Source organism: Neofelis nebulosa, chromosome 14 (assembly GCF_028018385.1).
Source record: "Neofelis nebulosa isolate mNeoNeb1 chromosome 14, mNeoNeb1.pri, whole genome shotgun sequence".
Taxonomy (NCBI): domain Eukaryota; kingdom Metazoa; phylum Chordata; class Mammalia; order Carnivora; family Felidae; genus Neofelis; species Neofelis nebulosa.
This window is the reverse complement of record NC_080795.1, coordinates 15,234,694-15,523,051: the sequence shown is the minus strand read 5'-3', so window position 1 is coordinate 15,523,051 and position 288,358 is coordinate 15,234,694. Positions and strand designations below refer to the sequence as shown.

The 288,358-nt window shown below is 38.1% G+C and overlaps 2 protein-coding genes across 4 annotated transcripts; one reads left to right on the top strand and one right to left on the bottom strand.

Annotated features, from left to right (window-relative positions):
• The first annotated feature begins 68,706 nt into the window (after window positions 1-68,706).
• LOC131494961 (cytochrome P450 7B1) lies at window positions 68,707-249,503 on the top strand. Of its 3 annotated transcripts, XR_009253683.1 has the most exons (7): window positions 68,707-68,819; window positions 214,672-214,808; window positions 222,869-223,456; window positions 223,926-224,132; window positions 236,035-236,210; window positions 241,654-241,797; window positions 243,929-244,039. XR_009253683.1 is itself a non-coding variant. In XM_058699697.1 (6 exons), exons 1-6 carry the CDS (start codon window positions 68,707-68,709, stop codon window positions 244,214-244,216), a joined length of 1,509 nt encoding a protein of 502 aa, XP_058555680.1. In that variant the 3' UTR covers window positions 244,217-249,503. The 3 variants fall into 3 exon arrangements, 2 of the variants coding, with proteins under 2 accessions (XP_058555680.1, XP_058555682.1); XM_058699697.1 differs by lacking the exon at window positions 241,654-241,797 and having other exon boundaries at window positions 243,929-249,503; XM_058699699.1 differs by lacking the exons at window positions 68,707-68,819; window positions 241,654-241,797 and adding an exon at window positions 219,150-219,293 and having other exon boundaries at window positions 214,700-214,808; window positions 243,929-249,503.
• Window positions 249,504-256,798: 7,295 nt separating this feature from the next.
• On the bottom strand, window positions 256,799-260,059 carry BHLHE22 (basic helix-loop-helix family member e22). Its single transcript, XM_058699696.1, has one exon. The coding sequence runs from the start codon at window positions 259,609-259,611 to the stop codon at window positions 258,481-258,483; it is 1,131 nt and encodes a 376-aa protein (XP_058555679.1). The 5' UTR covers window positions 259,612-260,059; the 3' UTR covers window positions 256,799-258,480.
• Between the last annotated feature and the right edge of the window lie 28,299 nt (window positions 260,060-288,358).

Sequence of the window (288,358 nt, the reverse complement as noted above, 5' to 3'; positions counted from 1 at the left end):
TAAACAAGTTGCAAAGCTCTAGAATAGTGTCCAGCATATACTAAGAGCTACATAAGTATGTAGACATGTTGCTTAAAAAGACAATAAAAATAGGGGCACCTGGGTGGCTCGGTTGGTCAAGTGTCCAGCTTCAGCTCAGGCCATAATCTCATGGTTTGCGAGTTTGAGCCCCGTGTTGGGCTCTGTGCTGTCAGCTAAGAGCCTAGAACCTGCTTCAGATTCTGCATCTCCCTCTCTCTCTGCCCCCGCCCCTGCTCACACTCTGTGTGTCTGCTTCTCTCTCTCAAAAATAGATTTAAAAAAAATTAAAAAGAAGATAATATAAATAAAAGAACTTTGGAAATGTAGGAGAATACCAATTCTCAGTAACATAAGTTATACAACTATTTCTTGGTCATATTTGGCACTAGGGATACAACCCTCCTTGAACAAGCTATAATGCTAAGAGATGGATATCATGAATGATTTTAAGGTATGAAGGAAATCAGTCTATGAAATATAATCATAATAAAGGGAGGAAAGAGCTTAAGATCTAAAATTTGAGAATCATTACATATATTTCTTATCTCATTGTAAATATGACAGGAAGGAACCCTGCCTTTGCATTTGTTCTGAGACTTCTTAGTACTCTGTGGGTACTTGATAAATGTTAATAATAGTGAATGTCACCTAATTAAAAACTTTCCTTGCTGATAAAAAAATAAATAAATGACTCTTATGTCATCTAATAGAAATGCCCTCACTAAACAGCAATTTATTTGGTTATTTTCCACTAATTAAACATTGAAAGATTTTATAGAAGGAAGAGGAAATTATCCCTCTCAAAGAGATTATGTTACCTAGATACAATTGTGAAAAAAACGCAGAAATCAGGGTGTGGCTTTCTGATGACTAAATAAATACGTAAGGGATATTAACTGGGAAAAGGATATGGTGTAGAGAGGGGATTGGGAGTGATGTTTAGAGAAGGAACAAAGACTGTTCTTGTCAACGTACAATTTAATAAGCATTACTCAAGTGCTTACACTGCAGTTGGCAAGTTGGTAGGTAAATCTCTTTCTTATTTGAAATACATTAAAATTACCTCTTTAAGTGTCTGTTTTGCACACGTGCCATAAATTTTTGGAGGGCTGAGACTGTGTCATTTTTCATCCCCATATCCCTCTTCTCAATATGCTCAAACATGGGAAGTAATCAATGATGTGTTGAATTGAACAAGATGTACAGTTTTATTGGGGTCCTAACCTAGGAGGCCTTGGCAGAAGAACATGCTAGGACATCAGTAGAGAGCCAGATGGGATGAGGAGGAAGTAGGGTCTATCTTTTTAGAGCTGAGCTGCGTGTAAAATTGACCCTCAAGAAGGGGTCTCATTAGCATGACAAAACCAAGTTTGATTGCGATCAAGCAAACATATTATTCAAAAGATTGGCAACTGTGAGTGGAGCATGGGAACAGAAGTTCCAAAGTGGGGGCACTGCTCAACATCATACCATGGTGGCTGATGCTTGTCATATGGGGCAGGATGCCACAAAGGATCAGGATTTTAAGGGTACCTGGGGGAGAAAGTGGCATGAGTTAGGCAGAATATCAGAGTTTCAACCTGGCAAAACTACTGTTCAAGTTCAAATCCCAATCAAGGAAATAGAATGGTAACCAGGAAACACAGGAAGAATCCCAGTCTGGACAAATACCACAAGATTTGGGGATGATCAAACTTGGTGAATTCATGGGTAACTGGGATTCACCCCAGCTTAATAGATACCAGGCTTACATGGGTATAAGAGCCTGGTAATATGCCATTGACACTGATTCTGACCAGCTCAAGAGCTAGGTGAAACAGGTTCCACCTGCAAAACAATGAGGGAAGCTAAGGAAGGCAGTGGCTAATGTATGTAGTTCATAGAGGAAAGTATGGATTTGGTCTTATACCTCTTCCAATTAGAGCAATATGGAGGGGCAGTAGAAGAATACAAGACAGGTTAGCAGAGGAAACAACTAATAGTTTGTGGACAAGATTGTTTATACTGTGGCTCAACTGTTGGTTAAGAGGGAGCAGTGAAAGAGAGAGAAATGGGATGGCCACATTGTCGGTCCTAGGAAGAGAGAACCATGTAGTGTTCATGGCTTCATTGGTTAAGATCTGGATGGCAATTTCAAGACTAGGGGATAATTCAAGCAAGATAAAACATAGTCTTTAATTCTTACTCAGCTTGAGCTATCCATTACATAGTTAACTTCCTCTATGAAAAAAGCCCCCAATTTAGAGTACTTTTTAGCCATATTATAAAGACAGATGCTCTCTTCAAATGGAATAATTTTTAATTAAAGATACAACAAAGGAGCACATTGCAAAGGGTTAATAGACCTTATAGAAATGAAACCTTTCACGTTTCCAAAAAGTCAGTGTTTTGGTTCTTGACTTAAATTAATCCTCCTGCATTTCTACTATTTAATGAATTCAAACAGTTTTGGTAAGGGAATGTGGCATTCTCAGAATTGTGTTTTAATATGTATACCAGCAAGGACATTCTCAAAAAGCCACGTAGTTATTATACATTCATTGTGTTGTATCAATTTATTTTTTTTCTAATTAGCAATCAACTGCCAAAAGAAAGGATGAGAAACAAAAGGCAATCTAAGATAACAAGACTTAATTTTTAGGCTTTTGAAAAGAACTGTGGGAAACATTAGCCTCTACTGTTAATTAAAAATAATCTTACTTCCCCAAGTAAAAGGAATTCATAAGTGTTTATCATTGAGTAACTAATAAAGACTAAGAGTAACTTCTTCAGAAGTTCTAGCATAATCACTTCCTTCCCTTTTATTATCAATCGTGACTGTGCAAAGTTCTGAGTAAATTTAAATTTTTATCATTGACAAACTAGGATTGGGGTGTGTCAGTGACTTTCTTTGCATGTTCTATTTTCAGAAATACAGAAAAAGCTCCAAATGTTCTCTGTGTGTGTGTGTGTGTGTGTGTGTGTGTGTGTGTGTAATTCTTCTTTCTCTCCTCTTTACTACCAAAATATTTAGAAAGAGAATAACCTTATAATTTATTGTAAAACTTAGGAAACTTTTGAAAATAAAAAAGGGTGTTGCTAAGAATTATTCTAGGGCAACAGATATTACTCTATTTACAGAGCACTTTGTGTTCATCTTTCTCTTATCATAACTGTAGAAAATGATTTATAAACTCCTCTGACAGCATCTTGATTGAATTAAAGGTTTTTCTCCTCAGTCCCCATTTGAAAATTATATATATAAAATCTATAATATATTTGATATTGTAATATATAATATAATATATAATAGTATATATAATATCATATATAAAGAAGGTGAGAAGAGAGAGAGAAATGTGTTTAGGAGCTATGTGCATTTTGATCCATGAACACAAAGGCTGCAAAAGATAATTATAACAAACACATTCTTAAACCTTGACACAGTCACCTGTTCCCCCATTCCTTTATGAGATAATTATTGAGAACTTACTGGACTTGGGATGTATTGATTAGTAAGACCCACACTTCACTGCCTTGTGAATCTATTGTCTGGTGAGCAGACAGAAATGTGGATGTAAGTTTGAGGATGGCTTATAGTGCCATGGCAAAACCTAGGGAGAGCATCAACCTCAGACATGGGGTAAGGGAGTGTTTGGGGTCAGCTTCCAGGAGAAGCAAGAACTTAATGATGATTTCATATTCAAGTGAAGGGAGGTCTACAGGGATGGTCTGTAAAATGGAGAAGAAAGAAGGGGGATGAAGAGGTTTTCAGACAAAGAACAGTGTGCACACAGGCCCTGGGGACAGAGAGATCAAGAAAACTAAAGGCAGTTTTGTGTAGCTAGGGAAATTGCCAGTGCAGTATAAAAAGACAGCAGATCATCTGGGGCCGGAGAAGGAGACTAATTTGGAGTTCTAGGCCTGAACCAGGCAAGAAATACCAGTGGCCTGAATTAAGGAAGTGAGAATGAAGATATCATACTATCAGATCTAAGGGAACTTCCAAACACCATATTGTAGTCTTTACATTAGGCAGGATCAAGGAGAACATTGGTTCCCGATGGTCTGGATCTTTTAAACCAGATGTTTCTCCCTGTGAGGTCTAATGTGTGTTTGGCTGCAATGGGAAGTGTGTTGCAGACACAGCATTGACAGATGATACCTAACACTCATATCCAGCTGAAGAGAAGCTGATTCTCCTCGTCCAGGCCTAAACACCCCACAGAGGACCTTCCATCACCCCCCCCCCAACCCCCAGTTCGGGGTTGTAGAAAGGTTTCAGTTGTTTATTTTCTATCTCTATCTTTTGCGTTGCATTTTAAAAGAGAATTAAATTTTGTTTGTTTGTTTGTTTGTGTTTTAGGAAGTACTCTCCCGGGATATCTAAAAATTCCTTGGGAGGTTGAAACCCTAGGGCAAGTGAAGACGACTGTGAAGTTATCCAGGACATGTTCTATCATTATGATTATGCTTTCAAAGTAAACACATAAAATGCAATATTAATCATTTCCATGAACAAATATTTCACTAGAAGGCCAGTGTCATGCACAGACTGAAACCACAAAAATCCTGAGTTGCAAACTCTTCTTTCAGCAACAGACTGCTGAGGACAGTGACACAGCTCCTTAAATGGCAGTTTCTCCTCTCTGACTCCCTCCCTCTCCCTTTGATTACTCCTCTTTTCTCACAAGGCATTGAGACCCTTCCTTTTCCTTTCACATACTGCCTAGTCCTGCTTTCAGTCTATCACTCATTGCATACAGTCAAATGGAGACTGGAGAATTTTTTTAAAAATGTCAAAATCATTAGCTATTAAGGAGTCTCTTTAAACTAAATTTGTCTCAGTGGGTTTCGTTCTGGTGACACAGAAAGCAAAATATTTCCTAGATTTAATCCTGCTTCTTTCACAAGAAATGCATATATGGATCTGCATATATACCTTAGTTCAGTCAGAGTACAGTTGAGACCCCAAATTTTTATTGACCATTCACCGTTCAGGGGACCCTGTGCTAGATACTGGGGCTTGAAGGATATTACTGCTCCATTCTTGCCCTCGGGAAACTCACAACCTAGTAGGGGGTGACAACAACAGGTCATCAGATCATGCACAGAGCAGGAAGGACGTTAGATGATGCTCTGCAGAAGACTCAGAAAAATCTTTCTTATGAACTGAAAACACTTCTGCTGAATTTTTTAGTCTCAATTCCTCTTTCATTGGTGTAGGCATACCTGGTTAAAAATATGTTAGGGGTTTTCTGAAGAAAGTCAAGAAATGAAAGAATTTTGTGATAAAATAGTACATGAGCTCTAAAGAATCCCTAATTTCCCATGATGCCTCCAGGCCCATCAGCTGCCACCTCAATCTTGGTCTGGGAGAAGGCTCGCAGGCCCCTGTAATCTGTAATGAAATCATTTTTACAGACCGATGGTCTTTCCTTTGTTTGGGATCACTGGCTCCACAATAATCTGATGAAGCTGGAAATCCTCTCCCCAGGTGAAAAAAAAAATCCCATCCCAATTTTTGCATAGGGTTGGAAGAAAAATTTTTTCCTCCAAATTTCTACATAGAATTTATGTACCCTGATACCCATCTATGGAATCCAATTTAAGAACCCCTGTTCTACACTGAACTCCCAGAAGGTAGGGAACAGATGAAAGATACCATCATCTTCCTCTTTTATTCCCATCTTCTGGTAGAGAGTCTGACCAAAAATATTTTTAACAAATAGCAGAAAGTAATGGTGATATTTACCTCTGATTAAAAAAATAAATAATATTAGATGTAATAATATTTCATATAAATATTAACTAAATAATAAATATAATATCATCTGATATTTGTCATCTAGCGTTTATTAAGTGCTTTCTAACTGCAAATGTTTTTCTAAGCAAAGTGCAGCTAATTGAATCTTCATAGCAGCTTTTGAAGTGGATTTTATGATCTCCCTTTTACAGACAAGGAAACAGGTCAGAAAGGCTGGGTACCTTCTTGGCACGAGCTTGGAAATGATAAAGATTCATGCCTAGACATTCTGACGCCAGGGCTGGTATTCTTAGCAGCTATGTTAGGGAAGAAATGAATTAATTAATTAAAATCCTTTCCAGGTGTCTTAAGCCTAGTAGACTAAGGTTTAGGTTGTATCTTTCTTCAGGTTCTTCTTACGTACTTACTTAAACTTAGCTAGGAGATCATAACTAAGACTCCCTACAGTTTGAATTCACAAGAAAAGAATTTATGCCTTTCAATAGCTAAGGAGAAAAATGAAGAAAGAATGCCATGAAATCTCAGCTTACCTTAGTCTATAGATTTTGAACAACTGTAACTTCCCTAAAGGTTTTCTCATGTGCTCCTGTTCTTAGAAACAAAAGTCTGTCCCGTCATTACCAAGGCCAAAGTTCCTAACACCTAAGATAAACAAATCTCACCATTTAGTGATTTTAAAAATAGGTCACTGATTCTTCTGAATGTACTAACATTTCCCAACAGAGATATGCATAGTATTCTTAGATTTTTTTACTCCTTCTTCCTTCCCACTTGGTATTTTTATTATGATTTGTTGCTGCCCTATTTTCTCTATTTTTATAGTTCTCTATCACTTTCACTAAGTTCTCCCTAACCTATAAGCTTTCTATAAAGAAAGCAGGAAAGATATTAAAAATAAGAGGATTTTCCAGGTGGGTTCTCCCAAGCTCTCGGCTCTCTCGTTAGAGTAAAGATTTTACAGTTACATCTGCATGGTTCTTAAAAACATGAAAAGGTATATAAAAGGGGAAAGATAGAAAAGAGTCCGGGATATGTCAGCACTCCTCATCACCATCGTCCAGATGTGCAGTGGCCTTAGAGAATGGTACAAAGACCCATGGTGAGATCGAGTTTGAGTGCATTAGAACAGAACACCCCAACTCCCTTTATAAAAGCATCAAAAGCATCTGTCCTTCAAAAACTGAAGATATACTTACCTATAAATACGGCAGGCTGAAAGTATTCATCCCATATTTATATATTATATTATGTTTTTCTGGAATTCAATTAGTTAAGAATTAAGGCAAGGACACAACTCATCATTGGTCTCTAAACAATCAACCTCTAGCTGAAATAAGACAAGGTGGCAAAGGGAAAAAGTCCATTCTGTTTCATATTGCTATGAAATTATTCTAGGAGTTATATTTTTAATTTTTTTTTAACATTTATTTACTTTTGAGACAGAGAGAGACAGAGCATGAACGGGGGAGGGTCAGAGAGAGAGAGGGAGCCACAGAATCTGAAACAGGCTCCAGGCTCCGAGCTGTCAGCACAGAGCCCGACGCGAGGCTCGAACTTACGAGCCGTGAGATCATGACCTGAGCCCAAGTTGGACGTTTAACCGACTGAGCCACCCAGGCGCCCCTCTAGGAGTTATATTTTTATTAAAATTCTCAATTTTTTATAATTGCTAATTATATAAATGCTGTCCAATACTTATCTATCTGGAAGTATGAACATCTGTATAGAATCGATAAATAAATGGTCTCTGAGTGACTTCTGCTTTCAGAATAACATTTCACATTATTTTTGGACTAAGAAAAACTAACCATGTAAACTCAACTCAGGATGTTTTTAAATCATCTTGCTTTTGGCTGCTTGCCTTGTTCCACTTGCTATGAAATAGGAAGGACGGGGGGAAAAGATGCCAAAAACCCTTAATATTTAAAATAAAAAATTTCCTCATAAATTAGAAAATTGATATTTGAAATTATACCCATATTGGATTGACCCAAGCTACACTTTCAAGGCAAATAGTGTGTCTGGGAGAAGTTATCCTGGTTCCCGAAAAGTGTCATTATTTTATATATGGAAAGACAATAAATCAATATCCTGAAGAAAATAGGACAGTTTTCTATTTATTAGCTTTCCTTTGGAATTAATTACACCATATAAAGAAAATTTTGTGTTACGCTAACATCATTAAAAGACACGCTTACCTAATTAAAGAAATCCTTCTGTAGAAGACCTATATATTTCGAAGAGTGGAAACAAAATAACTGGCTTTGAGACGAAGGGACTCAGCAGCAAAATCACTACATATTCATCCATCCAGAGATAGATACTGAGCATGATGTATGTATGCACCAGGCCACCTTCCATGCATGAGAGAGAGAGCAACAGCAAGATAGGTGAGCCCTCAGTAGGGCTGAGATACACATTAGGGAAGATACCTGATAAACAAGTCCTCAGATAAGCAAGGAAATTTCAGTAGCTGACCGGTTCTACTTGGAAAATGACACAAGGTACTGGGATAGAGTGTCTAGGGGAAACTAAACTGAATTGAGACATAGGGAAAGAGCTATGTCTCTCTTAGAAATAGGGTTCGAGTTGGACCTGTAGGGTAAAGAGCCAGCTATGCCAAGATCTGGAGGAAGAGCACTCTAGGCCGAGGCAGAGCACAAATCCAGATTGGTAGATGGGGGACAGGCAGCAAGTTAGAGGAAAATCAGAGGGAAATGAGTGAACAAGGGCAAGAAATGATGCAATGAAGTCAGGGAGGGAAGCAAGAAATGAAAGCAAATCTCTTTAGGCTAACAAACATTGTATCGCTAGGCAGTGCTATCGATGTGTGGAGTCTGGCTCCAGGCCTCCCTCTGGGGCTCTGCAAGTTGAATTCAGTTCGCCCCATTCACAAATAGCCTGACAATAAGCCCAACCCAAGGTCTCTCAAACTTGCCAAAACAATGGCCCTATTCACCTTTTTCTACATGCTTGTCCTCAAATTTGTCCAGTTGATCCCCTCAGCCCCTGGTCTACCACTCTGTAATTCACCCCCCGACTCCTTGTCACATCTAGCTTCAAGCAACAGTGTTTCCTTGGACACTATTTTGTTCTGGGTTTCTGATTCCAAACACCATCTGCTGGGATGGTGGGAAGAAATACTTCTTTCCTTAGTGCAGGGCCAGAAGGGACCAGGATAGCTAAGCCTGTCCACTCAGCTTCCTTCTCCACTCAGGGAAGGGAACTGGAAAAAAGGAAGACACCCCAACTCCCACTATAGTCTGGTGACCCCTGGATGGAATGAAGGAGCTATGGGCAGGAAGAATAGCTCCCATAGAATAGAATCCAGAACCACATGAAGCCTAGGAAGGATAATACATGCTAGTAGAGGCAAAGACAATGTCTGTGACTCTGTTCTTGCTCTCCACCTCACAGGAGATGGCAGCTTTGCTTAGTATAAAGTCCTATATTTTCTCTGGTGAGCCTGCTGTTGAAGTTGTCTCCACCAATAGACTATAACCTACAGGAACTGTGTTGTACTCATCTTTGTATCTTCAGTGGGTAGCACATAGTACTAGGTGCTTAAGTAATATTTATCAAATAATTCGAGGTATACAATGATTTATGTTCAGCGATGTTCATCACAGCATTATGATGGAAAAATCAGAAATTGCCTAAGCTCCAAAGATGAGGTCAATTTTGGGACAACCATGATACAGAATATTGTGCAGTTAAAATTATATTTTAGAAAATCACGCATTATACAGATAGTGATTCATAATAGACACCTAAACTTAAGAGTGTATAAAATTTGTGTACTAAGATAAAATTACAGAGAAGAGTGTGTGCATGTGTGAGAAAAAGAGGGAGGAAGGGAGGGGGAGAAAGACACACACACAGAGAAAAAGCTTCATATCTTCCATTTCCCCTCCAGATTTATTTTTGACTTTACTCCACAGGGTGACAATATAGTCTGGTTTGCCTGTGACACTCTCAGCTTATGCTTAGTGTCATGGGATTATTGGCATTATTAGTAATTCACTCCTCATTCCCCAAGAGGGTCCTTATTCTCTCAATATTTTAAAGGCACCCTCTAGCTCTGTATCCATCCAGGAGGCTCTGTGGTGTGAATAGTGACAGTCTGGCTTCCAGCTGGGTTGGTCCAAGAGGAGCACTGGCAGGTAGTTGACAGTAGTGGGAGGCCAAGGAGGTGTAAGAGTTTAATCGCCCATGTTCATCCTTGTAAAGCCATTCTGGGCCTATTGTATCTTTCCACCAAAAGGCCAACCATCTATCTTCACACAGTTCTCCACCTTCAGGTCACAGGAACCTCTTGCTCCCATTACCACCTTAGGCTTCCAGGCACTAACAAGTTCCTGCTGTCTGTGTTGTCCATTCTGTTTTCCTTACAGCCAACCTACATCATCTTTGTAAATAATCTCTTTAGAAACTCTCCTCAAATTGTCCCAATGTGAGCGTGCTGTCTATTTTCTGCTGACAACCTGACTGATTGATAGGTAGAGATAGCAACAGAAGCATAAAGATAGAGAAAAAGAAAAAAGGAGTCACTAAAATGTTCTCAGTGGTTATTTTGGTGGGGCAAAAATACAGGTAATATTTGTAAGTTAGTCTCTGCTTGTGCTCTTGTTCTGAAAGTTTTCTAATTTTTCCCCACTTAGCCTGTATTTAGTGTTTAGAGAAAAAAAGTACAAAATAAGGTGAAGATTTGTTGAATTAATGAATTATTGAATTATCCTTTTCCTACCTCTAGAATCAGAATTCATGCTCCAACTTGATTCATGTTCAAACTCAAATGTGCTGCTTGTCAGTGTATGCTCATTTAAAGAGCACTGCCAATGTTTATAGCAGCACTATTGACAATAGCCAAATTATGGAAAGAGCCCAAATGTCCATCGACTAATGAATAGATAAAGAAGATGTAACACACACACACACACACACACACACACACACACACACACACAATGGAATATTACTCAGTGATCAAAAATTATGAAATCTTGCCATTTGCAACAACATGTTTGGAACTAGAATGTATTATGGTTAGTGAAATCAGAGAAAAACAAATATATGATTTCACTCATATGTAGAATTTAAGAAACAAAAAAGATGAATATAGGGAAAGAGAAGGAAAAATAAGATAGAAACAGAGAGGAAAGCAAACCACAAGAGACTCTTAAATACAGAGAACAAACTGAGGGTTCCTGGAGGTGTAATGGGTAGAGGAATGGGTTAAATGGGTGATTGGCATTAAGGAGGGCACTTGTTGGGATGAGCACTGGGTATTATACATAAGTGATGAGTTACTAAATTCTACTCCTAAAATCATTATTACACTATATATTAACTAACTTGGACTTAAATTTAAATGAATGAATGAATGAATGAATAAATAAATAAATAAATAAATAGTGTTGTTATCATACTTGCCATTTATTGAAACATTCTCTCTATGTACCTTATTTTATTTAATCCTTATAACAACCAAAAGGTAGATGTTATCAATTCTGTGTTATAAAAAAAAAAAAATGAAAGCTCAGAGAAATTATGTCACCTGCCCAAGGCCATTTAGGTAAGATGAGGCAAAGACAAGATTCAAACCCACACTCTTGGCCACTGTACTACACTTCTTTCCATAAATAATATAGATGCAAACACAGACAAGTTAATTAAAGCATGACATAAAATGCCTTTGAGAACAGAATGTTCTTTTGTTTCAAGAAGAAAAAATTAATTGGCCCTTTGATTACGCAAAGTAAGAACAATTCTATTCTCCTTGTCTTTAGAGAATGGGCCTTGGATAGGAGAGTTATGCTCAAGAATACTGCTGCTAGGCAGTGACCCAGAACTTAGAGACATGGTGACACCTAAGATTAAGGAGAAAAGCTGCCAGAAAAGACATGAATAAACACTTCTCCAAGAAAGACATCCAGATGGCCAACCGACACGTGAAAAAATGCTCAACATCACTCATCATCAGGGAAATACAAATCAAAACCACAATGAGATACCACCTCACACTTGTCAGAATGGCTAACATGAACAACTCAGGCAACAATAGATGTTGGCGAGGATGTGGAGAAAGAGGATCTCTTTTGCATTATTGGTGGGAATGCAAGCTGGTGCAGCCACTCTGGAAAGCAGTATGGAGGTTCCTCAAAAAACTAAAAAATAGAACTACCCTACGACCCAGCAATTGCACTACTAGGCATTTATCCACGGGATACAGGAGAGGGTATTATGCTAAGTGAAATTAGTCAGAGAAAGTAAAAAATCATATGACTTCACTCCTATGAGGACTTTAAGAGACAAAACAGATGCACATAAGGGAAGGGAAACAAAAATAATATAAAAAGAGGGAGGGGGACAAAACAGAAGAGACTCATAAATATGGAGACCAAACTGAGGGTTACTGGAGGGATTGTGGGAGGGGGGAGGGGCTAAATGGGTAAGGGGCATTAAGAAATCTCCTCCTGAAATCATTGTTTCACTATATGCTAACTAATTTGGATGTAAATTTTAAAAAATAAAAAATAAAATAAAAAAAGAGAAAAGCTGCCAGTAGGCTACTCCTGGTAGAGAAGCCAAGCTTCTGAATCTTGAGAGTCCTATCTAATAGGTAATGTTTGCATGTTTTCCGCATTGCAATACTCACTTGGCATCCCCCAGCCTCAAGTATATCTTGTTAAGTAGTATAGTTGGTTCTCATGTAGTCTGAGATGAATTAACAGTAATTTGTTTCCTCATTTAGGATAAAGTGACTTAAAGGGAGCAGGAGAAGGCCAGCAGTGGTATGGAGCAGTGGTCCAGAGTGAAACACTGGCAGGGGGTAGGTGACTCACAGAACCAATCTTTGGAACATTTACACATTCCCTGGGGATTACTAAAGATACATGGCATGACAACCCTGGTGGAAGACTGGATTTCCTGCACTCAAGCAACATGGCGGTTCTTGCTACACTAATTCGACTGCAAATTATAATTGCAAATACAAAATATATGTTTAATTTTGGCCAATCTTATAAACCAAAAATTATGTATTGATTTCGTTTCTTTGATAACTGAGGATGGTAATGAAACAGAACCTTTGTTCCGATGCTTACTGGCAATACATGTTCATTTTAGTGTGTTCTACTACTTCTGTGATTTGTTTTTTTTTTTTAAGAGAGACTGAGAGCACGTGTTCATGTACATGCATGCACAAGCTGAGAAGGGGCAGAGGGAGAGAGAGAGAGAGAGAGAGAGAGAGAGAGAGAGAGAGAATCTTAAGTAGGCTCTATGCCCAGTGTGGAGCCTGACACAGGGCTTGAATTCATGACTGTGAGATCATGACCTAAGCCAAAATCAAGAGTCAGATGCTTAACCAACTGAGCCACCCAGGTGCCCCAGGGTTTCAGATTTTAAATTTGAATGTAAAACGTCAGAAATTTATTTCCAAATTTTACCCATTTGTCTAAATTCCATTTATTGATTCTATCCTTTCCAAAATGAATTGAGGTATCCCTTATGGAAGTTTAAAGTATTATATAGTTGACCCTTGAACAACAATGGGTTTAAACTGTGAGGGTCCACTTATGCATGAATTTTTTCAGTATATATAGTAAAGTACTATAAATGTATTTTTTCTTCCTTAGGATTTTCTTAATAACATTTTCTTTAGTTTACTTGACTGTAAGACTACAGTATACAATACACATAACATACAAAATATGTGTTAGTTGACTTTATGTTATCAGTAAGGTTTCTGGTCAATAGTAGGCTATTAGTAGTTTTGGGGGAGTCAGAAGCTATACATGGATTTTTTACTGCATGGGAATTGGCATCCTTAACCCTCCACATGGTTCAAGGCTTAACTGTACAAATATATATCTGTTTCTCTTTCAGCTTTCCTCAAATTTGTAAGAAGCTTTATCTTGCAAGATGTATTTTGAAAAGAATTCTGAGGTCTAATAAGCCTGAGAATGAGTGTGTAAAGTAACTTCTTAAGAAATTCACAATGTGTATCAGTAAATTACACATCTTGACATCCTAATACCTTTACACAACTTACAGTGCTGGAGTTCCTTGACACACACCTATAAATACTGCTCGATTGATTTGTCTCCCTATTGCAATACCAGCAAGGAAAAATAAGCAGTGGAATTATCACTGCTTCATAGTAAATGCTACTATGTTTTAGGAAAAGTACTCCTAATGCACCTTATTTTAAGATTGCTTGGCAGTTTCAAGCACGGTTTTGCTTACCAAAAAATTATAATAATTGTGTTACATTCTAAAATCTCCCCCATTAGTATCCTCATTATGTTCACATGACCGTGATTAATTTGGGGGTGAAACATGCATATTAAAATAGTAAACCCTCTAATTCAGAAACTTTATATTTCACTCAATTTATTCAACTCTGTTTTTACCATGTATACTAAGAAATTTCAGTTTTTCTCACACATTTCCTACACATTTTTGTTAACTTGTTCCTAAATATTTTACATTTTGATTGTTGTTAGGAACCAAATTGTTACCTATTATTTTTAGGTGATTATTACTAATAAACAGTAAATTGAATATTTTTATATTACTTCATAATCTGCCATATTATCAAACATCCATATTAGTTCTAATAGTTCTTAGAGTTGATTCCCTTATGTTCAACAAAAAGAAAAATAACTAAGATATTTATCAGTTAACTTCCAGTATCTATACCCTTTATACATTTTTTCTTGCCTTATTATATTGGATAGAATTTTCAGAGCAAAATTTACCAATAGTGTTGACAGTCAATATTGCCTTATTCTTAATTTATAGTAAATGATTCTACTGATTATCACAAGATAATGTGATTATTACAACAGGCTAAGATAATGATGTGAGGCTAATTTGCTAAGGGGTATTGTCCTTTTCCTCTGACTACATCCTAACAGAATTTGCTTTACAAAGCAACATTATTTTCGTTAAGAAAGAGGGAACTCAACATGAGATGATTAGAAAAAAACCCGAAGAAATCAATTTATCTGATTCCTTCATCTACTCTCAGACATCCTCACTGCAGTTGCTAAGATCCTATATATTCAAATATGGGCATTAAACATAAACAAAAACACTAGAGTTGTTTCCAGGCTTACAAATAACGCTCCAATAACTAAGTGTATGTATGTCTTTTCATGTGTACTATGTATGCATGAAGGTATATTGGTAAGATATTAACTTACCACTGTCCCCATCAGGTCTTTGTCTTTATTTGTCATCGCCTGAGGTTAATACAGGGGATCCCTTCCACTATCTTATCCCCAATTTGGCCTGCACACAAAAGTCAGAGTGGTTTGTTTGAAACACAAATCTGACTGATTGAATACCCTGATGAAACCCTTAAATACTCACCTGTCTATCGGGTTAACTTAAGCTCCTGAGGTGGCATACAAAACTCTACTTGGTGTGACCCTGTGTCTTGCTCTAGCTCTCAGTGTCATGCTTACTTGTAGAGTACTGTACCTGTACGTGTAGTTCCCTGCACACATCCACCGTTGCACATGCCATGTTTCTGCTCAAGTCTCTGCTCTGTCTGGAAAGCCTTCCCCATCTCTACCCATTTCCCCTGTTAGAGTCAATGGAGGCAGTACCTCTGTCAGGAAGCCTCTCCCATCCACTTGTTCTCTTCTGCACTGGTCAAGTCAGGCTAATTTTATCTGAGTCTGGTAAGACTTGTGCGTATTTCTATCACTGCATTTAGATTGTTTTTATAAACAGATGCTGTAATGTCTATCAACTCGAGGTCAGTGGCTATGCTTTATTTTGTATTTGTATTCTCTGTCCCTAGCACAGTGTCTGGCATATAGAAAGAGCTCAGAAGAGTTTCTTTTAACCTAAAGAAAGAAACAGAAACAAAGATATTTTTAAAATAAGTCATCCAAGTTTATTGTTTCTTTTTAGGAGTTCTGTTGCCACTGACGCACCAGGAACCACATCTCATTGATGAACTGGGAACTACATCTGAAGTCTTAAGACTGTATTATTTTACAACATATATTCCTGAAGTTTCTTCCTCTAAATCACATCTTAAAATGTTTCCCTGTTGATTAAATTCTTTGGGGAAATATTATGTATGTAGTTAAGCTGCAATCAAATTGCTTTTCATAAAACAAAAAGATTTGTAAAGCCCTTGTTTAAAGGAAAAATCAATCTTTTGAATTAAATATTCATAATATTTCATATTAGACAGTGATATTTCATCATTTAATTTAGCCACCACACGTTAAAAAGAGTTACCTCTAATTTGGGCACTAATGTTCAATGGATTCGAGTAAAGTAGGAGTTTCTAAACTGAAAATGTATTAAGCAATTTCTATGTATCATGCTTAGTGCTTTCCATAACAAACTTAACCCTCAGTTAGTTGAGTGCCATTATTCTAATTTTACAAGTGAGGAAACTGAGTCTCAAAAAGGTTAAGTAACTCTCCTAATAAAGTATTATTCTGCTTTGCTTTAGGAGTTAGATTTGCCAAAATAAAGAGCTTGCTCATAAATATCTTCTACTTCCTCATTCTTACCTCTGAAGCCATACCTTCTGCACTGTAAGACTTTCCTCTTTTTCTTTTCACTAGGAACTTTATTGTAGAGATGGAAAGGCTAGTTTATGCAACCAACTATTGAGAAATCAGATAGGAAATAGCATTTGCTATACTGTTTCCCTCTAAGTTTACCCTTGTGAATAACAGGCAGATCCACAATGATTCTAGACTCTGAGCAGTAATCCCTACAATAGTCACTCTTGAATGATTCACTCAGTGGATCCTTCCTTCAACACATGAAGTCTTCCTTCACTGGAAACATTCCATCTGCCCTATATGGAACTCAAACATCAGCAAGATTTATCCATCTGAAACATAGTTAAGAAGCAGAGAGCAACCAAAAGTGCTTTGAACCTGTTTAGGGACAGAGTAAACAGAACACAGTGTACTGGAGTTCATTCACTTTGCTGATCTGTAAACCTCCTTTCCTCACTCACAAAATATTTACTCCCATGCAGCACTTGATTTTAGCAAGTTCTTTATATTGTTTCAAAGTCCACTTCACATAAATAGCAGGAAATCACCAGAGAGAAAAGCTTCTCTCAGATATACTGACAATCACAAGAAATAGCAGTTGAGAGCAAGGTAAGACACCTGGAAAGTGCCGAAGCATGTAAAATCATATCAATTAGCGAAGTGTTAAGATGTGTCCAGGATCAACACATTAGATCAACTTCCAAGTTGAAATGTTCCAATAAGGGTGTTATGAGAACAAGAACTTCTGATCAGTACTTACGGCTTCAGCTCAGTCCTCCATGGTTAATGACATGTCGAAATTGCAGCGAAGCTGTTTAAGACAAAGTATAGAGGAATCTTGAACAGTCTTACAATATTACAGGTAAGGAGTCACATATTTGCAGATGACAAATATGTTTTAATTAAAGGAAGCAAATGGTCTTACACTGAAGCTTGCAACAAACCTAGCCCTAGACATTAACTTCACAGGCAAGGTCTTCTTGAACATGGTTTACTTTCTTCCTTTCTCAAGTTTGCTTAAGGCTAAATAGCTTACCTCCTCTGTTACTATACGGAATAAGTGTGTTGTGTTATTTTAAAATAGCTGTTTGGTAGGGTGTGTATACGTATGTTTGTGTGTGTGATTAATTCTTTCGTGGCAAGAAACTGTTATTGCTGATGAATTGATTTCATTTAACCAAATTAACTCTGTTAGTTACATGAGAGATTAGGCACTATTATCTCATACTGGTATGCAGAGAGTTATGCCGAAGTACGAAATGTACATTGAGGGCCAATTACATGTGAAGAACTACTGATAATTATGAAAGCTGGTTAATATTTCTGAATTATTAAGTCTGACAGCATAATCCTGCTTTCTGTGTTGTTTAGTCTATTGATACCAGATGCTTAATGCATAGTAAAATGTGACAGTGTAATAGAAGTTAATGCTGTTCTGCAAAATAAAGAAAATTACCGTGTGGAACATGAAATGCAGCAGGCAGAAGCTGAAAGTTAGAATTGGTTTTAAACAAAAGGGTGGCTGTAAGTCTGAAATGGTATTAAACTTCAAACACTGTTGTATCTTATTCCTGGGTGCAGTGGGGTTTACAGGGCAGTGGTTGCCTTCCACCACAATAGCTGGTTAGAGATTACCCCTTTTCCTATCACAGATACTCTTTGACGAAGGCCATTTATACAGTGACATATTAATACACCTTCCCTAAAATGCTGAAACTGCTGCGTATCTCTTCTGACAGCTCATGTCCAATGTCCCTGGAACACTCCCATCTGCGAGGGCATTATTGTGTGGTCATTGGTCATTTGCCATTAAGCTGATGTTCAACACCAGTTCAGTGAGGGTGTTGATCAGCTTTTTTCTTAAGTCCGTGAAACCAGTTCCTACAAAGCAGCATAGGAAAAGGGAAGGAAAAATAAAATAAGATAAAAACAGAGAGGGAGGCAAACCATAAGAGACTCTTAAATATAGAGAACAAACTGAGGGTTGATGGAGGGGAGGTGGGTGGATGGGCTCAATGAGTGATGGGTATTAAGGAGGGCACTTGGGATGAGCACTGGGCGTTGTATGTAAATGATGAATCACTAAATTCTACTCCTGAAACCAATACTACACTATATGTTAACTAACTTGAATCTAAATAATAAAAAATTCAAAGCAACCACCTCACTTTAAAAACAAAACAAACAAACAAACAAAAAAGCATCAGAGATAAGTGATAACCATGTACCAGACTAAATGTTTGGTTTAGGTTTTTTGTGTTTTTTTTTTTCTTAATGCTAGTTGTTGATTTCTCTTGGTGGCACAAGGGCCAATTATACGTGATACATATAGATGATTATAAGAGTGGATTAATATTCCTGAATTAACTCTGAGAGTACAGTCATCATTTTTTCTTGCTTCCTCTGTTCATACCAGATATTTAATATAGAGTAAAATATGACTGTAACATTATCTGTTGTACATGTGGTTAGAAAACACAAAAAGTACATGCTATCATTGTGAATATAAAGACATATAAAACATATAAGACAAACCATGTCTTCTTCAAGATTTTCAAAGTGCAGAGGAGTTCATTCACTTTGCTCATCTGTAAACCTCCTTTCCTCACTCACAGACCATTTACTCTTATGCAGCACTTGATTTTAGCAAGTTGTTTGTATTGTTTAAAAGTCCACTTCATTTAAAGTAGGTGAATTCCCCGTAGAAAGTATGGGTAAAAGGGAATTTTCTATGACAAATTGGATTGCATTTCATTTCTTGGATAATAAAATGTGTCACTTTTGTTAATTGGTATTATTAGTTGCAGAGGTGACAGGATGTGATGTATCAGACTGCCCACATAAACAGAAATTTCAGTTGGTACCAACCCTGATTAGTGAAATTTCTTGATGATAATAGTCAAATAATACATAAAATATGGTAAGTATACTACATTATTATTTAGCTCTTAAAATACACTCAGTATTACTACATGTATCAACTTAATCTTCATAATACCTCTGTGAGGTGGGAACTATCATTGTCCTCCTATTACAGCTAAAGAATAGTATGAGCAGGTTGAGCAAGTTGTCCAAGATCATACAGATGTTAAGTGGCAGAACTGAGATTTGAACCCAGGGGATCTGGTTTCTGGGGCAGCTGATGGCTCAGTTGGTTAAGCATCTGACTTTTGCTCAGGTTATGATCTCATAGTTTCTAAGTTTGAGCCCCACACTGTGCTCACTGCTATCAGCTCAGAGCCCACTTCAGATCCTCTGTACCCCTCTCTCTGCCCCACCTCTTCTCTCTCTCTCTATCACAGGAGTACATTTTTGTACACTCTAATTCTTTAACAATGGTTTATTCTTCCATGCATAAATGAGCTCTTTCTGGTAAAACAGGATCTCTTATTTACCAGGCCACTCAATTCTACCATCATTCATAAGCTAGAAGCTTACTTACTCAACCATCAAATTTCAATTTTAAAAGAACCTGAGCAATCATGGAAACAGAAAACACTGAGATCAGAGATATCTGTAACTGGTGCCAGGTCATAGTAGTTAGTCTTACACAAATGGCAACAGTGATTGTATCAAAATTTGTTTACCTTGAAATAAAAAACTATAAAATTCCAAAGACTTCTAGGTTGTTTATATAGAAGGTGGTCAAATTCCACATTTGTTTGGGGTTTTTTTTGCCACTTATTATTCTAGTTTCAAATTCTGAAAGGTATTTTTAGACAGAGAAGATTTTGTCTTAGCAAAAAAATGTTTAATGTTTATTTATTTATTTTGAGAGAAAGAAAGAGAGCAGGGGAGGGGCAGAGAGAGAGGGAAAATCCCAAGCAGGCTCTGTGCTGTCAGCCCAGAGTCCAACACAGGGCTCTATTTCAAGAACTACAAGATCATGACCTGAGTCAAAACCAACTGTCAGACACGTAACCAACTGAGCCACCAAGATGCCCCACAACAAAATATTTTAAAGAGAATAATTGTTTGATACCTATAAGGGGATAATAATTCTTCCTCAAATTTATTTTTATGTAGTTTATATTCTTACAGCAACTGTCATCAGATTTTTTTTTCTTTTTTAGGAATAGAAATGTCCTTCCAAACAAAGACATTCTTTATGGGGGAAGTGAGTGGTAAATTACCAAAAGGAAGGAAAGGAGTGATACTCCTTGCTCTCTCCTTCTGTTACCAAAATGGTCAGTAAGGTATACACTCCATGCAAGGGATTGTAGTGAATGTGAGCACCAAAGAAGGACTGAATTTCAGGTCACAATCCACATAGTTCAGGCAGAGGCCACAGAAGCCAAGAAGCTGAAGAGCCTAGAAGAATGAATGCATCTGAGAATTTGCAGAAAACTTGAAGGGGCTTTGGATTATACAGGCCAGGGAATTGAGATGTTGGAGGTATTCCTCCAGCTAGATGGAGTCTGGGTCCCATTATTCACATTTGGAAGATATTGCACTTTGCATGGATAGGAGTTTTTAGATTTGGAAGTTTTAGGGCATCCTGAGGAAAAAAACAAGAAAAGCAAAAAAATTATTAAAGTTTTATGAAGAGGGGTACCTGGGTGGCTCAGCCAATTAAGCATCCAGCTTCAGCTCAGGTCATCATCTCACGGTTCGTGAGATCGAGCCCAGAGTAGAACTCTGTTGTCAGCGCAGATCCTCTGTCCCCCTCTCTCTCTGCCCCTTCCCTGTTTGCACTCTCTCTCTCTCTCTCAAAAAAGAAATAAACATTAAAGAAATTAAAGTTTTATGCAGAAATACAAAGAAGTAAAAACTAGGGATATTTGAGAATTACCTCTCTGTGAGAACCATTTTATTTCCAATATTTCTAATGACATAGTACACTGGGCAGCAAACACTGGATTTGGGGAGTGGTATTTTGGAATTCAATAGAGTAGTGGTTCTCAGTCCTGGTAGAACTTTATATCCACCTACAGCACTTAAAAAAAAAAAAACCAATTTTGGAATCAGAATTTCAAGGACTAGGGTCTGAACATTAGTATTCTTTGTGCTATATTCCAAGCATTGAATACCCCTAATGTTAGTATTGAGAACAGTTCTCTGTCAGTACCACACGTTTCAGTGAAGCATATTAATTAGGCTTTCTACTGATCATACTCTAGTAGTTTGAGCATTAATTATTCTTTATTGATTATGTGTAATTGTAGTCTGGAGAACTAAAAAACTTACTTAGATTGAGAAAATAATTTAGGAAATCCAAACAAACCTTGGTTGGCTGAAATGTTGCTTGCAACAACTTGAACATTATTTTAATTACCCTTATTGTATAAAAAAGGGAAGGTATATTATATAACAGAAGTTTGTGCATTTGGTTCTTTAATAAAGAAAAGATTTTTCCTGCTAATACAAGTGTTATCTTGTAAATTCAGATGTTTAAGTCTCTGGTAAAGCTAAAGGAGAGTATAATTGGAAATTTGCACAAATGAAAAACACAGTTTGAAAGTGGATACTTTCTAGAAGCTGATTGTACCAGTCATAGAATTTGCAAAAATTTCCTTAAGTTTTCTTTAGAGAATGTTTTCTTCAGTTAGAAAAAAATTAAATTATAATTTCTCCATATTTTATAAACTTTATTACCTAGTGCATTATCTTATCAGTTGACAACTTTGACAGAAGGTAAATTATTTAGATATTTAATCTGTTCTTTTATCTAAGGATATTCAAGCATGTTGTGACCTGGTTATATTACGTTGAAGTGTAGAGTTGGGTAGGATGAGGTGTATGCAGTGTACTGAAAGTGAATAAAAGGTACTCTCAATACTTGTGGATAAAATTGTTCTCAAACAAGATAAACTAATAAAATCTTGGTTATTTAGAAAAATATCTTACAAATCAAAGTCCCAGAAAATCTTGTTAACTTTATTTTAAAAATGTATCCAGAATTGACCATTTCTCACCTCAACCTGCCTGGCAACCCATCTGAGAGTCTCTGTATAACTTACCTAGTCTGCCAAGAATGTAAGGGCCCTGAGCACTCCTCACTAGAGTCATTTTTTAGGGTTGTATTTGGAGTGAGCAACCTAAAGGGAAGGGACAGTGTCATCCTCCAGGACAAAGAGCAGGTTTGCTTACTGCCTACTAGTATAAAAGATATGGATTTCCTAAGCTCAATGGTTCTCAGCTGCAACACATGCCCACCAATTATGTAGCATTCATCTGGGCCCATCCATAATGCCTTCAAGGGACTTGGCAGGACAAGGCAAACCAACACAAACATGAAGCTCATGCTGCTTGTTATGCCATGAGTAATAAAGTCCTTTGTCTCTGACCCAAGAGTCTCATGTCTTCTGCCAGGATCTATGAAACAGTTGCAGTTTAGTATATTTCTGTATAAGTAGTGTAAAATCAAATCCCAGGCCCCTAACATTCATCAAATACCTAACCCAAGACACCATCAGCTCTTACCTGGATGATTGCAAGAGTTTCCTCATTGGTCTCCCTGCTTGTGCCCTTTTGTTGTCTATTCTCAACACAATACTCAGAATGATTCTATTAACCATAATTCTAACTATGTCATTCCTCCATGTAAAACTCTTCAGTGGATTCTTATCTCACTCAGAATGAAAGGCAAAATCTTTCTATGAGCCAAAAGGCCCAACATTAGCTCTCCCTTGACTTCATCTCTTTTCAATTACATCTGTGTTCTATCTGAACTGTCCTCTTTCCACCAGGCACACTCCACTGTTCCTCAGTTGTTCACTAGGTTAGCTCCTCACTTCCTGCAGGTATTTACTCACTTTCTCAGGAAAGATTTCCCTGCCTATAAAGCTTCCACAACTCCACTTGTCCCTCAACGCTTTGTGTTCTCCTTCTGTGTTTTATTTACTTCTTAGTCCTACTTAACTTATTTTGTTTATTTTCTAGGTCTCTCATGAAGATAAAGATATAAGATCTGTGAAGGAAAGGAATATTTCACTTCTATATTTTCAACATCTATAACATGATAGTACCTGGTACATAGTAGCAAAACATATATGTTGTATGTATGAATGAAGAGTGCTTATGAAAGTTATCAGTGAAAGGGGCACCTAGGTGGCTTAGTTGGTTAAGCATCTGACTGCAGCTCAGGTCATAATTTCATGGTTTGTGGGATTGAGCCCTGCATCGGGCTTTCTGCTGTCAGCACAGAGTCTGTTTCATATCTTCTATCTCCCCCTCTCTCTGCCCCTCCTCTCTCTCTCTACTTCTCTCTCTCTCTCTCTCAAAAGGTAAACATAAAAAAGTAATCAGTGTATAACTGAATCAAAAGAATAAAAAGCATATTCAATATCCTCACCTAGTTGAAGCAAAAGATGGACCAAGGGACCATAGATGATTCTTTCTAATTCTATTGCTGCATAACATACCATTCCAAAATTATTGACTTAAAACAACAGTTTATTATTATTTCTCACAGTTCTGTGGTTTCACTCTCCTAAGCTGGACAGCTCTTGATTGGGGTCTTTCAAGTACTTGTGGTCAGGTGGAACATGGGGCTAGTTATCTAACTTGGGACACTCAAGGTAGCTCACTCACAGGACTGGCATTTAATGCTGGCTCTTGGCTGGGAGTTCAGCTGGGACTGCAACTAGAGCACCCATGCATGGTAGCTGGGTTCTGAGAGAAGTATCCCAAAGCCAGTGTTCCAAGAGTCAGGAAGAAGAAACTGCCAAGCCTATGAAGGGCTACATCCAGAACTAGCTCAGCATCATTTCTGCTATATTCCATTGGCTGGAGCAGTCACAGGACTCATCCAGATTAAAGGGGATAAAGACATAAACTCTGCCTCTTAATGGCAGAATAGCAAGAATAGCATATGAGATGGAGAGATTACTGCATCTATCTTTGAAAAATGCAGTCTGCCCCAATGGTATTCAAAGAGGAATGAACTATGAGATTAAGGAACACAAATTTAGCAATCTTCACATATCCTGAGTAAGGGGAAAAGACCCTGATTTTAGCAGGAAGTAGTGCCCCATTAATTAGAAAGTTGGCTTTTACTGTGTTACATGAGATTTTTTCCCCCTGGTCTAAAGGATGTCCCTCCTTAAAACTACCCATTTCCTAATGCCTTTTCTTCTTCCCCTGCCAAATCACACATTTGATTCACTACTGATACCCTCGACAGATAGTTGAAGTCTTTCTTGCTTGAAAAGGAAAATTAACACGTTGGCATTTTGATTCACATATCTATCTCTTGTCACTTTATTTAATGCGAATTTATTCTAGAAAATATGATTTATTCTCACCTATATAAAATAAAATTTCTCCACTTACAAAATCAGAACACAGTGACCCCACTAACAAACTACCTCCATGTCAGGTGCCATATCAGGAATCAACTAATTATCTATGCCATTTTTATCTTACTTCAACCTAAGACTCTTGGAGTTTCAACATTAAGTATCATTTTTCTTTTTTTAATGTTCATTGATTTATTTTGAGAGGGAGAATGAGACAGCACGTGAGTGAGGGAGAGACAGAGAGAGAGAGAGAGAGAGAGAGAGAGAGAGAGAATCCCATGCAGGCTCTGTGCTGTCAGCACAGAGCCCTACATGGGGCTCGATCTCACGAGCTGTGAGATCATGACCTAATCTGAAATCAAGAGTTTTAAAACTGACTGAGCCACCCAGGTGCCCCTTAAGTATCATTTTTCTTATAAAGCAGAGGAAAATTCTATGGAAAACTGCCCATTTAAACTACCAAAAAATCTTACTGCTCTAAGTTGTCTATTCAATATAGGATGTAGTCATTGTCTCCTTATATTCCACATACTGGTATGGATTTGATTTATTTATTTGATTTATTTGATTTATTAAAAATTTACATTTATTGAGTTCTTACTGTTGCTAGGCATTGTGTTAAATGCTTCATATGCATATTTCACAAGTACATGGGTTCTATTATTTTCAATCTTTTACAGATAAAAAACCAAAACTATAGAAAACCTGAAGAACTTGTTATAAGCCATTTGGCTGGTGGTAAATGCTAAATGGCCCTATTTATTTAATTATTTCTCCACAGACTACCACACTTTATATTTTTTCTTATTTGCAAACCATATGCACTACTTAAGAAAATAAGAATTTTTCTACAAAATTATTTTATGTCTACAGTGCCAGTGTCAGCATTTAGTGTGGTTTCTATTTTATATGCATATTAAATGTAACTACATAATTTATATATAAATATATATTCTGCATACCATATTATATAGAAAATATTTAATGACTTACAAAGAACCTATAAATCATAATATATTTGAAAACTTAAAAAGAGTCTGTAAAACCCCAAAGTAAATTTAGCTAATTAGAAATTTAGCTTTATTTGTTGATGTTTACAAAAAAAGATTGAAAACAAAAATTCTGTTATCCCTTCATCAGAGGTAACCTATGGTCTTAGGAAGGTTAGACTCCTTAATATAATGATTTATGTCATGCTAATTTGAGAAGAAAAAGCAGCCATTTTATAGCAGTTCAATTTAGCAGAACATCTGATTAAACTAGTTACTTCTTCATAGTAAATAAATAAAATCTATTGGAAATAATTCTCAGTGCTCTTATAAATCTTAACCTCTACATGTTTGAATGAAACCTGAGAAGCAGATCTGTCTGATATTTGTAAGTTCTTAGAATTCTTCACTTGGTCAAGATGGTTGGTATTAGGTTGATATTAGTTTGGTGGAAGGTAGGGGATATCCCTGGGTCTAATGTACCCAATAATAAAAAATTCATTATTCATAATCTATTCAGGGTTATGTCTTTCTTTTTAAAAAAAAATGAAAATTTTAGCAAGTTACTACAATGTCAATGTGCAGTGACACAACTTTCATTAAAACTAAGTAGAAAATCACAAGAAATCCTAATGATATGCTGAAGATCTACACAGTTATCTCCTACTGCCAATTCTTTGTTGGGCATCTCACTTAAACTTATAGGAACACTCTAGTTGCCCATTTTACCTCTCAATTTTGAATGAGACTCATTATTTCTGATGCATTTCCATAGATAAAACTGCTTGAAACAGAATTGTTTTAGTAGGATTTCTGCCTCCATATGGCTGAGATTCAAAATGAATACAACTACACATCTGTCAGATGCAACTCATTTTTTAATGAGGCCTCAGAATGTTAAGTTACATTTCTGTTTGCTTGGTTTTGCTGTATGGCATCACTTCTCATATGGGTTCAGTAAACTGACCATTTTTTATTATTCTTCCTTATTTTCTTTCATTTATTTCCATTAATCTGTCAAAAATCTAATACATTCTTCATGTCCTGAGGCATGTGACGTGTATAAATGCATATCGTCATTTGCCACCTTCCCCCTTTCCATTCCCTCAAAGTAACCACTGCTTATAAAAACTGACCACTTTTCAGTTATTAGGTGAAAAATTTATTTGAAGATGCTCATAAGACAAATATAAAAATAAGAATCCTTATATCTCAGTGTATTTCATTTTATCTACAAATGTACAAAGTATGTATAAACAACAAGTGATTCTATAAGCAGTTTAAATACGCAGTACATAAAGGCATGTAAAAACATCACATTTGATCAAATCTATATAGAATGATTGTGATTCAAAAATCATGTTGGAAAGGATTTAAATTTCTTTGTTCAAAAATGTCTTCCTCTACTGATTATCCAGTGCTTTGTGGAAATCCAAGAAAACCCAAGGAAGAAATACATGAAAAATCACATGAAGTCTTTGAATGATCATCAACAGCATGATATAAACAAACAGCCTTCATATCTTCCTCTCCTCAATATTACCTGGCAGGGATCTACATTCTAATTGATGAAGCTGAAAGAAATATGCTTATTTTATTCCCCCAATGACCACCACTGCAGACTTGTTTGGAGATGACTTTTATCACTTTCATGATCATGATCATCATCACTAGTCATGCCCTAGAAGACTGAAAGAATGACTGTTTTGAGAATTCATAAAAGATGTGCTATGTGATGTTTATTTAAATTCAGGTAACTTCCCATGTTCCAGAGAATTTACTGTGGCTCTTTTACCTCACCATTTTAGGTTAGGGGCAATCTTATCCTTAGTCACACTGACCATGCTCCTTGCTTCTTAACTTCTTACCGTGTTTAATTTGTAAATTTACTTTATCACAAATAGCAAGAGAAGGCGTCAGAGTTATCCTAATAATTTTTCTTAGTGAATCCTCTTGAATTTTGGTGCTTCATATACATATCAGCAAAATTTGGGGCAGACCAGAAAGATTTTAGTTGTTTTTTTGTGGCAGAGACAGAGCCACACAGAGCCCCACCCAGAGCATCCCTTCAAGGAGCATCTGGTGCCTAGCTGTGGGGAATGTGGTCGGTGACAGCCTCCAGATCTCAGCTGCCTTAAGGTCTGTCTCAGCTTCAGAGAAGGTCTTACCAAAGAGCACACTTTTGACAACTTCCACAGTTGTTCACACTCAGTGACTATGTGAAATAGGGATATAAGGGCCTGGATAATTTGACCCAACAAGGGACACACTGATTGGCGATTTGTAATTCACAGTTCCCAGTGGGATGACCAAGACTCTGTTGGTCTTACATTGCAGTTGGACTTCTGCCCAAATTTGCTCCCTCCCCCTTTCTTTCATAGATGTTGATCTCTAATAAATATCTTGTATCCCAAACTGTATCCCAGCATCTGCTTCTAGAGAGCTCAACCTATCACAATTATTTTAGCTCTTTCTGTCATTGTAACAGGACATCGAGGGGACTTTTCCTGTGACCCTGAAAGTGGGGATTGGCAACCAAAGCTGAAGGCAAAGATCTCAACCCAATTATCAAAGAATTGGGGGCCTAGGCTTCCTTCTTCACAGTCTTGCTTGAAGTGACTAAACTGGCTTTGTTATACTTATCTATGTTACCCCAGGACTCACTCTTCATGCAGCTTTATAAGCTGAAGGCCAACAAGACAGGGAGGAAGTATTTGGCAAGACTGCTTCTTTGTTTCCATTCCCAGTATCGTGGGACAGTGCAGGGAAATGTGACCCCTTACCCTAAAACAAGACACCAAAAAATCAATCATGGAAATATGTGATACTTGCAAAAAAAAAAAAGAGTCATAGTTCATGCCCAACTGATCTGCTTTTGTGCTTTTTCCAGAGGACAGGGACATGGGAAGACAGAGAACTGGAAACTGAGCAAGATGAAACAGGCTGCACTAACATCTTTGTGTGACAAGGGTATATGAGTTTCTTGTTAGTTAAATGGACACAGCTCAGGTGTCATGCTTGGGCCATCTTACGAGTCCTCTATTCCATCTAAGAGGGCCAGTCACCCAGAGAAGACCTACAGGAGCAAAATCTGTGAGGTAGACTACTAGAAAAGGGGGCAGAGAGGCCAGAGGTCTTTTTAGAATATATTTCCTGCCCCAGGAGCTAAGCGGAAGGGAGACCTTGGCCACCTGCCCTCCTCCCCCCACCCCCATAGAGAGACACACATAAGAACCCCACAGAAGGAACAGATCAGCACTGTTTTCCACATAGAGGGTACTGATGGCACTTCTATGCCATGCTTAATTGAATGCAAGCGTATAATACCAGAGTCTCATGATACTTGTGTGCTTTCCACTGGTTCTGCCCTTTTCCTGCCTAAACATGAGGGAGAAGTAAGGAACTTGGTGGGGAGGGGTAGGAGAAAAGAAGAGGTGTTTCAGGAGCAGAGCTTGCCCATCGTGCTGATTTCCCTCAGTGGAAGTGTAGTGGGCCCTGGGGAGAGGGGAGGAAGGGAGCATAAAATTGAATATAAGACCAAAGGTTTAAACTGGATTAAACTGGTTTAGAACTTTTATGCTTTAAAGTGACACACAAACTATAAAATTTGTGTCAGATGCCATTAAAAGACCTGAAAGAGTTTCACAACAGCACTACTGAAGGCAGTGATTGGAGAAAAATGAAACCATTTACTGTTTGCACCTCATTGAGTTACCACTCTTCAATAAGCTGGGTATATTTGCTTCCAAATGGCTATTTCAGATATTTGCATGCCAGATGGAGATAAGTTGTCTTTATACCAATCTACTTTCAAAGGATTGGATTTCCTATCTTATTCTTATAACTTCCCTATTATATGAAGATAGGCAATGGTGAGAAATGAAAAGAAATATCTTGGGACAAAATCACAATACACTCTAGGCATTAGAGTCATTGAAATAATTTCATGCAACTGACTAAGAGCTATGCAAAAGCTGTCATCACAAATTGGCTAAAATCAAATGGAATTGTCTTTCAATATATGGATTATCACCCATGGATTCTGTTTCCCAGCAGCCTCGAACGTCAGAACTCTGGCAGCCTTCATTACTCTTTCACACAACTTTCCCCCGCATTGGCCACACCTGCCACCTGAATATCACTCAAACCACTTAACCTTTGAGAACTCAAATTTGTAAAGTATCTTCTCTGTTTATTCCTTCTTTGCCCACCACCTTCCAGACCCTCATTTCTTTTCTACCTATTCTTCACAAGGGTTCGAATCTCCCAACATCCCTTCTTCTGGCTCAAAAGTCTTCCTGACCAGCTTGAACTTGAGGGCCATTTCAGTAACTGCCCAGGTTCATGTGTGAAGGCAATGACAGAATGGAGACTAAAATGCAGTTGTCTTGATTAACAAATGTAATACCCTAAAGGAAATCCAGATGTGGTTAAAGTCTGACTCTTCAAGTATGAGTCTCCCCCAAGAAATTCAGCTGTTATGTCAGGAGGAAAGGAAGGTCCAAGATGAATAAGACACACCTACACAGAGCATCAGTTCTACTCTAAAGGGCAGATGGGGACAAACAATCATATGGGCTAAGATCGTCAAAACATTATTTACATATAATAGTATTAAATTTTTTCTGGACTTTGAAGTTAAAGCATGAAAAAGAGCTATCATTGTTTCAGCAGGGAGGTTCAGGGCCAGCAGCAGACTACAAACATAGTAAACTTTCTTTTCTGTGTTAGATACAGGTGCTTTGGTAGGAAAGGCTATGAATCATATGTTAGAGAGAAGACAAGGACAGATCATGTGTAGAAGAGAGAAGAGAAGAGGAACTTGTGCATGGAGGATCCATAGGGCAGTGTAGGAAGCATTCCCCCTGGAATCTGGGTCTAAGGAATTTGGATCTAAGGTAAACAGAATCTGTGATCAAGAGAAAAGAAGAAAAGCTACAGAGTGAATGACACAGCCCTTATCAGTTTCCTATTCCTGCTTTAACCAAGGAACACAAATTCAATGACTTAAAACAATACAAGTATATTATCCTACCCGTATCTCACTGAGCACAATCAGGCTCTCAGCAGCACAGAGCTCCTTCTGGAGACTCTCCAAGAGAATGTATTCTTTATCTTTTCCAGCTTCTAGAAGCTGCTACATTCCTTGGCTTGCAGCCCTCTTCCATATTCAAATCCAGTAATGACATTACCCTGACCTAGGCTTCCATTGTCACGTCTCTTCTCTGACTCTCCTGTGCCCCTCCTTCCATTATAAGGATCTTTGTGGTTACATTGGGCCTATCTGAATAATGCAGGATAATCTCTCATTCTCAAGATTCTTAATTTAATTGCATCTTCAAGGTCTCTTTTGCCATGTAAGGAACATATTCACAGGTTACAGGGAATAGGATATGGACATTTTTGGGCCATTTTTCTGTCTACCACATACAGGAAGTTGGAAGGTGGTCTGAAAATACATGAGCAGCTCCCCTTCAACTCAATTTATATATGTAAATAATCTATAATTGAACAGCTCGTTCCCAGAGGAATGTAGAATGCACCATCTCATGCAACCTTCAGAATAATCCAGTAAGGTAAACATCATTAGTTCCACTGTATAGGTGGGAAAACAGCCTCTGCATGGCTCCTGACTAGCCCAAGATGAAACATCTGGGAAGTAACAGAGGTGAATTAAACAGCAGGTTTTTTTTCTTGCTTTCCCACAATTGGTTAATCCTGTAAGTTTTTATAGCATATCAAATTAGGAAAACAATTTTTGAGATTTAGAATTAAAGTATATGGAAATGCACACAAGGCAAGAAAAAGAAATAACCAAATTTGTGGGTAATGATTCTGGAGGAACTCTTTTTGTTGCCATATCAAAAACTCCAACAAAACCACACATACACCAAAAACAACATATATTTCCTCATGTTCCAAGCCTTCTAGTTCAAATATGTAGATAAACGTGATGTGACACAGAATATTAAGACAGATTTATACATATTAATTTGATGTGACTGGCAAAGTTCTTCAAAGAACAGTTATGAAATCCTAATTGCTATATTTCCATAGCAGTTAAAACAGAAAGGAAAAGTTTGGAGAGAAGGCATTGCCATAGACAATACTTAAATACACACACACACACACACACACACACACACACACACTCATACATTTATACCCACTAAGGATATTATTTTTTATATTTTAATGCAAAGAAAGGTAGACAAAATAGCTTTTTCTTTGAAAGGACTATAGAAACTGGAGAAGGTCAAACTTGGAGAAGTCATTTTGAGATCATATATGAGGAGAAAAATCATGGAAGGGATAGTAAGTGGTTAATTTAGGAGCCAACATGAGGATATTGTCTCCAACATTCTAAATAACTGGCTAAAAAAGGAAAAGACTCTGGTACATTTGTAAAGTGACAGTTGGCATATGAGTTAGCTTTTTGTCCCCTTCATCATTGGAACAAGATTATTAAAGAAGATTGTGACAGTTTGTATAAACACTGAGCAAACAGTGATCCCTCTCACTTCCCATTGTGTGTGAGGTACACCTCTCTGTCTCAGTGGTACTGAACTTGGCAAATGGAATGTTAGTAAACAACACGCAAGCAGAGGCTTTGAATGTCTTATGGGGTTTGGTGACCCAGTGATCCCCCATGAAAAGAATGTGCCTAAGATAGTTCCTGCCGTCTCAGCCTGAACTTTAGAATGAGAAACATGAGCAATTCACATGCCCTAGGAGCTGCTGGTTCAAGGAGGATGAGAGACGCATGCGTCTGGCAGGAAAACAAAGAGCAGCCTGGGACCCGAAATCTGGAGCCAGCCCAGCCCACTTGCAGCCCACCTGAAGATCTATGAACATGAGAATGTTTAAGTCACTAAGTTTTGGGGTGGAGTTTTTATGTAGTATTATGGTAGCAAAGCAAATTAAGATAGAATTGAATAGGTGTTTCATTTATTAAAGAATACTTGCACACATTCAGTAATCTATCATTATATATGTGTTGAAGCAAGTTTGATGCAATGTATTGATGCGTTTTTAAGAAGTCTATAGGGTTGGTATGTTTTGAAGGACTTATATTTAACAAGAAAAATATGAAGAAAAGTAAGTGTGTTTTATAAAGTAAAAAACAAAAATACAAACAACAAAAAATACCCCCAAACAATATATTCAAAGACTTCCACTTGCAGAAAGATGGAGTAGACATACTTTTTCCTCTTCCTATTTCTATGTACAAGGAAGGTAAAAGAAAGTAGCCTGGCTAAGCACTCAAAGAACAACATAGTGATGAATTTCCTGAGTTTTCTTCTTGAGAGCAATCTGGAAATGTCAATAGGCACAGACCAAAAAAAACACCAAAATAAATCTGCTCTTTCTAGCCAAGGGACCAGGAAAGGGGCAGTCTAGCAAGACAGAACAATTTAACACAATAACTATTCTATTATAGGCAAGTAACACAGGAAAAATGATAGCTCTACTACATCCATGTCACTAAAGGTTGAGTTAAAAGCCAGGATTTAAACCTTTTCCAGGTTCCCGTGAGGTACCTCAATGTTATCACCAGGATAGTGCCAAAAAATTGAGTAGGTACACAGGATTTCCCCCTCCATTAGGGAATGGAATCAGGAGATAACACTGAGAATCAGGAGATACCACTGAGTATCCTAGACTTCTGTTTCCCCTTCTTATTAGGATAGTGTTAGTAGATATCTTGGGGCACCTGGGTGGCTCAGTCGGTTGAGCATCCGACTTTGGTTCAGGTCATGATCTCACGTTCCTGAGTTCGAGCCCCGTGTCGGGCTCTGTGCTGACAGCTCAGAGCCTGGAGCCTGTTTCAGATTCTGTGTCCCCCTCTCTCTCCGCCCCATCCCTGCTTGTGCTCTGTCTCTCTCTGTCTTTCAAAAATGAATAAACATTAAAAAAATTAAAAAAACATGTATTATCAAAAGCAAAACTACTTATATAAAAAAAAAAGAAGACTTGGAGGAAGCAGTAACAAAACACTCCTACTCCTTCTAGTCAGGAAGTTTTCAGTACAAGGGAACCAGTACTCTCATCCCAGACCAGAAGTAATAAGAAGCCATTACTCCTCAAGTGTCAATGGAGGCCAGGTAGGAAATTTGAACTTCTGGTCTCAAGTGCAGTAATAAAGCAGAACCTTCTTCTTCCTCCACAGGAGCAGTGAGAAAGGAAACAAGCTAAAACAGAAAGTTTAAATTACATCCAGAGTCTCATAGCATAATACCCCAAATGACCAGGCATCCATTGGAAATAAATAATTATAACAAGATCCAAGATGATCTTAAACTAAATAAAAAACACAGTCAATAAATACCAACATCAACATGACAGAGGTGTTAGAATTATCAGCCATCATGTAAATATATCAAGTACTTAAAAACACACTTGAAATAAATGAAAAAAACAGAATCTCAGCAAAGAAACTGAAGATTTAAAGGAGAACCAAATGAAAATTTTAGAATTGAAAAACACAATGGCAAAAATTTAAAAAACCTAGTGGATGGGCTCAACAGCAAATTAGAGGAAAAAGAGAAATTTAGAGAACTGGAAGCAACAACTATAGAAATTGTCCAATTTGAACAACAGAGGGGGAGAAAAGATAGAAGGAATAAGCATTACTTACTAAACCTGTGAGCCTATAACAAAAGATCTAACGTTCACGTCACCAAATCCCCAGGAGAGAGGAAAGAGTGTGGAACTGAAAAATACTTGAAGAAATCATGCCTGAAAACTTTCCAAGTTTGGCAAGAGACATAAACCTAGAGATTCAAGAAGCTGAATGACACTCACAGAGTGAACCTAAAGAAATTCACATTAGGCAAATATCACATCAAAGCGATACATCTGAAAAACTAAAAAATAAAGAAAAAAAATTTTAATGCGTCAAGAGAGAAAAGACACTTTGCTTATAAGGGAAAACAATTTGATGGCAGGTTTCTCATTAGGAAATATGGAGACGAAAAGGAAGTGGCAAACATTTTTAAAATATTGAAAGGAAAGAACTTTTAGAGTTAGCATGATAGCAAGAGTTTTCTGCTATCTTTTATCAAAGAACACTGATATTGGCAATCATCCACAAACAAGAATGACTTTGTAGACATCTAGGAGTCCAGCAGAGAAGTGCCAGCACACTCTTGGAACAATATATGAGAGCAGATGCACTGAAGAGGGTAGAAGGAATAATTTCATTTACCTGCATTACTCCTCCTTCAAGGCAGCACAGCTCAGTGTGAAGAGACATTCTTAGCCCCTGATTTCTTCCATAGAGAAAAGTGAGTGGGTGAATGCCCAGCTGCTCCAGCTGTGCAGAATACTGCCACAGAGGCCCACTTCTTTCTCACCCTGTTCAGAATACTGAGCTGTGCTGCATGACTGGGGGGTAGGAAGGAGCTGGAAAAACACTACCAGGGTTCTTGGATGATCAAATGTACGGGGATTCTAATGACTTCACAGACTCCATCAGGAAGCCCAACCATGAGCCAGTGGGGGTACCTTGCCTGCAGGTCCCCAAAACTGGCCCATAGTCACCCCCCAATAATCTGTGTGTCTTAGCCAGTCAACACCCCCACCACATACACACACACCATAGCTGGCTAGCTCCCTGTATATGCCCTTGAAGGCGCCGGTATGATGAACATTTGCAGATGATTAGTAAGCTCATGCAGAGACTTGGCCTGTCTATGCAGGATTGGGAGAAAGCACACAAACTTGAGCATTCAGCATTACCTTGGGAAAGCAAATGGGAAGTGGTCAGCACCTGTCCTGGATTTGCAGGATCAAAAGAAGCCATACCATCTTAAGAATTCCCTCCCAAGACAGAACAAGAAGTATGGAGCAGCCACATCCTTAGAAAAAGTTTAAGAAGGTTAAACGGAATCACATAGTATGTAATCTTTTGGAATTGGCTTTTTATACTCAGCCTAATTCTCCAGAGTTCATTCAGATCGTGTATATTGAGTTCATTCATTTTTATTGCTGAATAGTAGTTCATAGTATGGTTGTACCAGTTTGCTTATCTGTTCAGCCATTAAAAGTCATCTGAATTGTTTCCAGTTTAGGGATCTATACAAACTTTTGTGTGAACTTAAGTTTTAATTTTTCTATGAAAAATGCTCAGGAGCACAATTTCTGAGTCATAAGGTAGCTACATTTTTTTTAAAGAAAGTGCCAAACTGTTTTCCAGGTTGGCTATACCATTTTACGTTCCCACAAGAAATATGAGTGTTCCATTTATTCCATATCTTTGTTAGCATTTGGCTTTGTCCCTATTTTTTATTTTATTCATTCTGATAAGTGTGCAATGATATCTTACTGTAGTTTTAATGTATGTTTCCCTGAGATCTAGTGAAGTTGAACCTCTTTTCATGTGCTTATTTGTTTTCTGCATGTCTATTTTGGCGAAATAAGCCCCAACCTTAAAAAGGTCTTGAGAAAGCTAGATTTTCTCTGCTTTCAGATTAATGGTTGTTCAGAATTAGGAAAGGTAGGGGCTCCTGGGTGGCTCAGTCGGTTAAGCGTCCGACTTCAGCTCAGGTCGTGGTCTCGCAGTCTGTGGGTTTGAGCCCCCGTCGAGTTCTGTGCTGACAGCTCAGAGCCTGGAGCCTGTTTCAGATTCTGTGTCTCCCTCTCTCTGACCCTCCCCTGTTCATGCTCTGTCTCTCTCTGTCTCAAAAATAAATAAACGTTAAAAAAAATTTAAAAAAAGAATTAGGAAAGGTTGGGGGTAGGAGGGAAGTGGGTAAGGCTATAAAAGGGTGACAGATCCTTGTGGCAATGTAATTGTTCTATATCTTGACTGTATCAATGCCAAAGTCTTGGCTGTAATACTGTACTATGGTATGCAATACGTTATCATTGAGAGAACTGGGTAAAGGATATAGAGGATCTCTTTATACTATTTTTCATAACTCCATGTGAAATGATAATTATCACAAAATAAAAAGGTTAACTTTTGAAAAATCCTTGAATTTATTTAGCTAGTTTTAGTCATATTTGGAACAAGTATTTCAGAGCCTCAAAATAGCTTCTGTTTATTTCTGCTGCTGTCCATAATGAATTAATGAGAGAGAGACATCATCAAATACTTATCTTATACCAACTATGTGCCAAGAATTGTCTTAAGCAAAATCAGAATTCTTCCTTTTACATAAGTATATACACACATACTCACAAATATAAACAAACCTTTCACTTTATGTTTATGTTTATTTAAAATGTATATACAATTGTTTTCAAAATAATCTTCCTCAAATACACTAGTGTTGTTAATTTACTCATAAATTAAGTTGGAGCTTTTTACATTTTCAAGCTATATGTTTGAGCTGATGCTTTAAAAGCTGAAGACAAAGTCAGTGACCTTGAAAATACATAAAAAGTAAGACTTTAGTTTCTAAGGAGACTAAAAAGTCATCACAAAGAGCATTAGCATGGCAAGCCTTTTAGCTGCCACAGTGGTCGCCAAATTTTATAGTTGACATGATAGGATTCTAGAGCCATTACTGCTCAGGGCCATTAGGTACTATACTGGTAAGGAATTTTGTGCAAAAGACTCAGGAAGATAAATGAAGATGGAGAAAAATGAATGTTAAAATTAATAAAAATATACACTCCACCTACTTCAAATCTATTATTTAATATTTGAGATGTCTGTTTTATTTTATAAAACATAAGCATGTATTAAACTTTTTATAAGTAATAGATTAAAAACCTTGTATTTTCTTATTTAAACAATTAAATCTTGGAAAAAGATATAGTCAATTGCTCATGTGATTAAAAAACAGCATGGCAATAAGTAAAATTCCTACAACAAAAACATTAAATAGAGAAAAAATCAGCAAAAATTAAGTGTTATTTATTCAGAAATAATACAAACATTCAGAAAACAAAGGAAAATTCCTACAATTACTAGCTCCTAATCAGAACATTAACTCTATGAAGGAATAAATCAAATATATGAAATGATAAAATAGCACATTGACGCAAAATGAAATTCCAGAGCTAAATAAACATAAAGAATTAAGAACCAAAACACAATAAAACCTTGGATTGCAAGTTACTTGTTCTGCAAGTGTTCCACAAGACGAGCAAACATTTCTAATAAATTTTAACTTGATAAGCAAGCGATGTCTTGCAATAAGAGAAGTACATGATCCCGAATGTCACATGATCACCACTGAGCCAATGGTTCTCTCTCTCTCTCTGTGTCTCTCTCTCTCTCTCTCTCTCTCTGTGTGTGTGTGTGTGTGTGTGTGTGTGTGTGTGTGTGTGTGTCACTGTGGGATTGTGGATGATGGTCTCCCATGCTTAGATACTTGGTCTTAGGCCACAGTGTTTGGCAGAAATCAGTGATTTTTCAGAACACTGGAAGGTGCCCACAGCTGGCACTAGTGTATGTTTTGTCACTTCACACCTGTGGACAGTCCTTTGATTTTCCATACAAGAGTAAGCTTAGGAATACTCTGCTTCATTCTAGGCCAGGCTGCCTGCAGATATAGACCCTTTCCCCTGCTGCCTTATTGCCAGTTACGTTAAATACAGTATATGACAAGAATTTATTAATACTGTACTGTAGTCAACATCCATGAGAGCATATACAATGGCCCCCATGCAAAAACAAGGTTGAAAAGAAAGGTGGTAAGAAGGAGATGATTACAGTGTAAGTTAAGAAGGAAATCATTGAGAAGTACAAAAGAGGGATGTGAGTGGTTGAAATTGCAAGATTTTGTAAGAAATCTAAGTCTGCATCTCATCTGCAGAGGAGGAGGAGGAAAAGGCGGAGGAATCCCTGCCTTCAAACGCGATGGGGAGATGTGTAAAAAGTGGGAAACAGTGCAGAATTTTGTAGAAAAGCACCACCTGAATAAAGTTGTAGTAGTGTGAGTGATGAATCTGTTTAATGACAATGCAATGTCACATTTCTGCAAAAGCCTCAAAAGAAGGCAAAAGCAAGAGTCTTTGGAGAGGTTCCTTGTTAGAGCTGCAGAAAAGAAAAAGATTCCATTGAGCCAAAAGATAACAGCGATTCCTTTAGTGATAGTGAAAATTGTCCTACACAATAACCCTCCTCTCTCTTATCTCCCTCACACTAGCCACATAGGTTTTCAAAGGTAAGTTCAGGTTAAATGTATTTTTCTTTATATTTTGTATTTTCTTTATTATTTTGTATTATATTAAAGAATTGTAATAATTTTATATGAATATTTTTGGGTTGTAGAATGAAATCATCTGAGTTTCCATTATTTCCTATGGGGAAATTCACTTTGACATATAAGTGCTTTGGATTACAAGCATATTTTTGGAACAAATTATGCTTACAAACCGAGGTTTTACTGTATCTCCATTTGAAACTAAAATATTATCAAATAAAACTAAAATAGTAACAAAAAAGAAGAAAATAGATTGCTAAAAATTTCATTAGTGCTATAGTGAAAGGCTTGAGAGCATCTTAGTGAACCCAGGTGCTGCTGATTGTTTTCTCTTGGAAAACAAGAGACTGAGGTATACAGAAATGGAGGACAATGATGGACCAAGGGGTAATTGGCACCTGAAGAACAAAAAACCAACAAATAGAAAAATAAAGGGAGGACCAAATAAAGGCATATTCTGTTCCAATAAACGTTGTATGTGGAACAATAGGAATTAAAAAAAAAAAAACCTTGAAATCTCTAAGGGATAAAAAAAGAATGTTTAACCTTAACATAATAGGAAAAAATCATCACCATTTACCATCTGGATATGACTGGCCCTTTTTATATATAATTTACAAAAGTAAGAATAAAGGGCTAGTGAAAAACAACTTTATTTGAAATTTTAATAATAATTTAAACATAGCAGCTCCAAATATTCCATTTTATCTTAGTTTTAAAGGAATATAAATATACCATGTATTGTGTGTATGTGTGTGTGTGTGTGTATATATATATGTATGTATATATATATATATATATATATATATATATATATATATGTTGCTACATCAGTAAGCACAGAAAGAGTTAGTCATTAGGAGGTAAAGAAAAACACCATCAATGAGTTAAAAAAGATCTGTAAGATGAAAGTTAGTTATCTAGAGTCCTTTTCCAATCATGAATAAACTTCCCAATTAACAATTAATCACTTAGGCAATAGATGTAATGGGCTCTTGGATGCATCGCTTATCTTATAGGATGTTAGAAGAGGTCTGTGGACCTCCTGTGTCCAGCAAACAAGGGAAAAATGGGAATGGAGTCAAGCAGAAAGGGGGCAGCACCTGGTGTAGAGATCCTATGCTTCTACTTTCTAGAGCCAACAGGAATGAAAGGGCCCCTCTAGAACACTAGGAAGAAACTGTGACCATCACAAGCAGTCTCAAAGAAGTGAAGGGCAAAGTCATTAGAGGCAAGGAGCCAGGGCAGAGAAACCAAAGGTCAAAACAGTTGGGAGTAAGAGTGACTGAGAAATCACCTAGACCTGTGGGCAGCAGAAGGAGTAGTGTTGACCTGAAGTCACAGTATTGGCAACACAAGATCTTTGAAACAGCAACAGTCTGGGACTCTTTTCTGAGAGAGCTAAGTGTTTCTAGGCTGGGGGCTGTAGCAGTCTGTCTTTGAAGAAAAGCCTCCCACGGTGGGACTATTGGACTACCAGAAATTAAAAGCAAATATGACCTCATAAACAAAATTTGCCAAACACATGAACAGGCAAGTTATGAATCGCAGTCAAGAAAAAACAAGAAACAACAATTTCAGACACAAGGACAACAGATGTGGAAATTGTCATGTGCAACATATAATTAAAACCAGATGAATAATAAATCAAAGACAATGGAATAATATCTACAATGTGTTGAGAGAAAACAACTATTGATCTAGAATTGTATACTCAGCAAAAGTGTGATTTAAAATAAGGTAACAAATATAAGGGTAGAAATAACAAAAAATGCTAAAAGAAATGCATGATGAAATTGCAAAGATGAGTTTACATACCCCAGGGAAAAACCTGAAAAAGTGAACAGACATTTAAAGAAATGGAATATTTGGAAATGAAAAATAATCATTGAAAGAAATAACTTAATGCTTGGTTAAATAGTAGATCAGACTTACTTGAAAAGAAAATTAATGACCTGTAAAATATATCTGAAAAATTTATCCAGAGTGTAGGTAAGATAATTAAGGTGATGAAAAATATAAAAGGAAAGTGAGACATACATTAGACAGAATAGAAAAACTAATACCTACCTACTCAAAGTCTCAGAAGGATAAAACCTGGAGAACAGAGGAGAAAATATATTTAAATAAAATTTTCCAAAATGAAATAAACATGATTCCAGATACCAACAGGTTAAGTAAAAAGAAACTCACATCTTTATGTATCCCACTGAAACCCTAGAACATCGAAGATTAAAAGAAGATCTTTTAAGCTGCCTGAAAGCAAAGATAGATTATAAAAACTACAATAATTAAATGACCTCAAACTTTTTAACACCACTGGAAACTGGAAGACAGTAAAGTGTAACTACAAACTTTTGAGAGAAAACCATTGTCAATCTATTGTGTACCTAGCAAGATTATTGTTCAAAAATCAGGTAATCATCATAAGGGCAAAATTTTAAAGAAATTAGATATGTACAAAACTGAAGCCTTTTTCCACCAAGAAACCTGCTCTAGGTAAACTGTGAAAGAATCTGCTTTACAAAAATAATCATGCTAGAAGGATGGTCTGCAACTTAAGAAGTGATGGTAAAAATAGAATGATAAACATGTATGTAAATTCAAATAAACATTTCTAATATAAAACAATAATGTCTAACGTATGGGGTTAAACAAAAAACAAATGAAATATTCAACCAGGTATAATATAATATAATAATATAATATAATATAATAATATAATATAATATAATATAATATAATATAATAACAATATTATATAAGACCAATATAATAACAATATTATATAAGACCTAAGGGGGAAGATGTAAACTAAATATTCCCCATGGGGACAGCTTGGACACAGAGTGTTAAAACTCTAGGGAAATGAAGTGTGTAACCAAATGAAGCATTGGAGACAGGAGGGCTCCTACTCTGTAGCGTGGTCCTGCAGGTGGTGTCTAGAGCATGAACAAAGGGAGAAAGGTGTTGTCGTGGGGCAATATAGTAGCTCGACACAGGAAGCTCAGGTGGTGGCAAAGAAAACATCTGTGGATGTTGTGGCAGCAGCAATGAGAAATTGGTTGCACACAGGAGAATTGATCAAATAAGTAAACATATTAAGGATAATGGGAGCCACGTTCCTCAGAGTTCCAAGATGGGGATAGAAATATAGAAAGGCAGAAAGGTAGACAGAATTCTGCAGTACTGGATTGGAATGATATTGGTGTGAACTCAAGGTGTTCAATATTCATACCTAGTGCGGTTCTCTCAGATGTTCTGAGAGCAGCAACTTCCCAACAGCAATGGGAACTTAGCAATCACAACTTGGCTCCCAAATACTATCCTCCCCTCAAAAGAGACTATAGCTTCTTGGAGGACTGAGGCAGAGAATGTACAAGATAGGCCTGGAACATCTTGTGTGCTAGAAAGCAAAGAAATGTTCAAAAAATGATAAGAAGGTATCAAAAGAACAAGGGATCCATCATGATTTAGCTTCCACTGCCCAAATATTGGATAATTTGGGTATCAAAACAAAGAATGCTAGTAATGGAGTGTACCTTCCAACAAAATAGAAATCATGAGTCTACACTGATATAAATAAATGAATGAATAGATGAAAACATGATATTTACATGATTTTCAAGTTCCTCTCAGCAATGTACTCCTTATTACAAAACTAAAAGGATTACTTTTACAGAGAGAAGCCTGTATTAATCAACTGAACGATATAGATACCATCTGTAAAATGAACACTAACTGGAAAACAACATCTAAAAAATAATAAAAATCATGCACCACCCGAGAGGATGCAATGAGAATAGTGCAGCATCATTTCTGCAATATTCCTGCCAAAGAATAACCTGAATCTAATCACAAGACTGTCAGTAATGTATCAATGTTAATTTCCTAATTTCAATACTTGTATGAGATTACATGGGAAAATGTTATTGTTGGAGATAGACACTCAAGGTTTGGGTATGATGAAACATAAAGTTTTAAAGTTTTTCTCAAATTATTCAGGAACAAAACATGTTTTTTTGTAGTGTACTTGCAATTTTCTATAAATTTGAGATTGTTTTAAAAATACTATATATATAAATATGTATATATATACATATGTGTGTATACACACACATATATATATACACACATATGCATACACATACATATACATACACACATACACACACAAAAACATCAGGAAATAAAGCATTAAGATTGCCAGGGTGCTTCTAAAAGAAAAGACTATACTCACCTGCTAGGTAACAGGAGATATTATGCAGCAGTAGAAATTAGTACACTTTATTGTAGCTCAGGGATAGACATACTAACCAATGAAATAGAAATGAGTGCCCAGAAAAGGACCTTTGCATATATGGAACTTTGATATGTGGCAGAATTGCCTAACAGATCATAGGGGAAGGAAGGTTTATTCAATAAATGGTGCTGGGACAATTGGACGTTCAGGTAGGAATTCTGGAAATGTTCCTCTGGTCTTCAAATCATCCTCTCAATTCCTCAACCAGTCCAGGTGCTTAACTCCAGGGTTGGGAACACCTGCATGTGACCTTTCCAGAATTCCCAGCCAAGTGTTTTTTGACTTCATTTTTTAAATTTTTTCCATTTTTAATTGTTTTCCAAAATTCAAATATAAGATGATGTGACATAAAACTCTAGATGGCCACTTTTTTTCTTGAAAAATCTGCAATAAAAATGAGCCTGCACTCTCACATGGTGATAATAATTTACAGCTCAGCAGTGCTGCCCCCATTTACAGGGCACATACCCCAGTTCACCACAGAACTTCTACACAGTTACACTGCTTGCCGGGGCTATCTAGCCCCTGGAGTTTTCCATCACAGGTCTAGTCAAGAGTGTTCCGTTGCCCCACATGGCAACCACCATGTCCTTCTCCGCTTTGCCAGGGTGGGTGGAAGTCAAGTGTCAGTCATCACTGCTTTCTAGTTAGTTTCAACTTTGCCCCTTGAGGAGTCTCCTTTCTGTCTTCTAATCAGATGATCAAATTGCTTTCTTTCCTGAACTCTGGTATTAATTTATTTATTCTTCATTAAAACTTAAAATGACTGCTTGCATCATTTTGGAGGGAGAAGGGAAGGGCATTTTTAATAACAGTTTCACTCAGGCTTAACTCATACATCAAAAATTCACCCTTACAATTCAGTGGTTTTTAGTATACTCACAGTGTTGTGCAAACACCACCACTATCTAATTTTAGGACATTTGTGTCACCCCAAAAAGAAACTTCATACCCCTTAGCAGTCACTCCTCATTCCTTGCTTTTATCTTTAAAGGCATTACTTCTACTGAAGGTATTTTACTTTGGTTAAGTATTAAAGTCAATTCAATGGTCAGACAACAGAATCTAAAGGATTTTAAAGGGGAAGGTGTTTGTTTATTTGGACTCTCTTGGTATTTCTGAAATAAGACCCTATACACCCACACAATATTATCTATTGTGTCCCCAAGTTTGTATCACCTGGCAAATTAACTATAAAATCAGTGAGGTTTGTTTCTTTGTGCCCTCTTCATTCTACAAATCTTTTGTACTTTCTCAGGCTTTCCTCTTCACTTCTAGGCGCCCACAGCACAATCACAAACCCCCAGCCACCCAGCAGGGCTCCATTCAGATTTAGCTTCCTCCATTGGAATATTCCACGTTCCAGAATGATCATACCGTCCCCAGCCCATACCCATGTCACTAGTGTTTCGGTGAACTGAAATAATTTAAGTGGTAGGAGAAAAGCAACAATGATTAGCCATATTCAGATAAAGAAATGACAGCTAGTTGCATTTTTAAAGTAACAGTTTGAAATGTGAGATTGCAGGCTGTAGGGGCAGAATTTTATTTCCAGTGAAAGAGGCATGAATAGGCAGGTTGGCAAGTGACTTGACACAAGTGGTTTTTCTACATTCTTAAGTACCGTCTGTAAAGCTAAAAATTTTTCTGCATTTTGCTCTAGTATAGCAACACGGTTTAGTGAGAGTGCCAAGCTTTTTATTTATTTCTGTGGTGCAAACAGGAAGGCATCATAGGGTTGATGAAAGCAGAACTGAAGACCTATGGAATGCAGACGGTCCTCAGTAGCGCCTTTAAGGACCTCTTTCTCTAATATAAAAGTATTACATGCTAACGAGAAATTTTGGAGAATACAGACAAGTATAAAAAACATTTTAACCACTTTAAACGCCACTAGTCACTGTTCATCTTTTGTATATTTTTTTCTAATCTTTCTTACTCTGAATATGCTAATTCCTAAAATATTTTCTCCTCCTTAACTCATATGAGTTAAATTAAGCTATTAACCCTTGACATATAGACCACTAACCTTAGAAATTAGTATCTTAATTTTTAAATTACTTTTTTATGACTTAAAAAAATTCAAACTCATTGAGGACATTTACAAAATGCAAAAAAATTATAAAGAAGAAAATAATAGTCACTTTTAATTCTACTCTCAAGTAATAACTACCAGCTCTCATAATTTAAATAAGTTTAGCAAAGAAAACTAGTCACCACTCTGTTGACTAAAACAATGCAGGTTACTGACGCTAGTATTCTGGCTGGACTGCTATGTCAGCCTGTCCTAGATCATATGTGATGAGGGCCACTCCACCCACCCAACCTACTGATAAGCTCCTACCAATTACTTTTCTCTTAACAGAATTTTGGTAAATTTCCTCAAAGGCTCTAACAAAAGAGTAAAGGGAAAAATGAAGGCACACAGAGGGCAAACGAAATACCTTCCTGACAACCAGAAAGCCATAGTCACAATGAATGAGACGTACTTCGTGAATTCATCTTGCAGGTTGCATAATGGTATCCTATCAGTAATTCTTTAAAATAACATCTCTTAAATCAATTAGAGTCTATGAATATGACACTGTGAGAACCAATGATCTGGAGACAACAGTTACATGTCATGTTTACCTTTTATTTATTTATATTTAATTGGCAGTGCAGAATTTCACAAAAAATGAGGGAAAAAAGCAAAACATCCTTTAAGAATGACTGTTTTTACAAAGTCTTTAAAAAAAGTTGGTGCTATATGCAGAAGAGCCAAGCCATTTCCTTGGCATATCTCACTTTTCACACTCCTTTTCCACAGTAATCAAGCATTCCCTCCGTTGTGCTGTGCTCTTAAAACAGAATAACTTCCAAGTATTCCTTTGTCACTCTAACCATATTAACAGTTTTGCTCTAAACCTGTTGGTACCCTGGGCTCCTCTGGGAATGTTGGGTAATAGAGAATTGGGGAGAGAAGCCAGCTTTACCAAGGAAATATCCAGCAACACACTATCAGTTCCCGTGTACAGAGAACTCATCATGGATTTCAGCAAGAAACTGGTTTTGTCTTCTGTGTCATCAGTGCGGTGTTAATTTCTATAAATAAATGTGCTGTTTGACTCTTTTAAACCATATCCTACAAAAATAAATAGATGGATTTTTCACCAGACTTTGAGAATATGTTTGGAATCATTCTGATTTAAAATATAGACTATATACTATGCACAATTATGCAACTTACATATGGGGGGTAAGAGCATAATTTTAAAGACTTCAATTAGCTACATACTCTATATTTTGAAAAAAATGCTTTACATTATAAATGCAGAGGGCTCCAAATGTTCTTTAATTTCCTAATATGATTAATTTCAATGTTCCTTTGGCCACAGCCATGAGAAATTATACCAAACAAAAGGCAACCTCAAAAATTAGCAAATCTTAGTTTCACATCATCAAAAGCCTAGAAACAAAAAATGAGAATTTTAAGTGAGTCCAAAGGTTGCCTGAAAAGGATAACCTCTTGAGGACACCCAGAGGAGGCATGTTCTGTCAAGGACACCTGAGACTGATGCACAATGTGAGGAATGGCTGACAACCAACAAACAGGCATCTATTCTAGAACAGCTGAAACTGAGGCATGACCAGATGCCCATGTGACTGCAAATCCGGACAGGCTTGCCACCGATAGTTAAAAGTCCAGCCTGAGGGAAATTTGGCCGCCACTCAGGAGAAACATGCCATGCATATTAAGATCCCATGACAGAGAAAACAAACAATGGTTTTAAATGTGAGCCTAAAACCAAGGAATGTAATATCAAATCAATATCCAAAATTCATCATTATGGGTAAACAGTAAAAGTAAAAGATCAGTGAAAGGCTCCAAGTTAAGGTCAATTAATTAGCCTCCATAGCCACTGGGATGGTTAATAGGGCACAATCAAAATCCACCAAAATTTTTTTTATGACATCGAGGTAAAAAAAATACTTTATGGCCACAGGGTGCAGTGAAAGGAAACTAGTATTTTGCATGAGGGATCCCACTCCTTCCCTTGGACCATCCTCATGTTTTTAAACCTCTATAGTTCCCATGGAGCATTTCTTTCACCCTAGACATTAACAGGCCACAAGTGTACATGTTACAAAGTGCAGGCACTGGTTGGTGATTGAGCTGCTTCTCTATGTAATGTACTTCACAAAGAGAATCACATTCATATGTGCATTGTACGGCAAATGTATGTACATTGATGAAAAAGATTTTTTTACAAAGCTGTAAATTATTATAACTCTATTTTATTATAGTTGTAGACAAATACTACAATCTTGACTTTTAAATAAGATTTATAAAAAGGTAAAGTTCTAAGGAAAGCTGGACAATATGGCTATATAAAGACAGAAACAGAAAGAAACAGGAGAGAAGAAGAGGAAGGGGGAGGGGAGAAGAACAGCACTGTAGATGCTGAATCAGATTTTAAAATTTTAAACTAATAGAAACTAATAAGGTGACTTTTATAAAGGAAGATTAATCAGATTTTGGTTCATGATGGAAAACTGGAGTGGACATTCCTACCTTCAATATACTTTCTCCCTCTCCTGGTAGACCCCAAACATCTCCTTTTTTTTTTTTTTTACGGTTTTTACTTATTTATTTTTTTAGGTTTATTTATTTATTTTGAGAGAGAGAACAAGCAGAGGAGGGGCATAAAGAGAGAGAAAGAGAGAGAGAGAGAGAGAGAGAGAATACCAAGCAGGTTCCATGTCGTCAGCATGGAGGATGATCTCATGAACCATGAGATCACGACGTGAGCTGAAACTAAAAGTCAGATACTTAACTGACTGAGCCACCCAGGTACTCCTCTATTTGTTTGTTTTGAGAGACAGAGAGAGAGAGAGAGAGAGAGAGAGAGAGAGAGAGAAAGCACATGCATGTATGCAAGCAGAGAAGGGGCACAGAGAGGGAAAAAGAGAATCCCAAGCAGGCTCCATACTGTCATACTGTCAGCGTGGAGCCTGACTTGGGGCTAGAACCCACAAATTGAACTGTGAGATCATGACCTAAGCCAAAATCAAGAGTCAGTAGCTTACCCGACTGAGCCACCCTGGTACCCTCCCCCCCATGCTTTTTTAACCTTTAAGAAACTTCATTCTTTGTGATTATGGCATAGCTACCAATTACAGTTACACAACTATTCCCAGAAGTGGAAACTGCAAGCTACATCAACCAACCATATTCACCTCCTGAGGGATTTAAATTAGAGCAAAGATCTATAGGTGTAGATGTTTATGGCTGGATGATTCAATGGAGTCATCTCAAAAAGAGGGCTCTCAAGTTCCTGGAGCTGAAACCCACACAGAAACTCTAGATCCCATCTTCTATTTTGGCAAGTTAATGTATATTCTGCAGAAAGATCTATGGTTGCTTTTGCTTTAGTCAAAGGGTTTTAGACTATATTTCCATGGATACAGGGGCCATATCTAATGTCACTAATTATTACATGTTCTGTGCTTGGCTCTGCATTGAGTTCTTGGTAGGCATTTAACTACTCGCTAAATGTTGAAACAGCATAAGTGAATAAGCATATCTCAACTCCTAAAAATACTTCCTGCTTTTAAAATTTAAAGAGTAATTTACATTTTAAATATAAATAGTTGAGATAATTTTCATTAAATATCCCAAATAGTAACAGAAATGAGCAGAGTATTAATATAAAAAGTTGAATTTTAAAAGGCAAAAATATTAGACAAAAATTTTAAAAAATGACTTTTGCAGTTTCCATTACATGTTCTATTTTATATAAGTGTAATTTATGCCCAATTCCTACTTATTCGCATTGATGAATAACATTTTAACACACTTTTCATCCTCACCTGTGCACATTATTAGATTATTTGCATGACTTATTTTGTTTTCACAAAGCCATCAATTCTCTAAAATTAACTGCTACTTTAAATTTTTTTCAGTACTGTTGTGAACTGAATGTTTGATTCCGCACCCCCCCATTCATATGTTGAAATCAAATTCCCAATATGATAGTATTTGGAAGTGGGACATTTGGGAGGTAATTAGGTCATGAGAACACAGCCTTAATGAATGGGATTTGTGCTTTTATAAGAAGAGGACAGAGAACCTCTTTTCCATCACATGAGAATACAGCAAAGTTTGGCAGTCTGTGACATCAGAATCCAACAACACTGGCACCCTGATCTTGGACTTTCAGCCTCCAGAACTGTGATATATACATTTTGGTTGTTTAAAAGCTACCCAGACTGTTGTACTTTGTTACAACAACCCAAACTAAGGCAAAATATATATGTCTCTCAGGATCCACGAAGTTTTTCCAAGAACTTTGTAGGCAGTGAAAACTTAAGAAAATCTATTTTCATATTCTCAACTTCTGCTTTTTGCTAAAATTGATCTGCCTGAGAACAGGGCTGTGGTCAAGGCATCAATTTAGTTTATATTTTCCATCTTCCCTTTTCACAAACTTCCTTCATATTACAATAGAAACATTCCAACTCTTATCAAAAAGTGTCTGAAATCTTTTTTAACCAAGTCACCATCAGCTTTTGATAAGGTGTTTTTTTTCTCATTTTTCTGTTCTAGACAAAGTGGGGCATTAGAAATGGGGTATTTTGCCTGTATTGGAATATTCTAATATTAGATATATCTGTAGAGTTAGGTTAAATATTCTAATATCAGATATATTTGTAGAGTTGGTTAAAGTGACCATTTTCTTCCAAATATCTATCTTCTTCTGTCTCCCTAATTCTGTCTCCTTAATTCTTGCCAAAAAAATTGTTGATGCTGAGGAAAATGCTGAGAAAAAGGCAACAAAATTGTGTCACTGGTAAATATTGAAAGGCATTGTAGGTTATTTCACCTAGGTGAAAAGCTCATAGACAGACTGTCCTTTCTATCTATCTATCTATCTATCTATCCATCATCTATCATCTCAGAATAAAAAGATTTGTAAAAATGCAACCTCTCTTTCCCTACCCTATCTTTCCTTTCAGAATGATTTAGTACAAAAACCCATAGGTATGACAGAGCAAAATAACACAAATAGGGCAAGTAGGAGTACCATCCCAGCAATGAGTGTCCAAGCAAGGTAAAGAAGTCATCTGTGCAATGGCCATGTGTGGGTTGTCAGAGCTAAGAGGTATGTGAGAAGGTTGTGGGAGTGGGGCAATGTTGGTGTTGGTAATTGGAGTTTATTTGCATATAGGTGGGATCGATCAAAGGAGTAAATAGATTGAGGATGATGGTATCCAAGTTTCTCATTATCAGACTTATATATGCATATACATTCATATGTATTATACATATTAAAATGTGCATTTCTAATTAAACTTTACTTTTTAGGTTTCACTATCAATTTCTATAATATGTTTACGTTTATTTGAACAATGATGTTCCAATAATAATTGTAATGATAACTTAATCCAGATGAAGGGAAAATAACACTTAAGTCTTCTGGTCACAGAGAACATAAAAAATTATTTTAAATTTATATACATATTTTTATAGCAGAAAGATATAAATTGTGATCAATAAAAGACCTCCAAGCATAAAAATATATCATGTTAGGATAAAATTCTGTGGGAGAAATGGAATGGAAATATGAGTTCAAAGAGAAAATGGAACCATATAAAATTTCTGGTTGTTAAAGAAAAGCTTATTCATGGATTTTTAAAAATTGATGATGGTGGGTATAAAGTATACTATTTAAATTATATTGGAGAGATATACTATATCACTACAGTACTTAAATTATATTGAATAGATATGTTGAAAAGAATATTACAATTTTTGTATCAAATGTCAATAATTAAGGTATGCCAAAAGTCACATATTTTGAAATTAATTTAACTTATGATGAAAAAAATTTCACTGTCAATTTAAAAATGACAAGAAAGCAAAACTAGTTTCCAAAAAATGCTAGAGGCATGTAAGCAACCCCTAAAGGTAAATATTTCATATATGCTTACAACTAGAAAAATAGAAATTCACAAAAATTAATTAATGTTAACAAGGTCACAATAGTAAGTGATTAAACCAGAAGGGTCTGTGACTCTGATCCTCTAAATTTCTCACTGCACCTTCACTTTCCCAGGTTTTCCTCACTCCACTTCACTTCTTGTCCAGCTCACTGGCTGGACTGATCCACAAGGGTCTCAAGATCACCACAAGCTGCTTGGCTACCGATTCACAAAGGCAATAACTACAGAGAGGCCACAGCTTCCCATATACTTCTGCATTAACTCTCCCTTCTCAGTCCATTTCGCTACATGTGTGTGCTTCGTGATTTCTCTGCAAGCTCCAACATGTCCACCTGCCACAGTGTTTCAGGAGGGGGGTTAGTGCTTCCTTCTCTGGTCCTCCAAATTTCCTTCTGTACTTTCACTTCCCTACCTCTTCCCACAATTGTGTAAAGTTTAATACCTATAATAAATCTTTTATTCTTGTAATATGCATGATGGCTCTGCTTCTTCACTGACACAATTATTGTCAGCACTGCTGATCTTCCTTAGGACCAACTCCCATTACCTCTCATTACTTCGAGTTCTATAAACAGATTCAAATTCCCAAATGGCTCCAAGGGTCCACCTACAAAGTATGACCCATGAGGATGAACCATACACACCAAGGGATGTCAGAGAGAATTAAGATTATTTTATTATAAACCATGTACACTACTTTTGAAGTGGTATAGTGTTACTTGAATGTAGACTTGAATTGTTGTAAATGTATATTGCAAATTCTAGGGTAACTGCTGAATAAAGTAAGAAAAGAGGTATAACTGCTATGTTAAGAGAGAAGAGAAAAATGGGATCATATAAAATGCTCAACTAAAACCTCAAAATGTGGACAGAGAATGGAGAACAAAACAGCATCAAGGAACAAAGGCAACAAATAGAAAACAGTGAAAAATATGGTAGAAATTCATCCATCTATGTAAATAATCACTTTAGACAATTATAAATAATTATCTAAACACACCAATTGAAAGACAGATATTGTCAGGGTGGATCAGAAAACAAGACTCAAATGTATGTTGGTTATGACAAACTCACTTTAAATACAAAGACACATATTAATTAAAAGTGATATAATTAAAATATACCTTAACAATTAAAAAATATTAAGAAACATTACAATTTCAGCACTCAGATCACAGTGGAATTAAACTAGATCAATAACAGAATGATAGCTGGAAAATGCCCAAATATTTGGAGATTAAACAAAACACTTCTAAATAACACATGGTTCAAAAAAGAAATCTCAAGAGAAATTTTAAAATATTTTGAAGTAAATGAAAATGGAAACACAGATATCAAAATTGCATGATGTGGCAAAAACATTGTTTAGAGGGGAACTTACAAAATTGAATGCATATATTAGAAAAGAAGAAAGATCTAAAATCAATAATCTAAGCTTCCACCTTAGGAAAGTAGACAAAGAAGAGCAAATTAAATCCAAAGTAAGCATAAGAAATTAAGTAAAATTTAGAGTAGAAATTAATGAAATTGAAAATAGAAAATCAATAGAGAAAATCAATGAAATCACATCTGGTGCTTTGAAGAAATCAATAAAATTGATAAGCCTCTAGCCAGGTTAACTAAATCAAAAAGAAAGAGGATAAAAATTACTAATACCAAAAGTGACAGAGAAGACATTAATACAGATCTCATGAATTTAACTCTATGCCCACAAATTCAATAACCTTAATGGAACGTACCAAATCTTTGCAGGACAGAATCTATCAAAACTTAAACAGATGAAACAGAAAATCTGATAGGCCTATACCAATTAAAGAAACTGAATCAATAATTAATAATCTTCCAAAACAGATAGCACCAGGCCCTGATGGGTTTATTGGTGAAGTCTCTGAAACATTTAAGGAAGAAATTATGCCAATTTTCTATAATTTCTTTTAAAATATAGCAGAGGGAATGCTTTCTAATTCATTCTATGAAGTCAGAATTATCCTAATATCAAACCAGAATATTTTGATGCACAGAGATCTTTGGTGTCAGGTAAGTGCTTATGGTATTCCTACAAAATATAGATGGGTAACCTATTAAAAGTCTTAGTTGATTTTTGTAAGTAGAAAAGTTCTAAATCTAAAAGTTTCACTTGATTCACCACAAATTATGTTTCCTCAACCAATTATTTTACTTGAACCAGTTCACAGATCCAAACCCATTTAATGATGAATAGGCCAAATCCCCTGAAGGAAAGGCCTTGTACATTGCCAAAAGTTTATATTTTAAATCTTCTTCCAAGCCTTTTTTCAAAAAGACATACAGCCATTGTGCTTGGTGAGAAAGAAATTACTAGACAATCACAGAAATCAAAAGATTAATGAAGTTTTGGCTTAGATCCCTAAATAAATGAACCCAGTGGTTGTTTCCTCACTTACCGAATGCACAATTAGAATAAACATATTCAGTAATTGGCAGAATACTACACATTGTCTCCTTGATCTGGAGACTGAGGGTTATTAGGGTAGGAAAGGTTAAATGAAAATTTCTAGCACTGCCTCTATCTAACAACTACTGCCACATTTATAGGGGAATATTAGCAGATATTAATACTTAATCAAGAAAATAAGAAATGCAAGAGTACGGTGTTCCTACAATAACTCCATTTAATTTGCCTATACGGACTGTGCAGAGGGCAGATAAATATTAAAGAACAAAAAATACGTATTGCAAGCTTAATTCAGTGATGATTTAAATTACAGCTGTTGTTCTACATGTGGTTTAATTATTGCAGCACATCAACACATCCCCTGGCACAGTAGCTATTAATCTGACAAATGCAGTTTGCTTTCACCTAGAAGGGCCAGCAATAAATATTAACTGTATTAGCTATACCAAATCTCCAGCCCTTGTCATAATCATAATCCAGTCAAAGAGACCTTCACTGTTTCTTCATTCATAAGATAACATATTGGTCCACTACAATGATGTTATCATGCTGATTGAATCTTGTAAAGAGGAAATAAAGCCTCTCTAGACATCATTAGACACATGTATACCACCTTGATGGAATTTTTAGGGGTCTGCCTCCTCCCACCTTTTGGGCCTTTTTGGCTCACTCTTTATCCATTTCACCTACCTCCTACCCATGCCTCTGCAACCACCAATCTGTTCTTACCAATATGTTTTTTGTATCTATGAGCTTGGTTTTGTTTTTATTTTTTTTAAGATTCCACATATTAGTGAGATTATATTGTACCTATCTTTCTCTGTCTGACTTCCTTCACTTAGCGTAATGTCCTCAAGGTCCATCCACATTGTCACAAATGACAAGATTTTATTGTGCATGTATATGATTTTCTTTTCTTTTCTCTCTCTCTCTCTTTTCTGGGGGGGGGGGAGAGAAAGAGAGAGAGAGAGAGAGAGAGAGAGAGAGAGAGAGAGAGAGAGAGAGAGGGGGAATCTTAAGCAGGCTCCATACCCATTACAGAGCCTGACGTGGGGCTCAATCTCATGAGCATGAGATCATGACCTGAGCTAAAATCAAGAGTAGGATGCTTAACTGACTGAGCCACCCAGGTGCCCCTGTATATACAATTTTCTATTGTATATATATGATACATTTTCTTTATCCATTCATCCATTGATGGACACTTAGGTTGTTTTTATATCTTGGCTATTGTAAATAACAATTAAATGAACATGGGAGTGCATATGTCTTTTCAAACTAGTATTTTCATTTTCTTCAGATAAATGCCCAGAAGTGGAATTGCTGAATCATATAGTAGATCGACTGATTGATTTTAGAGGAACCCCTATACTGTCTTCCACAGTGGCTCCACCAGTTTACATTCCCACCAGTAGTACACAGAGCTTCCCTTTTACCCACTTCCTTGCCAACATTTGTCTGATAATAGCCATTCTGACAGGTATAAGCTAGTATCTCCTTGTGGTTTTGATTTACATTTCACTGATGATTAGTGATGTTGAATATCTTTTTATGTACCTATTGGCCATCTGTCTGTCTTCCTTGAAAAAATGTTTATTAAGATCTTTTGCCGATTTTTAAATTAGATTGTGTGTTTGTTTTGCTATTAAATTGTATGAGTTTTTATATATGGATATTAACTCCTTATCAGATAGGCAAATATTTTTACCATTCAGTTAGTAGGTTGCCTTTTCATTTTGTTAATTGTTTCCTTTGCTGTGCAGAACCTTTTTAGTTTGATGTGGCCCCACTTGTTTATTTTTGTTTTTATTGCCTTTGCTTTTGATGTCAGATCCAAAAAAACATCACTAAGACTAATGTCAAGGAGTTTATCACCTATGTTTTCTTCCAGGGGTTTAATGGTTTCGGGTCTTACGTTCAAGTCTTTAATCCATTTTGAGTTTATTTTTGTGTATGGTATAATATAATGGTACAGTTTCATTCTTTTACATATAACTCTTTTCCTAATATTTATTGAAGAAACTATCCATTTCCCATTCTACATTTTTGGTTCCTTTATCATAAATTAATTGGTCACATATGTGTGGCTTTATTTCTGAGCTTTATTCTGTTCAGTTGATCTCTGCATCTGTTTTTATGGTAATATCATACTATTTTTTTTAAGGAACAATGTAAAATGTTTTACTAGAAAAGCTTTTTAGCAAATGGATTGTGGTGGATATCAAATCACTGTGGTATTTAAATTCCACTAGATACACTTTAAAGTGAAAGAACAGTTTCATCTTTAAAGTTATATGTTTATAATATATACTTACAGTTATCTTTTTGCAACCACTTAAGTTAGTAATACAAAACCTTAATTTTCAACTTAAAAATTCTTTACAAATATCAAATCATTATGTTGTACACCTGAAACTAATATTGTATATCAATTATATCTCATAATAAAGTTCTTTTTTCTTCCAAGATTTTATTTAAATTCATTTGTTAATATACAGTGTAGTATTAGTTTCAGGAGTAGAATTTAGGGATTCATCACATACATATAACTCCCGGTGCTCATCACAAGTGCCCTCCTTAATGCCCATCACACTTTTAACCAATCCCCTCCTACCTCTCCTCCAACAACCCTCACTTTGCTCTTCTCTATAGTTATAGTCTCTTATGGTTTTTATCTTATTTTATTTTTCCCTCTCTGTTTTTATCTTATTTTATTTTTCCTTCTCTCACTTATGTTCATTTGTTTTGTTTATTTTTCTTTTCTTTTTTTTAAAGAGAGAAACAGAGGGAGAGCACAAGCGGGGAAGAGGGAGAGGGAGAGGGAGAGGAGAGAGAGAGAGAGAGAGAGAGAGAGAGAGAGAGAGAGAGAGAGAGAATGGGAGGGAGTCTTAAGCAGGCTCCATGCTCAGTGTGGAGAGCAATGCGGGTCTCGATCCCAAGACTCTGGGATCATGACCTGAGCTGAAATCAAGAGTTGGACACTCAACTGATTGAGCCACCCAGGAGCCCTTGTTTTGTTTCTTAAATTCCACATATGAGTGAAATCATATGGTATTTGTCTTTCTCTGACTGACTTATTTTGCTTAGCATAATACACTCTAGTTTCATCCATGTCATTGCAAATGGCAAGATTTCATTTTTTGATGGCTGAGTTATATTCCTGTGTGTGTGTGTGTGTGTGTGTGTGTGTGTGTGTGTGTGTACCATATCTTCTTGATCCATTCATCAGTTTTTGGACATTTGGGCTCTTTCCATAATTTGGCTATAAACATTGGGGTGCATGTACCCCTTTGAATCAATATTTTTGTATCTTTGGATAAATACCTATTCATGCAATTAATGGGTCACACAGTAGTTCTATCTTTAAATTTGAAGAAACTCCATACTGTTTTCCAGAGTAGCTGCAACCAGTTTGCATTCCCACCAAAGTGTTTCCCTTTCTCCACATCCTCATCAACATCTGCTGTTTCTTGGGTTGTTAATTTTAGCCATTCTGATTGGTGTGAGATAGTATCTCATTGTGGTTTTGATTTGTACTTCCCTGATCTTTCCTGATCAGAGCAAATATTTGAGCCGACCTCCTAGAGGCTTTCCTTGTTGCAACATTGTACTAAAACTGACTCATAAATAGCATACAGGTTTTTTTTCTTTAAGATTAGAATCATTTAATAAACATGGTTGCTGTAGCATCTCAGAAGCTGAGAGGCTGGTTCTGCTAGTAAAAAAGAAACAACTCCAAAATGAATGAATCCAGGAATGATCACCATCTATGTGCTATCTGCCCCTGAAATATTTTTCTTTTTAAAGATTTTATTTTTAAGTAATCTCTACACCCAGTGTGGGGCTCTAACTCACACCCCTAAGATCAAGAGTAGAGTGCTCTGCCAACTGAGCCCATTAGGCACCCTTGCCCCTGATATATTTCTGTGGCACCATAGTAGACTCTGTGTATTTAGTGGGCACTGTGTTGTATTGCTCAGGTTCTCTGTCAGTGTGACAAGACCTGTGCTCCCAGCCTTCTGGGAGTGTGTCACCTGCTGCTTCAGAAACTGTCTTCAGCTAAAGAGAACAACACCCTTGTCTAAGGTCACTCTTCCCACCTTCCTGAGGGCAGTCCACAAGCAATGGCATGTTGCAATTGTGCTCTAAAGTTCTAAACCTTTACGTAATTTTGGGACAGTTCTGAAGGGCCATCTGGGTTCTAGATATCCTTAGGGGCTGAGTCTTGTTGAAACTGTATTCCAGCCCAAACTCTCCTTCTGTCTACATATTTGCTTCACTCTCCCACTTCCCATGATGATTCTGAGAGCCTGCCCTAATAAACTCCTGCACTGGCCTCCTTCTCTGTCTGTTTCCCAGGACCTCTCTTGTAACAGGTAGAAATAGTAGAACCTGGTAGGAGAGAGGTAGCATGGGTAGATTTTATTTCATACCAGGACTCTTTGTTGCTTCTCCAAGAACTAAACTGGCTCAACCCCTGCCACCACCACCCCCTGCCACCAAGAAACAAAGTTTTTGAATCTATAAAACTTTCCATTAGTAAACAGAGCTCTGTAGTTGGGGAGTGAGGGCAGGGGGTATGGTTCTTGTGTAAAGGAATGCTCAGAGACATCCTTATGCTTTTTTTTCCTCAGGAATCGGATTTCAAGGGCTAATTGGGAAACAAAATGTTGGAAAAGCCAGTAAGTGAGTCAGAGACCGAGAGACAATGAATCTTAAATCCTGGCACAGGAGGTAGGGTCAGATCATGAGAATGAACTAAAGTTTAACATGGGATTATGAATTTGTAAGCCAGAATATTCAAAGCTCAAGTGTATAAAAGTAATGCCAAGACTATTAAACAAGAAATGATGAAACTATCGAATCTATTCCTTGCCTCTTGGAGATAATCAGAGCCATCTGCTCCACCATTTTTAAAGCTGTTTCAAAATAATTACATTTAGGTCTTACCTAAAATTGTACTTTATAAGAAAGTTTTCAATGTGATAACACTGTCTATGGTTGGGTCACTCTGTTCACTCAAATAGCATTTTATTTAATAACATTTTTTCCTGCCATGCCTACATGTGTAACCTGAGTGCTAGGTTAACTCTATAAACTGGCTTTTCAGGAGAAAGGAAAACTAAAGAGAAAATAAATGCAATTGTTTAAATTGTAAAGAAAGCCAGAATAAGAGGAAGGAGTTGTAATTGAAGATGTTTGTAGTCAGGTCAGGACTGGTATCTAAGTTGCCTCACTATTTACAATGTGCCAATTAAACAATAACTTTCAGGCTTATAGCTGTTTCAGGTCTCAGTGTATACCATTATTGCTATCTCAGCCACAATCAGAATAGCCACATTAAGGAAACAGGAAAGTGGCACATTTTATATTCCAATTGGGCAGAGGTTATATAGCAACAAGCTAACACCTCAGCTGGGCTGAATTTGCCTAACAGACTCATTTCTACTTAAACCCTATGTCAGTGGAGCAGAAGGTGCTCAAATGTAAAAAAGGGAGAAGCTCCAGGCATTTCTATTGTCATATATTTAGTCCTCATAATTTAAGCCTCAAAAACATATAGGAAAGGTAGTCTTGTATCATTTTACAGATGGGAAAACTGAGGTTAGCTTCAGAGCTAAACAAGGGCTGCAGGAGGCCAAGGTACAAAGCAGAGGCCCGTTTGTCGCAATGGGCCATCTTGGTTACGGGCAGCTTGAGGTAAAAACAGGATCCATAAAAACGGAGGCAAGGATGACTGAACAGATATGGTAAAAAGTTTGTGAAAGAAAACTCTAAGGAAGGCAAGATGATACAGCGACAGGAAGCGCAACTTCACAGTGGAATGAAGGAGCAGAGTAATCACAGATGCTCTGAAACTCTTTGAGTCTTGTCTTTATGTTACGTAAAAGGAAATAATACCTGTATCTGAGATTGGTTTTGAAGATTAGATGAAACAATGCATGTAGAACCCTGAAGCAGTACCTGGAACACGGCAGGCCTTCTCAATCCATGTTCCTTTCTTCTTCCCTTTTCTTTCCTTCCTTTGCTTCACTATTTTGCCCAGAGTTGGTCTTAATTCTACAGAAGGGGATAGGAAATCAAAGTCAAGACAAAGAAGGGGGAAAAAAATAACCACAGTCATTATTTAGTTATAGATATGACTCAAAACCCAATCTATGTTTTATGTCAAAAGTTGACAGGACTTTTCAAGCTTGAGTAATCAAATAGATTTTAGGAGATTTCTGATATTGGGGAGAAAATATGTGGATACCACTTTGACATTTTCACAGTGGTACTTTCAAATGTTTCCCAACAACTGAAGCCAGAACGTAATTTACTCTTTCCCTAGCACATTATTTGCCTCCCAGGAATTCACAAAATTGAAGCCATATGAGTGCGTGTGCTTAAATCTCCCTATTGTCACTCCACAATCTTATGTGGACTGGCCTTTTTTTTGTTCTCCTTTCTGATGTCAATCCTTTTTGATCTCTTAGTCCCAGCTCTTTGAAGGAAGGGTCATGTCATTCATTTTGTAGCTACAGCAGACTAAGCATAGAGCCATGGACAAAATTTGCACTTAACAAAAAGTTGTTGACTAAGTAGGAGGACTTGGAGGTCTCTATCCAGTGTATTAGTATTATCAAAGTCAGAGCAGGAGAATGTATTGAAAGCAGAGAGATACATCAAAATTCAAGTTTTGCTGATCCAACAGGCTCTTTAAAATGAAAAAAGTCGTCAAGGGAAATAGATCAGATTATAAAGAGAACAGAAAAAGAGGCTGGCAGCTCTGACCACCTGGAAATGAGGGTCACCCAGGCAGGTGGGGGGAAATTTTGGAGGGTAACCCTTCATCTCAATTTTCATGGCTCTTACTTTAAAGACTCAAATGTATCACCTTCTCCCTTTTCTCCCTCTGTTTTTTCCCTTGTATTTCTCTCTCCATGTGTCTGACAATGAATTATTGTCTGAAGAAAGATGACAAGGCCAGATGTTCTCTATACTTAACATACTTCCACATCTGCATATCTCAAAGGCTAAGGGCCACCCCATGACTCTTTTAGATCTGTTAACCCTGGTCTACTTAGCGCAGCCATGGTACACAAGACACTAATTGGTAACCAATGTTGAAGGAACAATTTGTGGCTGGTTTCCAAAGGGGCTGCCGGGCAGACAGAACTTTATAGTTGTCTCTCCTATATACCTTATGACAACGTACTTTGGAATCAAGCTACTTACCAGATTTAGTAATAAAAACATAGGATCCCCAGTTAAATTTGAATTTCATATAAGCAACAAATAATATTGAATGCAGTATTTGGAACATGCTTATACGTGCTATGATGGCTGCTTGAATTCCAGGCATAGTATCTACGTTCAAACCAGTGTAAAAGCGAAGGAGGGAAGCAACAGGGTCTGTCCATGCCTGTTAAGGGCACTTTCCTGAACTAATACCTTATAGCTTAGTTGTGAGAATTTAGTCACATGCCACATCTAACTACAAGAAAAACTGGGAAAGCAGTCTTTTAAATGGACACTTCAGTTAAAAATTGGACATGTTCATCATAACAAGCTATTAAAAGACATAAGGTACAGGAATCTAGCCACTTTATGAAATGGAAGAATTCTCCTCAAAAGAAGTTCCAGAAAGAAATGACAGCTAGAGAATTGCAAAAAACAGGTATAAAAAATATAACTGAGCAAGAATTTAGAATAATCATCATAAGATTAATAGCTGGGCTTGAAAAAAGCATAGAAGACAGCAGAGAATCTATTGCTGGAGAGATCAAGTAACTAAGAAACAGTCACGACAAATTAAGAAATGCTGTAAATGAGATGCAAAATAAACTAGATGCAGTGACAGCAAAGATGGAGGAGACAAAGAAGAGATTAAGTGAAATAAAAGATAAAATTATGGAAAATGATGAGGCTGAGAAAAAGAGAGACAAGAAAATACTAGACCACGAGGGGAGAATTAGAGAACTAAGTGATTCAATGAAACATAATATCTGTATTATAGGAGTTCCAAAAGAAGAAGAGAGAGAGAAAGGGGGTAGAAGGTTTACTTGAACAAATTACAGCTGAGAACTTCCCTAATCTGGGAAGAAAACAGACATCCAAATACAGGAGGCACAGAGAACTCCCTTCAGATTTAATAAGAATAGATATTCTCCACGACACATCATAGTGAAACTGGCAAAATACAAAGATAAAGAGAGAATTCTGAAAGCTACTAGGGACAAATGGGCCTTAACCTACAAGGATAGACACATAAAAGTAGTAGAAGACCTGTCCACTGAAACTTGGCAAGCCAGAAGGGAGCAGCAGGAAATATTCAATGTGTTGAATAGGAAAAATATGCAGCCAAGAATCCTTTATCCAGCCAGGCTCTCATTGAGAATAGAAGGAGAGATAAAGGCTTTCCCAAACAAAAACTGAAGGAGTTCATGACCACTAAACCAGCCCAGCAAGAGATCCTAAGGGGGACTTTGTGAGTGGAATGCTGCAAAGACTACAAAGGACCAGAGACATCACCACAAGCATGAAACCTCCAGATAATACAATGACACTAAATCCATATCTAATGACTCTGAAGGTAAATGTACTAAATGCTCCAATCAAAAGACATAGGGTATCAGAACAATAAAAACACAAGATTCATCTATATGCTATCTAGAAGAGACCCATTTTAGACCTGAGGACACTTTCAGATTGAAAGTGAGGGGATGGAGAACCATCTATCATGTTACTGGAAGTCAAAATAATGCTGGAGTAGAGATACTTATATAAGACAAACTAGATTTTAAGCTAAAGGCTGTAACAAGATATGAAGAAGGGCATTATATCATAATTACGGGGTCTATACCTCAAGAAGAGCTAACAATTATAAATGTTTATGCTCCCAACTTGTAGCGCCCAAATATATAAATCAATTAATCACAAACATAAGCAATCTTATTGATAGGAATAGTGTAATTACAGGGGACTTAAATACCCCACTTATAGCAATGGACAGATCATCTAGGCAAAAAAATCAATAAAGAAACAATGGCCTTGAATGATACACTGGACTAGATGGACTTGACAGATCTATTCAGAACTTTTCATCCAAAAGCAGCAGAATACACATACTTTTTGAGCACACATGAAACATTCTCTGAGATCACATACTGGGTCACCAAACAGCCCTCAATAATTATAAAAGAATTGAGATCATACCATGCATATTTTTGTGATCACAATGCTATGAAACTTGAACTGCAAGAAAATGTTTGGAAAACCTCCAAATACATGGAGGTTAAAGAACATCCTACTAAGGAATGAATGGGTCAACCAGGCAATTAAGGAAGAAATTAAAAAATATATGGAAGCAAATTAAAATGAAAACATGACTGTCCAAACCCTTTGGGATACAGCAAAGGCAGACCCTAAGAGGAAAATACATTGCAATCCAGGCCTATCTCAAAAAACAAGAAAAATCCCAAAAGAAAATCTAACAGTACACCTCAAGAAACTAGAAGCAGAACAGCAAAGAAACCCCAAAGCCAGTAGAAGAGAAATAATAAAGATTAGAGCAGAAACAAACAATATAGAATCCAAAAAAAAAAGTAGAACAGATCAAATGAATCTAAGAGCTGGTTTTTTGAAAAAATAAGCAAAATTGATAACCCCCTAGCCAGACTTCTCAAGAGGAAAAGAGATAAGACCCAAATAGATAAAATCACAAATGGAAGAGGACAGATCACAACCAATACCACAGAAATACAATTATCAGAGAATACTATGAAAAATTATACGCCAACAAACTGGACAACCTGGAAGAAATGGACAAATTCTTAGACACCCACACATTACCAAAACTCAAACGGGAAAAAATAGAAAATTTGAGCAGACCCATAACCAGCGAAGAAAATCCATTTTCAAAAATCTCCCAATAAATCAGAGTCCTGGGCCAGATGGCTTCCCAGGGGAATTCTACCAGACATTTAAAGCAGAGTTAATACCTATCCTTCTCAAGCTGTTCCAAAAAATAGAAACAGAAGGAAAGCTTCTGGACTCATTCTATGAAGCCAGCATTACCTTGATTCCCAAACCAGACAGACACCCCATTAAAAAGGAGAATTACAGGCCAAAATCTCTGATAAACATGGATGCAAAAAATTCTCAACAAGATACTAGCAAATCGAATTCAATAGTATATCAAAAGAATTATTCACCACAATCAAGTGGGATTCATTCCTGAGCTTCAGGGCTGGTTCAATACTTGAAAATCAATCAATGTAATACATCACATTAATAGAATAAAGGATAAGAACCATATGATCCTGTCAATAGATGCAGAAAAAGCATTTGACAAAATACAGCATCCTTTCTTAATAAAATCCCTCAAGAAAGTTGGGAAAGAGGGAACATAGCTTAATATCATAAGAGCCATTTATGAAAAGCCCACAGCTAATATCATCTTCAATGTAGAAAAACTGAGAGCTTTCCCCCTAAGGTCAGGAACACTACAGGGATGTCCACTTTCACCACTGTTGTTCAACATAGTATTGAAGTTTTAGTCTCAGCACTCAAACAACAAAATGAAATAAAAAGCATCCAAATCAGCAAGAAAGAAGTCAAACTTTCACTCCTCACGGCCCACATGATACTGTATGTGGAGAACATGAAAGACTCCACCAAAAAATTACTAGAACTAATATATGAATTCAGCAAAGTTATTGTTACAGAAATGTACAGAAATATGTTGCATTTTTATACACCAATAATGAAGCACCAGAAAGAGAAATCAAGAAATCGATCCTATTTACAATTGCACCCAAAACCGTGAGATACCTAGAAATAAACCTAACCAAAGAGGTAAAAGATCTGTACACTGAAAACTCCAGAAAGCTTATGAAAGAAATTGAAGTCACAAAGAAATGGAAAAACATTCCAGGCTCATGGATTGGACAAATAAATACTGTTAAAATGTCTATACTACCCAAAGTAATCTACACATTCAAAGCAATCCCTATCTATCAAAATAACATGTGCATTTTTTACGGAGATCAAACAAACAATTCTAAAATTTGTATAGAACCAGGAAAGATCCCAGATAACCAAAGTAATGTTGAAAAAGAAAAACAAAGTTGGAGGCATCACAATTCCAGACTTCAAGCTGTAATACAAAGTTGTAGTCATCAAGACAGTATAGTACTGGCACAGAAACAGATACATAGATAAATGGAACAGAATAGAGAACCCGGAAATAGACCCACAGCTGTATGGTCAGCTCATCTTTGACAAAGCAGGGAAGAATATCCAATGGAAAAAAGATAGTCTCTTTAGTAAATGGTGCTGGGAGAACTGGACAGCAGCATGCAGAAGAATGAAACTGGACCACTTTCTTACACCATACACATTCACACACACACACACACACACACACACACACACACACACACACAAACTTAAAATGAATGAAAGACCTAAATGTGAGAAAGGAAACCATCAAAACCCTAGAGGAGAACACAGGCAATAACCTCTTTAACCTCAGCCGCAGCAATTTCTTGCTTGACATGTCTCCAAAGGCAAGGGAAATAAAAGCAAAAATGAACTATTGGGAGCTCATCAAGATAAAAAGCTTCTGCACTGCAAAGGAAACAATCAGCAAAACTAAAAGGCAATTGACGGAATGGGAGAAGATATTTGCAAATGACATATCAGATAAAGGGTTAGTATCCAAAATCTATAAAGAACTTACCAAACTCAACACCAGAAAAAAAAATAATACAGTGAAAAAATGAGCAGAAGACATGAACAGACACTTTTCCAAAGAAGACATCCAGATGGCCAACAGACACATGAAAAGATATTCATCATCAGGGAAATAGAAATCAGAACCACACTGAGATACCACCTCACACCAGTCAGAGTGGCTCCAATTAACTCAAGAAACAACAGATGTTGGCGAGGATGTAGAGAAATGGGAACCCTCTTGCACTGCTGGTGGGAATGCAAACTGGTGCAGTCACTCTGGAACACAGTGTGGAGATTCTTCAAAAGATTAAAAATAGAACTACCCCACGACCCAGCAATTCTACTAGGAATTTATCCAAAGGATACAGGAGTACTGATTCATAGGGGCACATGAACCCCAATGTTTACAGCAGCGCTTTCAACAATAGCCAAATTATGGAAAAAGCCCAAATGTCCATCAACTGATAAATGGATAAAGAAGATGTGGTTTATATATACAATGGAATACTGCTTAGCAATGAGAATGAATGAAATCCTACCATTTGCAGCAGCGTGGATGGAACTGGAGGGTATTATGCTAAGTGAAATAAGTCAGTCAGAGAAAGACAGATAGTATATGTTTTTACTTATATGTGGAACTTGAGAAACTTAACAGAAGACCATGAGGGAAGGGGAAAAATAGTTTTAAACAGAGAGGGAGACAAACCATAAGAGACTCTTAAATACAGAGAATAAACTGAGGATTTATGGTGGGGGCAGGAGAAGGGGGAAATGGTGATGAGCATTGAGGAAGGCACTTGTTGGGATGACCACTGGGTGTTGTATGTAAGCGATGAATCACGGGGATCTTTCCCCAAAACCAAGAGCACACTGTATACCCTGTATGTTAGCTAACTTGATAATAAATTATATATATATATATATATATATATATATATATATACACATATATATATGGTTTTTAAAAATTGGACACGTTCAGTTAAAAATCAAGGACTGTTACTGAGGAACAAGAGGAAAGTTGATATAGAGTGTCAACTTGTCATCTCTGTTAGAGAAGTGATTGGGATACAGGCATATTTTGGAGGTAAAATAACTTGAACTAGAGTGAATATAATGATGCTGATGATGGGTTACAAAGCAAAAGAATAAAAAAAAATGTCTTTCAATTTTATTTCAAGCAGGTCAGTTTATAGAATAGAGGTCCTTTTTAACACCAATGGAAAACACAAGAGAAACATACACTCAAAATTTATTAAGTGTACACCATAAAGTGTTCTAAGTAAAATACTATACAGATACCACAGGAATATGACACAATTGCTAAACAAATCTAGGAGGTGACAATGCAGTCTTCTTTCTTTCACTTCCCTAAGACAGTGGGATTAACTGCAGGTGCTTGCTATTATTGTTATGAAATAAAATGTTTAGCATGGTGCCTGGTACATAGTAAATGTTCAATAGATTGATTAATGCTTAATATTTTTACTTATATTTTCAAACAGAAGAGTCATCCAGGAGATCAAATGGAAAATGAAGGTATAAAAGTAGAGAATGCTTGTGAAAATTAGTGAGAGGGGCTTTCTGCAGCGTTTATAGAAATGCACAGCATGGACACTGCCCTGTAAACTGGCTCTGTTGGCCAGGCAGGGATGGAAACCAATTTGTTTTCCCTTAGAGGAGACAGAGTAGCTATTGGCTCACTGTATCCTATTGGATTTCCTAGAAATTTGAATTTACAATAGAAGGAAGGAGAGGCAGTAGTAAGACCCTGGAATAAAAGTCAAAGCTGAAGATATTCAAAAGCATTGGAGTTCTAATACTAGCCCAGCCATTTACAGCTTCAAGGTCAAGGACAACAACACAGTAGTAATTCAGTAACAGAGCACCAAGAGCCAGGCACCTGCAAAGTACTTACAGCTATGTTATCTCAACTCTGGGTGGGGGATCAGTAGGTGGGGCTAGAGAGGGTGCAGACAAGGTTGTCTGAGAGATGGTTACCCACCTTCTATAGCAGGAAAGACAGACTTAGAAAGAACTTAGATATGGTAGAAAACGTGATGAGGTGGAAAATTGAGATAGTGTTGAAAGTATGGAGGACCAAGAGGTTAATTACAAAAGTAAGAGTTAGGGATAATTTCTAGAAGGAAGTAGGATTTGAGCTGGGCCTTGAAAGGTAGGTAGAATTTTAGCATCTAGGGGAGAGAGGAAAACTTCAGGCAGAGCAAATATCATAGACAAAGGTGTTAAAGGTCTGACTGTGAGGGAAGCAGTGGCTCCAGATTTAGTTATATGCAACTGTACCAGCTGTCGTAGTAATACAATGGAGACAAACCCAGAAGGGCATCTCCCTGGAGGTCCAAGATTTATGACTTTATCAGAAAGGCAATCAGTAAGAGTTCTGAACAGGGTAAAAGCAGGATAGGTCTGTGTAGTAGGGAGGTGCCATGGTTGGGGGAAGGGCTGGAAAGGTCAAAGGTCAGAGGCCTGGCGACCAGTTCCTAAGCTGTTGTAGTAGTCCAAAGAACTGTGGAAATAAAAATCTTGCATAACGTAAAAAACACCGTGGTCTTGCACTAGTTAGGCTAATAGTTACTAAAATGGTTAACAGTTACTTAACTGAGCAGGGAGGGTAAATTACTTAACCTGAGTTTCGTTATAGGTTCTCCAAAATACCGCTAAAAATTACATCTCAAGTTTGGTGTGGAGAGTAAATAAATACATGTGAAGTCCCTGGTGAATGGACCTCACTCAGGGAAAGACGTTTAAAAAACTTCTCCCTTATCTTTTGTTAAGACCACCTGTGGGGCTTGTACCGCTTCTATTTCGGCCCTCAGCGTTGTTCTGCAATAGACTAGTCTCTTCTCTCTTCCTGGATCGTGTGCCTCAACGGCCCTGGTCTCTCGGACAAGCCTTCGCACACAGTAGGCTCTCAACAAAAGCGTGTAAGCAAACAGGATGTGCAGGGCCAAAGAGGCTGCAAGGACCAGGTCGGAGGCGGCGCGCACCACGGGTATCTGTCGCTCGCCAGGTTCTCTGGGTCGTGCCTAAGAGATCAGCGGTGCCGCTGAGCAGCGGGCACAGTCCCAGCCCTTTTCAGGGGCACGCAGGGTCCCTCTGCTTGAGAGGCGCGGGCTACGGAATGAGGAACCCAAGCGACTCACTTCCAGAACTGAACAGAAATCTCCCTCCTCCAGGCCTTCAGAGGTTCCTCGCCAGGAAATCCTAACCCCTTCCCCCTCTTCTCTGGCCCTCCTTCCGGCCCCTAGGAACCCGGGCGCCGTTTTCCAGAAGCCACCGGGCCGGAGGCGGTCGCGGAGCTGGGCGGTACGCGTGGGTGGGGGCTGGGCCGGGGGAGGGGAGTGCAGGAACTTTGAAACTCAGCCTCGGGGGCCCGCGGTGACATTCCTGGCAGCGCCGCGAGCAGGCCAGCCCCTGGCGGCCGGACCGAGGGAGAGCCGCGCAGAGACGCCGCGGGAGGCAGCAGTGTCGCCGTCCCGAGAGAGACCCCTGGCTGGCCGCTGCGGCGCGCGGGAACCAGACGGCGGAAGACTTGTCCTCGGGCATGGGCCTCTTCTCGCTGGAGCCCTTGCTGCCGCAGCTACTCAGCTTCCAGGGCCTGGCCCTCGCCGCGGCCCTGCTGCTCGGGGTCTTGTGCCTGAGCGCCAGGCGCACCAGGTAAGCGCCCCCGCGACCTCACCGCGCGGCGGGGCAGCCAGGGCCACGCATGCGCTCTGGGCCCCGCGGACCGCGCGCGACCCGGACTGTGGAGAGTGCCCCGCGATTTCAAGTGCGGATAGTCACAAGTTGTTGCGGGCGGCGGCGCCTTGGGGTATTGTGTGTACTGACAAAGGCTTCTTCTGCCTCTTCCCCATACATACGCATACGTATTAAAGCGTTGGGACTGAATTCGATTTGCTGCTCCTCTATAGGTTGTAATAAGCCCTGGATTTGCATTATTCATTATGCATCACGCATGGCTTCCAAACAGACACATTTTGGTGCCGACTTACAATGAGTTGATGCTTTATGACCTAGAATTCGTAGAGCATTTCGGGAGGGGAATTTTCTTACATTTCATTAAGTTAAAAGTGAAATGTTTCAGGAGAATGTCAGTGTCTAGTATGAAGAATAACTCTGGGTGCTTCTCTGTGCCTCAGTTTACTACCCTGTACCTCATTTGGAAAAACGCAGTAATAACACCTCATGGGAGTTTGCTGAATACGAAATAAGTTTACAGTGTGTATTTTGTGCATTTACTGTATTATTTTTATTAGAAAAAAACCGGTAACACAACACCTAGAAGTGTGTCACTTCTTTATCTGATTTGAAATGTGAAAGTAGAAACAGATTCAAAATAAAAGCATTCACTCGAAATCACTCTATTTTCTCTTTGTGATTAGATCTCACATACACACGTGTGATATATATATATATATATATATATATATATATATATACATACCTACACACGTGTGAGATCTAATAGATATTAGATCTCTATTAGATCTCTATTATATATCTATATATACAGATATCTATTATGTATCTACCGATCTATCTATATAGATAGATGGATGGATTGATATACCTACACATAGATATGTTTATAGGTGTGTGTGTGTGTGTGTGTGTGTGTGTGTGTGTGTGTGTGTGTGAGATATAGGTTGTTTCTCAGTAGTTTTGGGAAAATGGCACCATTGTACCACATTCAAATACCTGTGGACATTTCTAGAATGCACATGGGTGAATACTCTAGAAGGGAACTTTCGCTTTTTTCCCCAGGCAGGTTTTCAGTGATCATCCTGGAATGTGTCATGCCCTCTCCCAGGCTGCCTTTTCCAATGGCTGCGCTTTAGAGCCCCAAATGAGGACTTAGGATGCTTTAATTTCAGTGTTATGTGATTCTGTGTAGATTCAGTGTCAGTCAATGCCACATTTGAAATAAAACTGAGAAATTCAAGATATGCTTTGGATGGTGCTAGGAAACAGTTTATTTCCAGAAAGTCATTAATATGATATAAATTTTTGTCCAACAATTTTATATATATATATATATATATATATATATATATATATATGTGTGTGTGTGTGTGTGTGTGTGTGTGTGTTTAAAAATCACCATCTTTTACTAATAATAGACTTGAACATAGATATGGGCTTTCTAAATTATTACCAAGACAACATATAAAAACAGAGTGTGTGTAGCAAGGCAGACATGAAAGCAAACATGTCTCTATTATTCTTTCTCTACCTCCTATTCCCTGCAAAAATGATGAAGGTTAGTCTGACCAAAACAATAAAAAATAAATATAAAATGGTTAAATTCTTCTAAGTGAAATACAGAGTGGCACTAAATTATGTATGTGTTAAAGGGGACACTTAGAATGGAAACATTTATAATAATGAATATGGGAAAGTGTTCACAGAAAATATGGTAGGGAAGAGGCAGTAACACAGATTTTTAAATGTTGCAGTTCTGGACAGCAGAAGTCTGAAACAGGCCTTACTGGCCTCAATCAAGGTGTTGGCAGGGCTGCGTTCCTTTTGATGGAACCAGGGGAGAATCCATTTCCTTGTTTCTTCCACTTTCTGAAGGTCACTAGAATTCAGATTTCTTTTTCATACTCTGATACTCCTACCTCTAGTTTATAAGGATCCTAGTGATTGTGTTGAACTCACCCAAATAATCCAGGATAATCTTCCCATCTCAAAGTCCTTAATTTAGTCACATCTGTAAAGTCCTTTTTGTAATGTAAGGTAACACATTCACACATTTGGGAAACATCTTCCTACCACAGTACTCCCTCTGACCTCCAAAGATTTCTGTCCATCTTACATGCAAAATATATTCACTCATCCCAACATTCACAAAAATCTCAACCTAGTAGAATACCAACACAAAGTCCAAGATCTCATATAAATCTCATTGAGCTCAAAAGTCCCAAATCTCACCATTTAGATCATCTAAATCAAGTGTAGGAATCTGGGTATGATTGATCCTGGGACAAAAATTCCCAAGAACATCATGGGACTTCCATGCATGTCACAGGGATTGACTCCATCAATAAGAGGCTCCTCCACAGATTTTTCCTGGATCATTCCCTTTACATTCCAGGCTTCTTTTGACAGGGCTGAGGGGAACATTAGTCACATGCCTAATCTTTTCAGTGTTCACTAATACTTTGATCATGAATGTGTATGACTGAACTGTCAAGTTCAAAATAGCCAACGTGAAACCAATGAATCACTGAAGTAGTAATTAGTAAGAAATTATTGTGCATATACCAAAAAGATAGTTTGCAAACCAGGAGTGCTCAAACCAGAACATGGGATGAGTTTCAGTGGTATATTTTTATAAAGCAGCTTATATTAAGGTGAGAAATCAGTGACTGTTTATTCCTCACAGTGATGGGTTACATTATTACAATTTTCAGTGGTTACCTCATATAAACCTTGAGAAACAGTTCAAGTTGTTTTTTTTTTTTTTTTTTTTGGCATTTCCAAAGTTACAGGTAAGAAATGATCCAGATCAAGTTAACCTTGCAAAATAAGCTAAATTAAGCCTTACCTGAATGACTAAACTGGTTCTGTCTGCTGAGGGAAACTCAAGGCTGTCTCCATCTATCCTTGAATTTAACAGAATACTCCAACCTTTTGATTTTCCCAGGCACTAGCAAAATTTGTTCAGCCACATCTTTGGCTTTCTTTCCAGAGCACTCTTTCTTGACAGTGAATCTCCTAGTTTTACAGCCTGAATAGGCTGAGAACTTCCCAAAGTATCAGTTCCTGGTTCCTCTAGGCCCAAGGATTCTTCCCTTCATATCTTTCCTCTCACATTTTGCTATAAGCAGCAAGTCAAACTGGGCTACCCCTTCAACACTTTGCTTAGAAATCTCCTTGGGTAAATACCCATGTTCATCCTGTACAAATTCAGCTTTCCACATTATGGCAGGACACAACGTAGCTGAGCTTTCTGTAACTGTGGGATAAAGATCTCTTTTGTCCAGTTTCCAGTGGCATACTTCTCATTTAATCTGAGCCCTCACCAGCAGTACCTTTAATGTTAATATTTTTACTTATCGTCTCTTTAGGATGGCGTAAATATTCTTTAAGATGATATGTATGTTCTCTCCTGTAGCCCTCACTTTCTTCTGAGTCCTCAGTAGGGGTGTTGTTAACATCTGTATTTCTACTAACCATATGTCCAAGGCAATCTGGATTTTTTTTCAATCATCTTCCTCAGAATTCATCAGCCATTGCCCAGTCAAGTCATGTCTACATTTTTACGTATTTGTCACAGCAGCATTACACTTCCAGGGACCAGAATTGTGCTAGTTTCCTACTGCTGCTTTAACGAATTATTACAGATTCACTGGTGTTAAACAACAGACACTTATTCTTTTACATTTCTAGAGGTCACAGTCTTACTGGTCTAGTATTAAGGTTTTGACAGAGCCGAGACCCTTCTGAAGGTGTTAATAGGTTCTGAGAACATCACTGAACTTGCACTATATGAGGAAAGTCATCATCTAGAAAAACACCTGAAAGATTGAGCCCAGAGAAGGTCGCTTCACCAAGTGACATTTTCCAGACTGCCTCAGAGAGAATCCCGTTCCTCAGCAGGAGATTCAAAGGGTCCATGAACTCCGTGACCATTGACTTTGACTAACCTGAATCATCTTCCTTAACTAGAAAGTGGAAATAACAGTTGCCACACAAGGTAGATGTGAGAAGCAAAGTGGTGAGAAGTGATTTCTTTTTGATTTTTAAGATGTCAAGGTTATGTAGATAATGAGTTATTTTGAAATGTTGATGTGTTAGCCAAAGCATAAGAGACTGTTAAAAACTGAGAACAAACTGAGGGTTGATGGGGGGTGGGAGGGAGGGGAGGGTGGGTGATGGGTATTGAGGAGGGCACCTTTTGGGATGAGCACTGGGTGTTGTATGGAAACCAATTTGACAATAAATTTCATATATTGAAAAAAAAAAGAAATGTTGATGTGTTGACATCACTGTATCACATAAGTCCATTATTTCCTCTTTCTAATTGATTAATTACTCCCAAACAAGACCCATGGTGCTCTAGATCCCTCACATTGTTACCACTGCCTAGACAATGAGAAGAGCTAGGTTATTATAGTAGATTTGTTTCTCATTTCTTCTTCTTTATAGGAAAAGGATGTGGGTAGCTGAAAGCAAAGTAATTTTCTTCTCAAGAGTATGCCGAATTTAACAGGCTGATTTTTATGTTTTACATAGGAGGTGCTAGAGAGATCTCCAGGCACATTTCTGGCAACAAGTAATCAGTTACTCCATGGTACTGCACTTTCCCTTATTAAACTGCAGAGTTTGAATTAGTCTTGTTACCATTTGAGACAGATTTCAGGCTTGCTTTGCTGTTTTATTTTGTAACTTAAAAAAAGAAGATCTCAAAGGTAGAGAATATTCCTATTGTGTAATTAGAGGAACATTTGAGCTCTGAAACACTTTGCTGTTTATTTGTGTACCCTTCAAAGTGACCATTTGATGGGTTGTGGGAAGTTCAGAATTGTTCATTGGGTCACCATTAAGGGTGATTCAATGCTGTAATCATATTTGCTGATTATCTGTTTGCAGAAGAGAAATAATTTCAGAAGTTACACAAGATCCACATGAATCTTATCTCTATAAGAAAAAAAATCTTGGAGTGCTTACCTTAGAAATGTAGGGCCATTTATATATGTAAAGTCACTCATGGCTTAGTGTTTCCCAACAATGGGACCTTCTTATAGAAGGCAATGTAGTGTAAGGCAAAGAGCATGGCTGTGAAGCCAGATGGACCTAGATCCAACATCCAGCTCCACCCCACTATGATGCTGAGTTTTGAGAAGAAGGTAAGGGAAGATAGAAATGAACAATGTTGAGGCCCTACTTTATCCACACTTCGTGCTGAGATGTTTTGTGTATATTATCTCATTTAATCTTCACTGTGGTTCATGAGATAACTGTTTTTAAGCTATTTTTCAGAAGCAGAGATTAACACAATAAGTAATTAGCTCATTTGCCTAAGTTTGCAGATTTACTCAGAAGTGGAACTGGGTTTTTGATTCCAGGTCCATAGCTATGGTAGACAGAATAAAACCCCCTTAACCCCAAAGTTGTTCTTACCTCAATTCTCAGAACCTATGAATATGTTAGGTTACTTGGCAAAAAGAAGATTAAGGTTGCAGATGGAATGAAGGTTGTTAATCTGCTAAGCTTAAAATGCGGGATTATCCTGTACTATTTGCATGGGCCAAATGTAACCACAAGTAAACCCTGGAAGAAGGAGGTAGGAGAGGAAGTCTACCAACCATTGGTGGCTTTGGAGATGGATTAAGGAGTCCAAATGACATAGAATGCGGGCAGCTTATTGAAGCTGGGAAGACAAGGAAATAGATTCCCCTCTAGAACCTCCAGCAAAGAACCTAGTCCTGCTAACATCTTGATTTTAGCCCAACGAGACCCGCTTTGGACTTCTGGGCCACAGAGCTGTAAGATAATACATTTGTGTTGTATAGGCTACAAATTAGTGGTAATTAGTTATAGCAGCTGTAGAAAACTAACACAGTACCCGTATCTTCCATGCCCTTTACCTTAACTACACTGCCTTTTGTAAGAAGTTTCAAAGAGTGGGAAAGACTGGGCCTTGGGTGACTTTCCTTGTTGCCTATGAGAAGCAGGACAGAAAGTAAGCATTTCTAAGTACTCAGTGGCTCCATGACTATACTAATGCGTGACAATTTGAGAATTTTTGGTCCTACACTTCACAGATCATCATAAGCTAGTCATCAGTCTCTCTTCCTTACCTATCAGTATACAAGTAAGTTTTGAATGTTTGTTATGTATCTTGCATCTCTGAATGTTTAAAATCATTTTGAAAATAAGTCATAGACTTGTAGGCATTTAGACCCAGATGTGAACTGGTCAGATTTCTTATTTCTCAGACTTGGTGCATCCCTACATCCTGCTGCCCACAGCCCGGAGGATAAAGCAGGAGAGGACTCTGAGGATTTGAGGGGACCTACGGGGGTGGGACGCTGCACTTTACTGACTTCCAAAAAAGGAGTAGAGCAGAGAGAACCATCAGCTGTAGAGCAAAGATAACAGCCTCTTGTAGGAGAATATTTCTGTATTTTATCCAAAGTAAAATCCCACTGAAACTACTTCAGGTTACTCTTCTGTGAAAGGCAAAGGACAAAATTATAGAAAGCTACTTTGCTGAATAAGAGAAGGTGACATCTATTATATTGTGCATCTTTATAGCCAGAGTGCTCATTTTTATGGCTTTGGCATTTTTTTCGACACAGAAGTATTTGGGATAGGATCTTTTTTTTTTTTTTTTTTGTCCATAGGAAAGTGGAAAGGATTAATTAAGTCTATAATTGCTTAATGCAGAAATTAATAGACATTTTAATAAAAGCGCAACCATAACAGGATTTAAATCCATTGTCATTTCTCCTCATAACTTTATCCTAAATAGTTGATAATAATGAAGAAGAAACTGTAGGTGCTTTACTGACTAGTTTCTCAGTGAATATTTGTCATAAGAAATGAAGGGTGAATGAATGAATGAACAGTTTGGTGCATTAATTATCTATTTCTAATCTGAATATTTTAGAGTTGTAGATATTGATATAAAAATATACAAACTTCATACAAAAATTATACATCAAATGTCATACATGTCAAGTTTTCTGCTGCTTTAATTAAAAAGGGAAGATATCATAAGCAAGTGTTTACCTATCATGAATATTTATAAATGGAGAACATATTGGTGCAATGGTTATTCTTTAGTGTAAACCTAACTGAAAACATAGCAATTGGAGTGCAGTCAATTCCTAAAATTCCTGCTTTTGCAAATTCAGAATTTAAACATAGGTACTGTTAAGTTTCAGTTCTAGGTACTGGATTTTGTAACTGTGCTTATGATTCCCCTCCCTGGCATAGGTGGACAGTGTGTTTTGTTTAACAGATCAGAGCTCCTTTGAGATAGGGCTGAGCCTGGTTTCATTAATAACATAGAATCACACACATTTTGGTCCTTAGTACACTTAAATAACGGTAGGATCATTACTCATAAACTATTTTTTTTTAACGTTTATTTATTTTTGAGACAGAGAGAGACAGAGCATGAACGGGGGAGGGTCAGAGAGAGGGAGACACAGAATCTGAAACAGGCTCCAGGCTCTGAGCTGTCAGCACAGAGCCCGACGCGGGGCTTGAACTCACGGACCGCGAGATCGTGACCTGAGCCGAAGTCGGCGGCTTAACCAACTGAGCCACCCAGGCGCCCCACTCATAAACTATTAACGACACCATAGTTTCTGTCTGAAAATCAGAATCGTCCTGGTGAAAGCATTGCTTTGTATTATCTATACCTTGGAACTCTGAACGTCCAAACTGCTTTATCTCAGGAAGACAAATGGCTTGTAGCTCAGTCATGTCTAGTGAGGATTTAGTGTCATGATACTGTATTTTGCTGCTTTGGTCCTTTTCAGGCACGATGTGAGGGGATTACCTTCTATGGATGATGGACAATTACCACTTTAGGGGTAGCTACTCCAGTATTGTTGACTCTTATCTATTTTTGTGTATTGAATATATAGTACTATGAAGTTGGTTTTGACTTGTTGTAATAATAACAGTGGACACTTTTGAGCATTTCCTATGTGTCTACTAGATAAGAGAGGCAAGTATTTTATATTCATTATTGTTTTAAATTTATTGAATCTTCCCTCACAATGACGTTTTGCATTTTATAGAGATATGAAGTCTCATTTAAATAATGTTCCCAAAGTTATACAACCAGAATGTAGTGCAGTCTAGAATTCAGACCCATGATGTTTGGCTTCAAGTCCAATCATCTAACACTATTTTAACTTTTTTTCTTACTCTTTTAATCTTTGTCATAATTTTCTGACATATACATTTAACCTTTCCTGAAAACTTAAGTATTAAGATCTAATACAACTTTTAAGCATTGCTAGTAGAAATTTAATTAAGATAGGAACATATGCATTAGGACTTTAAAAGAAGAATGTGTTAAATCTTAAAAAAAAAAAAGCAGATAATGATCGTCTGCTATCTCCCTCTTGCACTAGATTGTGTGAAAGTCACATTTGATGGACAATGTTAGAAAATACATCTTTTTCCTTTTCTCATATATTTACTTTTGCATCCATTCATTTGGATCCATCCTCTGACTTAGCAGAGGATTTGAGATTCACTCCATGCCCAGACTGCCCTTTGTTCAGGTACAGTAGAAAACAGGACAAACAATAAAGGACCCTGCCCCCCCCCTTTTTTTCCTTTGGACATGCACAAATCTGCACGTAATTAATTTGATGAGTTTGTAGATAAGTATACATCCATGAAACTGTCACCACAATCTGTCATAAACATATCCATCACATGCATCTTTTTTATTTATGATGATGATGATAAGAACACTTGACATAATATCTACCCTCTTAGCAAATTTTGAAGTATACAATACAGTATTTTAACTATAGGCATGGTGCTGTGGCAGATCTCTAGGACTTATTCATCTTGATAACTGAAACTTTGTACCCTTTGACTAATGTTTCTCTGATTCCCCCTCCCCACTAGTTTCTGTTATTCATTCTACTCTCTTCTTTGCGTTTGACTATTTTAGATTCCTTAGATAAGTGGTATCATGTAGTATTTGTCCTATGTCTGGCTTATTTTACTTAGCATAATGTCTTTCAGGTTCATCCAAGTTATCACAAATGGTGGGAATTCCTACCTTTTTAAAGGCTTAATAATATTCCATCATATATATATACACCACATTTTCTTTAATCATTTATCTGTAGATGGATATTTGGGTTACTTAGGATATCTTGGCTATTGTGAATAATGCTTTAATGGACATGGGAGTGTATATCATGATTTCAATTTCAATTTTTTTTTGTATATATACCCAGAAGGGTGATTGCTGGATTATTCAGTAGTTAAATTTTTAATTTTTTGAAGAAATGCTATACTGATTTCTGTACTGGCTATACCAATTTACATTCCCACCAATAGTGTACCAGGGTTCCATTTTCTCCACATATTTTCCAACACTTGTTATCTTTTGTTTTTTTTGATAATAGCCATCCTGACTGGTGCGAGGTAATATCATTGTGATTTTTATTTGCATTTCCATGATTAGTTTTGTTGAACACCTTTTTGTATACCTATTGTCCATGAATGTCTTCTTTAGAAAAATGTCTGTTTAGGTCCTTTGTCCATTTTTTAAATTAGTTTTATTTTGTTTTGTTTTTTTATAATTGAGTTTTAGGAGTCACCTATAGATTTTGGAGATTAAAGCTTTATCAAATATATGGTTTGTAAATATTTTCTCCCATTCTGTAGGTTGCTTTTTCATTTTATTAATTGTTTCATTTGCTGTGCAGAGGCTTTTTAGTTAGATATAGTCCCACTTGTTTATTTGTGCTTTTGTTTCCTGTGCTTTTGGTGTCATGTCCAAGAAATCATTGTCAAGGAGCTTTTCCCCTTCTAGAGGAACATGCCGCTTGACACAAAGAATAGTAAGCAGGCTGAGAGTTGCACCTTAATCTCTCTGAAAACTTATAAAATTTGACTCAAGACCCCTGTTTTCAAAGGGAAAACAATGTTGAAGAACCCAGAATCAACGGGGAAGGATATTTCACTGTTTGGGAATCAATTAAAGACAGTTCAGTGTGTTTTCCATTTTAACAATCCTTCATAAGCGGATTGTACAAGCTGTTATACGTGTCATTGATGCAGTTACTATTGCGCTTCTAGAAGCAGCATTAAATATTGTGTGAGAAAGTGTTACAGACAGTTCAAATATTACATGATGTAGCAAAGCGTAGTGGTTCTTGATAGGTCTCTTGAATGCTCTCAGGTCTATAGTGAACTTTCAGCCTTGCTTTGGATTTTGAATGGTCTTTTTCACATGGACAAAGAATCTCAGTACTATATGCAGAATGTGTAACTTTGCCCTTATATTTCTTTGCAGGCCTACATGCAAATTCTTTCACTATACATTCAGTGTGTGTGTGTGTGTGTGAATATATAAATGTATAAATATATGTGTGTATATATGTGTATATATTTCAAACTAGTTCTACCCTTTTTGCTTGTCAGTGTGTTGTGCCATATGGTATAGAGCATCATGCCAAAAGATAAAAATATTTCTAGAACATATGAAATCACCAGTCAACTGAAGAAGGGTAAAGACTTTTGACCACAGCATTTGTGACTCTGATGCATTTGTGGGTAATAGTACATAGCTTAATACCCCCATTCTAAAAACAGGACATATTTTGAAGTTAAAATGGCTCTTACTTTTTAGGGGAAGGAATCCAAAAGTAAAGGCTTCGAATATTTTATTTTTCTAAAGGAATTGATTCAAATTAGTGTTTTCTTTCTATACTGAAATTCTCCATATTTATTTATAGAACTTTCCCCCTCTCATTTTAATCTCAAGAGTTACCATAGAGAGAGGCCTTGAAGATAGAATCCACCCTATTGCAGGTGGATAGAGTCTTTTGGCTCTGGATCACATGGCCACTACACGGTTTTCCTAACTTAATTCCATAGATGGGATGTTTTAACCAAAAAAAGAAAGGTACAGAAAATCAAATCCCACAGCATTCTCAGGGACCATGGAATAAAGTCATAAGAACAGTTTGATTCAAAGGTATTTACTGTCCAACAATAAGCAATAAGTGATCTGCAGGTGGTCTACAATATGTGTTACTGTGCTACTCGGATTTTAGTCATTTTAGGCCTCATTTTACTCATTTTAGACGTGGATTCCTTTGTGCCACATTGAATATTGTTTTCAACTACTTAACTAATAAAAACAAGAGGGAAAAAACTTAAGTAGGTGACTTATTACCCAAGGATTGAGTTGAATGCATTTTTTACTAGAGAGAGAAACTGTTACGTAAGTAAGAGTAAGTGCCATTGCCATGACCTTTCTGGGTAACAGTTCTGTAAATAGGACTCATGTTATTTGACAAAGATCCAGTCTTAACTTTTCATCTCTTCACTAATTGATTCTTCTTTTGTATTGATTCACTTATCCTAATTGTCCTCTTTTTCTTTTTTCTTTTCTTTTCTTTTCTTTTCTTTTCTTTTTTTTTCTTTTCTTTTCTTTTCTTTTCTTTTCTTTTCTTTTCTTTTCTTTTCTTTTCAACAAAGTGACCCAACTTGGATTTGGTTTTTACAAGATAGATCTGTAATTTGATAGTCTTATTAAAGTGTGTCTTAGCAATGCTGCTTCTCCTTTTGTGATTTATGTTTAAACTCTGCTATATTGCAATTTACTTCATAGGCAGTAGTTGCCTTACCTTGACACAAACCTAGATCTCAAAAATATTCAAGTGAAAGCCTTATTCTAGAAGCATCTATATATTTTATTTGTTCTTGTGCTTTTCCCTTCGTTCACTGGAGATCTACTATAGAGAAGTTTCTTTGATTCCACATATGAGTTAATGAAGTTTAGTAGGTACGTAAAAATGTTCTTAATTACACTGCATTGGAAGATATATTCAAATTATGCTTCACTTTATAGGCAACTATAATATTTTTAAAGGGCTAGTCTTTCTTTTTTTAGGAGCCAAAGTGACTGATTCATGTCAGTTTCCTCAATCTGCTTTAGTGGGACTAAGATAACTCACTCCCTCTTTGAAACTCTGTATTTGTACTCTTTTAAAACAGTCATGTTTGAGAAGAAATGCTGGCCAAATAGAACCAAAAACTGAAATAGTGTCTATTTTTGGACTTTAAAAATTGTTCATGTGTTAGAAAAAGGAACACATAACCAAAGAGTCTCAAGCACTGTTTATATGATAGGGTAAGAGGGTCTTTAAGTATTTTAAGATGCCTCAGATTTGTAGAACATCTCATGACCTGTGTAGCAAATTTAGAATAATGCTAGGTTATTTAATCACTTAAAATAGATCAATCTTTATTTGTCAACAGCTTTGAACAATGACAGTTTTATTACTGTAGTTATGATATGCATAGATTTATCTTCAAATCCCCCTCCTTTTTTAGAATTTATTTTCAATAAAAGGACAATAAGGGAAGAAACATGCAGGGACATTGGATATTGTTTCTGTCTGTCACAGGTTGACTTTAGAAACATGTCTAGGGGCACCTGGGTGGCTCAATGAGTTAAGTGTCTGACTTTTGGTTTCAGCTTAGATGGTGATCTTCATGGTTCATGGGATCGAGCCCCGTGTTGGACTCCATGCTGTCAACACAGAGGATTCTATCTCTCTCTCCCTTTCTGCCCCTCCCCCCTCAAAATAAATAAACTTAAAAAAAATGTCTAAAATTTTGGCTACATCTAGAGCTTCCTTTTCATAGGTCTCTAAAGCCTTGGTAAGATCAAGTAAAGAAGAATCCACAGCAGTGAGTGCTTTTATTTTCCAATTACTGTCTCCAGGCTTTCATCGGAATGCTACAATTACAATCAGATTAAGAAAATAACTTAGAATACTTATCTTTATTAAAAGAGAACAACTAGGGTCATGATATTTATGAAATCAGAAATAAGGGAACTCCCACAGCAGAGGAAATGGCATGATAATATTTCTTCCTAACTCTCTCTGAGCCTCAGTTCTCTCATGTGTAAATAAGGAAGTCAGACTAGATAATCACTATGTAAATAATTTGATTCTACAGGGACATTGCCATTCTCAAATTAACCCCTCAGACTACACATATTTCAGTTATATAGAATGTACCTGTCCTCAAACACAGTATATATAGTATGTTTCCTGACTCTGCTGCAATACCCTTCTTTCTGCCCTTTTAGATCCAACATAAAAGCTGCAATCCCTATCTCTTAAATCCATTAGTTTTTCCCTTTTGTATGTTCTCTTCAATTCAATTCAACAAATATTTATTGGTTACCTACAGAGATGAAAGCCAAGTTGTGTCCTCAAGGAACCAAATCTTTACAGCACATAAATAACCAAGCAATTCCATTATGCAGTCAAAAAATGGAGATAAATCACGGAAAAGCAAGTGTTGATGGTGGGGCTAGATTAGAGAAATTCTTAGGAGTAAGAACTACTAGACTTGGCATTGGATTACATGTGAATAGAAGGAAAGGGAAGGGAATGGTGTAAGGATGACTCTTAGGCTTCTGGTCTAAGTGACTGGAACTGAATCTTTTGATAAGATAGAGACTATTTAGGAGGATTGGGTTTGGGGCTAAGAGGATGAGTCTACTTTGTTGGATGTCTGTGCAGTGTCTATGGGATGCCTTGTTGTAGTATTATCCTTGTAGAATTATCTTTGCAGTTGTATACATAGATGTTGTTTTTCCTTCAATTCTACCTTCATAGTCTTTATTGGGAAAAGGAAAAGACTGATGCATAGGTTAGTAGAAAGAAATTTGTAGTAACTTGCAGCTCAGGACAATTCTCCCAGATATCACATCTTCATCGGCATCTTATGTTACGTATTAATGTTATCCACCATCCTTTCACAAGATATGTCTTCTAAGCCAAAGTAATTAAAGAGTAGACATATGATCTGAGTCTTCCACTTGAATTTTTCAAACTGCAGTTGATAGGGAAGATCCCACTCATTTATGGTCCTAGAGTTGTAAAGATGTGAGTCTGGAAATGGCTAGCAGCCATTTGCCCTATCTTGAGAGAAGCAGGTCTACATTAAGAGGAAATTTAGCTAATAAACAAACAAACAAAAACATCAGAGAGGATAGCTGAATATCATCCTTCTTCATTCACTCTACAAATGTTTCTTGGGTGTCAAATATGTGCCAGGCATTGATTTATTTTTTTTTGTTTTTTTTGTTTATTTATTTATTTATTTATTTATTTATTTTTTAATATATGAAATTTACTGTCAAATTGGTTTCCATACAACACCCAGTGCTCATCCCAAAAGGTGCCCTCCTCAATACCCATCACCCACCCTGCCCTCCCTCCCACCCCCCATCAACCCTCAGTTTGTTCTCAGTTTTTAACAGTCTCTTATGCTTTGGCTCTCTCCCACTCTAACCTCTTTTTTTTTTTTTTTTTTCCCTTCCCCTCCCCCATGGGTTTCTGTTACGTTTCTCAGGATCCACATAAGAGTGAAACCATATGGTATCTGTCTTTCTCTGTATGGCTTATTTCACTTAGCATCACACTCTCCAGTTCCATCCACGTTGCTACAAAAGGCCATATTTCATTTTTTCTCATTGCCACGTAGTATTCCATTGTGTATATAAACCACAATTTCTTTATCCATTCATCAGTTGATGGACATTTAGGCTCTTTCCATAATTTGGCTATTGTTGAGAGTGCTGCTATAAACATTGGGGTACAAGTGCCCCTATGCATCGGTACTCCTGTATCCCTTGGATAAATTCCTAGCAGTGCTATTGCTGGGTCATAGGGTAGGTCTATTTTTAATTTTCTGAGGAACCTCCACACTGCCTTCCAGAGTGGCTGCACCAATTTGCATTCCCACCAACAGTGCAAGAGGGTTCCCGTCTCTCCACATCCTCTCCAGCATCTATAGTCTCCTGATTTCTTCATTTTGGCCACTCTGACTGGCGTGAGGTGGTATCTGAGTGTGGTTTTGATTTGTATTTCCCTGATGAGGAGCGACGTTGAACATCTTTTCATGTGCCTGTTGGCCATCCGGATGTCTTCTTTAGAGAAGTGTCTATTCATGTTTTCTGCCCATTTCTTCACTGGGTTATTTGTTTTTCGGGTGTGGAGTTTGATGAGCTCTTTATAGATTTTGGATACTAGCCCTTTGTCCGATGTGTCATTTGCAAATATCTTTTCCCATTCCGTTGGTTGCCTTTTAGTTTTGTTGGTTGTTTCCTTTGCTGTGCAGAAGCTTTTTATCTTCATAAGGTCCCAGTAATTCACTTTTGCTTTTAATTCCCTTGCCTTTGGGGATGTGCCGAGTAAGAGATTGCTACGGCTGAGGTCAGAGAGGTCTTTTCCTGCTTTCTCCTCTAAGGTTTTGATGGTTTCCTGTCTCACATTGAGGTCCTTTATCCATTTTGAGTTTATTTTTGTGAATGGTGTGAGAAAGTGGTCTAGTTTCAACCTTCTGCATGTTGCTGTCCAGTTCTCCCAGCACCATTTGTTAAAGAGACTGTCTTTTTTCCATTGGATGTTCTTTCCTGCTTTGTCAAAAATGAGTTGGCCATACGTTTGTGGGTCTAGTTCTGGGGTTTCTATTCGATTCCATTGGTCTATGTGTCTGTTTTTATGCCAATACCATGCTGTCTTGATGATGACAGCTTTGTAGTAGAGGCTAAAGTCTGGGATTGTGATGCCTCCTGCTTTGGTCTTCTTCTTCAAAATTACTTTGGCTATTCGGGGCCTTTTGTGGTTCCATATGAATTTTAGGATTGCTTGTTCTAGTTTCGAGAAGAATGCTGGTGCAATTTTGATTGGGATTGCATTGAATGTGTAGATAGCTTTGGGTAGTATTGACATTTTGACAATATTTATTCTTCCAATCCATGAGCAGGGAATGTCTTTCCATTTCTTTATATCTTCTTCAATTACCTGCATAAGCTTTCTATAGTTTTCAGCATACAGATCTTTTACATCTTTAGTTAGATTTATTCCTAGGTATTTTATGCTTCTTGGTGCAATTGTGAATGGGATCAGTTTCTTTATTTGTCTTTCTGTTGCTTCATTGTTAGTGTATAAGAATGCAACTGATTTCTGTACATTGATTTTGTATCCTGCAACTTTGCTGAATTCATGTATCAGTTCTAGCAGACTTTTGGTGGAGTCTATCGGATTTTCCATGTATAATATCATGTCATCTGCAAAAAGCGAAAGCTTGACTTCATCTTTGCCAATTTGGATGCCTTTGATTTCCTTTTGTTGTCTGATTGCTGATGCTAGAACTTCCAGCACTATATTAAACAACAGCGGTGAGAGTGGGCATCCCTGTCGTGTTCCTGATCTCAGGGAAAAAGCTCTCAGTTTTTCCCCATTGAGGATGATGTTAGCTGTGGGCTTTTCATAAATGGCTTTTATGATCTTTAAGTATGTTCCTTCTATCCCGACTTTCTCAAGGGTTTTTATTAAGAAAGGGTGCTGGATTTTGTCAAAGGCCTTTTCTGCATCGATTGACAGGATCATATGGTTCTTCTCTTTTTTTTTGTTAATGTGATGTATCACGTTGATCGATTTGCGAATGTTGAACCAGCCCTGCATCCCAGGAATGAATCCCACTTGATCATGGTGAATAATTCTTTTTATATGCTGTTGAATTCGATTTGCTAGTATCTTATTGAGAATTTTTGCATCCATATTCATCAGGGATATTGGCCTGTAGTTCTCTTTTTTTACTGGGTCTCTGTCTGGTTTAGGAATCAAAGTAATACTGGCTTCATAGAATGAGTCTGGAAGTTTTCCTTCCCTTTCTATTTCTTGGAATAGCTTGAGAAGGATAGGTATTATCTCTGCTTTAAACGTCTGGTAGAACTCCCCTGGGAAGCCATCTGGTCCTGGACTCTTATTTGTTGGGAGATTTTTGATAACCGATTCAATTTCTTCGCTGGTTATGGGTCTGTTCAAGCTTTCTATTTCCTCCTGATTGAGTTTTGGAAGAGTGTGGGTGTTTAGGAATTTGTCCATTTCTTCAAGGTTGTCCAATTTGTTGGCATATAATTTTTCATAGTATTCCCTGATAATTGTTTGTATCTCTGAGGGATTGGTTGTAATCATTCCATTTTCATTCATGATTTTATCTATTTGGGTCATCTCCCTTTTCTTTTTGAGAAGCCTGGCTAGAGGTTTGTCAATTTTGTTTATTTTTTCAAAAAACCAACTCTTGGTTTCGTTGATCTGCTCTACAGTTTTTTTAGATTCTATATTGTTTATTTCTGCTCTGATCTTTATGATTTCTCTTCTTCTGCTGGGTTTAGGCTGCCTTTGCTGTTTTGCTTCTATTTCCTTTAGGTGTGCTGTTAGATTTTGTATTTGGGATTTTTCTTGTTTCTTGAGATAGGCCTGGATTGCAATGTATTTTCCTCTCAGGACTGCCTTCGCTGCGTCCCAAAGCGTTTGGATTGTTGTATTTTCATTTTCGTTTGTTTCCATATATTTTTTAATTTCTCCTCTAATTGCCTGGTTGACCCACTCATTCGTTAGTAGGGTGTTCTTTAACCTCCACGCTTTTGGAGGTTTTCCAGACTTTTTCCTGTGGTTGATTTCAAGCTTCATAGCATTGTGGTCTGAAAGTATGCATGGTATAATTTCAATTCTTGTAAACTTATGAAGGGCTGTTTTGTGACCCAGTATATGATCTATCTTGGAGAATGTTCCATGTGCACTCGAGAAGAAAGTATATTCTGTTGCTTTGGGATGCAGAGTTCTAAATATATCTGTCAAGTCCATCTGATCCAATGTATCATTCAGGGCCCTTGTTTCTTTATTGACTGTGTGTCTAGATGATCTATCCATTTCTGTAAGTGGGGTGTTAAAGTCCCCTGCAATGACCACATTCTTATCAATAAGGTTGCTTATGTTTATGAGTAACTGTTTTATATATCTGGGGGCTCCAGTATTTGGCGCATAGACATTTATAATTGTTAGCTCTTCCTGATGGATAGACCCTGTAATTATTATATAATGCCCTTCTTCATCTCTTGTTACAGCCTTTAATTTAAAGTCTAGTTTGTCTGATATAAGTATGGCTACTCCAGCTTTCTTTTGGCTTCCAGTAGCATGATAAATAGTTCTCCATCCCCTCACTCTCAATCTAAAGGTGTCCTCAGATCTCAAATGAGTCTCTTGTAGACAGCAAATAGATGGGTCTTGTTTTTTTATCCATTCTGATACCCTATGTCTTTTGGTTGGCGCATTTAATCCATTTACATTCAGTGTTATTATAGAAAGATACGGGTTTAGAGTCATTGTGATGTCTGTATGTTTTATGCTTGTAGTGATGTCTCTGGTACTTTGTCTCACAGGATCCCCCTTAGGATCTCTTGTAGGGCTGGTTTCGTGGTGACAAATTCCTTCAGTTTTTGTTTGTTTGGGAAGACCTTTATCTCTCCTTCTATTCTAAATGACAGACTTGCTGGATAAAGGATTCTCGGCTGCATATTTTTTCTGTTTAGCACACTGAAGATATCGTGCCAAGCCTTTCTGGCCTGCCAAGTTTCAAAGGAGAGATCAGTCACGAGTCTTATAGGTCTCCCTTTATATGTGAGGGCACGTTTATCCCTTGCTGCTTTCAGAATTTTCTCTTTATCCTTGTATTTTGCCAGTTTCACTATGATATGTCGTGCAGAAGATCGATTCAAGTTACGTCTGAAGGGAGTTCTCTGTGCCTCTTGGATTTCAATGCCTTTTTCCTTCCCCAGTTCAGGGAAGTTCTCAGCTATAATTTCTTCAAGTACCCCTTCAGCACCTTTCCCTCTCTCTTCCTCCTCTGGGATACCAATTATGCGTATATTATTTCTTTTTAGTGTATCACTTAGTTCTCTAATTTTCCCCTCATACTCCTGGATTTTTTTATCTCTCTTTCTTTCAGCTTCCTCCTTCTCCATAACTTTATCTTCTAGTTCACCTATTGCCAGGCATTGATTTAGATGCTTGGAAAATACCTGTGAACAAAACACACACACACACACACACACACACACACACACAATCTGCACTTGTGGAACTTGGAGACAGACAGACATTAAATAACAAACATAATAAGTAAGTAAATTATATATCATGTGAATACATTCTATGGAAAAAGGAGAGCAAGAGGAATCTGAAAGTGGGACTAGGTGTAATTTTAATAGGGTCAAAGGTTAGCCATCACGGAAGAGGCAAAGCAAAGAATTGAAGGGCTTGAGGAGAGAAGGAGGCTGTGAACATCAGTGGGAAGAACAGTCCAGTCATAGGGAACAACCAGTGCTAGGATGGTGCAGTGAGGCATGCCTGGTGTCTTTGGGGAATGGTGAGCTGATCAGAATTGTGAGAGGGGAGTGACAGTGCATAATGTTTTTGAAAATTAGGTCAGGGATGCCTGGGTGGCTCAGTAGGTTAAGTGTCCAACTTCGAGTCAAGTCATGACCTCACGGTTCATGAGTTCGAGACCCACACAGGGCTCTGCACTAATGGTATGGAGCCTGCTTGGGATTCTTCTCTCTCTGTCTCTGTCTCTCTGTCTCTCTCTCTCTCTCAAAATAAATAAGTAAACTTAAAAAAAAAAGAAAGAAAGAAAATCAAGTCAGAGGAGCAACAAATAGGATTGTGAATGGCCTTGAAGATCATTGTAAAGCTTTGGCTTTATTTCCTAGGGAAATGAGGAGCCATTAAAGAATTGGGTAGAGTGGAGTCAGGTAGTCTGATTCATAATTTACAATGATCACTCTGGCTGCAGCATAGAGAGCAGGGTAGAAGCCAGACATCAACAGGAGGTTAAGAAATGACAGTGGCCTGGGTCAGATGGGTGTTGGCAGTGGAAATGGTGAAAATAATCAGAAGCTGAATACATTTTGAAGGTAGAGTTGTCAGGATTTCATGGAAGAGACAAGTTAAGTGAGACTCTAAGATTTCCTGACAACTGAAGGATGGAATTGCCCTGAGTTCATGTGGAAAACTGCAAATCAGGTGCATTTGGGAGGGAAGATCAATAGCTCAGCTTTGGACAGTTAAATGAACATGCCCGGGGAACAGTTGGATATTTGAATCTCAAGGTCAGGAGAGAGGTCTGGATTAGAGATATAAATTTGTGGGTCATTGGTATATAGATAGAGAAGTAAAGCAATGAGAAGAGATAAGGTAAGGGGATAGTATAGATGTGAAAGAGCAGAAGGACCAAGGGCTGAGCCTTGCTACACCCACATGCAGAATTTAGACAAAAGAGAACTGGGAAGGAGCAACCAGTGGGGCAGGAGAAAACCCTGAGAGTGTGGTGTCCAAGTGAAGAAAGCATGTCAAGGAAGAGAGATTAATGAACCATATTGAATGCTGCTGTCAGGTCAGGTGAAATGAGGACCAAGTGACTTTTGACTTCAGCGAGATGGAGACCATTGTTGATCTCAAGAGAAGCTTCTGTGGCAGAAGCTGAAAGCCTTTTTGAGGGAGCCTGGAAGAAGAGAGGAGTGATATTGAAGGCAATGACGACAGATAAGTCTTTCAACAAGGACTTGTTCAAAAGTTTTGTTGCAGAGAGAATCAGAGAAATGGGAACAGAAGATGGTGGGGGGCATTTAATGAAGGAGAGGTTTTTCTTTTTCTTTAGATATATATAAGAGAAATGAGAGTATATTTGAATGAAAATAGAAAGGATCATATAGAAAGAAAAAATGATGATATAGACCAGAGAGGTAAGAATTTCCAGACAAAATTTCTTGCACTAATGAGGACAGTGTATTAGGGTTCTCCAGAAAAATAGAACCAATAAGGGTGTGTATGTGTGTATGTAATGTATATGTGTATTATAAAGAATTGGCTCACTCACGTGGTTTTGGAGGTTAGCAAGTCCAAAATTTGCAGGGTGGGCCATCAGGCTGAAGAACTAGGAAAGAGCTAATGTTGCAATTCAAGTCCAGAGGCTATCTGCTGCAGAATTGCTTCTTGCTAGTGGGAGGTCAGCCTTTTTGTCCTAGTCAGGCCTTTAACTGACTGACTAAGGCTGCTCTCTTATGGAGAGCAATCTGATATATTGAGAGTCCACTAATTTAAATGTTAATCTGATCCAAAAGCACCCTCACAGAAATAGCCAGAATAATGTTTGACCACATATCTGGGCACCAGGGCCCAATCAAGTTGACACAAAATTAACCATCCCAAGCAGGATCTCATGTGCAAGAGGAGGGTTGGGTTAGATAGGGGCCTGGATTATTCCTTCATAGAACAAGGTAGGAGGGGAGAGGGTGAAAGCCTGTGAAAGTTCCCTTCAGATTACTTCATTTCTCTTGTAAAGTAGGAAGCAAGATCATTGGAGGAGAGTGAAATGGGGGGAAAGGTGTTGGAAGTTGAGGAACAGAGGAAAAGGAAGCTATGAATTAGTTGTCCAGCAACATAGGAGAGTGACTGGAGTAGGGAAATGTGTCAGGATTGCTAGACAGAATTCAAGGTCACTCAAGACTTGAAGTCATTGATTGATTGATTTTATTTTATTTTATCTCATTTTTTTAAACGTTTTATTTATTTTTGAAACAGGGAGAGACAGAGCATGAACAGGGGAGGGTCAGAGAGAGGGAGACACAGAATCCGAAACAGGCTCCAGGCTCTGAGCTGTCAGCACAGAGCCTGACGCGGGGCTCGAACTCACCGCGAGATCACGACCTGAGCCAAAGTCGGCCGCCTAACCGACTGAGCCACCCAGGCGCCCCTGGAGTCATTGATTTAAAGTGACCTTTCAACAGGATTGTGTTTTTCCCTGGCCGTGTTTGCTGCACAGGCTACATGAGAAGGCAGAACTTTATGCTAACAGAGTTATGGCTTTGCCTGTGAGCTACCTGTTGTGTGAGAGACATAATAATTGAGGGAGTAAGCCAGGGAGTGACTGAGATGACTGGCCATAGAATTGAAGCTGGCAAACAGGCACCAGAGGATATCAAGTGGGAGAGGGACTCAAAAGATGGATGTTCTGAGGGCATTAAGCCCCTGGTGCCTGTCACTCCTGGGGCCAGCTTCACTCCTGACTTTGGTTACTGAGCCGATTTTCTTTTGAGCCTAAGTAGGTTGGGTTTCTGTCACTCAAAGCTGAAAAGATTCTGCTAGTCCGGGCAAGAAATAAAAGAAAAAAAAGAAGGAAGGAAGGAAGGAAGGAAGGAAGGAAGGAAGGAAGGAAGGAAGAAGAAAGGAGGGAAGGAAGGAAGGAAGGAAGGAAGGAAGGAAGGAAGGAAGGAAGGAAGGAAGGAAGGAAGGAAAGAAAGAAAGAAAGAAAGAAGGGAGGGAGACGGACCTAACTGACAAAACTTCTGTCTCTATAAATGAGTGGTTCTTAGCTCTCACAGTGTATCACAGTTGAAGTGTGTCATTAAAAAAATAAACCGATGCTCAGATCCCACCCCTGAAATTCTGATGCAATTGATGAGGACTGAGGAAATTGTTTTCAAAATTCCCCACATAAACCAGTGTTCACCCTAGGTTCAGAGTGATAGTTCTAAATCCTCTCAACTAAGGTCTTTAGTGACAGCCTCAAATTATTTAGATGCTGCAAATTAATCTTTGAATTAAATGATCAATTAATTTTTGGATTATCTCTGTATGCTACTGGGAGATTTATGGGGGAACGAAAAGGTGTTCAGATTTCCCCTGGATAGTTTTTATAGCTCTAGTGACCAGCCACGTGTAAAGCCTAAGGAGGCCAGTGATGGACTGTGGGTCCCTCCACAGCATACATGTGACCCTGGTGTGCCAGACATCGTGGGAACATAGGCATGGCTGTGCTCTCCAGGAGCTCGCTGGGGGTTTTATTTGTGTTATTGTTTGTTTAATGTTTATTATGGGGAGTATATTGGTTTTAGATTTATGGTTCAGTAGTTTTATTCTTTATGGTAGATGAACACTTAACTGCAAATTAAGCCTCCTTAAATAATCAGTGTGTAAAGTATGCATGCCCCTTTTAATAGGCATTTATAGCAGGGCAGTAGAGTATACTAGAAAGGGCTTTGGTCTGTATGTCATCAGAGCCGTGCTGGAGTTCCATCCCCCTCACCCCACCCCAGCTCTGAAATTCAGGGCAAATTTCTCACTCTCTTTGTGCCTTAGGGTCCCCACCTGTGAAATGAGGGGCTTGTACTGGAGATCTCAGATCCATTTAAGCCCTAAAACACCTATGACTTAAGCCATAGTTTTATTTTCCCCCAAAATTATTTTTGAGATACGAAGGCATTGTTTTTTTTGTTTTTTTGTTTTTTTGTTTTTTTGTTTTTGGTTTTATGACACACTGTTTGTCTCACCTCTGGTCTATGCGTCACCCCTCATTGTTGGAATAATGCATGGTGCCAGGTGGGAAACATGAATCAAAGTCTGCTTTCCAGTATGGCTTTTAGGGATGCATTGTGGGGAAAGGCAAGGATGTCTATTCACAAAACAGTGTTGTTGAGAATGCTAAGCAATAAAGGTGAGGTAAAGAAGAATGGTAAGAACACTGGTTCTCACTAGACATCAGAAAGGAAGGAGGGAGAGCTGTTCTCGTGTTGTTCCGGGAAGACTTCAGGAAAAAGGTGGTAATGCACCTAGTGTTTACAGGATGAACAGGATCTCAGTTTTCAGGGAGAAGAAGACTACCCCCTGTGTGAGTGGCTGGGGTGGTAGAATGAAGGTAGGGGCATGGGCCGAGGCCTGCAGAGAGGGCTGGGGGGAAGCAAACATTCTATTTGGAAGATGGAGGGAGCAATCAATTTGCCTTGGAGAAGCAGAAGACTGGAAATACAGAAACGTAGATGTTGAACCGAATACCAGCAGTTGACAGTGCTGTGAAATTTAATGGATAGAGCACATTCAAGTATTCATGTTTAATTCCATTTATTGAAGGTTGAACAAATTTTTTTAAGTTTATTTTGAGGCAGAGAGCATGAGTGGGGAGGGGCAGAGAGAGAGAGGGAGAGAGAGAGAGAATCCCAAGCAGGCTCCACGGTGCAAGTGCAGAGCCTGATGTGGGGCTGGATCTCACAAACCGTGAGATCATGACCTGAGTGGAAATCAAGAGTCAGATGCTCAACCGACTGAGCCACCCAAGCGACCCTGAAGGTTGAACAGTTAAAATGGGGAAGGGGGATTTAGATAGAGGTAAAAGTATTTAGGAAAGCAGAATACAGAATGAGGTTTGTACATCCTGGGAGGACACAGAGAGGATAATGTGAAGGTAGCTTTGGGCTCTCAACTTTCATATACTTTACAAACTTTTAATCTAACATTGATATGCCCAAGAGCATGCTTGAATGCCAAGGAGACTATTCTCCTTCCTCTTTCACAGTCTTCCAGCTCTTATTGAATCATTGCCTCAAAATAGAAAAGTCTCTTGGGTAGGGAAAAAAAGTAAAGATTCAAAGTGTTTGTGTTTGGCAAGACCCATTTAATTAGGGCACTGTACCATCTTTCCCATGCATTTCATTAAAAGATTAGACTCCAACAAATTTTGCTTTTTAGTTTGAGTAATAATGTGTCAAAATGTGTAATACATTTGATATGTTTTGTTCAATTGTGTGCTGCTAATGATTGAAATATTTTAATGATCGTTTAACCCAGAAGAACATTTCTAACAGAGTATGATACCCCATGAGCATTAAAAACAATATTTAATTTTTTTTTTTAGAATGAGAGAGAGTGTGCAAGTGGGATAAAGGGGAAGAGGGAGAGAGAGAGAATCTTAAGCAGGTTCCACTCTCAGTGCAGAGCCTGACATGGAGCTCGATCTCACAACCTGGGATCATAACCTGACGTGAAATCAAGAGTCGGATGCTCAACCAACTGAGCCACCCAGGTGCCCCACAATATTTTAGTTTTTAATACACATATTTTTTGCAGAGATGTGTAAATGGGGTGACCTAAAAAAAAAAAGCTAATGTGTAGCTGATAATCCTGTGCAACTAATCTTATATAGTTTGTAATCTGTTTGAAAATCTGTCATGAATTGGAACCACTCAAAGGTAGGTGATTCTCTTTTTCTAAAGAGATTGGTTTTGATTTGGTTTGGTTTTTCAAATGGCCAACTCAGGCATTTGGTTATCCCTAACATCAAAGAAACCTTTGAAATGAAACATAGCCACCTACCAACTGTATAATCTTAGACAAATTGCTTAACTTCTCTGGCCTCAGTTTTCCCCTAAGTAAATTGGAGATAAAAGACATATCTCATAGTTTTGTTTTGAAGAGTAAATGAGATAGTGATGTGAAGTACTCAGTACAGTTTCAGGTACACGGAAAGCTCTGAGTCAATGGTCTGTCTCTCTCCCTCTCATTATATAGAAATAACTCAAGTTGACTGTAGATCAATCATTAAGTTAAAAAGTAACTTGACTTGCAAAATTATCATAGAAGAAGTGAGTAAATTAGTTTTTTTGAAAAATAAACTAAATATTGGAAAGGCATTAAAAGAGCAAGTTACAAAATAATTGCTCCTTGAAACATGAGTTCATCTCATCCTTTAGATTTTTGTACATTGGTTATGTCTATCTACCTACCTGCCTGCCTCCCTACCTGTTTATTAATGCATGAAATATCTGAAAAACATTTGTTATTCACCAGTAGATATAACAATAATAAAATAGGGAGACAACATGTTTGGGGGGGAAGAATACTACAGAGTCTTTTAGTTAATTTTGGTTTATAAGATTAATGCATATAGCAGTTATCTGAAAGCTGATTGGAGGCATTTGAACTCTTAGGTGAATAATGGCTACCCAAAATGGTTTCTTCTCAAAAAGGATATGAGCTATTAGAACATATCCCTTTAATACTGTGCAAATTTGTGCAATGGCAAACAGTTGGTAGCCCTGACCATTGCATCCTTTAACCAAGGTTTCAATGAATTAGGTAAACTTAGTGAAATAACCTATTTTCTTACCTATTTGTATTATCCTCTCAAACTAATTCCACCCAAGAGTTGATAGTTCATGGTCTTAATTTCCTTGCATGTAAATTATTACCAGAGATTCTAGATTTGCTGGTTGTTTGGTTAATATTAGTGAAGTTGATCATTAAACCTGTAATTGAAGAGGAGTCCAAAAAGAAAATCAGTGTGATCACTCATGAACAGGTAGGTTTATTCTCATGTCATATCAAAGTAATTTTAATACATCCCCAATGACCCTTTTCAGACTTGTATGTAACTTATATGTAGCTTTACAATCAATTCCTTTAGATAAGATAAAATTGGAACTATAAGATTCTTATTGATGCACTAAAAATATCTACCATAGTAGGTTTTTGAGCTGTAATTAGGGTAACCACCATACTGTGTGACTCTCCATAAGCTGAATGTGTATGTTCTGTGCTATCATTTATAACAGTTTTTGCAAACTAAAGAAATTTTCACATTTGAAAATTTGGAAAGCAGTTTCAGAATCTCAACTTTGGAACATGCCTGTCTTTCTCATTTCCTGCCTCTCTCATAATCCCTGCATTTCTCCTCACCATGGAATATGCATAGGAGCGAATGGTTTGAAGACAGTACTGTACACAGTTCACACAAGGTCTTGTTAAGAAGATGGGACTGAATCTTCAACCATATGGAGTGCTGAAATTTTTGGGAACAAACCAAAATGGTAATCCGAAGTCTTATTTAGGAAACAAAACTTGTGTGACTAGAAATAGACCAACTCCTAAATATATTCTGCTTTATGTGCATTCTGGTATAAACCACATGTCACTAAGTAGGGTGTTAGGGGGTCAGTAGAGGGCAGGCATACTTTTTACCTAAAAAAGGTGTTTGCCAGTCCAGGAGCTGATTATATTCTTTTCTAGTTTGATAATTTCAAGTCTTCTCTACCCTACTGACAAATCTATACTTTATGTACAGAATTTTTAATATTGTCAATCCCTTTGAGGAAATGAGTGTTCATTTTAAGACAATTTTGATTATGAATTCTGACTTCAGAAATCTTACATCCACATTTCAATTTTTAAATTATCATATAAAATATTATCTGAAATATTGGTTTTCTTTTGAACTTAAACAACTGAAAATAAAATTGAAAACTCCTCTTAGAATTTTTTTTCTCCAAATCTCTGTTACCTGTGATATGCAGTTATGATAAAGTGGGTTCAAATCGCTAGATTTTGAAGCATCAGTATCTTTCTCACCAATTAGCTACTTTATCTTAATGCAAATGATTTAACCCCGGTGAGCTTCAGTGTGCTTTTTCATAAAATAAAAACTTTTTATTTTATGATCTAAGACCCACTCCAGGCCTCAGTTTTCATTTTCATAGAAATCTAACATCCCATCTTCATAGTTTGATCATTTTCTGTATTTTTTCTTATAAATCATATGCCTATCAGGTTCTTTGTTTGCTAGTTCTCATGATTTGGCATATGGCTATATTCTATGTTGCTGGCTGTTCTTTTCATCTTCTGGTATATTTCTTGTGCGGTTAATAGAGGGGAACCCACCAAAATTCATTGTTGTGAAATAATGGAAGTATAGATATTTAGAGATGTAAGTGATTGTAAACAACATTAAGCCCATCCATTAAAAATGAAAAAAGTTCTGGCAGAATTATTAAAGAATTTGATTTTTGTTTAGAGGATGGATCTATGAACTCAGATTAACACACTGATGACCTTTCACATTTCTTTGAGTATACTCCCTTTTAGCTGTGTTCTCAGCCATAATGTTTCTACCCTGATGTAATCACTGGTTGGTGACATTTATGAATAGATCTTTGGTTCTGGTGAGTTACAACAGTTCCAGATTTCTGTATCCAGGGCTCCAGCTTCTAACCTCCATCACTGAGTTCAGAGCTGACCAGGCTATGAAGGCCACCCTAAGAATTATTTAACTTCCTCTTCCTCCCACTTCCCACGGTATAGCAGGACCCCATGATGCTTGGTGAAGTCCTTGGTCAGCATTTGTTTATTAACAGACTGCCCCTTGGGCTTGTCATCCGGTAGGTGGTGGTTGGGATTGTGTGATGCCCCAGATGGGAGAGAGCATTGTGTGATAGAATGAGGAGGAGCTTAAGCTTTGCCCTTAATTAGGTAGGTGACATTGAACTCTTAGCCCCACTGTTTTAAAAGGTAGCTTTTATTATGATTCAGACATAGTGAATAATGCCACATTGGTGACAGTGCAGAGAGACAACACAGAGAAGCACCAGAACTGGTCAGGTGGCAGAGAGAGCAAGAGAAAAACATGGGGAAGAAACAGGTGAGGCAAGGTGAGCAGGTTTAGGAACTTGGCTCCAGGGCATAGCTGCTATCCCTAGCTTTCTGGTACTTAGCCCAGGGGTATAGTCACTTAAATTGTGAGAGCCCAAGATAAAGGAGATGGTTGGGCTTTGGGCTCTGGATTGTTTGGTCTGCATATGAAAGATATGCTAGCAGATGAGTCATTTATTATGATTCGGAGTTGTCTAACCCTGGGAGGAGCAGTCCCTTCACTGTCTGCAAGGCTCCAAGATGTGTAAGTGTCAAAAAATATGGAATAAAGAGACATGCTTAATACACTTACAAGGCCTTAGAATTTTTCATTTGAGCTTTTTTTTTTTTTGAGAGAGAGAGAGACAGAGGGCGCAAGTGAGAGAGGGCCAGAGAGAGAAAGAGAGAGAAAGAAAGAGCGAGAGCGAGAGCGAGAGCGAGAGAGAGAGAAGCTGGGCTCACCCGAAGCGGGGCTCGAGCTCACCTCATGTGGGACTTGAACTCCTGAACCGTGAGATCATGACCTGAGCCGAAGTCAGATGCTTAATGACTGAGCCACTCAGGCACCCCTAGAATTTTTCATTTGAAGTAATATAAGTAATTATGTTATTACTAATTTGATATTACTAATAATCTTCATACTATGGCTGAAAACTAAGGTCCATTTCATTTGCTCCCTCACCACAATGAGGGATCAGGTATGAATTATGTACTTTATACAGATGTAAAATATGAAGACCGGGCTTTGCCTGCCAATTTTACACAATAAATAACTGGATCTGCTCTTGATCTGTTCATTGCATTGAAACTAAAAAGAAAGGAGAACAGAATTAGATTTATTGAGTATTTCCTATGTGTCAAATATCTTCTTAGGTGCTTTAGCATATTATATTATTAAATATTAAATAATTAAAAATATTTAAATAATATTAAATATGTTTCATAACAATATGAAACAGAAATTATGCCCATTTTATAGATGAGAAAAGCAAGTTTCATAAATGAACGTTGTTTTAGGATTACATACCTAGTATGTGACATAACTGAAATTTGAACCAGCTTGATCTCTTGGACCCAAGATAGCAAATGAATTTCATTTCCAGCATCAGCTTCAGTTAGTTGACAGAGTTGTCTAAAGCAGTGCAGGAAAGGATTCTGGGACTGTCTGGGCTCATTGGAAAAGAATGTCACCATTAGTTGTGACCTTTGTCATAGGAGCAAGAGGAAAGAAGCAGCACCTAGCCATTTATTTCTCATCCTTGAAGTAGACTCTCTTTACTGTCCTTTCCACTCCACAAACCTGTTACTCTAGCTAAGTATCAAAATGAGTAATGACTTGGCCTGCATTTCCATGAGAGCAGAGCATGAGACAGAGACTAGTGTGCAGGTAATTTCTTTGCGAATGTGACCCAGGGAACAGGAGCAAAGGGTGGGGAAGGTGGGAAAGCCAAGGATGTATTATGGAGGTGACCACCACTTGTGCTCAATCTAGTATGACCTCCTGAAGCTTCATGAAATGTATTTGAGAATATCCATGTGGGAGGATCACAGGGGTAAGAACTATTTATGCATAGACTCCTATGCCATATTGGACTAAGGCAGTTCTACGAGTGTTAACTCCTCTATACTGCCAGGTGGCCCATGTGTGAGTATTCAGGAAGGTTTTGGGGTGTCCTTTGCCTATAGAATCAAGGTAGCCCAGGGATAGAAATCAAGAAATGGGCATTGCAGATCAGGGATGTACTGTTAAGTTGCACTAGAGTAAAGCTGATAATGCCTATGCTGAAGTTAGTCAGCTCAGTAGTGGCTGGTGTAGACAGAGGGCTAAGAGGATGTTGAACTAGCGCAAAGGAAGACACCGTCCATTGTTGATCTCTATAACTCCCATAGGCCTGGGAGACTTCTTGACCTTGGAAAGGCTATGTTTATGCTAAGAAAGTACTGACATCTAGTCTTCAGTACTTCTGAACTTTCCCTCTCTTTTTCCGTCTCCTTTTCCTAACCGATAGAGAGTTGAGCTCACAAATATCAGTCTGCTTATAAAAGAGTAAGAATGTTGCACATTAGGGACGCCTGGGTGGCTCAGTCAGTTAGCGTCTGACTTCAGCTCAGGTCATGATCTCATGGTTCATGAGTTTGAGCCCAGCATTGGGCTCTCTGCTGTCAGCATGGAGCCTGTTTCGGATCCTCTGTCCCCTTCTCTCTCTGCCCCTCTGCTGCTCATGCTCTCTGTCAAAAATAAATAAACATTTAAAACAAACAAACAAACAAACAAACAGTGTTGTGCATTTAATAATCCTGTCTTATTAGTATCTATTATGGGCCAATCTCTGTGCTAGACTCCGTAAACTCTTGATCTCACTCAGTCGTAGCCACACTGTTGTGAAGCAGGTATCGTTCCCCTGCCTGGCTTGGGAGGAAACAGTATAATAGGAGCTGAACAGAATTGTGGAATTGGAATTGCATAAGGCCACCCCCACAGAGCATTGAGCTGAAATTCAAACACGCCTCCAGCTGATCCTAAACCCACATTTATTTCACTCTGTAGGTTTACTGATGGGGAAGGCCTTGGCTCTCGTTTAGCCAGCGCTTGAACTCTTACCGTGGGACTCTACAAAATGAACTCACTTCGGGGACTCAGGCTTGTCAGTATTCTGCAAGTGAGTCAACTGGAGACCTGGCCTGTCTCCACTGTAAGTGCTGGAAATCCCCACTGCATCTCTGACTCAGAGATGTGTTTCTTAGCCCATAAATCTTGAAACTGCCTGGGTAAGCATTAACTGAAGTTGAAAGTTCCTAGAAACTGCACCTTTTTTTTCCTCCAGAAGTTCTATAAGGTCACATTTTTCTCTAGCACTGAGAAATGTAAATTGAAACAGCACGTCCAAAGTTACAAAGAAAAATTAGCATCAACCTCCTTGAATCTCAGTTTTGCCATTATGAAATGAAAGTGTGTATTTCATGATCTCTAAGCTTCCTTCCAAGCTAAATTTTATGAGACTGGGGCTGAACCAAAACAGATTCCAAGGAGCTGGAGGGCAGGCTAGCTGGAATGTTGAGTGGCTGCAACACCTCTCCTTCCTTGGTATTTAGCACAGAGCAGATTTGCCAGACACAGCGAAATGCAAAACTGACAGGTCCCCTTTCCACATTCCTTTTTCTCCACTCTGGGAATAGTTCTTCATCCTATCCCAGCACCTGTAAATTCTTCCAACACAAACCCTGTACTAAAAAATGGCTGGACCTTAGTGTGAAGGATCTCAAATCAGTGTATTCTCTTCCTCAGGTATATTTGCATATTGAGATTTGTATCTAATTGTGAAATTAAAAGATGTACTCCTCCCCGCCCCCCCCCCCCCCCCCACCAAATTAAAGAAATTTTACACATCAGCCAATTTCACTTTTGAAGGACAGGGCTTTTCTGAGGCGCTAAAATCATTCCGTTGGACATAAAACCCAAATTTCCCATTTGGCCCATATTAGATACTAGTAAAGAGTGCTTTCCATGAAGGACAAGTGAGGGAAAGGAGGAAAAGGAGTGAAGAGTGGGACAGGAAATCGCCGTGGGCATTACTATGGAAACCAGAGTCTCCATTCCTTGTTGTCTGCTGCAGACCCACCGAATATAAAGCATGCAAGGAAGGTGAATGGCATGACTGTTCAAACCAGAGGCCAGCAAACTATGACCCAAGTCCAGCCCAGCCCCTGTGCCTCTTTTTGTACCGTTTGCAAGCTACGAGTTGTTTCTACAATGGTTTTCCAACTGATTTGATGATTGAGAACACTAACTTTGAACTTGAATTGAGTGAAAAGAATTCCATTCCTTTTATTAATAGGCCTATATTATAAAAATCATATTCAATTATAATTGTATTTTAAATTTCATCAATGAGAAATAGGAGGAAATTTTTGTCCCCTTCTTGTTACATAAATGCCTATATAATATAATTGATTTTGACTCTTGGCCCACAATGCTTGAAATATTTATTATCCAGCTCTTTACAGAAAAAAAATTTGCCAGCCCCCTGTTAAGAGGAAAAGAAACCAGACAATAAAAGTAGAATAGGCTATGGGAGAGGATAAAGGGAACAGAGAGGCAAATTAAATGATGTTACAAAAAAAATGGAAGAAGTGAAATGTTCTTTCCCTAATCATGTGAAGCACTTACACAGGATCTTTAAGGACTGGCTGTCTTCTCCCTACTGCAGCGAAAAATTATCTTCCCTGTTAAAACACACAGATGCACGTGCACACTTCTGGCATACACACGTGCACACACATGCGGGCACGCGCCCACAGTTGGCCTGCTGTGAGGGAAAAGTGACCCTGAACTGAAATCTCAGCTCTGCCATGAACTCGTCATGCGATCTGGGGAGACATTTCCCCTCTGGCCTCACCGCAATTCCCTAAAGTTGCCAGTGGAACTTGTAATCATCAAACAGTGGGTTTTCCCACTTCCTGATCTTAAAACCTCATCCCTGACGCTGCTGTCCCAATCTTTTGCTGTTGTTCTCTACACAAATATAGGTCTTGCCCAGATTTGTCCTCAGAACCCTGCCCTCCTTTCTTCACACTTTCCCTCAGAGAGCTCATTCCTTCTTGAATCGGATTACATCACTCCTTTTCATTACCCCAGCAAAGGTTAGACAGCTGTCTGGTATATGAGGCATTTCCAGCCTCACCTCCATCCCTGCCAACCCTAACAGATGCACACTCTTGCCATGCCTTCTTCCCGCCATGCTTTGGCCTTGCCACACAGCTGGCCTTTGGAGTCTAGGGCTCACCCCTGCTTGCCCACTTTGTCTGTCCAGATCCTCTGCCTGCTTTCCTCTCTCACTTGTGCTAGACCAACTACTAGCCTCAGGTCCCCGCCTGCCTAGACCTTTGCTGTAAGAGAAGTTCCGTTGAGCGTTTAAACGTCATTTTAAATTCAACATATTGGATTGTCTTTTTGACCACTTCCAGTTACTGTCAGGGCACTCACAGCTCCAGCGCTAAAACCTTCTCAGATACGGAGACCTTGCACATCTCAAAAATTAGACTGACCAACGTATTACATCAAGTTTGCACAAATATTCCAGTACTGAAAAAAAAAGACCCTGCACTTTTTGGACAGGCTTTTAAAAACTTCTTCAGATCCTGTGTGCCACCCCTACGCCTCAGACTCTCCACGGCCTCCTGCTCCTCCCAGACTCGGTGGAGAGGGCACATCCCGGCTGAGGTGGCAGGGCCCTGACAGAAGCCCCTCCCATCTTCTGCCCTCCCCTTCCCTCCCTGCACAGGGCACCAGTCACACTGACCTCTTTGTTCCTTGATGTGTCAGACTGTTTCCCCTCTGCACTCCTGCTCTTTTGACTCTAGCTCAGCCCCCACGTTCCCATGACGGGCTTGAGACTTTCATCTAAAGCACAGCTCAAATGTCATCTTCCCAGAAAGGCTTTTACTTAGCCACCAACTCTAAAAGCTATCCTCTCATTCTGTCAGATGAATCCCTTTCATTTTCTTTATAATATTTATCAAGATCTAAAACTATCCCACTCGTGTGTGTGTAGCCTTATTCTTGTCTGTCTGCAGAGACCAGAATGTAAGCTTCATGAGGGGAGAAATCTCATCTGTTTTTTGTTACAAGGCCCCTCAGTTTTCCTGCCACATACTTATTCCTTTAGGATGAACGAGCAAAAGTCAGTCTGAAAAGTCTGACTCATTCTCTGCAAGGAATGGGTTGCTTTTCCTTAAAGTGAATGTTAATCTTTGGGGTGACAGGGTTTGGGTTTCATGTTTGTGTTTCAGAGAAATTTTGTGTGTAGCTAATATATATGGAGAGGAACTAGGGATGTTTGCAGAGCAATGGGAGCTGATACAATTGCTAAATGTTTGCATGATACTTCATATTTTAACAAAGCAAAACAAATATTTTGTAGGCTATAAGTAAGTTAAAATCAAGAACAGCTGGATAGTATTTGGCTGGATGTATAGTATTGTTTTTGTTTTGAACAATTATTATAAAATTTTCACAAGAAATTCCTGTCAGTCTTTCCAAAATCTGAGTCCGTCATCTTCATTTTTAAAAGTGTTAACCCTTTAAAGAGAACCACTGAATTCTGGTACATTCTAAGAAAATGTCTTCTCTTTAAATCTCCAGTGGGAAATAACATTTCATTGAATCATTGAATTCTTGTACATTCTAAGAAAAAGTCTTCTCTTTAATTCTTCAGTGAAAAATAACATTTCAAGCACTGGACAATCTTAGTGGTTCATTGACCTTTACTTTTTATACACTCTGTTAACTTTTCCAGATTATTAATCCTGTGTGTGCATGGGAAGGAGAGGTTCTCCCAAATTTCTTCTCACCCTTTTAACATATAACAGGAGTAGTAGCATATGCATAGTGAATTTATTATAGCTATCATAATTCATGACTACAAAACCTAAATGAAGATATTTAATAAGAAGATATAGATAGGTACCATTAAAGTATAGAAATTTCTCAGATTTTACTTTCTTCATACATTACAAGAGAAATTGTAATAAAATTATATATATATGTATATATATGGTATATAAATATATAATGTTTGTATATAGGGTCAAAGTTTCAGATATATATATTATATATAAATATGGACTTACATATATAGAAAAAGACATAAGGTTTTGCAGTTTTTCTTCAAATACTGTGGTGTATAATTTCACACAGAGAACATTGGAAAAAAATTATTCTATCCTTGAGTCCCATTCTGTATCCCTTACCACCTACCTCAGCTCTACATAATATCCCATATGTCTTTCCTCATTACTAGCATATTTTAAAGTCATTAGAACTCTGTGGGTGGCAGAGATACATTGGAGAACAGCTCATAATTAATATAAACCTCTTGAGGGAACTTTAGAATTTATCTTGATATATACATATGCATGTACATGTACATATACATATGCAGACACACACACGTACACACACACACACACACACACACGTACACACACACACATGCCCAACACCCTATTTTAACAGAAAGTTGGACATGACGTTTAGTTATGAAAATATATTTCAAAGTATATAGCCCTGCTTGTAAGTAAACTTCCTTTACATAATTTTTACATAGTCTCAGCTGTGTACCAATCATGATTTAGTAGAACTCTGATTTGCTTACAGGATCTGGAACCTCACACTAGAGATTTTTTTCTGGTATACATCATGGATCAGGTAGTGGCATCTGCTGGCAATGAGTGATATTGCTTTTTCTAATTCTATAGGTAGCCTGGCTTTTCATCACAATGCATCCATGGAAAGCAGATCACGGTATTGGTGTTTTTAGAGCAAACATACACATGAAAAGATAAATAACAAAACAGAGTGGTGATGATAATTTACATATTGGCTGGTGTGTGACATATGGAAGGAAGAAGTGAACTTTTATTGTGAATTTACTGTGTGTCTATGTGGTGGTGTCTTCTTTCACATTATGTCAGAGAGGTAAGAGGTCAGAGAGATTAAGAAACACTCCAGGTTCACAGGCTAGGGAAGACACACAGCAATGAACACTGTCAGTGGTAGTGTGTACTGTTTTAGTTTCCCTGAAGGATGACTTTTCCATATGCCTTGAAAGCCTTAAAAACCTGCGTGCCATTTGACTAAGCAATTCTTATTGTGGTAATTTATCTTCAGCAAGTAATTATAGAGGTGCTTGAATATCTATTAATATATATGATTATTGCATGCATATGTATGGATACTATATGTTATAGCATTTACTATAATAGTGAAAAATAAATGACCTAAATAGGGGCGCCTGCGTGGCTCAGTCAGTGGAGCAACTGACTTCAGCTCAGGTCATGATCTTACTGTTTGTGGGTTCGAGCCCCGCAAACTGTCTGTGCTGACAGCTCAGAGCCTGGAGCCTGTTTCGGATTCTGTGTCTCCCTCTCTCTCTGTTCCTCCCCTGCTCATTTTCTGTCTCTCTCTGTCTCTCAAAAATAAATAAACATTAAAAATAAATAACTAAATAAATAAATAACTGGCCTAAATAACAACCAATAATAAAGTGTTGTTAGCAAAGATTATTGTATATCCCTAAAAGGAATTATATTCATTTATTAAAAATATGTTGTAATAGGAATATTAAGCGACATGAGAAAATGTTTATTCCATGTTATTAAGTAAAAAAAGTAGTCTATGATGTTGTATGATGCCATTTTTTCAAGTAAAGCTCTATATATGTGCATATGAGTTGTGTGGGTTTATGAAGAAGATATGCCCAAATGCCAGCCGTGGTTACTTCTGTTATCTCTGAGATAAGATGATGGATCACATTTATTTTCTTCTTTTCTTCATCTTTATTTTATAAATTTTCTACAGTGGGAACACATCAGTTTTAAAATTTAAAACCTTTTACATTTTAAGAAATGAATTAAGAATATGGTCACAGGAAACGACAAGGGGACCTAGAATACAGAGAGACTCAATAGGGACAGAACTGGGGGATGGGGGGTTGGGATCCTGCAGCAAGAAGTTAATGGGAAGTTGATGCTAAACAGCAGGAAGATCCAGTGTTGGGATAAGGCTGGTATCCTGGCATGTCATCAAGGGCAGAGCAAGAAGAGTATGGGCTCACAGATAGCATCAGAGATGTTTAAATGGCAGCCATGGTGCCTGGAGAGTGGCCCTACGATAGAAATCAGTTTCGTCCTAGAGCAATTGAGGAGAGCAAAAGTTAGGAATTAGGGTTGGCTCTGGGAAGTGGGTGTAAAAGCCAGGGTAGAGGGAGAAACAAGCCCAACTCTGTATTAGATTGAACAACTGTCCCAGGACTCTCCACATTTCCACTTAATAATGTGCCAGACAAGCCTTGCTCCGTCCTTGTCCTCACTGAATAGCTAGGGAATGATTTGTCTGCAGAGAAACGAAGCATAACATCTAGTGTACTAAAGGTTGCTGAAGACTATTAGTGTATTTGGAATGAGTTGGGAAACAGAAATAAAACTAAACCAACAGATGGAACCAAAATCTTTTTTCCCCCCACTTAATTTTTCCCTAGGAAGCAAAAGTGATTAAATTCATTTCTTTGACTTGAGACATGCCCTTAGATCATTTGCAACATCTACATGTTTTAAACCTTGTGAAGTTTTCAATTATAAACTTTTGGAGAGAAAAAGACTATCGGACTCGGGTCAGTAGATCTAGAATACTTTGTGCTGCCATGCCTGACTGGGAAAGTCACTTCAACTTTTTAGATCTCAATTCCTTCATCTGTAAAATGAGATCAAGTGAGATAAAGGTGGAGAATCCTTTCAGCCCTGAAGCTTCAGAATTCTCTGGGCCTGAAACTTTGCTCTCATTTTCATATCCATATCCTCTTTCTTACCTACCCACCCCCAGCCCCAAATAAAAGAGCCACAAAAGGGAAAAAATCTCAGAAAGTCAGACTGAAGGGAGGGCTGGCTCTTTTCTCATTTTTTGGACACTCCTTATAGACTAACTGCATTGCTAAAAACCTAGGAACATTTTTGCATTTGTTTATTCATCCACTCATTCATTCAAGAAACATTGGACACTTAGTTTTGTCCCAGATATTGTGCTAGGTCTTAGGTAAACAAAATTTGGAAAGATAGATGGCTTTTCTGCTATCAAGAAACTTTCTACGCAGTAGAGGATTTTCAGCTCTCTAACTCTCCATTCCCTTAGAGATTTTGAACTTCCCTCCTCTTCTCCTCCCACTTTTACCCACACTGCTTTTAATGAGAATTGGTATGATGGAAATTGATTGAATATATGGATAGTATGGAGGTAGAAAAATAGTGAAAACACTCTCCTGGTGCAAGAGAGGCTTACAAATTGCCATCATACAATCTATAACAGGGTCATATTCTTGGGGTCATCAAAACATAGCCATGTGAACAGACCTGACCCCGTGTTTTCTACCTTGTTTCCAAGAGTTTCTTACATATCCAGATTCAGGGTTCAGTTAACAAGTATTATAAATCTATTTAATAAATTGCTCTAAAATCCATCTATTTCTTTCTGTCTCCACTGCTTCTCCTTTAATCCAGTTTTTCATCATAGTTTTCCTAGATTAGCATCTCCTAACTCATCTCCCTACCCGCTTCGAATCCATTTTCCACATTATAGCAAGAGTGATCTTTCTAAAACACAAATTCGATGTCTCTCTCCTGCTGTTAAAGATGTAAAGTCTAAACCCTCAGTGCAAGTTAGGTTAACCTTCTCTGTGCATCTATCTCTGTGCATCCTTCAATATTGTAATTACCTACATAGTTATCTTTTTCCTAGACAGCTACAGAAAGTTCTCTGAAGATGGGGACTAGTTTATTCATCAGCAAATGAATGAACCTCACACTGTGTCTGGCACAGAGTAAGTCCTTACCAGTATTTGTTAGATTAATATAGGATGCCAGTTTGGGGGTCATATTTAATTGAAGTTATAGGCATAGATAAAATTTGGATATGGGAGGTATGCAGTAAGGGATTTGCTGAAGAAATAGATAGATAATGAAGATTGGTAAACTGAGAACATAGACAGTAGAACCCTGAGGAGCACTAACATTGTACTGGGTAGTAGAGGAAGGTAAATCTGGGAGAGTGATGAAGAAGATGGGGAAAGCTAGGAGAGAATGTGGGAGGTGCCATGAAGCAGAGGATCTCAGTAAATGCTTCTTTGTATCCCCAAGGCCCAGCACAGGGGGCAGGTAAATGAATGAGTTGAATGAATGATGGTCCCAGATTCAGATTCTGCAGCCACAGAGACTAAGAAGTGTCCGTTGGATTTGGCAGTTAGGGGATTTTTGGTAATCAAATGGATAATGACAGTCTTAGTGGAGCATTTGATGCAGAAGTCCAGGGTGGGACTGGAGGCAAGGAAGGAGAGCTGACAAGTATGGATGACTCCCAGAAGGAAAGGGAAGGAGGCATACTGGCAATAACAGAAGGGTAACTCTGGAGTAAAGGAGGGGCTACTGTTTGTTTGTATTTAAAGGTGGGAGATCTGTGATGATATATGCACACTGAAGTTGAAATTCCACCTCCTGCCTCATTGCTTACCTGGAGCCATAGCCCCTCAGCAGATGCTGAATGGGTGGATGCGTTGTGAGTTCAGGGGGTGCAGGTGTTTACCAGGCAACACTGAGGAGTGGGGCAGGTTGAAGTGAGAACTGCCTCACAGTGACTGTGCTTGGAAGGTCTGAGAACCATCTCATAGTCTCCATAAGTTGTGGAGGCACTGCTACTTCCAGACCAAAGCACAGAGGGACACAGACCAGGTCATGACCTTAAGTTTTCCCTTTCGAGTGTTCAGCTTTGCCCATTGGATAATTTGATACTTCTCTCTACTCTATATTTTCTTTATATTTTTCTAGTAATTACAATGATGATGATGGTAATAATAATAATAGCAGTCATAAGCCAGGTACTGTCTTAAGTGCTTTTATAAGAACTAACTAATTTAATCGAGCCAGTAACTCAATGATAAAGATAAAATTATTAGCCCCATTTTACGGAACAGTAAAATTAGTTGAGTAATTGAATATTTGCCATTAATTTATAATAAAGTCAATGACAAAACAGAGTTATTTATATAAACTTATCTTGCACTCAAATTGTAGGAATAAAATCTTTCATAAAGTGAGGGTGTATATAGTGTAGATTTGTAAATGCTGATTAGGCTAAATATCTTCCACAGAAGGCAGTTGGTGACAACAGTAGGTCAAAATGTCCTTTTAATCTCTTTCGTGTCCTTAGAGAGTTATGACATAAACAAATGGTATTTAAAAAAAACAAAGTATTGGGTTAGGTACCTTTTCCAAAATTTTGTATCTTAGGTAATGAAAAAACTTGATTTTAAATTATTATTCTGTTTCTAATAATTTATTTTTGAAATTAAAATATTTCTCCTGGCTAATGGGTAAAAATTGCTTACTATAAAAATGAAGAGGTAAAGTAGTTTAGGGATGAGAGCTTACATATAAAACACAGTTATTGTTTCTTTTAGAGGATCAAAAATTGAATGCACTTAGGATTACTACTTGAGTCCTCATAGCCATTGCAACCAACTGAATACAAAGTATATTTTTAATATATTTTATAAATGAGTGATGATGACACACAAGAATAACAGTGTTTCTTGTATTATTTCCCATACAGTTCTCAGAACTAATTTGTGTGTGTGTGTGTGTGTGTGTGTGTGTGTGTGTGTGTGTGTGTGTGTGTGTTAACAGAAAACCAGGGGAAAATGCATTGCTTTTAAAGTAATCCTAAAGACCTGCCTTTAAATAGACAACAGCAGCTAGGAGATCAACGCTGGGAGATCTTGGCTGCATTATTAATCTACCTTTTTGTGTTGCAGAATTACCGCACATAACATACATGAGGGTCTACACTACAGTTTTAACAAAAGATCTTGGCTGTACTGACTTGAGAAAAGGATTTTATTCTCACCTCCTACATACCTACTTCTTTCTTTTTAATTCAGCATAGATTCAGCAGGAGAATTTAAATATCTTTGAAATTTTTAGTGGAGAGAAATACCCCTTAATATGAAATAGATTAAAAAACATGCGTTGAATGGTTGACCCAGGGGCTTTCACTAAACTGGCCATGAATGCTGAAACCATCTGTTTTTCTGGACGTTGTCAGGGTGAGTGTGGCAGAGGCAGCTGTTTGAAAAGGGACGCTTTGGATGATGAACCAGCCCATTGTTTCTAAGCAATTCACTTGCATTCAGAGGCTCTACCCAAGCGTACTATAGAGCAATCAAAATCAAACTATTGTTTGTACCAATCATATTGATCTGAAAAGAACGTGGTGGGATGACCCCATTGTAGATGCAAATAGTTGTTCTGAGCAGCTGTATGCTGGCCAATATGTACCTCGGTAGGAAACAGGCTTGGAAGCTAGAGGGCTCTCTGCACCCTACTGGGGGAGGAAAAAAGATTATACCAGATTGAACTGCAGTTTAAGAGGACTGAAGGGAATGAACAGGTCTGTTGGTATTAGTGGTAATTTTCTCACCCCCCCAAAATTGCCAACTTTAACTCTGTGGTGGTGAAGCTATTTTTGTATTGAAGCTTTCTGCAAACTCGAAATCTAGAATCTCCATAAAATTAGTTAATGACTTAAAACTACAGCACAAAAAGTGATTTGCTTTGGTTGCAAATGTCAAGTCCTAACTAGCTCTGCAAATTAGAAAATGCACAATCTTGCCCTATCTGGAATTATTCATACACTGTTTAAAGTTTTATAATTTATTTACAACTCAGAAAAATGTAGAAACAATCTTGATATTGCAATATTTGCATGACTATTAGAAAGGACATTTTGGTCTGCAGAGAGCAATTGAAAGCACACAAAATGAAAATTATACTGTTTCACTTTTTTTAAATAACCTGAACGCTATCTTTTATCCATTAACATTTAAGCTTTTTGGTTGTCCTTGTCACTTCATTGCATGCATGCTAATATCTTCTCATATAAAATTTAATCTGTTGAACTAAATGAAGGAATTAGTATCTGAAAGACATCTTTCATTAAGCAATTAACGAATCTCTCCAACAAATCTACAAAAGCATATGTGTTTATATTTAATAATTATTTGTATGATCAGCCAGTTATAACACATGCATACATTTCATTTTAGTCATGATATTTATTACTACACCTAACGTATTGCCGTTGTACTATAGAGCCCTACTAAAAAATGTGGTTAAAACTGGTTATTTGGTAAAGAAGATATACATCTATAGTTTATGGACTTTCAGAATTCCTCTGTGTTCAGTGCAGAGCAAAGGCAATTCCCCCAGGAAGAACCGTTTGGTTGTGGATGAAATTTTGCTTTATATTTCAGTGAAAACCAGAAAGAACAGGGTAAAGTCAAAATAATTCATAGATTTGTGGAAAATGTATAAAAGAAGTTTCAATACCAATGTGCCAACCAAACTTTATTGTCAAATGTGGAGGCCATGATAAGAGTTTAGTCTGAGTCTTCCTTAAGAAAATAAAAGAAACTGTCTTATGAGTTCTCCACAATTTTCATTGCTTAAATAAAATCACTTCTGAGCAGCACTTTACTTAATTACATAATTATTAATTAATTAATTAATTAAATTAGCTACAGCTAATTAGCAGCCTACCCTGCTTCTTCCTGAATATGTTTAGTTGTCTTGGTGTCACTGTATGGCATGGGGTAGAGCCTATGGAATATTATGTCCTGCCAAATTCAGTCCATCACTAAGTTGGTAGGCCTATGTAATGTGAAAGGAAAATACTAAATGCTGTTTTTCAATTAAATATCTGAGTTTTGCTTGAATTGACTTATATGTGTGGATGGAATGGCTGTGACAAACTCCATTGGTTCAAACTTCTTAAATATTTTATGTATACAATCTGTAGACATAGACAGTGTTTCACTATCCTAATACTTGGTTGATTGTGTTTCCCCTCTACTTTTAGGAGAATGAGACCAATTACAATTTTTTAAGCCAGTATAAAGGATTTATTCCAAAAGGCAATTCCCAGGGTGATATTCCTCGTATGAGTAAACATTTGGCCAAATTTCCCATGCCTGTATGTAGAAATAACTATAGCTGTGGTAAGTAATACTTTGAATGATGACCTGAGGTGCCATAATGACATGGCACCAAAGAATAATTAGATAATGTTTATAATACTTTACTTAACAATAGCTACTTATTATTGGATTTTATTATGTGCCTATGGGGAAGTTCAGTTTCATTAGATGGAAAGAAACTATACACTACTCTAAACTAATAAAATGAAAAATATATTAGTATGTGTTATGGGCTGAATTGCGTTCTCTCCCCAAATTCATATCTTGAAGCCCTTAACACTAAGTACCTCAGAATGTGATTATATTTGAAGACAGAACCTTTAAAGAGGTAATAAATTTAGATGAGGTCGTATGAGTGAGCCCTAATTCAGTCTGAATGGTGTCCTCATAAGAAAAGGAATTTGGACACACAAAGACACGACGCCAGGGATGCTCATGCACAGAGTAAAATCCAAGTGAAGGCGTAAGGAGAAGCCAGCGATCTGCAGGCCAAGGAGAGAGGCCCCAGAAGAAGCCAAACATGCCAACACCTTTACGGTAGGTTTTGTATTTTGGTATGGATAAGGAAGCAGAGGCTTAAGGAGTTTCAGATTCGCCAAGGGTTCTGCAAGTAGTAACTGGGAAACTTGGTTTTGAACCCATATTTTTGTGACTCCAAAGCCTTTCTCTTGACCACTGCCCTCTGTTTCAAGCAAGTAAAGAAAAGTATCAATGTCTTAGAGAAAGAATTTCAGCAATACATGTAGAACTATAAAGCCTCTCAATATTTTTAACCTTCATTAATAGAACAACTAGCTAACAAAAATGATTGTAATAACGTTACCAAAGTTTTTGTTAATACAGGTCAGTATTACATATTCAATCTCTCTCCTTTGGTAACTTTATTTCTGTTAGTGAATTCATTGAAAAACCTCGGCTTGTGTTGATTCTGTGATACATAATCTTAACAAGACAAAATTTCTCCAGGAGATGCTAACAGAGTTTAGGTTTATGAGAAAAAAATGTGTTAGAGATAGAAAGAATATTGTAAAATAAGTAACTTAGGAAATTAGTAACATTTTTTAATGTACCAAATGTGTTCATAAGGAAAGTTTGACTTATTTCTATGGAAAGGAACAATTTACTGCTCCAAGCTAATAAAATGAAAAGTGTGTTAGTATTTGAAGGCCATGTCACTTACTCCATTTTTTTTTTTTAATTTCGCTGAACTGTATGATTCAGGGAGTGGCTAGAAGATGAAGCCAAGAAAACAATAAAATAATCTACTCGATATTTGCTCATATATCCTGGGGGTTGGGAGGGGCATTATAATTTATCAAAAAAGCTATGGACATAATTTTTTTTTGTCTTCTGTCATCACCTGATATCTTAAATACTTGTCAAGAAGAAAAACATTCAGAAAGCCTATAGACCTACTTTTTACTTTTTAAGCATGTAATGAATGCTTACTTTAAAGTTGTTCAAAAGTAGTTTATTAAAGGCTTGAGATAGATCAAGGAAATACGAAAGGCTACACCATGCACTCATCAGCAAATAGGACATTACGAATAATACTAACAATAGTCCAAAACAAGTAGCCAAAATTGGATTTCCTCATCTGTTCCCATGAAATTCTTATCTCCTTGATAATGGGTTGGCAGTTGGCTGTTATTGAATAGTCTGTTTCTGGACTAAAAGGAGTTCCGGAAATCCAACCTGGTATAGTATATTATGCCAGTTGTCTTGGCTACGTGAACTTGGTAGCCTGAGCCTATATTCTAATAATGGAAATGTCAGTAATTAAGAGTATCTTGTACTTTCCATCATGGTTCGGAGTCTGCCCTTTGTTGAAGACACAATTTTGAGTCTGGAGTTTATAGCAGAGCCTTCAGGCACACATGAGAGAAAGCAGAAACCACTTGCTATTGACAGTATTGAATGGCTGTATTAATGATTACAGTAACCAGTATAAGGTTAGGAGATAGGAGAGTAAAATTTTCCATTAAAGTATAAAACATAACTGTTTTACAAGAATTTGATTGTGTTTCTCCTGAGGGAAAAAATAGCGGTAATGACACTGAGAAAAGGTATCCCTGAGATGTATTTATAGTAAGAACATTTTACCATGTAAAATTAACTCATGAAAAGCTGTTTTCCCCTTTGATTTGACTGTTCTTTCCTACAGCTCTTACAACCAAGTAGTCTTGAACCAAGTAAGAAATAGAGAGGTGACTAAACAAACCTAATTCTTTCTAGTATCCCTTTTTTTTTTATAAAGTGCAAGAACAAATCTCTGTGACTGGCTAGGAGCCATCTGAAAAACTTCAGAGAGAGTTTAGGTCTAAAAAATAAGTTCAAAAAAAGCTTTTTGGTTAATCTCGAGTCTAATCTTGGGAAGGCAGAATCAAGAGTTGTTAGCGGAAATTGGCCAGTTGATTAAGAGGATCATAGATGCCTGGGAAGAAGGAGTTGTGTCAGCATGGCTACTTATTAATCAAGGTGGCAATACAATATTTTAAAGTAAACATAGAAGAGGGAAACAGAATTACAATGAGCTTTAGCATTCTTGGAAACGAGAAACATTTTTAATAATCAAGGATATTATGAAGTAAGCAAAAAGCATAGAAAATTATTCTGATGACATATAGGATCCAAAACAAATAACCCTTTGATAGAGTATACTGAACTCTCCAAGACCACCTTGACATTTTAACAGAGAACAAAATTCTAACATTGTATTTTCCACTAAAGTATTCATGAGTTCTTTTTTCTCATGAATAAACACATCAAAACTGAGAAAGTTTTGCCAAAATTTCAACATATTTCAGTGCTTCTTTTCAGTCTTATTATTTACAGTTATTATCAACGAAGGCAAGTGAATTTTGCAAAGTTCCTACAGTTTCCTATGTCCATTCAAATTATGTATTCACTATCTTCTTTTGTACTCTAGAAAAGCCAGATATTTTACTTGAGGGCAAAACTACTCTTTTTCCTTTGAAAAACAAAACACATCTCATTACCTTGTACAGACAACCTATTTCTCTGCTACTACTTCTAATGTATTATTTATAATATATAACTTCTAATTTATTATATATAACTTATAATTAATATAACTCTATTAACTATATAAATTATAAATTTTATCGAAAGTAGCTTCTGTTTTTCAGAATGAATTGAGAGGTAGGTAATAAAGAAAGATATGTTTCATGCACACATTTTAGCAGACTAGCAAAGTTCATGAGCACACACAATATGACCCCTGCAGTCATAAATATTCACTTTACTACTTAAAGTGGTAAATATGAACACATTCACTAATATAACTGAGAGGTAAAACCACTTTATAAATATAAAATAGGAAGCAAAAATATATAATTAAAACCATTAAGGGGCTCCTGGGTGGCTCAGTTGGTTGAGCGTCCGACTTCGGCTCAGGTCATGATCTCACAGTCTGTGGGTTCGAGCCCCGCATCAGGCTCTGTGCTGACAGCTCAGAGCCTGGAGCCTGTTTCAGATTCTGTGTCTCCCTCTTTCTCTGACCCTCCCCTGTTCATGCTCTCTCTCTGTCTCAAAAATAAATAAATGTTAAAACCATTAAAGCTAATGTTTTACAGTATTCTATTGTACTTAAAAATATCTAAGTATTTGGAGGTTATTTATTAACTCAAAGTAATATTTGTCCAGGGACAAGGATATTGGAAATTAGATTTTAATTGATGTGGTATAGAACATAATTTTTGTTGTTATAAAATATTTGTCAGAATTACAATTCAATTTAGTTGAATACATAATTTTCTAGTTCTCATCATCATAGTTCTTACATGGGAATAATGGTCACCTACATGATAAGTAAATCAGTGTTAGAAGTTTAGGGAGTTTATGTTAATTTATCCCTTTGTTGATACCTACAAAATAGATTGCTACGATTTTAAATGGGGCTGAATTGAATCTATACATTAAGTTGGAAAGAATTAATATCTTAACATTGAATCTTCCAATCCATGAACATGGAATATCTCTCCATTTATTAAAATATTTAATTTCTCTTATCAGAATGTTATTGTCTACATACATTTTATACATATTTTATTAGATTTACACCTAAATATTTTTTTTTTTTTGCTATATGTACTGTTGGAAATGGTCTTGTGTTTTTTGTTTTAAATTCCAATTTTCATTGCTGGTGTATAGAAAACAATTTTCTTTTTGCACATTTATCTTGTATCATGTAATCTTTTTCTTATTAGATGAAGGATTTTGTTTGTTTATTTGATTCTCTGGAATTTGTACATAGAAAATCATGTCTTCTACAAGTAAAGACAATTTTAGTTCTTCCTTTTTCTCTGATTCTCCCAATATGTATACTTTTTATTTTCTTTTGTGTTCTTATTATCTTAGCTAAGATTTCCCTCATGATGTTATATAGGAGTGGGGAGAGAGGATCCTTTCCTTGTTCTCTGTCTTAGGGGGAAAGTGTCCAATCTTTCACCATTAAGCATTATGTTTTTTGCCTGTATCCTTCATCAAGTGGAAAAAGTTCCCCTTTATCCCTAGTTTCCTGAGAGTTTTTGTCATGATGGATGTTCGATTTTTGTCAAATGCTTTTCTCCATTATTTAATATTATCAACTAATCAGTTAAAATTATGACTTTTCTTTTTTAGCAGTTGATGTGGTGGATTACATTAACTGATTTCCCAGTGTGAACTAGACTTGCAAATCTGGGATAAATCCTGCTTGGTTATGGCATATAATTCTATCCATACATTGCATACTTGATTTGCTAATATTTTTTTGAGGATTTTTGCATAGATATTCGTAAGACATATTGGTCTGTAATTTTTCTTTCTCATAGTGTATTTTCTGATTTTAGTATTAGAGTGAGACTGGCCTTATAGGATGAGTTAGACAGGGTTCTGAAAGGTTTGTAGAGAGTTGGTATCATTTCTTCTTAAAATGTTTGGAAGAATTCACCAATGATACCATCTGGGCCTAGTTCTTTTTTAAAAATGGTTGTTAATTATTGATTGGATTTCACTAATAGATAATAGGCCTATTCAAATTATCTATTTCTCCTTTTATAAGTTTTGGTAGTATCTGTCTTTCGGCATTGGTCTGTTTCATCTAAGTTATTAAATTTGTGGGCACAGTGCTATTCTTGGTATTCCTATATTATCTTTTTATGTCTGTGGGATCTCTAGTGACGCCTCTTTCATTTCTGATATTGGTAAATTATGTCTTTTCTTTCTCTCTCTCTCTCTCTCTCTCTCTCTCTCTCTCTCTTTTTATAGCTAGCCTGGATAGAAGCTTATATATTTTATGGATATTTTCAATGTACCAGATTTTGGTTTAGTTGATTTTTTTCTCTTTTTTTTCTATTTTTAATTTAATTCATTTCTGTGTTATTTTTTAATGCTTGTTTTATGCTGAAATTGCTCTTCTTTCTCTGATTTCTTGAGATAGAATGTTAGATTATTGATCTTTCTACCTTTATGATATGTGCATTTAATGCTATAGATTGCCCTCTCAGCATGACTTTTGCTGCATCCCACAAGTTTTGGTTAGGTGTATTTTCATTTTTACTTAGTTCAAAATATTTGTAATTTATCTCAGGACTTCTTTGATCCGTATGTTATGTATGACCCACGTAGTACAGAGATGTGTTAATTCCCAAACATGTGGGGACTTTCCAGCTATCTTTCTGTTACTCATTTCTTATTTAATTCTACGGTGGTCTGAGAATACACTTTGTATGTTTCTTACCTTTTTGTTAAGGTATGTCTCATGGCCCAGATTGTGGTCTGTGTTGGTGAATATTCTGTCAGCATGAGAAGAATGCTTATTGTGCTGTTGTTCCTTCTCCAATGCTCTTCATTCCTTTATGCAGAGCCAACCTTTTGACCTCTATCATTTTCCTTCTCCCTCAAGAAATTCTTTTAACATTTCTTAAGGGCAGGTAGGTTGATGATGAATTCCCTCAGTGTTTGTTTCTCTGAGAAAATCTTTATATCTTTTTATTTTATATCTTTATATCTTTTTATTCTCTTTGAAGGAGAATTTTGGTGCAGATGGAATTCTAATTTTTTAAAAATTCAACACTAAATTTTTCAACTCACCTTCTTCCTTCTTGAAGAAGTCTGCTGTAGTTCTTACCCTTGTTCCTCTTTAAAAGCAAGAGTTTTTTTCCCCCTTCTGATTTGTTTCCAGACTTTGTCTTTGATTTTCTGCAGTTTGAATATGATATGCCTAGATTTGGATTGTCAGGATAAACTGCTTGATACTCTTTGAGTTTCCTGCATATGTGGTTTGGTGTCTGTCATTAGTTTTGAAAATTATTAGTCATCATTACATCAAATATTTTTCTGTTTGTTCTCTTTTTTCCTCTGATATTTCAATTATGTATATGTTACATATTTTAAAATTGACCCATAGTTTGTAGATGTTCTGGTTGTGTGTGGCTTTTTAAATTCTTCTTTTCTTTTGCTTTTTAGTTTGGTAAGTTCCATTGTGAACTATCTTTAAGCTCACTGATTCTTTGGCTGTGTTCAGTCTATAGAGGAGCCCATCAAAAGCACTCTTTGTCTTTTACACTGTATTATTATTCCTAGTATTTCCCTCTGATTCTTTTTTAGAATTTTTATCCCTCTGTCTACGTTATGCATCTGTTCTTTCATGTTGTGTACTTTTTCCATTAAAGCCACTAATATATTCATCACAGTTATTTTAAATCCCCTGTCTTACAAAACCGCAGTCCGTGTTAAATTGGAATCTGGTTCTGGTGATTGCTTTGTCCCGACTGTTTTTTACCCATTGATTATTAAGATCATTTTGCTCAGTTTCAGCGTACATAGTTAGTATTATGGTTCTGCACTGCTGTGCAAAGTCAAGACTGCCTGTGTGTGTGTGTGTGTGTGTGTGTGTATGTGTGTGCATGCACGCACAAGTACTTTGGCCAAGTAATGGAGTACTTAGGGTAAGAAGTCCTGGGCTAATGTTTTCACTTTGCTTTGATATACCAAATAACATAAAACCATCTGAACATATATCTTTACATAAGCTGCTATCTTTTAGTTCCTCTTTGACTTAGTTGTGGAGCTTTCTGTCATCAGTCTCGGGTTGTTATTGAGTAGAAATACTTCTGTGAAATTTTCTTTCTTAACAGATCTTTCTATAATTGCATTATGAAGAACTCAGAAAATAGCAGAAATTCCTTAAACATCTTGAAATTGAATTTCAGTTGTTTTTCTGATTTTTAGAAGCATGTGATAACTCCCTACAGTTTTTCTTAATGATAGTAATAATTATAATAATAGCATCTAACACTTACTGAACATTTAGCGTGTGTCAGCTTCTTTGCAAAGAACTTCATATGTGTTATGAGAGAATATGATGCTTGTATTCTACCCAACAGATATAATAATTTAAAATTTGAATACATCCAGAAAAAAATATTTTACCTATCAGTATCATAGATGTAAATTATACCTTAGAGTTTTTCCCACCTGAGGCAGGGGACTGACAGAGTGTGAGGAAGGATCTCTTTAAGATCCAGGCATTTTCTGTTCACTGCATGGGACCACGTGGCTCTAATGGCCTGAGACTTGCCCTCCAGAGAAGGGATGCAGATGCTGGTCACTTAAAGCACCAAGGGGATCTAAATTTTGATTTTATGTTACACTTAGTAACAACATACTTGGTAACTTGGCTGTCTGATATAAAAACTTACACACGGCCTTAGTTTAGAAAAGGAACCAGCCTACTGCCTGGAGATACTGGCAATGCATGATAATTATACTCTCCAAATCCTCCCATAGAAAACTCAATGAGCTGTATTTACTTCTTTCTGGCATTATAAAAATTATGTATCCTTTTATGTGCAGAGACAGTTCCTTGGGGATGAAGAGTTATGCATGCTCATTAACAGAAGAATATGTACCACAGCAGGTACTGCATGCTAAACCCAAGACTTATGACCCTATTGTCCACATGAGTGGCAAGCATAACTTCTCCATTGTGGTGGTGATTGAGAGGATGAAGAGATAATGATGATAATGAAAGAAGATAATTTAAATGTTCTTGCTCCATACTTGGGCTAAATATTCAGATACATTTCAAATGAACCAGGCTTCTTCAAAGGTTGGAACTGCAAGTGTGATTAAAACATGACTTTTTTTTTGCTTAATTTCCTGGGTTTTGAAATGAAAGATACCTTTAGAATTGGCAAAGCACTTTGCCCTGGCTGTGAACCTCAAGTATTGGTTTTAAGTCTTGCGGTCTGAAAAGATTGTTCTCATTGGTCTCTCTAGACCCACTCTTCCTGACTCAGTTGGCAAGGATATTAGCATAATCTTTCCTTAAAGATTTCTACTTGGTCAACTGCCTTATAGTCCTTTTCAGTTTAGAGGAACAAAGTAGTGGGACAGATGCTGTCACTTTGATGTTGGAATCTTCAGGATAATTATTCTTTTCAAGAATTCAGGTTCTTTGTCTCATTTACTATCATCATCAATGTGTATATTGTGTGAAGGCCTGGGGCGCCTGGGTGGCGCAGTCGGTTAAGTGGCCGACTTCAGCCAGGTCACGATCTCGCGTCTGTGAGTTCGAGCCCCGCGTCGGGCTCTGTGCTGACAGCTCGGAGCCTGGAGCCTGTTTCCAATTCTGTGTCTCCCTCTCTCTCTGCCCCTCCCCCGTTCATGCTCTGTGTCTCTCTGTCCCAAAAATAAATAAAAAACATTGAAAAAAAATTAAAAAAAAAAAAAATATATATATATATTGTGTGAAGGCCTGATGCATGACAATTGTGAAAATTGGTTCATTGGTAACATATACATTGAAAAATCTCAAATGAGCAAAAAATAATTTGTGAAGAAAAAATAATTTAAGGAAAGCAATTAATGATCAAAATGATGTCATTATGAAACCTAGTCAGCAAAGAAAAATGATGAGTTATTACACATATTGTTTAAAAGAAATAAGTGGTATGAAAATTTAAGCTCCAAAGTTAAGTAAAATAATTACAGGAGACTTTGTAATAGCGTATTTTATTAGATGGGGTTTTTAGAAGCAGAACTTCTGAGAAGGAGCTCCCAAGGGAAACTGTAGGGGAAACAGAGAACACAAGAGGAGTAGGGGAGGAAGCCAAGGAAGGGAAGAGGGTTCTCAGGCAGAATCTCCTAGAGGTTGGGCTTCAGCCTCATCCTGCAGAAGTCTGGAATATGAATTGTATTTATATGTATTGAATGAATACATGCGTGAATGTGACCGCATAGTCGCAGGGTGTGTGGGAAGGTCATAGACCCTCAGGCCCTTCCCACACTGCATCTGTAGCAAAGTGGCCTCAGCAGCCTGAGCATTGTCTCCTGAGGAGTTGCAGGCCTGGCCATTGGAAACACTAGATTACAAATTCAAGGGGTGAGGTGCATGGTTCTGCATGGCAAAAAAGAATGAGAGGGGGTTCACCGTTGTCTGCTAAACAGATGACCCTAAGTTATATGTCTATATGAAAAAGACATATAGAAATTCAGTGAGGATAATTCAAATCCATATAATTTCTCAGATTAAGGAAAAATCATCAAGTCAGCCATATCAGGACTCCTAGTTTGTTGCTTTGTTCTTAATCGTATAACAAACAAGCCCTACTATTTATTGAGCACCTACTGTAGGTCAGGAACTCTACCAGGCACTGTAAGCACAGTAATTCTTGGATCCTCAGGGCAGTGAGTGTGGGTGTTATTTCAATCGTTTGGGGAGGGGAGGGACTCTGCCAGATGTGGTGGCATGCCAGAAATGATTGTTGAATGAACAAAGGAATAAATATGCCATGTTGAATCAAGCATAGGTTGGCTATATACTTTTACCGTTAAAATATAGCTAGTAAAATATATACATATACAGCTAGTAAGTGGTTCACTCAAGACACATGTATATGTCTGTCTGATTCTAAAGCTCCAGGTGTAATCTGCCCTTATATACTGCTTTTCCAAAAGAAAATTCTTTTTTAAATACTTTAATCTCTATTTCCCAAATAATAGTAACTTCCTACAGTTGTATAGTGCCACACAGTTCACACAACCTTTCATTCATTATCCCATTCAATCTTCCCCAATATCCAGTAAGGTATAACATCCTCCTTACAAATTAGGCAGCTGATGTTCAGAGAGGTTAGGTAATTTACTGGCGGTCACAGAGCCAGAAAGCAGTAGGGCTAAAGCCAAAAGCCAGTTCTGCAGACACTAAGTCCAATGCTTTTTCCAAAATAGGAAGTTATTTTGATTATGTACTTTTTTTTTTAACATTGTGAGTTTCCCCGTGAGATTCAAAGTATTTTGCAGAATTTGTGTCATTATAGGATCATTAGTCAATACATATTTTCTAAGCTGGTTTCTATGAAATTGCATTAAAATGAAGGACTTTCTGATTCCCACACTCAAGGTATATAGTCAGTTTCTTAGATACATGTAGCTTTAGTGGGATGGCCTATGGTTTATTTTAAATCACTTCTGAAACAATTTTGCCATTTAAAACATGAAAAGCTTAGGGAATAAGGGAAACAATGGAATTTTTTTTCTTTAAAGGTCAGAGGGCTGAGAAAAGGAGGTTTCTTATCCTACAAACTTGTTCCATAAAAGGGATATATTTTTCCTTTAGTTTCATCTCAAGAAGACAACACCTTAATTAAACTCCAGTGGGCCAGTTTAATTAAAAAATGTCAGTTAGCTCCTCATAAGGGGACCAGATACCCATGAAACACACCGTCTGCTTCCTTTGTGATTACTCAGAAACTCTGACCCCGCGGTAGGCCGAATGCGTGAGTTTCTCCTGCCGAAGGCAGAGCAGGGCTTTGGTGGGCCAGTGAGGCAGTTCAGGACATGATAAAGAACGGATGCCATATAGCTCATTAGGACCCAGATTTTGGACATTTAGACACTTGTCTATCACTGTAAAGTAAGAGATTCATAGGCATATGTTCTTTTCTCATCACCAGGAAGATAAGGAAGGAGATAGCCACTCTCCCATTCCTCCTCAACTTCTTCATCTCTCTCTCTCTCTCTCCCTGCTTTCCTTTCTCTGATCTGGTAGGCTCGATCCTGTAGGTTGGATATATGTGAGAGTCTTTTAGTAGCTACTTCAGCTTGGACCCAGATCCTCCTGTCAGGAAGGATGCCTCCTCTCCAGTCCCTGGGGCAACCATGTAGTGAAGGGTTTCAGAACTGCAATGCACAGAGGGCCTACTGTGGTCACTCCCTCTTGGAGGCTCTTCAAATACATGATTTCATTTTATGCCCTCTTTAGTATGACCTCACCCTACACAGATGTGGAAGATGGAGGCTGAGAGAAATTTTATGATTTCCCCCAAATTATAAAGCAAGCATATGGAGAAGATAGGAATTGACCTGGAAAGCTACCCATGACCGGAAAAGTTTCCAACCCGACTTGCTTCTTAGCCATCACTTCTTCTTTGTTTAGGAAAGTGGCTTTGTGGTTTTAATCTGATTATACAAACATTACATGCTTATTTTAAAAGTCCAATATAGCAGAATAATAGCTGTTTTTATTGAGGACCTTGAAAAAATAATTCTCTTTATTAACAGCCAACCTTCCACTCCCTATCTCCTATCTGTTTCCCCCTGCCCTCCTCCAGCACCCTCCATGCTCCTATCAACAACCTGTTACATAGCCTTTCAAACCTTTCTCCAAGAACATATAATCAGAACAAACCATTGTGTGGGCACACACGTGTAAATAGGGATTTTTATGTTGTTAGTTTTTTTTTAAATGTGTTTTTTAAAGATGTGTTCTCTGATTGCTTTTTCTTCAAGAATACAGCATGGGGAAACATTTCTGGCCAACTGGTATAGCTCTAACGTATTCTCTGAGAGGTACGTAATGTTCCATAGGATGGAGAGTCCTCTCTACTTTGTTTCAGGTTGTTTTTTTTAATTTGGTTTTCTTTTTTTCCTTCTTTTTTTCTGCCCTAAGAAACAATTCTTTATTAAATATCTTTGATAACATATGATTTCATATTGGTGCTTTTATTCCTTTGGGATAGATTTCCTGGAGGTGAGGTTTTGGGGTTGAAGAGTATATGCATTTTTTATCTTAACAAGTATCTCCAGATTTCCCAAACAATTTCTAGGACATGTGATTATGACTTTTGTGAAAAACCCATCAGACATACAGAAGAATGGATACTTGTGTTCCCCACTAAAATTTGACTTTCATAAACTCTGACTATCCCTTCTCAAATATATTGTAAAAGTTTCAGCTGGGGATTAGGTACAGACCGGAATCCACAGGATCACATTGAAAACAAATTGCCAGAGGTACTATGCTTACTTGGCTACACCCATACTGAATCTCCGCGTTACTTAAAATTCACAAAAGTTCTACAGATTTTACTTACTGGGCATTTGGACAGCACAATCAATTTGGGAATTTATTTATAGAAACTGTCTCTATGAGGTATCACTAGAATCATGTGAATTTGGGGCTAGAACTGTTACATTGACAGTTTCTCCATATCCTGTAGAGAATCTCTGGGACTCACATCTTGATGGCATGCGCCTTTGGAGCATGCTGCAATGTTATCTCATTTAGTGCTTTGCTGAAAGCCTAGTTCCAAAATGTTTTTCAAAATGTTCAAGTTTTTAAAAAGAATGAGACATTTATTTAAATTTACTTTAAAGACCACTGATTCAGGGCTAGTGATTGTATAGTTTATTGATCAAATGTATTTAGCAGGAAAAAAAGCCAACTACAACTCACTTGCAATTGAGATTTTACTCTATTTTAACGTTATTTTAATGAGCCACAGATTTGAATGTGGGCTTTGTTCATCTGTTGCTTCCGCTCAATTGCAAGTTCACCCTAAGAAGACACAAGACAGATTGATGAGGCTCCCAGTCATTGTGAGGTTTAAATGAAGTGAACAGGGCCTTATGTTTCTAAACCAAATGAGAGGATTAAGGCAAAAAGAAAAAGAAAGCAAAAAAAATTTAAAGCCCTCCCTCCCCCCCGAAAACACTATACATCCTTGAAATCATCCGTTTGCTATTCTTAAATTTGCTACTACAGTATCCCAGTTTTCCTAGCAGAGCATCAAAAAATACCATAAAAATGAAAATCGCAAACATTCCAGGCAACTTAGCACGTGTAAATAAATGTAAGGGGAAAGCCACTATCCCATTTCATTTTTTTGACACACTACGATTTCCACACAAAAGTAACAGCATTTCAATTACGTTAGATTTTCTTTCGTAGATGATGTCCTACGTCCAAATCTTAAAAAGCTGTTTACCACCCTAATACTTGGTTAAAAATTATTCCACGTTTAAATGATGTATTTAAATGCAAATAAAATTTCTTTGAATTAAAAATGATTTTTGTGGTAAATATCTAGGCCCATGATTTCAACACTGGGTATGTTTTGGGGGAACTTTCCTGATGCGCCATGTGAAGTCCAACAAACACACACTGCACAGGTTTTAGCTCTTCTTGTTTTTAATTTGCCTAGGGTGGCCTGGAGAGGCAGTGGCTTCCAACGTGCAGTTTTCCTTTGTATTTATACACTAGCTATGCTGCCGAAGATGAAAAAGGAACTTCACATCCAGGAAGCAGAACTTAACAGAGTAGTCTTAAAGCTGTGGGAAGCTTTATGGCAGTTGTGGCCAACCGCATTAAACAAGAAATCAATCATAGTTTCTGCAGGTCCACGATTTAACCTTCTGATAAGAAAGCATTGCATTTTATTTTATTTTTAAATTATGAATGGTTTATACTTAACATGAGTTTCATAAGTTAACTTTTTACTAAAGAGCAGCTTCTTTTTTTTGGAAGAACAGCTTCTAACAAACAATAATCGTATTTTTATGAACTAACATTCTTGGCAGAGTAACCCAGATTCTGTGGATTTATTTGAATAATAATAATAAACAAAAACATTTGCAATAGATGATACAATATAAATATGAAGTATTATCCTGTGTATTAGCTATACTCTAGGACAGTGTGTATGTTTTTAAAACTACAAATTCCAATAGGAGAGCTCCCTACTGAAGATTCTTGTTGCGAATACCTTGCATTACAAGTATGAATCTTTTAATCATCCTTCACCTATGTTTATATGCTGGTTTTGCTTAAAATGAAGCAGACTTATTTTGGTTTTCCCCGACAGTTTGTTGCTTCTTTTAATTTGTTTCTTTCATATTGAGGATAGGATAGATGTGGTAAGGCCCCAAGCAATATAAAGTAAAATACAGAAAATGAGGTATTAAAAAAAGAGTGGAGAAACACTGTATCTATGTGATCCAGGCTGAGCAGAGCCACAGAATTCATTTAGAGCCTTCTAACAAGGCAGATGTTTATCTTTGTACTTCAGCTAGTTTTGCAACTTGGTGAATGACAGAGTTTGTAATTTCAATGAAGATAGATTTTGGTTAGTTAAAACTAATGTTGAAGTTTTAATACATCCTCTACTAAAAATAAAAACAACCACAAAGCAAAAATAGACAAGAAAGTGGAGATTGACTTTACAGGTAAAGAACTAAGTAAGGATCAAGTGTTTTTCTGCAGTTTGTCATTTGTAATTGAGTGTGACTTTGTAATATTTTAGATTTTAATCTTCTGTTTTGCTTTTAATAACAGATTTTTGTCTAAAGAAAAAATGTTTTATTTATATATTTAATTTTGATAAACTTTTGCATGAAGGAAAAACCTATTTGGAAAGTAATTTACAAATAGATTAAATCCAAAATATAATTGAGAGGCTTTTAGCAAACTGTGCTGAAAAATTTTGCTGAGAAATTACATAACACTTCCATTATACAGAGGCCATTATGCTAGTTATTAATTATGATAAAATTTAAAATGCATCTATATATAGTTTTATAATGACACATTTTAAGGAATATTTTTATCACAGAAGATTTATCTTTGATTAACTAATATGTCTTTTAAAATATGCACATGACATACGTTTTGGCCTCAAAGATGCATGAATTAAAATTATATAGTGACATACAACCAATCTTAAGAAGCTTAATTGCCTTTTGATGGCACGTGTATACACCATTGTGTAGATGTTTTTGCATTGCTTTGAGCATTAACATTTTTTCTGAATATCCTGTGTATCTAAATAACCATGATTGTGGTTCATTTCACTTAATGGTCATTCACATAAAATTAAAGCTTTGAGAATATTATTATTTGCTTCAGGTAATACCAGTTATATTACTCTTTTATAGGATGGTTGATATTTTCACATAACAGATTTCCCCAGTCCCTTGAGTTTTTCATTTTATTGTGTTGTTCCTTTCACTGAGAAAATACGCTCACAGTAAGTTCAAGGTGAAGTTTTCAGGCTCAAAGCTGAAAGTCAGTTTTCATGTAACATTGGCAACAGTCGTCTTTGACATCATCCTTTTATTTATTCAGCTTTGCATTCTGTTATGTAAATGACCATACCTGTGTGTTTTTAAAAACCACAATTTCTAGTGGACACATTAAAAAATCCTTCGGTATTCAGTGCTTTTCTGCAAATGAATGTAAAGTGGGTATATTGCACCTTAGATTAAAGGCCAGGAAGGCAGACAAAAGGGACACCATTGCAAATTAAACCATAAAAGTCTGAAGTATTATTAAGAAGTTCACAGATACTATGTTCCAATCTGGCTCAATAAGGACTGAATTCCTATTATGTTTCTAAAAGCCTCCAAAAAAACATGGGAAGGGACCCACAGTTAAAGTTGTCAAATAGAAAGCAGTTAGGCCAAGAGCACATGAATGTATGACTGCGTAATGGGCCTTTCATCTTTGAAATAAAAACAGTCCAGTTCAATTGGAACCAAAGTTTCCCTCTTTGAGAAAGTTTATTTTAATGAGTTTCCATTTTATGCGTGGGCTGCTCTTTAATCCAGGCTGTTCCATTGAAGTCTTCCCCAATGAAGACGCAAGACAGATTGTCCTAGCTTGCAGCTATTGTTAGGGGTTGATGAAGTGTATGGGCCCTTATGGTTGATAACAGAAGTAGATGGTCAAAGCCAATAAATAAAACTTTAACTCTGATTGTTGGGTACTTTATGCTGAAAAGGTTTCCATTAGCATGGATCTTTGGTTTTGAAGGACTTGTGAACCCAAAGGCAGCTTGTAGCCCTGTCACACAAACTAAGTCACTTAGACAAGCAGCAATCTGTCCTAGCTGATCAACTCAGTTTGGCTTTTAAAATTCTAGACTTCTTTTTAGAAATCAACACTGTTAATATCTTGACAGACAATTAACTTAGCAATATGTGAATCTGCTGCACTATTAATTTATCACAAAAGTGGTTTAAGGAGGAGGTAGTTTGTGCTTTGCTCCGTGGGATCTTTCTTCATAATGTAAGTTTTAGAGTGAACAATTCAGTATATTTTAACTGGTTGATTTTTGAGTGATATTTTATAACAGTGTCAGTTATGAAACTATCTCAAGTATAATATATTGATTGGTTGCTCATCCAAACAACATTCATATGCTGTCTCTAAATTTTTATCCTTCTAAATCCCATATAATTTAATTTTTGGGGTGATGGATATGGTCAGTTGTGTATCCATAACTGTCCTAAAACCTACCAAAACCATTTGCCTTGAGTTGAAGTTCCTTAAAAGTTTTTCCTGTAAACTCAAAATTATACAATATCAACTTAGCTCGTTAGAAGCCACTATATCCCATGACTGTTTAAATCGTGGTCATTGTAGCTCAACAGATGGAGCCTTGAAGACCTTGAAGGAATAAGTTCGCTCATTGTTGCCTTGCCATTGGAATGTTAGTTAGGCCCTTGAGGAAATCTGCCTCCCATTCACCTTTCCAATTACCCTGTGGGAAATCCCCCTCTGATAATTTGAGGCATGGATACAAATAGCAGTCTTTTGCCTGCATTCTGCATCCGCCATTCTACAAGGGACCTTGCGTACCTGGAGTGGACCACTTTGCCCACAGGAAGCAACCATCAAATTTTGCCCACTGCAAGCAACTGCCACCTGGAGGCTAACTGCAGACCTGGAGGTGAACGTTACTGCATTATGGAAGAATAGAAGCAGGATCTTGGGATTGCTGCTGAATGGGATAATTCTCTTTCCTTCTTTGTATTTTGTGGTAAAATCTGCAAGAGTGAATAAAGTGAGTAGCAAGGATAACTATAAGAGAGATCAGAGCCAGTGAAGAAATGAAATAAGTTGGGTTGGTGAGGAGAGGGCAGTATAAGTGCTGTTTGCTTACTTATGTAAATGATCCAACGGGCGTCGTTTTCCATTTACCTTCCCCTTTGAAGAATACAGCAGATAGTTTATAACCATGTTCACAGTTAGTGATTTCCCACTCTTTCTCAAGAAGACTACAGTTATTTTACAGCCTCTTAACATATTTCAAAGGTGTCAGACTTTTTTAATGTATCATCAAAATTTTCTAGCCTTTTTCTCTTCCAGGAAGGACAATTACGTTTAAGATGCCCACTGTTTTTCAAATAATGGTCTTTGAAAAGTAACAACAGTCCTAATCTCTACCAAATTTCCAGGCAGACATCTTAGAAAGCAACAAAGGTGCTTCCAGAATTCTAGCTTATAATTCATTGCTTAAAAGCCTGGGGAGACTTCAGGGTCTTGGTTCTTTTACCAAAGTCCCCATTGCCCTTATTTGGTTGTTTAATGGTTTGAATTCCCAAACATGGAACACGGCCACCTTTATTCATACATAGGGAGGAAGGATTTTTCATCTTTCTATAAGACATCCCTTCTCTCTGAATAATTAGATTAAATTTTTTTTTTTTAAGAGACTGTTTTTTAAATTTTTTTCAACGTTTTTTATTTATTTTTGGGACAGAGAGAGACAGAGCATGAATGGGGGAGGGGCAGAGAGAGAGGGAGACACAGAATCGGAAACAGGCTCCAGGCTCCGAGCCATCAGCCCAGAGCCTGACGCGGGGCTCGAACTCACGGACCGCGAGATCGTGACCTGGCTGAAGTCGGACGCTTAACCGACTGCGCCACCCAGGCGCCCCTTATTCATACATAGGGAGGAAGGATTTTTCATCTTTCTATAAGACATCCCTTCTCTCTGAATAATTAGATTAAATATTTTTTAAAAAAATATGATTAAATGTCGAGTTTATCGTGTTGGTTTTTTTTTTAACCTTTAACAATCTCATCATCATTGTACACAGCTATTTATTCTGAGTAGAGTGATGGAGACATCAGTTTTCATACGGTATGTGACACTGAACTAGAAATGGGATGCTGTCATGTCCAGATCCGTCCATCACTGAGGAATGACCTTAGACTTCCTGATCAATTCTGACAAGTCACTGACAGTTTGCAGGGGAACTACATATGTGACAAAGGACAAGCAGAGGCTACATGTGTCAGCAAGAACACTGTGATTCTGAAGAGGAGTCAAGTTGCTGACAGTTCTGGTATTTGGATGCTCTTGGTTTTCTTTTTAAATATGGCTTCAGAAAATTACAGGTGTTCATTCTTCCTGATACACAGAGTTTTCCTGCTGATTTAGTCAATGGCTAAATGGCCACAGGTCCCATTGATTTGAAGCTAACATGTTCTTGGTCTTTTTGCCAGTTTGTTGATAACTTTGCATACCCTCATTGACTTAATTCTGGATCCTGGGTGGTAGGGAGTAAATTAATGTTATTTATAAAAACTGCAATTGAATTTAATTGTTTTAAAGTCATGTTTCACATAAAAACGGACACTTCTGACTCAAGTTTGAGTCTTAAAGTGTTAATGTCTATCCCTTGCACAGATGAAACAGAAGTTGTATAGCCTAGTGGTTAAGAGCTTGGATGCTGAAGCATCCATTCATGCATTTGACACGTGGATGAGTGTAAGATTTGGGCTACGTTGAGCACACCACCTAATATTTCTGGGAGTCAGTGTCTTATCTGTAAAGTGGAGATAATGAGCTTCTACCTCCTCAAGTTGTAAGGATTGTGTGGGCTACTATCTCAGAAGCTTTTAAAACAGGCTCTGGCGCATGGTAGGTACCATTATAAGTGTTTGCAATTATTAAACTCTGTTGCTGAATTTTTACATATCCAATATGCAATATATGTGATACAGAATAATATAAAAATAGAGGCTCCATGAATTTATAATTTTGATCAAACTTGAAAAATTTGGGCTATTACTCTTTGGAAATGTTCTTGTCTTCCCCCTCTCTTCTCTCCTTCTAGAATTCCAAGTGCTCCTAATGCTTAGATTGCTTTATATTGTCCCACAGGTCATTACAACTCTTATTTCTTCTGTCATTTCTCTTATTTTCTTTCTTTTGGATAGTTTCTATTGCCATATCTTCAGGTTGACTGATCTTTTCTTTTACAGTATCTAATCTAATCTGTTGTTGATCTCATCCAATGTAGTTTCATTTCAGATATTTCATTTTTCATCTCTAAAATTTCCTTTTTCATATCTCTCATTTCTTTTTATTCGAGTTCATGTTTTCTTCTACAGTCTTGAAGAAATGGAACATGTTGATATTTTCTATTTTTACATCCTTGTCTGCCAGTTTTATCCTTTTTCCCTCTCTTTCATTTTTGGAGGCAGCTTTTAATTGATTGATTTTATTTTCTGTATTTTCCTGCCTCTTTGCATGCCTCATGGCTTTTATTGCATACCGAACATTGAAGATTTTGTTTTGGGATGCTGAATTTTGTTGTATTTCTTCTAACAGTGTTGGGCTTTGTTCTGGCATGCATTTGAGCTTCTTTGTATCAGTGTGATTAATTCAAAACTAGCTTTTAAACTTTGTAAGGTTGGGTCCTGAAACAGATCATTTGACAGGTCTCATACAATATCTTGATAATTTTTGTTTGATGGTACCACTTATTAAATTAATAATTAGCTCTTTACTTATCCATTCATCCAACTAATGTTTTATTGAATTTTTCTGATATGAGTAAGGATGAATAAGGAATCCTCAAGGAGCTTGTAGTTTAGGAGAGAAGATCAGTGATATGCTCTGATAGAATTATATGCAAAGTGCTGTAGAATCTGCTGGTATCTTGCTTTTCCCAGGTATATATGTGATATATTTATGAAAACATATCTACTTTTATAAAACGGTAAACATTTGTTCAACAAATATTGGTAAACATTTGTTCAACAAATATATCTTGATCAGCTGTAATGTGCCAGTTCACAGCTGGAGCGACAACCATGAAAAAAACGAAGTCCTTTCAAAATTCAGATTCAAAGTGCACAAATCAGGTAGTGGTAATATACACCATTTTATGAAATTGTGACTCTGTATTTATCTTACTGCTGAAAGTGACATGATGATTCTAGCCCTGAGTTAATAGTAGAAAAATTGCCCTTGGGCGGGCCAGCTTGTTCCCTGTTCTGAGCTCCAGATTATAAACGCTGCTGAAAATGGCTAGTTCCAGAGAAGTGTTTTAAAAAAGGATTGCTGATGTATCTATACTTTTGTCTGTGGGAGTGCTATTTTTGTAGATACAAATTGGATTCCTTTTTTTAGAGTTTTAGGGTATGAATTTCAAGAAGATTCTTAATTGCAAACGGAAAGCCAGGCTAGGAGCTACTACTACAAATGTTACTACTACCGTCATTGCTCCTGCTGCTGTTCACTATGATTTCCTGAATTGTCAACATCTGCCAGTGTTCTGTGATGTTCTCTACTTAATCTCTTTCATCCTCAAAAGAATCCTATGAGGTGCAGGATATTCATAGTATGGAAGAAAAAAGTGAGAATGGCCATGGAATCATTTCTTAATGTTTTTATGGAAATAAGACATAGTCACTGTCAACCTTAAAAATAAAGTACCCAGTTATTTTACTAGCAAAATGAGTTTATTTGGGGATAGCAGAGGAATTGCAGTTTGGAACACGCAAGCTATGGCAAACCATAAGCAAGTCTGAAAAGACAAAGGGAAGATCAGCTGTTAACAGGTTTTAGGAAGAAATTGGGGAGAGTTGTTTACAATAGTTCATTGGAGAACAAGAGTTTGAGGTTGTGGTGTTTCTCATTGGCTGCAAACAGCGGTCAGTGTGTTGTTGCTGGGGCAGAGAGGGATTTTCCTTCTTTTTTTTTTTTTTTTAAAGCAGATAAAATTCCTGTGTGAAAAATGCCCTCGCTTGTCAAGTTAATTCTTCTCTTTCTTTTTCCTGCTGGTTATGCAAGCGGTGACGAGTGGTTCATGCGTGAGAGCTCCCCCTTCAGGGCGTCCCGACTCCACTTTAAATGAGGTTTCCTTTATTTCCATGGTCATAAAGACAGAAATCGCTTTAAATCTGCATTATTGAAAGTACCATAATAAGACTATTAGCACATGCTACATTGCATATTGTAAATTGCAATTAGCATTATTGATTTGATGACTGAGAGTAGATGGCTTTCTGAGCAAGCCTTATTTGGAAGATTCAAATCAAACTCTACATTATTTTCTAGAAGAAAGGCATATTATAAGAATATTTGGAATTTAAAATAGCCTCCACGAGAGTGCCTTCGTAGTATCTCTGCCTCACTTAATGGCAAATGTCCCACTTAGCTTCCTTTCCAAAGAAGTAACTGAAAGTTGAGTAGGAGACAAGATTAGAATGGTCAATGGAGATGCTCACAGGATTCTTTTCTGCAGACCTCCACTTCCCTCTCTAAGGAAGGAGCTCCTTTCAGATAGTGAACGATGACAAGATCAACACTGGGCAGATGATCTTCCCTTGTTAATCTACCCTCTTGTGGCAAGCGCCACCATTTGCCCCTTAGGGAATGGGGATGGGGGTTGCTCTGTAACAACTGGACCCGGAGAGGTAAAGTTGCCGATCTGGAGAGACACCAGTAGGTTTACTTTGCAGATGTGAAATTATTTCCACTCAGTAGTGAATTGTATTAAAGAAGGGAGCCGGTTTGCAGTGGTACTCCTGTTCAAGGTGTTGTATAGCAGATCTCTTTACAGATCTGTGCTGAGGTGACAGAAAACGTGACCGATATTATTACAGCTAAAGTTTCCTAATACCTCTAGCGTTGTCTTCTTCTGGCTAATTAAACTTTAAAAGATTTGCAAACGGAACTTTGACTCTACCCCTCCACCCAGCCCTAATATCCCCACTCTCTCTTCTAAAATTACGGAATGGAAATGGGCAGTCTTCAGTGTACTTACTGCTATCAGTGCGGTTTGTTATAATGGGAGAGAAGGTATTTTGGAGCTGAAACAGTTACGTGACTTTTATTCTTTAAGATCTTGCACACGTATTCCTGTTTCAAACTGCAACAAAGAAGTTATTTCCTTTTAAAATTAGGTTGCTTGAATATTTTATGTCATTTTAAATATTAAGGTTAATTTAAAAGTAAGATCTTTTGTCTTTTTATAAGGTGCTTTATGCTTCTGTGTTTATATTTACATAACTTTAGTGTAGATAAATGTAAATAAAAACATATTATCTATATTTTACGAGGTGCCTTGTATTTATATATTCATCTGTAATTCCACCATTGATGACCCATGCATAAAATTTATTGAGTTCCTATCATGTGCCAAGTACTGTGGGCCTACAGTAATATGTGAAACAGTTTTCTGAACCTAAATATGGTAAGTGTCCTGTGGTGCAAAGTACAGAATTGAAAAGCAAGATTTCTTCCAACTAAGATTAGAGGAACTGGTAATGTAGGTTAGTTAAGGAGAGAAAGTGCTTAACACAGTGCCTGGCATATAGGAACAGTTTACACAGAATTGCTCCATGAATGAATGATGAATGAACAAATGAGAGAGAAGTGGCATTTGACCTTGCAAAATGGGTCAGTTGAACTTGAAACAATGCCAGAGCAAAGGCAACCATGTGAGCAAAGAAAGAGAAGAGAAAATCCAAGGCAGGTTTAGGGACTGGTGAACACTTTGGTCTAAGTGGACTTTAGGGATGAGTGATGTGTTTGAAAAGTAGGCTAAAGCCAGATAGTAGAGGCATCAGACTCTACTTTCATGATTCTGGCTTTTATCTGTACCGTGGGAAGCCTCTGAGAGTTTCAGAAAGAAATGGTGACCAGGCAGATTCTGTGCTTTAAAAAGACTTAGCTGGCGACACTGGTAGGCTAGGAGGGATGGAGAGATGCCAGAATCGCTGGATTCTGAGCGATTAGCTGGTTCTGAGACTATTGCCGTCAGTAAGATTAAATCTGCTGTGATTGCTTCTTAAGCAACACCCTCAGAATGAACTGAGCCCCATTGTTGTTATCTGATAGAACTGTGTTTGATATGGCCCAGAGAAAAATGTCAACCAAATGCTGTGGCATGACACAATCAGTCATGAAATCAGACTGAAATACATTGTGCCCAAATGGTGAAATGTGAGGTGAAATAGCTCATGAGAAATAAAAATCGGCATAGTGAAACTAACTCAGAAATCAAATCCTTTGCTATCTCTTGGGCTTAATTTCTGACAGTCTTAAGTTTCTGAGGACAGCACTTTGTAAATTGGTATTTTCTTTCTTCTTCTTTGAAAAGGCCACCCAACGTTTACGCCATTTATCCTTTCTCTTGTGCTTATAACATAAATTATGGTTCCACCCAGACCAGCCATAAGCAGTCTTAATATCCTTGAGAACGACTTCATTATTTCTAAAAAAAAAACCACAATCAAAATAATGAACATAGAAAATAATCCAGTTTTTCATGAACAGTCTTATAAGTTCCAGAATTCCAGTTTCTTAATAATTTTCACCATTACAGTCATACATTTACACACATTGTGAGTAATAATGAAGGTATTACTTGAATACACACACACACATGCACACACACCATACAGTTAGTTTGGCAGGAAGAAGCAACAAGTCAATGCACAACACTCCGTTATTCGCCTTCTATTCCATGTACTCAGGAACAACTGAGAAATAAGACAGGAGACAGAAAAATGGGAATAAAAATAATATGGAATTTATTGTTTATTTGTTCATCACGCTGGTTGGAAAAATGAGGCTTAACATTTGTAGCTAAAAGAGTTTGCATAACATTCTCTATTCTGGCTCTTGCTCCCAACACATGTAAGTGATGGCCCACCTGAGGAAATCATTGTGTCTTCAGAGCTCACACATTTTACCAGGAGGATCACTGTCCCCCTTGGTCTGGAGCCAATAGGGAAGAAGGAAAGAATCTCCCACTGTTTCTACTTTTTCAAGGTTAGCTCTACCCATTGGAGTAACACACACCATTGCCTGTCAGATCATTGTCACCCATGCTTAAACAAGTTAACATTCCTTCTTTGGAGGAGGCAAAGGGAGAGATGAGTACAGGATTGATCAAGAGAGCCATTGTGTTAACTATGGGAAATCCCTGCACCTAGCTACACAAAATCAGGGGAAGGGACATTGCCCTCACACTCTCTCTCTCTCTCTCTCTCTCTCACACACACACACACACACACACACACACACACACACACATACATTCATAAATATCCTTTATTTGGAGGAAAAGTTTTTGGAAATATTTTTGACTGTGATTTTGCTTTGTGTGTTGTGACTTTAACTAATAGCTTTAATGTTGGATACTTAATAGATCAGGATGCATGTGTTATGTATATGCTTATATAAATCCAAGAATGACGGGGGCGCCTGGATGGCTCAGTCAGTTGAGCAACCGACCTTGACTCAGGTCATGATCTCACAGTTTGTGAGTTCGAGCCCCACGTCGGGCTCTGTGCTGACAACTCAGAGCCTGGAGCCTGCTTCTGATTCTGTCTGCCTCTCTCTCTGCCCCTCCCCCACTCAAGCTCTGTCTCTCTCTGTCTCAGAAATAAATAAACATTTAACAAAATTCTTTAGTAAAAAAATAAAGAATGAAAAATACATTTGGGGCACCTGGGTGGCTCAGTTGGTTAAGTGTCCGACATCAGCTCAGGTCATGATCTCACGGTTTGTGGGTTCAAGTCCCGGGTCAGGCTGTGTGCTGACAGCTCGGAGCCTGGAGCCTACTTCAGATTCTGTGTCTCTTCTCTCTCTGCCCCAACCCAGCTCACATTCTATCTCTCTCTCAAAAAATAAACTTAAAAAATGTTTTAAAAAAGAATGAAAAATACACTTAAGCCACATATCAAAAAATAATGAATTTTTAATAAAGAATTAATTTGGAAAACTAAGTTAAATTTCAAAAGTCATCATTTAAATATTAAATATGAAAAATTATGGTATTGTTTCAGAAATCCTGGTTTAGCTTATGATGATCAATAATGACAAAATAGCTGTTCTAAACTTTGTTTACACATCTTGTTCTTAGTTCTTCTCTTATTATCTTTTCTGGAAGGTTTTCATGTGCCTTTTACTTTTATTAAATGTTTTATTTTTTTATTTATTCATTTTTATGTATTTATTATTTATGCATTATTTATTTTATTACATGTGCCTTTTAATTTTTTCTCCAGCCTCCTTTTAGGAACTCTTGATTACTCAGCATCAAATGGTTAAATGGGAACTCACATATAGTGCATAAAACAACAAACTGAAATGTTCAGACTGCGTGGTAGGCCTGAAATTAATATTGTACTTTTAAAAAATGTTTTATTCATACCTTTGTGGTTTTTCATGGAAGACTTCTTTCCCTAAAGATTTCATGTACAAAAAAGTAGTGATAAATAAGTTTAAAAAATACAAAGCACAGTGGGACATTGACTGTTAGGAATGGAGTAAGGATGAGTTGGTGTTGAGTAAGGTGAAATGGTAGCCACAATGCAGGCAAAGTGGAGAGAAGATGATCTCACAGCACCACCAAATCCAGTAAATTTAAGGGAGTAAAGCTAAGATTTCATTAAAATATTTTATAATCTTATATGAAATATATAGATTAGATAAAATTAATACTCAAGAATCAATATTGCATTTAGATAAGATTTATGCGCTGTTCTCCAACATTGTTACTCAGTGTAGATGACTTGGTGTTGAGATGGACTGACATACAATCAGACAAGGAAGGACAGAGCAGTTCCTTTGTCTCTTTCTGCACGTAGCCAGTGCTCTCAAAGGCCATTGTACGTTTGTGGATATTTCAAAAGAAACAACAGTGAACCTGAGGGGATTTGAATTATGTAATTAGCACATCTGACCCCAGTGTAGTTCCCATCTCTTTCCCCCCACCACCTCATTGCTCACTCTACGCCAGTGTATGTCTCTCTCTTTCCAGATATACTTTGGTAGTGAATATGAAAAATAGCTTCACCTCCTTCCCTATGTGTATTTACCAGTAAAATCTTCTTCAGAAGTCCAGAGTTTATGGTTGGTGAGAATAGAGAGAATTTTATATTTGATTTGGAATTTTAAGTCTTTAGAAAAATAACTTAGAGTCCAAGAAAATGGAAAAAACCCAAGTTGATAAAATGTTAACATTTTGGTGAAATGGTTTACTAGTATAGCTTTGGGATAACAGACTATCCAGTAGAACCCTGCCAAGTTAGTGACTAGGGAGATTCCTCATTTCAAATGGCAGTGAATTCCATTCCCAGTGATTAGCTTTTGATTGCCAGTCATGTCTGCAATAGGATCTATTGAGTTTCTAAACAGCTATGGTCTGATTGAACTTGTGGGGTCTCTGTTCACTCAAAAGAGAAGAAGAAGCTACTCTTTGGTACCAAATAAGCCCCGTTGGTTTACACTTTTGCTTCGAAAAGAACCTTCACCTGGAGATGACATCCGAAAGCTGATTGACTAGTTAGTTACCAGGGGAATGTGGCCTTGAATCAGAATAGATAATAGACTCTGGAATTTGGGAAATAATGTTGGTTCAGATATTCATTTTGTTGGCCTCTAGGGACCCTCAAAACTAAATGAAAATGAACTCCATTAAAGATGAAAGTATTATCTTAGTAGAACTCTCAGACTTTCATTTTCTTTCTTGCAGGCTTGTTTGGTACACACATATGTTGCAGAGCATATGCGTTTTGAGTTATTCAGGTATAGATTCTAAATGCATACTAATTTGTTATTGTTTAACGCTGAATCATTCAGGGTTTCTAATACAAATTCTAATTCTGCGAGGTACTAGATGGCATTAAGTAGATGAATTGCTCAATTCCATTTTTGATAGCAATTTAAATACCTTCTTTAAGAAAACATTTTTCTGATAATAATCTTTGCTATCATTTCTAGAAGACTTACTATGTGCCAGTGAGACATTACTATCACTGTGCTACTTTAGAGATGCAATTCAAAGCAGTAAGACGTATGTAGAATGTGAACAGCTGAGACAGGTGCAACCCAGGTCTTCCCTGAAACTTGTTTTTGGTAGTGATGCTCGACAGCCTGTCAGGCAACATCATTGCTTATTGGGGTTATTTTCGTATTTTTAATATGGAATGAAATGGACCTAATGAAATCCAATTGATAAGAATACTAGAGGTGTTATTTAGGACAATAACTTATTTCCATTATCCTGAAGCAACCAAAAATTTTTTTGCTGAAACTTGCTTATCAGGAACCAAATAAATGAAGGAAGCTTTCCTATTTGCTAAACTTTTGACAACTATTGCCATTCCATTAAAATTGTGGTGACCTGATTACCAAAGTTAGAAAGATGAGAAGTTTCTACTTAAATGCTAACAATTTCTCTGTATGTGGGAAGAATGATTGTTTTGAAAACTATCTTCCTAGGCTAAGTGCACCTGAATTAGAACTTTTTCCTTATACATACTTGTTAGTAGCCCATTTTACTCAAGAGTCTTGTCAATTTTACCCGGAACTCTTACTTCAGCTTCACTTTTGCAGCTCTAAAGTTTCCTTGAGTTAGGATCCCATTTACAGATAAATAGGGTATACATTTGTTCCAAAGACAATTCTACTGGATATAATTTCAGGAATTGTTATCATAAGCTTGAAATCTACTAGCATTGAATTAGAGAAGTTCTAAATACTGTTTTCCTTTTTCTAACAAAGTATTTTCCAATAGATATTTAGCAAAAATAGTTCTTATATAAATAAAAAAAACTAAGGTTGATTTTAGGCATCCAGGGTTCATGACCTGTTGGAGTTCAGAAGTCTTAAATATACAACACAATGTTAAATGCTCCAAATATCAGAGTGCCATGTTTCTGAATTTTATTGTTCTCATTGAATCACTGTATTATCTTGATACTTTCTAGCATTTTCAGTACAATTATTAAAACAGTTATAGTGGCTCTAAAGGAATGTAATTGGGAAAGAAAGATGGCCTGTACTGGATGAAATTCTTAATTAATCTTTCACTGTTAAATTGTTCAAAATTAATCAAGTATATTGCCTATAAGAAGGCAACTACACTTTACATACCTCAGTATTACCATCACCAAGCCATATATTAAAAGTTAATTTCTGATTTAAAAGTGTACTTTAACTGCAAAACCATCAATCCTAAATAATTCTATTACCAAAAAGAAAAAAATCTTATAACACCAAAGAACAGGATAGAGAGAGTAGTTTGTGCTTATTATTTTGAGATTTCTTTATGGTGTGAGCTTTGCAACATCAAATTAGGATATACATTTTTATAAAATAACTAAGTTGATTTGAAGAATACCATTCACTCACTCACTCACTCATTCATTCATTCACCATTCATTTCGTCAACATATATTCATTGGACAGTTAGGTTTCAGGCATTGAAGATAATGACTGTGAAATGCAATAGCAATCTTCTGGTATATAAGGAGAAAATAAACAACTTGAATTTTAATCATTAATCACATTTTTAGATAAATATCCTTGGGGCTATTTGAGAATATTATGGAAAGGTGGTCTTCCTCCCCCCCCCCCCCCCCCACCAACTTGTTTTGAATTATGACGATTATACTCTCCACTGGGTCTCAATATTTTTACCACCATAATACACCAGTGTGATAAGACACACCCCACCAGATACACTTAGCCCTTAGGAGAGTGCTTCACAGCAGGAGGGGAGAAGTCACTTGTTCCTTTGCGGGAGCTGGAGATAAGTGAAAGAGTCCCTTGGCTGTCTGACCCATTCCTAGTTTGAGAATCACTGCTAAATATGAGCATGCTCAATTATTGAGCAGGCCACAGAAATAAATGCCTCAATAGATCCAATGCAAGGTCCATATGGTCCTAATGCAGACAGTAAAATGAGTTACATTTAGTTGGTTTTTTCCCCCATTAAAGTCGACTAGTTGTTCAATTTAATCCATTAACTTAACCAGATGTTTTGGTGTCACGCAGACATCATCAACATAAAATCAATACAATATTTGGTTGGATATTTTGTTAAGATGTGATTGTAATCAGGGCCATTTTATTTTATTATTATTATTTTTTAACGTTTATTTATTTATTTTTGAGACAGAGAGACAGAGCATGAACGGGGGAGGGTCAGAGAGAGGGAGACACAGAATCTGAAACAGGGTCCAGGCTCTGAGCTGTCAGCACAGAGCCCGACGCGGGGCTTGAACTCACGGACCGCGAGATCGTGACCTGAGCCGAAGTCGGCCGCTCAACCGACTGAGCCACCCAGGCGAGGCACCCCAGGGCCATTTTATGATAAACACGTAAGAGATGCTCCTCAAAGCCAGAATAGCATGAAATACTGGATTTCATTGAATACAGAAATCAAGAGTCAAGTCTAAGGGGCTTTGATGCTAGAGTGCTCTTCATCTTTCCAAAGTCGTCAACAGCTGCCACCTGACTGACAGAGACTATAGGAAGCTATTCCAAAGAGGTAAGATGTAAAAAAAGTGCTGCTCTTATCAATGAAATAGGGCAATACCTTTTCCTGAGAATTTGTCTGTCTCCGCCTTCTTTAAAATAGAAGGGCTTCTCTGAGAGCTAACGCATCATTCCCCTAACAACTTAGTATGAGTTAGTTTGTTTGGTGGCTTTCTTTATTGACTAGGAATGCAGAAAGAAAAATGCAAAAAACAGAAGGATAGTAACACTGAAGAAAAACTTGAGCTATTTCTGTGGTTTGCTTAATCTCCTATCAAGACTTCATTTATCACCTACAGTATTAGTTTTAGAAAACTACTTTAAGAGACCAGCAAACAAAAAGTTAAAGAATGAAGATGAGGTCCTTCTATAGTTACAATCACTTGTGTGATTTGAAATGTGACATTGGATGATCAATTAAAATTCTTTTAAAGGCTTCTTTTAAAAAGGTGGACTATTGCATTAATTATGAGTTCAAAAATACACGTTCTTGCTATAAAGGTAAGACTAGATTCAAACAATCAAATATGCCAACGTGTTTTCTAAATATTCATCTATTCTCTTCCCTTTTTGGACGACAGAACTGTGGCTTTCTAATGCTTCATCCTTGAGACAAGGGGTTTGTCCTGATGGCCTAGCGGCTACTTAGATTTTCCTGGTTCCTTTTGTATGGTCTTAAATATGATTTAGAGGTGTCATCAAATTGCACTTGCATTAAAGGAAAAAAATAAACAAGCGTGCAAGAGTTGGAGAGTTTTATAAGAATAGTGGGGTATCATGGTGCACAAGATTATTCTGTGCTTCTGTTATAGAGTTAGGCAATTCATGCAAATCAAGATAGTTTGTCTTAGATATTGGATGATTGCTTGCCTCCTATTGAATAGGGGCTATCTTTCATTTTGTTCAAAAATGCATTCTTACCTTATATGTTGGAACACAACAGAAACATTTAAAAAGATAGAATTTTGTGTTGTTGAAAGAAATGGAAGACAAAGCCCCCAAACCTTTTCATAAACCCCTTTCAGCCCATCTCCAACATGGTGACATTGGTACAGACAGGGTTTGTCACCCATAAATTTACAGCTTATTCCAGTCTCTTCATAAATTGACTAATTTTTTTGAAAGAAAAAAAATATATAGGTGTATAAAATACCCAGTTACAGGTTGTGTTCTATTTAGCCCTTGATTGAAACGTATTGCTCCTCAGTATCTTTTAGCTATGAAAATTATAATATGGAACAGAGATTAGAATGAAATTATCATGGCTAGAAGGCATTTACTCAGTGGTGGCAGCCACATAAACCTGGGTCCTGAGAATGATGATAATACATTAGGTTCTGCATGCCCGATATTATTGCCGTACATTATGTATGTTTCATTTATACTATTTCGCACACACCAGCAACGCTGACAGATAGGTAATTACTCTCTGCGCCAATGAACAGTTATCAGCACCACCGCTGTTTATTGCTGGAATGAAGTGCGTTTGTCAGTCAAGGTCACTTGTTTGTGTGTCCTCTTTAATAGTTCCTTCACAGTTGTTGAACTTTGCACGCAGTTCTTATTGCGGGGTTCCTGGAGGTTACTTTACCGCATAATGCATTTCTTGTGTTATCAAAGCCACTTGTATTTATCACTTTAATTGATAAACAACTAAGTTGCAGGGAGCAGAACTGAAGATGTGAAAGAACATATTTTGCTAGTCAGCTGATTCCACTAGGTATTCCGTAATGAATGCTCTCAAGAAGATGCATTCAGCACAAACCCTCTTAGGTTGCGAGACACCGTCAGCCTGAGCTAGTGAAATTTCATTTTATAACGTTAACCTTAATTTCAGCCACTGATGGATACTGACACAATTTCATAACTACTATAGATTTCACATTTGTACCCTCTAGAAGTATTTTTTTCATTGTCCATTTCTTGGGTAGTGCAGAGGTTATTTTCATATTTAGTATACTTATATAATGGGCTAAATCCATTTGGTTTGACTTTTAACCAGTCATGTTTATTTTTTAGATATGTGCCATTAAGCCTCCCCCCTCCCATAAAAAATGTTATCAGTCTAATGCTGGTTATCATCGTTGCGTTCAAGCACCGGTCTTGTTCCAAAATGAACCTTGTATGGTGCCTTTTTGAGAGTAAAAATAAATTCAATGCCATTGTGTCTTATCCTATGCAGCCCGTAATTTCACCTGTTATAAAATAAAGAAAATGGTTGATCTTTTTATTTTTGTTTGTTAGCCACCGTGCTTTATTAGAAACTGGAATAACCTCTAGGATATAATAATTTATCCAGTCAAGATAACTGGAGCTATTTCCTTAAGCCTGTGATCAGCTTGAGTTTGTGTGTTGGGAGATTTATACTGCCGTTGCTTATTACCAAAGAAACAGTTAAAAAGGATTTATGGTAGTGCACATTATGTGTGTGTCTGGAATTTTTGTGTATTTAACTTCTTTCCTTGCCTATCTCTGTTTTTCCTCTCTCGACATTATTGTCGCAGAGAGAGACTATCTATACCTACTATTAAATGCAAATTTTATTCAGGCATTTAAGCAGAATCGCATTCATTCATTAAACTAAATGATTCTTTTATTTGAAAAAATATATCCGCACATGGCACTATCACACCCTGGTTACAGGGGACTCTAGTTTTCTGTCAGTGCAAAAGTTTACTATTTCATTATTAAAGGATTAAACTATGGCAAAAGGTGCCTGGTGACCGTGAATGTTTTAGTTAATTTGATTATACCCATAAAAAAAGAATTTAATTCCATAGCAGCCACTGGGTCGTATGCCTGGCCGTGTGGTTCCAATGCATCACGGTTCTGATCTTGTCCTGGGAGGGACGGAAATTGCCATTTGGGTGAGGCGTGGAGGAAGAGGTGAGCAATTCGGTTCACTCGTGAACCCAGGTTAACACCATGCCTCGACGTTTTCAAAACGCTTCCTTTTCTTAGTTCTTAGTTACCAGAGTGTTACAAAGAAAGGGTTTTGATCTCATGTAGATAGCATAGCATTAATTACCCTGACACTAATTAAACTGCATCAAACAAATACCACCGTGTTCCTCAGGGGGACAACAGAAGGCAGTTTAAAATAATTACTGGAGCTTCATGCATGTGTGAAGTTTTCATTACTCTTAGGACACAAGCAAAAGAGATTTGATAGCATTAAAATAGCCACCCTTTAGTGATTGCAACAACAACAAAAAAAGTGACTAAATTTTCCTTGGAGCATATTGATGTCTAAATAGTAGTGGCTTCAATCCTTGAGAATGGTAACTTTTCCTTAAGAATTGCAAGTCTGTGAAGCAGGAACAGGTGTTCCAGTTCACATTCTGGTATGATTATGTATTAGCTTATGTTTGTCAGACCATTTCATTAACCACCCACTGCTATCACATATACATATACTTTGTTCTTTCTGAACCATGAAATGAAATGCATATATCTTCACTAATGCTTGCTATCAATGTAAATGAGAAAAAGAGGCTTATTACCAATCATGGCTGCTCTGAAGCCCACACCTCTGTACACTTACAGGTAATAAACATCTTTTTGTAAATAGGACACAAGATATATTGAGTTCTGCCTGTAATAAGAAATGGTGATCTTGTCCCACTTTCGTATTAATGGATGGTAATTCCCACACACATTTAGACACAATACAGTGGTACCGTTTTGAAGGAAGCTTCTTTTCTCAAAACTGGAAGTGGTCATTATTTTTTGAGATCTTTTGTCATCCTGGAGGTAAGCAAACCTTTCTGGTCACAGGTAATGGAGTTTTTCTGTAACCAGACAAGGGCACTGAGTCAGTAGCCACCACCGGAGGGATTGTAGACGGTCTCTGTAGGGGAGCTACAGGAAAGACTGATGTAAAAATTGCTAAATCCTAGCTCAGCGAAGTAGTGTAAGTGAACAGCAGTATCGTGGACAGTTAACGGTGCTTGTGGAGGTTGTGCATTTGGGTCCTCTTTCAGGAGCATGTATGCCTGTGAGTGTGTGCATGCACGTGTCCCTGCACATGTGTGCATGCATGTGTGTGTATAGTGTATTATCCCTTCCTGTCTGCTCTGTATATATACACGTTGCATCGTTCATGGTCTTTACTTCACAAGGTCATTTATCTGTTTGTTTTGGTGACATATGAGCAGTGGGAATCAAGTTGCCTGGGTTCTAGCACCAGGTGCCAGCCATCCTCCCTAAAAGGTATTGGGAATTAAAGCGAGAGAGTGGTCATTTCCAGATTTATGCAACTCATATTTCATTCGGTGAATGACTCTTTGAATGTGATTATGCAGTGTTCCTGCGTATGCAGTACTGCATATTATAAGCCATTTATTTTTTACTTCCTTCTGAAAGCAATAATTTAAGGGAATTATGCATTATGAGGGGTTTCCAGTGATTTTTTGAAAATTAAAAGAATACCAGATATTTTAGGAAACCTGTTTAAGAAAATAACACTGAATTAGTGTTTTATAATTGTCACACTAAGCAAGAAATGGATCAAAACTGATTGTAGAAGAATAAAATTTAATCCAGTTGTAGAAATTTGATGGGTCCAAAAAATATGCAAAAAATATACTTTTGTTCCTTTATAAGCCAGATGGTTTGTCCTATTTTAAGCCGATAGTATCTTCATACATCTCTCTTGAATGTCATTGGTTTTAACTGGCAGACAGTGTCTACTATTAGAATTTTCCTTATTCCTGGATGATCTAAAGTGTATTTTTGGAACATTTGGATGATCATACTGTACACCAAGAAAATTTTTTCATTACACTTAGCTCATACTCAAAAAAGTGTTTATATAATTAAAAAAAAACCCTCTAAAAATGAACAGTTCTTTTGACATGATGTTGACAGAAGTCACTTTGATATAGTTTAGAGTCATGAATTTTCTATCTGTTCCATTTTTCCTGGGGCTCCATCAACTCAGACATCCTGATCTGTCATTTTGCAACTCTTTGTGAAGGCCTTGACAGATAGAGGTTTTGACAAGTGCTGGACATCAGCAGCAATGCAGAATAAGCAGTGTATATTTCTCCAGGTAAAGTGACAAAATGTCTAAAAGCGTCAGAAGAACTGTGTGGTCTTCAATCGTATCTAATAATATAAAGTAAACCTCTATTTCTGTTCTGTGTTTTAGCATTGTATCGTGGCTAAGATTTAAAATAATGTCAGAATCTAAGATTAGAGATCTTTTGCCTTATTTACCAGTGTTTACAGTAATAAGAACATTTCAGTCACAGGAAGAATTCTTTACATTCCTATTGAGTGAACGATGGGAGGAATCACATAACTGTGACGGGAGCTTTTAAAACTGTAATGTGTCATTATGTATTCTTTTTTGGTATCTGCAGTACTGATTTGAGTAATACTGCTGGATCAAAGGATACTTTCTCATCCTTCTCCAGAGTTGACAGTTCAGAGTTCAAGTTAAGAGAACTTCCATTGAGCACTAATTAGAACTGTCGAAGGGCATTCACTTTTTAGACATGTCAGCATCTTTCTTTGTTAATGTCCTCTACTAATAGCTCTGTAATAGTTGTAAACATTGTCCCATATATTGAATATGTTGTTCTTTTTGTATAATTATTTTGCATCTGTATTCACTCAAGAAACAGCTGTTGGAAGTTGAGTGGGATGCAAAATGGCACAGCCTGAAGATGTTCTTGTTCATGCAGCTAACTCCTTTTTGATGTGATACCTACTGGCAGGGTTGTGTGGGGACTTCAACTTCTTTGACAGCCATCAGCACTACTGACCAGTGGTTTCAGGTTTTCTAGTGATGGGAAAAAGTGAGAAAGGATTCCATAGTTTAAGTTTTTTCCCCCTGCTGCTGGATCTAAAGCTTCTGCCAACAACCATCTAAATCAACACCATGCCAATGAGCTCTGCAGACCGAAGGTCACCCCAACATCTGGCCCCACTGTCTGCTTCTTTCAGGTTTGTCACTGGGCAGCATCTGCTTGTGGATTCTTTCTCAACCTCTCTTTGATCTCTCTGACAGTAAAAAGAAGCTTCTATCACCCATCATGTGTTAAGATTTTTAAAACATAAAAAAAAAACATTCAAAAGCATGGAACATTGGAAAGCTGGTGGGATTTTATAGGTTTTCAGCTCTCTTTATTTTTTAAGTTGGGGATTTGTTTGACACAGACACATGGAGTGAGGTGATTCTACTCTTGGTTTTCAAAAATATTGTCACAATCAATAAGTCTAATATGTGAAGACGTCTTTTTTTTTTTAATTTTTTTTTTCAACGTTTATTTATTTTTGGGACAGAGAGAGAGCATGAACGGGGGAGGGACAGAGAGAGAGGGAGACACAGAATCGGAAACAGGCTCCAGGCTCCGAGCCATCAGCCCAGAGCCTGACGCGGGGCTCGAACTCACGGACCGCGAGATCGTGACCTGGCTGAAGTCGGACGCTTAACCGACTGCGCCACCCAGGCGCCCCTAATATGTGAAGACGTCTAATTGAAGTGAGCCCTGTTTTGTCCCTCTTGGTCAGCCTTTAAAGAGTAAAAAGTGAATCGCGTGAACTGGTTTTGTTTTTGCATGCATTTGTTTTGTATTAACTCTGAAGAATCAATGTTGATATCTATCGTCTGCTTTTCTGACATTTCAGTCAGTGGTTAAGAGTTCATGCATTTTTTTATCTACCAACTTGGAAGATAGAGGACACTTTGGGGAGGCTCCATAATGTGTGGATAATTATTGGCAAATGTGGTCGATATTCAACCATCTGAAAAGTAAAGCCTAACTGAGGTCCTCCCCCAGGTTAGGTAGCATGCTGTTGGCAAAGGTGCGTATCTCCTGGGCAAGACACTAAAACATCTCCATCCTCCTCTAGCTCAGTTCCTCTTTCAAACCTTCAACGCTTCACCCTCCAGATGAACTCTTCTGATTTCCAGTCTGGAGTTCAAATGCAGCAAATATGTAATGAATGCTTACTCTGCACCTGGTGCTATCCTAGGTGCTGGGCACATGGACGTGGACAAGACAGACACACCCCTTAGTCTCTCAGAGTTTACAGTTTGGATTGATAAGGGGGTCTCCTAAACTTTCAAAACATGAAAAAAACTCAATGATTCAAAATGTGTTTGGCCTTCCCCAAGAATTGAAAATCCATTACTGTATTTTAAGGGAGTATAATTATGATAGTTCACAGCTATGATAATGACAAGATTTTAATTCTCTTCCAAATCAAATGCCAAAACTTTCAGGAGGCAGTTATAATGTGTTCTTCAGCACCTAGCACAGAACCTGCCACTCGATACGTATTTGTGGAGATAATGGGTGATTTTCTTCTAGTTTCATTCATTCTCCTTAAAAAATAAGTGATTTCCTTCTCTTCCTTTCATCTTTCAGGAAACTAAAGCAATAGATAAAATCTTTTTTGTGTGTGTGATTTAACTTTGGGTAACTAAAACAAGAATTTGTTCTTATAGCATTTGCCGTAATTTTCAAAGCACTTTTACTAACTTGTTCTTCACAAAAATCATAGAAATTTATAAGAAATTTGGAGTTTAAGTTTCAAATCCATGATAGCCAGGAAAGCACTGGAACCAGGAATCTGCATATACTATTGATATTAGTAATTAGCAATTTCTCATTTCCATTTCATAAAAGGAATTTCCTAGGAGTTTGTTCTGTCAGGTAACAAATGCTTCTGAAAGTCCTTAAATAATCAATACAGTGTAAAAAGATATTAGCGATAGGTCTAAAGAAATAGTCCTTTTCATGTGGGAATCGTTCTAAAAATGTTATAGTCACAAGTCTGTGCTAAGATGCAAGCTTAAGGGAACAATGCAACTTGGGGACTATTTCCCCTCGGTCATCTGTAGTCCAAAAAGATGGAGAAAGAGTCAGGGGACTCAGATTCCAGCTTCCTCTTCTTCTAACTAGTTCAGTGCCTTAGAGCAAGTCATCTGAGCTCTCTGATTCTCAGGTTTTATTTTCATCTGTACAAACAAATTTCAGGATTAAGTGAAAAAAATAATTATATCCATTTTTTTTGGCCTTGCAGGTTATAGAATTTCCACATATGTTATCTCCTTTATCCAGAACTAGTAGTTCTAACATTTAAGGAATGTGTCATTTCACCTTAAAGGGTAAATGTTTATTATGTTTAATAAAGCCTTCATCTCAGGCATCAGATTGTAATGATTCTGCTTAATGACCTGATACCTGCTTTGGAAATAATCTGTGGAAATACAGTCACCTAAATGGTAGGCACTAGTATTGGTAAAGAATAATCATGGTCCTACTCATAAATTTAATGAATCTTCTTTGTTCTGAACATTTAACATTACAAATTCAGAAGATGAATTTCTGTCTAATCAATTATAAGAATTATAACTAAATATATATCATATACACTTAAGAATAAAATCTACATTTTGCTCTTTCTTTGATTTATATATAATTACCTCATGTGAAGTACTCTAAAAAGAAATTGTACGTCAAAGAAAATTATTTTCGTTTGAAAACAGCCAAATCACGAAAGATAACCCTTTTTGTTAACAAACCTGTGAATTTACATATATTACTTTGGCCACTAGAGGGAGTCCACATTGTCATGAAGGCCAAGAAACCTGAGAACAGGAAACGGGGCTGTTTTAGAATGTTGATAACACATCCATTGTCTGCCCACAAAATTATATGCATAGAAAATGTCATGGTAATCAGCCTTAATTTTATCAGGTCCGTTATCTTCCCCCCCCCACAAGAGGAATTTTCCACCATATTTTATTTTGTTCTTAGAAGGATATACAACTTTCAGAAAGTGGTCATTGAAAATGCTTCCTCAAAATGACAGATTTAGCAATCTGAAAGATGAGGGATTAAAGAGCATCTCTTCATGATAGCCTGATCACTAATTTTGTTAAGTCCATTTTAGTACTGGTGAAAGAAGTGATCTGGAAATGAAAATCTTCTCTTTCTCCCTCAGGCCCTTACCACATAGGCAGCAGCTGTGCTGGTGTTTTTCATTCTGACCTGCTGATATACATCACCCCTAACCTGCAGGGACTTCCTTCTAGGGTGAGAGGGTAATTGTGTCTCATGTCCGGTCAGTCCTCAGCCCCTCTTCTGAGACCACCAAACAAGTGGCTTTGTGCGTGTATTTTCACAGAGCCAGTTAATAAATGAGGAACTGAACAGAAACCACCTGCTTATTTCACCTCAGCTACCCAAAATCAGAGGGAGGGCATGGACAGCCATTCCTTTCTCAGTGTGGTTGGTTTCAGTCAGCAGCATATAATGGAAGAGTTCAAGTTTTTTAAAATTTCAGGTTTCCAACAGGACCCCTTGGGTTTATGCTTAAATATCTTACCTTACACATGACTGGCATTTGATTTGATTTCCTTTCTGGGTTGTTTGCTCCTCGTTACCCATGTATGCGGAAGTCACCCAGAGGGTCACGACACAATGAATAATCAAAAGTGTAGGCAATTATTATTACAGATATAGATATATACATACATACATATATGTATGTATATATATACACGTATATGTGTGTATATATATATATATATATATATATATATATATATATATTTTGCTGTGTAACTTATGTGCTCACCGTGAGATACAGGTATCCTTGATATTCTAACAACCACTGTCCTCACCCACATAAAACCTGACCCAGAAGGCCTGGTGGGGTTTGCTAGCAAAGTTCTCCCGTCTATGTGCTGTCAGTGGTGACAGACCAGTTCTTTTATTTCCTTTCCAATTTGTTGTGGATCAATACTTCTGTAAAATACAATAAAAATAAATGACTAGAAAAGTGAAATAAAAAGCAGTTGAAATACTACCTCATTTTTTATTATTCTATTCAATAGACATAAAACGGCTCTGTGTCGTTGCTGTAGGAGTGTCTAAACACTTCCTCTCCTTTTCTGTGTCTGACGGTGGACGTAGCTCACACGGGCCGTGGGTGGGGAGCAGCTGAGTTGCGGTAGCCCGGTCGTGTTCATTGCTGCCCCACACCTTCTGACGATCCACTCAGAGAGCAAGCAGGTGGCTTTGCTGCAGAACAGCGACGGGGACAGAACTCCCTTATTCTCCCTCATCTGGAGCAAGGGAGGGGCTAGAAGGTCTTGCTTCCCAGCCTAATGCAGGGTAGGGGTAAATAGAAAAGGAACTGTGTGAAAAACTAAAAAGCAGGTTTGATGGAAATAAGGTTTCAAATGTTTGACCCTGGGCATATAATTAAAAGTTTGTTGCAGATGATATTTTCTAATCACCTCACACTACAAAAGGTTCGAAATTAAATTATTTTTGTCTTATGACTTTGGGCCAGGAATGAAGCAATTAAAGGGGGTCTTCATGTTCATGAAATATTCAATAGGTAAAGAATCTGGAGAGCTTAGTAAAATAATAGACTGAACACATTGCCTTATTTTTCTCTTTCTTTTTAGTTGCCCTTTTGAAATGGAGCTGATGGTAATTTTGTCTCCCAAGCCTCACCACATATTGAGGATAGATTATCTAAACAAACATACTGGTCTGGGAATCAAGAGACCCAGTTATGATCTTGTCACTACTTACTAGCCATCTGGCCTCCAGCAGATCACTTTAGACCTCAGTTTTCACTTCTTAAGATGGGAAGACAATCACTTCTCTGTCTTCCGCACAGGATTACTAGGAGGACCAGGTTAATTAGTTAGCAGGCTTTGGAGACCGTCAAGCATGTTACACACACACAGATATGTGTATGTATATACGTGTATATACCTATGTATGTGTGTGTGGCATTACTCTTCATTTTTCTTAATCAAACATTTATTTTCTTAAACTCTCTTGAAAACTACATCCTGAGTTTATTGTTAACCCACTCCATGTATATTTTATGGTCCTTTTGATCCTACCCCCAGTCTACCCATGACTTTAAGCATAACATTTTTTTATTCTTATTTTAAAAGGTAGAGGAAAACATCATTTAAATATCATCTCCAAGATTAGCCTCACTTGACCGGTGATGCTAAGCATTGCTGTGGTGCTGAGCTTGCTGGACTGGATGAAAAGGAGTCCTGCCTCTGAAGGCTCAGTGCCAATGCACATACACACACACACACACACACACACACACACACACACCCTTGATACTGGGCTGTCTCCCTCTAGCCATGGTCAGGCCTTGGATTTTTGCATGCTAATACTTTATTATCCTGTTTATGCTTCACAAATGGTCATAATGGGGCTTCCTTTGGAGAACAGTGATTGCAGGTGAGAACCCAAGATCATTGCCCTAAGAGCAAAGAAGCAGGTGGTCTCAAGTCTTTGACACTTGGTAGAACCAGGCCCTAATCAGCCTCTTCAGATGGTGGGGAGACAGGTCTGAACAACTTAAATCTAAATATGAAGTTCTGGAAATGGAAAAGTACTTTTTACCCTAGTAGACTAGAAACATCTGCATTAGCCTCCAGAAAGTTACTTATGAGTCGAGAACAAATTGGAAGAATATGGAAGTTCAGCCGGCCAGCCAGCCAGCCAAATATTTATTGAGCACCTACCATGAAACAAGGGCAGTGCTTGGTGCCGGGTACATAGAAGCAATGAAAAAATAATCTGGGTCCTGCTCATGAAAAATACAGATTATTGTAATATTAGATATGGGAATGGTTTCAGGAGACTTGTTTTCCTTCTCTGCTTTGAAGGTGTATGCAGTGTGATAAAGTCAGAGAAAGTTGCACCACACCATCTTGAGTTTAATTTACCCGTACACAATTATAGCTGTGATTTGCTTCGGCCACTGATCCAGCTTTTACTGTCTCTGTTTGCTCCACTAAGACATTCTTCAAAATGTCTCTGCCCAATTTCTGTTGTTTTTAGTGCTGATCTAGCAATGTCAAGGGAAGCATTTGGCGGGCCCGAGTGAGGTCCTGGCTCCATCCTTCTGCTCCAGGGTGTGGTTCCCTGCTCTGTAGTCCAAACACCTGACTTTGTCAGTAAATACAGATTAACCATTCTCTTGGGGATTGATGTACACTTACTGTCTAACAAGAGACATGAGTAAATGAGAATGATCATTTATTAATTTACAGTTGGGGATGGACCCTTTCTGAGACATAAATGCTTGAATATTCTAATCAGGACAACTCCTTGCTGACATCTAGGTAACTTGAGGTCACATTGATCCTCCAGAAGCTGCTTCATGAGAATGGAATCAGAAGCAATGGAAGGTAGCTAGTCTTGGGACTGTTTTGGGCAGGCATCTATTGTCAGTGTATCATGTATTTATTTCTGTGATCTTTTCTCTTTATTTCATCTGTAAATTGGTTTTCTGATCATGTTTCACCCACAGAGGACACTTGGTTAATGCTGACTGATTGCAATCCTTTGAGAATCTAGAATCTAGAAATCTACACTCTGTACTTTCCAGGACAAATAATTTGAATTATGTTATAAAAGACAGCCCTTTGGATATTCTCAGTAACTCTGTGACAAACCTGGTCAGTATCGAAGAGTCATGAGTGGGGAAGGCACCCTGATCTAGGAGTTATGAGGCAGGAAGCTGGCTCTGGCTCCTTCCCTTAGTGCGATAGCAACTGAACTCCTCAGTTTTGGTGGGGGGTGGTAAGACTGGGTGACTAGTAAGGGCCTATAATGTCCCAGTGATCCCAAGCTGCTGGTGCTAGACAAAAACTTGCTAGTTCCTCAGGCTACATTGAAGTGGAAAGTACTTTTTGTGCCATTGCCATTTTGTTGAATGTATTCCTTTATGAATTATGTCTCAGGCACTTGGGAGTCAATGGTGAGCAGAAACAAGACTATTGCAGGTAGACTTGAAAATGACTCTGGAGGCCATCCACGTTCCACCTCTAACCCCTGAGATATCCACACTCCCATGGCCATCACAACCATATGTTTGTATTGGTGCCTACTTTTACACACACTGGATGCATGTGCCAGTGGGATTCCTACTTTTCTGGCAGTCTCTATCCTTCCACAGTGGATAGGAGTTAAAATAGGGAGAGGTGAATATCCTTTAGCCTCTCTTGTCTTTCATTTTAGAGCTTTTGGGAGTGCCATTATACGTCATTTTCTGTCGTGATCACTAAGCCAACTTAATTTCCCTAGACTCTATTACCTATAATGGTTTAATTTGTGTTGATAAATGAGGACATTTATACTTTTTGATAAAGAAAAACATTTTGATAAATGTTTATGTCAATTTAGGCTTTTGGAAACTGTTTAGAAGCTGTGAATGTTGATGTAGAATGTTCAAATTATTCTTAAGCTATTTATATGACTCCTCTTGCTTTCATTGTTAAACTGCCCCCACCCCCAGCCCCAAGCAGCATTTACCCCAGGAGCTTCTCTGTCCCAAAGCACTGAATTGTTATAAAACCAGCAGGGGGAATGGAGTGTTGAATTCCGGGCACAGTGACACGGGTGCAATCCCTTCCTACCATGAGTATTCGGTTCCATTTCTTACTGGAAGGCATAAAACTAATTGCTATGTGCATTTTTAAACCACAAAAATGTCCTGGCAGAAAATGAATGCCTGGGGATATTTGTATCCACATCCCACAGTGGAGAGAGCAGGAGAAGTAGTTCCAGTGAAGGGAGAAGCATAAGTCTGCCTTGAAACATCTCTTCAATTTCCAAAATTCATTTTACATATTCTCTTTTGAATAGAACAAGTCTCAAATATTTCTTCAACCACAGAGAAACAGATAGATGTTATTGAAAATGCATGTTATCCCTTCAAATTTGGGAATGAATAATACATAAATTTTCTGTGTGTGTGTGTGTGTGTGTGTGTGTGTGTGTGTGTGTGTGTGTTTAACGAGCATTTTCTAAGCAGGAAAAGGAGATTGCAAATTACAAGGATCTGAGAGCTACTTGACTTCAATGTAGACTGCAAATAAGAGTAGCTCTCTATGCCCCCAATACACAACATCTGGGTTTGTTCATTACTTTCTGTTTGTTTATTTATTTGTTTTTTCTAATTTTTTAATGTTTATTTATTTTTGAGAGAGAGAGAGAGAAAGCATGAGCAGGGGAGGGGCAGAGAGGGAGGGAGACACAGAATCCAAAGCACGCTCTAGGCTCTGAGCAGTCAGCCCAGAGCCCGACGCGGGGCTCGAACTCATGAGCTGTGAGATCATGACCTGAGCCAAAGTCGGACACTTACCTGACTGAGCCACCCAGGTGCTCCTGTTCATTACTTTTTAAATAGAATGTTTTATCACAAAGCTGAGAAAGGTGATGACATTGAATAGTTGGTTTTATTTTAAAGGCTATGTAGTGATGGGATATTCTTCTAGAATATCTTTTTAGAAAAAAGTATCACATCAAGATGTACTTCTCCTTATTTATAAGAGGAATATGTATTTTAATGTAGGAAATACATAGCTGCAATTTATTTGACACATTTTCCGAGAGTGGAGATGCCAGTTGAAACCGAGAATCAAATAGAATTTTTTGCTAGACTATTAGCTAGTGAGGGATTGTGTATAATCAATACAGACAATGGGTATTTTAACATTCATTAATTTGATTAATAAATCATAGTGCAGAAGAGGAAATGTATTATGCTTTTCATGATTTGGGGGATAATAATACCTCTAGATATGTGTCTATAGGTGTCAACGTATAAGATAGGTCCTTGTGTTTTCTGACAATAAACTAGGGGTTATGTGTGTTGGTGCATTGTGAGGAAATTCACTTGTTAATATGCCCCCTCTCCTTTTTCAGGAAATCCTAGAAATAATGTAGAACTTATCATTCAGTTGTGAGGATTTTGAATTTATACTAAGTAGTCACTTCATTATTTCTTGTAATATTGAGCTCTAGTAGGACATTGTAAATACAACTTCTATTTTAAAGTTTGATGTTTTCAACCAAGAAGTTAGGGAGGAAATTAAAAAAGTATATGGAAGCCAATGAAAATGATAACGCTCTGTGATGTAGCAAAGGCAGTCATAAAAGGCAAGTATATAGCAATCCAGGCCTTCCTAAAGAAGGAAGAAAGATCTCAGATACACAACCTAACCTTACGCCTTAAAGATCTGGAAAAAGAACAGCAAATAAAACCCAAAACCAGCAGAGGACAGGAAATAATAAAGATTAGAGCAGAAATTAATGCTATCAAAACCAAAAAAACAGTACAACAGATCAATGAAACCAGAAGCTGGTTCTTTGAAAGAATTAACAAAATTGATAAACCGCTAGCCAGTTTGATCAAAAAGAAAAAGGAAAGGACCCAAATAAATAAAATCAAGAATGAAAGAGGAGGGATCACAACCAACACAGCAGAAATAAAAACAATAATAAGAGAATATTGTGAGCAATTACATGCCAATAAAATGGGCAATCTGGAAGAAATGGGCAAATTCCTAGAAACATATACACTACCAAAACTGAAACAGGAAGAAATAGAAAATTTGAACAGACCCATAACCAGTAAGAAAACCAGTAACAAACCCAAAACCAGTAAGAATTAGTAATCAAAAATCTCCCAAAAAACAAGAGTCCAGGGCCAGATGGCTTTCCAGGGGAATTCTACCAAACATTTAAGGAAGAGCTAACACCTATTCTCTTGAAGCTGTTCCAAAAAATAGAAATGGAAGGAAAACTTCCAAACTCTTTCTATGAGGCCAGCATTACCTTGATTCCAAAACCAGACAGAGACTCCACTAAAAAGGAGAACTACAGACCAATTTCCCTGATGAACATGGATACAAAAATCCTAAACAAGATATTAGCCAACCAGATCCAACAATACATTAAAAAAATTATTCACCATGACCAAGTGGGATTTATACCTGGGATGCAGGGCTGGTTCAATATCCACAAAACAATTAACCTGTTTCATCACATCAATAAAAGAAAGGACAAGAACCATATGATCCTCTCAATAGATGCAGAGAAAGCATTTGACAAAATACAGCATCGTTTCTTGATAAAAACCCTCAAGAAAGTAGGGATATAAGGAGAATACCTCGAGATCATAAAAGCCATATACGAATGACCCAACGCTAATATCATCCTCAATGGGGAAAAACTGAGAACAAGACAGGGATGTCAAGGTCAGGAACAAGACAGGGATGTCCACTCTCAACACTGTTATTCAACATAGTGTTGGAAGTCTTTGCCTCTGCAATCAGATAACACAAAGAAATAAAAGGCATCCAAATCAGCTGGGAGGAGGTCAAACTTTCACTCTTCGCAGATGACGTGATACACTATATGGAAAACCCAAAAGATTCCACCAAAAAACTGCTAGAATAGATTCATGAATTCAGCAAAGTTGCAGGATATAAAATCAATGCACAGAAATCAGTTGCATTCCTATTCACCAACAATGCAGCAACAGAAAGAGAAATCAAGGAATCGATCCCATTTATAATTGCACCACAAACCATAAAATATCTAGGAATAAATCTAACCAAAGAGGTGAAAAATCTATACACTGAAAACTATAGAAAGCTTATGAAAGAAATTGAAGAAGACACAAAAAAAATGGAAAAAGATTCCATGCTCCTGGATAGGAAGAACAAATATTGTTACAGTGTTGATACTACCCAAAGCATTCTACATATTCAATGCAATCCCTATCAAGATAGCTCCAGCTTTCTTCACAGAGCTAGAACAAATAATCCTAAAATTTGTATGGAACCAGAAGAGACCCTGAATAGCCAAAGCAATCTTGAAAAGAAAACCAAAGCTGGAAGCATCACAATCCCGGACTTCAAGCTATACTACAAAGCTGTAATCATCAAGACAGTATGGTACTGGCACAAGAGCAGACACTCAGATCAATGGAACAGAATAGAGAACCCAGAAATGGACCCACAAATGTATGGCCAACTAATCTTTGACAAAGCAGGAAAGAATATCCAATGGAATAGAGACAGTCTCTTCAGCAAGTGGTGCTGGGAAAACTGGACAGAGACATGCAGAAGAATGAACCTGGGCCACTTTCTTACACCATACACAAAAATAAGCTCAAAAATGGATGAAAGACCTCAATGTAAGACAGGAAGCCATCAAAATCCTCGAGGAGAAAGCAGGCAAAAACCTCTCTGATCTTGGCTGCAGCAACTTCTTACTCAACACGTCTCTGGAGGCAAGGGAAACAAAAGCAAAAAATGAACTACTGGGACCTCATCAAAATAAAAAGCTTCTGCACAGCAAAGGAAACAATCAGCAAAACTAAAAGGCAACCAACAGAATGAGAGAAGATATTTGCAAGTGACATATCAGATAAAGGGTTAGTATCCAAAATCTATAAAGAACTTCTCAAAGTCAACACCCAAAAAACAAATAATCCAGTGTAGAAATAGGCAAAAAACATGAATAGACACTTCTACAAAGAAGACATCCAGATGGCCAACTGACACATGAAAAAATGCTCAACATCACTTATCATCCGGGAAATACAAATCAAAACCACAATGAGATACCACCTCACACCTGTCAGAATGGCTAACATTAACAACTCAGGCAACAACAGATGTAGGCGAGGATGCGGAGAAAGAGGATCTCTTTTGCACTGTTGGTGGCAGTGCAAGCTGGTGCAGCCACTCTGGAAAACAGTATGGAGGTTCATCAAAAAATTAAAAATAGAACTACCCTACAACCCAGCAATTGCAGTACTAGGTATTTATCCCAGGGATACAGGTGTGCTGTTTCAAAGGGACACATGCATCGCAATGTTTATAACAGCACTATCAACAATAGCCAAAGTATGGAAAGAACCCAAATGTCCATCTATGGATGAATGGATAAAGAAGAAGTGGTATATATATACACAACGGAGTATTACTCGGCAATCAAAAAGAATGAAGTCTTGCCATTTGCAACTACATGGATGGAACTGGAGGGTAGTATGCTAAGCGAAATTAGTCAGAGAAAGACAAATATCATAAGACTTCACTCATATGAGGACTTTAAGAGACAAAAGAGATGAACATAAGGGAAGGGAAACAAAAATAATATAAAATGGGGAAGGGAACAAAACATAAGAGACTCTTAAATACAGAGAACAAACAGAGGGTTCCTGGAGGGGTTGTGGGAGGGGGAATGGGCTAAATGGGTAAGGGGCATTAAGGAATCTACTCCTGAAATCAATGTTGCACTATATGCTAACTAATTTAGATGTAAATTAAAAAAAAATTTTAATTAAAGTTAAAAAAATGTTTGATGGTCATATGTATTTTAAGGAATTTATCTCAAAAAGTATGCAATATATTTCAAAATAAAGAGTATTTTTAAAGGTTAAAAAAATAGCAATTTTATAAAAACTAACACTAGGAAAGAAATGAAAGGCTATGTAAACTTAATGAGAAACATCTCAAGAATTTATTTTTAAATCAAAAAATGTGTAGCTCCCAGTGCCTAGAAACAGAACCCCAGAAACTTGCACCAAAGCTTAAATGAAAGCTTACTGTAGAGGTGCGTCTTGTAATGAGATGTACATGGGAGGTCCCATGTATGTCTTTTTTCATGCAGTGTATCCTTTTTTTCATCCAGAGTATCCTCAACTGTTTTCATTCCGTGCCTAGCACATAATCCATATGTATTAAATAGTTATGCTAAACTAATAGGTGAATTTTTAAAAGGTGGGGGAGGAAAGAAAGAAGGAAGAAGAGGCCTAGAGAATGGGAAACACAGAAAGTGTTTTAGATGCCTTTTGCATATAAATTGTAGCCACTGGGCCTCTAAAGCTTTGCTAAAGGAGGTGATGGAGATGAAGGGTAGAGTGCACTTGCAGGAGCTGTCCAGAGCTGTCACAGGTACAGTGATCCAGCTTGAATTTGCAGTTTTCTGTGCAGACATCTATATTATTGCCATGGCTCTCACTGAGGCAAAAAGGGAGTTTTATGCTGACGACAGGAGCCCAGAGTATAGGCAACAATAGTTGAGTGTTATTATTTGATACTAAGTGTTTTTGTCTGGATTGTGATATGGGGTGAATGAACTCTGCAAACCCAGGAGAAGGCTTGGGGAGGGAAATGTGACTGGCAGGGTGTTACCTACGCTCCTTGAACTGGGGTGTCCGATCTCCCTTCCCAACGCCCAAACCAATCGTTAAGCCAAATGCCTCTTACTGAAGAGAGCCTTGCAGATAACCTGAGGTAAATCCACTGGAGTGTGCAAAATATTTTATCTAGAGAAAAGACCTATAATGAAGGAGTGAGGCTTTTATGATTTATTACAACTTTCACAATACTAAAAGCAGGTGGAGTTATTTTCCCAGCAATACAAAGTAACACACCCTTGGAAAATACTTAGAAAAACTTTGAATTATCCAAAGAGTAATTTTTTAAAAGAAGTTTATGTTTCTTTTTTTTTTTTAATTTACATCCTTGAACATCTGTTGTATGCCACATACTTTTAGCTGCTTTGCTTTGAGTTTTTTCTTTGCATTTTCTTATTTTCTTAATTGAGGTGTAATTCACTTGCTGCAAAATTCAACTTATAAAAGTGTACAATTAAGGGCACCTGGGTGGCTCAGTCGGTTGAGTGTCCGACTCTTGGTTTCGGCTCAGATCTGATCTCACAATTTGTGGAATCAGGTCCACGCTGCCAGTGAGAAGCCTGCTTGGAATTCTCTCCCTCTCTCTCTGCCCCTTCCCCACTTGCCCTCTCTCTCTGTCTCTCCCTCTCTCTCTCTGCCCCTCCCCCACTTGCCCTCTCTGTCTCTTCCTCTCCCTCTCTCTCTCTCAAAATAAGTAAGTAAACTTTATAAAGAAGTGTACAATTAATCCCCCCATTTTAGTATATCAGTGAGGCTGTACAACCACCGCCACTATCTAATTCTGGAACATTTTCATTACCCCACGAAAATACCCCATTAACAATGGCTCCCCATTTCTCCCCCTCCTCATCTTCAGATAATCACTCATCTACTGTCTCTCTCTATGGACTTACCTATTCTGGACATTTCATATCAGATCATGACCTGAGCCAAAGTCAGATGCTTAAGATGCTTAACCCACTGAGCCACCCAGGCGCCCCATAATGTTTATTTATATTTGAGGTGGGGGAAGAGAGAGAGAGAGAGAGGTAGAGAGAGAGGGAGACACAGAATCTGAAGCAGGATCCAGGCTCTGAGGCCAACACGGGGCTCAAACCCACAAACCGTGAGATCATGACCTGAGCCGAAGTTAGATGCTTAACTGACTGAGCTACCCAGGCGCCCTGGGAATTTTTTTTTTCGGTGGGATGGATGTTGGGTGATGCCTGGGTCCACAAGGGAGGTCATTTTGGAATGGACCCCGTTACCTAGGGTGGACCTGGGTGATACTGGTTGCAACAGTACAAACTTTAAAGTGGCATGAGTGCATCGGGTACTGAGATTCTTCTGCAAAATGGGAACAGAAGGATGCTTAAGAAAACCTTACTTTCTCACGAATATAGCATAGCATTGTTAAATGTTGCTTCACATTTTAATTTCAACTTTAAAAGCTAGGCAAAAGTGAAAGCATGTAATGGTCAGGATCATCTGGGTCTTTTTACTGCTCTGTAATGTGCTTCACTGAAACCATATTTCTGGCTAAAATTTTGGAAATTTGTGTCACTGGCAACTGTTGCCACCTTTCTTTATTTTGTTTTCAATTTTCTAAGCCCCCATGAACTGGTTTATTATGACTTTTTATTTTTGAAATGAAACAATGCCACAGTGCTGCAGGACACATAAGTTTTGATTTCATATTTTTAATTTAAATAAAGTAGAAACTTTGGGACCTTTATCCTCCAATCACAGACCTGGGTGTGGCAGGGACTGTCACTTTTTCCTCTAATAAGAAGATGAGGAACTAGTCTGGCTTATCTGTAGGGAACAGCCATAAGGTAAATGTCAGGGAAATAAGAGTGTATTTGAAAGAGGAAGGCTCAGCTGGTTAGACAGAGCACAGTAGTGTGTACAACATTGCAGAGGAAAATGAAGGTGTGATACAAGAAAAAGCTTAAGAGAAAAAAGTCACAGAATGGCTGGGAGAGGAAGAGCTGGTTTTCCTAATAGAGGATATAATCTACTATACCTTACAAGAAAGGAAGGAAGGAAGAGAGAAGGGGAGAAAGAGAAAGAGGAAGGAAAGGAGGGAGAGAGAGGGGGAAAACAAGAGAGGGGAAGGAAGGAAGGAAGGAAGGAAGGAAGGAAGGAAGGAAGGAAGGAAGGAAGGAAGGAAGGAAGGAAGGAAGAAAAACAAGAATGGATAGTCAAGGGTCGGGGGGGAAGTCTTGTGTTCTCTTTAAAATAAAATAAAAAAGAAATGGGAAAGTTAGGGAAAAGTTGAAGAACTCATGACAATTTCTATTAAAAAGGACTTGAGGTATCTCTGCTAGCATTCACCAAGTTGAGACTTTTGCCCAAAATGTTTTTTTGTGAATCCTATTTAACGATAGCAACAAAATATTTTTAAAAGCAAAGAAATATGTTAAAGGTTGTTGTCATCTATCTACATAACAGAAATTGCAAGAAAAGGCTCTTGCTTAGTTTGTGGGGCTCAGAAAGCCACATGAGAGGTGGTCAAAGCCAATAGATACTTGCTTAAGGTGTTGCACGTATTTATAGACTCACAGCATCTTACTTTTACCAAGGACTTCCTCATTCATTGTTCCCCGCTCATCAGCCCTAGCCACTGGCCAATGAAATAATGATAGAAATTCCCGTCCTGACACAAGTCCATAAACTCTTGTCAAAGTAGAGTCTGTTTTTGATCAATGCTTTATCTTTCAGGCTGACTGTTTTGAATAAACGAATGTGGAGAAATAAGCCGTAGAGTTTGGCTATTTTAATGAAATTGAATTCCAACAAAAAGATTAGGAAAGTTTTCTAGGTTATCAATCATCAACTCTATACTTTTCGTGCCCCCTAGAAACTCACAACATAGAAAGCCTGTTCTAGATAGATATGCAGCCAAATACATTTTTAAGAGTCTCCTGCCCAATTGCCATTATGCTGTCTTTCTTTTCAGAAACTGGTTCCACAATCTCTACTTCTCTGTCTCTCTGATGATAGATAGATAGATAGAGAAATATAGAGACATACATAGAAACACACACACACACACATGATGATCTTGCATATATATGGCATTTCTGTTTACCAAAAGCAGTTTCCTTAAGTTCTATAAGAGCTCCAATTTCTCAGCATATGAAAGGACTATATAGTCTTTATCACATATGGGTAGGACCCCTTCAGAAACATGAGTTTATTTTGCACACTGGGTTGTCACTGTATAGACTCTCTACCTCAGAGCATACACTCTTTGTTGCTCCGTGGATAGAACAGTTCCTAGCAGCGGTTGTGTGACCACATATTGACTGTACACGTTGTTTTGCTCTGCTCTGAAAAACACGTGTATCCGCTTGTTCTCTTGGCCAAAATATTCCAGAAAAAAGGCTCACCTTGGCTCAGCATAGGTGAGATACCTCTCCTGAACCAGTCAGCTGAAACCAAGACTGGGTCACCTTGCACATGTTGGCTCCGGTGAGGGTGGTGGAAGGAGTGGTTACTGATCATGGGAGTCCACTGCAACATAAAAGTTGAGCCAGCATTTGATTTGTAACTAATGAGGTGGTTTTGTTGTCAACAGAAGTTTTTTGATCAGGATAAGATACCTTCTTTTCTCTTAATGACTTTCCTAGGGTTAAAGAATCAATGCTACATAAATCCAGCTAGACTGTGACCTTTTAACATCCTGTGGGTGGAAGACCAAGGTCTAACCCTTAGGGGCTTAGGGCAAGGCTGCTGGTGGACCCTTACTCTTGGCACATGCAGGTAACAGGCTTAATGAAATGATCGTCGCTCCTAAGCAACCTACCCAAACCCCGCTTCTCAACAAGCAGGAATCAGCCCTGGGCCTCATGTGAGGGAGTTTGCTCATAGTCCCAAGAGTGATACAAAAGACAAAGTTGGGGTAATGGGAGCATTAAAAGCAAGACATACAGATCAGAGTCGCAGTCCTAAGCATGGAGGCGGAGAGGATGAATTTATGTAAAAGACAAGAACTTGGAACCAGTGTGTCAAACCAGAGCAAAAATATCTAGAAAGAAGGATAGAAACAGAATTAGCTGAACTTATTTTATGGTTTAGCCACAAGAAATTCTTGCGGGGGTTCTTTTAAACCTTGGGAAGGAACCATGAAAAGCAATGAGCTGATTCTGACACCACAATAATAATAACAATAATAAGAGCAGCTAACATTATCAGACACTTTCTGTGTGCCAAAATGTATGCTAACTGCTTTATAACAATGATCTCATTTGGCAGACCAGATTTTATATTTAGTTTATTTTAAAATGTAGATCCTACGATATATTTCTGTATAAAGAAATCAAAGAGTGTGGCTCCTTCTTATGCATTCCTTTCAGCACATAACCTTTGGGAATATTTTGATGAATCCTTAATTTTCTGACATGCAATGATTTTAGATTAGATTTTTAATGTGATGGTGATAGAGCTTTTATGGCTTGTCCTCCTCAGTTGCTTGAGAACGTTCTGGTGAGCTGTTAGTCCTGTACTTGTATGTAATTGTCATTTCTCTGGCAATTGGCTAATATAATCATCAGGAAATCATTGCTTTTTTAGCCTTCAGAAATGTGCTATTTACCTCATTTCTATCGTTTTTCTGTAAGAACTCTTAGTTCTGATTTAGCTGTTATTTAAACATTACTATTATCTCTCTGACAGCTTACCATTTTGGTTAGCTTTTCAAGGTTTAATTTTTTTTTCCTTAGGATGTTTGATTGTCCGGAGAGCACATGAGACTGCTTTGTTCTGAATTTTAATGGCCAGTTAGGGTAGGAAGCACCACTTTTTGTTTTGAATATATTTTGCCACGAGTGTATATTTTTTCCCCTCTAACTCAAAATATTGTATGTGCATTAGGCTTATAACAAGCTTAATTCAAATCGTACATGTAAATATATTTTGTCTAGTGGGCTTTTCTGTTAACATTCCTGAGTTTTTGTTTTAGCACCCTAATGTGCTGCCTTTTACGTTAGAACAAAAGCCCCCAAATGTCGGTTCATCAGCTGACAATACCAGTTTTGTCTCTTAATTAGAAAAGAGAATAAAGCTGTTTAGGGGTGTCAATAAAATGACAGATGCATCATTAGCAGACGGCTATGGTGGATCAGTTCTGTGCAAATACTTGGAATGGAATTAATAGGAATTTCTGCTAGCATATTTAAATCACAAGCTGGGGGAAGGAAGCAGTGTTTTAATGCAGTGCAGTAGTAAAAGCAAACGGGAGTGAACGGCCATTTAAGACTGAATTAAGAGTGTAAGGGAAATCAGGTTGCAATAGATAATAAATTACTGAGAATTTTATATATTATTAATATATCACAAATGAGCCATTATGGGTATGATATGATTAATTCATTTAATAAATATTTATTGAGGGTCTACTACATGCCAGGTGGTAAATTTAATGAGAGAGTACAAGCCCTGAGTCCAAACCCAATGTGACTGTCCCTTGTAATTAGTAGGACAAAATTTCAGTTCAATGATAAATCTCTCAAGAGGTTCTTTGAAGTTTTTGCATTGGATGGTCTCACACTGTGTAAAACCCAGGTCACTCAGTGTGATTCAAAAGAGAATTCCATTTAGTTCCTATTTTCTAAATGGTTGGCAAGTTTGCTTTAGCAAGTATAGGCAGGTGCACATGGGTGTATCACACATGTGATATTGTATCATGTTGTATCATGTTTTTCAGTGATCAAGAAGCAGTTTACTCACAAGGGGCACCTGGGTGGTGGCTCCATCGGTTAAGCATCCACCTTCAGCTCAGGTCATGATCCCATGGTTCGTTAAGTTCGAGCCCCATGTGGGGCTCTGTGCTGACAGCTCAGAGCCTGGAGCCTGCTTCGGATTCTGAGTCTCCCTCTCTCTCTCTCTGCCCCTTTCTCTCTCTCTCTCTCTCTCTCAAAAATAAATACACTTTAAAAAGAAAGAATCATTTTACTCACAAGACTAATCACTGTGCTTAGTCATGCACATATTTATTAATAAATGAGAAAAGAGTCCATATAAAACTGAAAGCAGGCAATAGACTAATTGGATAAATTTCAAGAAAGATATGAATGATCATGCTAGAAGACCTTCATTTTATTTGAAATCTATTCAGTGTCTGTTCATTCTGTCAGCACTTAGAACACCTGAGTTATTCCATGTACTGTGATTGTCCTGAGGGTTGAAAATGAAACATATAGTCCCTGCCCTCAAGGAGTTCCCAGTTTAGCCTTTGTTTGTGGGCTGATTCTGATAAATTAGAGACCCTCCCTATGATATATGACCCCATGAAGTAGAAGAATACAAAATGTCATAGACTCTATGGGTTGGCCTTGGAGCAGTGTAAAAATGCCATTTTTTGCTAAATCTCTGCAAGAAGACTATATCCACCCTTAGTCAAGACCTACGTACGTAACCTTGTGGGTGACCCTGAGTTTATGCCTGGAAATTTCAAGCGTGTCCTCTCAGGAACCCCTGTTCTCACTTCTTGTCCTCACAGTCCCCATTTCAATCACTTTTGTCCCAGTGTTGTATCTAGTGTGTTTAATACCCAGAGGTGATTTTTAACACTCCTTTCTCTATATGACAATATAGTTTACTGGTAAATGATAGGGAATCAGTAATAAGTCTTTTTTTTTAATATTTTAGTTTTTAAATTAATAAAGAAACTCAATTTAATAAGTATTATCCAAAATCAGTAAAATACTTCATGTGTGAACTAAAATTCACATTTCGCAAACAAACATACTGCTACATCTTGCAGTTTGCATTGTTTCGTTAAGATTTTAAGCAGAAATAAAAATTCCGAAGGGTTATAAAGAATGACGGAATTGTGACTGGCTGTCTTTCTTTCATCATTACAGTCATTGTGCCATCATATTTATTTAGAATCTACTTATCCTTATTTCAGTAAAGGATTATGTAGAACTACCAAGGTCAGTTAGCAAACATGAATTATATTCAGAATGAGTTTATATACTTTCAAGCAGTTCAGAATTGTACTCTTGAAATAAATGCATGTAGCTGAGTCTGGGTGTGTCAGGAGAGATGGCTGTATAACTCGTTCTTCTAATTTAACTTTCTTACAGAATACCATGTTCGTAAAAGGACATGTAAGAAAATTTGCTAGCTTGCATAATAAGCCCAGCAATTGCTTAGACCTTAGATCAACAAAAGGAATACTTTATCACTAATATTGTTAAAAATGTTGGCACTTGGTGATAACAAAAACAGACTTACTTTTAACAGTTTCATCATTGTTTTTGAATTCTCTGTGAAGTGACCCACCTTATTGCCGGTGCCCAGAGTGGATAGCTCCACCATTCTGCCCTTGATCTGCCATTGCACTTGACTACCTGCTTTCACCTGTGGGCCGAGGCCCACCTGAGCCCAAAACCAGGGTTATCCTCAAGCAGACCCTGGGAGTGCTTGGTGGCCTGAACTTACACTTCTGTCTAGACCCTGATCTGTGTGGGATCACTTGACAACTCCCTGGGTATGAATCTCTGTTATTACTCTACCCTGGTGCAATCCCATTTACTAGAAATGACATTCTAGACTTTGTAACTTGTCTGCCTGGACCTACCTTGCTTACCTGCCCCTTTGCCTTTTTAAAAAATTGTTATTTATTTGTTTTGAGAGAGAGAGAGAGAGAGCGAGAGAGAGAGCGAGAGCAGGGCAGGGGCCAACAGAGGAAGAGAGAATCCCAAGCAGTCTCCACACTGTCAGCACCAGAGGCCCATGAGGAGCTCTGTCTCACAAACGGAGAGATTGTGACCTGAGCTGTAATCAAGAGTTGGACGACTAACCAACTAAGCCACCCAGGCACCCCCCTTTGCCTTTAATGACGGTGGTCTTCCTATCTTATGTTACTAATCAGCCCACCCCTTTACCTTTGTCTGCACTCTGTCCCTGGTGCACCTGCCCTCCTGGCTTCTTTACTGGCCCAGCTTCATCACTTTACTACCTATCTATCTCCTTGGTTTTGGTGGCCAGCAATTAGGGAGTAGCAAATTGATAAGTCAAAGTATGGTTTGTATAGGTTTCTTCCAGGGCTGCCGGTAGAGATGGGACACAGTATTGCTTTGACCAGATGAGAGCTTTGGGAAATGCCAACTGACTGAGGCAAAGGGCAATGAAAGCACCTGCCTGCCCACTGTCCGCTGTTGCCCATGTACTTTGTCACTAAAGTGAGCTGGGAGAGGATTTTCAGGGTTTCTCTGCCTTTTTAAGTCTTTTCTCACTCTTGCTTATTTTTTTCACAGCGGTGCCATGACTTTTAAAATAATCCATCCTACACCTAATGAAATACCTTTAATGGCTTTACCTTTCCAGTCTATTCCAGATCTTTCTAGCTGTTTTCCAGACACCAGACTGCCCTGTCTGCCCCAAACATCATCCTCCACCTTCCCCCAGCCAGTTTCTGCCCCTGCGCTTGGTTTGTATTGATTCCATCTCATCCCCTACTCCATCTGCTACAATTAATTTTGCTTAGCCTCCAATGTACCACTGCCCTGTGACTCCACCTCCACCCCCTTCCTCCCCCAAGCAGGTCCCTGCTGTCTTCTCTCTGCCCTGTGGTCCATCTGAGGACACCCCTTTATAGCAGTTATTCCTTTGTAACCTTCCTGTCTCAGCTTCAGATCTTCCAGGGGAGGGACTGTATTTTGTTCATCGTATATGTGGTCATGTCTGCCACTGTTGGTGATAGAACGTAGATAATTTTTTAAAAAATGGTTAAAGAATAAAAGTGATAAACAAAAACAATGTTATAGAGATTTTGTGTATTACTGCTCTTATTTACTTACTTAGAGCTATGTTTGTCCCAGAGTTTGGAGTGAAGATAGAAACTGCCAAATTTAAAGGAATCAAAAAGAATGCAGACAAGGAGCCCTGTGAAACTCAGGGGACCGAAACTATCACTATTGTACAGAACATCATCTAATAGTTACTATTTTAAGAACTCCAGTCATAACAAAAATCTTTAGATTATGATCATTGTGCAATGATATCGAGTCAGGGAAATTTGTGATAAAATTTATAAGTATTGCTATCCTGAACATTTTGTAATAATAGACTCTATACGAGGCTGACTCATCAAAAATATTTCATTCCTCTATGATCCAAAACAAAGGAATTGCTTTATTTTCACCAATAGCACTTCCAATGTACATGGATTTTAATTGGTTGTGGGTCTACTCAGAGGTAGGCCACTATGAAAGATTCTTCCATGTACTACATAACGTTACATCCATCAACTTCGTTTCCGCGAGGAAAAGAAGGCTCAGTTCACTTTATCTTTGCTTTTTTTTTTTCACGTAATAACCACAAGGTGAGGAGGACAGAAGCTGGACCATCAATGCCATCACTTATTACCACTGATTATTTTTAAAGTTATAATTACTTACTCACTCACACGTTCATTCTTTCCACAAACATGTATCAAACACTTGCTGTATGCCAGACACCTTGCCGGGTTCCAGGCAAACTAGGTCCAAGAAGGTCGAGGGTTTATGGTGTGGACAGACAAGGGGTCTCCTCTGTAGTATGGCATACCCTGTATCGATGGCAAAGATGGGCACTCTTTGCTTTGGGGAAATAGGCTCTTTCGAAAATGGAGACATGAAAGCACACAAGAGGAAAATGGAAGTGAATTTAAGATATCTGTCTCGGTGTGCATTATAGCTATAGTCAGTACTCAGCTGTTAAATCCAGCAAAAATTCCGTTGCTTTAATTAATTTCTTTGTGCTGATTCTTCCTAGTAAGCCTTAATTTTAACAAAGTTAATTAGGTTGAAGATTAAAAATCCCATTAGTGTCGATCATTCACTTCTTGGCTCTGTCAACAAGGTGCTAAAACCTTGTTCAGTTCCAGAGGGGGCAAAAAGGAGGTGCTCCAGCTAGCCATTTGGCATTCTTTCAGTCTAATGCTGTTTTTGAGGCTTTAAATGGATATCTGATACCAGTGTCATTTTAAAGCATATTTTTGTACTTTTCCAAGCATCGCTTATCTGAAGTTCTTTAGACCTGTGGCTCTTTATTTTCTAAGAGGTTTATGGCAATTGTATGTTTGCTGAGAAACTCCATTCCATCTCCTCTGATTATCTAATTTGCAGGTTTGCAGGGCATAGATTTTTAATCAGGAACCTGTTCCCACTGTCACCTTGTCTGTCAGTTTATTATGGTTAAAGACGCAGTGGTGGCTAATATCTCACCCAGAGCAGGAGAAAACAACTAATAAACTCATGAATTACCTACAAGCCATAATTCTGTTCACAATACTGGCTTGAGTTGTACTTTCTGCCTTGGCTCCCTCACCTGACATACAGTGGCAAGAACTGCAGAAATCCAAACGCTACTGTTAACACTCACTCCCAAGTGGTGGCTATCCTGCAGCAGCCTCACAGCCAGAAGGGGGACCAAGACCAGAGGAAGGAAGGACAAGCCACAGGCCTGTACGTATTATCTCATTCACAATGGAAAGTCTTCAGTGGCAAAGAGCCCAGGGAGGGTGGCAGGGGTGGGAAGCCATCTGCAATCAAATTCAAACTGGGGCTGGGGCGCCTGGGTGGCTCAGTTGGTTAAGTGTGCGGCTTTTGGTTTCACCTGAGGTCATGATCTCACAGTTTGTGAATTCAAGCCCCTCATGGGGCTCTGTCTCAGTGCTGACAGCAGGGAGCCTGCTTGGAATTCTGTCTCCCTCTCTCTGTCCCTTCCCCTCTCTCTCTCTCTTTCTCTCTCTCTCTCTCTCCCCCCCCTCTCAAATAAATAAAGAAACTTAAAAAAAACCTTTAAAGAAATTCAGACAGGGGCATGGCAAGGGCATTTCATTTTCTGAACAGAGTAGAAGGCCATGGGAAATTTGATCAAGGGTCAAGATTCGAAAAACAAAGTAAACATTATTCAGAACATTATTCTCCAAGCAGATTCACCTAAAAATGAGGGAGAATCAGAACAGGGCATAAACATTTATCTGGGACATGAGGGCCCAGAAAAGATGGAGAAACTCCAAAAGACTAGATAGAGCAAATGGGAGGGCAGGTAGGTAGTTGAGCCTTCAAGGGCGTGTGTGTGTGTGTGTGTGTGTGTGTGTGTGTGTGTGTGGGCGTTTGGGTTGAAAGGGGTGTGTAGTGATGCATAGAATGTTCTGCACATAGAGCATCATCAGAAGCGTGTTCACATGGGAAAGCAGAACATCTTTCCTTGAACCACCATTCATAAATCCCGACCATTGGCATTATTATTATGTAGACACCTTAAATCAGTGTGAATAGGTGGGACGATGACAGACTGACACACGAAATGCAAAAACGCAGGGTTTCATTTATAAATGGTCTCTTGCTATAATACCATTGAAAACTAGGGCCCAGGGCAAACTCTGTAGAGCTGGTTTCCTGTCAAGAACCTATTGATAGACTTAGGTTACCTCTACCTGGAGAATAGAAGCACCTACTCATGGAGAAGCAAGGCGGGATTTCTTCAGGGAAAATGTGTTCTCTTTGCACTTCAAGTTTATCATTTAAATAATGATGAGAACTGTTATTTCTGTGGTCCACTTTAATTCTAAAAATCTATGATACTTGGCTTTATGAGTGTTATTATTTCTGCTTATCATTCCCTCTCCTCTCTTCTTTGCTGAAAAAAAACTCTTTGAATCTGTCACCTATGAACCCACCCCAAAACGTAGCTCTGCTACTGGGGAAATCCTGTTCAAGCCTGTTGGGCACAGTATTTTGTCCTTTTCTCAGAGCTTAGGTGTTAATTGAGTCTTTAGCACCGCCTCTTATCTCTTCACACACTCCCTGTTCTGGTCAACCTCTACTGCCTATGAGAGTCTGCTTGAATATGCTCCAATGTACCTTCTCTGTTCAGAGCCTCAGCCTTAGCTCATGCATTTTGCATCACAGCTCAAGACAGGAAGGCAAGAAATTTTATTGACATCCTGCAAAGGGACGGACAGCATGGTCCTAGCTCACTCAGTTAATCCCTCTCAATAGGTAGAATTATTGTTTTAAGACATGGTTTCTCCACTAGAAACTTGTTGAACATTTAAAGAAGCCCACACCTTACCTGGCCCATGTATATATTCACTTAGCATATTATTTTTTTTAATTTTTTAACATTTATTCGTTTTTGAGAGACAGAGAGACACAGAGCATGAGTGGGCGAGGGAGGAGGCAGAGAGAGAGGGAAGCAGAATCCGAAGCAGGCTCCAGGCTCTGAGCTGTCAACACAAAGCCTGATGTGGGGCTTGAACCCACAGACTGTGAGATCATGACCTGAGCCAAAGTTCGACGCATAGCCAACTGAGCCACCCAGACACCCCTCAGCATATTCTTATGTGCCAAGAACATAAACTTCAAGTCTGCATTCCTTGAGAGGCAGAACTGGGCCTTGCTGCACCACCTGAAATGGTCATCTGGCCATTAGATCTCTCCTAATTAATATGAAGTGCAGCTCTGGGATGATAAAAACATCTCTTGGGTTAAGGTTTCAAGGAATCTCAACTTTCTCTCTATCTATCCCCCTCCCCTTACACACAGGCGTGCACACACGCACACACACACGCATACACACATAACCATTCAATAAAAAGATAGTAAATGTGATTGGTCAGATAGTAGGAATCATGGACAAGAAAGATGAAACATGGGATCTTTTCTCCCTGACAAATAATAGGGTAGGTATGTGTTGATGTACTTTGAAGAAAAGGAGGGGAAGAAGGAGGTAAGAAGAGGCAGAATAGGGTCTGTTTTGTACTTTGTACTTTATCTACCAACTGCGTTATATCTATATTGTTTTCCAATTAGTGCAGGTAAAAGGCATTGCATACCCAGAACGACTTAATCAGTCATCTCCATTCATTAATCAACTCAGAAACTGGAGCCTCCAGCTTCAAGTTGATGTAATTTCAGCCTGCCGGAAAGGCTTTCTTCTCATTAAGGTCCTAAACTTGGCTTGTTTCTTAGTTACCTAAAATTAGAATGGCCAATCTTCCATAAGTACATATTATTAATCTGCTCATTATTATTCAAAATAATTTATTGAGTGCATACTATGTAAATCACTTTATACAAGCTCTATGAAAGGAACAAAAAAAGTAATGAGAGTATCAGCTCCTGTTTCAGTTTAAATGTCACTGTTTCAGTGAAGCCTTCCCACACCGTGCATTCTCAATGCAGCATTCCTGCCCCTTGCAATCGGATCTTCTTGCTTTATTTTCTATGCAGCTTTGCCACTCACTGTGTTTCTTTCGATTAGTGGTGTGTTTAAGTGATTATTAGTTTTCCCCAAGAAGGATGTAAGTTCCATGATAACAGAATCTTGAATTTTGTGCAGTTCTTGTGTGAGCCCAGGTTCTCCAGAGAAACAGAACCGGTAGGATGCATATGTATAGGTATATGCATGTGTGTGTGGTATGTATACAATAGATGGCATGTATATATGATACTTACACGTGTACGTATATAATGTGTATATATGATTTATTTTAAGGAATTGGCTTCCAGGAGCTGTCAATGTAAAATCAATAGGGCAGGATGGCAGGATGGAGACTTTCAAGCAGGAGTTGATACTATAGTCTTGAGGCAGAATTTACACTTTCTCAGGGAAAACTCGGTTTTGCTTTTTAGACCTTTCAACTGATTGGGTAAGATTGACCTCCATTATTGACGGCACTCTCCTTTACTTAAAGTCAACAGATTGTAGACACTCACCACACCTACAAAATACCTTCACAGCAACATCTAGATGAATGTTTGATCCAGTAACTTAGTACTGTAACCTGGCCAAGTTGACACAGAAAACTAGCCATCACACCTGTATATCTCTACCGTTTAGCACAGTGCCTGGCACATGGTGGATAGTCAGTAATATCCATTGGTACCTACTAATTAATTCATTTTATAGGCTTGACAAGATACCCTATATGATGCGACCCTGCCCTCCTGGGATTATAATCTAGATGGGAAGACACATCCCACACAAGGGAATAATTAAGCCACAGCACTGGAAGTGTGTGATTCAGAGCTAACGTGAGTGATACTAGGACCAATTAAAAAAAAAAGAAAAGAAAAAAGACTAGGCATTCAGAGAAGGGAAGATCCTTGTTAGGAGGAAGAATGTGAAAAGATCTGTTTGGGGGTCTGGTATTCTATGTCAGGTTGTTATTCCGTTGCCATTTTCCAGTGTGTGACAATAACTAACAACCCAGTGGGGTGGCTTTCCCTTTGCCCTCCCTGGGTCTGTAGCTGTCTGTCTTCAATTCATCTCTGCAGGTGAGAGTGGCAGTGAACTGTTTGCTTGGGGGGATGTGCCTCTGTGGTTGGGTTCCTACGGAATGAGTGGCCCTTCTGCCTCCTTTGAACTACCAACCTCTTGGATCTTGTGGGTCAGCTCTTAATTGGGTGGGTGAGGTGACTCATTTAAGCTATTTTGTACTTAGTGACTTTCGTGTTATACTTTACTGACTGTAATAAATGTCATTTTGTTAATTAGTTTGGGAATCTTTTAATCTTGAGGAAAATAGCAGAAACTATCTTACGTATTTATTCAGATAATTTCCTACAAAAGTTATCCTTCTTAAGGAAGCTAGAAGACTTTATGTTATTACACCTGTATATGGTATTAAAAGGTAAATACAAACATTTAAGTGGAAATGAATAAGAAAGTTGGTGTAGGGTGAAGTGTGTTCATCTCGTTGCCTCTGTTGCTGGCTGCTTATGACTTCCAAGTGAGGGGATATGTGATATGTGTACAAGATGGGGGGACCCCTGGGGTCTTAAAGGGGCCATGTGGTACAGGGCAAGAGACCTAATGTTTTCTGGGATCTGCTACTGAAGTATGTCCTCTGGCAAGTTTCATGTCATTGTGGGGGCAAATTCAAAATGGAGTTGGAATAGCCTTTAAACATTTTAAGTCCTGAAACACTGCTCAAAATCTTACATTTAATTCTAATTTGTGAAACAGAGAAAGCCAATGCCGGAAGCCAAAGTTGGCAGGGAGGTGTCTGGATGTGTGTGTGTGTGTGTGTGTGTGTGTGTGTGTGTGTTAGTAGCTGAAGGCCACCAGCTGCAGCCTTCATTCCCTGTCCCCCAGAGGACTTTAGAAAATCCCTAAGGTTTCAGAGTACAGTACTGTTTGCAAGGCGTAAATTCAATGAAATGGAATGATGCCTTTGCCTGCTTTGAAATTCTGTGAAAAAAATTGTGAATGAGATAATTCATAAACAAGTTTTTATAAAGAAGTGTTTTCTTTTGGGCCACCTGGGTGGCTCAGTCAGTTAAGCATCTGACTTCAGCTCAGGTCATGATCTTGCAGTTCACGAGTTCGAGCCCCAGGTCAGACTCTGTGCTGACAGCTCGGACCCTGGAGCCTGCTTCAGATTCTGTGTCTCCCTCTCTCTCTGCCCCTCCCCTGCTCAAAAATAAATAAAAATAAAAATATTTTTATTAAAAAAATAAAAGTGTTTTCTTTAATAATTACATAAGAAATATGAGGACATATCTTGGTACACGTGGTTGAATTGATCCAGGAGTATCTAGAGTAACAATGTGAAAAGCCCTTTTACTTGGCTTCTCTTTCCTGTCCCCCACCCCCACCCCAAGCTCTATTGGGAGTTTTGTTTGAAACCTCCCAGATCTTTATTTTTGCATTTATTTTATAAATACATGAGAGGAGGGGCACCTGGGTGGCTCAGTCGGTTGAGTGCCCAACTTTGGCTCAGGTCATGATCTCGCGGTCCATGAGTTCAAGTCCAACATCAGGCTCACTGCTCTCAGCGCAGAGCCTGCCTCAGATCCTCTGTTCCCCTCTCTCTATTTCTCCTTCCTCACATGCCAGGAGGAGGCATTTATATAAATTGGTTCATATTGGACTTATTCTATAGTTCACCTCTTTCACTTAACAGCATGCCTTAAAAGTCTTTTAGCATCAGTAAGATACACCTCATTCTTGCTAAGGCATGTGAGAGAATTCCCACTATTAACAGCCCTGGAAATTATCAATCTTTGAAATATTTCCTATCAGGAAAGCAAATTTGAAATATTCCTGATGTTTTATTTTCTTTGATTGTTCATTCATCTGAGCACTCTCTATATATTGGCAAGGTGGCTTTTCCATATCTATTATGTTGAAAGTTGCCTAAGGTCTAAAAAGAGATTCTAACCATGGAGTCTGTTTAACAGAGCTGTTGACTGCTGTGCTTTATGTCCCTCAAAAGAAGTTGAGGCCCTGAAACCTGTAAAGCAATTTTCTTCTGGGATTCAAACATATTTTCATGGACCCATAGTCATTAGTGGCCTTGAATAGAGAACATTTTACTAATTAGCAGAAACTCATTGTTCTCATGATGAAATGTAAATAGAATTTAAATTAATAAATGCAATAATTACCATTCCCATCTTGACTTAAAATGCCAGATCCAGCAATTTTAAAGTCCCAGTATTCTCTTTTTAACTGTTTTTGGGTCAGTTTACTTGTTAGTTTGATAGAGATTTTTTAAATAGGTATTTAATAGATTTTTTTTCCTTTAAAAACAAAACAAAGCAAAACTGAGTATCAAACTCCAGCTTCTTATTTCATACACTAGTACATCAAGTAAGTTGCCAAACCAATCCATCATGAGGAGGCACAGATCTCCTAAGTAAATGCCAGTAAAAAGGAATGGATTTAGTAAGATTAATAATCATTTTAATTTATAGCACTCTCTCCCCCAAAGACACTTAGGTAGCTTTGCACACATTCGTACCAAAATGTACTTTAAGCCACTGGGAAACAGATATGTAAACTTGCTTAAAAAAAATAAAATATGAGCCTCTTATAGTGGTCCTTCATATTCAGAGATGACACATTCATATTATATAGTTATCAGTTCAACAAGTTTTTACTGCATTTTATTTGTTCTCCCCGAAGCCTTATTTTTGATAGATGATGCCTAAGATATACTGGGAGCGTCCTTTCAATAGCGTGTGACTGATGAAAGGCAAAACAAAACAATTTATCAAATCACACTGCATACATCCCTATAAATTTGGAGAGTGATGAATCTGTAGACCCATAGAACTTGGCATGTCATGTATTCATCAAAGGTAAAGCCCCAAACATCTCAAACACTCTGGTGACAGGAAGGCTGATCTTACTTGGGAGAAAAAAAGAAAGTAATTACTCTCTGAAACTATTCCTATACTATAAGAATTCTTTAGGAGATTGAGTGGTTGTCTGTGGAGTTTGAGTTCAGAGATGTACAGAGAATTTAATATGAATATTTGAACAGAGGATGATGTCATCATATTCTTATTTAGCAAAGTTAAGTGAGTTTAGAAAAACAGTCAAAAACACCTACTATGCATTATGCTCTGTCTAGTATTGGTAGCTGCTAATGAAGATCCAAAAAAAACACTTCTTTAGATTTTCCCCCACTCTGCTCCAAGGAACCAAAAGACAGGTATTTCACCCATTACAGATATCTTGCAATTACAGTAAGAAACATATTGACCTAACTTCATTCTCTAATGGCAAGGTTCCCACCTGATACCTAATTAGAAGTGAGTCTTATCCCTTGTAACTTAGTGAGTAGACTAATTAATTTTTGCAGTGTGCTTTAGTACAAGAGGATCAGATAATAATTATCCTTCTCATCTACTTCAAGAGTTCAAGATTTTTAAAGGTCACTTTTGTCACCAACTCCTAAAACGCTTAAAATATTTCCTGAGAGCTTTAGGAAAATAGAGGCAACACCTGTGTGTTGGTGTTCAAAATAGGCAAGAATTAATCTTCCCCAGCTCCAGGCCTGGCCATCTTGTGCCAGCACACTCTGAGGAACCATACGCTGTACTAACAAGGGGTTAATATGATGGCTTCTGAGGTAATGTGTAATTCTGCCGAATTTTAGATTACTTAGTCATGAGACGCTCACTTCAAAAGCCTTTGTTTGTTTCAAGCCTTTAATTCCACAAGCACAACTTAGCATATAGTGATGGGGTATGGGTTCTTTTCCTTCTATTTTCCCCATTCAGAGCTTCCCACAACGTCTTTGAGAATATATAGCTATATTTAAATAAGGAAAATATCTTCCAAATTTACCAGAAACTTTACTTTGGTGGATAACCCCTGATCCCGTGAGAACCCTGGCTTCTTTCTGTAGCATCCCGGTAATTTTGAAGTTGTTTGAATAAAAAGCTGGATGACAATAAGAGCAGTTGAGTGAACATATCCCCTTGGAGGGTTGTAAAGACATTAGAACTAGAACAAATGAACATTTCAGGGTAGATGCGTTTTCACCTGAATTTCCAGATTAAATAATAATACTGGCTTAAAACAACTTTTTTTTTTTTTTAAGTCGGCTTCATGCCCAGAATGGAGCCAAACATAGGGCTTGAACTCACAACCTGAGATCAAGACCTGAGCTGAGATCAGGAATTGGGCGCTTAACCAACTGAGCCACCCCACACCCCAACACAACTTAAAAAAAAATTTTTTTTAATGTTTTTATTTTTGAGAGAGAGAGAGAGACAGAGCATGAGTGGGGGAAGAGCGGGGGGTGGGGGGATGGACACAGAATCTGAAGCAGGCTCCAGGCTCTGAGTTGTCAGCACAGAGCTTGACCCGGGACTCAAACCCACGAACCATGAGATCATGACCTGAGCTGAAGTTGGGCGCTTAACTGACTAAACCAGCCAGGCGCCCCAACTTTTTTTTTAAAGAGCCAACAGGGTTTGTTATTGGTGGTGTGTGCACTTTTTTAAGGCAGATAATTATTCTAGCAAACTAATCACGATGTTAAATAATAGGAATAATCAATACTGTTGAAGGGGAAAAATCCAAACAAATAATTGGATACTAGACTATTTTTCTCTGGTTTTGTTTTTCTTTTGGTAAGTTCTACTCACTCTCCTTCACTAAAACAGCTATAAGGTGGTGTCATCAGAACTAACTATTCTGGGGGCGCCTGGGTGGCTCCATCAGTTAAGCATCTGGCTCTTGATCTGGGCTCAGATCTTGATTTCAGGGTCATGAGTTCAAGCCCCCCCCCCCCCCCCCGTTGGGCTACACCTTGGCTTGAAGCCTACCTTAAGAAAACAACAACAACTAACAATTCTGGAGAACACAAGCACACTCTCCTAGGTGGCCATTTAAAATTTTTCTCCTTCCGTTTGTATTTCTTCTTTTGAGTTATATCCTATAAAATGCATTTGTGATAACATGTAAAACTAGACTTGCCTGGCAGTGTACAATATATTTATTTATTCTAAGCTCAGTTAAATTTAATGATGCAAACCTCAAACAATGTTTTAAAAAATAGTGTATATATATATATATATATATATATATATATATATATGTGTGTGTGTGTGTGTGTGTGTGTGTGTGTGTATGTTCGGGTATATATATGATTATATTTATACAAGCTTGTTTCTTTTGCATAAAAACTGATACCCTAAAAACAGGCTCTTTAATTCTAGATCTCTCTTAGTCATATAAAGAAGAGCTTTTTGGGAAAAAAAAACTAATACATGTTACTTTGGGTTTTATCTCTAAAAAGAAGTAATGGAGGGGTGGCTGGCTGGCTTAGCCAGTAGAGCGTGCAACTTGATCTCTGGGTTGTGAGTTCAAGTCCCACGTTGGGTATGGAGCCTACTTTAAAAAAAAAGGAAGTAATGGAAGGATTTTTTGATACTCAAGATGCTATGCTGCTTGTTAGTTTTTAAATTGATTACTCTGTTCTAGGCGCCGTTCTTCAAATGTATTCTCTCTCTTAACTCTAACAACCACCTTACTCTCATGATGGTGGGCTTAGTTCCTTTTTACAGATGAATAAGGTGGGGCTTAGGAAGGCTGGATAGGAGCATCTTCAAGGGAAATTGGGGGTTCATGTCAGCTGACTCAAGCATCAGAACTCTTTGCCCCTGTCTCTCATTGTCTTGAGTTTTTACTGCTCACACTTGAGGACAGGTTTAGTTATTGGCAGAAGATGGCCTGCAAGTACCCGTGAGATCTAGACCCTCCTCATCTCAACAAATTCCTCTCGACCAGTCCATCCTCCCCTCAAGGTGCTCCAGCCCCGTGTCAGTAGTCCTGCCGCGATGCCCATCTGTTTTCCACCCCAGGGCAGAGACGTGCTTGCTGCTCAATCAGCTGGACGCTTCTCCCCAGCCCATCTGTACTCACCTTCTGATCTGGCCCCAGATGCCATCAGCTCTACCCTACCCTTTCCCTCCCACCAACTTTGTCATGTTTGTTCTCATGACTCCCTTTCACACAAGACCCTGTTCCTTTCTTTCCTTCAAGTCATAATGATATATTAGTAATTTGTCTAAGTCATTTAGTTTCTTTTCCCTCAGTAGACTGCAAACTCTGTAAGGGGACTTTGACTCACCTTTGCGCCCATCACAGGGACATTGCCTGCCATGTGAGTGGGACTAACATATTTGTTAAACACATGAACTTATTAGCTCTGACTCTCTATCAAGACTAACACATTTAAAGGACCATTTAGAGTAACTTTTGTGCTTCTACTGGTTACAGAAGAAATATATCTTTATTATTGGAAATTTGGGAAACCCAGAAAAACACAAAGAAGAAAACAAAAATTAATCATAGTCCCAATACCCAGAAATAATCAGTTAATTTAACATTGTGCCTTATATCCTTCAAGTCTTATTTTGTTTGTTTTTATCTAAATTCCAGTTAGTTTACATACAGTGTAATATTAGTTTCAGGTGTAGAAATTAGTGATTCATCACTTACATACAACACCCAGTGCTCATCCCAACAAGTGCCCTCCTTAATGCCCCTCACCCCTTAACCCACCCAGCCCCCCTCCAATAACTCTCAGTTTGTTCTCTATAGTTAAAGAGTCTGTTTCCTGGTTTGCCTATCTTTTTCCCCCCTATTTTCACCTGTTTGGTTTCTTAAATTCCACATATGAGTAAAATTATATGGTATTTGTCTTTCTCTGTCAGACTTATTTCGCTTAGCATTAATACACTCTATCTCCATCCATGTCGTTGCAAATTGCAAGATTTCATTCTTTTTGATGGATGAGTAATATTCCACTGTGTGTGTGTGTGTGTGTGTGTGTGTGTGTGTGTGTATCCCCAGCATCTTCTTTATCCATTCATCAGTTGGTGGACATTTGGGCTCTCTCCATAATTTGGCTGTTGTTGATAGTGCTGCTATAAACATCAGGATGCATGTATCTCTTCAAGTCAGTATTTTTGTGTCCCTTTGGGTAAATACCTAGCAATACAATTTCTGGGGTATAGAGTAGCTCTATTTTTAACTTTTTGAGGAAACTCCATGCTGTGTTCCAGAATGGCTGCAGCAGTTTGCATTCCCACCAACAGTGCAAGAGGGTTCAGTTCCTTTTTCTCAGCATCCTCGCCAACATCTGTTGTTGCTTGAGTTGCTGATTTTAGCCATTCTGACAGGTTTGAGATGATGTCTTATCAAGTCTTTTTTCTGTCAGCAATAGACTTATAAAATAAATCATTTTAAACAAAGCATTAACATTTACTTACTGAAAGTGTACCTCAAGCTTTCAAATACTTAAAGTGTATCTTCTGTTTGTTAGTGAAAGCTAATATTTTCAGATTGGGCAGTTATCTAAAAATTTGAGGAAATTGCTTTCATTTCTTTAAGTTGCCCTGAAGGTGAAGTAATTTGTGTAAGCTAAAGTCATTTGCCCAAATCAGTTCACCTAGTCTAGTTTATGTAGCTTGTTAAATGTTGACATTCTCTTTTCTTAGAATGTCTTCTTCCAGCATTTCTGCTTTTTGATGTAAAATGCCCCCTCCTATTTGAAGACTTTCCAGATCATTGGATAGGAACATGATCCTGATCTCCAAAACTTGAGAGTACTTGATACTCCATGTTTAATCTCCCCCACAATTGTCTGATTTTATTCCCCTCTTCTTGATGATGAACTCTTAGGGGAGGGCAAAAGTCCTAGATTTTCTTCTTAGCCATTGTGCACAGAGCCTGTCATGTACCTATACACAGTAGGCATTCAATAAATGTCTGCTGAATTAATAAATATTAACATGTATCCTGCTGACAGTAATGGAGTAGCCTCATTTTCATATATGACACATAGAAAATAATTGTATAAGTTGCCAGGGTCCAATTCACTGGCCAGCCGTGGTGGTCTGGGTTCCTCTTTTAAGACAATGCCAATGTGATTGGCAGAGACAAATTTTAATTCCATGCATAATCAAGCCAAATTGCAGTTGGCTTGTGTTCCTTTGGACAAACTAATTATTCCATTGTTCTGTCGGTATTTCAACTCTATATTCTGTCTCAGTGTTTCTCATGCTTCAGTGCCTTTAGGACAGACAAGAATTTATAGGTAAAGGACAGGTGCAACCACGGTAACTCCCTCATGGAGATTACTGCTCAGCTCACAGCCTTGTCCTCATTACAGGGTCTCAGACATTTGCACATGTACCCCTTAAGCCGGCACTCATCAAGTGAAAGTCCATGAAACTTGGGGAGAGTACATCAGCTTAGTTAAGTAACAGTCCTGGGGTACCTTTCATGTTTCATTCAGCCTACAGACTTGGAGCCAAAGTCAAGCTTCTCGCTCTAGAGTATGGTGGCCAAGCCCATACTCGAATGTGAGCTTCCCTGCTGTGCAATGTGGGACCAATTTCTTACCTCTCCAAGTCTTGGTTTCTTTCTCTGTAAAAAAGGATAATGATAAAATCTGCTTCAGAGGATGAGTGTAAAGATTAAATTAGATAATCCATTCAAAGCATTTAGCATGGAGTCTAATATAAACAGGTTCTATAAATAATAACTATTATTATTAAAATTGGGCCAGAAACAATAGCAGTGTGTGTGTGTGTGTGTGTGTGTGTGTGTGTGTGTGTGTGTGTGTTTAAATACATGCCTAGCTGCAATCTGTATTTCCAGCCCTTCTGGAGTGGACAGTGTGTGACCAGATAGAGCAGTGGCAGGGACAGTGCTGCTGAGAACCAGGGAGCGTTGGACACCTTAGGAGGAAAGCCTGGGTGGGGGGAGGCGGGCAAGAAGGAGGCATGATGCTGCCAAATCAGAGTGGACAGAAATTCTTGGTCCTTAGGATCTGGTGATGCAGCTGAGCTCAACCTGGTGTTTTGTAGTGAAACAATCACTGAAAAGAAAACACATGGACGGGCACCTGGTGGCTTAGTTGGTTAAGCATCTCTGACTCTTGATTTGGGCTCAGGTCGTGATCTCATGGTTGGTGAGATTGGCCGCACATCGGGCTCTGCGCTGACCATGCGGAACCATGCTTGGGATTCTCTCTTTCCCTGTCTCTCTGCCTCGCACCCTCCTCTCTCAAAATAAATACATAAACTTAAAAAAAAGAAGAAGAAAACACACGGAACTTAGCAGAGAAAAGATGAAGAGGGCAGTTGTCCCACCCTGCCCCTGTTCTGTCTATGAGACATGCCTTGGGGTTGTGAATGGTTTGGATGCTGGTTGACACAGGACAGATGAGAAAGCTGGAGAACCCAGGATGAAAGGGGTCACTCTGTTGCAATTAGCTGATACAAAGTTTCCTTTGTATTTGGAACTTTCAGGAGTTAGAAGGCTTCCTTGGCTATTTAAAGCATCTTTTAAAACATTGTATTTAATCAAGGAGGCCCTGCCCACAAAAGGAGAAGGCAAGTGAATCATGGCTAACCATATTTCAGGAGCTTTTTAGTCTGATTCAGAAATGACTGCTGTTGATTTAGCTCCTGCACGTTCCTGAGTGAAGCCTCCATTTATTTAGTCATTCATTCATACAGCCGTTTTTCTTTTTTTTTTTTTTTTTTACTATTTAAGTGGCAAGCACTGCACTAAAAGCTGGGAAAACAGAGATACATATAAGACACATCAGTAGGCATTCAAGAATAATTAGTTGCACAAAATGAATCAATATATGATACCCCATCACTGTCTATTATAAACGAACATTTGTAATAAAATAAGATGGCAGTCTTCTCACAACTATTTACAAAATATCCTTGAAAATAAAATAATCAGGGGTGCCTGCGTGGTTAAGTGCCCAACTCCTGGCTTTAGCTCAGGTCCTGATCTCATGGTTTCGAGAGTTCAAGCCCTGCATCAGGCTCTGTGCTGGTAGTGCAGAGCCCGCCTGAGAGTCTCGATCTCCCTTTCTCTCTCTGCCCCTCCCCCACTTGCACTCTTTCTGCCTCTCTCAAAATAAATAAGCTTAAATTTTTTTTAAAAAAGTCTTCCAGCAAGGAAAGGGTGGTGAAGGAAAATTTGAAAAGAAAAGAAAAAGGCCCAGAAGAAGCTTCGTCTTAAATGATATCTAGAAGCTTGCCAGATAAACAGAAAAATAAATAAACTCTGGGTATAGGGAAGAGTATGTTTCAAAAATTGCCTGTGTTCCAAAAATTACTTTGAGCATAGGAGTAGAGTGAAGGGAGAAGGAAAGGGGGGAAGATAAAGTGATACAGATTGGTAGAAGTTGGGTATTAAGAAAAGCCTAGTTGGTGGGGCACCTGGGTGGCTCAGTCAGTTAAGCATCTGACTCTTGATTTCGGCTCAGGTCATCGTCTCGTGGTCTGTGAGATTGAGCCCCATGTTGCGCTCTGCTAACAGCACAGCGCCTACTTGGGATTCTCTCTCTCCCTCTGTCTGTCCTTCACCCACTCATTCTCTTTCTCTCTCTCTCAAAATAAATAATAAGCATTTAAAAAAATCTTTTATGTATATAATCATATATAGTAAGGCAGACATACTGGCACAAGGAGATTACAGAACCTCGCCTGGTTTAAATCCCATCTATGCCCATCAACAATTGTTTTGTAACCTTGGAAATCCCTCCAAGATTTCATTTTTTCATCTACCACAATGAAAAGCACACATATCTTACAGGGTTGAGGTAAGGATTTGCAGCCATGTAGAAACACAGAAAGTACTCAGTGTTTGAACGTGATCATTCTTATTTAAGTGCCATGCTAAGGAATTTGTGCCTCAGTTGTTTCCGAAGAGCCAAGATTTTAATTGGTGAAGTGGCACAGTTTGTATTCATGTTCGGGGTGAATGGGAAGAATAGAATTGACTTAGTATTTGAGCAAGCTGCTTAACTCTCTAAATCTGAGTTTTTGCATCTGTAAAATGGACAGCAATAGAACTTACCTTCTCAGCTTATAAAGGTTCAATGAGAGCACGAACAGCACTGAGCACTAACCCAGCAGCAATCTATCAGTGCATATTAGTTATTATTTTTGTTCTCTTGATAGGGGTGAGTTTGAAAGCAAAGAGACCACCCAGCTGGGAGACCTTTGTGAGGGTCTAGTTGGGAAGCAAGGTAGGTCCATACCTTGTGGGATGGGCTGCAGAGCTAGATGTTAATTTAAGAATGAAAATCAAGAAGCCTATGATTCATTGACTGTGGAAGATAATCTGTCTGTTGTATTCTTTCCTTCACAACATGCTTTTTCCTCTATGGAATAAAAACTGTAGTTACATTTAGGTTTTTAAAGTGTGCATTTCATATTAAAGGCATACATTTCCCAAGCAGTCAAGTCCACATTGCCTGAATGTCCCTACTAATGAACCATTGCAGTTGAATGTCACAGCTTAAAGGAAGGGGTTACTTTAAGTTCAACAAAATTGGAACAAGTGCTAGAGACCACAGTTGGATTCAACAAATCAACAGAAGTCCAGCAGACGCTGTGACTTCCAATCTGTACCATATCTGCCCCCCTTTACCCTGCACACAAATTTAAATATATTAAAAGGATTATTAACAACATTACACAGTTTAACAGAAATCAGCCTAAGCGACGAAACCATCTGGATATAGCTAAGATCAACTACTCTGGCTCCACTATAATAGAAAAACAGTTTAAATCATCTCTGGTCCTCCAAAAGAAAAGGACACAAAATAAAAACTGACATCCTTGCAAACAAACGACAGTAAATCATATCAGAGTTCTTAAGGTGGCAGAGCCTAACTTTCAAGAACACTATCATGGCCTTACATGGAAGGTTGGGCTGCTGTCTTCCAAAGTTTTACAGAGTCCTTTTTAATTCTTGCCAGAACTTTAATCTAGAAGAAACCTACAACGTTTGGTCTAACCCCTCACGTTCATGAAGGGTCACCGTCGTAGTACTGACTCATGAGAACATGTGTGACCCTCCAACTCTATTTTTGCCCTTAGCAGTCTCCGTGAAGGCTTTGCTCTTCATGCTTCTGCAAGATCCTGCATGTTGCTGCAAAGGTCACCAGGTTTCATTCTCGTGTAAGTTGTGAGCTGCAGGTGGTCACACGCCCTTTTTCACGTCTGTAGGACACCAGGGAGTTTATTCTTTATTTTCTGAAAGTTTTAAAGTGTCTTTCCAACCTCTCAACTGTTAGCTTTGTGAGCGTTCTCACTATATTTTCTGGGTTAGGTTCTTCCCTCATAGCAGCTCAAAGAACAAAAATGTAGCCTAGATTCTAGACTATTGCTCAGTAAAATGTAAGCACCCACTCCTTGATTCCTGGGTCCTTCCTATTAGCCTGGTATGATACTCACAGAACAGTATGATAAATGGCTCTTAGCTGGAAGGCCCCTGGTGATCCTTGACTCCTGGTAGTTATGCCTTTGTACGTTCCCTTCCCCCTTGAGTGTGGGGTGGACTGAGTGGCTTGCTTCTAACAAATAGAATACACAGAAATAATGGGATGCCACTTCTAGCATTTGGCAGCAAAAACATTAGCTTCCACTTTAGGCACTCACTCATTCAGTCTTGCTTTCTTGGGTCATTCCCCCGGAGAAGCTAGCTCCTGTGGCACAAAGCAGTCCTGGGAAGAGGCCCATGTGACAAGGGACAAAGGCCTGCAAAGGTCCTGCTCCATCAAGCCTTCAAGTGGGACCATAGCCCCAGCCAGCACTTGAGTACAGTTTCGTCAGAGTCCTTGGGTCAGAGGCACCCTAAACTTTGCCTGGATTCTAGACTCACAGAAACAGTGAAATAATAAATGTTTATTGTTTTAAGCCTCTCAGTTTGGGGGAAATGTTTTTACGCTTTTATTCTTATTTTATTTACTTATTTATTTTTAGGTTTTTTTTAATGTTTATTTATTTTTGAGAGAGAGAGACAGAGCATGAGCTTGGGAGGGGCAGAGAGAGAGGAAGACACAGAATCTGAAGCAGGCTCCAAGCCATCAGCACAGAGCCTGAAGCAGGGCTTGAACTCACGAACTGCAAGATCATGACCTGAGCCGAAGTCAGACACTTAACCGACTGAGCCACCCAAGTGCCCCTATTTAAAAAAATTTTTTTAATGTTAAGCTTTTACTCTTTTTTTTAAAGTTTATTTATTTTGAGAGAGAGAGAGACAGAGATAGAGAGAGAGAGAGCACACATGCATGAGTGGGGAGGGGCAGAGGGAGAGGGAGTCCCAAGGAGGCTCCACGCTATCAGCTCAGAACCCAACACAGAGTTCAGTCCCACAAACTGAGATCATGACCTGAGCCAAAGTCAAGAATCTGACGCTCAACCGACTAAGCCACCCAGGCTCCCCTGGTGGCAATTTATTATACATCAATGATAATGAATACAAAGGCTAAGACAGTAGATTCTGGAAACATAATATATGCATGAAAATCTTGCCTGAATCATGTTTTTAGTAAGTGGCCATGGACTAGTTATCTAATTTTTGTAAGCCTCAGTTTTATGATCTATAGAAAAGCTACACTAACAATGGTACCTTCTTCATAAAGATGATTATTTGGGCATTAATTGAGATAATATGCCTAAAGTGCTTGGCAAGACCACCCGGCTCATAGTAAGTACTTGTTGAATGTTGTTTTATTTTTATTGTTATATTTAGTGCTTGTCACTCTTACATAATGATTTTTGCCAAGGGTTCTGTCCTTTATCTTCCCATTAGCTCTCCCTTGGTGGGTCTCATATACTCCAGAACTGGACTTCTCACGTATGTACCCATAACCACCAAGCCTCTACATGTCTTAGGAACTAAGATGTATGTTTATTGCCTATTGAGTAATTCTACCAAACTGTCCCACTCACAGGCATATCACCTCAGAAATCCATCTACTTTCCCTCCCAACATCACACCAAGTGTTTGTTGCTCCCCTAGTCTCTTATGTGAGAGGAGCCATCATCTGAGAACCGTGTTCTGAGTATGAATAGCCAAGATTGTCATCATCTTCTAAAACAATTATTGCAAGCACACAGTGCTCACTGTACAAGGATATTCATCATAATGTGCTAAGAATTAGGAACGGTCCAGGGAGTCAGGGGTGACTCAGTCGATCAAGTGTTCAACTCTTGGTTTTGACTCAGGTCATGACCTCATGATCTGGGGGTTTTGTGGGTTCGAGCCCTGCATCTGGCTCCTCCATGCTGATGGTGTAGAGCCTGCTTGGCATTCTCTGTCTCCCTCTCTCTCTCTGTCCCTCCCCCACTCGTATTCTCTCTGTCTCTCTCAAAATAAATAAATAAACTTAAAAAAAATTTTTTTTAAATTAGGAACTGTCCAAGCATCCATCAATAGAAAATCAATTAAGTCATTTAATTATAACTTAAATTTCTTGTTTTGCGGCAGGCCCAGTGCTAAGAGCATTGTATGTACTGTGTCGCTTAAGTCATAGCAACCCTGTTTATATTCATTCAGTGGAATTCACACAGCACATTTTCACGGATGCTGTAGGTATCAATTTACCAGTATAGATTCTCACGAAATATTATAAAATGAGAAAAGAAAACTATGAAAGCTGCACACAATAGCACAATATTAAAATATGCATCTATGCATAGATGTGAACATACATAATAAAGAGTTTTTCATTACAGGTACTTTGCACAGTTTCAATATGCACAAAGTTTCACTTACCATGATTTGGTGAAGATACACCAGTTCCCCAACACTACAGTTCAAAAGTCAGTTGCTACAGTCCGTGACTGTGAAAAATAAAGTACGGAGTTCATCTCTAGCTCTTCAGTCCACAAGTCACTATGTAAACCAGAGATGCACATCGTGATCAGTGACACGATCACATCGGTTCTTCCCAAGTCGGTCAGTGGTCTGTTGCTGAGTATCTGTCGTTCAGGTCACGCCAGGGCGTAGCTGTGGTGCCACCTTTCTTCAGGTGGAACCTCGGATGCTTGAGAAAGAATTGACCAAGAAAGATGAAGGGCAGCAAAGAGACAAAAGTAGCAGCAATGCAAGCGAGATGTGAATTTAATGTGAATGGAGACAGAGAAGAAACCACGGAGCTGGGGAATGCACAGCCACCATCCAGAGGCTCTGGATGGGCAGCAGAAGGGCTCAGGGAAGGAAGCTTATGAGCGTAAAGGAGAAAAGTGGCTTCTCCCCAGGGAAGCAACCACAGCGAATAATTTACTTCACGTGAAAGGAACTCTCAGAGATAGTGCACAGCACTGAAAGCTCAAAGGATCAAATGTTCGGAGCCAACATGACCTCACAGTTCATGAGATCGAGCCCGCCTTGGGCTCTGCAGTGACGAGATGGAGCCTACCTGGTATTCTCTCTCTCTCTCTCTCTCTCTCTCTCTCTCTCTCTCTGCCCCTCCTCCACTCGTGCCCAGACACGCACTCTTCCCCCCACCCCACAATAAATAAATAAACCTTAAAAAAAAAAAGGAGCTGATCCAAATGGAGAAAGGGGTGTGACAATTGGCCAGGGCACAGAGAAGATACACCATATCTCAGTTATGTGACAAGAAGAAAGCAACCACCACTGCTCAAACTGCTCAAGCTTTTTCAGTAAAAGAAGTTACTTTTCAGTGTTTCTAATGTGGGTTTTGTGTGTGGGGGGGTTTTTTGTTTTTTTGGTTTTTTTTGAAAGAGAGTACAAGCTGGGAGGGGCAGAGAGAAAGAGGGACAGAGGATCTGAAGCAGACTCTGCACTGACAGCAGTGAGCCCAGCATGGGGCTTGAACCCACAAACTGTGAGATCACGACCAGAGCTGAAGTTGAACGCTTAACCAACTGAGCCACTCAGGCGCCCCAGTGTTTCTAATGTTTTAAATTACTTGGGACTAAATAAATGTTAATTTTACTATTATTTTCACATTCCTATACATTTGTGGCCAACAACAGGAGAGATTCTAGTGCTTTGACAAAAACTTCAAAGGACCACAGAATAATAATTTTATATTTACGGTCACTTGGTATGGTTTCATCTTACACAGTTTTATGGTCCTGCACTACTGTGTAAAGCAAGGGCTGTCTGTATATATTACCCTTAAGATGTACGTTAATATGCTAATCATACTGTTTTGGAGTGGCTGGATTACAGGTGACTTTGGATTACCTCCTTTTTATAATGTCTCTACAATGAGTATAGATTTCTAAGACCTAATTTAATTATTCTGGCATCTCTTTAACATACATTTTGAGCCCCTACTAATTAAAGGAATTTGGCCGGCGCTGGAAGAAAAAGGAAGAGAAAGACATGGTTCTTCCCAACAAGAAGGTCATGGAGTAGTGCCAGTGCCTGCCACATCACAACAAAATTTTCACACCACATGCCAAGTATAATAGAAGTATCAAAAACAATTAGAACTGGGGCGCCTGGGTGGCTCAGTCAGTTAAGCAACTGACTCTTGATTTCAGATCATGATCTCACAGTTCATGAGCTTGAGCCCCGCACTGGGCTCTGTGCTGACAGCATGGAGCCTGCTTGGGACTCTCTCTCTCTCTCTCTCTCTCTCTGCTCCTCCCCTGCTAACGCACATACTCTCTCTCTCAAAATAAATAAATGGACTTAAAAAAAACAAAACAAACAGAACACCAAAGAGAGCAAAAGTTGGAGAGGGCCTCAGCCTTTTTACCTTCCAATGTTAAAGTTTTCCCCCTAAGGAAAAAGGGATCCTAATTGGCCACAGCATTTCATACCAGAGATTACTGACACCCACAGGCCACTTTCTAGAGAACCTGTTTTAGTTATAGGCTTCTCAAGTGAAAAAGCCAAAGTAACAAGGTGGTGTGAAAGTCCACTGAATTCGGGTGACAAACATTATTCAGATACTTGTTTTACCTGCTTCCTTCAGTCAATTGAAATGCAACCCAAAGCGTCTCACTTTGATTTGTTTTTGTTTTTGCTTTACACACTGCTTTTTATAAACGCCAAACCTTTGTAATCAAAACTTTAAGTAGAGAGCCCTGAGGCAGGGTGGCTGTGCTCTGGGCCCAGGGACGGGACCATCACAGACAGCTCCAGCGCCACAAGGATGCATTGTACTGTTTGCTTTGCCTTCAATTTTGAGAGTCCTTAAATTAAAGTCTAATGTGTTTGTGGTGGCTTAAAATTCAGTGATTTCCCCAATCACACGGCAGTTGTGAGACCACCTTATAAAGCTGACAGCACCACATAGGAATACTTCTTAACATCAATACATGGGATTCAGAAACCAAAACCTCCGAGTCCTGTGTGAAAATCTTGCATGATTGGGCTTCCCCCCCCCCCCCCCGCCCCACCCCGGTGTCTTCAACGAGTGAATTCTTGTTGGTTAAAATGGTTTTATCTTTGGTTTTGTGACTTCATTAGAGCACTTCTTCTTACCTTGTATGTTGAGTTATGGTGGTGAATGAGAAACTTCACTGATGTCTTAGCAAATGAGGCCTGGCTATGTTTCTGGTGTTTGCTCCCCAGGGCCTTTCTCCAGGACACAGCATGGCCTAGACAGCTTTTCCCAAAGAGCAGTGAGCCTACCAAGGTCAGGAGGCAATTGTGATTGTGACATCAATGTCAAATCATCCTGTGAAAAAGTTAGCCCCTTTGTAGTTTGCTTTAAACCTTATGAAGTCAGAGACCAAAGAACCAAGTATTCTCTGCTCATAACACTTGCTAATCTTCCTTGTAGACCAAGAACAGGTTCTGGGCTTGGAGCTTTGAGCAGACTAGAATATCTAGCTAGAATTTAATTGCAATGTTTTATTTTTCTGTATGGTGTTGATTTATTTACCCAAAAGAAGTGAGCCCATTTAAAAAAGGATACTAAAGGGGCGCCTGGGTGGCGCAGTCGGTTAAGCGTCCGACTTCAGCCAGGTCACGATCTCGCGGTCCGTGAGTTCGAGCCCCGCGTCAGGCTCTGGGCTGATGGCTCGGAGCCTGGAGCCTGTTTCCGATTCTGTGTCTCCCTCTCTCTCTGCCCCTGCCCCGTTCATGCTCTGTCTCTCTCTGTCCCAAAAATAAATAAAAAACGTTGAAAAAAAAATTTAAAAAAAAAAATAAAAAAAAAAAAAATAAAAATAAAAAAGGATACTAAGAAAATAGTATGAGCAGGTGTTTTGTGGATGTGGCTAAAATTTTTGACAATGGTTTTTGAAGAACTAAAGGTTGGGGATATTAGTAATTTGGAAAAAAATGTAGGCTAGAAGTCAAGAGGCCACAATTTATATTTTGGGTCTTTTTATTTTAGGATGTTTGCAAGTCATAGCCTGTCTACATCTCCATAATCTCATCAATCAATTTTCAGGATAGGTTATATGTGATTCACAGTAATAGCTGTCATTGATAGAACCTTTCTTGAGCTTGAGTGTTCTTAAATATTTTATATATTCCGTTGAATCTTCACAACTACCCAGTAAGGGAGGAGGTATCATTAGCCTTACCTTGCAGAAAATGGAGCCAAGTTACAGAGAGAGTTTGCCTCAAGAGTATCCATTGAGTGGGTGGAAATCAGGAGTCAAATCCAGACAGGCTCCAAATCTTGTGCTCTTAGCCACCAAGATTACCAACCTTGGAAGCATTGCAATATTTGTTTTGAATTCCAGAGTCTCAATATGTTCATCCACTTTCCCCAGATCATCTTCCAACCACAGTGTTTTATTTTATGGAAATAGCTTCAGCCTATTATGGAAACAGCTTCACCAATCAGAGCCTTGTGGGTGAAGCAGTGCAGCAGGCAAGGCTGGGAGGCAAAGGTCTCAGTCTGTGGCTGCTAAATGGAAGAATGAGCCATATCTTCCTAGTGCCATCAGAGGGAAGAGAAACCACCTCGGAAGAATCACCACAGACACTCTCCAAGTGTCATTTCCTCAAAGCTCAGATGATCAGTGTACATTACGGATGGTCTCAGCTGCTCTTCTGCCCTCACCTCAAATCCACCTTTATATATTTTTATAATCTAAGAAATCAGTATTTGTAATTACCTTTTATGCCCCTAGTGCAAACTGTAAAGATTCCTCAGGTCATTGACTTCCTCCAGACCCAGCCCCACAGTGTGCTATAGAGGAAATTCCCAAGCACTCTCTATTTTAACTTGGATGAAAGGCCCTGTGAAGGCCAAACAAAATTTTCTGTTGCTGTTAGTTTACATTTTGAATTGCAAATTTCTCAGAAGATTCAAATTAAAAAATAAATGTCAAAGCTGTTACAATTTAAAGTTTAAAAAATCTTTGCCAGGCTATGTTAGAAAATGATTTTACCTGTGGCATAAAGAATTAAGGATTTCTGTATATGAGTGATCTGTGACTTTGTTTCTAATTATTTTTAGAACAGTAAGGCAGTTTATAGTAACACATCTAGTTATACCTATTTGCTTTATTTTGTTATTAGGGGCTGGTATACAGTTTGAATAAACTTGACCCATATTTAGCATCCAACATATATCTTTCTTCTGGGAGTGGTAGTATTAGAGAGAAGCTTCTGTTGACTTATGTCCTTGTTTATTTTGAAATTAAATACACTGAGGAGTAATTTTATTTGAAACATATGCACAGATTCTAGAGCATGTGGGCATGGAAAGCTGATGCTAATGCTTATTGGCATCAAGGTATCATTCATATCATATTTTTAAATCTCAGATTACTCTGGAAGGCTGACAGTTGATTGCTTCAGAGCATGGAGTCTACCAATCACTTGACTCTCCCAAATCTCGTTCAGCAGAAATTGCAGTATGCGTTTTAGAAATTTATATTTTGAGAAAAGGGATACAGTGTCTTCTAGTTCAAACATAGGTAAAGTATTCCAACACCTTTCACTAAACTACTTTCAACATTACCTTCTTATGATATGGTTATTATCACATTACAAAAAATAATTATTACAGAGTTGCCATTGCCTTGCAAAGGCTGGAACAAAATAGAATGAATGAAATATTCGAAGTTCCCACTTCACAGGTACAGAGATAACAATGAGAAAGGGCCCATGGAAACACCACTTAACAAGCACAGAAGTTAAATAATGTGTTAATGACATGTGTTGAGAAAAGATGCGAGTACGTCCTGCAGGACTGTGAATAAGTAATTTTGGGAGTTGCATGTTGATTTGGGGATTTGAGCGTGATTTTACGTGGCCAGGACAGGTTCAATCATCACTGTATTTCTGTTGAGCAACAGTATTCCTTTGGTGAGGGTATATGGACACCAGATACACAGCAAAGAGAAACAGATGCGTGAACCAGGGTGCTAAATTCAATACAGACTAACGATAAGGAACAATGAATTACAGAAGCTTCTGACAATCTGAAATCGAAATAAGAAGTGAACTACAAGTAGAGTATGTAATCCAAAATAACCCCTATCATCACAGTCACTACAGGGTACTTTGGTATCTTTGTGTACGTAGTTAGCACCTACCTCCATCAACATTGAGCTCTCACAGGGAAGATCCTGTGTCTCTCATCCTTCCTGGTGCCCTTGTCATATAGAGTAGAGTCTGACACAGATTGAGTACAGAATAATTGTTTGAATTGATGAATTGATCGATCCATTGATTATGGATGACCCAACTAATTGAGATTGCTATGAGTAGCCAAAATTTATTTGAAATCATTGGCATCTAAGAGGAGCCATATGATCAGATAAGAGACAATTTCAGGACCTTCTGTGACTGGGAGGCCAAATTAAGGTGGCACATTTTCAGGAACAGAAGCATGCATATTAGTATAAAACAAATATATGGCCAAATGATTTATATGAAAACTGATAACTGAAGATATGTTACAGCAATTCATTTTAAAATGTTCTGCAGCTAGGTATAATTTGGATACAAAGCAAAAAGGTTAAAATTTTGCTGATTATCCCAGGTACAAGTCATTTGACATGCATCATCACCAGGCCTTAGCCATACTGTGATGGTGGCTCTTTCTCTTACCTTCCTCTGAGGAAAGAATTGAGGAATTCTCAAATGTTAAAAATAATGGTTTCTAGACCATACCAAAAAAAAAAAAATCACCATCTCTTGTTGGGGAGCAGTATATTTAAAAAATCTTCCTGGTGGTTCTATGGTAAATTCAGGGTCAAGTACTATTGGATTAAAATTTGGGAGGAAAAATAATAGGAAGACACATTGAAGGATCATTCAACAAGAGAGACAATGGGTAGAAAGTAGGGTAATGGTTTGTGACCCAATAGTGGGACTTGAAATGGATTTAGTGAGTTCCAGTACACATTAAAAAAATGTAAAATAGAAGAGAAAATATCAGAGTACATCACACATAATAAGCAAACGTTTTTGGGCGTCTGGGTGGCTCAGTTGGTTAAGCATCTGACTTCGGCTCAGGTCATGATCTCACAGTTTGTGAGTTCAAGCCCCGCGTCGAGCTCTGTGCTCACAACTCAGAGCCTGAAGCCTGTTTCAGATTCTGTGTTTCCCTCTCTCTCTGCCCCTCCCCTACTCATACTCTGTATCTCTCTCTCTCTCTCTCAAAAATAAATAAACATTAAAACAAATTTTTTTAAATAATGAGAGGAAGTTTTGTTTTCTGACTTTTAGGTATATCTACATAGCCATATACATATACATGTATTTGTATATCATAAAGTATACGTTGGATCAAAAGTTTTGGAGAACATTGGTCTAGGAAATGGGAGTATATATCAACATTTTCATTTTGCAAAGTACCATGTAGTCCATTAATCAGAACATTCTTTTTTGTTTAACTGTTGTTTCAGTCACATTTGGCTAGGTTATAGTACAGTGACAAATAGCTGAGTGGCTTACAACTGAAAGATTTATTTCTTGTTCAATCTTTATGTTCACTGTGAGTCATAGTCTCCTTCCCAGGTTCCAAATTTAAGGAGAATCTTCACGTGGGATATTTTTAAACTTGTGTCAATAGGAAGAGAACATAGTGGAACCATGTGATGGCTCATAAAGCTTCTGCTGGGAAGCAGCATGTATCACTGTTCACAGTTCACTGGCCAAGGAAGTCACATGGTTAAGTCTGGCATCAATAAGACATCAGTGAATAGTGCTTCTACAGGAAGGAACTGGGTATTTTAAACACTACTGCAATTTACCACAGCCCTTAAGCAAGTTCCTTAAAAATTTAAGAGATATCGAGTTCTCATATTCATTTTTTGCAGGGGTTAACTGAGATTTTGGTTAAGAATTAGTTTGCCTGAAAAAAATTTTTTAAAAACAGGGGCAGCACCTGGGTGGCTCAGTCAGTTAAGCGTCCAACTTTGGCTCAGGTCATGATCTCATAGTTTGTGAGTTCAAGCCCCATGTCAGGCTCTGTGTGGACAGCCCAGAGCCTGGAGCCTACTTCAGATTTTGTGTCTCCCTCTCTTGGATTTTGTGACCTCCCCTGCTCATGCTCTGTCTCCCTCTCTCTCAAAAATAAATAAACATTAAAAAAAAAAGAATTAGTTTGCCTGAATCCTTTGAGGTAAATACTGCTGGTTCTAGTCCCTGAGAACTTTGGTGCCACAAATTCTTCAGTCTCTGTCATTTTGCTACAAACAATGCAGCTCTCTGAGTTAATGGTATTGAAAGATGAAAACTTTCTGAGACTCAGATGTCCTCATCTTTTCTTTTGTTTCAGATGCCTAATTTTTGACCTTGTATTATACTTTAATCAGTTGGAGGTGTTTTTAAAACACAGACATTAAACTAGACTAAGATTTAGTTTAAGAAGTTTCTAGAGATACCTCTCAGAATCTGGAGATGCAGAATAGGAATGTATAGGTTGTAGAATCTGAAACCATGGGCTACCAAACTCTGGCTTGTATCAAGTGGCTTATTTTGTTTCCAGAGAATTAATGCTGTTTCCAAAAATTTGCTCTTATATGGCTCATTCAGGTAACCAGTGTTGAATATGGAAATTAGATTTTTGTTCATACAAGTTTATTACATTATAGTTTATGAATCATAGTGGCTATGTGCCAGACTCCCTTTCAAGCTAAGCAACCTCTTCTCTAGGTTATTCCAGCTGAGTCTTTTATTTGAAGTGTTTCTTCATCTTGGCTCATTTAGCCACAAACAGAAGTTGCCCTATGGGAGATAACATCTTATGTTTATTTACTTTATAGGATTATCACCTCTGGGCTCATTGCAAGTGCAGAACATACCGGAAAAGAGAAAAATCTGATTTCAGAAAGTCAGGACCCCCTTAACCCTGACATGTGCCTATCTTTCTTTGGATAATGTGGTATAGAGAACAAATCATTGGACTGGGAGTCAGGAGACCTGGACTTTGATCTTTTTGGCTGGTTTGTTGCTGCGTGACTGGACAAATTAATTTACTTCTCTGATTCTGTTTTCTTATTTGTAAGACACATGATGAGTCTCCCAAAACTCTTCCAATTTCAGTACCCTGTTCTACTTATGGAATTCTGCAGAAGCCATATAGATGGCTCAGCAAAATCATTAAAGAAGAGATTTTTCAGGGTGCCTGGGTGGCTCAGTCAGTTAAGTGTCTGACTTCAGCTCAGGTCATGATCTCACGGTTTGTGAGTTGGAGCCCCGTGCTGGGCTCTGTGCACAGCTCAGAGCCTGGAGCCTGCTTTGGATTCTGTGTCTCATTCGCTCTCTACCCCTCCCCCACTTGTGCTCTGTCTCTCTCTGCTCTCAATAAATAAACATAAAAAAACTGAAGTACAAAACAATCATACAATGTACCACATTTTTTTTCCAGCTGGCTCATTGCGATATTCTTTATATACCATGAAATTCATTCACTTTAAGTGTACAGCTTGATGAGTTTTCAGAAATTGACACAGTTGTGCGACCATCATCCCAATCCAATTTAGAACACTTCCGACATCCAAAAAGTTTCCTTATGACTGTTTGCATTTAATTGCTGCTCATACCCTCAATCCCAAGGGGAACTGATCTACCTTCCACCACTATTTTTTTTATCTTTTCTAGAAACTTCATATAATTAAACTTATGTGCCTGGCTTCTTTGTCTTAGCATAATGCTCTTAAAGTTTATCAGTGTTGTTGCATACAGCAGTGGTTTGTTCCTTTCTTATTGCTGATATACCACTTTTTATCTACTTAATAGTTGATAGACTTTTGAATTGTTTCTAATTTTTGGCTATGATTAATGCACCTGTGAACATTCACATACAAGTCTTTGTGTGGCCGTATGTTTTTATTTCTCTTGGGTAAAGAGACACCTAGAATTGGAATTGCTGGGTTGTACTATTAGTGTATGTTTTACATTATAAGAAATTTCTTGCTTTTTTTCCAAAGTGAATGTATTGTTTCATATTCTTACCAGCAGTATATGACAGTTCCAATTTCTTCTCATCTTTGCCAACACTGGCACAGTCATTCTTTTTGATTTTTGCCATTTTAGCAACTGAATAGTAGTATCTCATTTTAGTTTGTAATTTGCATTTCACTAAAGATTAATGTTGAGCATCTTTCATGTGCTTATTGGCCATTTGTGTATCTTCTTTGTTGAAGTATTTATTCATATATTTTGCCTGTTTTTTTATTGGATTGTCTCCTTATTATAGAATTATAAGACTTCTTAATATATTTGTCCCTAGTTTTTAATGGTCTTGCCCTGCCGTAAGCATATTATATATATTATATATTATTATATATTATATAATATATTATATTATATAATATATATTATATATAATATTAATCTAATTATACATTATACATATATATAATATATACATTATATATATAATATGCTTATATAAAATACCATAATTTTTATATATTGATAGATACACACACATAGAGATAGGTAGATAGATAGATAGATAGATGTTAGATACAGAGAGATAGATACACACACACACTTTACATAAAATTCATTGGAAATAAGAAGATAGAATTTTGTTGTTGATTACCATTTTGGTATTACTTATTTTTTAGTTAATTCATTTATTTTTTAATTTACATCCAAGTTAGCATATAGTGCAACAATGACTTCAGGAGTAGATTCCTTAATGCCCCTTACCCATCTAGCCCATCCCCCCCTTCCACAACCCCCTTCCACAACCCCTCCCGTCTGTTGTTCTCTATATTTAAGGGTCTTTTATATTTTGTCCCCTTCCCTGTTTTTATATTATTTTTGCTTCCCTTCCCTTATGTTCATATGTTTTGTACCTTAAATTCCTTACATGAGTGAAGTCATATGATATTTGCCTTTCTCTGAATAAGTTCACTTAGCACAATACCTTCTAGTTCCATCCACATAGTTGCAAATGGCAAGATTTGATTGATTTGGCAAGATTTGATTACCGAGTAATACTCCACTGTATAATATATACCACATCTTCTTTATCCATTCATCCATCAATGGACATTTGCACTCTTTCCATACTTTGGCTATTGTTGATGGCACTGCTATAAACATTGGGATTCATGTGTCCCTTCGAAACAGCACACCTGTATCCCTTGGATAAATACCTAGTAGTGCAGTTGCTGGGTTGTAGGGTAGTTCTATTTTTAATTTTTTGAGAAATCTCCATATTGTTTTCCAGAGTGCTGCACCAGTTTGCATTCCCACCAGCAGTGCAAAAGAGATCCTCTTTCTCCACATCCTCGCCAACATCTGTTGTTGCCTGAGTTGTTAATGTGAGCCATTCTGACAGGTTTGAGGTGGTATCTCATTTTGGTTTTGATTTGTATTTCCCTGATGATGAGTGATGTTGAGCGTTTCTTCATGTGTCAGTTGGCCATCTGGATGTCTTTGGAGAAGTGTCTATTCATGTCTTTTGCCCATTTCTACACTGGATTATTTGCTTTTCGGGTGTTGAGTATGATAAGTTGTTTATAAATTTTGGATACTAACCCTTTATCTGATATGTCATTTGCAAATATCTTCTCCCATTCTGTCAATTGCCTTTTAGTTTTGCTGATTGTTTCCTTCGCTGTGCAGAAGCTTTTTTTTTTTTTTTTTATGAGGTCCCAGTAGTTCATTTTTGCTCTTATTTCCCTTGCCTCTGGAGACATGTTGAGTAAGAAGTTGCTGCGGCTGAGGTCAAAGAGGTTTTTGCCTGCTTTCTCGTCTGGGATTTTGATGGCTTCCTGTCTTACATTTAGGTCTTTTATCCATTTAGAGTTTATTTTTGTGTATGGTGTAAGTGGTCCAGGTTGATTCTTCTGCATGTCGCTGTCCAGTTTTCCCAGCACCACTTGCTGAAGAGACTGTCTTTATTCCATTGGATATTCTTTCCTGCTTTGTCAAAGATTAGTTGGCCATATGTTTGTAGGTCCATTTCTGGATTCTCTATTCTGTTCCATTGATCTGAGTGCCTGTTTTTGTGCCAGTACCATACTGTCTTGGTGATTACAGCTTTGTAATTTATTTTGAAGTCCGGGATTGTGATGCCTCCAGCTTTGATGTCCTTTTTCAAGAGTGCTTTGGTTCTTCGGGGTCTTTTCTGGTTCCACACAAACCAGGGTTTGTTTAGGGTTGTTTGTTCTAGCTCTGTGAAGAATTCTGGTGTTATTTTGATAGGGATTGCGAGGATAGAATTTTTAATTCTAGGAAAGGAGCAGAATGAATTTTAAATGCTCATTAACAGTCATTAAACACTTATGAGGAATTATCTGTAAGCTCTCAAGATGGTAGAGTGGTCATTTACAGATCATATGGTGGCTTCTGTTTTTATAGGTCATACCCTATTTATAGAGGAGAGAAAAAACACCTTCTATAGGTGCATGAGTCTTGTCAAAACTCACGTATTTCTGAGAAGGGATGAAGAAGTATCTGAGGAACTAGGAGAAAGATATGAATCTTTGCTTTTTTACTCTATTGGGAATTAAAAAATTTGCCATTTGGAGGGTGGTCTGTGGAAAGAATGCATGTTTTACTGACTTTGGCATCACTTTGTTTAAGTCACAATTCAAAACATAGTTACATGTACATGCATGAGCATGCATGTGCACACACACACACACACACACCCTCTTCCCCAATGAGAAAAAAGAATATATCTGCACTTCAATTTTTTCTGCCAGTCTTCCCTAATCCCTCCAGCCCTAAAACAAGATAATATCACTTACAGGAGTGTTGGACTAATTTTGGGAACAGTGAAATAATAAAATCCCTTACTCTAACCTGTAGTTTTAACTGACAAACTTGCACAACTGTAGAACCCATCATTTGCCCCTCTTTTCTGACTTCTAATGCCAGCCTTTCATATTGTGAAATATTCTATCTATTCTCACCACTGTAAATAGAAATGGACTCTAAATTTTTTATCTACAAACATGACTACAAATGACTTTAACAGTAATCTCCAAAAAACTATAGTTAAGACAAATTCAAAATTAATTAATGTTAACTCTTTATATGAAGTGTATTTATTTATATTTGTATATTATGTTTTATTCCCAGAGTCCCTGAAAGCAAAATTAAAATTCATGATAGGTGATGGCTTCATCCATTTAACTAGCAAAGATAGGTAGTTCATTAAAATGACTAGGTCCCCTTCTAATCACAATATGGTGAAGTCCATCAGCCCTACCAACACACACACAGCCTTGTTTTTAAATCTTAAAAAAAGCTAAGGATCATGAGATACTGAAGAAAGCTTCCATCATGAAAGACAGAAAGCATTAAATAAATAAATAAATAAATAAATAAATAAATAAATAAAAAGAGGGACTTCAAGGAAATAGACAATTCAGGGACAGAAGAAAATTCCCGCCCCCCCCCCAATTATATTTATCAGTCTTAGAGAGATAAGAGAAGAAATTGCATTCATAAAACAAGAACAGAATTTAATTTGTATAATGTGTAATCAGCACAAAAGAAGTCTGTGAAATTAGAAATCTAAGATTAGAAATAAAATAATCTGTGAAAGGGATTAAGTCCAGAAAGTCATTAAATGGAGCAAAAGAAAAATTGATGGAAAATAGGAGAGGCACTATATGAAAATTACAGGACCATATGTCTGACCATATTGAGAAAGATTTTAGAGAGTACTGAAAGAGATTGATAAAAATTAGTGATGGGTACACAGAAAACAAGGCAAACACAAAAACAAAGCAATTGAGCATTACCTCAATAATGATTCTGCTATAAATACTGAAAATTTATTTCACAAAACAGTGAAAGGGTGCACATAAGAGAGGATAGCATGAGCAAAGGATGCTGCAAGCATTATGTTTAAAATAAAAAAGAGGCTATCTTTAATTTTAGAATTTGCAAACCTTATGATTTCTGTATACAAATATGATGCCGGGTCTTCCACGTTCCATGTTGTAATATTAATGATGATGGATTTCTTGAGGTAGTCATACATTCTTTTTATACAGTGACCTAAAATAAATCATAAGCCAAAGTTAGGAACCAGTCTTTGAAGAATATTTTTTTCCTGTTGAAAAGTCCTTTAATTCACGACAAAGTCAAAACATTGCCTTTCTAGGTGCCACGCACTGTGTTAAAAATATAGAGATAGTATTAGCGTTTGCTATGCTAATAGTTTACTCAATATAAAGTATGGCTATGACTTCTTGCATTATGAAGCAGATGTGGCATATGGTCCTTAGGCTTTTTTATGAGCCTCCACCTAAGCAAACAAGTACCCTTGTATTGCTTTTCCTATGGTTCTGATAAGTTGTGCTTGATTATTTTAGTGTTGACCTTCAACATTTGAAACTATTTCTTCATTGGTTTTGGTTATTGAAATGTCACCTGATAACTTGACTGTGCATTTATTTTTATTTTTTTAATGTTTATGTATTTTCGAGAGAGAGAGAGCATGCACGAGTCAGGGAGGGGCAGAGAGAGGAGACAGAGGATCTGAAGAGGACTGTGCGCTGACAACAGAGAGCCCAGTGCGGGGCTCAAACTCATGAACTGTGAGATTGTGACCTGAGCTAAAGTCAGATGCTTAACCTACTGAGCCACTCAGGCACCCTTGACTATGCATTCATATATTGTGGGCATTGATCTTTATATTGTTATTACCAAGGCTTTCTGGGTTAGCCCTCTAGTATAATTCAGTTTCACAAAACTGTGGGTTCTGATTTTTTATTAAACATTTCAAAATCAAACAATTTAATCAAATGTAAGAAATGATGAGTTAATGGAATTGATATCTCTTCCATGAAGTCCAATCAAATCCTATCTGTAAAATAAATTAGCAACTGATCATCTCAGAAATTACAAAATCAGTTGCATGGTTTTCTATTTTAATTAAGGAATTGAAATAACTTTCAATTATGAGTCGATTTCCCTCTTTCAGAATTGTCTAAGCTGTTTAAACATTCTTGACTGGCTTTCTCCTAAGATACAGTGCTCTTCTTTGCCTCTTTTGTCCCTGTAAGTGGATTTGCTCAGAGAATGCAAAGCCTGAAAAGTTGTCATTTCTCCTCAAGTGGGTAGATGATTCTGGTGCCCCATCCTCTGACCAGCAAACCAAATACGGTAGCCCTAAACTAATACCTAAATTAGGCAAGTAAAGAAAGTATGAAAGCAAATGAAAAAAAATATCTTAAAAGTTAGTATTCTTGAAAACTTTTTGGAAAGAGAAATCGGGAAAGAGCCACAATTAGATTTGTATTTTAGATGATCCCTGCTAGTGATCTGGAGATCAATAACAATAATACAGTAATAACAGCAGCTAACATTCTGAGGGCTTGCTATATGCCAGTCATTGCCTTTAGTTCTTATTTGTCACATGAAGAAATTTCAACGGTGTATCCGTTTTACAGGTGAGAAATCCAAGGCACAGATAGGTTAAGTAAATTGGCCAAAGTCAGCAAACTGATGGTAGTTGGTAGAGCCTGGAACCTGAACTATCAATAGCCATCAGGAGGCTATTGCAACAGTGTACATGAGAATGGATGAGGGCTTGAACTAGGGTCAAGTTCATAAACGTCTTCCAGTGCTGTAGTTATTGTGGGGCATGCTTGAGACTTGTTTTTTGTTTTGGTTTGGTTTGGTTTTTGGCTTTTGTTTTGGTTTTTTTTGCTTTGGGTTTTTTTTTTTTTTTTTTAATATGCCTTGACATTATTTTACTGGTGCCAAACTGGGCATCCGTCCCAGTTTTAAAAAAAAAAAGCTCAATCATAGAGTTCTCTGAGTAAAATCCTACATGGATGTGGTTTGGCTTCTTATCCAAAGAAGCACTTACAAATCACTCACTTGATCAAGGCATTAGTATAAATCTGCTAATGGAATTGAGTTTACAAGGCACATTCCACAGACAAAAGCTTTATTCGGATGACACAATCACAGAGATGAACTGACAGCTAAAGGTTCAGCTGGAATATGGCTTCAAAAGTTACTCTCTATGGGTGTGAAGATATAGTCATGTTCATTTTGGTTTTGCTATGATTCCATGCCAATAATGGGGAAATTTGTGACCATTCAGCATTGCTGGCTTTTACATTGCGTTACTTTTAATACTTTGATCAAAAGTGCTTGAACAGTGATACCTTCGCTACTGCCAATTGCCATCCTGATAGAGACAAAACATTTCAAGAGTAAAGGCTTTGTTTGTGAGCTGCAAAGTTAACAGAACTTTCTAGAGTGGTATGAAAGTTACCAAGGAACAGAGGGTTGAATCATTGATAGACTGAAAAATGGCATTTTTATGTAGAGATTTTTCATTGATTCTTTGTGAGGCAGGTTTATGAACACCAGATGCCAATCACACAGCACCAGTGGATTTGCAAGATTATAAAACTGGGGAGAAAGTGAAGGTTAATCACAGGGTACGATAGAGATTACTTATGGTAATGAATTGCATAATTTTTCTAGACAGAGTTGGATTAATGTTCATCCTGAAAAGAGATTACGATAGTTGCGATTCTTGCAGTAAACAAATATTAAGCAGATCATTTTTGTTCAACATGTGAATCAAGAGTCCTAAAGAATCTATGAATCATCATACACAAGGAGGAAAAAATTAACCGACTCCCTAACTGTAAGCGTGAGATGCGCTGGGGTTTTGTGAGGGAACGGAGGCAGTGAGCTCTGCGCCACAGTTTCTTTGTCCAAGTGCAGCCTTGAAAAGATGCTCAGGGGCCCCAGTTGTCATAGTCCACTAGCTGCAACTCCATTTATAAAGAACACCCTGCCCTTTCATGGGTATCACAGAAACCAACTCTGCCCGCCTCATTAGTACATCACCTGGAAGTGATGAGGTATCTCAGGTGGCACTGTGTGTCCGTATTTTGTACAGTTAACAGAGTCCGACCCTGGTGTCTGCTCTTCTCTTTTGGAGTGTGAGTGGGAAGGGTGCTCCTTGTCCTTGTGGGGAATCCCAGCCTTTTTCTCTGCTCACCCAATTAGGAATGTGGAGCTCATTTTTAGATTCATTTGTAGAGTGTACTTTTTTGCCATCACCTACATGTTACAAGACATTGCCTTCTATACATGGCTTTAATTTTAACACTAAAATAGCATTTCTTTTTAAACTTCAAAAACAATACACTGAGAAAGGCACATTGCTTCTGTGAGATTCTTTCCCAAAATGTTACAACCTCAATCTGATCATGAGAAAACATCAGACACCCCAAATTGAGGGACATTCTACAAGTAAATGCCAAATACTCTTCAAAGAAGTATGTTTGTATCATGCAAATTAGAAGACACCAGCTACCAAACTCCCATAATATAATATAACATATATTATATAAGTTGTATATTATATAACATATAATATAAGTATATATTATACTAAGTATATATTATATATATAGTATATATTATTATATATATAATATATATTTATATATATAATAATATATACTTTATATAATATTAAGTATATAATATTAAGTATAATACATATGTAATAATTGCATCTATATATATATATATATATATATATATATATATACATAAAGAGAGAGAGAGAGAGAGAACAAATTTCTCCAAAAAGTCAATACTGATGGATTCTGTGAGTGTCTTATAGTGGCCTATGGTGTCTCTGTGTGTCGATAAAGACTCAAGGCAAGATAATCTTCACAGCCTTCACATCACGTCATTGCTTCTACCTGCCCCTCTTTGCACTGTGAAGCCACTGGACATCATCAACTCAGTCCGCCAGGGTCTTTGTACTCAGGAAGTGACTCCATATGAGGCTTCAGTTCCTCATCTTCATGAGCCACATTCATGCATGGAATTTTCATGATTTGCCCTAATGCACCTCTCGCAGACATGGAGGATGAGAAGTGTCTTGATAGGTTTTCACATTCTATGGACAAGTACAAGTGAATATGGTGAATTCACTACTGCTTTGTCTGGTCCTTAAAAAGTTGTCCATCAAAATGCAGGCAGATGATGACCAGAATACATACGATGACTCTTAGGCTCCACACATCCACCATGGAGCCATGTCACTTTTGGCCCTGGAAAGAGTTCCAAGGCATTATAAGGAAGCTGCCACACAAGGCATCCAACTTATTGCCAAAGGGAATTCATTGCTGAAGCAAAAGTCTGCAGCCTTGATGTTTATGTCAGTTTCCAATAGTTGGTTTTCTGCCTTTAGGTCTATGGACAGTACCCTTTTGGAGGCAATACTGTACAGCAGACACTCTCTGGCAGAATTTTCCTGAGGCCCCTTTCTCTTTCATACTGCCATGATCCACTAGGTAATTGAACAGCCCTTCCTCACTAGTGTCTCCATGACAAGGTAGACTGTTCCTGTCTCCATCATTTCAAATAATTTCATAATGTTGGGGTGATCCAAGGCCCTCAATATTTTGACTTTATAGGATACTTAACAGGATTGACTCCTGTTCATGATCTTCATGACCATCTCTTTTCCAATCAGGATGTGTCAGGTTAACTTCACCTCGGCAAAGATATCCTTGCCAATGGTAGTTGCCAACCTGGGTCTTTCCCTCAGCATTGATGACTGAGAGACCCGGCGGTGTGTTACACTTACTTGGAGGCAGCATGTCCCAATGTCAGCTTAAAACCGGGAAAAGCTAGGGAGAAACTTGACCCAAATTACTTCAAAAGAAAATCACTTTCAAAGCATACCTGAAAAACTGATCTATATGATGGAATCAACATAGTGCCAGACAAAAATAAAGGTAAACAAAAACATTAACAAACTAAATTTTAAAAATGCAAAAAAACAAGAATAAAAAATAAGAAAAAGATTTAAAAAGAATTTCTTTTATGATTAAATTTTTCACTTGTTCTTTAAAGTGAAAATAATTAGTAGACAAAGTAGACAAAAACCCTACAATGCCAAGGAAGAAACTAACTTTAGTCAAAGTCCCCACAGGTCATTGAACACCAGCTTCCCGAGCTAGAAGGTACAAAATCCTCCACCCAGCCAACATCTTAAATAGGTGCTTGGGATTCCCTAACAATGGCTTCTTATGAGGACATAGCAAGAAACTGGCTTATCATGGCCAGAGATAAGGCACAGCAATTTTCTCACTTTTTGGATTCTAGAACCCTTTACTCTTTTTTAACGTTTTTATTTCAATTCCAGTTAGTTAACATATAGTTTCAGGTGTAAAATATAGTGATTCAACACTTCTGCACATCACCCAATGCTCATCACAACAAGTGCACTCTTTAATTCCCATCATCTATTTAACCCATCCTCCCACCCCCTTTCCTCTGGGAACCATCAGTTTAGAGCTCTTTACTCTTAAAAAATACTGCATTCTGTATCAGTTTACACACTGCCCAAAACTAATACTTTAGAATTGTCTATATTTTTAAAAAATATTAATTAAAAAAATGTGAACTTACCTAACAATTTCTTGCTTAAAGTTTATTATATATATATAGAGATCTATATCTATAGAGATACATATGCTCTATTTTACAGGGCAATTTGAGGTTTACAGAAGAATTGAGAGGAAACTGCAGAGTTCCCATATAACCCCCCCACCTTCCTATCCCCATAATTTCCGCAAATATTAACATCTTGCATTAGTATAGTATATTTGACCCAATATTATAACCCAATATATTAACATCTTGCATTAGTATAGTACAATTGACCCAATATTAATACATTAATATTAACTAAAGTGCTAATTTGCATCAGGGATCATTTTTGTGTTGTACAATATGTGGGTTTTGACAAATGTATGACATATGTGCATGGTTACAGTAACATACAGAACAGTTTCGCTCTAGTAAAAATCCTATGTGCTACACCTGTTCATCCCTCTCTCCCCCAAACCTTTGGCAACTACTGATCTTTTAATAGTTATAGTTTTGTCTTTTCCAGAGTGTCATAGAGTTGTCATTATACAGTATGTAGCCTTTTCAGATTGGCTTAGTTCACTTGGCAATATGTGATTAAGGTTCTTCCATGTCTTTTTGTGGCATGATAGCTCATTGCTTTTTATCACTGAATAATATTCGACCAACCAGATTTACCACAGTTTGTTTATCTGTTCACCAATTCAAGGATATCTTGATTGTTCCCAGGTTTTGGCAATTGTGACTAAAGTTGCTATAAACACTTGTGTGCAGGTTTTTGTGTGGACACAAGTTTTCAACTCATTTGGGTAAATACCAAGGATCACAGTTGCTGGGTCATATGGTTAGAGTATGTTTAGTTTTATAAGAAACTGCCAAACTGGCTTCCAAAGTAGCTGTACCATTTTGTATTCCCACCAACGAGAGTTTCTGTTGTTCCGCATTTTTGTCAGCATTTGGGGCAGTCAATGTTTTGAGTTTGGCCCTTCTAATAGTTGTGTACTAGTAGCTCACTGTTGTTGTAATTTGAAATTCTCTGATAATATGTGATGTGGGGCATCTTTTTATGTTTATTTGCCATCTGTATGTCTTCCTCAATAAGATGTCTGTTCAGATCTTTTGCCCATTTTTAATTGTTTTTTTTTCTTATTGTTGAGTTTTAAGAGTTCTTTGTATATGTTGGTTGTTAGTCCTTTATCAGGTATGTGTTTTGCAAAAAATTTCTCTTCCAGTTTGAAACATGGGTTTTCATTCTCTTAACAGTGTATTTTGCAGAGCAAAAGTTTTTAATTCTAATGAAGCTGTTTGTTTGTTTTTTTCATGGATTATACTTTTGATGTTGTATCTAAAAAGTCATTGCCAGCCCCAAAGTCATCTAGATTTTTCTTATGTTATCTGCTAGGACTTCTGTAGTTTTGCATTTTACAATTAGGTCTCTGATCTATCTTGAGTTAATTTTTGTGAAAGGTATAAGAATTGTGTCTAGATTTCTAGTTTTGTGAGAGGATGCCATTATTCTACCCCCATTTGTTGAAAAGGCTATCCATTCTCCATTGAATTACTGTGCTCCCTTATCAAACATTGGTTGACTATATTTGTGTTGGTCTAATTTTGGGCTTTCTTTTCTGTTCCACTGACCTGTTTGTCTATTTGTTTACCAATAACACACTGTCTTGATTACTATTGCTTTATAATAAGTATTGAAGTGGAGTAGTATCACTCCTTCCACTTTGTTCTTGTCCTTCAATATTATATTGGCTCTTCTGGGTCTTTTCCCTTCCCATATAAGCTTTAGAATCTGTTTTGTCAATATCCACAAAATAATTTTCTGGCGTTCTGGTCAGGATTGCATTGAATGTGTAGATAAAGCTGAGAAGAACGAACATCTTGAGAGTATTGAGTCTCCCTATTGATGTGCGTGGGATATCTCTCCATTTATTTAACTTTTATTTGATTTATTTCCTCAAAGTTTTGTAGTTTTTCTTATGTAGATTTTGTACATATTTTTTTAGATTTATACCAAAGTATTTCATTTTTATGGGTACCATTGTAAATGGTCTTTTATTTCAAAGTCCACTTATTCACTGCTGGTAAATAGGAAAGCAATTTATTTTTGTGTATTAATGTTGTATTCTGCTACCTGGCCATAATTGCTTATTAGTTCCAGGAGGGGTTTTTTTTGTTGATTCTTGGAGATTTTCTGTATAGACAATCATATCATCTGCAATAAAAACAGTTTTAATTCTTCTACCTTGTATTTTCTGTTCTTGTGTTATTGCATTTCAGTATAATGTCAAACAGGAGTTGTGAAAGGGGTATCTTTGCCTTGTTTTAGATCTTAGCAGGGAAGTACTTAGTTTCTCACCATTAAGTATGATGTTAGTTGTAAGGTTTTTTGTAGATGTTTTTATCAAGTTGAATTTTCCTCTCATCCTGGTTTTCTGAGAATTTTTTTCATGAATAGGTGTTACATTTTGTAAAATGATATTTCTGTATCTATTGATATGATCAGATGATTTCTCTTCTTTATCCCTTTGAATTAATGGATTACATTAATTACATTTAATTGATTTTTGAATATTGAAGCAGCCTTAAATACCTAGAATATATTTCACTTGCTCCTAATGTATAATAATCCTTTCTATACTCTGTTGAGTTCAATTTACTATTATTTTGTTGAGGATTTTTAAATCTATGTTATTTTTGTTGATCCATAATTTTCCTTTTTGTCATGTTTTTGTCTGGTTTGTATTAGAGTAATGCTGTCCTTATAGGATGAGTTAGGAAGTGTTTTCTCTGCTTCTCTTTTCTAGAAGAGATTAGAGAGAATTGGTAACATTTCCTCAAATGTCTGATAAAATTCACCAGTGAGCTCTAGACCTGGCGCCTTCTGCTTTGGAAGATTATAAATTATTGATTCAGGGGCACCTAGGTGGCTCATCGGTTAAGCACCTGGCTCTTGGTTTCAGCTCAGGTCATGATCTCATGGCTTTGTGGGTTCAAGCCCCGCATGGGTTCCGTGCGCAGTGTGGAGCCTGCTTGGGATCTTTCCCCCTCCCTCTCTCTCTGCCCCTACCCTACTTGTGCTGTTTCTCTCTCTTTCAAAATAAATAAACTTCAAAAGATATTTATTGATTCAATTTATTTGATAGATGCATACTAATTCAGATTACCTATTTCTCCTTGTGCGAGCCCTGTGGAGCCCTCGTAAGTCTGGCCCCTTAGGAGATTTTATATCATAAGTTAGTCCTTGCTCAGTCTCCAGCAATTGGTCAATTACCCTTTTCAGTGTCTCTCTTAAAGACTCCAGCAGCAGCCTCTGTTCCCAGTAAGCTATGATTTTCTGTATTCACCTGTCTCTATAGCTTTCAGGGCAGTGGTTTGCCCGGTGGCATCAATTCTGTAACGAATCTGAGAGGAGTTATTGATATTCAGTTTGTTCAGCTTTTTTCTTGTGGTGAAGATGGGAGTGATGCCTTCCAAGCTCCTTATATAGATAGCAGGGAGAGTTGATGAAGAAAACAGTTCATACAGAGAATAAAAGAGAAAAACCATGTATGTTACAATGTATGTGAATAGCCCAGAAAACTAATCCTGTTCTGTATAGCACAACTACTTTCATATATGAATGGTAAACATTTAAGGTTAATATCATTCTCAAGTTAAAATTTCTTTTTTTATTTTTTAATGTTTATTAATTTTTGACAGAGAGAGAGACAGAGCATGAGCAGGGGAGCGGCAGAGAGAGAGGGAGACACAGAATCCAAATAGGTTCCAGGCTCTGAGCTGTCAGCACAGAGTCCGACTCGGGACTCGAACTCACAGGCCACGAGATCATGACCTGAGCCGAAGTCGGATGCTCATCCAACTGAGCCACCCAGGCGCCCCTATCATTCTTAAGTTAAAAAACAACTGGGTGTCTACATAGCTAGTGTATTAGAGTTAAAATCCCAGTATTAAGGGTGCCTGGGTGGCTCAGTCACTTAAGTGACTGACTTTTTTTTTTTTTTTTGCTAAGTTTTTTTTTTTAATATAATTTATTGTCAAATTGGCTAACATACAGTGTGTACAGCGTGCTCTTGGTTTTGGGGGTAGATTCCCGTGTTCTATTGCTTACATACAATACCCAGCGCTCATCCCAACAAGGGCCCTCCTCAATGTGACTGACACTTGAGTTCAGTTCAGGTCATGATCTCATGGTTCGTGAGACCAAGCCCCATGTCAGGCTCTGCACTGACAGTATGGAGCCTGCTTGGAATTTTCTCCCTCCCTCTCCCTCTGCACCCACCCTGCCTCCCCCACTTGTGCACATGCATGCACAAGAACTCTCTTAAAAAAAATCAAGAACTTGGGTTTAATCATTGAGAACCTTTTATAAGCTCTAATTTGTAAAATTTACAAGATGTGTCCTTGTAGTGTCTTAAATAGTAAAGAGGATATTTGAGGAAGTATATACCATCAGAGTGGGATTAAGAGGGGGTATGGACCACAGTTTTTGTTTTTTGTTTTTTGCATTTTTTTTAAATTTATTTTTTTATTTTTTAAATTACCCACTGTTGCTTGAGAACCTGTTCTTTTTAAGCTTTGGGACCTGATCATTCCCAAGAAACATTAGGCATCTATTCTCTCATTCAGCAGTGGGCAGTGGGTATTTCATTTTCAAAGTCACAGAGCATGAGAGAGACAAATAGCAGTATTTACACTGTGCCATATGTCAGCAGGCCTTTCCGGATCATTATGGTGATGTCTTTCCTCTCTAAATAATTTTTACAAATGTACTGATGAAGACAGATTTTTGTGGTCTGTCTTTGATGGGTCATAAGATGAACCAGCACTATATTTTTTGCTGAAAATATGCGTAGTTGTGACATGGTATTTCATACTTTTGAGCTTATTGCTGCCAAAATGAACATAGCTGTAAGAAATGATGATCCTCTCATCTTTGTAACAGTAAAATGGCTTCCTAATGTGTTTCCCTAACTCTGAACATTAACTTAATATTCCCTGGATTTCTGAGCTCAATCCTTTCCCTCCGCGGAAATCCCGTGGAGAATACAGCTTTTGACCAAATGACAGAGCATAGAGGATGAAATTAGTTGCATTAAATTACGATATGACAAAAAGCCTTTCAAAATCTTTGTCACAATGCAACATTCAAGCAACATTAAACAAACCAGAGTAAAAATAGACCAAGGAAGGGAGTTAATATTTTTAAAGGAAATCTTGTGAACTAAGATCACTTACGAATTTTGAAAGCCATTGATTTATAGCCGGTATGCTATGGCAGTTTCTAATTTGGAGATCCTACCTTACAATCATATATGTTGTCTCCTCTTGTTTAATCTATGGATATAGAATTAACTGTTAAAATACTTTTTTGGTACACTTTTAAATTTCTCAAAAACACAAGTCTCCATTGGGAAAGTTAGCATTTAAGAAAGTAACAGAGAAAGGGAGGAAGCATAAGATATACATTTTTATGCAATGTTTATTGTCTTTCTATGTATTTAAATAACAGCATGCACTTTATAAATTATTATAAAAATCAATTTTATTCTAAAAACAGAAAGAAGAGTTTTGATACCTTTTTCCTTTATTTCTACCATACTTTGGGTTTATTTTGTGTTAGTTTATTTCCTTTTTCCCCTGAAAGATCTGATGTTTATGTTTTAAGTTTAATTCTACCATGTTGGGATGTGGGAAAATAAAAGCTTTTGATAGGGTTAATCTAGCTACATAAAAGTCCATGTTGAATATGATCATAATCTTGAACTTTGATTAGGTCTGAGCTAGTAATATCTTGTGATTAATCAAAATGGGTTGTACTGCCTGTAGTATAAGTCATCTTCACAGATGGGATAGAGAATTATCAGAGTTCTCTTGAATATTTGTTTTAATCCCTTCTAGGATAAAATGGCTTTGGATTTTTTTTTAACTTTAAATCAGATTGAGTTCACCAAATAAATGAAGAAGAAAAAATTCTGAAGTCTAGTTTTGCTAGGATTATAGGTCAAAAAAGAAGGAATTTGTTTTTTAATTCACAATATTTCAATGTTTCGTTGAATGTGTTTCATATGTTGTCTTGTAAAATTTAATAAATATTCCTATTCATTTTGTAGTTGAATAAAAACTTTATGAAAGGATATAACAAGATATACTTCATGGAAACAATGTTGAAGTTTTTACTGTTCCCAACAGCATAAAAGATTTTTCGAGATTATTAATTGTCCCTCTTCTAATGATATAATCCTAGCCTAAAGTGATATCTGATAACAAAGAACTTTACTTTGGCAAGTGAACTACATGACATCTAACACGCAGAACAGTACAGACAGAGCTCATACATAAAATGGTTACTAAGTGTAGCTGTCATTTCAGTCAGCCATTTGAGTCTTACAAGATAACAAAGTTCTTCAAAAAGTTGCTCGCCAAAAGCTATGAATTGAACTGTATACCCCAAAACCCACACATACTGGTGGGGCTCAATAAATCCATGTCTTTGATTATATAAGAATAATTGAATAAAATAACTGGAATTAGCTGTGCAATTCATCCATTCACTTCTAGAGTGGATTCATAACTCACATGTATTAAAATAGGGACTTAATTTTTTCTTGTGTTTGTTTGTTTGTTTTTCTCATAGGAGACCTGGTGAGCCTCCATTGATAAAAGGCTGGCTTCCTTACCTTGGAGAGGCCCTGAACTTCCAAAAGAATCCTTTAGGTTTCATGAAAACACTTCAAAAGCAACATGGTGACACTTTCACTGTTCTCCTTGGGGGTAAGCAGCACTTCTATAAGTACCTTCCATAAGTCATAAGTTCTTGGGGTGTCTGGCTGGCTCAGTTGGTAGAGTGTGCAACTCTTGATCTCAGGGTCATGAGTTCAAGCCCCGCACTGAGTGTGGAGCCTACTTAAAATTTAAAAGAAACAAAAAACAGAAAAGAAAAATGCTTAAAAAAATAATAAATTCTCAGTTGGTTTTTTTCTCAGTTGTTCTTAAGCTGTATTTTTCTCTAGGCAAAATATGGAATGGTTATATATTATTGTCTCGTTTGTAGGCCAGTACAAAAGAAAACTATTTCTTTGAGTACAGTAATTTTCACGTTAAAAACAAAGTTTTTACACAAAGTGTAAAAGTCTTGAGGGTACCTAGGGAACCCTGCTGTCCTCCCATCACCTGCCATTTTGGCTTCATTTGGCTTGGTTTTAAGAATTGTTCGGGGCACCTGGGTGGCTCAGTCGGTTCAGCGTCTGACTTCGGCTCAGGTCATGATCTCGCACTCCGTGGGTTCAGGCCCCGCGTCGGGCTCTGTGCTGGCGGCTCAGAGCCTGGAGGCTGCTTCAAATTCTGAGTCTCCCTCTCTCTCTGCCCCTCCCCCACTTATTCTCTCTCTCTCTCTCTCTCTGTCAAAAATAGATAAACAAAAAAAATTAAAGAATAAAAAGAATGGTTCAAGGGGGAAAAAGGCTAAAATGTATTAACAGACTTTATTTTATAGAGCAGTTTTAGGTTTAAAGAAAATTGATCAGAGATTACCCATATATCCTGTTTCCCTGGATCATAGTTTTACTTATTATTTCCTACTATAGTATATCCCATAATTTGTCACAGCTGATGAGCTGATGTTGATACATTATTCAAGGTCTGTGGTTTACATTAGGGTCCACCCTTTGTGTTGTACAGTTCTTTGAGTTTTGACAAATGTATGTCATGGATCCACCATTCCCTGGATATTATTCACTATCATAGAGGATAGTGTAACTGCCCCCCAAATACTCTGTGTTCCACATACTCATTCTGCTTTCCTCCTGACCTGATCCCCTAGCAACCACTGATCTAGAATGTATTTTTTTACAATGTATTTTTAATTTTGAAGTGTTTGTTATGCTTCTCACTTGAATAAAATGCTTACAAAAGAAAAAAGAAAACTACAGCAAGATTACTAAACATCCCAGTATCATAGGGCTGAGAGGAAAAGTTGGAATGCTTCTCTCATCCTCCTTTAAGGCCCATGTTGTCCAGCTGTATGAGCTAAATAGCTAAATAGCTGCTGTGTAACAAACCTCCCCCAAATTGAATGCCTTAAAGCAACCAATCTTGCCTGAATCACTTTTGTGGCTTGAGTCATCTGGCTGCTTAACTGGGAACTGGATGTTCCAAGATGGCTTCATCACGTGCCTGGCTGGGCCTCTGTGTCCACACGATGTTTCATTCTCAAGAAGTTGTCCTTACATGGCAGCTAGTGTTTCAGGTGGGTGAGAGGAAAAGCTGCAGAGCCTCCTGAGAACTGGGCTGAGTTATTACAAAATCTCTCTTCCACCACATTTTATTAGTCAGAGCAGTCGTAGCCCAGCCCCAACTCAAGGGTAGGGAAATAAACTTCACCACTCTCTGGGAAAAATGGCAGAGTCCCATTGCAAAGGAGCATGTGTAGAGAGATAGAAAGAGTTTACTGTAGCCATCTTCGCACAGTCTTTTATATCAGCTTATCACTGGACTAGCTATTTCTTTCCTTCACCTTTCATGTCCTATGTCCCAGAAATCTGATCTCTACAGATTAGATTATCTGCACTTCTTTGCCCTCTGACTTCTAGTGGAGCGTGCTGGAGGGAGGGCAGGAAAGGCCTTTCCAGGCTGTTCTAGCTCCCCATCTCTCACTGGGCTGTGGCAACACAGTTCACTCGCCTTCCTTTCCTTCCCAAGAAGAATGAAGCCATCAGGTATGATCTCAGACCCTCACCTATCTTCCGGATATCCTTGTGTCTCACAGCTATCCTCCCTACATTTTCCCTAATTTCAAAGAATGTTTAAGACAATTACCTGTCCTCGTGACCATAACGTCCTGCCTCCAAAGGTCCGGTTTCATTATTTATTCTTCCCAAACATATATCTTCATTTTTCTTTCCCTCTTAGGCCCTTACATAAAGCTTAAAATAGCCACACTTAAGCTTCTCCTATATTCTCCTTCTAGGTACCTTTCATTTCTTTTTTTTTTTCTCTTTTGCATCCAGATTTTTTAAGTTACCTACATTTGCTCCCATGCTTGCTTATCTCCTAGATACCTCCTACTTGGAACAAGCCATCTGCCTTGCTGAGGACATTAATGGGCCCTCACCTGACTAGACCTCTCTACTTTGCTTGACCATACAAATCCCTCATTCCTTCTCAGAACGCCCTATTCTTTCACTCTGGTGACACTGCACCTCTGGTTCTTTCACTGACTCTGAGTATTCCTTAAACTGGGTCATCTTTACTTAAACACCTTTCTTTGCTCAACCCTTTTACCTTCCTCTAACCAGTCTTGGAATTTTATGTTCTGTTCCTAAAGAATTTAGGTAATTTCTTCTTACTGCAATTACTCTGTTGAGTATCAGAAGCAACCTTTTGTACATAGAGCAACTTCATTTCAGTGCTGCCATTTTAATGTAATTGGGAGAAAAACAACGACCCAACTGGATGAAATTATCAGCACGGCTTGCCTTCTTGCATGAACAGGCAGTATCCATTTCATCACAACCTAGTGGCAAGTCTCTCCCTACACTCCGATGTCAGAAAAACTGAAATGGAAAAAAACATCATGCATCTGGAGCAACTGCGCTATCTAATGGCATCCTCACAAGGCTCCCCAAGACTGGGCTCCCCCACCTCTCTGGCCTCGGCTCTTGCTACTGCTTGCCTTGGGCTTAATGCACTATTAATACGCCAAATTGTTTGAAATTTCTCTCACACACGATGCCCTTTTGTGCCTGTGTTTTGTCTTGCTTTTTTTTCTGCCTGAGTGCCGTTCTTCTGTTTGTGAGTCATCCTGAAAAGATGACTGACACGGGTTCATCTTTTGAGGTCATAGTCACATTACACTTCCTCCCCAAAGCATCATTGACCATCTCTTCTCCCCTGTTATGTTTAACGCCTCTTCTCCAGGCTCCCATTACGCTCAGTATCACTCTGTCATGGCATTTAATAAATTGTGAATTTATTGTTAATTCATTTGTCTGTTTACCTTCATTATTCTTTATCTCCTCTATTGCCAGCATTTAGACCAGAGCTCAGCACTGATTGACTCACAATAAATATTTGATGAGGATATTCCCAATACCTTAGAGCTGATGAAACACTTACTATAATACAAATAAGGGCCATACCTGGTGCTTCTATTCTAAGTGATCTTTTGGCTTCATAATAACAAAACTATATTCTTCACTTAAAAAAAAAAAGAAATCACTCTTACTTAAAAACTTAAACTTTATGTTCTAATGAGTAGACACAAATTATTGATCTTCTCAGTTTTCCCTTTTAATACATTATACAAAAATAACCTGAGATGATTAAGATGATTAAACAGAAACTTGTGGTAGAGTTGGATAATGTTATTCACTGTTCAAAGAAGAACCAATTTCCACTGACACTTGATATCTTAATCTTAGACGCTAAGAAGCTTGTTGAATTTCTGATGTCTAAATAATTTGGCCATGGTTATGCTTTTGAACTCAACAGTACACAACCACAGTTGAATATGTACCACTACTCCCCTTTGGCTCCTTACCAGAGTTTGTATTAATTCCTGTCAAGAAACCCTGTTAACGTATTTGCTTCTAATGATCAGTTTGCAAAATAGCTCCTTTGGAAAATGTGAAATGAGGAACGGGGCCTTCCACCCTTGTCCCGTAATGTGATTTCAGTTACTGTATGCTCTTGCATGATGAACAAATGATTGTCATCCCCAAAAGTCTCAAGGGACACGGATGTCATCTTAATAAAGAAATTAAAAGGTACATCTTTTCATGAGAAACCACGTAAATTCGTGCCCTGTCGCAGAAAATAGTTCTCTAATTGGTTTTGTGTGGTGGTGCAGAGGAACAGTTTTTCCTAGATGTCACCCCAGCGAAGCACCACTGTACATCATTGTCAGCAGCTAGTGAAATCTCCCTAATAAGAGGGAGAGTATAAAATGTGGTCATCCTCATAAACTAAAAAGTTCATTCATATTTCACTTTTAAACTAATATTTTCAGCTTGATGTTTTAAAAAATTCTATTGAAAAACTAAGCATGGAGATTAAAAGCTCATAATTAAGGAAAATCTCTTTAAAATCCAAATTTATCTCATATTTGTTGACTAGGCATTTCTATATCTAAAGGCTCAAAGAGTTGTCCTGAATTCCCATGGATATGTCTCTGGATAGCACCAAATACCTGAAATGAAAACGTCAAAATTCAATTTATAACGATCCAGTTGTCAGACGTTTTGTGTACAAGACAACTGGGTGAATAATCTAATTTTTCTTATATTTACTGACGTACTTTGCGTTATGTAGCTTCACCTTCCTAAAAGAAGTGATTTCGAAAGAAGTGAAAAGGCTGCCGAGTTAGTAAAGGATCATGCACAGGTTATACAGGAATGCTAGAATTAATATCTTTAGACTCAGTCAGCTCTGAAAAGGGACAAGAATGAAATTATTGTTAAAGAAGACATTAAAAATTTTGAGCCCATTTCAAATTTATTCCTCTAAAAGATAATTATATATGATATATATTAAATAGTTCATATAATATTACATTATATATACATACATATATATACATATATATATATACATATATGTAGCAGAAGTGAGCCCCATTTTGACATTTCTATTTTAGACAAATGCAAACTCCGAAATTCTTTAAATCAATATTTCATATCAACTGCTGACAGCATTCTTTTCTCTTTTGGAAACATGGCAATGGATATTGTTTCTACCTTGTGATCTTTGTAAACTAGGCAACTTGCCTATCAACACTTGATATTCATTTACATAAAATCACACTGGAGCAAAAGTTAATTTTGCTCCAAGAATACATGGCCTTCAGAATAACTTTTCAGATTTCCTTTGTTAAAAAATTTAAATTCATTTTATGAATGTATATGTGTTTTCCTAACTGTCTGATTAAAGATTACAAAGAAACTCTGGTTTTGCATCTCACATTAGCAGATGGTGGACAGATGGTTTAAATTAATATTAATTTTGGAAAACTTAGCTTAAATTGTTTATACTGAAGATTAAAAGTTGGAAAAGCCAACTAACATCTCCAGGGTTATTAGTACTTCCAAACCCACTTGAAAAGTAAAATCCAGAAAATCAAAACGTCTACTTTTAAAGCAATCAACATCTTACTCAGAAAGAGAGTTGGGAAAACACAATGCCTTGATGTTGAAGAAAATTAAAATAAGAATGAGAAAGAGAAAATACAGATCCTGGAGTATAAAGAGGCTTGACAGGAGTGAGAATTTCATTTACAAATAAATTGATTTTAACTAATCAGGAAAGATTTTTATAAAGAACCTATATGCAATAATTGCTTATTTTAAAAAACAATTTATCAATAATTGGTTGCTAATTAGCTTTTATTCCTTTTATTTGAAATTAATCTCATTGTTTTCTTCCCATATCCTAACCAGCAAGGAGAGAGAGGGGCTATATGTGTATTTGTGATGAATCGTAGACAAAAACTCTTGCATGCACACAGGCTCGATCTACTTCAGTAGGCCAATGGCCAGTAGCTCATGCTGTCATGGCTGAATATAGTTTTGTCTTTCCACTTAGATTTTAATGAATGTAGAAAATTGGTAAGAAAAATTCAAACTATTCTCTAAAAATTGTGTGTTTTACAAACTGAATCTTTTATACATTCTCTGAATTTTAGTGGCTAATTTAAAATAACCCTAAAGATATTTAACAAAATCTTCTCATTTAGTGAAAGGAGGAAAGTATGAATCACCACCTGTGAAAATACATAGCTTTGCCTAAAATTATATCTTTTGCAAAATAAGAGAATTCACTCTTTTTTTCAATTATTTGTCAGGCAGATGCTGGCAATTTTATTTAATTAAGATGCTATGGTAAAGCAGGTGTCATAAAATATGCTCAAATCCAGTTGAGTCCTTTTTGCTCTCCCTAGGGGGAAAAAAATCCAGTTTACTTTATAGACGCAGCTTTGGGATCTGACCAGAATGAATAGACACTTCTAGCTTTACCCTCATTCCTATATTGGCCCACCTTATTAAATAAGTGAAGGAGAAATACAATATATAAAATTCAAGACGTATGATATATTTTTAGAAAAACATCATAAGACATGTACATTAATGTATACTTAAAAATTACGTTTTAAAATTGTAAGACAAAAACATATTATCCTGTTTCAAGAATTAGGTTGCAGATTATTCAAAACTTTGTCCTAATCATGTACCACATTGAATTTAATATCTGTGATGCTGCTTGAATTACCAATAAATAACAAGTGAGGCATTGTTGGTCTAAGAAAGCTACACACACATACACACTCACACAAAGAGGAATGATAAAGTGAAGAGGAAAGTGTGTATGATCTTACAAATGTTAATGTCTATGAACTGTTTTCTAGAAGACAATATAATTAATAGATGTTAAAATTTGTAGGATTATCTAAACTTCATGTCTGTTCTTGGAAAAAAAGGACATTAAATGCCCATTTTAAATACTCTTTGCATAATACTTCGAATTAGGAATCTTAAAACAGCACTCTAGTGAGAGGAAGTCAGCACTGCGTAAGGAACAGAACAACGAATGGAGAGTGACTTCTTGTCCAGGCTCTGCCACTAAAAATGGCAGTGGGATCTTGGCCCTTAACCTCTCTTGACTTTCTTTAGCTTTTTCAACTGATTAATTTAGAGTTGATAGTTGAACTATCAATGATCACCTGGGAACTGGGAACTCTCCCAACTCCAACTCCAAGAGTTCCCAAGAGCTGGGAACTCTCCAAGTTTCCTGCCAGTTTTGAGAGACCAACCATAGAACGGCCATGTTCCTCAGTGTGCTGCCTTAAATCACTTCAGGCCCCTGTCAAAAATAGAGACGTGTAGGTCCCACATCTAAACCTTATGAATCAGAATCAGGCAGGAATCTGTATTGTTAACCAGCACCCTAAGTCTTTTAATTGGGTAAGTGTGGACAACACTGGTCTATGAAAAGACCAAATGTCAGCACCTCAAGGAACTATCTTGATGATAGGTAACTCCAGGCAGACTGAAGCAGATTTCCCTTTCTCTTTCCCCTACATTGCGTTCACATCTCTGCTACAACACCATCCACAATGATACAATGATTTCTTTGCATCTTTTTATCTTAAGAGGAGAGAGATCCAAATAAATATCTGGATCTCAATAAATGTTGAAGGTAAGGATGAATGCATGAATGGACAGGTTCTAGTTTGGAATTCTGTTTTAATCACAAATCAGTAGGTAACCTTGGACATGTTACTAAATCTCCATGAATCACTGTTTTCTCATGTATAAAAATGAAAATGCTGACATTTTGATTCGGTATTAGTGTTGCACCGAACATTAACTTGTGAGTACTGGCCTCATACCACATACTCATTTATCTGAGTTAAAGGTATTGTATCCAACCAAAGCTAAGAAGATACCAAGTATGAAATAGCTCTTTATGAAGTGTAAATAATAATTTGTTTGTTTGATGTTTGTTTTCTGTTTGTATTATTGTATGAGAAATGTTTAAGTCAAGAGATTCTGAGGATATTTCAAGGGTAGTTTAAATACTTGGGTACTTAATTAAAATAAGACAGTATCTTTTTAAAAGTCATTCAGAATTTAAGAATATTTAACTTAAAGCCTTTCCTACTATCTCCCGTTTTTAAAGGAAACAGGTACGGAATCTGAACAAAATGGATTTTTATTAAACTTTGCACCTTTCTAGATGTTGTTAAGGTCTTCCTAATTTTGATTAAAGTATTTTCAAATTTCAGGTATATTGTGTGTTTTGCTACCAAAAGAGTTCATATTCTCATTTATTTCTTTTAGGAAAGTATATAACATTTATCCTGGACCCTTTTCAGTACCAGTCAGTGATGAAAAACCGCAAATTAAGCTTTCGAACATTTACTAATAAACTCTTAAGGAAAGCATTTTCCATCAAAAAGCTGGAAACCAATGATGACCTGAACGATGAACTTCACATCTGCTATCAACTTTTACAAGGGAAATCTTTGGACATACTCACAGAAAACATGATGCAGAATTTAAGACAAGTGCTTGAACTCCACCTACTAAAAGCCACAGATTGGGTCATGACACCGCTGTTGGCATTCTGCAACTCAGTGATGTTTGAGATCACATTTACAACCATATATGGAAAAAGTCTTGCTGGTGGTACGAAGAAATTTACTACTGAGCTAAGAGATGATTATTTAAAATTTGATGACAAATTCCCATATTTAGTATCAGACATACCCATAGAGCTTCTAGGAAATGTCAAGTCTATTAGAAAGAAACTTATAAAAAACTTGACATCAGAACACTTAGCTAAGATACAAGGATGGTCAGAAGTTGTTCAAATGAGGCAAGATATCCTGGAGAAATACTATACGCTCGAGGACCTTGAAATAGGAGGTAAGAAACTTCTGGATGATTACTTGTCTAAAATAAAATAATTTACAATAGACCTTTGAAATAAAAAGGCAAAATGGTGACCTTGAAAATTTTTATGCTCTTTCTAATTGGCTAATGATAAAATGTTTTACTCTGAAACAACCCTCTGTGATAATTGATTTTTTTTTTTTTTTTTTTTTTTTGCTGAGGTGGTAAAACAAGATACTTAATGGTGATAATGAGAAAGAGTATAACTAAGCTGCATTTACTCCTCTTATCTCATCCCCCACCTCCCCACCCCCCACACGCACATTACATTTTAAACTATTCTCATTAAGCAGAAAATTAGACTTCAGAAGCCTATTGGTCCTCATTAGCATGCACTGATCCTTGGCTGGGTCTGTGTCCTAACATCTTTTAATTAGCACACTGCAAATCTAATCAGTGTAATAAACGCTATTAATCTTCCTTTTCACTTATTTTCTCCCAGCACATCATTTAGGCTTTCTCTGGGCCTCTGTGACAAACACTATTCCAACTATGTTCTGGGCGATGTATTACCTCCTACAGCACCCAGAAGCTATGGCAGTGCTGCGTGACGAAATTGACCATTTGCTGCAGTCAACAGGTCAAAAGAAAGGGTCTGGATTTCCCATCCACCTCACCAGAGAACAATTGGACAGCCTGGTCTACCTAGGTAATTTATTTTTATCTGTTATGAAGAAAAGAAGGTACCTCTCTGCAAACTCAGTTTATCACTCAAAGCTGTTTACCAAGAGGTGGAGGACACAGCTGCCTAATTGACATAATAACACCCATTTACATCAATTATAAATTATGTAGTTTATAGCTGTAGATACTCTCATTACATGTAAACATTAAGGCCTAGGTAATTAACTATGCAAGGTATGCAAAAGGCTAAACCAAAGCTTTGCAATTATTTGAAAAAAAAGTTTATGCCTATTAAGTCATTTGATTCTGAGCATCTGTTGGTGTGCTAACGCTTTCTAAACACTGCTGCACTATCTTGACAAGAAAGGTATTTGGGGATTGAAAAAGAAAGTATTTCAGAAGGCAACTTGTGTACCAAATGTATTTATTCTTCCCTAAAATGGTATCTATATTTTAAGGCAGGGGTTAGGATGTTTTACACAGCTTGCAGTGTATGATTCTCAAGAACGTAGTAAAAGTGATTTCCACTGGAACTTCTTGACTTAAACATACTTGGGGGGAGAGAAAAAGGAAGGAGGGAAGAAAAGGAAAGGGAGCCAGGAGGAAAAGAAGCAGCAGCAACTACTAATTACTCCATGTGAAATGTCAGTAGTTTATAAAATAATCACTGACTCATGAGATATGCATAGCCACTATTTCAAATATATTGGAGGTCAGGAGTGACTAAGTTCGTTTTCTATTTCTACATAGACATGTACACCAGTGACATGAGCTTTCGATGACAATGGATTGCATTTTCCTTGACCAGTTTTGATAAGACACATCATATGCTTATGTGAATAAACTTTAACTCCCGAAGTTAAATTCCGTATCAATGAGTTATTTTCTGTCCCTTCTGTATTGATATTTCATCCTGTGGTATCCTTTACTGTACAATAACCCAAGTCCCTTTAGGGCACAGGTAGGAGTATGTCTTTATATGTATCCGTTGTTCCACTCCTGACAATGTAAGCAAGTATTTTAGCCTGTGTTGGCCTCAGTTTTTTATCTTTTAAATATGTTCCAGGTTCACATTTTTAAAAAGGTGGGGTGGCTCAGTCTGTTAAGCAACCAACTTCAGCTCCGGTCATGATCCCAACTGTTCATGAGTTCGAGCCCCGCGTCAGGCTCTATGCTGACAGCTCAGAGCCTGGAGCTGGCTTCCGATTCTGTCTCCCCCTCTCTCTGCCCCTCCCCTGCTTGCCCTCGGTCTCTCTTTCTCTCAAAAAATGAATATACATTAAAAAATAATAATAAAATAAATATGTTCCAGTTCTTTGATGGGAACTTCCGAGCGCAAAGAACTCACAGATCTTGAGTTGTGTTGACTTTTGGGCGATATTAAAAAGAATGGCCCTTGTGTTCTAAGAGACTGTTCCCACGGACTAGGCTCAGACCCATCAGAAGCAGTAGCGGGAAGCTTGTCTTGTACTGGCACTTGGTTAACTTGTTCGATCAATTGGGAAAAATGTATCACCGTATAGTCTTTAGCATACATTATCCAAGTAATTTAGCATACATTATCCAAGTATTTTATATTTGCCTGGAGAAAGAAAGTAATCCCAACATTACCAACATACAAATATTATTTTGGTCTTTGCAGAATTATTGGTGAACAAATCCAAAAAACAATGTGCATAAAATTCTGGGTAGTCACCTTCACATGGCTACACGGTATTTTCTGGGTAGATTTATAGATCTATGAAACTCAAGGTTGCTTTCCTATGTATTCCAGTAATTTCAGCAGCATTTTCTGAATCAGATGATGGATACTGGGAAGTAAAGCAAATAAACTTAAAGGAATATGTGTTTATATTCTGTACACAGTTATTACTCTTAAATATTTAGTTGAAAGTCATCAATTCTCTTTTACTCTCGACATCTTGTTATTGAAAGAAAAGATAATTTTTTTCCCATTTTTATTTTTTAATTTATTTTTAATATGAAATTTATTGTCAAATTGGTTTCCATACAACACCCAGTGCTCATCCCAACAGGTGCCCTCCTCCATGCCCATCACCCACCCTCCCCTCCCTTCCACCCCCCATCAACCTTCAGTTTATTCTCAGTTTTTAAGATTCTCTTATGGTTTGGCTCTCTCCCTCTCTAATTTTTTTTTTCCTTCCCCTCCCCCATGGTTTTCTGATAAGTTTCTCAGGATCCACATAAAAGTGAAAACATATGTTATCTGTCTTTCTCTGTATGGCTTATTTCACTTAGCATCACACTCTCCAGTTCCATCCACGTTGCTACAAAAGGCCATAGTTCATTTTTTCTCATTACCCCGTAGTATTCCATTGTGTATATAAACCATAATTTCTTTATCCATTCATCAGTTGATGGACATTTAGGCTCTTTCCATAATTTGGCTGCTGTTGAAAGTGCTGCTATAAACATTCGGGTACGTGTGCCCCTATGCATCAGCACTTCTGTATCCCTTGGGTAAATTCCTAGCAGTGCTATTGCTGGGTCATAGGGTAGATCTATTTTTAATTTTTTGAGGAACCTCCACACTGTTTTCCATAGTGGCTGCACCAGTTTGCCTTCCCACCAATAGTGCAAGAGGGTTCCCGTTTCTCCACATCCTCTCCAGCATCTATAGTCTCCTGATTTGTTCATTTTGGCCACTCTGACTGGCGTGAGGTGATATCTGAGTGTGGTTTTGATTTGTATTTCCCTGATGAGGAGTGATGTGAAAGAAAAGGTCATTTTAAAATTGTGACATTAAAGCAGAAATGTTTAAATTTATTTCATCAGAAGAAATGGCAAGTTCCAGATCTACAGTCTGGGTCCATTTAGGTCCATGGCTAGTGCTAGAGATTTTCATCTTTGGAGCCCTCATTAATTTACAGCTCACTTATCATCAACAGGTGAAAAACAGTTATTCTAAGAGAGTGTAGATCTACCTGGATAAAGGCAGAGCCTTCAGCAATCTAGAAAAGGTGGATCTCTGTTCATCGTGACCTCGGTTACCAGCAGAGGCCAGTGTTGTTCATTGCGAGAATTTAATCTTCTAGAAAATAGTGTGCATTTTTTCTTGCACGAGATAGACAGTTTGATGCAGATTGAAGCAAATTTTTACATGAATTAGTAACACAACAGATAACCTCTGCGTCTGGTCATAGTTCAATTGTGAATATTTCTCGATATGAGTAGAGCATGAACTGTACATACAAAAGGAAGATTTACAGAATTAAATATTTACAGTGTACCCCCTGATATGGGGTATATGTGTCTCCCCTTTCTCATGTGCTTAAGGACAGAGTTCTATATATTCTAAGTATATTTCTTTAAAAATAAATACATCTTGAATTTCTATTATTATAAGGAAAAAGATCACAAGGATGAAATGAATGCTACTATTTTTTTTTAACCAGGAAGAAAAAAAATTTTTTTTAACCAGGAAGAAGAAATCTCTTTTAACAGAGATTTTGCATGTCAGCATACATTGATTATAAAGTAAGGTTGAAAAGAAAGTTAGAATGCCATAGAAATGAGTGCTTTATTCCTGAACAAAAATGATGTCTCTTGTTTAGAGTGATTATAGAAGACAGAGCCCAATGGGGCATGGGTTTATCATAATGCGAATCATTGTGCATATATTATTGACATTTGTGGCTCAATCCTCTAGGCCTTCCATGTATCAAATTTCCTCTGACATCAATATACACTTAATGTCAGCAAAAGTTAAAATATGTACCATAGATTTGGCTTTTAAGTACCAAGCCTGTTTAAGTAATTCAAAGCAATCATCTGTTGTAAGAGGTTGTGAGGGATTCATGCTTTTTTTCCAATGCTCTTGAGAATCTTTCTCTGAAACCATTCCACCTTTTTTTTAGATAAAGAAAAACACAACTTTATGTTTTTGTATACTTATATAACTTATTATGAGGACTCTGCTTATCATGACTTCACCAAAATTTTATATTGATTGATGTTTAGTAAAGGTCTCTACAACAAAAGTTAAATATAAATTTAAAATAAGATAGTAAATGCAGTGAAGCTCAAATAACAGCCAGTTGGGCCGAATCTCAATAGGAAGAATTGGTGATAGAATGGAAGTTTGAGAAACTCTGAGAGAAAAGTAAGAATTTTTCAGTTTTCCCAGAAAGAGAAACCTGGAGTGGAGGTAGGATTTCGACAGGGAAAGAAAAAAGAGAAAAGATGAGTCAGAGAGAAGAAAAAAGGTAATGCAAGGAGGGGAAAGATGCTCTCAAAATTGGAATTTTGACAAACGGAGAGCAAATAATCTCGCTGAATATTACCTCTTACTTCTACATTTGCCTAAATAATGTATATAAATAACTTTAAAAGTATGGGTTCAATAAATGTTATCTATTGCTATCCCCAAAATGATATTTAACCTCAATGCCATCCCTGCAATGTTTATGTTGTTCTCTTCATTTTCAATTATTTGTGAATCAAACTGGTATCTAACTCACATCTACCTTACCCCGCAGGAGTGCTCTTTCTGTGCATCACACATGAAAGAACATACTCTAGGTAAGAAGAACCTAAGTCAAAGTGGATTATAAGTTCTGACCTGAATAAGTGAATAACTCAGGTGTATTGCAGGCACCTAATTTTGTTCAATTACGTGTTCTGAAAATGAGAAAAGTTGCACCTGCAGCTGAAGTGAAGGTTATTGGAATAAAAGGAGGTGCTGTAAAACTAAAGCTCAGCAAAATGTCTAACAGTTTTTTAAAAGGCGACTGTATATTATAAAACCCCTAGAATTATGAGCCTGCAGTGAGTGATTCTCCAACAAAATTCTATCAAAACTTGCTAAACCCAATTAGTGAGGAGAAAGAAGCAGAAACAAAAGAAATGATCAGTTGAAAAAAAATAAAGATCCTTTAGTAACACATAATGATCATTAGACATAGTCCATGTTAAATATATTAATGACTTCATAATTTCAAGGCAATTTTATGGACTCCTACATTTTCTCAGGTGATCTTTGCCAAAATACTGGGGGACTAGGGCAGCTCTTATGTTGCCATTATTTTTACAGAGGAGAAAATGTTCAAGGTGCTAAATAACCTGCCTAAGGTCACGGAGGTAAAGGGTTTTCTGGCCACATCCAACCTTTTTCCCTCAGACTTGTCTCATATTAGAGCCCTCGGAGCCCTTTCTCATTGTCCGAACTGAGAGGGGAGAGAGATTCTTGGTGTCTTAATTCAGCAAAGCTAGCCATGATAAGCACATGTACAAGATCAGAAAATGTGAGCAAGATAATGATAGAGTTAACTATATTTTTAATTTCCAGATGGAACAGTATGAATGGCAGTATTAACAACTATCATTTTCTTATGTGGTAGGCACTGTGCTACCTGCTTTACATATATTAGCTTTTTTAATTTAAAAGTACTATTATCTTCATTTAATTATTAGGTAACAAGATTCAGAAAGATTAGTTAACCAGCTCAACTCCTACAGCTAGGTATGTGGCAGAGCCAGAAATCGATGCCAGCTCTGACTTAAATGCTAACCCATAAATGCTGTCACTTCTGGGGGAAAATGCTCTACAACTTTACCAGAGAACTTGGCCACTCTTTTACAAGGATATGTAATCACTAATTCTCAGATGCAGTTGGGTTTGAGGGTAATAATGGGCTAGAGGTTCACATCAGAATTTGGGGGGTGTTTTTTTAAATAAAAATAGATATTTCATTTTAAAATAAATTTGCATTTACAGAAAAATTACAAAGATGATAGCGTTCCCATACACCTCCCCCCCCACACACACACACACACACATACAGTTCTCCTTATCATTAACATCTTAGCGTGGTTATTTGTCACAATTGTGGGTGTTGTTTTGAAAACATTCATTCAGTATTAAAGATAATTGTGTATTTGAAAAATAATACATAATTTAAATTTTTATTTTTATTTATTTTTGAGAGAGAGAGAGAGACAGAGTGCCAGCAGGGGAGGGGCAGAGAGAGAGGGAGACAAAGAATCTGAAGCTGTCAACACAAAGCCTGACTCAGGCCTTGAACTCACAAGCCTTGAGATCATGACCTGAGCTGAAGTCGGACGCTTAACCGACTGAGCCACCGAGGCGCCCCAAAAATCATAAACAATTTAGACAGTAATAGTAAGGTTTAATAAAATCCTCTCTTCCAGTGGGGATAGTGTTCTTATTTAGAAACTTCTAACTGGAGAAGGAAGGAAAGGTATCTTCCACAAAGGGTTACACCAGAAATCAGATAGTGAGATTTTCATAGGTAATATAAGGAAACATTGGTCAAAAAGTGAAAAAGACTGATCTGGATGTATATCAAATTTTCAGTTCAGCACAAAGCTAAGAGGGTTAGACAATATAATGAATACTGGAAACAGGAATTGAAAGGGAAACAATGAGAAGGCAAAATACTACACTTAGGTCAAAAATCAACCGCATAACAACAGGATGAGGAAATGTGTGGCTTAGCAGAATAGTTGAAAGCAGCCGTTCTTAAACTTGATTGTTCATTGGAATCATCTGGGGAGCTTTAAAAACTACTCATACCTGGTCCCACCCCCAGAGGTTCTGATTCCATTGGTCTGGAGTGCAGGCTGATGGCTTTAAAAGCTCCCCATGGGGGTTCTAAATGTGCAACCAAGGTAGAGGGTTCTAAATGTGCAACCAAGGTAGAGGGTTCTAAATGTGCAACCAAGGTTCAAAACCACTCATTTAAAGGTTTAGTTAATGCAGTGGTTCTGATTCCATTGGTCTGGAATGGAACATTTATTTTTTTAATACCATTTCAGGTGGTTCTGATGGGCAGCCAGAGCTGATAACCTGTGGGGTATCACAAAGCTTAAGACAAGTCAGTGGTGATATGATTTCAAAAATCTGTTGCTCCTCTGCTTCCGACAAAACATGAATAGAAGTCTGGTATGCAAGGTAAAGAAAGTAGTTCCTTTCCACGTTCCTAACTGAAACACCACACCCAATTCTGCCACACTTTTAGAGGCACATTGATTAATTGAATTCATCTAGGATGCCAAGAGACTGAGGCCATGTCATCCCTGACACACAATTTAAAAACATGACTGGGGCGCCTGGGTGGCTCAGTCGGTTGAGCGTCCGACTTTGGCTCAGGTCATGATCTCACGGTTCTTGTGGGTTCGAGCCCCGCATCAGGCTCTGTGGTGACAGATCAGAGCTGGAGCCTGCTTCAGATTCTCTGTCCTCCTCTCTCTCTGCCCCTCCCCTGCTTGTGCTCTGTCTCTTTCTGTCTCTCAGAAATAAATAAATATAAAAAAAAATAATATAAAAATAAAAAGAACATGATGGTTGTCTTTTTTTTTTTAATGTTTGTTTATTTTTGAGAGCGAGAGAGAGCCCAAGCAGAGGAGGGTCAGAGAGAGAGGGAGACACAGAATCTGAAGCAGGCTCCAGGCTCTGAGCTGTCAGCACAGAGCCTGACGTGGGGCTCATTTGAGAACTCGGGAACGGTGAGATCATGACCTGAGCCACCAGGTACCCCATTTGTCTTTAAATATTTTTAAAGGGCTAATGTGTGGAAGAGGAATTTGATTTTTTTTTTGCCTTTATGTTTCCAGGACTTTATGAATGCCATCTTTAGAGGTGTCTGCTCAGAAATTGTGCAGAATCTTCTCTAGAATCTTGCCCCACATTCCTGTTTATACGCGCTTCCCAACTTTGAACTACCCAGATTGCAGTGTCCATGAAGGCCAAACCATGAAGGCCAAGAAAACCGTGTTTCCTTTTTTTTTTTTCCTGGCAGCAGTGGTCCACTGCCCTGAGCAGAGTAGGACCTTCGTAAACATTTATTGAACAAATGAATGTTGAATTTACATTTCCACATTTTAGCAGAAAACCAAATGTTGTGTCTTCAGTGCAGAGTGAAAGTAGACATTTGTACCAATTCAGACATACTGCTAACTTGATTTAAAATATATTAAGCAGTTGTTGAGCCCAAAATTAGCTATCTGCTTCAAGTGATCTGATTACTGCAATTTCTAATTTACCTTCTTACCTGTCTTGAAGGCAGTTATGTAAAAATGGACACACACACACACACACACACACACACACACACACCTGGAGCCTCACTCCATTTCTTCATACCTTCTGGAACACTGCCTGCAGATCCTCCTGTCCCCCCTTCTCATACACCTTTCTAAGACCGCCCAAATGTTCAGCCCCAGTGGACGGTGGCAGGGGCTGGCTGTCCATTTCACTCCAGCCATCACTGCTATCCACGGATCACCATGGCTAATCAGACTGTGTGACAGTCTGCACCGATCATTAAGATGACCCAAATTAACAGCCTGGCCATGTCACAGTACATTCATTCCACATATACAGACATGGCCTAAGTGTGAGGCAGAAACTTGGATGTGCTTATTTGTGTTTGCATCGTTACATGCATTATTGATTGTCATGAGCTGCTTCAGCACTTTAAATCTGCAAATGAGAATCATCTGTCAATTATTACAGCCAGAATTGAGATCTGAGGGCAAAAGAGAAAGTGTGTATGCCTCTTCCTACCAGCAGTTCCTCTCGTTTGCCATTTTCCTTCACAGTTACGTGGTAAAGCATCTTAGCTCAACACATTCCCCAGCTTCTGCTTAGGAGGGATACTTAATCAGAATATTTTTAGCTCCTGAAAAGAGAAACAAATCTCTCTTAGCCAGGTGAAGGAGGTGGTTCAGTCTCTGCACTGTAAGTTCATGGTGGGAATTCTGTAATCCAATTTCGTGGCGTGAACTGGTCAGTAAAGCTCAGTTCTTAATAAAACACAGGCAGCCTGATCTTAATCACAATCGAATCGTTGGCACCTTGCGGTGCCTGGTGTAAATTATCCCCCAAATATTTGCATTCTCGATAGCCATTTCTCCACAATGCATTTCAGAAGTAGAGGGTCCTATTACCTGCTAAATGTTAGTATAAATTAACAATCCATTATGCACAATAAGTTTTATAAAACATTTACAGATAGAGATCATGTTTAATTAAAATTAACTTGCGTACGAAAGCCAAGTGCACTAATGATCACAATGACCTTTTATTACCTACAGTCCCTTGTTTTGGCTGGATGATTGACAGCTTGCTGTTTGGCTACCATGTTGAATTTCAGCTGACAAGACTTTTCATTTTAACTCAATTTGCCCGCCGATCACAAGCTGGTGGCAGGCCAGACCCAAGTCACCCAGCTTTGCCTCAGCAGCTTGCTCTACTTCTCATTAGTACGCATTTATTCAGTGGAAATTGGAAGACAAATGCTTGAAGGCATGTGAACTAAGTATAGCAAATTAGGTTTAAAGACTGAATATTTATAAGTATATGGAAAGTTTTTTTTTTTTTTTTTTTAATTCTAGAGCGAATTGAGAACTGAGTGCTAGCTTTGGTATAAAAGAAATGACGATAGAAGGGGGGAAGGAAGATTCTAAGAATAACAATACTATAAGCTTTTTCTTTCCATTTTGGAAATCTGCAAAATCTCTCTGACAACACCTTATCAAATACCAACCTGGCCTCTCTTTCGTGGAGTGCTTGCACAATGAAGTTTAACACCTCGTGTGTGAGAAGGAGGAAAAAAATGAGGGTCATGTTCATTTGTTGCTTGGTTATCCCTTGGTATGTTTTAAATTGCCTTGTTTGTTCGGCACTAGCACAGAAACAGATGTTGCTCTACCGTGCAGGATAATTTACTGTACCTCCTGGTGCAGCATGGAAGTCCTCCCAGGGCCCAGCTGGTCCGTCAGTGGCACTGGCTGGTGTCTGCTCAACTATGACAACTACAAGTCAAGGCTGCAATTTTTTTATTGTGCAGTTGTCATTCTTCTCAACATATAGCTCTGCCTGCATTCTTACGGGGGCTGGTGGGAAAGCTGCTGGCTTTTGTGTCTGTGTGTTGTGACACAGAGCCACGGAAGCTCTCCTCTCCATTGTTGATAATAATGCAACTCATTACTTTTGTCATCTAATGATTATCAGCATGATCGCTCAGAGCGATGGCCAACCTCGTCTTGCGCACATAACTGGTACTGGAAGGTAAAACAGATTTGTCATTTACGATCTGACCGCTAAGCCACACTTTGTGCTCCATTATTGTGATTAACTTCTGCATAAGATATGCTTGCCCAATTGTCATTTGTGATACTGCAGTGGGCGCAAGCTGCCATGCTTCCCTCGAGCACATCGGCCAATCGGATGTGACGTGTCGTTTGGACTGGTAAATGCCTGCCCTGTCACAGAGCCGCCCCACAATTATTTTTGCTTTTGTCTTTCTTCTTCCCACACCCCTACTGGACTTGTTGGGTGAACCTCACTGCTACATATGTCAGCTACCGTTTCACACCACAAGCCAAAATGATGCTACTCTGCTCTTGAGCCAATGGAGCCAGCAGCAGTACATGGGAAGCCGACCCTTGCTTTTCAGCACAGAAATGTTGGTCAGTGGTGTCATGCCGGCTGAAATCCGCCGTGTCAGGTGCCTTGTGGCTATCTGCGGTAGAGTCCATGTTCCAAAACCAAAGTTCTTTTCTGGCCTCATCACCAACAAACCGATTTGACTCTGCCTGATTATAATAACGAAGGCAGTCCAAAAGAATATGCACTGCCTCACTGTATGTCACATTGAATCACCACACTGGCCACACAGAGCTGACCGCAGCCTCATTTCTTCAGACAAATGCATGCTTAGGGAAAAACATCCTGGGAGAAGGCACCCAAAGCTACTTGATATCCTTGTGCAAGCTGTGTGTAGATTTAAGTTTTAGTGAAATAGCATTTATTTTTATTTTTTAGCGGATGCAAGCCCTCACTGACCAGTGCATTGCTATAATCTCATAACAGAGTACTCTATGTTGCAGAGCTTTGTTGAACACTGAGAAATTGGGATGTGTGTGTGTGTATGTATGTGTGTGTGTGTGTGTGATTCTAAATTGCAAACCATAAACACAACCATTTGTTACCATGTGAAAGGGGACAAATGCTCAATTTGGAGCTCTTTTTCACATTGCTGATTAGAAAGAATCAAGCTTTATATTCTAGGACCCATTCACGCTGGTGAAAACATAGTCAGTTTTGATTATGAAGGCAGAGATGCAGACCTAGACAGGAGCTACATGCTGATATGCATGCTATCAGAATGATTTATGCAAATTATGCATATTATTCCCAAAGGAATTCCTCCTCAAACTGCCAGGATAAATTGCCGGAAATTAGCCATAAAATTTGTCGTGCTAGGAGCAAAAGGTGAAGGCCACTGGGAAAGCAAGGACATTCAGCTTCTGGAATCTTCCAGGTTAGGATGGTGACTGTTATTTTCCCTGGATGCTGAGGGAAATACGGTTTTCTTCTGAATCCTGTAAAAGTCTTTTTACTTTGAAATTTTTCCAACAAATGCTGACCCACATTTTATTTACAGCTAGCATAAAAGATATTAAGTGTTAAGCCATCGCAGAAAGCACTACTACAATTACTTTACTATGAACTGCCTAAGTGGTTGTTAACTGTCCAAGCCTGGTTTTAAAGAGGTAGCTGTTCTAAAGGTTGGTGAAATAACCCACCAGCACCATACTTGAACGGGCATATGGTTTTAATGTCCAAAGGATATACCTATAACACAGCATTCCTCTCTTACAAACCTTTCCTTCCTACAAAAAGCCTAGTTAATGGCTCTCTGCCCAAGTACACCACTGTTGCCTTCTGTGATTAGGGCCAGGTCACAGCTATCTCCCCTGCCTCTTCCTCACTCTGGCCATGGAAGGCCACCATGGCTACCTCTTGGTGCTCAACAGATCTGATTACGAAAGGGCTTTGTTTTCAATCAAAGCTATTGGTAATGAGCTTAATGGCAATTGAGTGCACTGTTCAGGAGCAGTTGTATTTTAATAAGCTGTTGCTTGCTTGTGTCCTTCAGAAAGCACCATTCTCGAGGTTTTACGACTATGCTCATTCTCAAGCATCTTCCGTTTTGTTCAAGAAGATTTGACTATACATTCAGAGCCGCAGGACTACTGTCTGCGAAAGGGGGACTTGGTCGCCATCTTTCCTCCAGCCTTACACTATGACCCGGAAATCTTTGAAGCTCCAGAGGTAAACACGCATCATTGCTACTTCTTAGATAACTGCAAGCACATTCCTCTTCCTCTTCCTTATACTCTTTTTTTTTTTTTTTTTTTTTTTTTGAGAGCGAGAGCGTGAACAGGGAAAGGGGCAGAGGGATAGGGGCCTCATACTCTCTTTCTGTAGCTTGCTTCTTCCACCTTGTCCCAGAAGGAATTTGAGATGGATTGATGACTTCTTTTCTTCTAACAATGGGAAAGTTTTCCTGTTTACTGAAGTGTTTCCTAAGTATCTCTCTTTCAAAGGTTTTGTGATCTACAAATAGAAATAGAATGATGAGACTAAATGCTACCTTCTTCAAACAAAATAGGCATGGTACCTTGCCTATCGTTACCTGTAGGCCAAAAAAATATGTTTTGCTTGGCAGAGAATTATTGAAAACCGTAGAGGGCTAACTGTTGACAGGTGGCTTAGAGAATAAATGATAATGACTGTTTTGCTAAGTGTTTCCAGAGTGGGGTTGACTGTCCCAGAATCAAATACCATCACTGCCATAGTTAAGCCCATATACTTTTTCACCTCTTACCAAAGGTGTATGCCCCTTTTTGATAAATCAGGATGGCATTACGAACTTCAGATTGTAAAGCTGCTGCTCACGGGTGAAGCTCTGAGGGTAATTGTGTCATCTCCTTGTATTTTTTTCTGAAGCTGGAGTTAATGAATATCAAAGACTGGAAATTAATCCACCCTGGCTCATCCCTTAATACCACTTCAGAGGTTCACCACCTGCATGCAAATTGAATGCAGTCATATTCTGCCTGTGTGTCTCATGAAGTAATGGTGTTGCCATAGTGGTTTTTGTATATAAAGTACTATTTTTGAAAGGTGAACTTCTGTGCTTTTTTTGGGCAGTTTATAGCTGTACCACTTGAAAACCCAGTTTCTAAGTTAGAGGTTTGCAGCCAGGCTAGATTAAAGTATTGTTGAGGTTTGGAAATTAATAAGAAGAGGATAGACTCCAACTACGATGCAAAAAGTGCATCTATTTAATCAGCAAAGGCAAAATGTTTTAAGTGAGAGGGAAAGTGTGCATACGATTTCTATGTGTTTCAGAAGAAGAGGCAATATATAAATGGTGACAGCAAATCAGAAGTAGGGTATTAGTGAGTGAGTGAGCATTCTGCAGACAACTAGCTTTGTCTCCACATGTGTAGATATCAAAAAAAGAATATCAACACATAGATATTGAGTAAATAGGGCAAATAATAACTAATCTCTGAAAAATATTTTTAAATTTTGTTTCTGTCTGTAGTTTCTTTTCTTTATTTAAATTGTGTTTATTGGGGCGCCTGGGTGGCGCAGTCAGTTAAGCGGCCGACTTCAGCCAGGTCACGATCTCGCGGTCCGTGAGTTCGAGCCCCGCGTCGGGCTCTGGGCTGACAGCTCGGAGCCTGGAGCCTGTTTCCAATTCTGTGTCTCCCTCTCTCTCTGCCCCTCCCCCGTTCATGCTCTGTCTCTCTCTGTCCCAAAAATAAATAAAAAACGTTGAAAAAAAAAAATTAAAACAAAATAAATAAATAAATAAATAAATTGTGTTTATTATATTCATTATGTGACTGTTCTACTAGTCATTAAGTTTACCATTCATATCATGATAATAAAATCAACATTAAAGTTATCAACAAATAATAAATGTTTACCAAATTACCACCATTAACTAGCTATTTTTTTTTTTGCCGTTATTTTCTTGAAATTAGTTGTGGAATGCTGGTCATTATTGACACAGAAAAATGTATGGTTCAGAACCATTTTTATATTATTCGGCAAGGTCTTAATCATTCATCTGTAAACACTTACTGAGCACCTACCACTATCAGGCATGTAGATTTATTCCTGTCATTTTTATCAACTTAGAATGACAGTAAGAGATGCTGTAGATGCTCATAGAACAGATATTCGTATGAAACTACCATCCACTGACAGTAAAAAAAGAGAAGAAAATCCTGGGAAATTCTGTCCCTGGCCATTTGTCACTAAGAGCACTGGCCCAGAAGCTCTTCAGAGGCTCATATTCCTTACTGCCTTTTGTGCCCTGTAGATCTTGAATGGGAAGACCCGGCCTTAGATATAGAAAACAGACAATAGCTGTTAGGCCAGAAACTTGAAGAAGACTCGCTCCAAATATAAGTATAGTTATTCTTGGAGGACACAGAGACTGAAGAGTCTTAGCAGAGCATAGGTTTTCCTACCCAATGAGGCATGGTTTCAGGATGTTGAAGCCCAAGAGACTCGAGAATATTACGTTCCAAAAACAGTCCGTTGTCTTCCTTCATACACCTCTCTACTCCTGGAATGTTCCTCCTTACTTGTCCACTCAAGAGGTTCCAGGTTACTCCACAAGAATCACCCTTAATCACCTCTTCTTTGGCAGTGTTCCTGATTCCCACCTCATTCTTCGGGGAATTTGCCATTACCCACTGTGGGGTCTGTTGTACTTTGTTATAGTGCATACCACCTGCTGCTTTCCGATTACTTGTTTATTTGTCTGTGCTCCCGTATGCTGTAAGCTCCAGAAGGGGAAAGACCACATCATTGCCTTCTGTGCATTCTCAGTACCTTGCACCTGAGGGTGTCCACAGGGTGAATAAATAAGGGGATGCTGGGATGGATGAATATTCTGAAAGTGAAAACATACTTAAGTTAAAATATTAAATCAGAATCAATATTACATATTCAAATATGCATCTAACTAGAACAAATGGATGCAGTGTCTTGTGTATAAATGTAGCAAGACTATCAGGGGTGGTAAGAACTATGGAGAATGGAGATCCCAAGAGGCATCTAAATAAAACCATTTGTCTATTTCTGAACTAACATTCAGCTCTTACAAGCATGTAGACCTGGCATGGCTGAGGCCTTTAAAAAAGTAATAAATTTTTTCTTTAACTCAGAAAATAGACTTTTGGGTAAAGTTAAGAATTTTTAAATTTTTGGAAAAATAATGTTTAAAAACACAACACGGACTAAACAAAAAGTGTTTGGTACCTAACTGGGTCTACAAGCTACCAATGTGTAACTTCTGTGTGAAGAATTATTCTTTTCCTGAATATTGGTTGCTTAGTTTATTGGAGCAAGTCTGTTGGTTGGTTTTTTTGTGGCCAGAGGTGGTGAGGTACAAAAGGAAGCCTGGGGACACAACTGAGTGATAGGGAAGAAACAGCAAACACTTAAAGTAGTAGTAACACTTTATCGCAACCACTTCGCCTCCTAAAGTAAGGTGACAGTGAAGAAAAACAAAGTAATTACAAAGCCATTGGAGCACACCCAAAGCTCTGAGGCTGAAAGACCTTATTTGACCTCATTCTCAGAGGTGTAGGGATTATACAGTGATAAACGAATTTGAAAGCCCTTGTATAAATTCTGAATCACTGTTAAAACTGTTGTATTGATTATTCTGATTATTGTCATTATTCTACAAATATACTGGCCATAACAGATGAAGACGTACTCTAATATTTTGTCTGTATCTCACGTTGGTATAGAGATGATGCCATCCGTATACTTCAAGGAAACACATGTATACTGAGCATGTGTGATGCCAAAAGCACTGCGATGGGCGTAATGAGTGACCGAGAAATTTAAAAGCCTCTTGTCTTTAAGAGCGCAGAGTGTAAGGAATTGGCCTTATCGTATGGCTGTGTTCTCAGAGCTAGGTGCCTCATGTTGAGAGGATTTCTGCCATACCAGTACATTGGCCTTCATACCTACTGTGTTGGAACCAGGGTGTGCTGCCAGCACGGCACTCTGAAAAGCCCTAATTTTGTCAATTATTGCGATACAAATACTCCCACATGGCTGAGTTCACGTTGCTAATATGAAGACCCTAAACACAAAGCTGGGAAGAGATATGCACACTCTCTCAACCTAGTATAAATTAATTGGAACCCAAGTTATGGGGATAAAAAGAACTCTGTCGTCTTGCTCCCAGGAGTACTGACTGTGAAGCTGGGGCAAGAGTCCAGGCCCTTAGTCATCCACTCAAAGCACTGGCAGTTTTTATTTTAAGAAATCCTATCTTTTCTCTAATCTGGATTTCTATACCCAAAATGATTGAGTGAATACAAAATCTGATTGTATTGTATGTCACCTACCTCAACAAGACTACATTTCATTTTCAACTTCAATGTTTCACATACGGGGAAGTGCTCAAAAAAATCTCTTAAACTCAACTGAACACAATATTTGGAGAATACCAATGAGGGAGTTCAATGGTCCTCAGTCACTTGCACCAGAACTGTTTTCTGTCTAGAAAATTGTATCGTCTATCCATTATTGATTTCTAGTGCTATTATACCATTCTCTATTTGTGAACACTGAATATTCATCTATGCTTCATTCTCTACATGTTTATTTACTCTTTCAATATCTGTGTTTTCTTCAAAAGCTTGAAGATTGATTTTAAAATATACTTTAATCATGTATTTATTCATTAATTCAACAAACATATATGGAACCTCTACTATGTGCATAGCACTATGTTGGGTGCTTCGAAAATACAGAGATCAATGAGACAGCATAACAACTCCAATCTCCTGAGATTTCTTGGCTCTACCAATTCCTGTGGGTCACCTCCATCTTCAGCCTGGTGGCCACAGCAGTTATAACTATTCACATATAGGTGGGTCCAGAAGGGACGCGGTGATTAAACACTTGGTTTTTTGGGGCGCCTGGGTGGCCCAGTCGGTGAAGCGTCCGACTTCAGCCAGGTCACGATCTCACGGTCCGTGAGTTCGAGCCCCGCGTCGGGCTCTGGGCCGATGGCTCGGAGCCTGGAGCCTGTTTCCGATTCTGTGTCTCCCTCTCTCTCTGCCCCTCCCCCGTTCATGCTCTGTCTCTCTCTGTCCCAAAAATAAACTTAACATGTTGAAAACAAAACAAAACAAAAAAAAAAACCATTTGTTTTTTTTTTCTTCACAAGAAAGGCACTTCTATCAGATGTCCTCACAGTTGTTACCCCTGTAGCACTTGTCCACACACCCTATCCTAAATCTGTCAGTGGCCACAGCCATGTGATTACCATGATGGATGCCTAGACAAACCTCAGCAGAAGAAAGATGTTCAGAAGTCAACCACAGAATGATTAGAGAAGTAAGGGGAATTACAGTGTCATACCTTTTTAAAAATGATTTCTCGGGGCGCCTGGGTGGCGCAGTCGGTTAAGCGTCCGACTTCAGCCAGGTCACGATCTCGCGGTCCATGAGTTCGAGCCCCGCGTCAGGCTCTGGGCTGATGGCTCGGAGCCTGGAGCCTGTTTCCGATTCTGTGTCTCCCTCTCTCTCTGCCCCTCCCCTGTTCATGCTCTGTCTCTCTCTGTCCCAAAAATAAAAAAAAAAAAAAAAAAAAAAGTTGAAAAAAAATGATTTCTCTATTCTCATCCACTTAATTATTATTGCATTTAATTAACCTTCTTTAGTTGTGAAGTGCTGACCTATTATGGTTACTGCAAAGAGTTTAAGTCAACATGATGAATCCTGTATTTAAGTTGTTCCAAATGAATGTGTGTATCTTGAGTTCTTCACACTTTGTTCTTTGTCACTGTGACCCCAGAATATTACAGGTGAGACTATCATACCCCTTCTCATTTTGGTAAAAACCAGACCATGAGCCTTTCCTAATATTGGTTTCTGCTCTAGTTCCCATACCCTGACAATGGAAAACAAACTGAAAATAAATTTTAACTCAAAAATATACCTATGCCCATGTGTCCTTTGAGCTTGGTGGTAGTAACAGAACAACAGAAGTTGGCCTTTTCTCTTCTTGTTTAATAATATAAACAACTAAATAAGAATTCCTATGATGTTTATTATGATGTCTATTATAATAGAAGGTGGTAGAAAACTAGAAGAGTTTGCTGATTGACTAGAAATTCGAGGGAATTGAATGTGAACACCACCTGCAGGTCACAGGGCTGGGCAGCACATTATATGTTTGCCCCTCTGGCCTCTCAGAGGGGAGCCCATTCACTTTCACAAGGAAGAACAGAACAGCCATGAACTAAAGCAATTATTGGCTTATTTATATAATCTGGACACTATGAAGTTGTAACCCAAGCTAACTGTTCCTTTTGTATTTCCTGCCTTAGATAGTGCAGGTACAGTGAGACCTTTTCCAACAAATCATCTCATGAGTAAATTAACTTGAGCTGACTTGGCTATGTGAGAAGCTCTTGTGGAGGGTTCTCTCCTCAGATTGGTCAGTGAGAAGGAAGAAGCGGCAGTCCTAAACTCAGGCAAGCAGGCTTGGGCGCCAGTAATGGAAAAAGTCGTCGGGAGAGAGTACCATATTGTAACTCTTTCTCCAGGAACAAAATGCATGTCAACAAGAGTGTCCTTGGTCATTAATACAAGGATGCACAGATATTTTTAGCTCAGCTCTGGTTAGATCCTATTCAGATACATCCGAGAACTGTCTCGGGGGGGGGGGGGGGGGGGGGGCCAGGAATACTTGTGTTGTAATGCAGATTAATTTTGCCATTGTGATTGCATCAGCTTGCAAGTTGAAATGGAATTGAAACCACCCAAAGTGTGTTTTCTAAGATTGAGTATTTATCACAAAAGGTATCTAGGTGAATAAGGACAAACCCAGTACTTTTAAAAGAAATTATTTTGATGACATTAATATTGAGTGAGAAAATTAGATGATTTGTGATGGATTCAGAATCCATCCACATATTGTAGGGTTTTCACTGCAATGTGAAATGCTTTCAATCTGACCTGCTGCTTTACCTCTGACTTCATATAGTTCATATCAAAGTTGTGTGCTGAGCAGGTCTAATGCTAATGAACACCAAGTATAGGAAATACTTGGTCGTTTTCATGCATGCCACGTGCTGTAATTTAATCAATGGCTTAATTTGCCATGGGCTGAAATAAGGTCACTCAGTTTCCTCTCAGAAACTCAAGCGAGAGTAAATTAATGCCAGGCTAACCACCATAGATAAACCAGGCCTACAATTTTCTGTGACAAGTAATGTAACTTCTGTATGAAAACATATCAGAAATACCTACAACCCTAGAGTTAACCCAGAGAGAGTCCATTGTAATAGAAGTGTGATAAGAGAAATTCAGTATAACGTCCAAAAGCAAGCAAGACCAATTTTGTGGCTTAGTTCCTCTCTAGTGCCTTATATAGATTTCACATTTCATTTTATGTCCATTAATCCAGACATAAGCACTGGATCCTAAGCTCACAGCCCTCGTCCGTCAGTAGCAAACTGGGAAGGAGCAGAGAAAGCATATTAGGCAGCTCCTGTGGCCAATAAGAGCCATTATTCCAGAGTAACAATGGTGGCCAGTGCAGGAGCCCTTACCTTGTACCGAACATCAGTCCACCAAGGGCCCATCAGTCAGAACCCATCTTAGAGAACAAAAACTAAGAGATGACCTCTACACCGAGTTTCCTAAGTGTATGTATTTCCTAAGAGAGAAATACGAATTAGGAAGAAAAGTCCTATCAGTGTGTGCATTTCACTATGATAGAAGAGAAGTAATTCCCTAGCAGCATTTGAGATTTTTGGAAGTTCATACATGATTTGCACTTGGTCACGCTTTGCTTTCTGGCATTTGCTGGATGCAAAGAGGCCTTGTAAGAAGGGCAACTTGTAAGAAGAGCTGGCAACTTTGTGGAACGGAGGTCAAACTATTTCATGTAAATGTTTAATTTTCATACTCCTTATTTCTTCTTTACAGGAGTTCAGATTTAATCGTTTTGTAGAAGATGGTAAGAAGAAAACCACCTTTTTCAAAAAAGGAAAAAAACTGAAGTGTTACCTAATGCCATTTGGAACTGGAGCCAGCAAATGTCCGGGCCGATTTTTGGCAATTATTGAAATAAAGCAATTGTTGGTTGTACTTTTAACTTATTTTGATTTAGAAATAATTGATGATAAACCTATAGAAGCAAACTGCAGCCGTTTTCTGTTTGGTATTCGGCATCCAGCCTCTGATGTTTTATTTAGGTACAAGGTAAAATCTTAAAGAAGCTGAAAAGAAAGAAAAGAAATCTATCAAAACTAACCTAAATGTCCTTGGCTTATCAATTTGTTTTGAATTTCTGCAAATGTAATTGCTTTGTTTGTTTGTTTGTTTGTTTGTTTAAGAAGTGTCAATTTATATTTGATCTGTGATCAGTCCAGTCTGCACAAAACCTATCATAAAATAAAATAGAATGTCGACATGAAAATGGACATCAAAATAAGCATAATGATAAACTCAAAATAGCTTTTTTATGTTTTTCTACATACTGTGATTTTCGCCTGTCATAGTAAATGTACCACAATAAATTTGGCACTGTGGGATTTTTTAAGTCACTCATATTCTTTTCTAATATGTAAAACCACACTTTATGTACAACTGGAAATTTGTGCTAGAAATGGACACAGTCTAACAAATGCAAAATTCTCAGAGAAGAAGGAAATTAAATTTTCATGAGATAAACCAGGTGAAAATGTTCCCTTCAAGTGTAATATCAATAATATCTATAAGCGCCTGAGTACGTTTGCATTAAATGAGTTTTGCAGTAGATTAAATGCTTCAACTTCACTTCAATATTTAATCATCCATAAATGTTCTTTATTACTTTGTATACTATGGCTCAATGCAACAAAATTTCTTGTTATGTAAGACCACTCATGTTAAGTTAGATACTGATAAGATGTATAAGAACACACAAAACCTATTCATATTCAGCAGTTGCCCGAGACATTAGTATTAGGTCTGTTGTTAGGAGCAAATGTTGAAATCATTACATGGTAGTGTTTGGTTTCAGTGTAAACTGGAAGGGTTATATCAGCATTGCAATGAACTCTTTCCTAGATGCTTCCATTTATGTAAACTGAGAAACTAGATAGCAGGATTTGTTCTTGACACATCATCTTTTGGACTTGGAGCTTATTTGGATTGATTACATAATGCAATATAATTTTATATGCCATAACGCAGCATTGTGTCCATGATTCAAAGCTTTCTAATTTCAGGGTACCAAGTGATTATTTGCCATCTGACATAAATGATGATACTGTGTATAATCAGGAAAAGCAGGTAATAAAATTCAGTTAATTTGTATGGCATGATTGGAACTTCTACTATTTCAGCATTGTGCTATTGGTTTTAAAAGGCGATTGATTTTTAAAATATCATAAAGTACAATACTTAATAGTAAATACATGTTCTAGCATTCGTATTCTCCTTCTTAAAGTACATGCTCTACACATTTCTTAGTAAAGTTCTGCTGGTCTAAACTCTGATTTTTGCTTGATTGGAAATGTCTTTATTTTTGCCCTCATCCTTAAAAGACGACTTTGCTATGCGCACAAGTCTGTTTCCTCACGGCACTCTGAAGATACTGCATAGTCTTCAGGCTTCTGTTGCTGCTGTCAAGAGGTTAGCCTTCCGTCAGTTTAATTATTCAAAGGGTAGTCTGCCTCTTCTCTCTGATGGCGTTAACATGTTCTTTTTGTCTTTGATGTTCTTGGTCTTTCTATATCATGCTTGCATGTCACAGTGCCTCTTGAGTCTGAGAATATGTGTCTTTTATCAGGTGGGAAAAATTCTCAGCCATAATGTCAGAATAATACCTCTCCCAGAGTCTGTATTAGAGCATCCCACTCGATACTCCATGTTGGTTGACCTTTTCTCCCCATGTTTTCTAGCTCTAATTTATATTCTAGGTAATTGGTATAGATCTCACTCTCACGGTGTACCTAATCTGCTCTTTAACTCATCCATGGAGTTTGTTTCTTGCTTCTTATTTCACCTCAGAGGATTGAGTAATCCTACTCCTTATCCTTTTTATTCATGGTACACACTTATGATTTGTCCAAGCAAGACCTCTCTGGCTTTATCTACTTACTCTATCTTATTATCACTAATCTTCACCATTATACACCTCCCCATCATAAACGTTCTGATGTGTTTGATGCTTATCTTTTTATTAGTATGTATTTTTATAAAACATATTACCTATGTGCAGGTTAATTTACATAAGTGCTTTTTCTATACATGAGATCCGTCTTTTTTTATTAAGCTCTATGTTTTTAAAGATCTATCCATATTACTATACACACACACACATACATGCACACACACAGATATATACGTATATTTAATATGTTTCTTCTAACTGCTGTTTAGTATTCCATAACATGCACCCACAGTGTTTTAATGACCTCTTCACCCCATGATGGAAATTGTATCCATGGGAAACTTAATTTGGGGGAGAGGCCAAAGCAGGAACTCTACCCCCACCTGTCTTCCCACTGCTGTGTGCAGCCATCCTTCACCCTGGGCTGCCACAGACTCTGTCCCCAACCATGGTACCACACCACACACACACACACACACACACACACACACACACACAGTTTGTGACTGCCTTCATTCTCCCCAAGATGTTCTAGAGTTGTTATGTTCCATCCTTAGATCCTTATGATCCTCTCCTTTCTGTGGGTTGATTTTGAGTCAGGTGCCAGCTGCCAACTTAGCTTTCAGTTTTTCTTCTGATCCCACTGAGTTTGCTAAGTTCAATGATTAATTTTGTTCTTCCTATCTGCCTGGTCCTTTTCTATGTCTTTTTCCTTTGTCGTACAGTCAATATCCTCTTTCATTTCTTTAAGTATATGAAGAAACTTATTTTATGTTATGTATCTGAAATTTCTAAATCATTAGTATTTTGTGGGTCTGATTCTGTGTCTGTTAGTTTAACTCTTACTCAGTATGGCTTGTTTATTGAGCCCGTATTCCTTGGAATTTTATCTCTGGAAAATTTTTAAGACCTGAGTTTTAAGGTTCATTCCTTTGGGGAGAAGTTGAGTTTCTTTTGTGTGAGTACTGATGCTATTATCAAACTCAGATCACTTTAAGTTTTCAGCTTGAGTACTTTGAGAGGAGATGAGGGATGGGAAATATATGGGTAATGTGGGTTATAACCCTAAATCAGCTACAAAGCAGTTCTGTGATAAGGAATAGACAGGAGAGACTTTCTGCTTTGGGGATTTTTTTTCTTTTCCCAGAGCCACCAGCGAGAGAGGCAAATCTAGTCAGTCTTGCCTAGTCAGGCAAATCTAGAGCAAGGTTTCTTTCTAGTTCACCAACCAAGGATGTTCCCTTTGCAAGTTTTTGGCTTGGTGCAGCACTCTTGGATTTCACACACACTCCCAACTGAGGCCCTAGGTTTTATCTTCTGCCTGTCACAAAGCGTAGCCCATTCTTTTTGTACCACGAGGACAACTAGTCCACCATATTCCCTGAAGGAGAAGCTACCATATTCTTCCATTTGTCTCCGCGGTATACTCTGTCTTACAGCAGAGAGAGCATGGGAAATTATTCACTTCTAATTTCTGCTTAACTTCAAAGTGTGTCCAGGAATTTAGAATAGAAAGTAAGAATAAACAAAAGGGCTGAGAAAATATTATATAAAAGAAATGGGCAGTAGAACCAAACCAGAATCATGTCACAGGCTTACATGTAGGAATTAAAGAGTGTTTATGAACAGGAAAAAAAATGTCATGTAGAAATAAGCTAAAAGACATGGATTCTAGCTGTGATATGACTAGTTTGTTATCATCGACCAGTCATTTTGCTTCTCATTGCTTCGGTTCCTTAATTGCAAAATAAAAATAATAAGGCCTTTTTGAAATGAGGGTTCATGATGAGGATTAAACATAATGAGACGTGTGAATTTATTTTGAAAAGTGTAATGCAATATGTGAACATAAAGTTGTAAAGGAGGTACTTTAACAAGGTTGCACCTTTTAAAAACTGTTCTTATGTATTTGTTAAAGGGAATATTTTTTTAGTCATCATACAGTTCATTATTCAGTCAAACATTTATTGAGCATTGCCTCTACTCTAGACATGAGGCTGTGCACTGGATTACCCTTCTTCAAGAACACACAATTTATTAGGGAAAACCACACACACAACCAATTTATTGTAAGTGTCGTTGGAAGTAATAAATTCATCTCTTTAAAAGGGTTCTAAAATTCTGATTTACCACTAGTTCTAACTAACCTTCCATCAGTCATTCCAGAGTCGTGTTCTGTAATGAGAAATTACCATGTGCATAATTATGCACAATAAAACATATACATCAGGTATTGTGATTATATGATAAAAATAGCAAACCAAACACAGTCATTGAGGCTCCAGAATCTTTTTACAAACTATATTTTATATATCATAAGAACTCTTTTTTTTTTCATTTTTACAGCCCCTCCCTTAGTTTCAAATTAAAGGAAATGAATAATAATATTGTTTTATATGTCATTGGCTAACAGTAACGAAGCATTCAGTTGGCAAAAACTTAATGCTCTGAAGATATTAAGAAAAAAAGCTATTTACTACTAAAATAAGGCACACTGCTAAGCAACCCATGTGGGGACATCTGTCTGCCTTGTTCTGGCTTTCCTGGAACACTTAATTATATTTTCTCCATTTTATCATTAAGTTTGGGGTCACAAGTCTAAGGTAAAAGAGTTTCTATACTCAAAATCTGCATGATTACTTCTGTTTATTTTCTCACAAAAAAAAATAATTTGGGTAACACTTCCTGTAAATGACTTCTAATTTAACAGTGGAACCTTAAAACCAGTTTCAAAGATCAAAGCACAAAAATTATTTAAGTTTTGATCTTAGTATAAAATAATGTCAATAATGATAAAATAAGAACTCTATGCCTTTAGAATATGCACTGTTCTTAACCTATTAAATTCACCCATATTGCAAACTATTATTTACTTGAACTGCATTATTAGGTATTCATATTCACATACTCAATTAAGAAAAAGTTAGCAAGCCAAGATTACATTCCCTGTAGCATTATTTTAAATTATAATGAGTAATCACATAAAACTCTCCACTATTTCTCTAACGCAATTATTACTTACTTTGCTTCATAGTGTTAATCTAAATCAGTGATCATTGATGTTTGGACTTTTTAGCTGAAGCCTTTATTTTGTTTATAATACTTTCTTGAGTAAGATGAATTTAATTTGTGAAAAAAACTACTGCACAATTTTAAAAAGGAGATAATTTGGCAATGCTTATGTTTAACAATATTTTTTAGTCAAAGGGAAGTGCTGTATGTTATAAAAAAACTGTTGTTCTGAATTGTTCGTTTAATATCTTTTGATTTTAAAATGGTATATATGTGGATTTATGAGGGAGTAAATCTTAAAAAGGCATTAGATTAGAAATGCAAATGCTTTGTAATTCTACTTATCTTTTATTTACAACAATAATTCAATAAATTAACTTTTAAAACACAGATGAATTACTGTGTCTCCTTATTTCCCTACTAGGAGCATGTTGGGTGACAGAAGATTTGGTTGCAAATAACGAGTTATTTGAAAAATACTTTTGCTGTCTGAATATCCTCACATTCTTGTCTTCCCCCACCCCAAACACACACACACACACACACACACACACACACACACACATTGTTATTTTCTGATACTCTTCCTAAAAGTGCATTCATTGTTATATTCAGAGTATTTTTCAAATACTTTAACTTAGCTGTTTATGTGGGAAATAATAAAAACAGACCCAAGAAATATCAGGGACTAATACGTTTTTTAATAAGTTTATTTTAACCAGGCTGACCTTGCTAGTCTCTAGCTCTGAATAATTGGAGTCATTCTGTGGAGAGATGTAAAAGAACAACAAAAAATAGAAAAGAGATCCCATTAGACAAGGTCTTTGTCTTCTGCAGGTCGCTTAACACAGATCATGAATGAAGATGAAAAATACTTGGACAGTGTTCTATTTATTCATAAAGCTGAAATCCAAATTGTAGATAAAGCAAGTAATATGGGATGGTGTTGAAGATGAAATGTGGCTTCTTCAGTAACTATACATACAGCTTTTTCCTGGACACTTGACTTCTCTAAGAAACACTCCTGTGAGTCATTAACGTTTTTACAGGAATTTGCCTTAGCTCTAAAGGTGTTCCTGTGTATTTGAACTAGTCAGTTCAGTATTGTTTAAAAATTAAGATAAATTATGTCATTAAATGGGCAGTCTATGAAATAATTATCTATGATTTCAATTTTACTATAAAAACCATTTATCAAGTAAATAAAAATTTTATTTTTTTAACTGTCTGGAAGCAGCCATGACCATGTGAATAATAATATACATTTTCTATTCAGGATATAGCTGGATAGAAAAAATAGTCAGTGGTTATGCTGGATAATTTTAACTGGGTTTGATATAGTTTGTTGTCAATTATTTGAGGAAAAGTAGGATATATTGCTAAATATACAGGAAGTAAGTGTTTAGTGATACACTCATGAAGCATTTTATTTCCCTTACAACATTTGGTGCTTATAGAAGAAACTAGAGGTAAAGAGAACTATAATCTAATAATAAATAATAGGTAAAGGTACTAATATCTAATGATTCATCCATGAGTCACTCCTCAATATAAAGCATGTGTTAATTTAAGATTTTCATTTGTTTACAAGAGAACATTTACTCCATATAACATTTATTTCTAAGAACTTATGTCATTATTACGTGATAAATACCCCAGATTTTTTAGTAAATTCTTTCATCTTTTATGTTTAGTGTTTAAATGAAATATACTTTTATTTCACAACTTCTAAGAACTGTCCAGTATATTAAAGTTTTACAAATGTCTTTGTTTTATTAAATGGAATTTTTTTAAGTATTTTAAATCAGTTTTGAATTTTTTTAATGAGTCTTGAAGTCTACAGAAAGTACTGTCTCTGTGTTTTCAAGTTAGGTATCCATTTTTTAAGTTTTTGTTTTGAATTAATTTTAGATTTACACGAAATCTGTAAAATAGTATTCATTTCTACAGAAGAAAGTCTTCAGACTAAACAATGTTTGCAAAATGTTAAACTAGAGAGTGGTCCCAACACTTAGCCAGTTGGAGACCTTAGTTAATCCTTGAACTTTGGAGATGTTTATCCGTAATAACTACCCTCTAGGACAACCTGCTATAAATAACAGAGTGGCAGAGAGAATTTGAGTATGTATTGTGAACAGATCCTCTATTGTCCAATTAAGTATGGTTTTCATAAAACACCATTTTTTCTAAATTTTAAAAAGATCTTACTTCAATAATTCTAGATTTTACTTAATTTCGCTTTCTTAAAAAATGTACACTTCAAAGATCTATAGGCCTGATGCTTCTCCAAAAGAAAATTAAAGTAAGTTACTCCCTGACCCTGCTTCCTGATATGTGGAGCATTCAATAGATAGGTTTCCTTTCTCCCTCCAGGCGCTGTATGTTTCTGTGGAGGCCTGGTTTGGAAAATCATTTCCTTTCGTGGACGTCTCATGGCTCAGCCTGACACCAGGATTGTGACCATAGCTCTGCAGAGAAACTGTACCTGGCAAAGGTAGCTGTACTTACTTGAACAGACAGTGCATGATTTAATGTCTTAACCAGTTAGGTATACAATCCAGGTGTCTCCCATTATAATAAGGTATTATTTGTCTTCTCTTCTCAAAGAGTAGGTGAAGATATTTAACAAAGAAATCCTTATACCAAGTTCTTCAGTAATTGCCAGAGCAGAATAAATGCATAAAATGAGCTTAGGCCATGAAGCATTTTTATGTTTAAATCTAAATTCTCATCTCTAAACATCTCTATTAACACAGCAGATTTGAGTTGCAACCATCCTCCTAGTAAAATGTGAAATCTTTAAGATTGTGAAGCATTTGTAAATAATGGATCCTTTAAATATCCCTGAACTTTATTCTAAAACTTATAAGGAGAAATAATAATTGCTTTATATAACCACTGATACCATTTTAGCATTTGATGAAGATGTTAATTTATGGTTGGTTAGCAGTTTATGGCTGTCATTAGTTTTTCAGTTTGGTCCACATTAGAAATCTATTTTTCTTTTTTATTTTAATCTGAGACAATTATATAAAGATATGGTTATGTTTTATCTAAAATGTATCATTCTACTATAGCATTTCAAATTATTCACAGATCATAGTTCTTATATGTGCATATATGAATTTAAAAATACAGCAATAAAATGCTTGAAACAGATCATAAATTTGCTTCATATTTTATTGCATCTCTGAATCAGGTTGAGAAGACAAGGGCAACTATGGTCTTTGGGAAAGAATTAACTCTTTCTCAAGCCGGAAGGGAGAATGATATCACAGGGTGCATAATTAAAGGTAACTCCCTATCGAAGCATCCTGGTGACTTACTTGTAAGATAGGCTTGTCTATTTTATTATATATGGTTGGGGCGGGGGTTGGAAACTGCAAAATCCTCTTTCCCCTTTGCAATGTAACCTTCCCAGCCCAGTCATTTCTCTTAAAGTTTCTAATCTGTATTTCTATATTGCTCGAATTAGAGAACATAGGGGAAGGAAAAGAAAGAAAAGTCACACACATACACATCCACATGCATTCAGGGGTACCTGATAATTTTGCAATTATCCAGAAATCTCCTGGATCCTGTTAAGACGAGTAAAAAGTGGTAGAATTTAACCCAAATTAAACCTCAGAAAAAGCGAGCAAAGAGTTTCCCCTGCCTTGCTAGGGAGCAAAGAGCTCTTTGAGGTTTAAAACTGGGGCGCTTCCACAGAATTCCTGGGGTTAGCAAGGCTGTGGGGTGTTCCTGAGAAGTCTGGGATCTGCCCGTGAACCCACCTGCCAGGGGACACAGGGGACAACTGGATCCAAGTGCCAACTCTGAAAAAAGAGTTTGAGGCAGAACCCTGAACTTCGCTTTTTGTGCCAAGAAACTTGGAGGCTGGTTGGTTGTTTTTGAGGGATCGGGAGGGGCTGGGGACCCAGTCCATGGGGAACACTGGGAGAAGGGGTGCCCTGCGGCTGCGGACATAGAGTCCCTCCCAGGGCGCAGCGCGAGCAGAGCGGCGCGGTGGGTACGTGTATTGTGGACTTTTGGTCTACAACCTTGGGCTGCCTGGAAAACTGACTCTCCCCCCTCCCCTCCTTCTTCTGCCCTCCAGGGTCCCCAGTACAAACATTTGCCCTGGCTTGGGGTGAAACAGACACCTGGTTATGCAGCACAAACTACAGTATCCTGGTTCTAGTAACCACACATCAGAAGAGCCAGAGATCCAGCCGGAAGAAAAGGGCTCTTACCCTGAGAGTTGTTTTTGCTCTTAAACTTAAGTTATTGTCTCCTGTTTTCCCCCCGCTCCCCTCCTTCCATCTACCGTGCCCAATGTCTGATTTAAAAGGCCAAATTGAAATCAACCTGCACCACATTGGCAAAGCCGGGAGCATCCGAGTTGTAAGTGCCAACGCGGAGCGCGCAGGAGCGGGGCTCATTTATTTTGCCCACACAACAAAAAACTGTTAATTGATGTAAAGTTGCTTGGCACGAGGATAATTTAATCGGACCTGCATTTTAATTAAAAGAAAACTTATTTATGTTTCCGATGTTTACGTTGAGCAATTTAATTTTGTTTGGAGGCACTGTTGTGCACTTGGTAACCTCCCCCTACCACCACTTGCCCAACTGAATCACAGTTTCATTAAAGGTTTTGCTAAGGAGCCTCGCCTGACCAGGATTCATTACCTCCTGCCTTCTATGAGCACACTTTCGGGTCTCCTCTCGCTCTGTCGCTCCACGCGGCAGAGCCGCCACAGTGTGCTGCGAGCCGGGAAGTGAACTCTCATCATTATTTTTCAAAGTCTGGGAAGTGTATTATCCTTTTTCCTAGTGGTAATTAGTTACCATAGCATCTAATACGTAAATGTGCCCAGAGCACACCATTAACAGTTAAACGGAGGATTCAATTTAACACATGATTATATCTTTCATAAGTCATTATATTGGAAAGTCAATGCCACTCATGCTGGGGCAATCTCAGGGTCTAGGGCGCGTGGAAAGGTTCGGTTCCAGCGTCCGGGTCCAAGAGTTCGTGGAGAAGGGAAACCTGTGAGCCTGGGCTCTCCTGGGTGAGCTGTAGACAGTAAGGATGGGTGGTGGGTGGGATAGGAGGGAGTAGAATTTAAGCTCAACACAGGATCTTGGGGGGATGCCCAGCTGCGGAGAGTGGAGAAGGCAGCACAGAATGCGCGCGCGCGCACACGCACACACACTCACACACAAGACGGGGAGGGGAAGGAGGGGTACTAGCAAGCTCTTCGAAGATGATCATTTGCTGGTCCTGTAGGAGTCCACGAATAACCCCGACGCTTCTGTAGGTGCCTAGTGTCAAGCTGGAGATGAGATTAAGTAGGAATTAGAATTTAGAGAAGACAATTGAAATTAGAAATTAGAGAAGGAAACCGGTGGAATAGAAAGCCAAGTGGGACCCAGGGTCCTCGCTCAACCTCATTTGCCTACTGTCTGTGCTCTAACAAACAAGTAGCAGGATCCATGCTGCGGGGTTTCTCTGAAGAAGCGCCCTACCTAAGGCGCGGTTCGGGTGGAGGAGGCTCAGAGGCGGGCGAGGTGCTCTGGCCGTCTGGTGAGCCACAGCCTCAGGGGCCAGCCTGTCTGCTCCGGCCAGAGAACACTTCCCCAAGACCACACTGATGCCCCTGGTGCTCAGCCACTCGGTCCCGACGTGGATGGTACATACTGGAAATACATCTGCGGCCCACAAGCGTGTGGGCCAACTTTCCAGACTGGGCCGCGCAGTTCAGGACTCAAACCTCAGAAAGGAAGCAGCCCCCGGGGGCGGGGGGCGGGGGGCGGGGGGGTGGTGGTGGTGGTGCTGGTTGCCGGGATGGAGAAGAATTGCTCCTCCGGCAATCAGTTTCCTTCTTGGAAAGTTGCTGCTGAAGAAACTGAAAAGTTTCAGGCCATCTGGAGAGCCACCTAAGAAATCACGGAAACCCCTCTCCTGGTCCTTTCAGGTGTCCTGCCTTTACTCCTAGAACCAAACGCTGGCCAACTCCTGGATTTAGAAAGAGAATTGATTTGTCTGTAATTACCAACATGAAAATAAATATTATTAACCTCGCCATTTTTAATAATTGTACATATTCGTCTGACATTTCAACTTATCCTCAACATCCTCTCCTTTCCCCATCCGTTTCAAGTCTCTTCCAAGAGTAAGACTGGAGATTGAATGAGTGATCAAAGAATAAAAGAAGTATGAGCATTTCTTTTTCTCCTGAAGTTCAAGATTTGTTATTTGTACAATTTCTAATAATAGCTAAACAACACAGAGGTTACAGAGTATTTCAAGGAGGCCTTCTTAATAATGAGAAATATCAAGCAGTAAATCTTGCAGCAAATGTATGTCCTATAATGTTAATATGCAAAAAGAAAAAAAACCTACTGATGGTGGCTGTGGTTAATTCCTAATCAGAATGATGGACAGCAGGGCCAGAACAATACAAACTAATGGCTGTGTTGCTGATCACTTTACCCCTTGATTAAAGACACCCAATTATGGCGCAGAACAGTGTCGTAATTATGTTTCTTAATCACATCCAGGAGGTTTAATTGCCTTAACGATGTGTTTCATTAAATGAATTTAGGTATTATAGTCGACAGTTTTCATACACAGTTGTTTTCAAATTAACATAATATTAGACATCGTCATGGAAATTGTTTTAATAATCATAATTAGACGCACCCAGGCTTTGTCTGGTAAATGCTGAGAGACGGTCTCTTCCTGCCTGGGGGCTGCCCTGGTCTGTTCTCTCCCTCTACCCCCACTCCCTGACTGGGAGGGCTCCAGCTTCAAGGCCTTTTGCTGTTATGTTTTCTGAAAAGTTACAGGTTCTGATTAATCTTTTTTGATGGCAAGTGGAGCAGAAAATATCCTCCCTCACCCCCCACTAAGTTTGATGTCATTTAGGGATATCATTATGAGCAGAGGCTATGCAGACAAAAATGCATGTAGCCTACTGCCTACAGAGGAAACACTCTAACAACCCATCACCACCACCACCATCTCCATAACCTCCACCACAGCAAAAATCAAGCCTTCTACACTTGAGGACATTATTAAGATCCAAATACAAGCCTACACAGACATTCTTTAAAAGAATCAATTCTCAACCCGATCCCAATATAGTCCCTAAAAATCTCATTAACAAGCAACACTAGTAAGTTTTGAAAATCTCTATGGGCATTGTTTACACTTATAATTAAGCCTGGTCGATTTTCCTGTTACAAAAGAAAAACAAGTGGAAAGCCACAACAAAATCCATCCTCAGAGAATCCAAATCCATCTCTTTTCCTGGGCTTTCAGGCAGTTGGAGATAGAAATTTTGATTAAATTCTTTAAGAAACTTTACCCTCTTTGATGGGCCTTGGCATGGTTAACAGTGCCATACAAGTGGGAAGAGCTCCAGAGGCAGCATGGCCTTCAAAGTTCATGGCAGCAGATAGGAACTCTGGATCTCCTCTGGGTCTCTCCAGTGACCCCACTGCTCTCTCCTCCCATGACCAGGCCCAGCCATCATCCTACAGACAAGTAAACAAGTGAAGTGGGGCTACTCCTAAGTGGGTGTCCCTGCCCAAACCCTACTTCCACCTTCTCTGAAACTCCTTTCTTTTTTGTTACCTTTCAAGCAAAGTAACACGGAAGAGAGGTGACTGCTCCTTCCACAAAGCACAGCATAATAAAATGTTTGATCAAAATATTTTAATAAAGATTCTTTCTGACATAGATACACATACAAATGGTCGTACATAGCTGTCATAGTCTGATTGACCTATTTGATATATATATCATTCTTTACACATCCAAAACCCGCCAGTAAATCCATCATAGCTCCCACCTCGCCGTCCAACCTGACAAGCTGAATTTGTATTATCTGCAAGGAGTGGAAAATAGCAGGACTCCATTTTTAAAAAAGGTTTTCTTGATTTTCATAGGATAGAAAGGCAGGCAAACAGCCATGCAAACTAAAACTGAAAGCTCACTTTGGGTAAATAGCTTCTTGCTCTTCCTTAGTTTTATTTTATTTCTTTTTAAATTTTATTTTATTTTTTTTAGAAAAATAACAAAGGATTTCACACCATAGGCAAATCAAACCAGTCTTTTAACTTAAATAATTCTCCACAGTTAAAATAACTTATATATGTACATATATATTAAAAGCAATTAAATTAGACCTTTTAAAAATGCACAGCACAGCCTGGAAAAATATTTGCTTAGCATGTTCTTACTTATAGGATCTATTGCTGTGATGTCCTTCCCTTTTAGAATGCAAAGGAGTCCCCTTTCAAAAAAAGAGATCAATTCATTCATCAATTAAGAATACACCTTCCTGTAATTTTTGGACTGAAGCAATTTATTAAAGCTCAATTTAAATACAGGGATGATGCAACTGAAAATATCCAGGTGACCTTTGATAAACCTAAGCAGCTCAGATACATCAATATGTCTCTTCATACTTGTTGGCAAATAAACCTTTTAAACACTTGGCACACAGTATAAGTTAATCTATAAAACAGAATTTTAGAGGCATTAAAAAAAATCTGCACAAAAGACCCATGACCTTAACACATGATAAATATTGTTGATGTGGAAGGGTCATTGAAGAATAACAAATAAATACCATGAATTGTTAATACATCATTGCAGAGTGAAAAGTAACAAGGTGCACATAAATATTTTTAAATGCAATTCTTTCAGCCACAGTCAGTTTTTTTTTTTTTTTTATATCACTCTTGCCAAAACTTTTGAGCATTTTCACAGGATTAAAGTTCAGAGACAATAAAAAATACAAGTCTTTCATAGCAATGTGTCTCTTTCTGGTTTTCTTCCCCCACTTAAATAAGTCTACATTTCAAGTTTTTCTCCTGGCTCAGAATCAAAATTTATTTTCAAGTGCCCTTTCTGATTTGTCTGAATGAATATTCATCCCACAAGCCACCCAACCCCGGACTCCTCCTCTGCCCCTCAGCACTAGCCAAATTCACAATTATTAGTAGGATTAGTATTTTGCCATTTAATAAATACTCTCCACGCTTAATAACCAAGCGACTACTTCCCAACTTATATTTTAAGCTTCCTTGCGGTCTAGGCTGCCACCAAAGTTGCCACTTTTCTGAGAAAAAAAAAACATCCATACTTCATCCCAACTCCACCTCCCTCCTCCCTCCCTCCCCACCCCAAAGACCGAGATTCTGGGGATGTCGAGGCTAAAAGTCCCGTTTGTCTCTGATACTTCTCAGTTTTCGCCTCTGTTTTGTTTGCAAGTGTTTCACAACTAGGAGAGGACCAAAGTAAAAGGGGTGGGGGGCAGCTTTTCACTTTCCTCTAGCTTTGGGGTCAGTCTAGTGTTTTCCGGGGGTGTGTTTAAGGCTTCTCCGTGCACTGTTTGCAGAGGCTGGAGGAGACGCTGTTAAACAGGGCGCACTTCTCCGGACAGGAGGCGGCCGGGGGCAGCCCGGCGCTGAACGGGTAGCCGGCAGCCTGCTCGTAGGCGCCGAGCGCCGGGTGCAGGGCAGCGGCGGCCGCCGCCGCCGCCGCGGAGCTGGGCAGCGAGGCGGCCGAGATGGCCTGGCCCTGGTTGAGGTAGGCGACCAGGCGCCGCATCTCCTCCAGGGCCTGCGCCTGCATGAGGATGTAGTTCTTGGCGAGCAGCAGCGTGGCGATCTTGGAGAGCTTCCGCACCGAGGGGCTGTGCGCGTAGGGGATGACCGCGCGCAGCTCGTCCAGCGCGTCGTTCAGGTCGTGCATCCGCCGGCGCTCCCGGGCGTTGATGTTGAGCCGCAGCGCCTTTTGCTCTTTGGATTTCTTGCTGCTGCTGCTGCCGCCGCTGCCGCCGCTGCCGCCGCCACTGCCGCTGCTACCCCCGCCGCTGCCGCCGCCGCCGCCGCCGGGGCCCCCCGAGGGGGCGCTGGCGCCGCCGTGGAGGTGGGCGTTGGAGCAGCCCTCGGCCGCCTTGGCGCCGCCGCCTCCCGCGCCCGGGGAGGCCCGCGGGTCGGCGCCTCCGGCCCGCAGCACCAGCTCGCAGCGGCCGTCGCTGTCGTCGTCGGGGCTCTGCTCGCCGCCGCTGCTCTCGGCCACCGAGCCGCGGCTCGCACTCTCGCCGTATTTGAGGCACAGGGCGGCCCCAGCCGGCAGACTGCTCAGGCTAGGGTCGCCCCCAACGCCGGCAGAGCCCACGAGCAGCCCGGGGACGCCCACCCCGCCGCCGCCGCCGCCGCCGCCGCCGCCGCCTCCCGCGCCGCCGCCGCCTCCCCCAGGCGGTGGCAGCAGCAGCCCTGCCCCCTCGGGGTCAGCCGGCTCGAAGCAGCCCAGGGGCGAGGAGGAGGACGACGCCGGGCGCTCCCGGGGCGGCGGCGCCAGGGACAGGTCCATGCCCGGGGGCGTGGAGCGGAAAGCCGCCTCCAAGCGCTTTGCGGTGGAGGCGCTCAGGCTCTTGTGCAGAAAGAGGTCGTCTTCGCCCGAGGCGGCTGCGCCGAGGTGCAGCCCGCGCTCCATGGTCCGGCGCCGGCGCACAGCCCCGGCCCGCCGCGCCGGCCGCCGCCGCCTCGGCTGGGGAGTCAGGCGGCGCCGCAGACGCGCCCGAGCCGGGCTCCTGGGCTGGTGCGCGCGTCGGTCCCGGTGCTGCTGGCAGCCCTCTCCCCTTCTTTTTCTTTTTCGCCTTCCCCCGCGCTCTCCGCCTCCTCTTCTTCTTCTTCTTCGTCTCCAGCCGATGGTGCTGGCTGCTGGGGCTCACCATGGGCCGCGGCCCCGCATGGTGGGAGGGTGGGCGCGGAGGGAGTGGAGCCGCCGCCGCTGCCGCCGCCGCTCTGAGCCCAGCCCCGCGCCGCCTCTCCGCACCGTTTATCTTGCTTGGATTCACCTTCAAGAGATTTCCGGACCCATCAACCAGCCGCCGCCACAGACGGGGGAGTCTTTTACATCATTATCTCTGAGTAGGTTATTATGAAGAAGACTCGCCTGTTGGGACAGCGCTTTCTACCCAATCAGGTTAACGTTTTAATTAATAGGATTAAAACGGTAACAAACAATCGCAGGCGCTATCTGGCCGCGAGTCTGAATAGTTTCATTTCCCAGGTCTGAAGACAGGCAGCAGCTAGAGCTTTATAAAAGGCGCCTGCTCCATTATTCTGCGTGCCATCTGTATACACAGCTTAGCGCATATGTTTGCAAGGCGCTGGGTCCTGTTAGTAACCCAACAACTGCCTTTAGCTTGACATGTGTGGCGACTTTCACTCATCAATGAGCACACTAAAAGCCCTACTTAGAGCCGAGGATGTTCTTTGCTCCTTCAGCAAATTGTGGCTCGGCGGCAAAGCCTGGGAGTCCCGGGGAGAGCAAACGCCCCCATCCGCCGCACCCCACCCCCACTGCCCTTCCCTCGCCACTGCTGTCTCATCTTGTGCTAAATTACCCTTCCGGGAGAGAATTATACTCCACCCCTGTTCGTGGAATGATCTGGATTTGGTGACGGGACTTTCCGGGGGGAGGGGGCGAAGTAGTGTCCCGCTGGCTTGCCGAAAATTCACCCAAGATTCTCAGCTAGTAAGGGAGCAAAGCAGTCGTACCCCTAGAACACACTGCCTTATTTCCACCCCGCACGCCCATTGCCTATCCGGATGACAAAAAAAAAAAAAAAAAAAAGAGAGAGAGAGAAAAGAAAAAAAAAAAAGAAAATGGAGAACAACTTGATTATGCAGCCCATTAGATTAAAAAATAAAAAAGGAAGAAAAGAAAGAAGGAAGGGGTGCTTTTTCAGCGGTCTCCAAATGACTGTGACAGTGATGGTGATCACGAAGCATATGATTTCCTACGCGGGAGAAAACTGGTTTCTCAAACTTTCCTCAAGATTAAAATCCAGTTGTTTCAGAATAGTCAACTCCACCAGGAGTCAAATCCTCTCACACACCAAGTGGGGCGCTTGAGCGTATTTATTTACCCGGAGACATAACCGACAGCCAGGAAGCCATTCAGGGACATCTGGATGTGCCTCGGTTGTTCTTGGAGGGCTGGGAAGGGAGAGCTGTGAAAACGAGTGCTCCTTTCCGGATGGGAAATGGTACACGCGGTCCTCTAGCTCCTGAGTTCGATCTGGGAGCACATGGTATTTAGCGGCTGGTTTTCATCCTTATGACATAAGTAAAAACAATATTTCCCAACGCCTCCAATAAATCTTTCTTATGTGGCAGAATTACTGAAGCCTATGAAATTTTTGGTTTCTCTGGTTTCATTAAAAACCTTTTAATTGTGGCTTTCAGAGTTGGCCCCAGGTGTTGGACTCTTTTCATTACATTTTGCTCTAATGTGATGAAATTCTAATTCTCTCCTTACCATATGGTTAAATTTCCCCACTGAGAATTAGTTGAAAAAGGAGAAATAATCTATTAATCTCTGTAATAGATTCACAAATGAGGTTCGCCACAGAACCTGTTTTTGAATGGTAATATCAGAACAGTTGGGCGCCTTATTTCATAAAGGAGGGGTGAGGACGACACCGAGGCGTCTGCATTTTCACCTGGAAAGAATGAAAAGGGGCTCTGCGGCATCTTTCCAAAATAATTGCCTGAGAGTCAGTCTCAAGGGGACAGAACTACTACGCTGTCGTCGGTTACTTTCGCGCCTTCGGATTTACTGGAATCCGAAGACTGAGAAAATGCTATCGGGCTGTGGGAAGCTATCCAGCCGAGGACCCAGGCCGGGGGTTCTGGAAGGCTTGAGCCGGCCCACGTGTCTCGCTGGGGGCTTAAGAGCACGTTTACGTGCAGGGCGGCCTCTCGCTCCCCGCTTCCCTCCCACTTTCCCTCCCCCGGCGCTTGCAGCTGTTAACCTCTCCCTTTAGGAAGCTGAAGACACGCTCCTGGTGCTGCTTCTCAATTAGCAGCTTTGTTTTCACTGGGATCATAAACAAAGGTTCTCTGTAAACATAGGTGAGCCTGGTGTGTGCGTGACAGCAACTCCCCAAAGTCCTCTGGCCACTTACCGAAGGACTGAGACTGGCACCGTCGCGTCTCTGGCCGGAGTGGCGACACGTCCCCGGATGTCTGACGTGGTTCTCCATCCAGCCTGCCCATCTTGTGGGCCCGCACTGTCCGCGCTACGCCTGCGTTCCTGATGGCTCCTCTGTGGGCACTAGACGGGCGAAGGATCGACCATGCCCCAGTCCGGTAGAGTTCGTGTTTGGCTGCTGGCCGCCACACAGGGCCATGCCCCGCAGGGCCGAAATGGCCGAGCTGGAGCACCACGCAAGGTGGCAAAGGCACCGCCCGTCCTGGCTAGACCTGGGGCCCTCGCCGGACCCCGGTCCATGGGCGCTATTGTATAACTCAGCACCGAGGAGAGCACCTCGTGGCCCTTCCCAGACCTCACCTCCATTCCTTCCCCTCTTCCACCTCCCTACTCTTCCCTGGCCACCCAAACTTCTGGAACAAACTTTTGCGCAACTTTATTTCACTTAGTAGGAGCCAAAAACCTCTCTCTTAGACGGTTCAAGAAAATCCCCCCGGTCTCCCCGGAGGAGGTGGTTGCTTAATAGTCACTGGAAACTTAGCTTTGGGAAACTGCCGGAGAATTTATAGAAGCTCTGAATGTGGGCCTTATAACAACCGTTGGGGAATGCTCTTTGAGGTTTATGCACTCGTAAACTTTTGCTGATTGCTTCTGGGAAGTTGTCAGGCACTTAACACTGCATTTATCTTACAAGGCAATGAAAACACATCTGCCTGGTGTCTCGTTACCTGGTTTAATCGTCACCACCCTCAGTCATGGCCTAGACTCCCTCTCCTCACTTGAGTGGGATCCCGCCGCCTGGTTTCTACCAGTGGAGGACTGGCGTCAGCTGCTCTGGCCGCAGGAACTCTGGATAACTGTGCTTGAACTTTATTCTGCCAAGAAGCTGAGAAAGGACCCGGGTTCCCGATGCAACTAGAAAATTAGGAAGGTAGCAGTGAACAAACCAAAATAAACACCTCCAGTGGCTGCCCGGGAAGAAAGGGTAGGAAATGAGACCGCAGCGAAAACTCCTGACCCACAGATGACCCCTTGAGAATGATGCATAGGAAGTTAAATACTCGGACTCAGCAGTTTCAGAGAAGGTCACTGTGAGTTACCTAAGCAATTGGGGGACAAGAAACACGGGGGACGTCTCCTCCGTCCCCAGCAGGGTGGAGGCGTATCAAGCCCCTCCGAGGGCCGCAAGGGCGGGTGGACATCAGGCACCAACGTCCAGCAGGGTGCCCTTGGTGCTACCCGGGTTGATGCCGCCAGGCTCATAGCCTGACACACATCCGGCCAGAGAGCTTTCTCTGCTGCGTGTTGAACACCAAATGTACAGACGCCGGAGCATGTTGTGCAAAGATGGATACAGTTTTGTTACAGCAGGAGGGAACATACCTACGGCTCTGAAAGGATTCTAAAATATTCAGCAACCAGCACCCCAGTGAAATTACAGCACTGAACTTCAAACTAATTTTTTAGGTCATAATTAAATTTCTTAGTGGTCATCTTTATTAATATTTGCTTGAAATTTGAAATAGGAACCTAAATAAAGTAAGAACGGAACACAATCCAACGTACTTTGAAAGAGCAAACCCAGGAGTTGTTCTTTGTTGTTTCTATAGCTCTACTGAACAGTTTACTTATCTAGATTTAAAAAGTTAGGAGGACCCCCAACACTGGGATTTGGGTGTCAGTCTGTGTTTTCTGAAAGGGAAAATTGTCTTGTGTGTGTGAGAGAACATTCTAAAAAGGAAAAGCAAAGTTTGCCAAAAATGACATGAACTTTCGCTTGGGAGCTGTTCTGAAAGAGCAAATTTCCTGAGAGTGATGGGAACCCTCTCCGGGTTGCCCCTTCCTGGAGGAGCCCAGCCTGGAGGGTCGCAGGTGGCCAGAACCGCGGAGAACCCAGCGCGGCTCCATCCGGGGAAACCGCCCCCGGAGTGCGGTCTCCGAGCCCTCCCGGGCAGTGTCCGAAGCGCGCAAGCAGGGCGTGCCCCCAGCGCCAATCAGAGGCGCGCTGACCTTGAAGTTTCATTTGCCCCTCGCCAGCCCAGTGCTGTCTGGTGGCACTTGGGTCAGCTTGAAGCCTGTACCGCTGGGGTTCATCGTCCCGAACCTCGCTGCGTTTGGGAAAGCACGATCCATTCGGTGGCGGAAAGACTCAAGCCCATCAAGCGCCTGAAGTCAAGCCTTCCTGTGTCATTCTGTCATCAGTATTTTCTCACCCTCTTCGCCAGGTGCTTCCTACACAGCTCACTTGCAGAGACGTACCGTGGTTCCACGTGTGTCCTGGGATTGGCGGGGCTAATGAAGAGGGCAGCGAGAGTGCTGGGGCTACCGGAGCTGCAACATTCCTGGCAGCGCGCCAAGGGCCCCAGCACTGCAATTGCTCAGAAGCGCTTGGCAATTCCAAGGACTTCGCCCAGGAAAAAGTTGAAACCTGTTGATCTAAAAATAAAGTTCTTTCAGGAAGATCTTCCTTTATTTTAAAGAAAAGAGGGTCATCCTCAAGACTGTTTGAACAGACATAGAAGGGAAACCCTCGGTCCCGGAGAAACAGCTTTTTCAGCGCGACTGTGCGACCCACAGGGGCGCGCTGGTGGGTTTCCTAGCTCGCCACCAAGGGCCACTTGGCTTCCGCGAGGGCTTTCCGATTGTGGGGACTCTTAAGGGGAGGGGCGCAGGAAGGCAAGTAGAAAAACTTCACGCTTGCCTGTCACTTCAGAGACCCCAGAGAACGAGATGGAGATAGAGGAAGACTAGTGAAGTTTCTGGAAGAGTTCATTCCCTCCTTGGTTAGCTGCATTCCTGCATTCCTGCATTCGGTTGCACTCCCTTAGGGCTGATACACTTATTTGTTTCCTCCCTGGAACCTTATCTTCATCGAATGTTGGGAAGCATTTTTAAAAGACAAATTGTTCGCACGAAAAAAGGTGAACAATTTTAAGGCTTGCCTTGTGTCCATCAATTAAGAAACACTGCCGAGAGTTCAGTTTGGCTGTGGGATTTTAGCGCCGCGATTTAAAACCCACAGCGCCATCTCCTGGCAATGAGGAGAATAAAGAGGTGGATGACAATAATATTTAAACGCTGAATATGAAATATTCAAATATGAGTCACTTGATTTTACGCCTCCAAAATTATTTCTGTGATAAATTGATTACGATTGCAAGGCGTGAGCTGGAAATTTGTGATCATTTAAACAATCCTGGAAGCTAATTATTTGTAAATAGAAGTTTGCATGTTATATTTACATATACGTAGTTTTTATAGGTGCAGATATAGTTCTTATTCTGAGGATTGGTAATAAAGTATGATTCCTTATCATATATACATAATTTGAAGGAAGAAAATATCCACAGATTAATTTCTAAATCAGGATTTTAATTAGTCATTTTATGCAAAAGATACTGTAACTTTATAAATACCTCAGTGCTCTCAGGAATTAATTAACTAGTGAAAACCAAGTGCTGAGTACTATTTAGATACTTTAATCACCAAAAGATTTCTTTTTGAAGTGTAGGTATTTTCAGTATAAATAGTTCCCTTCCTTTGCTTTCCATATATGGTAGAAATACTTAGCATTTATGGTAGAAAGGAGACTAATGTGAGATGGTGGTGTGTTGAAATATTAATTCTCCTAATTATTCATCAATTTTTACCAATCAACATTAGTAAATAATCTTCCCCATTCTCCTCGGTAGCCCTTTGCTTTCTTTATTTAATAAATCTTCTCATCACATAATCTTTCAGAATGTCTTATTTAGGCTTTCTGAGCTTGCAATATTGTCTGTAGCCAAATCATTTCCCTAAATTTAATGCATATAATAGAATTATGGATACCTAACACTTTTATGAATTAAAATGTTTCTGAAGTATATTTTCACAAGCTTTGATCCTTTTTATAAATGCAGTTAAAATCCAGTAAAACTTTGAGATGATATCCTAATTAAAAACATTTCTCATCTTTGATTATATACACAGGCCAGCTGCTTGTAATACAAATAAAAGTAGATATGCTTTCGATAGTGTACAAAATATTATGAATATCCTTCAAAAATATTGTAGATCAAACAGACAAATGTAAACTTTACTTCAGTTGAAAGATTAATTTTATTTGATTCATTAAAGTGAAAATCTATTAAGCCAAATATTTGGACTCATTTACTCTGTCAATGTAAGAGTTCCTGTTAGAAAGGAATTTGATTATATATAGGAGGAACTAGATAAACAGATGGTTAGCTAGAGAGCTTTTCACAGTTAAGTTTTGAGATTTAAATGGAGAAGTTTGACACCTTCTCAAACATCTTTGATGAGGTCATCTGATCTACTCTAGCAATGCAGTATTGTTGTACATAATCATTTTAACTTATGTTTGAGAGACATTAACTGGGCTTTCCTATTAATGTGTTTGGCTGAAAACTATACTGATTGAGTTGTCCACTTGGAAAAATACGCTCACACGCACACACATACGCACATGCACATTTGTGCTGTATTTACACCTTGGTAAGCAAGTATTATAAAAAGGAAGCCAACAGCTGCAAGGCATCATGACAACAGTGCCTTAACATAAAAATAACATTCTTCTGATGAAATGTTTCATCCAGACTACCTGCAAGGGGCCATCATTTGCAAACAATCGTGTTGGCAGACTAAGCAGGCTGTATGTCTGTGTATGGCAGAGCAATGCCCCAGTGGAGAACGGATGGTACTATGTGGGTGGCATGGAGACATTAAAGTTAACGCCAAAAGCGATTTGAGGGCGCATCTGGGTGGCTCAGTCAGTTGAGCGACCCACTCTTGATTTCATCTCAGGTTACGATTCTGGGGTCGTGGGATCCAGCCCTGCATGGGGCTCTGCGCTAACAGTTAGGAGCCTGCTTGGGAATCTCTCTCTCTGCCCCTCCCCTGCTCTCTCTCTCTCTCTCTCTCTCTCTCTCAAAATAAATAAATAAATAAATAAATAAATAAATAGGTGATTTAAGAGCCTCCTGGCCTTAGAGACTTCTGAAAATTTTTTTTAAAAAGCTTCCATTGCTTTTATGGATGAGAACTTGAGATTTCCCCCAGAAAGATTGTTTTGTAATCCATGTACCTAAACATTTTTACTCCCTTGAGTTGCTTCCCATATTCCCGTTATTTTTGAGAACAAGTATTAAAAAAAAAAAAAGGAAGAAAAAGGCAAGGAAAAAAGATTTGAGGCCAAAGAATACATTTAGTATATTCAGTGTTTGTGGAAAGTCCTTGTCTTATGAAGATACAGTCTGCTTTTCTTTTAAAAAGAAGTTTTTGAGTTATGATTTTTATCTGTGTCCAAACCTGGTTGCACTTCTCTGTGAGTTGCTTTAAAAGGTATGAGTAGGTATAGTAGAAAAAGCAGATCCTCTCTTTGGCAATTTGCTTGATCCTACTTAGGTTCAGGAGGAATATGGATCTATTAATCATGCTTTTCCTGACTGTCTCAGGGTATTAATCAAATGAAACCATGTGGAAACATTTTGTAAACATTAAAATGCAATGTGAATTTAATGTTAACACTTTATTATGCTTCTTTAACTGTTCCATTTAAACCAGTTCAGTCACCTTTGATTATCATTATTGGTTTGTATTTTGTGTACCTTTTCCATCACAACATTCAGATGCTGGCAGATTTTAGAGCATCTCTCACTGCTTGGGCCACGCTGGAGGGTCAACGAGAGTAGGAGCCATAGCGGTTGGATTCTTTATATTCACTTCAATGGCTTCAGTGTCCATATCTCTGCTCTCTCTCCCTTTTCCCGAATATCCCTAACTGCTCTGCTTGTGGTGTGCTGGCTGTTATCTTGAACTGAATGAATTTGTCTCTAGTCAGTTACAAAGTGGTCACCCTAGTGTGATTTGACTCAACTAACTGGTATATGGATAGAGAAATGGCTGTGGATTTGGCTCGAAGTCAATTTTCACTCAGATAGCGACTGTGTTTCTATCCTTCACAATCTTCTATTATAATGCTTCCAGATGTGTGAAGCATACTTTTCAGTTTAGTAACATTTGTTAAATTAATGATTATATCATTTTTCTTTCTTCCTTCTAGATCATTAACATAAAAGCTTTGTGAATCCAAATCTATCACTGATCCTAGCGTGGTCTTTGTTTCTTCCTCCCTTTGGGTGGATACATCAATGCTATTATTATTTCTGTTGTTTATGGTCCATCAGACAGTTTTCAATTCAATTGACAGTGTTCATCTCAAAGCCAATTTGAATTAATTTTTTATGAAAGATTTATGGAGACAATGTATATCAAAGGTCTAAATTTATTGCACACCTTGCCTCCCCTTTCCCACTAATTTAGTTGTTTTTATCAAGAAAGGAAATCAGGTTTGTCTCAATTATTTTTTCTTTTTAAACCTCAGCTTTTTATTGCCCCCATGTTTCAATATTGTGTAAGTACCTGAGGAAAATTTCTTCTTAAAATTTGTTTTATTATTTTATTAGAATCAGAGTAAAATCAATTACATGTGGATTGAGAAATACATTTAAGGTACTGCAATGATAACATACTACATTTATAGAGATGGATGGTTTTTATAGACTTAGAGTAGAAAGGCTTTCCTAGGCAAGGCAAAAATCCAAGGACTCACACAGGAAAAGTTTGACACATTTAATTACACATGAAAAACTTAAAATTCCTGTTCTGTAAAGAAAGAGACCGTAAACAAAGTTAAAAGACAAATGGCAGACTAGGAAGAGAAAATAAACACATACAATATACAAAGAGCTTCTACAAAACAATAAGAAGCTTATCTAATGGAAAAATAGGAAAGTAATTTAATCTGGCAATTAGAAGAAATATAAATGTCCAAAGCATGATATAAAAAATGTTCAGGATCATTAATAAAAAGAAAATATAAATTAAAACAAATTTTAAAATAGGCCCCAAAATTTTAAAATTAACAATGTTCAGAATTGTGAGGAGTACAGTTGTAGTCAAAATCAGTACAATCTTTTTGGGAAGGTGATTTGGAGTCTACACCTAAGAATCTGTCCTACAGAAATAATGGAGTGCGCATTATACATATATGTATAAAGATTTTCTAAAATGGCAGAAAATTTTGAAATAACCTAAATGTTCTTCAGTAAACAAATGATTATGAAAATGATGATGCCTCTATTCCATAAAATAGTAGGCTATTATAAAAAGTAAATGAACTGACTTGGAGTGACATTTCTGATACATAATTATGTTCAAAAAAAAAGATGTAGAATATAATGTGGTCATTTTTGGTATCAAAAAATGTATGTGGATAGATACATGCAGGAAAAAAATCTGTATGAAGTTTACTGATGGTTAATCCTGGTTCCCCCTGGGAGCTCAAATTGGAGACCCAGGGGTGAGGTTTCTTATGAGTTACTTTAAATCCTTTGATAAAGATTATGGGTGACAGATATTTGTTATGTGTATAGTTTTTTTTTTTTACAATTAAAAAAAATCTTAAGAATAAAAGATTAAATAAAGTGCTAATATTTTCTCTAGGTTCTTTGCATTGTTATTTATTCTCCTTTCTTTTAAAAAATATTAACAATAGTTTTCTTAATTTTAACCACTCGCTCTCCATAGTTTTTGCCCTCCAAGTTTCATTACCTAAAACCCTTTTTCTTTTATGTTGTTTGGATCAAGAATGTATTTTGAAATAATAGTGATATTGTGAACAATATGTATTTTCACTTGCCCACAGTCATCTGCCCTTTTTTACTCATAATTAAATTTTTGAAGAAAATTGATGGCATTATAAATACACAGTGATTGTACTGCAACATCAGTGACTTTACTGCATTTCAGTAAAGAATAACTCCAGTTTACTTTGTAAATTGAGCCATTTTATGATTTTAGCATGATCACAGAACTGGTTTTTAAATGCCAAAAGAAATATAGATTTTTCTGGAACAAGAATTCTCACTTTCAGCTCTGACTAAGGGATTCTGGGGTACAGGTTTACTCTTTTGGTCTCTTCACATGTGTTTGTCTCATCATTTGCTCATTCTGTCTACTGGTTCAAGAGGGAAAGAACAATGGTCTTTGCCTTCGAGGTTACTAAAATTCACACTCTCATCTTTCAGGGACTGCTATTTTCCAGCCCCACTCAGATGTCTGATTGTCAGCTTTATGTCTCAGAAAGTATTCCTTGCAATTCAGGTACAGTAAAGTATCTAGCTCCAGCTAGCCTCTGTGTACTATATAACTTTTATAGTCATTATAAAAAATAATTTATTGAAAAAACTTAAACCTTATCCAACTCAGGTGACTTTTGATTTAAATGTCTGTGAGCCTGGCTATGGTAATCAGTGATGGCAGATTTTTTTTTTTCTGAATTAGGCTTGCTGTTTATATCACAAAGTTAGAAGGTATGAAAATAAAGTCATCGCAAAGATAACCAGTTAGAAGAAATGAAGAGTCCATAGTCCCCATTTTACCATGACTTGCTTTGGAATCACATTTCATACAAGGCCTGGAGAAATTTCCTATTCTTTGTGTCATGTTTTTTCTCTTCTATATATTTTTGCTTTATTTGGGCTGCTACATAGTAAAGTCTAAAATACAGCAAGCCTCACTCCCTATGACTATTTATTGGAAATACTTTGTTAGATAAAATTATGAGCAGCAATGTGAGCTATTAACAGGGATATTAGACATTCAGAATAATAATTAATTATTAAAAGATTTTTAGGAGGTTATTTAAAGGTGATGGGATAGGCAACAAATCTCTATGAATGCTTAACTGCTTAACCTCTAAAGACATAAACTCTCAATATATTGTGATCTGAATTTAAAGGTGCTGTGCTGACAGCAGTATTTCCTATGCACGAGGATGTGGCTGACAAGATCAATGTGTCCTCTGCACCCCTTACACTCTCTGGTTAGGGATTGTATCCATTGTTTGCTGAGGTGTGTTTAGCTACCTGTGGGTTGCTTTGTTACTTAGACTTTAAACGTTAAAATAAAATCACTCCTTACTCAAATGCAAATGCAAATAGCACCAAGCTATTTTTATATTTGCCAACTGAGCTCTTCTGACTCGGACTGTGGTCAAAGCAATTAAGTCATCTTTCATCTGTGGGTAGTTTGATGTGCCAAGACCCAGAAATATCATTTGTGTTGATCATGCTACCATTTAAAAGAAAGCCATTTGCATACTACTTAAGGTCAGAACGGCTCTTCACCGTGCGGGTTTTTTTGGTACTCTCAAACTCGTTACATTTTCTAGTTACCCAGGCTGATGTTACAGCTTGTCTTCTTTCAAATGCATGGGCTTCTTTGTTAATTTAAAAAAGATACTATGATACAGAAATAGACATGTTGAAAACAATCTCCGCCTACAGTCAAGAGAATATATAATGAATACAGGCATCTTTGGTAGAACCTGATGCAGGGTAGGGTATGAAGACATCATTGTGATCTACGGGGGCTTTAACATCAGTCTCTTTCATCTACTTCAAATTACATTGAGAAGTAATGACAGACAGGAGAACCAAATTTTAAGGAGTGACAGAGAGATCTGAAAACTGCTAACTTACTTAATAGAATATCTTAAATGAATGTTCAGAAAAAAAAGAACTTCTCACATGATAAGAAGCTTCAGAAGAGGAAATGTATCAGAGAAGCTTACCGATGACAATATATCCAAGAAAGCATTGATTCTTAGTGAGTGTGACTCATAACAGAGGTGACAGTTTTGAACCATGGGTAGGAGTGAGATGTAAGAGAAAATGCAGAGGGCTCCAGGAAGAATTTCTTCAGCCTATTTTTGAAGAGTAACTGTCCTGCGAGGAGAAACTATGCTTCAAAACTCATTAGCAGGATAAAATGTGATCTTCATCTTGAGGAGAGTAAGCAGCCAGTTTAAAACTCACCTGAAGGAGCAGAATCAGGAGAGCTCCTGCCTCTACGAAGCATGTCACAGTAATTTTGTAACCTAAATTAAGGTAAGTGGTGACAAAACCTATTTAAACACTCCAGCAATGCGTCTATCTGTATGAACTTGATATAGTTCGTGCAGTGCACTTCAACTCAACTGGAGGCAGAGGGCAAGGCAGCAAATATCCACCCGTTATGTACAGAGCTTTTTCAAAATCTTGATTCTACGATTTCTGCTTTTGGAGGCAGACATCTAATTAATCTTTTATTTATTAGTGTCGTATGTTAGTAACAACGAAAATATTCCAATGTGTTAACCGTTGGGAAGCTCCAGGTGTTGTAGAGGAGAGAAGGTGTTGCACAATTAAGACGAAGCTGTTTTGGGGGTGCCGGGGTGGCTCAGTCAGTTAAGCTTCTGATCTGATCTCGGCTCAGGTCATGATCTCACAGGTCATGAATTCGAGCCTGATATTGGGCTCTACACTGACTGACTGTGCAGAGCCTGCTTCGGATTCTGTGTCTCCCTCTCTCTCTGCCCCTCCTCCGCTCCTCTCTCTCTCTCTCTCTCAAAAAAGAAAATGTGTGTGTGTGTGTGTGTGTGTGTGTGTGTGTGTGTGTGTATAAAGATGAAGCTATTTCATGAGGTCATTGCTACCCTAGATGGTACCACTGCCACCTAGTGGCATGAATTTATATACATGATACAGGCAGTACACGAAGTATCTTGTTAGTTAATTCAATATAATTTCAATAGCACAACCATTATACTAGAGATCATAAAAAGAAATTTCTACTAGTGATTCAAAATATCAAATTGTAGCTTTTTCTTTACCTCCAGGAAAGACACCCCCTTTTATCACAATCTCCCCTTCTTCTTAACTCTATATACACTCCATTGCCCTTATAATTGCATATACAGTTTACTTCAGGAAAGAGATAGAAAATAATCACAGTCTGCAAGGCTTGTAAATTTATTTGGAGGTTACAAAGGCACTTATTGCAAAATGGACCATTAGATAGACAAACAGATACTTCTTAAAATCTCATTTTATAATATAAAAATGGATTTTATGGATTTTACATTTGCTCAAATGCACAACATAATTTCAACACTTCACATGCTTGTAATTATTTAAGGTTTTTAAGAGTGGCTGGTGAATGCCTTCATATATCTTCGCTGTCTCTCTTTCACTGATTCTCATCTTTATTTGTTTTCAACACATCTGTAAACACATATTTGATATTTTATATTCATCATATTCAGGCTTCATCTTATTTTTATTATGATTTTACTTTAATTTGTGACTGTGAATAATTACACACTTTATTTTATGTCTTCGGAAAAAAAAATGCTTGCAGCCATATTCTATAGCTTTTATATACAGGAATGCAGAAGGCTTCGTTATTTCCTCTTTCACATCCCACAGCCCCGGGGAAATATGTAGGGAACAGCCGTATTCTGAAACACATTCAAATCTGATGTTCATGGGGGAGAAAGAAAACAAGGTGCATACTTAGCTAACCAAGCATTTCCTTGACTCTCTATTATGAACTTTAGGAAGTCTTGGGACCTGGAGTTTTTTTGTTAATTAAATTGTATGACTATTAATAAGTCTTTTTTACCTGATCCTCAGTGTCTTAGTCTATATAATGAGTGTAGTGTTTTCCTATTTGGCATCTATCAGGGGGAAGATTGGGCCAGCTTCGGATTTCCTCATAGCAATATTCAATGCCCGAAGACAATGGAGTAAAAGTGAAGTCTGAGGCAAGGTATGGCCCAAGAATGGTACCTCCATCAAAGCTGTCAATAAGTCTGAAGGCAAGTTGGCAACTATTCCCAAACAGGAACAAACTCAACATTGTTGAGTCCATCCTAGAAGAACCACTTGATGCTGAAATTCAGCCAGACATGCAATTAATTAAAGAACTCAGGAATTCAGAGGGCTTGAGAAAAGGAATGGAGGTGAGCATTTTATTCCAATTAAAATGAAGACAAAACATCTATGGGGATTATTAGAATTAGGACAGAATGTACACCTTGATGGCCCAAAGGAAATATTTAATGAACAAAAAATGAAATGAAAGGTAGGAGAAGTGTTAGTGTCGCAATATCCTCATCTCTCGGTATTATCAATCGATACTGTTTAAAACTGAAATACAGTTTAAAAATAGCCTTAATAAGTCTAACTACTCAATTTTTCTGTGACTTTGATTAATTTTAGTGGCAAGAATTCATCTGAAATTAGAATGTTTGATGTTTCCCTTCTGCTTTTCTGTTAAGTGCAAAAAAGTTGAATAATTTTGAAATATGCATAGAGCAATCCCTATTTTATAACCATTCATGTATCTGTCTATGTATCATTTATCAATATATGCATATGGAGATGTCCAGGTGTATGCTCACTTATGTTTAAGAAGAAAAACTTCTGGCTACTTGCATTTAAAGTCATTAATTTCTTTGGTTTTTGGCTTGAATCTCATAAAAATACATGTATCATTTATGAAAGTCAGTTTTTTTTTAACGTTTTATTTATTTTTGAGACAGGGAGAGACAGAGCATGAACAGGGGAGGGTCAGAGAGAGGGAGACACAGAATCTGAAACAGGCTCCAAGCTCTGAGCTGTCAGCACAGAGCCCAACGCGGGGCTCGAACTCACGGACCGCGAGATCACGACCTGAGCCGAAGTCGGACACCTAACGAACTGAGCCACCCAGGCGCCCCTGAAAGTCAGTTTTAAATAAAAGAATATAATCCAGTGTCTTACCTTTAGCTCCTACCATTCCTTTTTCCTATGATTTTTGTTTTTTTGGGCTTTTTTGGCCATAGACTTGGAATGAAGCATCTAAATGTTTTCTTAATTTAAGTGACTGAAATAACTGCTACTATTTGACATGCTGAGTGCGTAACACAAAGATAGTATTCAAATTAAATATTATACCAGATGTACCCACGCTCCGTACGGGTAGTTGGCAAATGTTGCTTATTGTGCATTATGCATATCATGATTTCCTTCGATACCTAAAACTGTGAACTTTTGTTAGAATATGCATTATTTTGCTTTCAAACTCTTAACTCTATGTTGTTAAAATTGTATATGTTAAAATGTGATTTGTAAAAGAAGGCGTCTTTGGGCTTCTCCAATGGAGTCTGAAAAAGGGTTAAAAACCAAGTAATGCAAAAGTCATTATTTGTAGTGTGAACATGGAAATGTATTTTAAAATTCAATATAGGTTTTGAGAAAAAACAAAGCATTTTTGACATATTTGATAGTGATTAATTGACAATACGATGTTTAGACTTTTTGAGTGCACCCACATGAAAATAAGAGGATGTGGCCCAGAGCAGGAATGTTCTGTCCTTGTCCACTGACAGTGACATGACTCCACCATCACCAGCATATGCAAATCACTCAGATAACCCTTGCAATGATCATATGCAATCTACACCATCGATTGCTCTTCCATCTTGGTTATTTCTTGATTATCTCATCATAAGTTGTCCTTTAAAGTTATGTTCTTTCTTTCATTTGTCTTAGTTTGTAATATTTTCATCTCATCCTGCTGTGAATATTGAAACAGCCATAAGGAAATTAGATAGTACTACAATCACTGTTGGACACCTTTGATACATTTAAACACTGTGCAATGCCTAACTGATCCTAAGGTAAAAAAGATATGGATCCTGTTATCAGAAAGTTGACCATATAGCAAGTAAGATGTGGAAGTAATATAGTGACTGTGGTTTATTTGTTGCCAAAGGGGATATTCTTTCACTCCATAAAGCAATCACAGTCTTGAAGTATAATGAGAACAGGAGTTTTTAAGTCGCACCAACTGACACAAGTTTGAACCCTAGCTCTGTACTTAGTAACTGTGGATTGAACTCTTTACTCAAGTTAAAATTAAAAAAGGAAATGAGGGGCACCTGGGTGGCTCAGTCAGTTGAGCGTCCGACTTCAGCTCAGGTCATGATCTCACGGCTCATGAGTTCAAGCCCCACGTCAGTCTCTCTGCTGACAGCTCAGAGCCTGGAGTCTGCTTCAGATTCTGTGTCCCTCTCTCACTGTGCCCCTCCCTTACTCATGCTCTGTCTCTCTTTCTCTCAAGAATAAATAAAATATTAAAAAATTTTTTTAAAAAAGGAAATGATACCTCATGCAGTTATAATGTGGAATAAATGAAAAAAAATATTTGTAAAACTAGTCCACTTTGGGGGCGCCTGCATGACTCTGTTGGTTACGTGTCCAACTCTTGATTTCTTTTTTTTAAATTTTTTTTCAACGTTTTTTATTTATTTTTGGGACAGAGAGAGACAGAGCATGAACAGGGGAGGGGCAGAGAGAGAGGGAGGCACAGAAGCGGAAACAGGCTCCAGGCTCTGAGCCATCAGCCCAGAGCCTGACGCGGGGCTCGAACTCACGGACTGCGAGATCGTGACCTGGCTGAAGTCGGACGCTTAACCGACTGCGCCACCCAGGCGCCCCTCCAACTCTTGATTTCAACTCAATTCATAATCTCTTGGTTTGTGGGTTTGAGCCCGGCATTGGGTTCCATGCTGACAACACAGAATCTGCCTGGGATTCTCTCCCTCTCCTCTCTCTTTCCTTCCTCCAGCCCCCAAAATAAATAAACTTAAAAAAATAAAAAAACTAATCCACTCTGTGGCACATTGTGGTCCCTTGATAATAATTTTTTCTTTCTCACTTAATTCAAATTGCAGTGTAACTATCAACTATATTCCCAATATCTATGAAAAAGCGATCTTTTCCTTCTATGTTTTGTTTTACTATATTTTACACCTGTGTCCTTATATGTGAATCTATCCCTGTGTCTATCTCTATCTCTATATCCTTGCAATTGTCCACCTTGCTTGGTTTTATGTTTTCATTCTTATTTGATTGTATATTGTCTTGACATTATTCCCATTTTTTTCATTGTTATTGATCAAAACATTGCCTATATCTCTTAATTCTTTGCAATCCCCATAGTGAAAGCAGACAACCATTCCTCCTGTAACCATGTCTGAGCCTGTTCTGTTCTCCCTACCACAGGCCAATAAGTCATGAAGCAAGAAGTCGGGGTAAGGAAAGTGACTTTATTCAGAAAGCCAGCACACCCAGAAGATGAGGGACTATTTTCCTAAAGAATCATCTTCACCCAACTTGAAATTTGAGCTTCTTTTATGTTAGGAAAAGGGGAAAGCAGGAGGGGATTGGAATCCAGAAGTGACTGAAGTCTGTAGACATCTGTAGACTCTCGGGCACCTGCAAAGATCGGAGGAAGGTTATGATACTTTCCTGACTTTGGTGGGCTGATCTTTGCGTACAGTATTCCAGTCACGATGCTCCTAGAAATCTAACCGTGGCAAATGTTATTCCTGTACATACTGCCTTATCTCCTCAGTGGAGTATGGCTTCCTATAGGGGCGGTTTGCATAAATGTTACCATGTCTATGCACAAAGAAGAGGTTTCTAAGCTGTACGTCAGACCAGCAAGGGAGATCAAAGCAATATGGAGTCAGATATGCCAAATCTCTCCGTTATACTCCCCGAATATGCAGCAGCACCTGTCCTTGCCTCTTGCTCTTAGACGAAGAGGCACCTCTCCTGCCACGTAGGGCACGTCCCTCCCCAAGGACTTGGTATCACACTCTTCCATTTTCTCAAAGAATGCTTCTGTATCTCACACCACCTCCTTTCTGCTGTAGTATTTCTAGTAGTAGCCACCTGTCACTCCAATCTGAAAACAAAACAAGATTGTCCTCATCCTTACAGCTTCCTCTAGCTACCTTCTCTCCTTTCTTTTCCCTTCAATGTCAAGTTTCTTGAAAAAGCATTTTGCATTCCTTTTCTCTACTTATGTTCTCCCCCAGTGCTCAGTCCACTACAGTCTGACTTGTCCTATCCATACTCAGCAAAAATTGCTTTCACTCAAGGCATTTTTTTAATGTTTATTTTTGATTTTGAGAGAGAGAGAGAGAGAGAGAGAGAGTGAGAGAGAGAGGCAGAGAAAGAGGGAGACACATAATCCAAGGCAGGCTCCAGGCTCCAAGCTGTCAGCACAGAGACCAAAGCAGAGCTCGAACCCATGAACCGTGAGATCATGACCTGAACTGAAGTTGGAAGCTTAACCGACTGAGCCACCCAGGCACCCCCACTCAAAGTGTTTTTGATATCATGTTTCTGATCTCTAATTCATTTTAAAGAAAATTTTCTTATCTTACATGACTTCTGCATTGTATGTAAGAGTGGACAATGCCCAGCTCTTGGTTCCAGCCATGCTGACACACTTGCTTCAGTGTCCTGTGCTTCTCTATGTGGAGTGGGTATTATTCCAAGCAGATCCTTTGTTTGCTTCGTTGCCTTTTCGCTCCATTCTTGGTCTACTCTGTGATGTGTCTCTTCTAATACGTAGGTCTTTACATAAAATATCCAACTTTAGAAATAAAAATTTATTACCAGGACTGGTGATATATGATAACAGATGACTGCAAAATACCAGTGGTTTAGCAAATACAACTTTATTTCTGATCCATTCTTGGTCCAAGGTGTCTGTTCTTATTTGGGGAACTCTCTTAAATTGCTTTCCCACAAGTGGGGATTCTGGGATTCTGGATCTTTCCATTTTTTTTTGCTGCTATTATCTTCAACATATAGGCTCCCAGGGTACTGTGGGAAGGAAAACAAGAATGGCAAGAGCACAACTACTAATTATCTGTATCTGTCTGGAAACGACACACATCATTTGCGTTCACACTGCCAGACTAGCCACATGGCTTCCCTGAGACGCGAGGCAACCCAGTGGCAACTCAAGCTATAGAAGTGAGCACAGATCTTCAATGTTAGCCAGCCACAATTTATTACATTTTTCAACTTTTATATGACTTGGACAATTCTCAGTAATGATTGCATTTACTCTCCCGAAGGGTAATTAAGTGCTCTTTTGTGTCTCACCAATGATCGCCATTAACATTCACTGTTATTTGAGATGCTGATGCATTTAATGTTATAACGAGGTCCCAGGGAATGTAGCAGATTGTCTAAGGCGAGACCTTGTCTGTATCTTCTCTCAAGTAAAACAGCTTTCTAGTGTCTCTCTGCCTCATTGATTCACCCTCTCTTTTCAAAACTCGTCTGGAAACATGCCCTTCTCCCTGGACTATGCCTCTTGATTTATTTCTTCCTCTGCTCTTTATTATTTAACTCTGTATAGTTTAATTAAGTTAGGTTACATTCTTGAGTATTGAAGATGCTATTCAAAGAAAGCTGTTATACGATATTTAGCATTTTTATTTCACTTGATGTTTCCAGAGCTCTTTATAATATTAATTAGAAAATTGTCACAACATTCCAGGGAGCTAAATTAAATATGTCTTTTTTTTTTTCTTTTGAGAAATAACCCACCTCCGTAAAGGAGTATACTTAGCTTCATGGATATATCTATAGCAAATAGCTTTCCTTGGTCTAATTCCAGTGGAAATGTATAGTGATAGAAATGCTAGCAAAGATTTCTAGAGGTCTTGAATGCATCAGAATCCTTGGTAAATACTGTCTGCAGGTGAAATCCTCACATCTCCACAGTATCCCAATTAGGTACTTGAGGTTATTATGCCTTAGATGCCCCACCTCACAACCTGCGTTGCCCCATTCACATTGTCTGAAGCTGATAATCTAGTGTAGCACCTGGGGAGTACCTAAGGTACTCTGACAGTAGTGACTATGATGTCACAGTATTGAGATCTGAGACATCATAAAACATGACAACATGTTTTATAACTCTTCATCAGTTACCCAAAACTTCCTTACCAGGATTTTCTGTGGAAAAGACCTCTCTGTTGATAAGTTTCTCAGTGGCATAAGGACAACTTCAGTAGAATTTAATCCTAACTGCATTTTCTATTCCCAAGAATAATTAGGGTTTAGAACTTGGCAAGCTAGCCGGTTAGACTATCCAAGGGGCAGTGTCAAACTGGATCATAGACTATTTGCTTTGGGTATCTTAAGGAAACTTTAGTAAGAAATCCCTAATTAATGAAGTCAAACTTGTGCAAAAGTTTGACATTTAATGCCATCTTTCTGCTCGTTTTTTTATGTGCTCTTTTCCCCTGATGGTGAGCCCATCCCACTGAGAGCGTCCCTTTTCTGAATGTGTTCACTGTTCTTGTCCTATTGGACTAGAGACGGGATTAAACAACTTCCAGCCAAGTAAGGTGACTTCCAATTATACCAATGCCTTCTGAGAACTTTGGGGGACTTGCCACACACATAGACCCATTCAGAGGGGCTCCTCCCTTAAATCTTGCCTTGCTTGATCCTACTTGTTTTTTTAGCTAATTTTTTTAAATCTTTTTTTTTAATGTTTATTTATTTTTGAGAGACAGAGACAGACAGACAGAGCATGGCAGGGGAAGGGCAGACAGAGAGGGGAAGAGAGAGAATCCTAAGTAGACACTGCACTGTCAGTGTGGAACCTGATGCTGGGTTTGAATTCACAAACCTGAGGTCATGACCTGAGGTGAAAGTAATAGTAGGATGCTTAACTGACTGAGTCACCCAGGCACCCTTCCAGTTTTTTTATTATGTAAATATGACATTCATTTCAAACTGATGATTGCACAAATAGTAAATTAATGAACCGATCACACTTATTTTAAAATCACACTTATTATTGATTAAAAAATCTCAAAATAGTAGCAAATGATATCCGCCAGCATATTAAAAAGCGACATAATATTTAAGTGGAGTTCATCAAAGAAATAAATGAAAAGATGTTCAATATAATCATCTCTATGGATACTAAAAAGACAACATTGAAAACTCATTCCTCAAAATAAAATGGGAATGGATGAATCCTTAATATGAAATATATATTCCTCACTGTGAAAGCTTCTCACTAAATGAATTAAGTTCCACTAAAGTCAGGTATTGTCATGGTATTACAGTTCAAGAAGAAAAAATAAATGAATAATTTCATAATCTGGAAGTGGGAAAAACCTGAACTCTGATTCAAAATTCATAAGCAATACAAGAAAAATTTTAAATATATGATATGATACGTTAAAAATCCTTTGCATGGCAAAAAAATCAAAGACAACAGAAAGGAAATACATATTTATAATTTTTATAACAATGATGTATAAATATAAAAACGTTCCCTAAAACAGAAAAAAAAATCAACCATCTTATAACCAAGGGAGAAAAAGATATGAACAAATATTACAGAAGTAGGAAAGTCATTCCTACACTTGATCTTAGCCAAAAGGCCGAGAAGCGATAGGAAAGTCATTCCTAAACACACAAAAAAAGGGCTCAAATATTCCCAATATAAAAGCAAAGCACATTAAAATTATCCTAGATACACTCCTCCATTACAGAATGACAAAATCCAAAGTTCAGTAAATTCTCCTTTAACGAGGGTGTCAGGAAACGAACACTCTCACGAATTTCTGGTGGGAATCCAAAATGAAACAACTTATAAGGAAAAGAATTAAAATCATGACGTATACATTTACCGTTGACTCAGCAATTCCACTTCTAAGCATCTAACTCAACACACACAGGTAAAAATATGGATTGATTTATGCATAATATTATTCACCCTGGCGTTATTTGAAGTAACAAAATATGAGAAACAATCCTAATGTCTACCAAGAGGGGACAGGTTGAATACATTATTGTCCATCTGTACAGTTGAATACTATGCAGATGTAAAAGGCAAATCAATAAAGGTAAAAAGTGGATACTAAACCCCAGGTGGTTACCTGGGGTTGGGGATAGCAATGTGGATTAACTGTAAAAGGGATTTTATTGGACTGATGAAAATATCCCCAAACCGGGTTATGGTGATGGCTGCACAACTCAGTAAATTTACTGAAAATCATTCAATAATATACTAAAAGCTGGCTAAAGTCACTGGCATGCAAATTATATCTTAATAATATATTCATGGGCTAAGATACAATGACCTCTTGCATACATTGTTAAGTGAAAAAAGAAAGATATAGAAGCGTATATAAAGTACATAAGTTTTCGTTGCTTCAGATATTTTTAGTGAACAAAGCCAGGAAATACATATTTTTGAAATAGGAAAACAACCCTGAATTCACAATGATATTTATTTCCTTAAACGTTTATTTAGTTATTTTTGAGAAACAGAGAGGGCATGAGTAGGGAGGGGCAGAAAGAGAGGGAGAGAGAGAATCCCAAGCAGGCTCCATGCTGTCAGCACAGAGCCCAACGCAGGGCTTGATCCCACTAACCATGAGATCATGACCTGAACTGAAATTGAGAGTCAGACACTTAACCAACTGAGCCACCCAGGCACCCCCCACAATGATATTTCTAATGTAACTTTAATGTTACAGAATTTATTTCATTAAACAGTTAATAAAATATTATTTTATTTTGCACTTTTATCTCTTTTACTGTACGCTAAAGTTCTTCATTTTTTAAAATGTTTATTTATTTTTGAGAGACAGAGAGGGAGTGAGTGGGGGAGGTGCAGAGAGAGAAGGGGACAGAGGATGAAAAGTGGGCTCTGAGCTGACAGTAGTGAGCCTGAGGTGGGGTTCAAACTCACGAACCCTGAGATCACAACCTGAGCCGAAGTTGGGCACTCATCAGACTGAGCCTCCCAGGCTCCCCAAAAGTTCTTCATTCTTATCACTACCATAGACTTATTTATATTAGCCTGCAATATATATTCATATTATCTTGCAATATATTATCCTGCAATATACACATGTATGTATATACGTATACATACATGCACAAAAATACACACACAAATATACATCGTTTATATTGGCTAAAAGGATCACCTAGAATAATTAACAAAATTAAGTTTAAATAGTTTCCTGAGGTGGGGGAGAAATGAATAGAGTAGAGGGAACAGTAAGGGGCATGAGACTCTTCTGAATAACATCTTTTATCTATTAATAAATATAGAAAATATTCTGCATTCGATGTATTTAAATATATATTTACCTATAAATATTTTAAAATAATTAAACATAGATTTTGCAAATGGCTTTGGAAACATAAATGTTTTACATAATCAAAAATGAACTTATATATAAAACCAGCAATCCATGAAAACAGGGAGTAAAAGGAAATAAATGTATCTAACTACATCAGATTACAGAGAGAGAGGCATTATTTCAAATGAGTTTGCAATAAAGTATTTTGATTATACATCTTCAAAGGATAAAAAATCTCCCAGGAAATCTTAAACTGTATTTAGTAGTCTAATTATCAGTAAAGTTATTGGTATTATTATTTTGACACTATTTTTTATACACTGTTTAAACATTACTAATAAGTAACTATGACTTTGGTTTAAGAGTCAAGATTTTCAGTGTAAGAAAAGAGATGAAAGTATAAAATAACATAATTCAAGTAAAAATCCTATAATGTTAACTTTTGGGGGGGAAATAGCCATATGAATTTACTTTTCTCCAAAAAAATATGTATTTTCTAGCTGTATTTAATGAAAAAGCCTAAGGGCCATGACAATGTGATAGCACTGAGCATACCCACTCCTCAGTTTGTGATCTTTTATGGTTTTTTAAAATTTTTTAATGTTTTATTTTTTATATTTGAGAGAGAGAGACAGACAGACAGAGCACGAGCAGGGGAGGGGCAGAGAGAGAGGGAGACACAGAATCTGAAGCAGGCTCCAGGCTCCATCCCAGCCATTAGCACAGAGCCCAACGCGGAGCCCCGACTCACTAGCAGTGAGATCATGACCTGAGCTGAAGTAGGACGCCTAACCAACTGAGCCACCCAGGCACCCCTAGTTTGTGATCTTTAAACATGATTCCCCCTTCTGGGAAACAAAGTACTTTGAGGCAGGGGTGATTACAGATCTGGGACAGGAAATGTACGAGATGACCTCAGATATTAAAACTATTAATAGTCAAGACAAGACTGAGAAACTGCCTTAAGTTCTTGGCCAAGTGGAATTTAAGGGCCCATGATGACTAAGTGTAATATGGTATACTGGATACATAGAAGCCAACATAAAAGGGCTCCCATTGGTGAAAATGAGGTAATTTGTAACTACAGATGACTGGCACACATTGAATACACAAAAACTCATGGGTCCGTGATGAATTTACAAGAACAGAATTCAGGGCAACTACACAGCTCTAGTTGATGAGAAAATGAAATTAATCCATTGGTCAAACTTAACATCAGTGAGGCAATTAGATTTGTGTGCGTTGTATGAAGCTTATAGTAACCATCCATTAAATATTCCTGAAAAAAAAAGCCAACCCCAAGTTTAATGAAGTCTCTAGAGCTAACTTCTATTTACAGAAATTATAGGAATAAAGGAATTAGTTACATAAATGGAATTATGAGTTAAGAATTAAAGGAATAAGTTAAATGACACCATGAGAAAGCAGCCAACTACTGAAAAGTGGAAACTTAATTCAGGATGATCGATGTGGTGTCTGCCACAATTCAGTGGCATCCACTTTTTTTCAGCAAGAAAAAAGAAAGAAAAAAAAAATAGGCAAAAACTCCCTAGGTTAAAAGAGATCTAAAAGATGAGAAATCCAAAGTAGTGTTGGGCCTTATTTAGGGACAGTGTAAACCAACCAGCTATAAAAAGATACTTTTTGGTCAATTGGGGAAATATGATAATGGTTGAAATATATGATTCCAAAGGAATCATTGTTAATTTTGTTAGATAGGAAATCTTACTGTGAACATGTAACAAAAATGTTTTTAGAGATGTGTAGTGAATGATAGAGGGGTGATAGACTGACTACCAGAAATCAGTTTTGCAATACTATGGCAAAAAAAAAAAAAAAAAGGAAAAAAGAAAAAACACACACACAAAAACCTGGTAAAACAGAAATAAGGATGAATACAGCAAGAATTGCCAAGGCTTGATAATTGTTGACTTTATGATGCATCTATGTGGTATTCTGCCCATTTTTATATACGTTTGAAATTTTTCATAATGAATCATTTTTTAAAAAGTAAATGTAATGAACACTTACATTACTTGTGCCAGGTGGGAAGGACTTTTTGAAAATGACATGAACTATAGAAACTATAATTTATAAGGTATAACCATGGTACATGGCATAAAGGTATAATCATGTAGAAATTAAAATTTTTTTAATGAAAAAATTAACATAAAAAAGGTCAAAACAACTATATTTGGAGAAACTATTTGCAACACATATGCAAACAAAGTTAATATTTTTTAATATAACAAAGCTTTTTTTTAAATAGAAGAGTAAAAAATAGAAAAATTAGAATAGAAAAATAGGCAAATTTATGTTCCATATGTTAAAAAAGAATTATCAAATACAGCAATGAGACATATTTTTTTTTTACCTATAAGAAACACAGTGTTAAAGATTTTTGACATTCTCTTAAGCAAGGGTATAGAAAAAATAGCACCTATAAATTACTGGTGGGAATAAATTGCTACAGCTTTTTAAATGGGTACACTTTGACTTAGTAATTCTACATGTGGGAATCCATCTTAAGGAAATAGTTGGAGACATGTACAAAGATGTAATTTGTAGTATGCTCTCTGAAACATATTTAATGAAAACAAAATCTTGAAATATACTCAATGTCTATCAGCATGGAATGGATGCATAAGTTATACCCTCACACAATGCAATATTATGAAGCCTTTTAAATCTACTATGTAGATCTACATTTATTGACAGAAATAGGCTATACGGGAGGTGGGATAGAGGTGAACGAGCCAATCTGCCTTGTGATTATCAGAATTTTTAATTCAGTTGCCATTTGCGCTTACTACTGAAGGAGTATTTGCCGGAGTTAAGAGCCTTGGGACAAGGCGCAAGAACAATTTTGGGTCTTTTCATACATATTTCTTGACTGACTTCAGAAGATGTATATTAATTTATCCTTCTCAGAAGGACCATTTTTCCAAACACTCGCAAATTCCCTGAATTTTAGCTTTAAAAAATCTTTGGCAATTGGGTGGATGAAAAATAGCGTCTCCTTATTGTTTCAATGTGCGTTCCCTTGATTACTAGTGCTTTGTACATTTCTTCATATGCTTACAAACTGGTTGATTTCATCCTGTAAAGAGCTTTTTCATTTCATCTGTAATTTTTTTCTATTGGGTTTTCATTTTTCTGATTTGTGAGAAACTTTTAATACATCAATTCTTTTCTCATCATATGTTGCAAATATTTTTTCTGAACTGTTCATGTTGCTTTGATTTTTTTCTTATCTTTATGTATACGTAAGTCCTAATTTTTATAGGATCAAATTTAATGATATCCTTTTTTTAAAGGATATCCTTTTTTAAGTCATTAAAAAAATGATTTTTGCTTTTGGCATAATCCTAATAGAGCCTTCTCCACACCATGGTTATATAAATCATAACTCCTACTTTCTTTAATATTTTATGGTTTTATTTTTATATTTAAATCTGGAATCCATGTGGAGTTTATTTTGGTGCTGTATAATATATGAACTACTGTAATTTGTCATACAAATGACTGGTAATGTGTTTCAACATCATTTAGTGAATAATACATCATTTCCTCAGTGACTGAAAGTTCCGGCTTTATCAGAAAGTATTATTTTTTAATGCAGTGTTTATACTCAATAGTTGATAATTTATAAAAATGTGGCCTTCCTATCCCCACATTTAGTCCCATAATTTTTGGCAACATGAGATGGAAAAACAGGATATTAATTTGGAGTGGGGGGGGGTGTTACGTCAAGGCTCTGAAAAAGAGTTGTATAACTAATACTGTATGTCACACATAGAGCCATGAAAGACAGTACTGTAGACATAATCTAACTCTACCTAGAGTTATAGAATTGCTGAAAATCTTGGACCCACTTAAGCTTGAATGCTACCTTGAGTTTTAGTAATGAATGCTTTTCTTTTGGAGGGAGAGGGAGTTATTTGTATTAGATTCCTTTGGGAGTAACTTGGAGCACTCACGTTGTTTGTCCTTTAGTTGTGAGACATGTACAGTTGATCTCTAACTGAGCTCATCTTTCCTTGAAGGAAGGAAATATTTGCACAATCTAAGAAAGGCAAATGAATAACGTTTGCAAAGTACTAGTGGAGAGGTTTGAGGATCACCCAAGGAGAAATGATAAATAAAAATTTGGAGGCATACAGAATCTTGTAGCAATATAATTTCTCTTCATAATTTTGCCAGAGTAGAACTATGTCCAGTCTTGGAAAGTTCTGCTTTTGAGGTACCAGAGGGCATTTTATTTTCCTGCTGTAAGCGAAGCAAGTTTCTACCACCCATCTCTTTCACTTAATCAAGAAAGTTCACAAGGATGATTCATTCCATGATGCTGAGCCCAGAGCTGGCTCTGGAAGATGCTTTCTCAGCTGAAACTAAATGATACTTTATGTGTCTATCCTAAATAGAGAGATTAGAAAGTTATATATATATAAAAAAGTGGTAGGAGAGCACATTAAATATGTGATAAAGTAAGTGGTTTTGTAACTGATTTTATTACTTAAGTTCAAACACTTTTTTCTTACTAGTCTTTGTCAACTACAAATTAAGACAGAAGAAGTTGGACAAGGGACAACTAGAGCAGCACAGAATGCTTCACAGATCACGTCTGTAAGGGTTATTAAACACAATTTGTTTTTGTCAGATTCCAATTTATCTGTATCTTAGCAAATCCGGGGAATGTGAGTTCTGACATCTTGTACATCCTTATTAATTATTCATGCTTGAGATTCTGTACTTGCTTGACCTTAAGGAATATGTGCTGTTTACTCCAATGAGAATAGAATAGAATACTCTGCCCATTCTGAATGAACATAGCTGACCACCTCCCCATCCCCTTTTGTGGTTTCAGATACATTGAATATCTGGTACCCACCTCCCCTCACCCCAGTCCTTCCTTTGGAGGAAAAACAGATACCAATAAGTGTGAGTAGCCTTAAGGGAATGATAAAAACATCCAGGGAATTTTTAAAGTTATAAAGATCTGAAAATTCAATGTTACAAGTCCCGAAGAGTTTTGTTGTAGGAAATAATCACTACGCACCTGAGTTCTGCAATGATGTTTTTTAAACCCCCAATTATTTCAAAGAATTCCTCTTCCTTTTTTAAAATTTTATTTTATTTTTTTTAATTTTCAATATTTATTGAGAGAGAGAGAGAGAGAGAGCACAAGTGGGAGAGTGGGGGAGGGGCAGAAAGAGGGAGACACAGAATCTAAAGCAGGCTCCAGGCTCTGAACTGTCATCACAGAGCCCGATGTGGGGCTTAAATTCATGAGCCATGAGATCATGACTTGAGCTGAAGTCAGACACTTAACTGATGGAGCCACCCAGGAGCCCCTCTTCTTTAAAAAAAAAAAAA

Excerpts from the sequence above, each read along its gene's own strand:
- LOC131494961 (XM_058699697.1), top strand. The coding sequence starts at position 68,707 with ATGGGCCTCTTCTCGCTGGAGCCCTTGCTGCCGCAGCTACTCAGCTTC. Across the intron at positions 68,820-214,671 it reads CTGAGCGCCAGGCGCACCAG|GAGACCTGGTGAGCCTCCAT; the intron begins GTAAGCGCCCCC and ends TTTTTCTCATAG. Across the intron at positions 224,133-236,034 it reads GGACAGCCTGGTCTACCTAG|AAAGCACCATTCTCGAGGTT; the intron begins GTAATTTATTTT and ends TGTGTCCTTCAG.
- BHLHE22 (XM_058699696.1), bottom strand. The coding sequence starts at position 259,611 with ATGGAGCGCGGGCTGCACCTCGGCGCAGCCGCCTCGGGCGAAGACGAC.